The sequence below is a fragment of the Cotesia glomerata genome, linkage group LG2, assembly GCF_020080835.1.
Source record: "Cotesia glomerata isolate CgM1 linkage group LG2, MPM_Cglom_v2.3, whole genome shotgun sequence".
Classification (NCBI taxonomy): domain Eukaryota; kingdom Metazoa; phylum Arthropoda; class Insecta; order Hymenoptera; family Braconidae; genus Cotesia; species Cotesia glomerata.
The window spans coordinates 21,789,987-22,049,794 of record NC_058159.1 but is presented as its reverse complement, the minus strand read 5'-3'; the positions used below and the strand labels follow the sequence as shown (position 1 = coordinate 22,049,794).

Below are 259,808 nucleotides of genomic sequence, written 5' to 3'. Positions count from 1 at the left end.
TTCTCAGAACTATAAACACTATGAATAAAATGCACACGTGTTACTTAACAACGGGCACCTTTGTGAAAACTCATAAAGGAAGAAAACACGTGGTGAAAGCATTTTGACCGAGGGTTTTCTAACTTCAAAAATCATTTTAACCAAGCTATTCTCAAGAAATTCACCAGAAATTATGAGACATAATAAATACGAGGAACTAGAAAGCATAAAGCCAAAACAACAACACTAGGACCATTTGTTGGATAAATAAACAAATAACTTTTAGAATATCCTGTATAATTGATTAAATAATAATGTGTTTAGTTTAACTTCAAAAGATAGTATTTTATATGGATTAATAACTCAAAATAATGATAGATTCATATTAATATTAAGCCAATGATGTATATATTTGTATCGACACTGGGTTTTCCTGTTGGTTTCCCCATGTCACTGTCTTTAGAAACCTAAAGAAAGGTGAGGAACAGGGCAAATGCTGATTACAAAAGGCTACAAGTCGGACCACAGCCGCAACACTAAATATATAAAGAAATATTATAATCTAACTTTGTTTGTATTTTTAATACATGCCAACATTATTCTCAATACTATAAACAATAATAGTAAGAACATACTGACTAAGAATAATATTATAATAAATAATAGGGTAGGAAATATTAATTAGTTAAACACCAAAAGAAATAATAACTAATTGCTTAAACTGCAAATATAAGAATCTAAGGAAAGTATAAGAATAATATAGAGATAAGCATGACAGCCCTCCCATATGATACTTGTGTGTGTGGGGTACCTAGTTAGTATACAGTAAACCTCACATAAAAGTTATAAGAAGCTCATATTAGTGTTGTATTCAGAATATATGCTGTTGTATGCGTTCTGTAAAGCAGTTAGATGAAGACATGTATATGTTAAGGTGTATTGGTGTGAACCAGGGAGGGAAGTGAAACTGGAAAACTCGGACCTAAAACCGAGACTCCTTGTAACGCTACTCCCAGCAAGGCAGCTGGCAACGAGCACTTGCTGTAAGATGAGAAACCACTGAATAAAATCCAAGCTCCTCTGGATAATTATTTTATTTATCATTTAAAACAGTCCCCCTAACTAAAGTTTCACCTTTTCACCTTAATTTAATCTATAAATCCCATTATCAAAAGAACTGAATTAATAAACAACAACAAAATTTAAGAAATTGATCCGCGTGACTGCAACTCACACTTCAGTCCAGAAGAGGCGTTACGAGCAAAATCTGTTGACCTCTTCGCTGGACATAACGATCCAGCGAGGGTCGCTTGCTAAGCAGCGCGAGGTCACTGCAGATCGCATTAGTTGAGCCCGACCCCGTTTCATGCCGGTCAGACGAGAGCGCCATGATAAACAAGCAATCGAAAGGCTTTGTTCGACCGAGGCGGTTTCAGCAATGCTCGACCGCTCGAAGAACGGAAGCCATTTCGGTTTGCAGTTCACGCTCTTTCGCGTGTGACAGGCGCAATATATTCGATACCAGCAGGCTAAATACCTGCTGCGAGAACCCATGCTGGAAGGTTGCCAGGCTATCTGCAGGTATTGCGGTGTTAACTAATTATTTCTACCGGTGTTATAATGCTGCCAGTGACAGCTATACCTGGTACGCCTGTCACCAGCTGCACTGTAACAAGAGGCCAGATGCCTGTTTTTAGTGTTGGCACAACGCTGTTCAGGCCTAATGACATGAGTGGAAGCCAGCGATCGACTCCACAATGCCATCGCCAGTGGTCATCGGCCGGTTGACCAATATCGCTTGGTTAAACGTAAAACGTGACAGCTCATGTCGCATTCTGGTATTCTAACAAGCACGTTTGGCGTCAACAAGCGGTGACGGACCATTTGAGCCATGCTAGGTGCAATAATGTTAGCTAAAGGCGTGTTTTCGCTGCGGGCACTTAAAATTGTTTGCTACGATGACGCAGCGCAACACTGAAGAAAATGACAGTTGATGTTGTTCAGAAGACCTACTTTAACTTATGTGCTACAACAATTTTGTATATAAACAAAATGCATTATTTGTAATATATAATTTATTATAAATTAAGTTAAATAATTCAAATTATAGTGAATTTGCCGCGTAATGCATCAAATCGACATCTACTATATCATCGGATATAATACCTTTCCCCGTAAATTAAAATTCGACATACATGTTATGTCGAATTTTCTTCAACTATAACTGTAATTGAAAGCCAAATGAAACTGCTGGGTAATGAATTAGTAATTTAGTATGAAAAGAATAACGAGAGTTTCTCCAAAATTGTTTTCACACATTTAAATTGCTTATACGTTACATCCACTCGGTGCTTCGATTTTAATGTTAAATTTTTATTTGAATATATTTTTTTTTTTTATTATTATTATTATTATTATTATTATTTTTTTTTTTTTTTTTTATTATTAGTCAATAGGTATTGTTACAGACAGGACAGAGTGTTTACTTATTTCTAGGTACATGATTGTATATAGACATACACATACAACAATTTTACACATACATCCATGTAAACATATAACTTAAAGATATAATATATTTTTAATACATGAAACATTGTACTATTTTATATTTACTAATCATAGATATGCCAGCTTTAATTTGTTAGTGTGAACTACTTTGGTTCGGGAAGGAGTTAATTGATTGTTACGTTCCCATTGTTGAAAACCTCTGTAATTTTATACGGGCCGGTATAATTGGGGTCTAGTTTATTTGTCTTCGAATCGTTTACTAAAATGCCCAGTCTCCTTCGGTAAATTCTTTAGGGTTGACTCTACGATCATAATACTCTTTGGATTTTAATTTTGCTCTTTCTAAATTTGCAGCAGCTTTTGATTGTGTTTCTCTTAATTTTATTACTAGATCTCCTAAATAATCGATGTAAGTTTTATCGTTACTCTCGCGAATAAAGCTTGATGGAAATTTGGCAATCCCCCAAATATTAATTCATGTGGGGTAAATCCTGCACCTTCATGGATGGAGGTATTATAAGAAAACATTGCATACTTTAACCAGGTATCCCAATCCCGATTTTGGTCAATAAAATGTCGAAGATATTCAACCAATACTAAATGACTTCGTTCTTAAAGAACCATTTGTTTGTGGATGAAAAGCAGTGGTCTGAATTTCCTGATTTAAATAATTTTGCTAAATGTTTTGCTAACTAGTCCTGTAAAATTTTTACCTTGATCCGTGAGAATAGATTCAGGGCAACGAATATGCAAAATGAAGTTTCAGCAAAGACTTTAGCAATATTTTCAGCGGTAGCTTCTTGCCAAAGGAATGGCTAATGAATATTTAGTTAAATTATCTTGAATGGTTAGTACATTTATTACCAGAGTTGGTTATCGGTAAAAGCCCCACGATATCGAGAGCAATCTTTTCAAATGCAACTTGTGGTGTGTCAGTTATTATCATGGGTTGCCTTGTCTTAACACGTACTAATTTATTTCTTTGACACAAAATACATTGTCTAATAAAATTTTGAACCTCAGTCTTCATGTTTTCCCAATAATATTGTTGCCTTATACGACCGTTGGTTTATATGACAACCCCTTATGACCCCCTACTGCTGATTCATGTGTTTCTCGTATAATTTCTGGTCTGCGCTCGACCGGAGGAACTTCGATTTGGTTTAAACAAAGTGTTATGTAGTACCCTTCTGGAAATGTTTTAGTTAAATGTGATTTTATGTTACCCCATGGTAATTTATCTAATCCATCCCCCGTTCTTGCTATTCTAACTGTTTTTACATCAAAATAGTCCATTGCTTCTTTTAATTTAGTTATACCCGTAAGAACGTCATTTAACTGGGTCCTATCTTCTATTTTTAATTTAACTATTACCGTAAAAATGTGAAGGTTTCTCTTTTTAGAAATTATTACTTGACCTATTTCTACCTGGTCAGGAAATTCCGCTACGTTAATAAAATTTTTATTTATAAGTTCTTGAGTTATTTGGGTTTTTGATTTAAAATCGGCTGACCAAAAATGAGCAATATTATCTTTTTTCATAAATATACCATCTCTAGTTTCGGAGAACACGTCGGGTAATGTTACCCTTTTTAAACGCTTTGGAGGTTGGGTGGCGTTTTCGGGGATTTTATCAATTTCTTCGTCAGAGGAGTAAAGATCATCATCAGAAACGGGTTCGGGAAAAGAATCGTCACTGTCGGAATCATCTGTCTCACTAGCTGCAGCAGGATACAAAGAAACCTGACGCTCACAACTATCTACACTTGTTGTTTCTTTAACTTCAACTCCATTTGACTCTATCTCACTTCTTTTAGATGACTCAAATGTTAGTACTTCAGCATGCACATTCAATATTTCTCTTACATCAGACATATCGAGGGGCTAGGACGTCCTCACTGGCACCTCTTGCGTGGGGAGCTCACAACCCCATGCTAACTTTTGAGCTTGGTATAACTATTGCGGGTGCGTTATGCATCCATGCCAGGGCTCTTTGCGACCTTTCTGAAGGGTATGCTCGTTTTGGATCCAACAACCGGTCTCCCTGAGCCCAGAGTACTGGCTCCGTTCGGGGCACAACTTCGTCTTTGACGTCAGGTCGACAGGTCGTCGGGAAAGCATCACTCTCCTTCTGAATTTTTTCTGGCTTTAACTTTAACTTTGATGCCTTAAACAATCTTTGGGGTAAATCATTCTTCTCAACAGTCTTTAAATCATTTGACTGCTTAAACTTGCTGAGCTCATCTTCAAGAAGTGGTTCATTAAATTTTGTACTTTTAGTCAATAAAATATTAACTAAATTTATATTAGCAGTGATTTCTAGAGAGAGCATCAGCATTCGCATTTAATCGGCCTGGCTTATAAATGATATCGTACTGATACTCTCGTAATTTCAATAGCCAGTGTAGAAGTCGTGAGGTAGGGTCCTTAATTCTATGAGCCCAAACTAAAGGTCTATGATCAGTGACTAAATAGAGCTTGTTACCATACAAGTAAGGTCGATAGTGTTTTACCGCAAAAACAATTGCAAATAACTCTTTTTCGATAACGGAATAGTTTAACTCTGCTCCTTTTAGGAGTTTTGAGGCATAGGCAACGGGAAGATCTTTTCCGATCTCACCTTGACTTAGAACAGCACCGAGAGCATAGAAAGATGCGTCGGTAGTTACAATAAAGGTTTTGTGAAATCGGGAAACTTTAGAATGGGTTCTTGACATAACAAATCTCGGAGATTTTCAAAGGCCTTTTGTCTTTCGTCAGACCAACGAAAAGGTTGCCCTTTCTTCAATAGTTGAGTAAAGGGGCGAGATATTGATGCAAAATTAGGTATGAACCGGCGATAATAGCCTGTTAAGCCCAAAAACTCTCTTATTTTCTTTGCATTAGTAGGGACAGGGAAGTTTTTGACTGAACTTATTTTGCCAGGATCGGGACTCAACCCATCCTGACTAATTATGTGACCTAGGTAAGTGACGCTTGTTTGAAGAAACCGACATTTATCCGTTTGTAACAATAGCCTAGCCGTCTGTAGCCTTCCCAACAACTTAATTACTTTTCTTTCATGCTCTTCTAATGAACTAGCGTAAACAACGATATCATCAAGGTAAACAAATAGTTCAATACCTTGTAACCCTGACAATATATTGTCCATTAATCGTTGGAATGTACTAGGGGAGTTCTTCAGCCCAAAAGGCATTCTTTTGAAATGATAATGACCGTTGGGGGTAGAGAAAGCAGTTTTAATTTTGTCTGCTTCATCCATGAGGATCTGATGAAATCCGGAGGCTAAGTCAAATACTGAGAAATATTTAGCACCACCAAGTTGATCTAAAATCTCTACAATATTTGGCAGGGGATACGCATCTCCGACGGTTTTTCATTAAGGTGACGAAAATCAATGACAACTCGCCATCTTTTTCGCCAGATGAACTTGGTTTTGCTGACTATCCATACTGGTGAATTATACGGAGAGTTACTTGTTTCTATTATCCCTCCTTCTAACATTTCTTTTACCTGCCTTTGAATTTCCTCTTTATGCACTTGTGGATACCTGTACTGTCTTGTATTAATTGGTATATCGTCAGTTGTTATAATTTTATGTTTCACGTCATTAGTTCCTATTAATTTATCCCCAGGCAAATAAAATTGATATGGAAATTTGACAACTATTCTTACTATGCTGTTTCTTTCTTCTGTATTTAGTTCGTCAAGATGTAGTGTTTGTATTAGTTTTTGGACTCTTTCCCGTGTCAAGTCATCTCGAGTTTTATCACTTATATTTTCTTCCCTTTTTCTATTCTTGTTTAGACCTTCAGTTTCAATTTCCTCCAGCGTCACAGATGGTAGTTCTATCTTCCTTTCCTCTTCATTACAATTTACTACAAAAATCCAGGCGATCCAGTTTCTATTTCTAACTAAGGCACTTCCAGCATATATATTTTGCTCCAAATTAAGTTTTTGTATTACTCCTTCTTGTACCTCTCGGTTTGTTATTCTAACTGCAACCTGCATCCTACATCTTGCTGGGATTTTGACATAATGTTTTTCCAACGGTATACTGATATGTTTACGATTTATTTTCAAAGCATTGTCCTCGAAACAGATGGTGGCCTTGAAAGTTTGAAGAAAATCTAAGCCCAAAATTCCGTCTTGTTTTAGGGGTATATCCGGTCCAATAACTTGAAATTTACAACAAATAGAATTAAAATTAATAGAAACTTGCCCGAGGGTGATGGCTGATCCAGACGTTATTCCTGAAAGTTTATATTTAACACTTTTGTCGATTTTTAAGCTCGGTGATAAACAAGATATTTTTATCAAATTAACGTCTGCGCCTGAGTCTATTAGTAGTCAGTACTTTTTGCATTTTAATAGTTCATCACTGGTAATAGTGATGCAGGGTGGCGTAACATGGTTTGATTCGGCAAGTTGTATAGACGCTTCAATTTGGGATGTTGACCGTTCCGTTTCGACTTTATTACTTTGATTTGTACCGTTATTTTGATCGCTGCCATCAGTAATAGCGGCTTGGTTTGGGTTAGGAGTATTTGTTACACCCATAGTATGTTTTCGTCTACAAACAGAAGCTACGTGATTCCTTCTACCGCAAGCTGTACAAAACAAATTTGAAGCTCTACATTCCGACTTAATGTGTCCTTGACCTCCACATCGGTAGCAAATCTTAGATTTCCGGTTAAATTTATGAAAATTTTCGTCATTGTATGTCTGAGCCACGTGTACGGCAGCAACTGCAGGATGATTTTTAAAACTTGAGCCTTGACCTGGCTTGTGATGATTATTATTTCTCTTTCCTCCTTGGTAACCGCCCGTGAAATTAATGTAACCTGATGTATCATTAGTTCCCATATTATGAGCCCGAGTATTGAAAAGTGAATCCCTCTGTTCCAGTTCCTTTTCTAATTCTAAAAGCTAAATCGATCGCTTGTAATAAAGTTAAAGGTTTTGACTCGCTACCCAAAGCCTAACTGTCCTCTTAAACCGCGTACAAAACTGTCCCGCGCTCCTTCTCGTGTGCTCGCTAATAACCCGGTTCTTATTTCTCCCGAATGTTTGTCAATAATTACTTCAGAAGTACCTTGGACGATTTCTTTGATTCTAGTTGCAAAATCTACAATAGATTCGCCTTCATTTTGATGGATATTAGAAAGAAGTGATTGCCACTGAGACAATGTGCGCCTTGGCGCTAAAGCAATTACGAGGTTGTTCAGAACTTCTTCAAAAGTTAATTCTGATTCACTCGAAACATATCTACTAGCTTTGCCTTGAATGCGGGACTTTATTAATTGAGTCAAATACAATTTACCAGATGGATGTATCAAATTTACCGTTTGTTTGCAAAGTTCAATGAAACTATTTACCGGCATATTTTCTCCATTGAAAATAGGAATTAAACTCACTGCATCTTTGATATTCATATAAGCGAGGGTGAAAAGATCGTTTGATCTTTGAAGATTATTTGTAGCATAACTGTGTTCATTATTTTTTACTAGGTAAAACAGGTGTATTGAGCAGTGTAAGATTATTGAAAGTATTAGTAATTGGGATAGAATTATCAAAAGTTGCCGAGGAAAGGCCAGACGTACTTTCAGTATTATTGTTACTAATAGGAATACTTTCGACTACTTCTTCTGGTACTGTGAGAGGGGTTTCTTCTATAGCAATGATTTTTGTGGAAGGGGTTGAAGTTGACATTTTGGTGCCGTTCATTGAGATGTAAAACCTAAATATTTCTTACTAAATTATTTAAGTTAACTAGAAATTTTATAAATTGAAATAAAATATGGATCCAATTATCCTCGGATAAAATGATAATAATTCAAATTTGTCGTTAAATGATATTGAGATTGACAGGTGTTTTGACAGCTTTTAGTATAATTTATCTTTTATAAAATTTTAATAAAATTTAAGAGCAATTTTACTTATGCAGTAACAAAACTATGATCGCAAATTTTTAAAAATAATTTTCAGTATCAACAGTTAGTCAATTTTATCAAATAGTCCCGAAATTTATCAAGCTTCTGTCGATCTCGATGTCATAATAATTGCTACTTTACCAAAATCTTTAACTGACGTTATATAAGATTATTATTTTAAAAATCAATAGATTTCATCGCTAGCATATCATATGACTTACAATTATAACTTACAGTTTGCAGATGTGATACAGGCAGAATACTTATAACTATTAAAATTCACTGTCACTCACAAATTGCCCTTTTAAACACTAATTTTTTGCACTACCGCTAAATTCACTACACAGATGGCTGTATCTCAGGTAGCAGTTCCTTAGTAGATGACCCTCGATGGTTGGATTGGCTCGTTCAATTTCCACTTGGTTTCCTGGATCGTTGACCTCGTAGATTATTTCAGTGGTCCTTGATTCTCGATTTCCTCGATGATTTCGATGACCCCTGATTTTTGGTTTCGTAGATGTGTCCAATGGAAATCGAATTTGTCACCGAAATTTTGCGTTTTTAAATTTGAATGGGGTGAATTAATTAATTCACCTGAATCCCGACTACTGTGACTATCCCACCGCTGTCACCAGTTGTTATGTCCAGCGAGGTCACTAGATTGCTCGTAACGCCTCTTCTGGACTGAAGTGTGAGTTGTAGTCACGCGGGATCAATTTAAATTTGTTGTTGTTTATTAATTCAGTTTTGATAATGGGATTTGTTAGATTAAATTAAGAAAAGGGGGAAACTTTAGTTAGGGGGACTGTTTTAAATGATAAATAAATAATTATCAGAGAGCTTGATTTTATTCAGTGGTTTCATCTACAGCAAGTGCTCGGTTACGGCTCTCAGGGAGAAGTGTTATTACAAGGAGTCTCGGTTTTAGGTCCGAGTTTTCCAGTTTCACTTCCTCCCTCTCTGGTTCACACCAATACACTTAACATATACATGTCTTCATCTAACGTTTACAGAACGCATACAATAACATATATTCGAATACACACTAATACTTATAACTTTTATATGTAGGTTTACTGTATACTAACTAGGTACCCACACACAGACATATGTGAGGGCTGTCATGCTATCCTATATTATTCTTATACTTTAGATTCTTATATTTGTTAGTTACAATAGTTATTACTTTTGGTGTTTAACTAATTATTTCTACCCTTATTATTTATTATAATATTATTCTTAGTCAGTATTTTACTATTATTATTATAGTATTATAATTGCATGTATTATTGCTTATTAAATATTAACAAAGTTAGATTATAATATTTCTTTATATATTTTTAGTGTTGCGGCTGTGGTCCGACTTGTGCCTTTTGTATCGCATTTGCCCTGTTCCTCACCTTTCTTTAGGCTCTAAAGACAGTGACATGGGGAAACCACAGGAAAAACCCATGTCGATACAAATATATACATCATATTAATATTAATATGAATCTATCATTATTTGGTTATTAATCCATATAAAAACTATCCTTTAGTTAAACTAAAACATTAATATTACTTAATAATTATAAGATATTCTAAAAGTATTTGTTTATTTATCTAACAAATGGTCCTAGTGTTGGTTGTTTTAAGGCTTTATGCTTTCTATTTCGTATTTATTATATCTCATAATTTGTGACCTCTTGAGAATATTTAGCTAAAATGATTTTAGTTAGAAAAACCCTTAATAAAATGTTTAACACGTGTTTTCCTTTTTATGAGTTTTCACAAAGGTCTAGTTGTTAAGTAACACGTGTGCATTTTATTCAAGTACTTTTATAGTTCTGGGAAATGTTGACAAAGTTAGTTGGTTGATTGTTTATTTAAGGAGATTACTATACTTTAACTTATGTGCTACAACAATTTTGTATATAAACAAAATGCATTATTTGTAATATATAATTTATTATAAATTAAGTTAAATAATTCAAATTATAGTGAATTTGCCGCGTAATGCATCAAATCGACATCTACTATATCATCGGATATAACACACTTGTTACTTGTGGATCCAAAATAGGGACAAAATGGGGTCATTTCTCAGTCATTACGTACATGTGTGCAGATGCAAAACAAAAATATCAACAATTAAAGTATAATAAATGAATTGGCACCTAATCAATAAATAAAAACAAACTTTAAAATGAATTATTTTAAAGTTTCTGATGGAAAGGCTACAGTTAGATTACCTGTAAAAGATAATAAAATATCTGTACAAACTATTAAAGCTTATTTTCCTGGTGTAAGTGACCAGTGTATGCAATTAGTTGAAAATTTTCCTTTACTATAATTAAAAAAATATTATTTATTTATTTATTTAGTTTTTTTTATTTATTAATTGATGAGCTAACCAGGCTTCCGCTAACCAGGAGAAGTAGGACGGTATATTATAATCACAGCGCCATCTATTGCCAAAAAAAAACAAATCAAGTATCTAAAAGAAATGGTCAATACGCCGGGTTCTTGTTCAGCTGATTATTTGATTGTCTTGAAATAAAATTCTGGAACCTAGCGTTCATGTCACTTTTACTTAAGTGCTTGAGTGTAAAATGGCAGAAATCTAGTGTCTCAGTTACTGTTCGGCTATGTATATATATTTGTGTACATTAAAAAAATAATAAAAACCGCGATTTAAAAACTACATTAATACTATATATAGTAATTTAAATAAACAAATTAATTCTTTTTAAAATACATGCCATACTGCAGTAATTAAACAATGTTTTATTTACATTAATATTTGTTTTTTTGATAGATACTAATGGGTAAATATTTTACGGTTAATTACAAAATAAATATGTATTATTAAAATATTAAATAAGTATTTTAGTGGTTTATAAATATGACACTTCGTTAATTAAAATGACAATCGAGTATTTTATAAAATACTTTTATTGTTTTTGTGTTATAATTCCAGTTTGAGAGATGTAATACCTTATTTATATTTTTTGTTATCGATTTTGTGTTTGAAAAAAAAAAAAAAAATTGACGTTATTTTTAATTATTTTTTTTTTTTGTAACAAAATTTTAATTTTTAACATTAGTTAATTTAAATTTATATTTTTAGGAATTATGGACTGTTTTAGTGTTGTCTTTAATTAATTGAAATTCAATAATGGCACCTCGTCGCGCAGAAGAGTGCCCTTTAAAGCGGGTCGCTGCTCCAGGATGTCGTTTACCAGCACGTTTACCTTCTGGTGAAATTTTGACTGATATTACGCAAAAAGAGTGGAAATTAGGATCACGATTAGGTTGCGGAGGCTTTGGTGATATTTATCTTGGTAATTATTGTTTATTTAATTATCTCATCATAATTAATTATCATTTATTTAAGTGCTTTTCGATCAGCCACGTGTTTGAATAATTAAATATCTAAATAATAAATCATTTATATTTTTTTCAGCATCGGATGATGTTAACAAGACTGTTGGACAAGATGCCAAATATGTCATTAAAATTGAACCTCACCATAACGGCCCTCTTTTTGTAGAAATGAATTTTTATATTAGAGTTGCTCGTCAACATATGAGTAAGTTTTATTTTTTATTTTATTTATTAACTAATTATTATAGTTTATTTTATCTTCACAAAACACTTGTCGTTATGTAATGTCGTTATTTCTAATATTTTTTAAGGACATAAATTTAAATTTAATATTTAGAAGTGTCTATTCGCACGTATAAAAATCCTGATAAATCTACGCAGCGTGGATTTAAAGCCCTTACATTCACATGGCATGGATTTATCAGGACTTTTTTCGTACCAATAGACATGTCTTTAATATTTACATTAATTAAATATTTATATAAGAAACACATTCAATAACTAATAAATATTTAAATTTTAGTTAAAGACTATTGTCAATCACAAAAAATAAGTCGAATAGGAATACCGACCTACGAAGGAGCAGGATCTCATGTGTGGAAAGGGGAAAGATTTAGGTTTCTTGTAATTCCTCGTTACGGAGTTGATGTGGGTAAATTATTTGTATCCAGTGGACGTAAATTACATACTAAACTCGTCAACAATCTTGCCGTTCAGATGGTGAGTATTTCAAATATAAAATCAAATATTAACAAATAAGATTTTTTTCTATCACACTGATCATTAAATATTTGCTTTCTTCTTATTATAATAACAGCTAGACGCACTAGAGTACATTCACAGTCACGGTTACGCTCACGCAGACGTCAAAGGATCGAATATTGTGTTGGAACTCAACGGACAAATATCGAATAATCCTCGAGCGTACTTGGTGGATTTCGGATTAGCTTATCGATTTAAAACAGCAGCGGGTGTACACAAACCTTTTGTACATGATGAAAGACGGGCTCATGAAGGGACTTTAGAGTTTACATCCAGAGATGCTCATCATGGAAGTAAATATTTTATTTTTTATCGAAGATTTTTTTAAATATAAAATTTATTGGTATTTTACAAGTTTTTTTTTTCTTTTATTTTTTTTTTAGCTCATTCACGAAGAGGTGATATGGAAACACTAGGTTACAATATATTGCAATGGTTATGTGGTAAATTACCTTGGGAAAAAGAAGACGGTGGCATGAGATCGTCCTGTAATCCAGAAGAAGTTCACGCACAAAAAGAAGCACTTTTATCAGATATTCCACTCTTCATGCGAAAATGTTTTCCTGAAAATAAACCTCCAGGTAAATATTAAAGTTTATCAATATAATTACCATGAAACCCTTGTAAATCATGCATTTCATTTAATTTAACCGAAATGATTATATATTATCAAGTTGAGTTTATTTAAAAAAAAAAAAAATTATTTATATATATATATATATATATATATATATATATATATATATATATATATATATATATATATGTTACAGCTGCAATAATGGCATACATGAAGTACATTGCATCATTGGATTTCGAGGCGAAACCAAATTATTCATATTTACGTAGTTTATTTAATCGCGGTGGTAAAATAGAACGCACGCCGCAGTCGACAGTACGCCGTAAGAGAATTTCCGATGAAAATAATTCATGTGAAAGGCCCATAAAAATGCCATACTTAAGAGAACGAAGACCTTGTAAGCCAGTTAATGGAGAAGGAAGAATAACAAGAAATACACAAGCAGCTATTGAAGTTGAGGAGTTTTGCTGGGAAGAGGTATTAGCACGTCATCCTGATAAACTTGCTAAAGTTATTGTTCAACCGATAAACTCACCTTTAACTCCGCCACCGTCTCCACCCCCGCAATTGTTACCCTCACCACCATCTTTACCAACTTACGCTATGCTCCACGTTATTCAACGTATGAAAGATCGGCAGTCTGGCGTATTGAAACAAAAGTCTAAGTCGTATGAGTAAGTTGACGCAAACATCTTTTATTTATATACAAATGGTCATAAAAAAAAAATTCTAAGTCATAGCCTTCGTAGAAATTTTTTTACTGCTACGCTCAAAGGCGTTAATTTTTTCGCATTCACAAAACCGTAAAATGTTTAGATGGGTTTCATATTCTATGACACTTTACATGAATATAGTATCAGCTTGCATTTCAATGTCAAGGATATTTATTGCGAAAAATATATTTACAAGGCTATTTAACGCGTTACTTTAGACAATTATGAGCTTCAGAGAAGATATTATATTTATAAAACTATAAAAGAAATTTTAAATAATTTTATGGCCATTTCTTAATTGTAATACTTGTTTTAAATTACGTTATTAATTTATGAATTTATTATTTGCAGTCATGAATTAAAAGTTAAGTGGATGACACCAGCGATGGAAGAAGTCGCTCAGTTAAAAAGAAATAAACAATCCAATACGGCTAAAACCACGACAATGTCCCCGCGTTTAACTCGCTCGCGTGTGGCACAACAAAAACGTAAGTGATAAAATAAAAATAATAATTATTTATTTATTTTAATGTCACAAATAAAGAGGCAAATTATGTATTGGAATCTACTTAAATTATTGTTAAACTGATCTTGAAATAAAAAAAAATATAATTATTATTATTATTGCAATACTCAAAAAAACAGTTAAAAATTAACGTAGCCGTTGGCAGTACGAATTATAAAAATTTCTCAATACAATCAAGTTTCGTAAATTAATTAATAAATTAATAATAGGTTTTGAAACAAAAATATACTTTTAATTACAGCTAGTATTACTGTATATTTAAGTTGACTAATTAATTAATCGATTAATTAATTGGATAATTTTTTAAGTAAAGAGGGTTTATGGAACGTTGTCAAGTTACTGTAAAAGATATCTTAAATATGCTTCTTTCATAAGTCACGCCTGAGACACATGTCTCGCCAATTTTTATAAGACTGTATTATCTCCATTTGTTTATTAATTTTATTACTTCTACTATGATTATTGTCATTGTAATTTTATCTATTGATCATTATTTAAGTCTGTATATATTATTAAGATCAACTGAAAACCATGAAAACAATAGTTGTGTATTTGTCAGAATTGTAATACTGACAGAAATTTAATTTAAGAAAACTCGATAATTCTACTTCCATTTTAGAATTTCGTTTAATTATTTGTATGATTAATTTATTTAAAAATTTTCGTTATTATGTATTCATAATATATCATTGTGATTTATTTTTATTTAAAAAAAATCTGTTTAGTTTCGTTTGATAATTCTTTTTTAATATTTATATAATAAAACATTGTCAAAAAATTATTTTTGTATTTTTTTTACTGTATTAGTTAACGAGTTGACATGAATTATTTCAATTATTTTATATTATCACTGTTTAATGGTTATGTATTTTTCATTCCTTTATACATTATCAATTTTTTCTGTTGAGTAGTTAATCTTATCAAATAGTTGTCATTAATTAATTAACGATTAATTAAAGTGTGCGTTTATTATTATTCTATTATTTTTTGTAAGTCAAAGAAAAGAAAAAGAATTGCGTAATGTAATTATAATTATACTTATAAATTAAAATAAAAATAGTGAAGAAAATATAATAACCCTTTGAAAATAATCTATACCGCATTGATTGTTAATTAGACATTAAAAAGAACTAAAATTAATAAAATTGTGGAAATTTAATTAATGTCGGTATAGTGCTTAAAAGTCATGAAACGTATAATTAAATGCTTACGCTTGGCATACTATGATAATAAATATAAACATTAAACAAAATATTTAAATTTTAATCATTATCATCTATGACTTTTATAACTGACCACGCTTCAATAATTAATACAATTAATCAAAATTTATCAAACAACAATTGTTAATAATTATCATTAAATTTATACTTATCAGTTTGGTCAGTAAAAATTTAGAAAAGAATTACGCTTTCGTAATAAATTGATAAATGTTAACATTACTCATTATTATTCATGTAAATATTAATAAAAATATTATATAGAAAAATTTCTATAGTACACTCGAATTTTTTTTTCCGTCCTAATTTTACATCATACCAAACCGTAGGTACTATTCTATAAATAAGTCCCTCAACTCGACAAATATCCAGACGAAACATTCACCAGCGGAAATATGATGTTAATGTGTATATATATTTAATAATGTTTAAAAAATAAATAACTAAAAAAGTACCTCTATACTTATACTTGAAAAAATAATTTATTTGACAGTGGTAAGAAATTTTGATAGCCGTATTTACTAAGAACTGCGTTAGTATACCAATTATTTCATTTTTACCAGAATAGTTCATTATAATAATTTTCCGTTTTCTTCATTCAAAAATTACTTCATCGATAAAGTTGGTGCGATAAATATATTTATCGTATGTAATAAATAAATCACAATCAAATAAATGACCATCATTAGTTAGCTTACAATTTTCATTGATTGATTTTTTACATCATTAATAATAAGAGATATTATTTTATAAACTTTTCAATTTCTTCACAACCGCCTGGAAGAACGTAAATAATTTGTTGATTAATTTAAATTAAAAAATACTTGCGTGAATTTTCTAATAAACTTTCCGCTCTGTTTTCTATCAATATTTAAAAATGAAAAATGTCTGTCTGCTGTTTTAATTATCATTTCAATCTTCATAAGAAGTAAATCTACATTTTTATTAACTCATTAGCTTCTCCTTTTTTTTTTTTCTTTTAATAATAATAAAACCATGCCTGCTATAGACAACTCTGAGCAAGTTTGTTGATTTGTGATGTGTACATACAAGACTTTGACCGCGTTGTGGTTGTAAGCCAACAGTCAAGTTGCACTTTTATTTTTTTTTCTTTTAATTTTTACTCATACCTAGAAAACCTCGTCTTAAAATATCAATAACTTCCTTTTCCAACTTTAAATGTTACCAGATGTCTAGATAATTTTTAGAAGAAAAATATATTAAAGAAAAATTATGTATTGAAATTAGCACACATTTAAAACATTTTTCGTTTTTTTTTTTTTGTTACACCTAAATTAATATACATATATACACAAATTTTTGAAACGAATACTTTTCTATAAAAATTTTTACACTTAAAATGTAAGTTTTAATGAAACTAAGATCAACAAACTTTAAATATAATCAAATATCTTAATTTCAATATTAAAAAATAATTGGATAAAAATGTGCGTAAAAATAAAAAAATAAAATCTGAACAAAGATTGACCGGGCAGACTATCCCTGGAACTTTCACCTATGTACGACTTTAAAATGCTCGGTAAATTTTGTATTCCATAGTTTTAAGCTTTTCGAGCTTAAAAATACAGCTTGTATAATTTTTCAAGCTTGAAAATTTAGTGATATTTTCTCATCCAAGCGATCGTTTTTGATGGGGCTTGCAGCATTCGACGGAGTTTTTTAAGCACAAAATGATTATCAATTGCCTATACCAGACGATTCGACGTAAAATCTTTAAGTTGTGTTAAAAAAACACTTTTTTGGAATTTTTTAAAATCAAAATATCTCTCAAACTAATCGACCGATTTTGATGCGGTTTGCGGGAATTCATGTTGTTTTTTGAGATTAGTCTTTGGAATAGATCGATACGCTAGTTTAAAAGTTATTCCAAAAATACATTTTTTTTTAATTTCATTTTTGAGCACTCTCAATACCTATCAAACCGATTTGATTCAAACTCACAGAAAATCTAATGGCAACGAAACTCCTTCAAACGCTGCCAACCCTGTTTCGATCGGTCAAGCCGTTTAAAAGTTATACGGATCCGACTAGAAACTACTTTGGGATTACCCAGCGTATACATCTGGACCTGATTGGGTCCCGAAGAGGCACGCCCAATTGGGAAATCCCTATAAGGGCCTAATTCGCCCCCAATTGGGAAATTCCAACGTAAAAATAAAAATTTTTATTCAGTTTTTCCCGATAAGGCCCTGCGTGGGACCTAAATGGGAAATCCCAATGCAAAAATGAGTAGCTTCATTCAGTTTTTCCCAATAGGGCCCTGTGTGGGACCTAAATGGGAAATCCCAACGTAAAATTAAAAATTTTTATTCAGTTTTTCCCAATAGGGTCCTGTGTGGGACCTAAGAGGGATAACCCAACAGAAAAAAAAATAAAATTTCTAAATTTTCCCTAGTGGAAACTGTGTGGGATCTAAGAGGGATAACCCAACGAAAAATAAAAATAAAATTGCTAAGTTTTCCTAAGTGGGATCGGTGTGGGATCGAAGAGGATTTTCCCAACCTAATGTAAATAAGGCATCGATGAGTTTTCCTAACTGTGCTCGTAGTAGGATCCAATTGGAATAACCCAACCTGAGAGTAGATACATGAATAAATAATCTTTAAATTTAGACAATCGTTTATTTATATAAAAAATCAATCACCCAAAGATCTGGTGAGCTTATATTCTTAGCATATATTCATTGTAAATTAATTAGAAATAAAAATAAAAATTAGCCGTTAAGTATAGAAAATAATTAGGAAAAAAATTCATCCAACATTGTTAAATAAAAACTACAAAATTTAGATTTATCAAATTTTACATAACTTTATATTTTAAAAAATTTAATTTTACGAGATTAAAAATACATTCTAAAAAATCGGGATGAATTCGGAGTAAATCTTAATCCAAATTAAAATTTAATCCCATTACATGGAGTTTTGGAGTAAAGTAATTAAACGATTCGCGTATAGAGTGAATCCGAAGTTTTTTTAGCGGAGTTATTCCAGATTAATTTGGGATTAATTCGAGATTAAATTCAAATACTCCACAGAAAAAAAGGTTCACTTAAGCCAAGAGAATATTTTTCTTCCTAATTATTTTCTTGAGCGAAAAAAAAAAATTTTTTGGCACAAGAAATTTCACTTATTCCAATAAAATTAATTTTCTTGCTTATTAAAGAAATAAGTATCTTGATCCAAGAAAATTTATTTAAGTTAAGAAAATCTTGTTGTTTTGAAAAAATTTAGTCTCTTGCTCCAAAAAATTTAGTTCTTGATAGAAGTAAATTTTCTTACCTTAAGAAAATTTCTCTCTTGCTCCAAAAAATTAAATATCTCGATAGAAGTAAATTTTTATTAATATTTTTATTGATCAACATGTCAAATGGGAAGATCATATAATATTGAATCTTTTTTTTTCATTTAATATGTATAATTGCACGCTAAAATAATATAAAATAGGTATCAAATATTCAAGAGAAAAATTTTCTCAAAGTGAGAAAACATTATTATTATTAGTATTGTTAGTATGTAAGAATTCAATTTTTGAAAAATATCCAACTTTTGAGGATTCACATTTGCATAAGAATTTATATTGTAAAAAAATTAAACTTTTCATAATTAAATTTTTATCCATACAATAAAATTTTAAAAAATAACTTGCATTTCAAAAAAATTTTAATTTTCAAAAAAAAAAAATTTTTGTGTGAGTATAAGGGGGATTCCAAATTTAATCGGACATTTTTAAGGAATTTTATTTTTGATTTTTTCAATTTTTTTACATTTTTCAGTCGTTTTTTTTTTTTATTTTTAAATTTTTTATTTAATTTATACAAAAATTTTATTTTCACGTCAGTAAAGTAGATAAATAAAAAAAAAAAAAAAATTTCTTAAAGCTTGAACATAACATGAATAATGTCTCAGTCAACCGGTAAAGTTCATGTGTACGAGATAGGAAATTTTCTCATCGGCACTCCTGCTTGGACCAGCGGTAACGTCAAGGACTGAGGACCGAAAGGACGCAAGTTCGAGCCCAACTCACGACAAGGATTTTTTCTATCAACGATTTCATTTCAATTCAAATTAAATTTACTAACGAGATCATAATATAATATGAGTATATGGTTCTAAATTGTTTTTAATCTTTTCGAAAATCATAATATTTTTTCTTTCAAAATTTAGATTGGGCTCTGATGGGGATTTCCCCATTAGGACCTGAGAGGGATTGCCCAATGAGGGCCGCATAGGACTTTGCGTGACATCCCCATGTGGGGTCCCTATTAAGAAACCCAACGAGGGCCCAATAGGTCTTACATTAAAATTTCTAGTCGGGCGAGTACACGCACACGCATACATACGTACTTGGGGCATCCCTGATGTCAGAATAGCTTCCTAGGACCTAAAAACGTGAAGAGCTACCCGAGGCAAAAATTTGAAGACTGGAAATAATTAGAACTCGATTTTTGAAAACCGGGGTGAAACCAATAACTTTTTTTTTTGTTAAATTTTTTTTTGTTAAATTTAAGTTGACAATTATAAATTTCTAACTTCTTGTTAAATAAAATCTTCCAAAAAGTTAACATTTTTTTTTGTGACGCTTGGGAAGTTAAAAAATTCTCCACGCGGAAGTTTTTGAATTCCTCTAAAAGAAAATTCTACTGTTGCTATTTTTAAATGTAATTCATAATGTATGATAATTTAAATGGCAGTATAATTAATAATTAAAGTATAATTAATTAGTATATATTTAGTTGGTTTATAACTATATATCGGAGTAGCTCGGCTTGTGGTAGTGTCGAGTTAGTCGTTAGTCGCATGTCGTTGCGTCGACGGCGAGTAAAGAGCAACACAAGAGCAATATCCGAGGCTCGATATAATCCGATACGATAGAAGTTACGAGTACGAGCCGCGAGTCCCAGTTGAGTGTTCGGTTTTCTGTTCAGTTTACTCTGCGCGCCCGTGCGGTTAACAAGTGAGCGTCGTATGGCGTGCATGTCATGTTTTGTCCATTCAATTGTCATTGCACGGACCGTAGGCACTCTGTTTCCTTTAAACAACTATTTACCATATTATTTTATATGTTAGCTGTGTAACGTGTAATAAAAATATAAATTTCTAAATTTAAATACAAGAGAAAGATTTTTTTTTTTTATAAGTCAGCCAGTCATTCATTCATTCATTTGTTTATTTTTTTCATCGAATATGAAAATGTACTTGAAAGCCGAGTGAATAATGTATACACATTTTATTATTTAAACTCTTTTGTGTGTGAGAGAGTTACATTTGAGGTTGAGCTATGTTTTAACAGTGGATAAATTTACATTGTCAATGCACTGGACAATTGACAAGAACAATGGATAACGAACAACTTTCAGGAGCTAATTTAAACACTGGAACCGACTCAGATGGATCTGTTTCATGGGAGGACTTTTTCGGTAATTATATTTTATATTAATATTTACATTTATTCATTAATATTTATATTTCGCATATATTTTTTATATATTTTTTCAGGTAATAAGTTTACGTTTTACGCGATTGCCGTTGACGTTTAAATAACATTGCACGCCTCAAACGCAAGCAAGCTCATTATTGAACTCTGTGAGCTTATATATACATATATATTAATTGAGTACACTTATCTTAAATCAACTCTACTGTTTTTATACTACACTGACACGTTATTATAATGACGCTTATGTTAAATCTAATGCATTTAAAATATTCAATGAAGAATATTGTTTTAAAATTATTCAGACGAGAAAATTTTATCTAAGAGTTTAATTAAGAGTAAAAAATTCTCAAGCTTTAGAAAAATTTCAATTTTTTGAAAACAAAAAAATTAATTATCTAAGTTTATAGTTTATACAATTATTAATTTTAATCTTGAAGACTAGTGCAAAAAAATATTTGTTATATTTCTAGTTTTATTTAAAAAATTTGATTAATTTTATTTTGAGAATTTTTTTATTTTTGAACGGAGTACTTTCCGCAAGTTTCAAGGTTATGTTTAAAAAGCCATAAATACATCTTGTCACTGGTGTCCGTCTGTCGTATATTGTGCGTAACATAAACAAGACATCTCATGAAAGACTCAATGAATCGACCCGATTATTTAGTTATTGCCTCCAGATTCATGCAAAAAAAACATTCCATTCAATATGAACTCTGAAATAATAATTTTCATTTTTTTATTACGATATTAATGTATTTCGAGGAAAACTGTAGGAATCATGTTCAGAGATGATTAATTACTTATCTCTGGGTGTGTTGGCAGAATAACTAAGTCCTTAGTAAACTTAGACCCAGTTTTACCAACGAATGTTTACTCTAGTTAATTAAAATCTTCACGCTTTATATGACTAAAACTAAATTTAATATCCAATTTCTGATAAATGGAATTGAAAAAATTCAAAATTTGAATATAAATATTTTGAAAAACATCAAACTTGATTGATTTCGTATCAAACGGTCGTGCGATTAATATCATTTTTTGCTGTGAAATTTAACTTGTAATTTTTTGATAAAACCTGTACTAATTGTAACTTTTATTTTAAACAACAAATTTATAAAAATTTGACATTAAGTAAAATCAAACCCAGTTAGATAAATTACAATTGTGCGTCAGTATTACAATTTTAAGCGTAATAAAAAACTAAATTTATTATTATCTAATCTTTTTGTTGAACATTGACAGCGATTAGACCTCCTTGACTATCAATGTTGCCAACGTGTAAATTACTCTTTAAAAAAATTAGGCGAAGCATCAAACATTTCCATGTTATACTTGTTAGCTTTGTCTAAAATGAAAGTTATAACATTTGTTGTTTATTTATTTGAATTTAAGCGTTTGAGGCGTGCAATGTTGACTTATTTTTGAAAATTCTCATTATTTCTAATCTTGAATAAATAATTTACAGAAGAAATGTAATCTCAACTCGATATAATAGGAATGTTAAAAATATTTAAAGCTAATTACATTATCAATAGCTTAAGCGCTTTAACAAGAAAAAGGAGCGTAACATGTAATGATAACTATAAATTTCTAAAACAGAGTTAGAAAAAAAGAAGGAGTCAGAGTAAGAGCTTGGGCCTGGAATTTAGACAATTATTCGTAGATTAAAAAAGCAAACGACGTATGACGTCTTAATGACTCTAAAAAAAGCTAAAATAAAATCAGTAGCACATTAATAAACAAGTATTGCAAAAGCACTCGAGCGATTCTCAAGAGTCGGTGATAAAAAGGGCGCGAAAAAAAAAATACCCGGGTCTGCCGGATGCAGCATCGCTACAAGGATAGTGGATAATATAACGTGTATGCTGTATGTTGGACGTTGTATGTTGTCTTGTGCGGTGGTACTGGATACTGCGTACTCGGTACTGATGGGTGGTGTGCTGTGGCATGGCAGGAATGAATTCTACAGTAGCTATTATATATGCACATCCATATGCGCGTCATCTCACGCAAGATGTATCTCACATCATGTGGCTAAAGTATAATATACACTCCCTGCACTACCCTGTTCATATTCATATTTATATTCATATTCATTATTATATAAATCCATAAATAATATCATGGGAGCTACACAATAAACCACAACAACAACAATTATAAAAATAGTTTTAAGAAATATATTTGAGATTGTAAGAAGTCAAAAAGATGGACAAATAATTAATTAATTAAAAAATTTACAACAAATTATCTTGGTAGAAATAAAATCATTTATCGGGTATTAAAATTTTTTTTTTAATGACTTCGTCATGACTTGAAATTATTTTGATGCAGATTTTGCATAAAAGTTTTTAAAATTCTGACTCCAATTTTTATTATTGAAGTTTGAAAAAATGAAACATAGTTTTTTTCTTTATTTTTTGCATGCAAAATTTGTTAAAAATAGTTTGTTTGAAACGAAAGGAACGAATTGTAAATTTCCACTGGTCTTAGTATAATTTTTTATTCAGAGAAAAATAATTGTATCCTCTATACATAAAAGAATTTTAGTATTTATAATATGAGGATCAAATAATATGAGTTCTTGATCTATAGATTATTGATATATATTTTTTAAAAGTTATTTCCGTAGATTCAACGAGGTAAATATCGTGGCTAGATATTTAAAAGTGTCCCTCTTTTGATCTTCAAAGATATGGGTCCGAAAAAAATCTTAAAAATTCAGTCAACACTCGGTATATTTTTAACGAAAATTTTTTTTACACCCTACATTAATTTTTTCTAATAAATTATTATAATTATTCGTAAAAAAAAAAAAAAAAAAAAAAAAAAACGATACAAATCATTTCCCAGTGAAAAAAAAAATATTAAAAACTCTTACAGACAAACTATGTAATAACAATATTCATATCAACAAAATTTTCTCATTAAATCAGAAAAAAAATAGAAAATAAAATAAATATATTAAACATGATGCATAAGCTAGCTATTGCAAGCTGTGATTATCGTTATTTTCTCACGATTACTTGTAATTTGTTTAATGAAAGTGAGTAAGAATAAGAAAATAGTTGACGTTTGATAACGAATAGACAATATATACAACCATTTAAATTTACTGATAAAGTCACACTTACCGACAAATCTTAATGTTCTTTTTATTTAACTTGTTACTAATTTCTCTTTATTGCTGCAGGGAACAACGACAACTATAACAGTAACACCGATAATGACAATAATAATAATAATAATAATAATAATAATAATAATAATAATAATAAAGTGTAATGCATAAAATGTTAAAGAGAAATGACCTAAACCGGAGGTCCTGGATATGATGGCAGTGTTATCATCAGAGTTGTCTGTGGCATCATATCGTCCTGGACGAGCAAGACCACCAGAACGTACATTGACAGCAAAGTTTATCGTATCTTTGTGTGTACGCCCACGCACTTAGATTTAATGCAGTAAAGTTACTGAGTGCGGACCATAGATCCCAGCCCAGTATCCGTACCATACCAGTATAATATAAATATAAGTACTCACATCTAGTATAGATAGAGTGGAAGTGGAGGCCAATACATAGCCCAACAAAAAAAGAAGATACTGTGTTGTGTCTGAAACACTAATGTATAGTAATGTTATGTCTTATGTCGCCTCGACATTCCACTGTCAATTACAGGTAGCCTTTAGACCTTACTCTCTATCTCGACTGGCTTAGTCTCATGCTCATCCTCTATTTTTTTCTTTTCTTCTTGTCTTGTCTCACACTACACAGAATTAGGTATTAGTATACTATTTTATTCCGTGAGTAGTCTGGCGTACCGTAAACCGTAACTTACTGTTCACTGTATGACTTGAATCAAAAGTTAACTTTTCACACACCCATAACCCACACAAGTGCAATAACAATAAAAATAGAAATAGAAAATACTAACTAAATAAAAAACCTCGCAAGACTAAGCCAAGACTTAGGTCAATACCAAATGAAACCAAGAGCAAGTCTTACAACTTTTATGTTTAGAGTTAGTACGTGAGCTTCTTAACTTGTTTTATTATATTATAAATTATAAACATATAAGGTAGAATGTAAATTATCTTGGTAGTTGAGTTAGAAGGCGATATTACGTTAAGTAAAAGACCGTCGACTTGGAACTTGATGTTAACATTTCGCTTTCTTTACTCACTTTAACCGCACTAATTTCGTAAATTGATAAGTTAGTAAAAATAGTACACAAAAAATAATTCTTCGTGAGAGAAATATTTTATTGCCCCAAGAAAATTTCTTCGTACTCCAAAATAAGTTACGTCTTATGAAAAAATTTCTTTTCTCAAATAAACCATTTTTCTGTGCTCTGATAAAAAATTCTTGAACCATGAAATTATTTTGAAAAAATCCTTAAATCAAATAGAATTCGTTTCAACTTTAAGTCAATTTTTTTTGTACGTATACTCGAAAGTTTTTAGATAAAATCGAATATAATTTGTTCTGATATAATTTGAAGAATAGAAACTTTCTACGGATATTCGAAGAGTTTAAGGACAAAAGACACTTTTTACATCAAAGTCTACAGTATGTAAATGATCTCTTTTGATTCTAAGATTATTTGTCCTCGTGACACAACTCTCGAAAAATACATCGTCTTAAATAGTCGACTAGCATTTAAAAATATTATTAGAAGTTTCTGTATGTAGGTCTGTAGAGAAATATAATGCGCATTGTCATCGTCATCAGCCTCCAGTTTATTACAATCAGCCGAATTTGAACAAAGTCAGAACGAAAATATTAAAAAAAAATGCTTCATATTCAGCTGAAGTATACAATAAAACATTGAGGAATGTTCTTTGATTTACTTTTACCCTTTACGTTTCAAAGAACTCCGTAACTAAAGCGATGCTGACCCCCAGGGCAATAACTTATTAATTTTATGAGCGTCGGTAACGTCACAGACCCTCTATTCCCAGAAACTGGCAGCCATTTCATAAACCTGTCTCCATTTTGTCGTGTCGGACGTTCAAGATCAAGCTTTAAGATTTAATGGTTAAATTTTCAAAGCCGGTACATTAGCTATTCTTTTTCATTTCTTTTATTACATTATAACCATATAACATATAAGGTAAAAGGTAAATTATCCCGGTGAGTTAGAACAACGATACTCAAGTTAAGTAAAATACCGTGGACTTAAGACATAACATGTGAACATGTCGCTCTTGAAATCCGGTTTGCTCTTCAATTTTATTTTCTCCAGCCTCATTGAATCCATCAACCTCTATTGGACACTTCTGTGCCCCATTATAATATCACTCGCCTTTTTATCTTTATTATGTTTCAGTTTCAACCATACACATATTTACATACTCATATATGTACATATATATGTGGCTATATAATGGAAGAAATTGTACTATACTAAAGTTAACTCTGTTCGTTCATGCTTAAGATTGAGAACAAGAATCCCATACACAGCACAGGTCCAACGTATTAACGTCGAGGATGCCTCCCACGCGCTTTCCTTTGCGTTGGCTCCTATATTTCTCTTACTCACTTATGTTACATATATAAACATACAACATACAAAACACACTCACTCACATAAATATACAACATACAACATACTAATTCTTGTAAGCCTACCAATGGCGTAACAGCATTTTTAACGTAAGCCCGGTGCAACATCTGACCCTGTAAATCATTTTAAACAATTTACAGTCCATATATATATATATATGTATATGTTCACTCGAATCATACGGCATGAGTGGAAAAGATTCAGTTTCATACTTTTACACATATATCATAAACCATACAGAAGTATTGATTATAAATTATTTACCGACGTGCTTACGTTGCAATAAATAATTTTGTTTTCTTTATATGTGTACAATAATAACATTGCATCCATTGAAGCCGTCAATCGGATGATCAACACATCCCCCGTGTCTGAAATTACGGCGTCAGTTTATCTTGTTGTGTATTATAAGTAGCGAGGAGAGAAGAAATGAGAAATCATTTCAAACAAAAAAAATAAAATGGGGATTCAGAGTCGAGACTGGGGTTGGGGTTCGGGTCACAGTCTCAATCTTGTTTCCGTAGTCTGGACTCGTATCGAGTTTTAACTTTTATCAGTCTTTCGAAAATTATTTTATTTTATTTCTTCTTTTCTTTCACTGGAGAACATTGAGAAATCTCTTGTTCAGACATATGGTTTTTTTTTGTTTATTGAAATTTGAGTCCTTGATGTTTATTTTTAAGTGCTCCGTGGATTTTTTTTTCTTCTGCCAAAATAAAATAAAAAATTTTGAATTTTCGAACCAAGTTTTGTACAAAGAAAATTTTTTAAACTGAATAGTTCTGAAATTAAAAATAGTCAAAATAGAATTTTAAGGTCGTAAAAATTTTCCCCGATGTCTAAATCTAGAATATAAATATTTATTAATGATTATTATTACCGATAAACTCTATTGATTGTTCGACTGCCTACTTTCTTTGGTGTTAATGATCTTCACGAGCAAATTTGGCCATGACAAGTACTAAAGAAGTAATTGAGATGTATTTATGACACAATATCATAATTTATTTATTATTTCTGTAAGGACGTTTATGTGGTGCCGTGGGTCAAATGAAGGCAAACTGTTTTGTTATTAGTTGATTCAAGACACAAGGATCCTTTTTCATTTGAAATCGGATATCTCTGATGTAAAAAATGCTCATAGAGGCTAAACGAACCAAGTGAAGCTGAACAAACAAGCTAATTAGCTAATGCATTAATTTTACAGAAAAAAATTCCCGAAAAAAAGACTTATTGAGATTAAGCAAAAAAATATTTTATGAAAAAATTTTCAAAATATTTTTTTTTTTAATAATTTTTAAAAATATTCCCTTACTTTATAAAAATTTTTAATGATTCATTTACAATCTTTAAATTTATCATTGTAGATGAAATAAATTTAAGTTGTTTTAGTAACTAATATTTTTTAATCTTGTTAAATTAGTATTTCTTCTGACCTAATTTCTATCAAATGCTCTCAATGATTTTCAATGCATTATTCTTAATATTTTCTTATCAATTATAAAACCATTAAAAAAAAAAACTTAATTCAACAGAAAATATCGTGAACAAAGAAAATAATTTTCGGGAATTTTTTTGTTTTGAATCAAGGAGTATTATTATCTTGAGCAAATTAAAATTTATTTGAACCAAGAAAAATTTTCCAGCTCAACAATTTTTTGTAGGAAATTTTCTTCAAAGCTACAACTATGGTCTATTATCATTTTTTTTTTTTTTTTTTTTTTTTTTTTTTTTAAATTAGAGATATAGAAGTTACGATCATTCTTATAGTGCCTTAATCATAATTTTACATGAAGGCACTATTTATACTATTGAAAATATTGAAGACTTGAAAATATTGAAGACAAACTTATAGCATGACAACTTTATGAACAACGGTTTTGGTTTCTTATGGTTTTTTCCTAAAATCAATATTTTAGAAGTTATATCTATTTTTAGAGTGCCTAGATGATGATTTTTCATTTGTATACTATTTGAGCACTAGTTAAGTTAAAATATTTTCTAAAATATTAAAACAATCCCTCAAAACAAATATTTTTCGAAGAAAATTTTCAAAGCAACAAAAATTTGGTCTCTTATGAAATTTCTCTACGACCAAAGTTCAGAAGTTAAAACCATTCGAAAAATTTTTCAATTATTTATAATTGAGCTTACTAAATTATTTCATAAAAAATTTAACCCTTCAGTACCCTCGCTATGAGAATTTTTCTCACGCAACAACATTCAACTTATAGGATGTCGCTGCAGTGCAAGTGAGACACTAAAAAGAACGTGGGTAGTGAAGGGTTAATGTTAAAAACATTGACATGTTTCTTTCAAAGTTTAGAAAAAAACATGATTAAAATATTCACAATACGTACGATTTAAAATGATTTTCTTAGTTAAAGATTTTTCTCTTAAATTAATTTAATTTTTCTATCAGTGTATCCAAAGTTTCCACTTACATATTGTACAAAGATACTACCATCTGCCCAGGACCATCAAGTGCGAGAAAGAAGTTCAAAGCGAGCCTAACTAGAACCGTAACGAAAACTTGCAAACTTTTGTAATAATAATATAAATCTTTCAAAGATGAAACACCAAAATAAAGATTCGATTCTTGATCTAATAAGCTAATATAAATCTTATATCCGATTGGAATAATCTAATGACATAAAGATTGCACTGGACCACTATTTGAATTAGATTATAAATTATAAATTATAAATGATATACATAAGGATAATATAACACAGACTTGACTGCAGACAAGAGAACTAGTGTTGTGTTTTATTAACGTCTGTGAATACGTAGGATGAGTTGTAGTTGTTATGTTGTATGTTGTGAGTCGGCCACGTGCCGCACGTGTGTATTGTATATTAGTAGCATATAAAGACGATCAGCTGCTACATCGACCGAGTAGTTGCTCTCTTTTTTATTTTTACTTCTTCCTACATATTATAATATATTACTTCTGGTTCATCCGGACGACCGGTTTATGTTCTCTCAACACAGCTGCCTATTGCCAAGCCCTGATACGATACTTTTACACTGCTACTTTACTATGTATACATATATGTCTTCTCTTATTGAGTCTGTATATATGGCCTAGTCGAGTAGTTTCTCTAAGTATGGGGTAAAAGCTGCCGTATCATATATTATATGTGAGGAGATTCTGGCGTGTTCTTTATTCCGGCATGGTCTGCAAGAACTAACTCAACGTAAATGTGGTTTAGTTAAAGCAAGAAAAATAAGATTAAGTAAAGAAGATCCAATGACTTTTATCCGCGAACCCCCTACGAGATAGTTATACGGTCACGCGACTATCGTTTTTAAATTTTTTACTCCCTTTCAATCTTCACGACTTCACGACTTTACTCCGCTTAGACTTTTATTCTCAACGTGGATTTTCATTAAATTACCAACAACTACTTTTAGTTTGTTTTACTTTTTAAATCTCCTTAATTAAACGTTTGTAAAATTGCTACTCTTATCGCTTATTTTTAAAGGAAGAGTTGAATATTTTCTTAAATACTTAGTCATTAAAGTTCTCATAAGAAAAAAGTTCGAAATAGTGATGACGAATGTTTAAATAATTTTTTTTATAATTACTTCATTGTTGTTATAATTATTTTTTTCATTTTTGTTTTGTATTAAAAATTTGTTGTTATACAAGATTGATTCGATTCCTTCTAACGGTTTCAGACTAGATGATAGCGCGTAGGCTTGAAGAGTCTATAGTCGAGGGTTCGAATTCTCATATCGTAGTCGATATCATTGTTCGAGTAATTTATTCAATATTGTTACGAAAAAAGTATTTCAATTGATTATTTATAAATATATTGAGTCAAGATTTGTTAGAAAAAATTTTGGAGTAACATATAGGTCATGTATAGGCACTGAAGCTAAATGTAGGGTATTAATTTATTTAAAGCATGAGCTATTAGTGAAAGATGTTTTGAAAATCCATTAAATAAAGTGGAATTACTAAAAAATTTGAAAACATTTTTAAAGAAAGTTGTTTTGATTTCACTCGAGAATTTGAAAATTATAAATGTGTCAGATAATTATAGAATTTGATTGTAGAAAAAATAGAGATAGAAAGTTATTATTAGCTACATATTGGAAATATACATAATGTACGTGTCATAATATGTTGACGAGTAATTAGATGATATTAAGGTCACAAACTTATATAAGTCAAAATTTATGACATTGATAATATTTATTTGTTTATTATACATGTAATGTTTGAAGTTAATTAGTGTAGCATAATTTTTATTAGCGTTTTTCTTAAATTTAAAAAGTTTCAACAATAGTGATGAAATGCATAATTTTTCGAATGTGCTAAGTGGAGTCGTAAAATGTTTTTCATTCAAATGCCTTAGAAAGTTTCTTATTCATTATTTCGTTTAATTAAATGTTGCATTGTTATAAAATTCTTATTATTAAAATGATTTTCTGTTAAAACGTTTCCGGTAAGAATGTTTTAATGAACTTTAAAGATATAACAATTACAATAATGATTTTTTTTTAAGAATATTAAAGATGGATATAATTAAATTTTTGAAATTTTATATTAAAATAAGTTAAAAAATTTAATATTTTATCATTAATAAAATTAATAAAAAATGTTAAAGTATTTAATGTCAAAATTTGGACCGGGAGTTTTTGATTTTTTTTTTACATCAGTTTCTAAAGAAATGGAATTTCCTAATTTTTTTAAATATTTAACGTTGTAGAGATTCGAGCTTTGTCGCTCTGCCTATCAGATCCGCGGCTTAAACTCTTCGCCACTCGATGAACTGAACCATGAAAGCCTTGTTTAAAAACAGAGTATTTTTGTTATTGACTAAAAATACTGAATCGAATAATGCGTTATCAAACAACGATATTTTTTATCAGCGAGCATATTATCCATAAAACTTCCGACCTATTTATTGTATTATCAAACTGGAATTTGTGAGCTGGAATGAAAACCGATAAGATCAGCAAATGAATATAATATGTCGGTAGTTTAATCAGAGCAATCAAGTTTACTGAAATGAACGTCAAGTACGAGGTCTCTCATTTTCTTTCTCACTTAGCAATGTAATATATAACAACATAACATAGTTGGTAACAAAGTCGGTTGTTGGTTCACGGTGAATGTAACGGAAAACCAGAGTAGAGTACCACAGAGTAAATTTACTTTAGTTTGTATTATAATCTCCTTCTTTCTCTCTTTGCGAATCTTGTGTCTCATGCTATGTACATGTGCTATGTATATGCATAAGGGTTTTTAATAAAAAAATTAGTTTTAACAACTTTATCTTTCTCTTTTTATCCGGTCATACAGCTAAAAGATGTAGGAGATGCGAAATGCAATGCAAGGCGCCGTTTCTCCAAAGAAAAACGATCTGCCGTCGGATATCCGAGACAGAAGAGAGAGCATTCGACGCTGAGAGTGGCGCCACGTTGATGCCAAGAATTCCACTTTCGGACGACGGCGACGACGACGACCGCGATCTTGTTTAGTTATTGTTGCTGTTGTTGCTATTGCTCATGATAACATTTTGTGTAGTATAAGTTTGTTAGGAACTAGTTAGTTAGTTAGTTTTACTTTTTACTCATGCGGGATTTTATTTTTTGTTAATAAGAAAATTCATAATATAAATTGGTACAAGAAAGCCAACGAGACTTTTTTTCAGTTATTATTATACTTATATTAACTACACACTCAATTATTATTGTCTTGTATAATGCTCATATCTAATGCTTACCGCTCGGTAAATCTGACTCCATAATCCACCGCTCGGTATAGTTTTATTTTATATTTATGTATATAGATAATATAATAATATAATAACAAACTATATTGGATGGTATATACTCAATACTCATATACATATATATTAATATACTTAACTCATTTTAAAATCACAAACTCTCACCATACAGATACGGGTTGTCTCACTCTATTGGCAATTGCTATTTGCTATTTTATAAAATTTACTCCTAACTTAACTCTTAACTTGAGCTCATTTTACTTCCTACATTAAATTTACCGCTATTAACTAGGTCTGTCTTATTTTATCAACTTTATAGTATCATTTTAGTTATTATTATACGTATTGTTTTTAAATTTAAAAAAGTTTTGTATTGTGCGATCGTAAATATTTCAATGTTCAACTTACTACAATAACTATGAATATTAAACAGGAAAAAAACTCTTAACTCTACACTGTAAAAAAATTTTGTTAATCTAGTAACTTTTTAGTATACAAACATGTTAATATTAAATTTCGAGTCTACGAGAAGTAATTATAATTCATGCATAGTAATATTACGATATTGCCTAGTAAGTTTGAAATCTATCTATTAATATTGTTAATCTTTGTATGGACATTGTTTAAGAGTCAATTTATTATATATTTAACAACATATTGATTTAACCAGAGAAAAACACGTTAAAATAAAAAAAAAAAAACAAACAAAAATTTTAGCAAACTAAACTTAGAAAATTATCGATAAAATTAGAAAATTTTCGTAATTTTGATAAAATCAGATGACGTCCATTTAACATCATCACGAATTGTGATTTATAAAAATGAAAAATTTATTTAATAAATTACCAGACATAGTATGAAAAAAGTACAATGTCGTCTTAGAAATTTACTTCCAATGCACTTTGATAAAAAATTGTTTCTTTTTTTATCAGTGTAGAATAAATTTTATTGCCTCAAGAAAATATTTAGAAAAAAAAATTCATTTTGAATAAAGTAAAATTTTCTCAAGCCAAGAAAATTTCTTTATGCTCTAAAACAACTTCGTTATTTAAAATTTTCTTGGTTCAAGTGAACTTCTTTTCTTTATGTACTTTATAAATGAAAGCTGTAAATTATTCAAATTTACTGAATGTGTATTTTAAAAAAAATTTATTGCTCTCATTTCGACCGTTTATAATTAGTCTGTCTATACCATTATCGTCTTCTTAATATAAAAAAGCGATTACGTACAAGTATATGGCTCCACTTATACTTGATTTCGCTGTAAAAAATTTGACTATCTATTTTTTTTATAATTGTTTTACTTATAGAATTAATAGCAAAATACACCACCGACCATAAAAAATTTTTATTGGCTTGATAAAAAACAAATGATATCACTTTTGCTATTTAAATTTTTTGGCGCCTGAATTTTTTTTCTAAGTTTATTTTATGATAAGTAAATTGATAAAAACTACTATGGTATACTTTGGCTTGTAAATGAAAACTATTGAGAAGTATTTAAAATTAGATGAGACTTGAGAATTGTTTATAATAAAATGTTTATCCATACAAAATTTATAATTCTATTAATAAATTGGTTAATTCAAAACAAAATTTAATGTAAAATAAACTAGAAAAAAAAATATAATTTTTTGCGTTATTGAGCTATTTTTAGTTTTCAAAATTACGTCAAAAATTTTAAACTTTAATTAGTTGATAATTCTAACTGAAAATTAGAAAAAATTAATTTCTACTATTTTTATTTTTTGTATTGAATTGGTACCTAATTAATTGTTAGAAAAGAGATACTAAAATAAATATGTCTACAATCGTATTTACTACATATAGATAGTTAGACAGACAGATAATTAAGTTTATTCAGCCATGAAGTCTAGGCCACAAAAAAATACAAATAAAATAAGGACATAATACAGATATTATATATGAAAGCATACTAATAAAATCTTTTCAATTATTGCACAACAGCAATTACAATAAAAACTATAGTAAAATACATAACTTACAAAATCATCTTCAAAGATCCTTCAAATTATTCATCATAATTCGTAACTATAATTATTATAAATTTAATTCAATTTAAAAAAAAAAAATTATATAATAGTACACTTTTTTAAGGCCTATAAAAGTCTCGTTTAAAATGTACTCGTTTAAAATTAATAATAATTTTTATTGATTTTTTATCTAAATTATTTAGTAATTTTTGTACAAAATTAGGGTCTTATAAAAATATGAAAAAAAGTACATCAATTGCATAAGAATTAACATATGTTTTGGAAGGTAAATTAAGCTTTTATTTTTGAGTTTAATGAAAAATTTTTAGGGTTTTCACAAAGAAAAACGAAGAAAAAGACTAAAATAGTCTCTCGATTTCTTCATGCATTTCTCTCATTCTTTAATTACTAAAAACCACGTAATAAAACAAAAAATAAATAAATAAATAAAAACGAGTGATTTCGTAATGTATTAATCCGGGCATATATAATTTAAAGACTAAATTAGTATCGCCTTTAATTTTCATTTTTATTTTCTCCGTACATCACGGTATATGCACAATACCACAGTACATACATAAAAATTCATTTAAAACCCGCGTACTAATTTCGTGACAACGCCATATAAGTACACACACGTGTTTCACTGTTACCTCAAAGATGTACTTAATTAACAAAAAACTATATACCATACCATACCATTTTAAAACGATCAGATTATTTATATAAATTACACTGAAGTTAGCAACCAACTCACAATTTTCTGTAAATTTTTATGAAATTACCAAATAAATTAAGTTAAGTATCATTAAAAAAATATTGCAAAAAGTTTATACTAATGGAGTTTTAAATTTTTTCTGTAGCCATATTTTTTATTATTTGTAATAATAATTTTTTTTTTTTTTTAGAAAATTGAATCATTACAAAATTTTCAGATTTTATTTTTTTAATTAAAAATTGTTTGTGCCGAAAAGTGTTTACTCTTATCATTATTTGCTATTTCTTTAGAATCAAAATGTATTCAATTTTGAAAATTTTTATGCATACTTAAATTATTTGAATTCAAATTTACTTGTGTTATGAATTATTTCCTATTGTTTTAAAACCAAAAATTTTTTCAATTATCATACATATTTAAATTTTAAAAAATTATAATTTATTTGTGTCAAAAAAATGTTACTCTTATCAATATCTGGTATTTCTTTAGAACCAGTATATGTCATAAATAAATCAAACAACGACTAATAAATAAATTAACAAGAGAATAGAGTACTTGTTAGTCGTTAGGTATTCCCGGTAAAAATTAATTTCTAATTGATAAAACGATCTTCTCTATATATATATATACATACATATATCCATTATATTATTACATACATATTAACTCAATGTACAACTTATAACTTATAACTCTTTATAAATCTATATATGTATGGATAGAATTGATATGCCATGAATGAGTCATACGCCGCAACGTACGTGCCTCGTCATGTCGTCATTAATCGCGATGATGAATCCTCCTCCTCCTCTTCTTCTCAAAAAGTTATTTCTCATGGCAATGGCTCACTGTCATTATAAGTAATATTAGAGTTTGCCAATTTATTCCAGCTAAAATTCAAACTAGGGACACTAGGGGACTAGATTGCGGTTCCACATTTCATATTAATGCATTAGACTCTGCTGTATATAATAATATAATACTCGTACTCTGTAATGATGATAATAATATAGATAAATGTATGTGTATGTATATAGTATGAAGTTAGTCATTTGATATGAATTTTTTCTAAACTACTAACTCTGATTCAGTTGAAGTCAATGCAAGTAAGGATGTTGAGTAGTGACTAGCATATATCTATCTAGTACTAGTACTCTCTAGAACAGTGTACCGACTAGTACAGAGTAAGAGTTGAGTATATCGAGTAAAGAGTTGAGAAGTATATGCTATGTATATATACATATAATATGGGATATAGTAGAGTGAGTGGGCACGTTCTTAGTTTAGCGGCTAGCGGTTAGAAGGCTATAAGCTTCTTTATATCTTTTTAGTGTCTACCTGTTGCTCTGGTGAAAAGCAACTCGCGTTTTAAAATCACCTATGTACACTTTATATCTAATGATAATGATAATGATAATAATATGAATACACTATATGAGTACTATATGTAAACCCGTGCCAACTAGTGTTTTGTGAATAATACGTGATAAGAAAAATAGTTGTTATTTAAATTGTGAGTGAAAGTCTCATATAAGAATCACACTGAATCTCCAATATTTACTCGCTTATCTATCTTTTCTCATTTCTCTTTGCTTTTATCTCTTGATTTTTAATCTTTGGTAGAGAAAAATTTATTGTAATCTTTCTTTATAAATCTTTATTATATACTTATATTTATTATTATTATTATTTTGTGGTTGATAACTGACAGTTGTGATTATGATTATCTATGATATTACCGACAATCACTCGGAAACCGAAAAGTAGGTAAAAATAAATCATTGAGATCAAAAAAATATTCAGTACAGGGTAGAAAAATTTGTTTGACCTTGTAGAGTACAAATTAAAACAAAAAACCGGGTAATTATAATTTAAGTTAAAAAAAAAAAAGTTATTTAAAAAAAGTTATCAGCCTACATTTGATATCACAATAATTACAACTAAAAAATAAATATCTTAAAATTTTTTCAATTTTTAAAAATTCAAGGAATTTTTTTGCGACGTAATTGTTTGATCGATTGTAATTCAGTTTTTATCTTAATTAATTTTTGTATCACATTCTTTTGATTACATTTTTCATTGTAGATGGCGTGAATTATTATTTAATCACGCATACATGGATTATATATCGATGAACTTGATATAGATCAGCAGATATTTATTTTTTAATAAAAAAACTTTTAAATATTTTTATTGATTGTATTCGGAGCATAAAAGTTTTTTTTTCATCGAAAAATTAGAAATTAAAATTAAAAAATTATGGAATATTTTTATATTTTTTTTATAAAGTTCATTGAATAATCTAAATTAATTTACACGAAAAATGTACATTAAACGGTTACTATTTTTAGTATATTAGGCAACTGTTTGATAAAAAATTCTTGATAACGTTTGTTATTAGTTTTGATATCTTGTTTCATTAATCCAACATATAATAGCGTAGATAATTTGTCTGTTTTTAAGTACATAAATGAAACAAACTTGACTTTGGTAAAACAATAAACTATTGTTGAAAATAAAAATTTCTAACAAATATTAATATAAAAAATGTTGTCAGTACAGGTAAGTAAGGATGTAAGGACATAATACACATGCGACATAGACACAATGTGTATAGTAGATAATATAAAGTACTTTATAAAAAGTATAATAGAGAACAATGGATCGTGGAGAGAAAATATAATATGTTACGCCAATGTAAGCCTTATAGGCATCCGTGATTCATCCTGAGCACGAATACCTTCTCGCGCCTTCAACGGAATTTCCACCCGCTGCTATATTGTAAATGTCTATGCATTAATATTTGTCACTAATGTGTCTTTATCTCGTATCTCGAATCGGTGGAGAAACGCAATGAATTTTCTGTTAAAAAATACGGGTTAACTTTAAGAATAATGGTGTATGTAGCACATTCATGCAACAACACAAATGTTAAACTTATGTATAGTGTAAAGCCAATCACGCACGTGGAATGTCGCTTAGACGTTAATACACACGTGACGCGACATGGAGTCTCGAAAATGCAGGAGTTGCGCAAGCATTCCCAGGATTAGCGACACCAGCAGAAATAAATCTTACTGAAATATAAATATAAATGGAAAAAATTACTACTGTTTTATAATACATCCGCGTGTTCGCTGTAAAAATTGTTGGATATGAAAATGGTTCCTGAGAATTAGACACAATCTTTTTTTAATTGAATTTTTACACAGAAAAAAAAAATGTTCTTGAATCAAGTACATAATTGTGAAGAACTTCATTTTCTTGATTTGAGTAAAAAAATTCTTAAACTAAGAAATTTTTACTTGGTTTAAGTAAATTTTACCTGATTCAAGAATTTTTCGTCTTGATTCAAGACAATTACTCTTTCAAAATTATTTTCTTAGTTCAAGAATTTTCCTCTCAAATCAAGGTAATTTTTTTTTCAGTGTATGAATTTAGTTGAGAGGAAGTATCAGTAAATGACAATTTTGTATTCCGAATTTAAATTCCATTCAAAGTATGAGATATATAACAAAAATGATGAACACCTTTTTTATAGAGCATTAAATTTCCTATGCAAAATTAATCTATCATTTTTCTCTATCTTCAATGTTTTCCCCAAAATTTTTCATTAAGGTAGTTCTTTTCCAACCTATAGTTTATGCTACTGCTGTCTTTGTCACTCGCTAGTGTCGCCTCTCTTACGGGCTATTGCTCACTTACTTCCACGCATGACTTTATTTATTTACTTTACTAGTTTATCAATGATTTCTCAAAAACTATGTGGCAGGGAATTCCAGAATTTTGTAGGGTAATTACACATGTATCAATCTAAGTAATATTAGTGTTTCGTGAAATTCTTAAAATTTCTTCAATACAAAAATAATAAAACTTCGCGGTTTTCTCTCTCTTCTCTCATACCACCTGTGTAAAAATGTCATTTTCAATTGCAATTATCTTCGGTTAGATGTGGTAAATCGTCTCTAAATTTTAACAGCGTGTGTATTATGTATTTAAATACTTCTATACGGAGTTTGGGAGATTTCTTGAATTTTTGCTTTTTGGGCCTAACTACCTTAAAAGTTTGACAAATTGGTTCCCTCCAAGCCTATTGCTCTGATAATTATAATTAAAAAACTAATAAGTTACACGTGTAACTAAAAATAGTAAAAATAAAAACTCCGACCCAATAGTAACTGTGACCCCAGTCAGACAAACTAGTCTAGACAATTTAAACGATCCATTCAAAATATTGGTAATCATAAATCATAATATTAATTTGGCGCCTCGTAATCTCTGAACAGAATAGAGAATAGATAAAGATAACTCGGGATTGAGTAAGTAGAGAGTTAATCAGTGATGTGAAGTTTAAGTACCGGATCAGGCGTATCAGCATCAACAAACTAGCATCCAACATAACATCTAACACCGTGAGAAGCTATGAATAGTAATTGATACTTAAATATAACCATATGCACACACAAACATATTTATATATCTATATTTATATATTTATATACACATACAAACTATAAATGATCAGTAGATCGATTAGCGTAACATTTAGACGGTATAAATTACCCGTGAGTGAGATTAGAGACATCCATTACGCCTATAGATCTATGAATAAAAAGTAACTAAAAAGGCAAACAAGTATGCTAAGTAAAGAGAACAAGTAACAAAATAAGCTACTGACTGTACTAATATGAAGACGAGACAAGAAGATGGACACGAAGAAGAAAAAGAAGAAGAAGAAGACGATGATAAATAAGAGCAATAAAAGATGAATAGAGAGAATAAAATGAGAAATAGATTAAGAACAAGAAGTAGCGGAAGATGAAGAAGCAACTCCACCAAAAATACCCTATACTATTTTTGATACCATACCTTAAACTTATTCGAGATATTATGCACCAGAGTATTATTATATTATATGTATAATGTAGAATAAGTTTTATCTCAGCACACCCAAACTTAATTCTCGTGCTCATGAATAATAAATTAAACAAGTAAACCCCTGAATAGTAAATAAATAACAATAACACGTGCACGTTTGTTAAATACCAATAAAAAAAAGTTGTTTTATTATTTGAGAAATATATACATATATATACATATATATATATATATATATATATATATATATATATATATATATATATATATATATATATATATATATATATATATATATATATATTTACAAGAGAAGAGATATGGTATGACATAGAAAGAAAAGGCACTACCCGGAGTAGCTATTGCTCCGGGTTGAGTTCAATGATCTTGGTTTGCTCTTGCTCTGTAGACTGCCATGCTGCAGACTCAGACTCAGATGTTGGTGCTTAGCTGGTACATGTGAGATGTGAGTTGAGTGTATCCAATGTAGCAGTCACGACAAACTTTTCTGCAGTTCATTCCTTAGTTTAGTTACACATTACATATTGCACTGTTAACAGTACACGCTTTTTGATTTTTATAGTATTTCACATCAGTATTTGTGTTTATGTTCCAGTTTGTTCCATGTTTGTGTATGTATGTGTGAAGAGGGGGGAGGGGCACTTGTATATTCTTTTAGTACCAAGTAAAGAAACATTGTTTTTAGGTCTTATTCGCTCCCTTGCTCCCTCGAGAAGTCTGTTTTATTTCTGCGATCGCCCCACAGACCATTCATGTAAACATTGCTTTTTTGTTGGCTGTTTTTGGGAAGGATTTATCGGAAAAGGCAACCAAAATACACTTCAAGTGTAAAAGCGAATAATTAGAGTGTAATTAGGGTAAAAGTACCGTTTGCTCCTTGCCGTTTTTGGATAACCAATTTGTTATTAAATTCTGGGCTTTATGCTTAAATTATCGGTTGTGCGGTTAAAGATGAGTTGGAGACTTTAGTACGAAAATAATTGACTTTTATTTGAGATAGAATTTTAATTTGAGAGTTATAAACTAGAGGGATTTAATGATTATATAGGAATTAAAAATTTAGGAATTTTAAATTTTAAACACAGCGAAAATTTTTAAATGTTAAACTCTGATCATTTTTATTGAAATTTTATTGCGTTTGAAAATTAAAAATTTTTTTTGAATTTTGTTTTTTATTTAATTTAATATTTCAATCACTCGGAAAAAAGTATGAGAAAATAATTGCCTTCGATTAAAGGGAAGTTTTTTAGAACAAAAAAAAATTTTTTTGATTAAGAATATTTACACTTATAACATTACTACCTATAATGTTTTAAAAATTCCAAAAAATTTTACGGCGTAAAACATTATACAATATGAAGTTATTATGTTTGTTTCAAAACATATATTTCTTAGAGGTGTTTTGATGCTTGCTTCAAAGAACCTTAAGAAAACACCTTCACCTATCTATGTACTAATAAGTAAAAGTCCTATTATAAAATAATATTTTTTTAAAGAGAGTTATTGAAGTTTTTAAAATTGATGAATGATATTTGAATCTTATATTTTAAAGTTTACATGTAAAAACAATACTATGTTTTTTCATGATACTAAATTTAGCAGTAATCTAGTCATTTTTTTATTTTATTTATTATATGAACTAAAGTTAAGTTTATAAATTAAATTAGTGCTAAATAAATATTTTGAAAAATTACCATTAATTAAAACTTTATTTTAAAAACAAAATCTTAAAAATGGTCAGATTTCTGCCCATAAAAAAAAAAAAGATTTTCTCTAAACCAAGAAAAATTGCAAAAAAAAGTTTTTTTTGGAGCTAGAAGAAATTTTCCTGAGATAAAATTTTACTTGATCACAAATAATTTTTTTCTCTGAATATTTTTTTAAGTTATGAAAATTTATTACAGGGCCAAGAATTTTTTCTTTTTGTTGATCTCAGTATCATTTTTTCCAGCAATTGAGTTTCTTAAGTTCCGTTTTTTTTTTTTTTTTTAAATCACATAATTTGATAACAACAATAATCTGATATTATCATCAACCATAATAATAAAATATTAAATGAATAATAAATATTGTTAATAAACAATAAAATTCATCAGAAATTTAAAATTTCGTTTTTTTTATATTATTAATTATCATGAATTATCATTATTTATTTATTAATAAAGTTGTTTTTGAGGTTTCAATATTTATCCATTATGATCAAACTTATAAATAGTTTATAACTTAAATAAATTTTGATTTTTATAATAATAATAATATAGATAAATAATTATGTGTTATTGTGATTAAAAAATGTTTCAGGAGCGTCTACAGATTTGGTGCCGCAGTTACTTGGTATGTTTGATGAGTTGGCACGGAAGACCGACTGTAACAACTACTACCACAATCATCACCACGGGGAGCACATACCAGCAGCGATTCAAAAACGTTTAAGTCTGGTAGCGCATTCTCAACGTAACTCCATATTCGGTCACATCTGTGCAAACTCACAGCCGCAGTCTCAGCATCAACAACAACAACAACAACAGCAGCAGCATCTTGAACCGATGCAGGAGCTACGGATCGAGTATAGAGACAACGAGAGTAGAGTTGAGTCAGCAGGAGTTGCCCAAGTTAAAATAACTGTTTGTGATGATGTTAGTGCTCAAGATAAGGCTATTGATCACCTCACCCATCTACATCAGCACCAGCACCAGGAAAACGAGAGCAATAATTCCTCGACGCTGGCAGTAGGCCCCAATGAGGATGACAAACGATTGTTCAGACAAGAAATAACCGACGGGAGTGCTGGTGGATTGATGCCAGATTATGCCACCAGGAGACGTAAACACCTCGACCGTCCACTATCAGGCAGTTCAATTGCCTCAAGCACGTCCTCTAGTGGATGCAGTAATCAAGGAAACGCTTGTTCCGCTAATCCCTATTTGGCTTCAGTCGAGTCACTGGCCGATACCTGTGCCAGCTCTCAAGGTTAGTTTTATCAACGCCAGATACAGAACTTTTTTTTTATTTTTATTTTTCTTTTTAACAGTCAACCTCTGTTCCAAATTTTTTTTCTTATCAGACTAACTTCTCAGGCGTTCATGAACTCAATTTTTTTTTGCGTTGTTGTCTAGCACTTTATATGACACATGAAGAAATAAAGTATTTTACGTGCAAAGAATTTTACATGAAATGTATCAAGTAAAAAGTTCCAGGTCCATAACCTGATGAATTTAAATTCTGGCAATTTAAACTGGAGAACTTAAGGAAATCCTATACAGAAAAAAAGATTATTTCAACTCAAGTACAATATTCGTGACTTAAAAAAATTTATAGGATGTCGACCAAAAATCTTTATTTAAAAATATTTTTTTCTTGATTTTGAACATTTTAATTCAAAAGTTTTCAATAAAATAAAAATTGGTCTGGTCCAAGTAGGGTTCAAGCCCTATCGTCGGTATTTTTTTCTACTATTTTTAATTCGTAAGAACTTCTTCAAAAAAATCTTGTAATTTTCGACGAAAAAATTTCTACCTTCATATTAAAATTAATTGTTTTTCAATTAAAAAAGTTATTTGCTTCATTCAACTTCTTTAATAATAATAAGTTAAAAAAAATTTATTTTAATAAATTAAAATAAAAACCTACACTTCTTGAAAATAACTCCGGAAACAGCATCAGAAACTTTGACAGAATACTAATTATTGTTTACGCTTTCATAATTTGACAAAATTTTTTAACTTTAAATATAGTTGTAATTTACATGCTCTTGCTTAATTTAATTAAGTTGAACTTTTAATTTTTAATGAGTATTTTAACTTCTGTTTTCAAAAAATTTAAGATAATTGTATAACTACGGGAACTAAAATACGCACAAAATGTATCATTGATATTCTTTAAATTAAGTTAATAAAACTTCAATTGAATTCATTTTGCTACCAATTAATAAAGTTTTAATGAATAGTTTGAAAACTAATCCTTGATAATATTTCTACTTTAAAGTTATTTAATAATTGTAAATCAGCCATACGAAAATTGTCTTATATTCAATTGTCTTAATAATTTTATAAATCTTTCGTAATTTTTATTTTTTAAACTAAAATTCACTTTTTTAATTGATTAAATTTTTACAATAATATCTTATCGCCCTAAAATTATAAATTTTAATCAATTTTTTCTACATATACTTGCAATGAAAAAAACATTTTTACTTCCTTGAAAAAAAGAGTAAATAAATAAACATCAATTAGTCTAAACCGATAATTGCAATTGATAATTTCAACTAAAATCACTAAAAAGTTAATAAAATACCCAAATATTTTTTCTATTTTTTATGTTTAAGTGACAATTTTAGCCTTAGACAAAAAAGAAACTACAAATTAAAGACTTTTGTGTAAATAAAATTTCTCCATGTATAATTACGAAAGACAATGGATCAACAAATGATAACCCGAATTATAAGTTAAACACAATGATTACCACCTCGAACAATAATGGATTTCATTTTTATATGAAAGACAAAGTTGATGAGAAATGATACCTTATATATAAGTACAAAGACCGACAGTAGTCTAATAGTTTTTACACAAGCCCAAGAAATCTCTAAAATAACCTTGAAAAAAACTCCTTGCATCTGCGCGAAACTAGTCATTTTATTTATTATCACTAATAACTTGAAGATAAATAAAAAGATTATAACAACAATAATAATAAAAAATGTAATAATTGTTGTTTTAGGTTCTGCAGACAGTGGCGTAGTAACAGCCTCTGAAGCGACAAACGCAAACAACATAAACAGAAGAAACAGCCAAAGTATCGAAGATTCGCCACTTTTGTATCACCGTGCCCGTTATTGCGATCCAAAACGAAATCCAGTAGAGCGAGTACTGTTAGAAATAGTGGACACTGAGGCGATATACGTGGAGCACCTGCGTCAAGTAATCCAAGGGTACTTGATATTTTGGCGAGACGACCCTGCTTCGTTGCTGCAGGATCTAGAATTGAATGATCTGTTCAGCAATATCGAAGACATATTCCGTTTCAACAGCGAATTTCTAAAGGAAATAGAAGCCTGCGGTTTAGATCCTGTTAGCATCGCTAATACATTTACTAAACACAACTCCGGCTTCAAGGTTTACACGGAATACTGTACAAATTATCCACGTACAGTATCGGTACTTACGGATCTGATGAGTCGTGATGATACTGCTAAAGCATTTCGTGAGAGACAAGCTGCACTGGGTCATGCATTGCCACTCGGTTCGTTTCTTCTTAAGCCGGTACAGAGAATATTAAAGTACCATTTGCTGCTGGAGAACTTGTCAAAGGAGTACGAGGCTGACGAGACTAGGAAGAGGAGAGACAAAGATTTGTTCGGTAAAGCTAAAGACGATCGTAATATTATTGAGGAGGCATTGGCTACTATGACCGGTATCGCTAAACACATAAATGCTATGAAGCGACGGCACGAACACGCCGTGAGGGTTCAGGAGATACAATCGCTCCTTTACGGATGGCCTGGTCCTGATCTTACCACCAGTGGGGAGCTGATCGCTGAGGGTAGATTCAGAATGAGGGGCGCCAAAGCACCACGACATGCATTTCTTTTCGAACGGATGTTGCTATTGACCAAAAAAAAGGAAGATGGCTTACTTGTTTACAAAGCTCATATTATGGTATATATATATATATTTATGCTTTTCTTGCGTATTTTGTGTAGGGGTGTTGGATTTTACTCGAAACGAATCGGACAGTTTGGTTCGAATGATAATAAGATAGGAAAACATCTGGGAATATTTGGTCTTTCTAACGAATGAATTTTTGTTAAAGAATATTTTTTTTAATTATGTCAAAGAAATATATTGAAAAATTGTTAAAAATTTAATGAAGTAGACTACGACAAAATGATCTTATTAGATTTTTAAAAATATATTGAAATTTTAAAATTTAGTCTTGTAAGAAATTATAGTTTTTATTTTATAAAAGAACCGTTTAAATTTCAATAAAAATTGAGAAAATGAGAGAAAATAACATCATATATTTTCTATAATTGATAGTAAAGATTCAGAGCTTGTGGTAGTTTAATAAGAAAGTATCAAAAATGATATTTGTCAATCTTTCTTCATTGCGAGGTTGCATAAGTAAATCTACTAGGTAAATCAAACAAGACTTAGTATATATGACATTTGTTTTTAAGTATTTAACTATTTCAACTTTTCAAATATTTCAAATATTTGGTTAAATGATGTAAAGTTTCGAGTACTTCCATAGTCTCAAATTTAACACAGATGTCTTAAGAGTGTACTATAAATATTTCATGAATATGATAAATTAAATTTGTGCTAAAATACTATAAAAATTTTATGCCGTTTACTTTTAAATTTGCTGACTATACATTTGATTATATTTTGTTTTATTTAAAAAGTAAAAAATTTTTTTCCATTCTTTGCTTTTATTTTTACGTAGAAAGTTTAATTTTTAACTTCCCGCTAAGAAAATCGGAAAGTTATTGTTTTCACCCCGTTTTAAGAAAATCGAGTTTTCATCGAATCTCGACGTTTCGAGGTCCTAGGAAGCTTCCCTGACTATTCCCGCGGTGGTGTCTATGTCTGTGTGTGTGTGTGTATGTCAAAAGTTATTGCGATTTGAAAATTCAAAAAATAGTGTTTTATCAAATTTCTATCAAACTTTTGAGCTCGAAGAGCTCAAAAGCATACAAAAGCTATTTTTTGAGCTCGGACAGCTCAAAATAATACACAAATTGTATTTGTGAGCTCGAAGAGCTTTAAAACGTTATAAGTGTAATTTCAAGCGTTTAGGTATAGAATTGGCGGGAAGTTGCAGGGATGGCCTTCAGGGTCAACCGTTTTCCTAATTTTTTTTTAATTAAAATCATACTTGTAATTTTCTTTATAAATTTATAGATATTTTGGATTATATTAATGCTTTCATATAGGTTAATATATATCATTAAATGAGAGTAGGCTTCCTGATATGTTGGCTAAATATGGAGTGTTGATGTGAGTTTTGTAAAATGATCATCTAAACGAGAAATGCTATAAAGTATCCAGTTCATATAAATTGCAGATAAGCTAGTCTAAAAAATTAAATTTCAAGATATAACACATTTTTTATTTTATTATTGCACTAAATTTCTTTAAAAGAATAATTTAGGTCACTTCTTGGAATGTAAAGATAAAAAATTTAAGTTTTAGGATCTATTGATGTTGAATTGAATTATTGATTAAAATGTTATAAGAAAATAGCATAAAATTAGAAATCAAATAAGAATTTTCAATTTTCTTACTTTCAAAGTACAATACAAGAAACATTCACTTTTGATCATAAAATTTATTTATCGATCCGCCGACAAGTAAGAAGAACTGAACCACAATTCTTTTATTTTTACAGCTAAAAATAGGCGGAGCCCCATTTTTACATAATTGACCCCCTGAGGGCTTACAATAGATGTAAGAAAAAAATTTTTTTTATTCTTGACTGACTTGAAAATAAATGTGCTTCGATTTAGCCAAATAAAATTTTTTATTTTACGCCCTTAAAACCCCAGGATCAGTAATAAAAATAAAAATAAATTTAAATTTGAAATAAAAAAATTTTCTTTTCCTTGAAATTTTATTAATTTGAAATAATTACAAGTATAATATGTTTATTAAGAAAAAAATAATTTTTTACATGTAATACAATCTTATGGCATCTGTATGCAACATATTTATTTATAAGAAATTTATATTAAAAAATAATTTTTTTTTTCAGTGCTCTAACTTGATGTTGATTGAAAGTATACCCGGTGAGCCTTGTAGTTTTCACGTTATTCCATTTGATAATCCACGTTTGCAATATACATTACAGGTATTATTATAATAATTATTATTATTATTATTTTTTTGTCATCAAAGAAATCTTTTTTTTTTTTTAATGAAATAAAAAAAAAAATTATTTGTCATTTTAGCCAAATTATGTTCTAAATTAATTACGTATGTATGTATGTAAATACTATAAATTTTTACATAAAGGTAAAAAAAATTTTTATGAGGAATTAAAAAGTCGTATTTCTTGATATTCAAGTTCATTGATTTTTAAGTCTAATTACGACATTATGTAAACTTGTTTGATATAAAAAAGTAGCGGTTTCATTTAGCAGCAATTTTTATACGATTATTAATAATTTGACACGAAAAGAAAAAAAGAAATCTGATATATCAAAGGGATCAAAGAGAGGGTTTTTTTTTAAAAAAGTACAAAGAAAATAAATAATTAATAATTGAGCCAATTTTATTGAGATTAAAAAAAGGTCAGTAATAGGGACATTCACCTTCGGCACTCTCGCCTTCTATATATAGTGAGAGACTTTTATCTTTTACCCAGCCTGGATGTTTAGCTGCTGGAGCAGATAATTTTCTTCATGAGATTGTATAAAAAAGAATAACTCCGCTGTATATATTATGCATTATGGCTTCGCTATTCGCACATAAATATTTTTTAAACGCACACGTTGATCTGTGTAATTTATAATAACCCTTTCATGTCCGAAATTTGTTATTTGTTTGAGAAATTTATCTTTGTCTTCATCATACAATAAATATTATTTTTTAGTAGTTACACAGAAATTTTTTTTATTTTTTTTAGAAAAATAAATAATAAAATTTTTAAGCTTTGATTTTGTTTTTTTCTATTATATTAAAAAAAAATTGAAATTTTTTTTTATTTGAAATTACCAAAAATTTTAATTGTTAAGAAAATCTAAAAATTGTCAATTTTTTAATTTTCAAAAAATTCAAGCCAAATAATTATACTAAAATTAAAAGATATCTAATTATTTTTGGCATTTTTTAAACAAATAATTTATAGCTAATTTAGATCTAGTTTATTTTTAACGAAAAATCAACAAATTATGAAGTGTCTGCTAATTTAAGTGTCATAGTAAAATAATAAAAATATTGACTAAATATTTTCATCAATTAATGAAGATTTTTTTTTTTTTTTATTAAAGGCACGAAACTTGGAACAAAAACGCGAGTGGACTCTTCAAATAAAACGAGTGATGCTAGAAAACTACAACGCCGTGATTCCCATTCATGCACGACAATTAGTTCTACAACTCGGACAAACCCACCACGAGGACGAAAATACGAACGTCAGCGACCGCGGATCCGCAAAGAAGTTGTACTCAGCGCCTCCGGAGTACTTGGAGCGTCGAAAGTTGGAAAAAGAGCGCCGGCGCTCAGAAGCCGGTATCCGTCAAAAGTTAAAGAAAACCATGTCCTCAAAAACACCGGAGTCCAACCAAAATCAATCTACCCCAGATTCACCCGCATCCTCTCGAAAATCAACCGAAGACCCGAACATGAATCGCGATCGAAGCCTGAACCGATCTCTCGACGGCCGCACCTCTAAAGTGAAGGATCGTTTTACAAACTGGCGACGTAAATCCGAACCTGGTTTCCAATCTTACATCTCGCTGAACCAATCCGACGACGAAAAAGATGGAGATATAGTTACTGAAGCTACCAATTCTTTGGTACAAGCTGACTCATCAACACCCGAAATTGCCAATTCAGCAAACCCCAACACCAGCGCTGTTAATGACACGTATAGTAATAATTTGTCAAGTAAAAATTCACTTTCTGCAAACATAAATACCAAAGATAAAGATACCAACGAACAACAACAACAATTGCAACAAATACCGCAAGAACAAACACAACCACGGACTGTTGAAGAAATAGTCGGGCACATTTTAATGCAGAACCAGGAATTTCAGCGTCTGTTGGAAAAACAGCGAAATAACAGTCTCGCAAATGTAAGGAATCAGCGGTTTAAAAAACATCAAAGGTCTGTTGACACTTCTGACGATAGTGACACTGGTGAACAAAATTATTCAACTGATTTTAACAACATTAATAATAATAATAGTAACAACAATAATAATAGCAATAATAATTCTAGAGTAAGACCAAACAGAATAGTAAGGCGAGAGCACAGACTAGTAAGATCCAACAACGCCTGGAACAGTTTATCTTCCCAAAGTTCCCGGGATAATCAGCCTAGTTTGCAGCTCCAATACAATAACTTGCGGGTTGACGACAACAAGATCCAAGTTCAATCTAACAACAAAATGAACCGGGTTCAAGAAAAAAAAGCTGTGTTTGAAGCCTTTAAGCGACAGAGTATCGTCACGGAGAGCAAGATTATTAAAACTGCATTGCGCATGCGCGACAACAGTCCCGCGAGTACCGAAAAAATGGCCGGCAAAGATATTGATACTGGTGATGTTGATGACGCGTTGTGTAATTCTCATTATGGAGTGTGGGATGAATTGAAGAGCGAAAGATGTTCGAAGACTAGTTCTGACAGTCCAACTAGGCCTGCAGTTTGGCTGACGAAACTCTGTCAGGACTTGCCGAGCTCGCCACAAAAAAGCGGATCGTTACCCCGGAGCTTTCAGATAAATCAAAGTAATCCGTCGACGGGGTCGGGGACAGGAACAGATATGCAGCAGATTAGCAAGGCTAGGTTCTTGCAGCGAGATGGTAAGCCGATGAGCGAACGGCCTTTTACAATAGCCTCTGACAAGCCCGCGGAGATAAATATCGATGATGTGGAGCAGCGGTATACCACTGCGGATAATAAGATTAATTTGGGCAATAAATTCAAGGAGTCTACCTCTACTTCATTTTACTCAGTGGAGGATAATCTTACGGATGCTGACTCGGATGTCCAGACCACCACCAGTGCGAACATTCATCCAGATCACAAGATTTACAGGGTAAATATCAGTGGAAGTATGCTGAAGAATGTGCTGTCCAAAGCTGGTAGTAGATTACAAGGGTTGAGGTCCACTGTCAGCGCGGAGACTCTTGAATGTGTGGATGAGTTTGATAAGACTAAAAGATTTGCCAGCAAAATTAAGAAAAAGAAATTCAGTAAGTCGAGACTGTCGAGAGAATCTTCGACGGATGTTGATGAACCGATCGGATGCATGCCTGGCAATTCGACGATGGATTTAACAGACATGTATTATAAACAAGGGAGTTCTGGACTTGGGGCTCGCATTGCCCAAGCTGACTATGCAGACCCGTCAACGCTATTTTTTGACATCAAGCGCGGTGAATCATGTGTTCAAATTTCTACCAGTAATTTAGATAATGAAGATGATATGGTTGGCAAAGATGTTGCGGACAGACAGAGGCTGCCGAGTGACGGTGATAATTATTATGAGAAATGCTTTGAATCTATTGAAAACTATGTTGATGAGACTGATGACGCCTTTAGGGATAGTGCAATATTCAGCGACGGCGAGGAAGTTGTTTCGCCGTTTGTTAAAAGTAAACTTAGGATGTCGCTTAATGAGGTTAGTTCTACTCGAGTGGCTGTAAATGATAGAACCGTTGGAAAACCAAAAGTAGCGCCACCTGTGCCTGTAAAGAAGAAAACTATCAGGAATACCAAATTTATTTGCGATGACAGCAAACCTGACATTGCGCTCAAGCCGGATAACCTGAAAGTACGCAATAGGTTTATTGTTGGTAATGCTGGCTATGCTGGAAATATTGATGAGTGCGTTAAAATTACCGTTAAGGAGAGGGGCTCGACTCCTCTTTCGATACCCAGTTATTTGACGAGCAAAGGCGAATTTTGTAGCGAAAATGTTAATGGAGATAATGGTAATGAGGGAAGAAATAATTCTAATGATGTTTCAGCGGGGCAAAGTCAGGCAGGTTGGGTTAAGAAAATGGTGGGACAACTGCAAGCACAAATAGAAACTCTGTAATGTTATTTACTAATAGTTTATGGTTATTGTTAAAATCAACATATCAATATTTTAATTGAAGGTTATATAGTTTGTTTGGATGATGAAAGTGAATATAAAATTGCCATCAAGTACAATTGAGATTCAATTGTCTATAACATAATTTAGAAAGCAATTCATTTTATTATTTTTATTATTAAAGAAATAAAAAGTAAATAATTGTGTTGATTTTAATTAAAGATTGTCAATTTATATTTATTTAATTCTTATCTTTAAACGAGTTATCATTTATTGAATTTATCTAACTTATCTTTACTTGTTTTATATATTCTATTATTATAATTATTATTATTATCATTTATTCCAGACAACGTACAATCAATGTTTATCTAAGTTTATTATTATTTTTTTTTTTTTTTTTATTTACATCAGTTATAATTTTATTAGTTTTCATTAAGGTTATTCGTAGATAGTGTTTTCTTCGGTTTTTGTATTAACCTTGAAGTATCAACTATTAGAATTTAATTGACAAATTTATAAATATTGAAACGCTAATTTGAAAAAATTTATTATAATTTAGATTCTATCAATTAACAAGGCAATTAAATAAGATTGAAATTACTTAAATAATTAAAATTTTTGCCGAGAACAAAGTGGCCTTAAATAAATTATTAAATTGTAGCGCACCGCTAAATTAATAAGCCCAAAATAAATCTATCAAACAACTAATTAGTTATAAACTAAAAAATATGTAATTACGTTGCAACAACGTAAATTAACATTGAAATTAGAGTAATAATTTTAGTATTATAACCTATAAAATTGTAAAAAAATAATTAAGGATTAGTGTAAGAAAAACTTGTATTTTAACTTTTTTTATTATCAGAACTTCTATTTACAATAAATTTTGGCTAGTCGTGTGTATACATAATAAGTAAATAAATAGTTGAATAATAGATAATAAATTATTTGTTTTATTATTTATTTTTCTTTTCTTCTTTTCTTCTTCCGCAACATATTTTGTAAAAGAACTCATTACGGCAAATTAACGCGCCGAAAAAAAAGAAACAAATTTTTTAATTAAAATCATTAATAGTGACAATAATATTAATAATTTGTTATACACATTATATATAACTTTATTAATTTATTTATATGGTTCAATAGATAAATAATAATATTAAATATTAACTATTAGCATGCGATCTATCCACCTAAATCCCCATTTTTTTCAGTCGATAATTAAAACATAATCTCATTTGTTTTAATATTTACTATGATTATTCTTTAATTAATGGTGTTCTTTATTGATTTATTTAATTAATTAATTTTTTAATATTAATAGTAATAGAAGTTGAAGAAAAAAACATTTGGTAATTAATAATTTAATAAAACAAACAGATAGTAATATTACGTGTGCAGAGTTACTCTCAATTATTGCAAGAATAATTTTATTATTTTCTATAACTATCGATTGTTTAAACTTTTAGTTAAACATTAGAAGGTAAAACTTGAGGTACATTTTTAATAGTCAGCTACTTAATTTTCAAAGATTTTTTTCCAGCTATTTTTAACTATTTTTTTTTTGTTTTTTTTTTTACTCCATTTTTGTAACTATTTCTATTATTCAATTAAGAATTGCCGTTTTACGCTTTTATATTAAATATATGTTCTCTTCATTTATTTATTTATATATAGATATATTTTCTCTTTATTTTTCATCTTACACGTTACAGCTTTGCCTCGTATATTTAATTTAAATGTTTCAAATATAATTAAATAAAAATAATTAAAAAATTTAATATCCACCAAACAAGTATTTTGACATAAAATGTTAAAAGGATAAAATTAATTAATGAAAAATTAGCGGAGGCAAAGCTATCGATCTGGTCATATCGAGCAGGTACATTTTTTCGCTGTGCTAATTTTTTTACATATAATTATTGAAGAGATTTATTTATAATTATTTATACGATTAAATTAAAAAATAATTATGATTCTAATATTTAAAAGCAAAATTCTACTGTAATGTTAAATTACTATGTATTACAGGTTGAGTTATATAATTTATTAATTTATTCAACTAAAAGGTATTAATTGCTAATTTCTTTTTACTTGTAATTTAATTGTCCATTGTTTAATTTTAATTAACAATTGCATCATCATAATAAACTAACTGATTTTTTACAGCGGTATTGTAACTAAATAATCAAACGGTAACCAGTTTTGCATATTTTAACCGCTATTTGCAAGTAAAAATACCCGGAAAAATAATTTAGATCTAACAGTCCAATTAGATCTTTATTTTTCTTTCTTAATTTCAGATTCATATAAGAATCATTACATTTCAAATTATTGAAAAAAACATGATCTTTTTTTTTTTTTTTTTTTTTTTAATTATATTACAACAAAAAAATTTTTCTATCAAACTAACAAGGAAAAAAAAATTAATATTTTTAATAACAAAAACCTATATAGACCTCTGCTATAATTTCATACTCGTGACATATGTTCAAAATTATCATACCGAAAATTCATCACATGATTCACAAGTCAGTACAAAGACATTGATTTTTATTTACTAACCATATGGTGACCAATGCGATACCGTAGTAATTCTTCCATAGAATTAAACTTTATGTAATAGACACATTAAAAAAAAATGAACAATCAATACCTTTACATTAATGTTTATAATCAATAATAAATTATGTAATATATGATGATATTTAAAAATTATTGTCTTGATAGTAAGAAAAAAAAAAAATAAGCCATTACTTGTCAATTTAAGAAAAGTAATGACTACTGACAGATAAATAGAAATGAGATCCAGTAATTAATTATCACTGCATAAAGATATGTAATAATTTGTCCGTCAAAAATTAAACAATATTTATTTGAAAATATATGACATTTATTATTATCATTTATTTTTTGTGATTAATAACTCTTCAATAATGTTAATTTATTTTCTAATATAAAAAATAATTAACTTTAACCGGTAATGGAACCTTTCAATATTTTTATCGTTATTATTATCATTATTACTCTTATTATTACGTACTTTATTATAAGGGAAGACATTCATGGTTACGATGAATGGATTATTTTAATTGATTACATGTGAATTTTATAATAAATTAAATTGAATTAAAAATTTCTGTCATTTAGAAGAATAACGTATTTTTTCATTTTTTACACTAAACTACAAAGATTTATTTTTCCTCTTTATTATCGGTTTAGTCGAGCGAAAGTACGTATATTAATTGTAACAACTTAGCGGTCACTAATGTGCATAGCGTTTGTGGTGATAATTATATATTTACTTTAATAATAATATTAAAATAATTACAACGAATAAATAAATGTCAAGTGATAAAATATTATTTTAAAATTAAATTATTATTTTTAAAAATAAGATTAAAAATAAAAATTACGTTATGTCCTAATTTATATAAATTTAATAAGGCGTTATTTACAATAATAATTAATGGAAATAATTTTGTTGTAATGTTTAAAAATAATTTTTCAGCACGTGTGCACCCGGCACTTTTTTAAAAATTTATTTATCTAATTATCTAGTTGGTAAAATATTATACCGCGCTACAGGTGCTATAAGAACGTATAAAGGAGTTTTTTTTTTTGTACATATGTGATAAGGTAAAAATATTAACAGTACATTATTATAAAGCAAGTGCAGTAATAAGTTGGTGTAAAAAAAATTTTTTGTTTCAATTTAAAGATTTTTTTCAGAAGTTAAAATAATAAAAACTTTACGGTTGAAAATTATAATTAAGTCGGTCTGAAAAAACAATTCATTATACGTTCTTATGGTTGCCGTGTGCTCGAAGGGCGCATAATAATTACACGCCCTTATGGCATCTGTAACGTGATATATTTACCATACGACAAATACTTTTTTTATACTGAAAAAAATTATAATGAATTTTTAATACTCATTATTACAAGCTGACAAATATTTAAATGTTTTTAATTTAATACTCTTCTACATAAACTATTTTTTATAATTAAAATAATCAAAGTTATTTTGGTAATTAAAATTTATATTTATCCAAAGTACTTTTGATTTGTCATAGTTTTATTAATAATTAATAATTAGTTGTTTACAATTAAATAAGTAAAAGTATTGATGATTGTTTGTAATTAGGTAATAAATAAAAACTTAATGATGATACAGGGAAAATTTATTATCGAGATGAAAGTAATAAAAGTAAAAGCAATAAGACCACACATTGAGAGTCAACAGATGAAAACTTTCGATTTATTTTTGGATCATCATTCAAGTTATGACTTACAATGGAAATATTGAGTAACGAAATCTATTAAGTATTTCACAATGTCACAAAAATAAAAAAAAAAAAATAATCTTCAAGTTTATCACCAGGCACGTGTATAAATTTCTTTTGATCTTTAAATTTTTCAAACTCATTCAGATTATAAAGATCAAAAGATTTAAATGGCTCGTGCGTTATAATTAACTTGGTATTTAATGTTTATAAATATCATTTTATTATGAATACAATAATATTTTCAATTCAATACTTTTAACTTTGATTTTTTAATTATTATTTTGACTTGATTTTTCAAAAATTATAAGTGTGATTTTTTGAGTAATCGACATTTACAATTTTTGAAAGATTAATTTTATAAAAATATTATTTATTTTATTAATTAATGTTAAGCTCATTTTATAATTGCAGTTTGTTTGAACAAAAAAATGTATACATTTAAAATATTGGTCAGCCTGTTGATTTAAAAAAAAAAAAATAATTTAAATTTAAACTTTGGTCGATTAAAAATGAAATTATAAACAATATAAAATAATTCATAATCTACCGATTGATAGAAAATAAACTTTTGAAAATAATCTCAAAAAATCTCCTCAAAAGCAATTAAAAATGCTAATTATTATTAATTCCTTTAAATAAAAAAGGGCTTAAATCAAATAAAACTTAAGAGCTTGTCTTTATAACTGGAATCGTTAATATCTATCACATTATCCCAGCAATTAAAACTCTGAATATTTTCAATAATATACGAAGACGCAATCACAAATTTACATATTATTTAAAATTTTATTTACCTATTTTATGAAAATCGTCTCCTTTTGGTGGTTGTGGGAAACTTAAATAGTTAATATTCAGCTTAACTGCACGAATTTATGCGTACTTCAGCTGTCGGTATTAAACGCAAATAGCTCCTATTATTTTTAATTTTTATTTATTTTTAATGATACGTTGATGCACAAACCCGTCTTTAAATTTATTGGCATGCAGAATTAAAGGCGTTTTTTAATAACTGGCTTCGTGACCAGCAAGTATGTACAAATCAGCTCCTTCTGTTTCACTCAACGTTCCTGAATGAACTAAATGACTTTCTAACATAACAACCCTGTAAACAAAATATTAAACCATTATTAATAATAACCTAATTACTACCTCTGCATTATTTTCTCAAAAAAGACGTTCCACTTTCAACATCATTCAACTTTTGTATTCATTTATGTCAATTATGATTATATTTGACTTAAAAGAGAAAATAATGTTATCAGCACCCATTGAATTTTTCTTTATGCAAATATTTCTGTTCAATTTTTTCAAAGTTAATTGTTCATAAATTTTTTTTTCAACAGAGCGTACAAAAAAATTTTTTTTGCCAATCAACTCGAAATCGTCCAAAACGTCAAGATTAGTATGAAAACATTTTTGAGTTACTAACGCCACAAGGGCATATAAAAAAAAATTATATTTTTTATTACAAAATATGAAAATAATGCTACACCAATGAAGAAATATCATAATAAATATGAACAATTAAAAATTAAACAACAAAAAGGGGCAAAATGAGCAACGAACAAAATTTTTTTTTTGAATTTTTAATAAAATGGTAAAAACATTTTTTCAGTTTTATTCGACTCTAGTTGGAATTCTCGAAAATTACTTAATTTTTTTTTCACTGTTTTAGAACCTATTTTGTGTGATTCAGATCAAGAAAAAAATTCACTCTTTTAAAAAATGTTTATGATGATAAAATATACTTAAAACTTTTGAAATATCGCGCCTTAGTAGTCTGATAGTCATATTTAATATTTAATATTCATTTTTGTAGTTTAATAATAAAAATATAATTAATATTTTGTAACTTCATTTTTTTAATGTTCACTCTTAGAGCCATTAAAATATATAATTTGAGACATACGTTTTTTTTGGACTTGAGATTTTTTTATTTTTTAGCTCAGAATAAAATTTTTTTTATACGCCCTTTTGGCATTTGTCATGCGATGTTTTTGAGTACTTTGTTATTGAATTTTCACGAGCGAAACATTCTTCATGTAAAAACTCAGTTATTGTTTTAAACACAACTAGTCAATGAAATGTTAATGAACTTACTTATCAGACCCAAGCAGCCTATACGTTCTGCTAGCATCACTTATTTCTTGTGTTACTTCACCATTTTTATAACTTCGTCCTTGCATACCGTGTTTATGAAATGCTAATACACTATCAGGTAAACAAACTAAAAAAATTTCATTTTATTATTTATACAAATAAATAATATTGTAGAAAAAGAAAAAATAAGAATTTAAACTTACTTATTGATTCAATCTGAAAATTGAATTGTAATTCAGACAATTGTTTTTTGCTTGTTCGAGGTTTTCCTTGTAAGGTTACAAACTTAATAACATCTGAAATATAAAAATTCGTTTAGTTTTAATTTCTTCCTAATAACCACTCTAAATATCAATAAAATAAAAAACCTACTATCATAACAAATAAGAATAGAGTCTTTTTCAAATTGTGTTACATTAATTACATGAAGGTTCTCTCGCCTTGGAATTACAGTGGCTGAAAAAATAAATAATTCATTATATTTTAGACATTCACTATATGTTATGAATACATGATAAAAAAAATATCAAAATTACCAGAACCGTCAATATCTTCCAATTCATCGCTATGAAACCAACTGGCACCAGAATTCATATTTATTAAATCAAGTTTCAATTTATTTTGTTGATAAGCTTGTTTAACGGATACACAGACCATGGGGTACTCCATATCCGGAGTAATTATCATCTCAAAAACATTTAATGGCGAGGGTAATATGCAGTCAAAGTGTTTCAGCAACATGAATTTATTTAGCGGATCGTACCATTGCATTAAGAAAATTCCGGCTGGCGTCGCGCCAGATAAATACTTGTATCTAAAAATTTAAAATCAGTCATATAAAGCCAATTTATAATTTAATAACATAAGCACAGTAACAAATGAATCAGTATCGTTATTAAATTACCCATTGTATGGATTCCGTCCGACACAGCATTTGCTACAACCTTTAGTATCCGGGACTTTAGTAGTGAGCGCAAATTTACGCGGTACTAATCGTTCAGGTATTTTATTCATGTGCAACGAAAACCTGTGGGTTTGCTTACTCTGCATTGCCAATAAATCATGCCTGTACAATTGCGGTGTCTTCCCTGTAACAAGTATTTTAATTTAATCAATGTAAATGTGTGATTCACTCCATAGTCTGTACACAGGAATTAAAGTGAATAAATAAATAAATGAATACTTGATTTACCTGATAAAGACATGAGGACATCTTTGATAACGTACATCCATATCGTACGTCTTGGATACAATTGATCAATTGCCGTTTCATGTAATTCATTTAAATTTAAATTATAAATACCCTCTTCGGCGGCTATTAATAAATGCTGATCTCTTGTATCAGGATGTATCCAACTAGCTGTACAATGTATTCTCAATGGACATCCATTGAATACCTATTGAATTATTAGAAATTTTTATTTTTTAGACAAAGTTGAATTTAAAATTTTGAAAAATAAAAAAAAATACCTTTGAAAAACAAGCTCCCATATGAACTTTTGGTGTAGGAGGTAAACCATTGCTAGTAGGTCTAGGTGGAGTGTGTCTCTTTCTATCCCTCCTTCTCGGTGGTACTGGTGGTGTATCAGACAATAAATCTGGTCCAATACCTTCTTCTTCGCCGTTATCCGTGGACTCTCTGTCACCTGAATGAAATTACATTTATTAGTATTCACAATCAATTTAAAAATATTTCAAATAAATAAAAAAGTGAATAAATTGACCAAATTATTTACAATGTATAAAATAATGTTGAGTGGTTTTAGTACGACTTTTTTTTTTTTTTTTTTTATTTAAAAACTGATAAGGATTGATAGAACGAAAAATATATTAGTGCAATCTAGAGCATGCTCTAAGTACAAGATGCGTGCTCCTACCATTGTACCGCGGAGAATCATCTCTAGGTCCACTGTCTGACAACGAACGTTGACGTTGGCCATTGACTGATGATAAAGACAAGGAACCGCTGACTAAACCATACAACTCGTCCACAGAGCTGTGTCGTCTGAGACTCGCTTGTGACCCTATACACCCAACCTACTATTTATACGCTACTACTTTTTAGTTATCATATTTAAATAATATATTTAACACACTAATTACTAACGAAAATTATTTTAATTTATTATTTTTTAGAATAACAACTTTAAATTTTATACTTCTGAAGGTATTTTACAGCATATTTTTTAAGCATGTACTGAACGAAACCAACTATTAAACATATTTACTCTAAAAATCATCAAAATAAAATCGATATCAAAATTGTTTTTTTCTTTAAACAAAACAAATATCTACACTAATAAATTCATGCACCCACATGCTTTATGTAAATAAATCATAATAAACAATAAAGCAATGTTCATTTAAATACACTGTACAATTTTTGTCGGTACTTTTTACATTTAAAGTCATATTGAGAACACAACAGTGCAGTGACTTTTTTTGTTTACATTATTTATTTTACATAAACGTGAATAATTATAATATCTTACCCGGTAAATTGGAGTAAAAGCCTCGATGTACTTCACACTTGTCCGAGGATTCACCGAGTGGGAGTGTCGCCCTGTAAAAAATAATTTTTGTTCTATTACTTTATCCGTTTACAAACTAATAACGATAAAAAATAAATAACAAAAAAAAATAATATTTTACATTTGTGATATGGTAATAATAAAATGATATAACGATGGTTAATGTATTGTTAATTCGCTGTCTATTAAAATTGAAGAATCATAAATGAGTGGTGTATTAAATAAAAATGATAATTATTAGGAATTAGTATTTTTTTATCCTAGACATAAATATAAACTAAATTTTATTATATGTTTTCTTTATTTGATACCGAGTGTTGTAAAGTGTTGTAAAAAAAAAATAACTAGTGCGTAAAATAAAAAAAAATCTGCAAATAAAATTCAAATTATCAAATCGGATATGTACTTACTGCAGGGAGTATAGCTGGTCACAATGACCATCAACCATTGACATTGCATTTCCCCTGCACATATAAAACTAATGTCACACACTCAATGACCATAATAAATAACTTTTACATTGACCCAATTTATTTCTCCTGATTGTTATCTTTTTTTCATATTATTCCACGCATCATAAATTCAACTAACTAATCCCAGCATATTATTATTTATTAACAATTGGTTATTTTTTAAACTAATCATCCATATCCTTATTCATATTCATATCCATACAAAATTATCATATTGTAAATAAATACCCTGCACTATTTTTATTAGTTGACACAATTTTTTGTCATAAATAAAAATATGTTTTAATAAGGAACAAGTACAAGACCATAGCTATTACGAGTTTGTTTGTTGATTGATTAATGTGTTATTAAAAGTGAAAGAAAAAAAAAAACAAATAAATAAATCAAATGACTTGCAGGCATTCGTATAAAATTAATTGAAGCGTTAGCTGGCAAGAAACCAAAGAAAACATTTTTTCAACAAAAATTTGTCGACTGAGTCTAAACATGGGAGTTTAAATGTATTTTTAAAACAAATTTAATGGATAAAATAAATTTAAATGTGATTGATAATGAAAATAAATGCATGATGTGAAAAAGCGTAAGTGCAAGGGGCAAGGGAAAAGGTTACCTGCCGATACCTTAGCAACAACTCCTCATCAATGTACTGCAATAGACTCCTGTTGAGAGAGAAATCATATAAAAATTACCAATTTATTTGATAGTAATTATTTTTTTAATTAAAAATTTTTTGTGGGTTTTCATTTTTTTTTTTTTTTTTTTTTTTTTTTTGGTAATCGACAGTTTTTTTTAATGAGTGTAGTCGTGATAAATGACGGTCGAAAAATAACTAATGTATTTAAAGTGATACCTATGGTATTTGATTTATTAAACTAAGAAATTATAAAAATTTAATTTTAAAATTTCATACCATGCGATACGTTTTAGTAAAAAAAATTCTACCATGCACTTGTATACTTAAATAAACAAAATTTTGATTGAATTAATTAATTAAATTATTCAATTGTCTACTGTTGAGTCATTGCTGTTAATTTGTTAGGTGGATCTAATTAAATTTTTGGAATAAATTAGATTAATCAACTGTGAAAATTTTTGATTAAAAATATTTAATGGATTGCACATGTGATAAATGTAAACAAAAAAAAAATACTTTTACTTTAAAACTAATTTTACCTGAGACTCATATGAAATATTTCAGTGCCGGTTTTGCTTCGACGGGACAATTTACTAATACAAAAAATTTATTTAATTTTTTTAATGTACTTTTTAAGACAAATAACAAAAAGCTCGAAGAACATGAATTAATTTTTTTGAGAATACAAAAAATGTTTTATTTTATACTTTTTTCTTTTTATTTTCAAGTAAAAAATTATGAAAGCGACTTAAATAAATGATAGCCAAAGCAATCGTGCCAAATGCAATTTGAAATTTATCTTTTATACTAATTAACAGACTCGTGTGGTTCTTGTACTTTTTTTTTGGATCAAGTCCGTCGTTATTAAAGCTTTTAATATAATAAATAGAAAGCAATTGAAAGATCTGTACATTAATAATTAATTTATAAATTTACAGTTACATTTATTCATCCACGGTTATCATTCATCTCACCAGGATGTATTCTATACTATTGTTTAATATTTATATACATAGTAAAAAAATATTCATTAATTAATAATTACTTACTTTTCTGGAACATCGTCGAACGCTGTACCAATACCACAATCAGGATGAACATCACAGTTATGGACAGTCTAAGAAATATTTCTAATTATTTAAATTTATTATACAAATATTGTAATAAAATTAATTATTTTCACTTTAATATAGAGCAGGGATTTTAAAATACAGATGTTAATTACAGAGAATTAATGTGAGAAATTAAGTTAAAAAACATGTGTTCTCAAGAGAATAATTAAATAGATCACATGTGCATAACATATGTTTTTTATTTATTATCTTCTATCGGAATTTTCAGCTTCATAGTTTTATTATATTACGACTATTAATAAATTAATAGAATAGCTAAATTACCTTAACATTATTCATGATGTCCATAATATCCCAAACAGGATTACCACCGTCAATTGGTGGCGTAGTATCTCTTTGTAGTGTTCCACTATCAAGGATAATTCGATCTATAATAAATTATATTATGAGTATTAGGTAAATTATATGTCAATGATTAATGATTAATTTAATACCATCACTGTCTAATTGAGAGATAGGACTCTTTGGTCTAGGTCTTGATGTGTGTCTTGAAGCTATTCTCTGAGGTACATTTGGCACAGCTCCGTCTTCGTCAGCCTCTAAATCAGTAAACATATGACTCGGATTCGATACTTTTTGTAATAATTCTAACGCCAGCCTTTTATTCATTTCTCCTTGAAAAAATGCATGCTGTAAAATGAATGATTAATTAGAATTATAATTAAAAAAAAAAAAATAATAGAAAGCAATAAAATTTAAACCTGCAATAATTTTTCTGCAGTCGGTCGTTTCTTCGGATTTTTAGTCAGCGCAATTTTAACAAAATTGTGAAACGTCGGGCTCCATTTATCGCGATCCTTCAATGTCGGAGGTTTAAATCCCGACTTGGACATGAGAAATAATGCGCGCATCGGATGGAGATCAAACATTGGTGGTTGTAATTCTGCGAGTTCTATCGCCGTGATACCACATGCCCAAATATCACACAATTGATTGTACCCGCCTTTTCTTTCAACAGCCGCAACCTATTTGACAAATCGATTAATAAGATTAATAATTCAGAAAGGATTTTTAGTTTACATAGTCGAAAAAACTAAGTACTATACCTCCGGGGCCATCCAATACGGTGTACCGATAAAACTTTTTCTTTTGTTGATAGTTGCTGTTATTTGTGCAGACACTCCAAAGTCTGCTAGCTTAACATCGCCTGATTCCGTCAATAATATATTTGCACCTTTTATATCTCGATGCATTTTACCCATTCCGTGTAAATACGCCAGTCCCAAAAGCGTTTCACGGCACATGTATGCTATTTGTATTTCACTTAGCGGTCCAGTAACTATTTTAAATTTATATATTAATTAATTTAAATTATACTATACATTTCATATTATATTAATTCAGTGAATTTATTTATCAATGCTACAATAATATATTCCATTGATAATAAATAATGAATAAAATAATAATATGATTCAATTTTAAATTGATGAAAGTAAATAATAATTCAATTGTAATTATACGTAACAAAAGATTTATTAAGATATCTAGGTTAATCTAAATCGGTCAAATACATTTAAAATAAATAAATTAAAATATTATTTAATAAAAATTTATTCAATCAATTTTTAGAATTTTTTATATTAAAATAAAAATTTATTTCATGTTAATTTTTCAATAATTTACTATGTACATTTTGAAAAAATTTCACATTCTGATAATGTTATAATAGAAAAATAATGAATAATTTTTTATTTTATAAATTATGAAGTTGATGTGAAACGATAAAATTAAAAAATTGAAAAATATTTGAGAATTTATGATATTTAAAATATTGGATTTTAATAATAATTCATAGTATGTAAATAAGAAAACAATTGTCAGGCGTCTGTTATTGTAGATATAAAAAATTAGTAACAATAATTTACTTTAATCCAAAGTATCTCTAGAAGTACAAAAAAAAATGTATTAAAATAATTGTTAATATTAAAAAATGCATTTGCAAAATTAACAATGATACCATTTATTTTTTTGGGTATTATTATCACAAAAACTTTATCGCTAATTAAATACCTACTTATCTGGACAAAGAATTTTAAATTGGGAATGGAAGAAAAAAATTGCGGCCCGTTAATAAAACAACAATCACCAGATTGTAACTTTAAGTACAAAGAAAAACAAATAACAATTATAAACTTACTGTGATAAATATCTTGTAATGAACCACCACCACAGTATTCCATACAAATCCACAATTTATCACGTCTCAAATAACTACCATAGTAAGCAATAATATTTGGATGTCGGCAATCTTTCATCATTAAAATTTCCTGCTGTATAATAGCGAAATCATCACCTGTAAAACGATACAAATATCATTTAAAAAAAATCGATAAATAAATAGTATAGATTAAATAAATCAGAAAAAAAATAATAATCTTAACAATAGTTAAAAACAAACAAAACACTTGACATCACCTGGTTCCAACTTGATAACCTTTATCGCAGCAAGATCATTCATGGACAGTCTTTTAGCCTGAATCATTAAAACAATGAAGATTAAAATAAGGATCATAGATAACTAAATTTACAATAAAAAAATATTAGAAATTTTTTTTTTAAAATACCTTGTAAACATCACCGTAAGTCCCACTACCAATTCTTTGAATAAGTTCATATTCATCTTGTGGATTTCGTCTACTTATGTCGCTTGAGAGTACATTGGCATTTACCGCCATTGTATATCAACATTCGTTATATTTTATTACTATTTATTCATTTAATTATTTATATCTGTCACTATTATAAATAATATTATGTACAGTAGTATGATTATAAGTTTATTGTGATTCCAATAGTTTATAAATTACACAATGAGTTACTGTTATTATTATTGTTATAATTATTATTTATTTAGCGAGATGTCACACGTTCGATAGAAATGTCGCTATGGTCGCCATTGTTCACAACAGGACTGAACTTGGCCGCGTATGGATCTGTTTTTTTAGTCTCTAGCTCGTGGCCTCTTTCAGCTGGTGCTGCCACATGGAGACAGACTCTCTGTACTTACTTGTAATGTGCTATACACCTATATATTATACTATATATTATACACAAATGCAATAATGTACTGATATAACACTGTAATAAGAGAAACAGAGAAAGTGAATGTCTTCGCCAAGATCGACCACGAAGTCAAGAAGACAGAAAAAGAAGAAGCCAATAACAACGTCAATGTGCCATAATTTTAATTACTTATTAAAATTGTCACTAACTTTATCAGCCTGATAATTACAGGCTTACTTTAACGTCTTATCTTATTAATTTTTTTGCTTCGAGTGGATTTTTAGATCCAAGATTCTCATCTTGAAGTATATTAGATAAATTTATAATAGGTAAAAATATTTTGGTGATTGGAATTTAATGTTTGTATTTATTGATTGATTTTATTTTTTATTTTCTAGGACGTCGGATATATTTTGTTGAACAAATTTTTGACAGATAAATATATTGGGTGGAAGATGATACTGAGATTAGCAGACATATAACAATTATTTTTATTATAAATGCACTTGTAATTTTTTTTAATTTATAGATATGGAATTTTTTTATCAAAATTTTTTTATCAAAATTTAGTTGTAACAAGAATCCAAAAAATTGATTAATGTCTGTTAATTTCAGTATCATGATGGAAATCCTGTTTCTGGTCATTTAAGGTAGTACCCTCGCGACTTCCGTCGTCAAAAGTTTGTGCTAGAGTGTATGGTACATATACTTTAGAGTCATTATTGACAAGCCTAAAACTTTTTGCTGTTTATGTACTTATTTTAGCCAATCACAAACGAGAAACTGATCGTTTGAAAAGTCTGGCAACACTGCGTGAGCGTTAAGATATTTTATAGTGGTTATACTGTAGTGTTTTGGACTAACTGTAGATTAACCTCTGTTTTGACACATGCGTTTATTTATTTATTTACATACATTTATTCGGAAATATAATTACAATGTCTGAAAAATTGACTTATAAAGGACGATTCATAAAAAAAAATCCTTGAAAAACGACAGAAATCACTAGCAAATATGCAAATAACAAATAGAAAAAAAATAATTGACAATATTGTTTTGTTTTTCAGAAAAATCAGTAATTGAATTTTTATGTTGATGTATTTACGGATTTTAAATTTTAGTATTTTTTTATTATTTCATCTGACTCTTATTTTTATTACTTCTGAAAGATTAATATATATTAGTATATTCAACTTATTAACTTTTTGAATTTTTATAAATATAGAAAAATACTTATTTTCATAATATAATTATTGTTACTTTTTTAAATAAATAAAATTAATAACTATAATGTTACACTTAAAGTAAATTAAACTTTTCAAATTTTTCAGCGCATGCGCGTCTCATATTTTTTTCGCGGCTCACAAAACTTGCGTTGTTGCCACAGTTTTATTAACGTATCCCCTCCTCGGTTAAAGTCTGGTAAATTTTTCATTACTTATTAATAAATATCTCTGAAACTGTGTGGTAATTATCAATGAAATTATTTTTAAAAAATTGTTTAGTTGTTAGTTAACGTTACTCTAGTTTTTTAAAAGAATCCTAAGAAAAGTTTCTGAGATATAAAAATGTTTGTAGGTAAACTTTTCGATATCCCGTATACCGCAATGTAAAAGAGCGTTCAAAACTCAAACTTTGAAATTAAATATCTCTGAAACTAAATGGTCAAAAATTTTCAAATTGCGCCAATCGACGCAGAATTATATGAATATTAATCTGCCGAAGTTAAAAAAAAATCCTAAGAAAACGACTCTGGCGAGGGTACTACCTTAATGTCGAAATTAGTTTATAAATAAATCTTTAATTAGATTTATAACGATAAGGTGAAATTATAGTTTAAGAATTTTCTATTAAATTTTTTTGGTAAACTCAAATAGAATTGAGGATATTTTAAATTTCTTTCATAAAAGATAAAAATTAAAATTTCTTTAATTTTAAATATGTAAAATAACTTTGAAACACAAGTTATGATTTTATATGAAATTATTTTGTAACATAACTTAAAATATATCTAATTAGCTTTCATGATTGTAAATTAACGTTTTTTACAGATCATTCATTCCAATTATTCTACAACTTTGAAAATTCGCTGTCAAAGTAGTTTCAAAAATTTATTTATGTTTTTATTATTATGATTTCCTCAAATTTTACATAACTGAAGGTAATTTTGCCTGAAAGGTTTATAAACCATTTTTACATTATATTAGTTAACTATTAAAAATTTAATGGCTAATTTAAATACTTATATCTGCATCAGCAAACTTTAAGAATGCGGAAAAAAAGATTCCGTAACAGAATATTATAATATCAAAAGAAAAAATAAACAACAAAATAAATTTATAAAACACGAAAAATCGTAAAAGAGATTAAAAATATTGACAGTATTTTATCAAATACTTCCTTAATTTACAAATATTTTAAACATATGATATTTCACAGTATTAATATTATTTCATTAAGTTAAGTATTAAAATTTAATCACAAATATTATGTCGTGTTTAAAAAATTTAACGTTACTCACACTTTACCGATAATTGAGTTAAAATGTCATTACTTATTACATTTAATTTAAAAAAATGTTGAACTCAGTATGAATAAAGCGAAAATAATAATAATTATGTCACTATAAGATATCAAAGAAAGCTCAAATTGTACAATAAAAATAATATGCAATTTATATAAAAAGTTTTTTCCGGATGAAGGTACCTGGGGTCAGAGCCCTGTGACTTTTAGTCCAAGTCAAGTAACTTTCAATTAACGGGAAATATTTATCATATCCATTGAATTTAACTCAACTATCTAAGTATATGTTTAAACTAAAAAAGAAAACAAAGAATGTCAGTCTATTGCAATGCTATCATATATTCAGTGAAGGTATTTTTTATTTATCTACACTGCCCCTCATATTTGAAACGGAAATAGAACCTACGAAGGGTAACAAGGGATTGCCGCCAGAAGGGAACGCACTCATGCAATAATGATCTACTGATTCGAATTAGTAACAAAATAAAATTAATTTTTTTTCTTTTATAATTAATAATTTTATACAAATTATTAATTGATATCGAAACAAAATTATTTATTAATATTATTATCATTATTATTATTATTTATTTATTTAATTGACCATGAAGTCGAAACTCCTTGCGGCCATCCAAAATTGATACAAAAAAATCTTAATATAATATATAATATATAGTGTGTTAAACACTCAATCATCACTAAATTCTATAACAATGAATATTGATAACAAGCAAGCAGCAGTTTGAAACTCTGTAAAGGTCGGTAACGTCGTACAATCAGCTGGCAATTGACTCCAGATTTTATTCCAATCGAAGATATCAATAATGATTTTTCATACTTCGCTGAATGATAAACCGGTAACTCAAGATACTCGACGAATATCTCCTCGGCGTAGGCGAGGCTCAAGAATTTCTAAGTCTCGCCTAATTAGAGGCTTTTGATTAAGATACAATGCTTTATAAATAAGACACGATAAGAAAAATTTAATTACGCCTAGAACTAATATAATTGATCCTTTTCATATTAAGACTATTTATAATATGAGTTATCTTATTTTCTCGCGTACAATTTACCAGTATAAGACAACGGGAAAAAATTCATGTTCAACGAGCTTCAGCTAAAAATTAGAAAAGAATAAAAAATTGAAACTAAAATTTTTATAAATTTCTAAAACTGACTGTTACATTTCCGGTGGATTCGAATCCAATAAAAGCTCGTTTAGTAATTGTTAATCTGCTTGAAAAAAACACTTAAGGTTAACGATCCTTCAATATATATTTTTCATTTCACTCATTATATTAAAAATTTGAAGTCATCCTGAAAAAATAGAAAGAAAAAATGATCGTAACTAAATTTTGATTGTAATATTTTAAAAATAGTATTGCAAAACATTGAACTGTCTAGACTTACAATTAAACCTAGGAGTCTCCTTTTGTATACCGGTAAAAATAAATGAATTTCCTTAGCATAATAAATCAAGAATACTCTTCAATGATTATTATTCAAATTAACCTGAATTGTGGATGTAGAAAGTGAATCTTACTTCCAAACAACTGACCTGGATAAAGATTGTTCATAAAAATTCCTCAAATAATTACCATCATATTCACAGCGTAATATTAAATATAAATATAAAATGTAACTAAAAGAAAGCGATTTACTCTTTACTCTAAAATTTTCTACTCTCTTGTATTTTGTATTAATAAAATAAAATAAAACAATTGCAATATGAATCCAAATAAATCGAATGATAAAAAATGTACGTAATGATAATGATATAGCTCTCATGGTTATTAGAGTATGAGAGTAATGTAGGCAGAACAATGAAGAAAATTTAAGCTGAAGGAAAAATAATATCTATATGTATATTGTAAATTGTATCTACATACTTTGAAATATAGATACAGATATATAACAAATGTATGATGATTTTTCATTGTTGGACATGGCCTAATGCAATGTAATGCAATGAATTGCAAGGCGTGGTTCAACACGTTCACACGTGTATACACCCAACTAGCCATACAGCGAAATATAATACACTGATGAATAAATATATGAAGATGTATTAAATATGGTGCATGGTATATTGACTTGCTATGATGACTTTTTAGAGTTGTATTACATATATTTGTATATACATATGCGTATACAATAATGATAACAGCCTAGACGTGTTCGAAAAATAAGGACAGAAGCATATAGAGGAGACAGGGTTGGATACGCACGCATGGCTTCGCACACACCGTTTGGGGCTCTGTGTCTTCCGCTTACACCAGGACTCACCAGTCTGTTGTTGTTGTCAAAGAGCTTAGGTTACTTTTTTTATTAATCCGTTAGTATGAGTTTTAAGTAAATACTTGTTCTTTATTTACTAATTAAACTCATCTTAAGTTTTCTTCTCAGTAGACGAGAAAAAAGTTCAAATTTACCGCTTTATTTTAAATCCGCGATGCGTCGAACTGAGGTGACTTGAAAATATTTATTTTAATAATAAAATACTAAAAATGGACTTTACTTTGTTTTTCAAATATCAAGTTTAATTGTTTATTTATTATGATTAATGAATAATGAAAATTAGTTACATATTGTTAATTTATTTTAAATTATTATTAAATATCGTTATCATTTTTCATAGTTAGAAAGTGTGTAATTGAATTGTATAAACCTGTTGTGAAGATTTATATTAATAAATTTATTTTAAATAAAATAATAATGATGGTGAAGATAAGAGCGATAGTTATCGCGTGTTTTATGTCAGGGGTGGTTTTTGTGGGTGTAAATAGTGAGCAGAGATTTATCGAGACTCCGCCGAGTTATCAAGAGGTTTCAAGCGGTGAAGATGTCAAGCTGATTTGCAAAGTCCAGGATAAAAAGGGCCAGTGTATTTGGCAGAAAGATCGCAAACCGGTTGGCATGCACCCTGATAAATACGAATGGGCTAACAGACGAGGTGGTGGCGGTGGTGGGGATGCTGATTGCACTCTTCTTATCAGACGTGCATCTCTCGATTTTGATGACGGATTATGGGAATGCCAGGTGACACCTGGGGATTTTACTCGGCAGGATGCATTAACGTCTTTGGCCTCACGGCTTCTTGTTAGGGGTAAGTTTTTTTTAGGAAGAAATTTTATTTATCTGATAAATCGTGGATTTTGCAATTACTCAATATTTTTTAAATAATTATAATTAATTTAATGTCAAGATAGCAATATTGAGAAGCTGATGCATGTAAATTTAATAAATCTTTGTGGGAATATCTTAGATTAAAAATTTTTTTTGTTTTTTCTTTTTACATGTAACAGAAATTATTATTTTGTCCAAGATTTTCTTGTTTACATTCATTGTTTGTGCTCATTGAGAAGAAAATTAATTCTTGATTAGAAAGATCTGAAATAAGTGAATGGAAACAATGATACTTTTATTAAAAATAGTGTGTTTAAATGATTTTTTAAGAAAATTCAGTTATATGTTTTCAATTCGAGAATATATGATAATGATTGATAAAATAAATAAACCTTGGGCTATTTATACCTTCACTGAAGATTTTTATTTTTGCTCAGTGCAATATAATACCATTGTTAAAAAATCAAATCATTAAAATAATTAATTTGGTTTACAGAAATAAACAATTTCTTGTGCCAAGAAAATTATGAGCAAGAATAAATTTTCTTGGCTCAAGAAATTTTGACTTTATTTAATAAATTTTTTATCTTCCTTAATATTTTCTTGAGCCAGGAAATTTTATCCTCGAGTCAAAAATATTTTCTTCACTTCTAATGGATTAGATTAACCTTGGTAAATTTTTCTAGTTAAACCAAGAAAGCCGAGCTTAGAATACGGTGGTACGATCATGACTGGAGCGCTTACATTGAGAGAAGGCCAGGAGGTCACTATTTCCTGTGTATCTCGTTATGGCAATCCACCAGCACTTATTAAATGGTAAAACACACACATATGTATCTATTTAGTAGGGTGTTGTAAAAAAACTAAGAAGATATTATCAACTTCCCGCAATAGTTATCAATAAGTTTTAAATATTGAGAAGTGACAGTTTTCATTCAAATTTTCGAAAATCAATTTTTCGTCAGATCTCACGTCTGTAAAGTTGACATTGACTCGACCATTAATGATCTAGGCTATTATTTAAGCGAAAAAATTAATTTGTAGTGTTGAATTTGTTGCTCTAATTAGAATTTTGTTGTTTGATTAGATTCCGAGCAATCATTAATTATGTAGGTCAATAGTAGATTGTCGGCTGCCCAATTTCAAAACACAGTAACTAACATTTATAAATTTTAAAAAATTTTTCTTATTAAAAAAAAGTTTGCCTGCCAAATTGATGAAAAATTTAATTTATGAATAGAAAATACTTGAATATAAATATTTTTAAGAAAAAATACTTGAAATTAAGGTCTAAAAGTTATAAAAAATACAGCAATATTTAAAAAAATTAGGTATAAAAATTTTGCAGTTACTGTGTTTTAAAATTGGGCAGCCGTTGTATCAATGCTAACTTTACAGATGCTCAGATCTCGATGTTTTGTTTCCATTAAAATCGGTTGATTTGTTCGAGAGACATCATTGTCGAAACGAGTGTTTTTTCAAAATAACTCCTAAATTTCTGGTCAGATTGATTCTTTTTATTTAGCAACTTTATTATTTTTTTACTTAAAAAACTGCATCGAATGCTTTAATTTGCATTAAAATCGGTTTATTTAAGAACTATGAATTTTTGTACATTCCTCCAATTTTTAAATTTATAGAGCTCAAAAATGTATTACATACTTTTTCAAAACCTTTGAAATTCAATCACTTACGAGTATTATATTTTCAAGTGTTTTTTGAGTCCGAATATAGCGGGAAGTTCCAGGGATGGTCTGGAGGGTCACAAATGTTTTTTTCAAGACAATTTTTTTGCTAAAACAGATATTATGATATTAAAAAAAAATTTTTTTTTTTTTAGAAGGACTTCTTTTTTCATATCCAATTATTCAAAAAAATTATTTTTTTTTTGTATAAATCCATTAAAAAAATTCGGTAGAACATTAATGATTCAAAAATAATCATTTTCAAAAAATCAAATTTCCGTAAAAGTTAGTGAGAATGCAAAGTAATATTTATTCAATAAAAACTACTGAACAACTGTTGAAAGAATTTTTTTCAAATTAATTTTTCATGCCTCTGATTGCACGTAACCACTAAGCTAGAATTATTTGCTCTTTATACACAGTAAAAAATTTTGCGTCATTGCGTCAAAAAATTTTGTGTTAAAAATTTTTGTGTTAAATATTTAACACTTTTATGTGTAAATTTAACATTAATTGTGTTAAATTAACACAGAAAAATGTTAAATTAACACAAAAAAGTGTTAAATATTTAACATAAAAATTTTTAACACAAAATTTTTTGACACAATGACGCAAAATTTTTTACTGTGTACCACTGCAGGGCATTGAATTATTTTAATAAGTTCCCACGAAGTATATTTTGTAATCAATGAAAAAATATGAAAATAACATAAATTTTCATATACTTTAGACTTCTATGATTTGTACATGCGAATAAAATTAAAGACAATTACTCTATTGGTCATCGCATCTGTTTGAGAATTAAATTTTTTTCACATAAACATGATATGTACGAGGAATAAAAAATTTAAGCTTCAGCGAATGATTTTTAATGAAAAAACACATTTTCCCTTGCTACTAAAATGCAAACATTTAATTAGCGACTGAAAACCCTAATCTTTATGTTAAAACTCATGAGAATATTTTTTTAAAAGCAAAATGTTGAAAAGTATCTTAGCTTTAATATATATTCATATGATATGTTCTACAATCTCTTTGCGAGTATAAATTAGTATACATTAATAGTAAAAATCTAAAAGTAGAATGACGAGTTAATGTGAGTTATAAGATACAAGAAGCACGAGTCCGTAACAAGACGTCCTCGAAGCATAGTAGGAAGGGCTGTCGTCCAAAAGGATAGTCTTTTCCGTTTCATGGTCTGATGGAGCTAGCCGCTCCTTCAGTTCAGCTGTACTCAAGTCCTGTGACTTGGGTTAATGTGCTATTTTTTACTTAATTTTATTTTACTTTATAATTGAGATTTAATTTACCTTAATCACTTCAGGTTTATCGGCGGAGATGAGGTAGAACCTCTAAGGGAGCAAACCAACGCCACGGAAGTCGACAGTCCTAAAACTTGGGCTGCACATAGTTTGCTGAGGATCAAAGGAGCTAGGGAGAATCATGGTCTACCTATCAGGTGTCTCAGCTTACACTCGTCCAGTCCGTTACCTGCTATTGCTGAGAGTCGACTTGATATTCATTGTAAATTTTTATTACTTAATTTTTTTGTTTTTCAATGCATGGTTCAAATTACTTAGACCTTCTAGAATATCATGGACTCTTTAAAATTTTTTTTTATATAAAATTTTACTGGTGATAAATTTATCAAATTTTTTTGTCACTTTATGGAATAAAAATAAAAACTATTGCAGCGATTGTTTTTAAATTTTTAGAACATGTTTATACATAATTCAAATGTATAAGAAATTTTTCTTTACAAAAAATTTTCAGTATTCTTACAGTTATTGAATATTACTAAGTGGAGAAAAAAAATTGTTCCATTGATGCCGTAATTGCGGCGTTCACAATGCCTGGAGAAGAAAATATTCGTTAAACTAGAAGATATTTCTTATACGATGATTCAGAATAGAAAAAAATTGTAATTTTGGTTAACATTGCAGTAATCTAGTTTTAAGAAAAACGTGTTTAAAGATAAAAAAGAACCTTTTTGACCGAGGAACAGTTTCTCTAAAAAGTTGTAGCTCAAAGAGCTAAGATTTTTTGAGTTAAGATACATTCTCAAAATTGTAGTATGTAATTTTTAGAAATAAAAATTGTTGGAAAATGCAAAAATCGATTTTTTGAAAGTTTCATACTAATGATACACCTTAAAACAATTTTTTAATTTTTTTAAAAATTCGAGTATGTTCAAAATTTAATTTATTATTTCGATCAATTTTATAATATTTGTTCATTTATTTAATTTAAATGCCAAGACTGAACAGTCAAATGGAAAAATTATACAGTGTGTAACATAGATACATAGTACAAGTGTAGAAAATAAGTTCTAACAATTTCAAGATTGAAAGATTTATAAAAATTTTCTAATTCTATTATAATATTCTTAAATTCTTAAAATATAATTATCCAAAATTTTAAAATGTGTTTTGTAAAGTCTGTATATTCTCGATTTTATCAAATTTTATCATGTTTGAAAAGACTTTTTTCAACTCTCAATTTCTTACAACTCAAATTATATATGAGATATAATAACTTTGATTAATTTCCAGATTCACCAGAAGTACATACCGAAACTAGCCCACGTTTATTGACATCAGCATTAGAAGACTCAGCAAGTTTTATGAGCATAAAATGCATAGCTGACGCAAATCCACCAGCAGCAATTCGATGGTACAAAGATTCAGTGCCGCTAACACGCAGTAATTCTATTGACTCATTTGGCCAAAATTCAACCCACCGTAACGGTACAATGAGCGGTTCTGAAATACGTTTTGAACCTGTAAAACAAACAGACGCTGGACTTTATACATGCAAGGGAATAAATGTCATTGGTGAAAGCTCACCAGCTAATTATCGACTAGACATTCAATGTAACTATTAATTAATTGTTATTATCATTACTAATATTTATTTTAACCTTAGTGACGGAATGGTAGTTACGGACGATGTCTCGGATAGCTTAACTGGTAGAGCCTTTGGCGCGTAACCAAATGATCCGGGTTCGAGTCCCGGTCTGGGCTGTCTGAATTATTTTTTCGGTTACCGAAAAATTCCTACTAAGTAAGGTCCCTCCTCCCCCCTTTATCCTTTATTTCCCCAGTTCCCAAATTTGTCTTTAATGACAAATTTAGCTATAAATTATGGCTAATAACATAATTTATTTATGGCTAATAACATAATAATTATGGTTATAACATAACATAATTTATTAACTTAAGTATTTTTACACTAGACGGCCCGCGAATGAGAATAAATGACCGAATGAACAACACCAGCGGAGAAGTAGAAGTAACCGCATTGTTAGCTTCCACTGTTGATCCATTTGAATGCGACGATTTTGATGCTAATCCACCGGCACGATATCGGTGGGTGCATTTGAGAGGTGGTGTTCCGCAAACCATCGATAATTCTGTACACGGAGAAACAGGTTCGCGGAGACTCAGTTTGAAAAACGTCATCTGGAGCAACGAAGGAGAATATCGATGCGTTGCTTTCAACATCATAAATGGTGTTCGCAGAGAAATGTCCAGTGACACACGATTCATTTTACATGTATCAGGACCACCGGAAATTCAAACGCGTCGTTATAATCATAACAATGATGATGACAATGATCGTCTTAGTGATAACATGAATATGGATGAATCAATCGCCTGGGTTGGTGACTCGTTTCATATTTTGAAATCAAGGTTTTGCTCGAGACCACCACCGAGATTGATTGCTTGGCAATGGGGCAGTTCACACATACGATCAGGTTTGTTTATATTTATATTTAACTAAATAACAACAATAACAATAATAATAATAATTATAATAACAATAACAATAATAATGATAATTAATGAAATGGTGAATTAATTATGAGCCTAATTCTCAATTTAGTTATTGACAATGGTAGTTTAATTGATAGTTCTACACACTGAAAAAAAAAATTAACTTGATTCAAGAAAATAATTCTTGATTCAAGTGAATCATTTTGAAAAATTTAATTGTCTTGATTTAAATAGAAATATCCTTAAATCAAGTAAAATTAACTTAAAAAAAGAAAAATTTCACAGTTAAAAAATTTTTTTACTTAAGGAGTCTCGAGACCATTTATCTATCTAGGAGATCTGATAAAATTTGTATGTAAATCTTGCAAACTTTTAACTTCTAAAAATTAAAATCTGAAATGGAAAAATAAATATTTAATTTTAATATGGTATGTGAAAAAGAAGATAAATTAATTATGAATTACATTGCATAGTAATTGATTAAAAAAAATTTTTCTTATTAATAATTTTCCCAAAAATTAATGATGTCAATAAATCGGTGAAATATGGCAACGGCTTATTATTTGGAGAAAAAATTTTTATTTTCTTTGTTGACAACACTCTGATATTTACTAGGATTAGGTATAGAAAAATCTTTACGTATATTATAGAGTGTTAATCATCAAGGTTAAATTTTAAAGAATACGAATAAAAGTTTTATGGACACAATTTAACATTTTAAGATGCACTTATTGAATTAAAATCAACATTAGTCATTACTCCTTCATATACCAGCATGTAATAACGAGTGACTTTCATAATTAATTTTTCATTAACCGTACAGAGGATTGGTTTGAAATTTTAATACAAGACGTATAACATGTTCATTGACTGATATGCAAAATTTCAAATTGTTAGTAATACTATGCATTTGGTCTCGAAACTCCTCAATAAAATTCTTCGAAATGATTTTTTTGAATCAAGAATATTTTTCCTAAGTCAAATTAATGTTTTATTCAGTTTAATCGGAGAGATTAAGGTTCGATTCCTGGTTTGGTCCGATCCCGATATTTTTTCAAACTTATTCTAGATTTTCAATGAATTTAAATTGTGACTTACATTTAACATATTAAATTTCATTAATTTATATTAATCTCACCCAAAGATGAGACAATACGTCTCGAATATTGATGGTCGAGGTGAAATGTTAAATTGGGAATCAGGCCATAAATTAATTCAACAATTTATTAAAAATTAAAACCGATCTTCATTTGGAAATTAAAATAATAATAATAAATTTTCAGGAGAAAGCATTGAACCAAAATATGAAGCATTGCCACTAGAACCAATAAAAGAAAGTAACGAAACAACAAACTGTTACTACGCAAAGTTAGAAATACGTGATTTACAAAAAGAAGATTCTCGTGTTTACAACCTACTGATTGAAAGCGAAAAAGGACGCGATACGACAAGTTTGAGGCTTATAGTCCGAGATCCAATGGAAATTAAAATAATAGCCATCGCTGGTGGTATTGGGTTACTATTATTGTTTGTAATAATCGGATTAGTATTTTACGCGATATTGAAAGCAAGACACCGAAAATATCAGAAAAAGCGCGCGGAAGAAGAAGATGAAAACAGCATTGCTGCGGATGCATTTTATACCACAACACCCTCGATAAATAGGCAGAAAACTACGGCCTCACCGGCTAGTAAAGTTTATGTAAGGAAAAGCCCTTCCGAAGGCGGACTTGCTGTTATGTATGATTATAATCAGATTGTTAAACATTCGAGGACGCTCAGTCCTGAAGCATTGAAAATAAGAAGAGCTGCCGCTGTTCTTCAGCCACCTACTATTGTTTAATTAGTAAAATAATTATTAGATATTAATTATTAATAGAGTAATTTTATATATTTACATTTCATATTCATCGAAGAATTATTTATTGTTCCGCATCAGTTGTTGTATTTATAGAATATGTTATAAATTGTAATCGCTCTTTATTGTAATATTAATTCTATTATCGTGTGAAATGTTAACAGTGATTATATAATTATTAATGCGTTATTCTTATTGATATATTATTAATAAATAATATTAATTGGAGCTTTGTAAGATCAACAAAAAAAAATAAAATTAAATACTTGTATTTATTTATTTAAGATTATTGTTATTATTGTAATAAATAAAATGCATAGAATATTGATTAGAATTATTTAGTTGTACATGATACGAACAGAACAAATTTCGTACTGCGAGAGAGTTTATCAATATTAATGCTTGATATTCACAAAAATAGCGAGTGTCACGAAATAAGGGTGCATAGTAAATTACCGGTGAAAGCTGGCTAGATTTGATAACAATTATCTTATGAATCGGTAGCGTGAAGGTCAGCAGATCTAAGTACACGAAAGGAATCGTACATTTATGTATATATCTATGTTTATTTATGCTTATAGGTAACCGTTGCGAGTAATAATAAAATATGCAAATAACTAATGCTTCAAAATCTATTCGGTACGCTTGGGGTTGATTATAGACTAGGGTAATGACCATATGAATGGGTTAATGTCCGGATATTGAGGGGTTGCATGTAATATGATGAAAATAAATGTTTTCAATATATTTAATGTGATAATTTTCAACTTAGTTTTTGCTTTGAGTATCATTTTTAAAATGTAAATTTAAAAATTAATAATAAAAAAAAAATTTCTTATAAATTTTTCCCAAAAATTAGCAATCAATTTATTGTTAAATAATACAATTTACTAGTAAAAGGCTTTGGAGGATCTTTTTTATTTAATTATCTTTTCCTAATATTATTTTCTTTTCCTAGTATTATCAATCTTTTTTACTTGTTTGGTTTTATAATTTCATTTTTTTCAAATCAACTGTTAACAAAAAAATATTAAATTTTTTAGAAAATTATTAATTAGAAAAAATAAAATTACATAGTAACAAAATTATCTTCAATACGCATGACTCTGATATAATATTCATATTCATAAATAAATGCAAACTGTTTCTAAGAAATTTAAGTACCACATAGTAGAAATCCATCAATTATTAAGAACCTACAGGCGATCTGCGGTCAAAAACCTTTTACTGTATGGACGCTTCTATAAATAATAAAATATACAAATCTTAGTCTTGTGAATATATTAATAATACTGTAGGTAGAATACACAGATGGGACCTAAATATTATCAGTTAAACATTGACCATGAGGAGCGTAACAACAGATCAACGAATTAATTGGACCGAGGAATCAGTAAATGCATTTGGATTGTACAAATATATGATGCAGGTTATTTGTTCGTGGCCACTAGAATATAGAAATAATTATTGGAAAATTCGCATTGTGTTATTATTTATTTATTTGGTAATATGTGTTTATTATCAGGCGCTAATACGTATGTTTTAATTTTTTTAACATTTTTTTAGTATAAGACACAGAAATTTTTTATTCAAAATAATATTTCTTCTCACAAAAAAATTTGTCTATAAGAATTTTTTTGGTTCAAAAAAAATTTTTCAAGTGTTCAAGTGAATTTTAATTTAATAATTTTTTTTTAGATTCAAAAGTTGAGTAATAATATTTCTTGTAATTTTTAGCTAGTCTCCGGTAATTTTTATATTAGAGAAATGCTGGACCATTGTGGAACAAGTTATGAAATGGCGACATTGTTTGGAATGATATTTGGCGTGATTTCGGGAATAATAAAAATCATACTTTTGAATTTATCTCGTGACAGCACATCGTTTATATTAAAAAATATTATTGACGACTGGTGGATTATCAAAGACAAGAAATCAAAGTTTATTATGAAGAAATATGCATCTCTAAACAGAATGTTATTTTACGGATTGTTGACACCATTTTTGATGTACACGGTCAAACTGACTTTAGAAAAAATTCCACATACTGTTTTAATAGACAACACAACTGTTCTATTGCGAACTATTCCTATAAGCTCCGAATGTTGGAATTTTTCAGACACACCTACAATTATTTACATTATTCGCTTCGTTTGGCGTACTTTTGAGTTCATGATTTACAACATTGTCAGTTGTGGAATAGATCTGTATTTTTTTGTTATAGCAATGCACATCTGCGGGCAAATGGAAATAAGTAACATGAATATAAGAGATTTTATGGAGATCCATAATGGTGTTTTTAAAAGTGAAAAATTTTATGCTGTTATTAATCGCCAGAAATATTTATTAGATTTGATGGATTTGCTACGAGAATCATTTAACTATGTGATTCTAGCGGTGTCGTTGATCGCTGCCGTTCATTTGAACGTAATCGGTAATTATATGTTATTTATAACGACGTTTTAAATAACAAACCGACTTATTTTATGACTTTTTTGTACAGTTTGATACTAAAAACGTCAATTTATTTATATAAAAAAAAGCAGATTATTTTCTGCCAATATTTTGTAAAAATACTTTAATTGTGATAAATTTTGAATTGCAGTTATAATGGTGTTTGTAGCTTTGAAGAATAATAACATTAGTTCAGTCGTCGAAGACGCTGCAGGAAATATTATATATTTTTTCTCTCAAATATATATTTATTGTTATGTAAGTGATAAAATGTCATCAAAAGTCGAAGAATCTTGTTTAGCAGTGTATAGTTGTTGTTGGTATAATTTTTCAAATAGAGTTAACAAGGATATTGTATACATCATGTTGAGAAACAGTCAAAAATTTTATCTCACCGCAGGAAAATTTTATAATATGAATCTGAGTAATTTCACAGACATTGTAAAAACTCTATGCTCATTTTTTTCAGTTATGAGATTAGTTATATTTGAGTAAATATATTGAGATTCTCTAATGATTTCGTTAATTTATGACTTTAATAAAAATAATAATATATTGTTTAATTTTCAATGTAATACATTATTTTTGCATTCGTTATTATAATAATCTAGAAGTTTATCGACGAATAACTTCACGGAAAAAAATAGATGCTGATGCAATAGGATGCAGTTCTGTGAGAGCAACAGGATTTTCTTGGAGTAGCGAAAGAATTTTTCCAGTGGGAGCTACAAGATAAAACTGAAAATTTTAAATGACGTTTATTTTTAGCAATTTTACACTGTATACAGTCGGGAATGAATTTAGAGTAAATTTTATTTCTATTACTTATATAGAGTACCAGAGTAAATAAGTATAAGTCATTTTTTTTTCGTCAGGATTGAAAAGATATTCAAATTCAAAAAAATAATCAAATTTATATCAGTTACTAATTTTGAAGAAAAATTATGATTTTTAAGAGAAATTTGAATTTTGAAAAAAAAAAATTCGAACTAAAAAACATCTCAATCTAAAAAAAAAATTTCAATTAAAAAAAATTGTTAATTTTGAAGAAATATTAAATCCTGATAAAAATAAAATTAAAATAAACTGTTTCATTTAATGTCATACTTTTTGATTATTGTTACGAAGATTGCTAAAAAAGTTCTTATACGCCTCAATCAAATTATTATTATTATAAATTACTCATAATGAGAATTTTTCCAAAATTTGGAATTTTTTCACATTTTGATTTTTTTTAGAAATTTGAATTTGGCCTTTCAAACTCGACTTTTTTTTCTTTTCAAAATTTGAGTTTTTTACAAATTTGATTATTTTTTTCAAATTAAATATTTCTTTAATCCCGACAAGAAAAAATTTCGGCATGAGACTTATTTTAATTGATTAAAAATTATTTATATACATTTAGTCAGGTACTCTGAGTGATAGAAACAAAAATTTACTCCAAATTCATAAAATTGAATTTTGGAATCTAAACTTAAAATTTGACTGAAATATTTCTTTCACTGAACAGTTCTGTAAAAAAATCCATGACACTTGAACAAAAATTTCTCTATCTGCAAATGAAGATATTAAGGAAAATGCCTATGAAAGTTTAATCTGTAGAAGTTACAGTTTAACAATCGAAATTTTTCATAATCCAGATATTACTTACCATTTCTATTAGGGTTGAATCTCGTCAAGTCCGTTCTCAATCGTCCTCTACATGGTAGAAGGAATATTTCAGCCGAATTTCAAGTTATTAAGTATTGTAGTACTATTCTCTAAAACTAAATTAGTAAAATTTTCACTTATTGAAATAGCAAATATAAAAACTAAAATAAAACTAGTAGTTTCAAAATGAATGTACTAAATTTATTACGTCTGTAGGCTTTATTTTTAATTTTTTAATAATAAAAATAGTGATTATGGAAAGCTGACGACCAAGCCGAGCTTAAAAGTTATTAAAAAAATATTAGATTGTGGTGAATAATTAAAAAAAAAATTGAAACATGCTCTCACTTGAATAAAAAACGATTTAAGGTTCAAATATTAACAATCATATATATAAACCCTTTGAATAATTTTTTTGTATTTTTTTTTAAATACATAAACAACGATATTGAACAAAAAAATTCCAATTGAACCATTATTAAAAAAGTTATGAGTGAAAAACCCAAAAAAAAGGCCATTCGGCAGCTGAAATGGAAGTAGATTTTATGATGAATAATGAAAATACTACTAGGGTTGCATACGAAAAAAAAAAAATACATTTTTGTTTGATTAAACAACAATGACGTCAAAACGAATGCAAAAGTAAAATTTCATTAAATCTGTCTGAGAAAGTAGGTAATTTTTGGCCTAGACTGATAATGAGGTACACAAATTAAAGCTTATTTAATAAGTTTTCAGATGCCATTTATAGAATTTTGATAAGATATCGCGTTCAATTGTAATTGCACAGAAATACGGTAAAAGTGAAAATTTTTGCGATTTTTGAAATTTTTGAATTGCTCTCATTTCTAAACTAATCGACAGATTTGGCTCATCTTAGAACTTAACCTCGGAAATCGTCCTAAGAATAAGTATGTTACGTTTTATTGAGATCTATTGTTATGGCTCAAACAGGTCTTACGGCTGTACCTCCCCGCATGGGCCCCGCTGGTAACTGGTCGGGTTGTCATTATATTACCGATCAGGCTAACGCAGTTGTTGAATGGGTTGATACAGTTAACTGAGTACGAGGACAGATTGACATTAAATTCAACTCAATTCACATCTGTCCTATGATAGCGTAAATGCTTAAGGGCAGGGTTTTTCCTTGCCAGCAAACTTGGCTGTGTATTTCCTATGTGAGGGTAGGATAGATGTACGTGCGTGTATAGCTCTTTTGAGCCCAGGAAACGGCCTCTTCGGAGGTAGGCGAAAGCCTCGCCATATATTCTTCTTCTGTCTTTTGCTTTTTCTGTCTCAACTTCAGTTTGAATGCATCGTCGTGATGACTGCCATTCCTCGTCCAGTTTCTTGAATCTTCCAAGAGCATTGACTACACCGGTTGTCTTGGTCTTTATCTCCTTGTGTAAAGATAATAAGAAAATAAAGATAAAAGTCTTATTTTACAAATTATTAAAAAAAGTTATTTTAGTATAAATACAAAAATTTGATTTGTACCTCTAATTCTATCTGAAACACTGGTCAAGAAAATATCGATTACTTTTGATAAGTAATTTCTAATGTCAGCGCACTTATAAAATAACAAATACCCTAACAAATTTCCTCACCACACCAATGAAGTTTATTCAACCAATGATGAATCATTCTATAACCCTAAAATAAATTTTCTCTCAACAGAAAAAACGGCGCATTCGCCAAATTTAAAATTCTGGCACATACATTTATGCATATTGTCTTCATATGCATTCATATCGGGCTAAATAAGTAATAACCTTCACATAAAATATTGATTGCCTGATACAGGCCATATTTATGATCATGTTAATTTTTTAAGCTCGATTATGAATAAAATATAACACAATAAATATAACATGATTTAGAATTATTTTTGCAGCGGTATCGGGACATATAAAAATCCTATTTTTACACATTTACAATGATAACATAAAATTTATTGTGACAAGTTTCATAAATGATTGGTGGACAATTGAAGATGAAAAATGCAAAAAAATAATGCATGAATATTCGTCATTGAATAGAGTATTATTCTTCAGCATATTGACATCAATGTTTTGTTACACGTCAAAATTGACCATCGACGGATTACCAAAAACTATTTTAGTTGACAATATTACTGTTGTTGAACATCTACTTCCATTGAGCGCTAAATGTTGGGATTTTTCTAATACAAATATTGTCATTTACGCTTTTCAATTTGCATGTCGTATTTTTGAGTTTATTATTTACAATATCACCAGTTGTGGAAAATTCGAAAAAACAAAATTTTACAAAATCGTAATCCGACAAAAACATTTAGTTGATTTGATGCATATGTTACATAAATCATTCACCTATATAATGCTTACAGTATTGTTGATAAGTGGAATACATTTAATTATAAGTATGATTCAATATATTTTTATAATTATATTTTTTATCATGTACAAATTGGGACTACACTGAGAAAAATCATTGTCCAGACAAAAATTTCTTAGCTCAACAATTTGTTGAAATGCACCAATTAAAATTAATTACTTATTGACAAAATAATATCAATTTGATCAATTCTTCAGACAAGAAATTATGTTCTCGATAATTATCAAAAATTGATGTTTTTGTATCAAGAATAATTTTTTTATAGAAGTATTTTATTTTCTCAGTGTAATTAATTTAAATCCGTGTAAATGTTTTTTTTTTTAATCTCTCTCATCCTTCATGATTGAACTAGATCATTTATCTAAAAATTGAAAAATTTTTAAGTCAAAAAGAAGTACACAATACATAACTAAATATTTTCACAAATTTGTATATGATTATTAAATTATATGCAGTACTGCTGTTTAATAATAACAATGTTTGTTACAGTCATCATGATATTTATAGCGCTAAAAAATCACGATATTAGTTCGGTAATCCGAGATGCTGCTGGGACAATTTTGTATTTTTTTTCTCAAATATTTATATACTGCTATGCTGGGGAAAAATTGAAATCGGCTATGCAAGAGTCATGTTTTTCAGTGTTTAGCTGTTATTGGTATAACTTTCCAACGAAGAATTGTAAGGATATAAAATATATTATGCTAAGAACTAGTCAAGAATTCCATTTAACGGCAGGAAAATTTTATCGTATGAATTTGGAAAATTTTATAACCCGGGTCGAAAAATTTAAACTGATTTTAAGCTAAATGATCTGCATTTGAACTTATTGATCTGTATTTGAACTTTTAAAAATATTTTCATCTATATTTGATCTACTATTCAAATTATTTTTGATCTGTTTTAAGTCTAAATAACTTTTTAGTAAAATAATTGAGCAGCTATGAATATTTTATGCTGTTTCTAATCTAATGAGACTAAAAAGTTTTAAAAGTTCGATCGGTTTTTAGTCTAGTTAATTTGTAGATGGACTTTATGTATTGTTTTCAAATTCAATATGAAATCTTATACTGTTTTTGATCTACAATTTTCACTCTAAATGTTCGAAGGCCAAAAGTCGACTAAGATAGTGACTTATATTTTTTTGGACTCACAAGTATCTCATTAAAAATTATAAGTCGCATTTATTTGAAAAAATAAATTAATTTATAATATATTCATACGTTCTCTTGTTTTATGAACTGAACGTCGATTATAACCTTACATCTGTCATATTTATTTGTCACAGCTTAACATTTCATGGATTATAAAAGTTTTGTAACTGCGAATATTAGTTGCAGTGATAACTAATAAATTTGTATTAATATACGTATATAAAATAGTTCTCATCGTTTGATTATGGATCTAAATCTAGAGTTTTCTAATTATCGTTATTAAACACAATGTGAATACATTGACAAGATTAAAATGTTGACAAGATGACAAGATTAATGGTAAATTTTATACTTTCTCGCATCATTTAATGAGCGATATTCACTATTTGGTAGTGCGAAGAATACCGCTTGGTATACACTGCACTACGAAATAGTGAATAGTCACTATTTCAATTTCAGAGAATGAAAAGCTGTGCCCTGTAGAGGATCTTCGAGGACATGAATAAAATAATAATAAATAAATAAATATATTATTATTATTTTTATTATTATTATTATTACTATCTAACTCGTAACAGGTCTGTTTTTGATCTACAGGCGATCAAAAACCGACTAAAAATTATGCAACGTTTTTGTTTTTTTTGACCTTGATGCGATCAAAACCAGTTAAATGATTGTAACAAAAAAAGTCTGATTTTGGTCTTGAAACAATAGAAAACAATTTTATTATAACATTAAAAATGATCTGAAATTGGTCTGAATTTGGAATAGTATGGGCAAAAACAGATTAAATTCTTATATAAAATAGATGCACATAATAAAATTAAATTGAATGAAAAATATTAAAAATTTTTATTAATCATAAAACAGACTAAATTTTTTGACCCGGGAAGTGTTATTAAAACACTAGTATCTTTTTTTTCTGTGATGAGGCTGGTAATTTTTGAATAAACAGAGTGTTAAATGATAATAAGTTTATGATAATGAGTACTCCGAATATGTATTTTTTGACTTTTACTTTTACTAAGACAGTATATTATTAGTTGAATTTTTAAATATTTTACTAAATATAGACTATTTACATTTAGTCTTACAATTTTGACAATAGTTACTAGTCCTTCAGAAGAATGATCAAGTATCGTGATAGAAAATTTTCAAATATCAACAAAATTTTTTCAATAAGAGAGAGGTGATTAAAAGCCTACTTTTAAATTTCCTGATGGCGTTACTGTGACTCTAACCAAAATTCCAGGATTTACTTCAAAAATAAAAATTTAAGGGATATTTAATTATTCTATTATTTCGCAAAATAAATTTTTCATTATAATTTTGAAATACTAGTATCATATATGAAAAACCGCGTTAAGTTTTTGTGACTATGATTTTCTTGAGTCAATCCCTTGACAGATATTTTTTTAATTCAAAAATTAAATAAAATATCTATAAAATAAAATAATGTAAAAGCCAATATTGAGATTGTTTATTAGTTATTTTTATAATAATTTTTAATCAATATGTATCAGAAATTTGAAAGAAACAGAAATAAGAGAAGTTAAGGAGGTATTTTTAATTATTGACGAAGTTATATACGCAATGTAGCTATTTCATTGACTTCGCGAATAGACCGGTCGTCCTAGTGAAACTCGAACCTTTAAAGGAATTTTTCTGTAAACTATTATTTCAACAAGGTTGACAGGATATCTCAAGTTCCCTGTATTCCTCGATAACAAGGTGTATTCCTCGATAACATCTAGCAGAATAAATACAAAATTTCGATATTTACTACTTTTTAAAAATCTCGAAGTGAAAAAATAGGCAAAAAATCGATCGTTTTTTTAACAGTTGCCGTTTTGTGAAAAAAATTTTTTTTTCGAGATAGGGGCTATAATGACATCCTTGCTGATTAAGAATACTTTTTTCCGATGACTAGAAAGAATAGAACTATGTCAACCAGGACGTACTATTTTTTTGACCCGCCACATTACCATTATTTTTTCGTTTAAAAATTTTTTTTGAATATTTTTAAAATTCGAATAAATAATTGATAAAAAATGGATGGTAAAAATATATGTTGGTATTTATTATCAAGCTTTGAAAAACCTCCCAAGTCCATGTCTCTAGACTAGAATACCTCTTTCAATAAAATAAAATAATATCAACTATTAGTTACAGCACAGTTAACTAGTGGCATTGAAAGGATAAAAGATTTTTAAAAAAATATTGATTTTTAATAATTTTCATTTCTTTATTAATTTAGTTCAATAACTTACGCATATCTTTAAGTATCTCCAGTGTTTCGAGTTCAAATAGTATGAATATTTATCAAATTTAATTTAGTTTTTTTATTCAAAAGTTATTAAAAATAATTAAAATATTAAAAAATTGATTAAAAAATTCTCTGGTTATTCTAGAGTTTAAAAATCCATCAACCTTCAGGTTTTTCTGATCGATCACCACTCTGAATAATTTTTATTCTACTGTACTGAATTTTTTTACTTGTTATCGCTATAACATTAAAAAAAAACTCATAAAATTAAAAGTTGACCCAGTTCAATCATTAAAGTTCCAGTGACTGAAAAAACTAAGACCCAATCGAGAAAAAATTAAATATTATATTACAGTCAACTTTCCTCAAATCAAGTAGATCTGATATTTATTATCTAGTATGTATTAATCAAATCACTAACAATTCACGGTTTTTTGATACGACCTATAACATAAATATGAAGTGCTTGTCTACGAAAATTAAGTTTTACCAATGCGCATCTTCTAAATATAAAATTAATGTATATATATAAATTAATATTTTTCCCAAAAATATTTTATATAGAAATAAATAAGCAAATATATTCTAATTAAATATTGATAATCCGAGATATGAACCATCATTACTACTGCAGGGGTTACACCGATCCGACTATGAATAATACATAATATCCTATATAATGTCATTAATAAATTACTATTCTCTGTCGTCTGCATGATGCAAGCGCTTAAATAATATTCAGTTCAATTTTGACAATGAAGGGCAAAATGACAGAAAGTGAAACAATAAAATGGACAGACGAATCAATGAAAGCTATTGGATTATACAGATATATAATGAAAATAATATGTTCGTGGCCTTTGGAACCGAGGAACATCTTTTGGGAAATCCGTATTTTTTCACTATATGTCTACTTGGTAATTTTGATTTTAAATGGGTATGCTTTTATTGTTAGATCACTGATTACACTCTATGTTAATTTAGTTATTGATATAAATAAGGAATATTGTATCATTATCGAATTCTGGTAGAGAATTTTGATTAGCTTATTGGTCAAAATTAAATTGCATTACAGATGCCATTAAGACGTAATAATGTTCAAAACGTTTAATACTGACAAAAAAAATTTTTTTACAAAATTTTTGTCAATATTGTACTTTTAGATCATTACATCGACTGCTTGAAAAACAAATTTTTTATAGATCCTTATGGTATCTCTAAATTAACAATTAATTGAATTTTTTTCATTTTAGATAATTGCAGGGGTTTTTCTAATCCACGAACTACTCGACCAATGTGGTACAAGTTATGAAATAGCTTCATTATTTGGAATGATATTTGGAACAGTGTCAGCTATAATTAAGATATCTCTGTTGAATTTAAACCATAAAAATATATTATTTATTCTTAAAAATGTTGTTAATGATTGGCAGACAATCAAAGACAATGAGTCTAGAAAGATTATGCGACAATATTCATCATTGAATAGTATCTTATTTTATGGAATCTTGACGCCGTTGATGTTGTACACAACAAAGTTTATTATAGAAAGTATTCCTCATACTGTTTTAACAAATGATAATACAACCGTTTATGTACGCACTACGCCCATGAGTTCAGATTGCTGGAATTTAGCAGATATACCGATTGTTGTTTATTTGATTCGTTTCGTGTGTCGTACGTTCGAATTTGTAATTTATAATATTGTCAGTTGTGGTATTGATTTATATTTTCTTGTTTTGGCGTCACATCTTTCCGGCCAAATAAAGATTAGCAACATGAAAATTGAAAATTTCTTAGTTGACAATAACAAAGTTTTTGTACGTAATAATTTTTATAAAATTATTTATCGTCAAAAATATGTATTAATGCTGATGGATAAATTACGCGAATCTTTCAATTATATAACACTGGCAGTACTGATCATAAGTGGAATTCATTTGAACATAATGAGTAAGTCTTTATTTAAAAAGTAGCATTACACGGAAAGAAAAATATGGGAACTATTCCCATAATTTTATGGGAACAGTTCCCAGGCAATTATAGGAACTGTTCCCATAATCATAGGAAATTTTTCCAAAATTATAGGAACATTTCCCATAATATTATGGGAAATATTCTCATAATGATAAAGTAATGGTTCCTATATCATTATGGGAACTAATCCCATCGTGGGAATGGTTCCTATATCATTATGGGAACTAATCCCATCGTGGGAATGGTTCCTATATCATTATGGGAACTATACCATTATGGGAATAGTTCCCATAATGGTATAGGAAGGATTCCTAGAATATTATAGGAATAATAATACATAGGAATAATAACGATGGGAATGGTTCCCATAATGGTATAGGAATGGTTTCTATAATTATAGGAATGATTTCTATACAGTTATAGGAACCATTCCCATAATATTATGGGAAATATTCCCATAATGATAAAGTAATGGTTCCTATATCATTATGGGAACTATACCATTATGGGAATAGTTCCCATAATGGTATAGGAAGGATTATAATATTATAATATTATAGGATTATAATATTATAGGAATAATTCCTATACCATTATGGGAATCATTCTCAAAATAAAATAAAGATAAAATCTTCGTGCGGAGTGAGTTCAAAATGATTCCTATAATATATACACGGAAAAAAAAAATTGGGGCTGCCACATTATACATTCATATAATTTTCATGTGACAGTAACATAATTTTCATGTAGTAGGCAATAATAGCTAAAACAACAATAATAATTAAATAATGATAATAATTATAACGATAATAATCTATATTATTAAGAGAATAAGAAAAATTTTGTGGCCAGTGTATTTATATGATAAAATGGGTTTTTGCTTGGAGTTGTGCCTTTTCAAGGTTTCATATCATTCTCACCAACAGTCAATTTATTATAATAAGAATTTAGGCTGCATTCGAAAATGCCCTGTGTCTAGATACATAATGAAGAAATGACCTTGTATCTGGTAAACTATTGACATTTTTGAAGATATAAGCTCATCTCGATGTTACACTCATCAAGAGTTTTCATTTGAATACCCACATGCATTTTGATATATTTTTCATATATGGGTCATTCTCAGTTAAGACGTAAATTCGACGTCCACGGTGAAAAATCATCTTTTTTAAAATAATTTAATTATCTCTTAAAGCTCGTGCTCATGTAAGTGGTCACTCAAATTAATTTCTTAATTTTATTTAATTTAGTCACAATTTTATCTCAGTCCGAAAACATCTCTCCCCTGGCTTGTCCCCGGGCTGATTCTGTTTATATATTAGTAATTTAAAGTGCTTAGAAATCAAATAGATTATTTAGATTATATATTTCAACAAAATAAATTAAATAAATTCTCGTAATCAAGCGAGTAAAATTGCATGATATTTTTTTTTTCTTAAAAAAAATTACGTTTAAGTTTGTCCCCCACATTTTGCGTCTTGTCCCCTGGCATGTTTATTTTCCTGTAAAATCGGCATTTGTTTACCGACTCGCGGAAATTGAAGACCTTAAACGAACGTCGTTGAGTTTATACTTTGGAGTCAGGACCACTCGAACTATATCCCAGTGAACACATGACTTCAATATGACGTCATTTATAAGTCATAGGAATGTCACAATATTTTACGTAAATATGACGTAAAATTGACCTGTCTTGTGATCCAATTATGATGTAAAAATATATGATATATTTTTGACATCATACTGATGTAAGTTTATTACTTCTCTATGATGTAACGGAAATGACTTAGATATTACGTACAACTGACATAATATATAAAATACAATATTACGTAACATTAATGCCATCATTGTATGTCATAACGACGTAAGTTTAACATTATGCATTTACATCAGTGACAAGTTACGGTTGTACGTAATCTTGACGTAAGTTTAACATCATGCGTTTACATCAGTGACAAGTCACGGCTGTACGTAATCTTGACGTAAGTTTAACATCATGCGTTTACATCAGTGACAAGTCACGGTTGTACGTAATCTTGACGTAAGATTAATATCATGTGTTTACATCAGTGACAAGTCATGGTCTTACGTAATACCGATACCATCTGAGAGTCATTATTTAACATCAATAATTTGTCACAATTGTACATAATACTGACATAATTTGAAAGTCATTTTCTAAATCAGTGACAAACGATTATTTTCCATAATATTGATAAAATTTGGGGGATGTATTTTTTTAATATTATCGATTGATCAAAATTTATCAAATATAAAACTTCTTTAACAAGATGTCTAATTTACAATTAATCGCTAAATATTAGTGAAAATTGGTTTAAAATTTAGTAAGAATCAGGAAGAGGTAAACAGCTGATTTAAGCTGGTACCTTGTAAATTTAAGTCCGCTTTTAATAACAAAAATTTATAATTTATAATATTAATGAATATATCTAACATATTAGCAAATAACATACAAAATATTTTTCATTTACGTTTTTAAGAAAAACATACAAATTAAATACATGTGGGATATAAAATTTTTGTATCTTTGCTTGTATGTTTCCATACACTGCAGAAAAAAAATCTTGACTCAAAGGTAAATTTCTTTGGACCAAGAATATATTAAAGATGACTGAAAATTTCGTGAATGAAGTCAAAATTTCTTGACACTAAAACACTTCTTGCTCCAATATAACTTCGGCCTCCGTCAAAATTTTCTTGGTGCAAGAAATACACGTCTTTCGTTGAATATGTTACAGACTTATATTTTTTCCATCAATTTAGGGACCTTTATCCATTGTAAAATATTTTCGACTTCATTCGGTATAAATGATTTGGTTGAAACTGATAACAAAATACCGAGTTCAATTTATGTGGCATGAACTCTAAATTTTTAAACCGTCAAGCGAGTAAACATATAATTTCTTATGATTTCACGTCAAGAAATTAAATGTCAGTCATTTAAATATTGCACTATTACTTGAAAAATAATTTTCTGACATTAGTGCTGCTACTTATGAAACATTGTATTTGAAATAATTCAAACAGTTCCATGATTGTTATTGACGAGACTAATAGTATTTTACGCAGTAAAAAATTTTGCGTCATTGCGTCAAAAACTTTAGTGTTAAAAATTTTTGTGTTAAATATTTAACTCTTTAAGTGTAAATTTAACATTTATTGTGTTAAATCAACATAAAAATGTTAAATATTTAACATAAAAATTTTTAACACAAAATTTTGACACAATGACGCAAAAATTTTACTGTGTACATCAAGTTTCATAATGTTGTTAGTATGTTAAATTAAAGAAATTCAAATTTCGAAAAAATTGAAATTAAAAAGAAATATAGATTAAAAAAAATGGTATACTTAAAAGAGTTGAAATTAAAAAAAAATCTAAATTTTGTAAATTGAAATTTTGAAGAAGAAAAATCCAAATGAAAAATACTAAATCTTCGGAAAAATTAAATAAAAAAAAAAATTCGAGTCTTGAGAAATCAATAAGTATTAAAAATATTCAAATGACACGGATACATCGTTTACTCTGAAAAAATTTCACTTTGTGAAAGTTCTCTGGGTCCGCTTTTAGACGAAAATTTTTGAAAGTGTAAGATTCAATCAATTCTTATGAAAATTTATAAATTGTCTATTAATTACCACAAGTTTCACTAGAGAGCCTTTTATAAGAGTTTTTACAAAGTTTTATAGAACTTTATAAAATTTCATGAGTTTAATGAATATTATTAGACTTGAATTTTATACAATTCCAGCTCTTAAAATCCATTTAATCTCAGAAAAAATTATGAAATAAGCATTTTTCGTCATGTAAGGCTTATCACGTAAGTTATTTACTTCGTGACATGAACCGTTACTTGGACAAGTGAGCAGCGTTCCAGACTCCGACACGTGAGGACCCAAGTTCGAGCCCAGCATATTTCAGGATTTTTTCATCAAGTATCAACATATAACTAGTGTTTCAAACTGTAATAAGTCCACAACACTATAATTAATTTCAAAATTGCCATCTTTTTATTTTTGAGAAATTTTTTTTTAATATTTTTTCTGAGGTACAATTCTTACATCACTTACATCACTTTTACGTCATAATGACATCATTATCATGATATAGACATCACAGGTATGTCATATTGACGTCATAAATGTCATTGAGACATAATACTGACGTCATGACTACGTCATATTTTTACGTCAGAATCTTACGTCAAGAAGTGTGAAATAATGAGTCACATATGACTCATTCGTGACTTGTATCTTACGTAAATCCTGACATAGCCCAATGTCATTTTGACGTCACATTGACGTAAACGTGTTTACTGGGTAGGTGCGCAGTCATTTTGTTATTTATTTCATTACTGATATTCTGTGGATCAGTTGAGAAGGAGTGAACGGAGTCTCTCCCCTGGTAAATTTTATTCTAAAAATATTTATCTAAAAATTTTAATACATCTGTATATTTACTTCTTGTTGTGCATAGATTCTAAGTTTTCTTGGTTAATCGCGTACAATAAATACATTTGTCATTACTTCTGTTTTTGTTACTAAAAAGTATCTCCCCTGTTTCTATCTCCCCTGTCTTGTAAAGGCCAGGGGAAAGACACGAACTCCAGGGGAGATATGAAAACTTCAAACTAGAATTTTTTTTATTGTTTAAAGGTTGCATATTGTTATTTAATTTAACGTATAAATATATTCACAGTATAGTTCATTGAAAAAACTCGATTATTATGTTTTTTTTACATACTGTTTATCAAGTTTCTCCCCTGGATTGAGTATCTCCCCTGGTTTCTTATAAAACAAGATAAAATTAATAAATTGACTGACCGCCTTGCAGACACGTTTAGAATGATTGTTTTGATCGAAACATGATAAAATTTAATTAAGTTTTCAAATTTTTTGTCGTGCCGCGTTTTATTAATAAGCGATTTACGTATTAACTGAGAATGACCCATATATAAATATATAAAATATATGAAAAATTGATGTGGATACTTAAATGAAAGGTCTCGATGGGTGTAACATCGAAATGAGATTATATCTTTAAAAATGTCAGTAGTTCACAAGACACAAGGTCATTCCTCAATTATATGTTTAGAGATAGAGCATTTTCGAATGCAACCTAAATATCTATTATCATAAATTGACTATCGACGAGAATGATATGAAACTTTGAAAAGGCACAAATTCAAGTCAAGTCCTTTACAATGACACTAAATTTCACTAAAAAAATCGATTTCATCATGTGACTATCTAGGAGACAAAATTGTTCTTATTCTCTTAATAATATAAATTATTATTATTTAATTATTATTGTTGTTTTAACTATTATTGCCTGCCACATGAAGATCATGTTGCTGTCACATGAAAGTCATGTATCTTCCACAGAAATGTATCATGTGGCAACCCCAATTTTTTTTTCCCTGTAGGATTTAAACCTATATATTGTGGAAACCATTCTTATACTATTATGGGAATGGTTCCCATAAATTATGAAAACCATTCTTATAATAGTATAGGAATGATTCCTATAGCATTATGGGAACCATTCCCATAATATTATAGGAGTAGTTCCCATAATGATATAGGAATAGTTTCTATAATAGTATAGGAACTATTCCTATAGCATTATGGGAACCATTCCCATAATGGTATAGGAATAGTTCCCATAATTTTCTTTCCGTGTATAGGGAATATTTCTATAATTGGTGGGAATGGTTCCCATAATGGTTATAGGAATTATTCCTAGAATATTATAGGAATGGTTCCAATACTGGTGTGGAAATAGTTCCCATAATGATATAAGAACAGTTCCCAGGTCATTATGAGAACCATCCCTATGATATTATGGAAACTATTCCTAAACCATTATGGGAACCATTTCCATAATAGTATGGGAACTATTCCTATACTATTATAGGAATAATACCTATCATATTATAAGAATTATTCCATAATAGTATGGGAATTATTCTCATGTAGTATTAAAAAAATATTTATTGCCAAAATAGTGAAAAAGTTCTCTTATAATATGGAGGATTGAATGAAGGTTTTGGACAAAAATTTTTTAGTAACACGAAATTAAATTTATGATAACGCTTATTTGCAGGGATAATTTTTATGAAAAAATTGAACTTCCTACTAAGAAAATTGAAAATTTTCAAAAGTTAGAAAATTATTATATTTTTTATGATCTATTATAAACAAAATATCCTGAATTGCCCTAAAATTCGAAAGAAAAACAAATTTTTTTTGACTCAATTTTTTCAGGTGATCTATTATGCCCTAGGCATCACACATTTGTCTAAAAATAAGACAATATATCATATATATGATAATTTAGCAGAAAACAGGAACAAAATTTTTTTGGTCTTCGTACTCCACTCTCCCCTGCATTGATAATTATCAATTTAGTAAAGACAAATATATTTATATTTTACAAATATAAATAACGCTGTGAAGCAGGAAAGAATAGGAGTTACGGTAATTATTACGTGAAGCGTTCCACATTCACGTAACAGGATATTGGTAGGAAAGGATTGAGAAAGGAATGTGGAGAGGATCATCTTAATGTGAGTTTATAGAATATGCGAGAAAAAATTATTATATAGCTCGGACTGGGATTCGAACCCAGAACCTTCCGAAGACATGTCGGCTACTCTACCATTTTAGCTATCCGGTCTATACTAAATTTATCAATTATTATAATAATTATAATTATAACAATAATTATAATTATCTACATTAACAACATTATTAATTTTCAGAAAAGGTATTGAAATAACATGTGAACTATTTTGAATTAAATTATGAGAATAATAATAATGATATCATGAAATTTATATTGTCATAAGAACTTTATCGATATTTATTTGTATAATAGAAATGTGTTCTGCATTATTTTCTAAAAAAATATTCCTATAATAGTATAGGAATCATTAGAATAATATTATAGGAATCATTCCTATGATAATATGGGAACTATGCCCATAATATTGTGAGAACTATTCCTATATCATTGGAGGAGCCATTCGCACAATTTATAGGGTTCACTTCTATATATTATAGGCATCATTCCCATAATAGTATAGGAAACCGTTCCTATGAATTCCTATAATTATGGGAAAATTTTCTGTAATTATGGGAACTGTTCCCATAATTTATGGTCATAGTTTCTATCATGACGTAGGAAAAAATCCCATAAAATTATGGGAACAGTTCTTATATTTTTCTTTCCGTGTATAATAGTTGTTTTAAATACTACTTTTTTAATCGAAAATATGCTTTACATAAATCCAAAAAGATGAATATAAATAACGTGTAATTATATTTATTGTTTCAGTTATAATGATTTTTGTAGCACTTAAGAACAATAATATGAGAATGGTTTTTGAAGATGCCACTGGTACAGTTTTGTATTTTTCAGCCCAAATATTTATATACTGTTATGCTGGCGATGAACTATCATCAAGACTTCAAGACTCACGCGTAGCAGTTTATAGTTGTTGTTGGTATAGTTTTCCAACTAGTACGCGTAAGGACATTATATATATTATGCAAAGATTGAATAAGGAGTATCATTTATCAGCAGGAAAATTTTATCACATGAACTTGCCTCATTTTACGGATATTGTTAAAACCATGGTGTCTTTTTTTTCTGTGATGAGACTTGTTATTTTTGAGTAAATGTTATTAAAGATTATTTCCCTGTTGAAAAGCTCCAATAAGATCCCATCAAAAGCGACAAAAGCCACTTAGGAACCAATAAAATTTATGGGTTTCTAAGTGGCTTTTGTCGCTTTTGATAGGATCCTATTGGAAATTTTAAACAGGGTTATCAATTTTTTTCTGAGGTTGTGAGAATTCAGATAAAAACGTTGATAGAAAACCTTTATTGATTCAAGAAGAATATTCCTGATTCAAGAAAACTATTTCGAAGATTATCAATAATTTTTTTTTTCGGTTTATTCTTCCTCATGGCGAATTTAAAAATCATTTATTAAAAATTTTTAAAATTCTATATTTCTAATTTTTTCTTGCACTATGAAAATTATAAAAATACCGAGTTGTTTTGTTTTTCATTGACATTATTAAAAGATTATTTTGTGTAGTATTACAATTTTTTTTTTTTTTTTTTATAGAGTATGAAAAACTGAACAAATTGAAAAAAGAAATTCCATCATACAATTTAAAAATAGAATTTGAATTAAAATTATAATAATGTTAAATAATTATATCATTAAATTTTTAACTTCCCGCTAAGAAAATTGAAAATTTTCAAAAATCGGGAAGTTATTGGTTTTACCCCGAGTGAGTGTATGATAAAACTTGTTAAATTTGTTGTTATTAATAAATTTTGGCCATATTGTTAATTAAAAATTTATTTATTTCACAGCACCTCCCTCCACTCTCTCTACCCTAAGATAAGCTCACGGCTCTGGACCGCGAAAAAATTTTTAATTCATATGCTTCTTTAATCATTGGACTGTCCAAAATAATGAAAATTTAAATTTACTACTATCGAAAATGTTGACTTTTTCAAAATTTTTTTTGCACAAACTTTCTTCGGACAATTTTGAAGACTGTTGTTCGAAATTATGAAAAATCCTGATTTTCTTTATACGCCCTTTTGGCTTTAGACCGATAATTTCCTAAAGCCAAAAGGGCGTATATCTTAAGATACGCCCTTTTGGCGTTAGTACGTCAAAAATTTTTTTTCTGAAGATTTTTACGTTTCGAGCGATTTTAAAAAGAATGGCACAAAAAAATTTTTTTATACGCCCTTTTGGAATGGAACCCTATCTAACTGCTGTAATTATGGTTTCCATAATGATATAGGAATGGTTCCTATAATTATGTGAATGATTTCTATACAATTATAGGAACCATTCCCATAATATTATGGGAAATATTCCCACAGTGATATAGTAATGGTTCCTATATCATTATGGGAAATATTCCCATAATGATATAGTAATGGTTCCTATATCATTATAGGAACTATTCCTATAATGGTATAGGAAAGATTCCTAGAATATTATAGGAATCATTCCTATACCATTATGGGAATCGTTCTCAAAATAAAATAAAGATCAAATTTTCGTGCGGAGTGAGTTCGAAATAATTTCTATAATATATACACGGAAAAAAAATTGATTTTCATGTGACAGCAACATAATTTTCATGTAGTATGCAATAATAGTTAAAACAACAATAATAATTAAATAATAATAATATTAATATTAATAATAATAATCTATATTATTAAGAGAATAAAAAAAATTTTGTGGCCAGTGTATTTATATGATAAAATGGATTTTTGCTTGGAGTTGGGCCTTTTCAAAGTTTCATATCATTCTCACCAATAGTCAATTTATTATAATAAGAATTTAGGCTGCATTCAAAAATGCTCTGTGTCTAGATACATAATGAAGAAATGACCTTGTATCTGGTAAACTATTGACATTTTTGAAGATATAAGCTCATCCCGATGTTACACTTATCAAGAGCTTTCATTTGTATACCCACATGCATTTTGATATATTTTTCATATATACAAATATATAATATATATAAATATATAAAATATATGAAAAATTGATGTGGGTACTCAAATGAAAGGTCTCGATGAGTGTAATGTCGGAATGAGCTTATATCTTTAAAAATGTCAATAATTCACAAGATACAAGGTCATTTCTCAATTATATGTCTAGAGATAGAGCATTTTCGAATGCAACCTAAATACTTATCATCATAAATTGACTATCGATGAGAATGATATGAAACCTTGAAAAAGGCACAAATTCAAGTCAAGTCCTTTGCAATGACACTAAATTTCACCAAAAAAATCGATTTCATCATATGACTATCCAGAAGACAAAATTGTTCTTATTCTCTTAATAATATAAATTATTATTATTTAATTATTATTGTTGTTTTAACTATTATTGCCTGCCACATGAAGATCATGTTGCTGTCACATGAAAGTCATGTATCTTCCACAGAAATGTATCATGTGGCACCGCCAATTTTTTTTTTCCGTGTAGGATTTAAACCTATATATCGTGGGAACCATTCCTATACTATTATGGGAATGGTTCCCATAAATTATGGAAACCATTCCTATAATAGTATAGGAATGATTCCTATAGCATTATGGGAGCCATTCCTATAATATTATGGGATTAGTTCCCATAATGATATAGGAATAGTTTCTATAATTGCATAGGAATTATTCCTATAGCATTATGGGAAGCATTCCCATAATGGTATAGGAATATAGTTCCCATAATTTTCTTCCCGTGTACGCTCTTTTGGCATTAGGCACGCGATATGTTACTCGAGTAAAACAATCCCTTGAAAATTTTGATGAAAAACAAGACAAGTAGGTATTTTTTCAATTTTAAAATTAAAAAATATTCATGAAAATTTTGTTTTTATTACTTTAGATTGCAGATTCATAAATCCGCCGGGAAGATAATCAAAATGGACAAAAAAAATTAGGAAAACGGTTGACTTTAAAGGCCATCCCTGCAACTTCCCGCTAATTCCGTTAATACCTGGGCGTTTAAAATTGCACCTACCAAGTTTTTGAGCTCTTCAAGAAAACACTTTTTTGGGTTTTCTTTCCTGCACGATATCTCTCGAACGAATCAACCGATTTTGACCGGATTAGCGGCAATCGTCGTGGTTTTTTGATGTTAAGAGCTGATTAGTTTTTGGAGTTGATTGATAAAGCCGTTTAAAAGTTATTCTAAAAAAACCACTTTTTAAAAAATTTTTTTTTACAGTTTTTTTTTAGATTTTTCGAAATCCATCGGTCCGAATCAGTCCAAATTGTATTCAAAATCTAAGTTTGGCCAAGCCCTTTCGAATGGCATCAACTGCGATGAAATCGGTTTAACCGTTCAAAAGTTATAAGAGGTTCACATACTTACACACACACACACACACACACACACACACACACACACACACACACACACACACACACACACACACACACACACACACACACACACACACACACACACACACACACACACACACACACACACACACACACACACACACACACACACACACACACACACACACACACACACACACACACACACACACACACACATATTGACACCCTCGCGGGAATAGTCAGGGAAGCTTCCTAGGACCTCAAAACGTCGAGATCTGATGAAAACTCGATTTTCGAATAACGGGGTAAAACCAATAACTTCCCGATTTTTGAAAATCTGAGATTTTCATAGCGGGAAGTTAAAAATTAGGGAAACAGTTGACCCTAAAGGCCATCCCTGCAACTTCCCGCTAATTCCACAACTAATCGCTTAAAATTGCACGTATGAAGTTTTTGAGTTCTTCGAGCTCTAAAGCCTGATGGGAGTTTAATAAAACACTATTTTTTGAATTTTTAAACCGCATAATAACTTCTGAATGAATGAACCAATTTTCACGCGGTTGGCAGCATTCGACGCAGTTTTTCAAATTCTATAATATACTTTCAAACACAGATTGATCAGACCGGAAATTCAGGTGTAATTCGAAAAAATCACTTTTTTTGGATTTTTTTCGTCATCGATAACTTACGATCGAATATCAACCGATTTTGACCAGCTTGGCGGCAATCGACGTAGTTTTTTTTATGTTAAGAGCTGATTAGTTTTTGAAATCGATCGGTGTAGCCGTTTAAAAGATATTCCAAAAAAAACCTCATTGAGAAAAAAATTTTTTTTTTAAAAGTTATAAGAGGTATACTTACATACCTACACACACACACACACACACACACACACACACACACACACACACACACACACACACACATACACATACACACACACACACACACACACACTCGGGGCAGAAGAGATACTGCTACCGGGCGCGTCTCCCCGAGCGGATGGGAGAACGCTTGCTGTCCTTGGATGACACTTAATCTCTTAGTTGATGAGGTACAGTGGGTAGGAGCCAAGCAAAATACGCTCCCGTGGACAAAACTCCCCTTTAATGGGTTGGTCGCACTAACTGACCTAACAAGACGATCGTTCTCTGCTGTGACCCACTGGGAGTGACCGGAACCTGTATCGTAGTTTCCGACGATGCAGGCCACGGCTGATGTGAGCTTGCTCTACCGAGGTGTAAGTTGCAGCAGTGGATCAGGAGCCAGCCACTTCGGGCCTTGATCAGGAAGTACGCAGTGAGTGTTAGAGATCGGAATCTTCACCGCTCCGAGCGAGTCTAGTCCGTCCGTGTATTCCGGGACTGGCTAAGTGTCGGCTAGGCCTCAGGGAACTGGGGTAGGAGTACTATCTCCGAGGGTACACCCGTTCCTAGTTATGGCAACCCGCTCCACTCCGTACGATGCGCTGGTAAATTAAAAAGTATGAGTAATTCAAAGGAAACAAACAAAAGTGGAAACGGGCTACATGCCCAACAAGCAGCGATTGACGCAAGCGCTGAAATGAAGCGTTCGCAAGCGATCAAACGCCTTGAAAAGCTGATCAGTGAGTTGAATGATTTCGTTCAACCAAAGGTCAACATTCACAAAGAGATTAAATCCAAGATGACTGGTGTAACTAACGCCCTTCAAAGGTTTGAGAAGCTGGACGAGGAGTGGCGCTCATCATTGCAGCGCATATCCCATGCTACACCGGAAAAAGACTGTCAGGCTATCGACGTGACTGACGAAGCAATGGACACCGGAGCTGAAGGTGACGGTGAATCAGTCGCGGAAGACAAAAGTGAAGCCAGCAACAAGTCAGGTAAGAGAAAAAATCGACCTTCTCCTGACCCAACAATCAGCCAAGCCATGAAGAAAAAGGATTTGAAGAAAAGCCCTCCACAAGGAGCGGCAGGGCGAAGCGACGAACAGGAAAAAGCGTCAGTCTGGCAAAAAGTTCAGTCCAAGCAAGAGCTAAAGCGACAGAAGAAAGAGATGCTCTCAAAACAGACGTCAAAGGAGCCCCGACCTGAACCCAAGCGAAAGAAACCGCGGAAATGGATCAGACCGGATGCCCTCATCATTCGGCTGACAGAGAAAGCAAAGTACGCCGAGATCCTGCGTCGAATAAAACAGGACGTCCCTGACGACCAGGTCCGCAGTACGGTAGAGAAGATCCATAAGACCAATGCTGGAGATATGCTGATAACTCTTTCGAGAAAGAGCACCGACAAAGGCCAAACATTGAGAAAGACCATTGCAGACATTCTGAAAGAAGACGCAAAAGTAACCTGCAAAGGACCACAGGAGGTAATTGAGATCCGAGACGTCGATGAAGACACAACTAAGGATCACATCCAGGGTGCCCTACAGGAGGAAGCTGGAGATAACTGTGAGATACCACTAGAGGCAATCAAGATCCGTAAGGCCTATAGAGGTACTCAAATTGCCACAGTAATTCTACCAGCAGCAACAGCACAGAAACTACTGGATGGAAGTAGCAAAATCCGGATTGGTTGGGTTAATTGCCGAATAAGGACAACGAAGAGACCTATTCAATGCTTTAAATGCTGGCATTTCGGACATCATGGATCCCAGTGCAAAAGCAAGGTGGACCGGTCGAAGCTTTGCATCAGGTGCGGACAAGAAGGGCACAAGATTGCTGATTGTAAAAATCCCGCCAAATATGCATTATGTGCTGAGATTGAAAGTGCAGAGAATGTTGCCCACCATGCCGGTACCCATAAGTGCCCGTTATTTCAGGATGCACTCCAGAAGTTGACGAACAAACAAGCATGAGGATACTGCAGCTCAATCTCAACCATTGTGAGGCAGCGCATGACCTGCTCATGCAATCCGTGCGAGAACTAGAGCTTGACTTGGTACTGATAGCAGAGCCATATAAACACCTGAGTACCCAACCCTGGGAATCTGACAGCACATCCAAAGCTGTCATCTGGTCATGTGGCAAGCTCCCTTTCCAAAATGCAGTCGACAACAGCAATGCCGGCTTTGTAGCAGTATCAGTAGAGGGCATCCGCTTCTATAGCTGTTACGCACCACCTAGCCTCTCTACTGTCGAATTCACCGCATTTCTGGATCGACTTACCGAGGACGCGAAGCATTACCACCCAGTGGCAATAGCTGGGGACTTCAACGCCTGGGCAGTAGACTGGGGTAGTAAGAATACAAACGCGCGAGGAAAGGAATTACTAGAAGCCTTTTCTACATTAGATGTAGTACTGCTCAACAATGGTGACACACCAACCTACACCAAAGGAGACACAAGTTCTATTGTAGATCTCACTTTCGTCAGTGGCAGCCTCACCAGAGGTAATATCAACTGGAAGGTGATGGATACCTACACAGCCAGCGACCACAACGCGATTCTCTGGGAAATATTAAACGCCCAGAGCCCGAGAAGACCTAAAAGCAACTTAACACCATTGGTTGGAAGGTAAAAACTCTTGACCCAAGGGCATTGTTAGTAGCTCTCAATAGTGACCAGATTATCGCGGGCTGCGCAGAAGAGAAGACCAAGGACCTGATGAAAAGAGTGACCCAGGCGTGTGACGCCAGTATGTCTCGTAGACGTGGCATAAACACAAGACCTTCCGTTCACTGGTGGAACGACCACATCAGCGCCCTTCGTAAAGAGTGTCATCAGAAGAGAAGAATATCTCAGCGTGGCTACCGACGACCTAACTCTGTGGAGCTGGTCGCAGAGTACAAAAAAGCCCGTCGATCCCTGAACAAAGCCATCAAAGATAGCAAAAGAAAATGCTGGAAGGAGCTCATCAACGAGGTGGACAGAGATCTGTGGGGTAGGCCGTATAAGGTGGTCATGACCCATCTTAAAAACCAGCTAATGCCATCACCCACGTGTCCTCAACTCCTACAGAAGATCGTAAACGCGTTGTTCCCCGAACAAAGCAAGTTTAACTACCTATTAGCGCAGAATGAAATGGATGACATTCCATCTGTCACGGAGGGAGAACTGATGGAGGCTTGTAATCGTGTAGGGAACAATAAAGCGCCGGGATTGGACGGAGTCCCCAATATTGCTTTAAAAACAACTATAAAAGCAGTGCCATCATTGTTCCTGGACGTCTACGACACATGCCTCAAGGAAGAGATTTTCCCTCGGAAGTGGAAGCAGCAACGACTAGTACTACTTCCAAAAGGGAAAAAGCCACCAGAAGAACCGTCATCTTATCGACCACTTTGTATGTTAGACACGGCAGGTAAGATACTTGAGCGTATAATCCACCAAAGAATAGAAGCAGTTGTCGATCCACTCCTGGCAGACAACCAGTATGGTTTTCGGAAAGGACGATCAACCCTGGACGCAATCAACTTGGTTGTTGCAACGGCCAAGGAGGCAATCGAAGGGATCAGATGGAAGGGTGGAGCGAAGAAGTACTGCCTGGTGGCCACTCTGGACATCAAAAATGCCTTCAACTCCGCCAACTGGGACTGCATTATGCAAGCCTTGGAAGAGAAAAACGTACCAGGATACCTACGTAGGATAGTGGCTAGCTACTTCACGGACAGAATCCTGAGATACGACACGAAAAATGGTCCAAAAAAGTACGGTATTACCGGAGGTGTACCCCAGGGTTCTGTTCTGGGTCCACTTCTGTGGAATGTCATGTATGATGGCCTGCTGAGACTGACTCTTCCAAGAAGTGTCAAGCTTGTTGCATATGCAGACGATGTAGCTGTCGTAATCGTTGCGAAACACCTAGATGAGATAAACCACATGTTCGGTATCACCTTTGAGAAAGTTAACCGGTGGATGGATTCAATGAATCTACAAATGGCTAAACAGAAGACTGAGGCTGTGCTTATTACCAGCAGAAAAGTGATAGAGACCATAAAACTGAAAGTCGGAGAACAAGAAATCATATCACAACCATATATCCGATATCTGGGAGTGATGCTTGATGCCCAACTCAACTTTAAGCAGCAAGTCGAACACGTGAGTGCAAAAGCATCAGCAGTGGTAGCTAGCTTAGCACGACTGATGCCAAACGTCGGAGGCCCAAAGCAGAGCAGAAGACTACTACTATCATCTGTAGTCACATCAGTGCTCACTTACGGAATATCTATCTGGGCGGACGCACTAGAAAAGCAAGAATCATGGAGAAAGGCTGGACCAGTCTACTGTCTGAGTGCCTTAAGAGTAGCAAGTGCCTTCCGCACAATATCTATGGAAGCAGTGTGTGTCATTTCCGGAACTTTGCCTCTCAGAGTCTTAGCTGAGGAAAGACGGATCCTTTACCAACGAAAGAAGTCGACCACACTAAGCGCTGAGGAGCTTGGAACAGAAGAGCGGCAGAGGAGCATAAGTAGATGGCAACTACAGTGGGATGCCACAGTGAAGGGTAGGTGGACGCATCGTCTCATACCAAGGATCAACGTTTGGCTAAACCGGAGTCACGGTGAGGTCAACTATTATCTTACACAGATGTTATCAGGACACGGCTGTTTCCGGGCGTATCTCCACCGCTTCAAGCATGATTGAAAAAATTTCTTGACTGGAGAACAAAATTCTTGGCTCAAAAAAATTTTCAGGTGCCTGAAGGAAGGCCGAAGTTGTATTTCAAATTATCATAAATACTTGTTACAATAAATTTTTGCATTTGATCAAGATTTTTAGATACTTTAGGGAAGCAGCGCCACTTACTTCAGCTGAGAAAAAAATTTTCTCACCTTGAGAAAATTTTTCTCGAAAATATTTGATACCCATTTTATATTATTTTAGCGTGCAATTATACATATTGAATGAAAAAAAATGATTCAATATTATTTGATCTTCCCATTTGACATGTTAATCAATAAAAATGTTAATGAAAATTTACTTCTATCGAGATATTTAATTTTTTGGAGCAAGAGTCTCGGCCGTTTCTTCGGTGAACCAAGACTGGCTCATCTAGCTCTGCCATGGCTATTCAATGGTGTGCTAGGCTTGGGTCAAGACTGGATAACTTAGCCTTGGCCATTCAATGGAAAATCTAAAGTTAATTAATCATTAAGTAAGAGAAGGGGGATGAGGCAAAATGGACCTATGAAGACAAAAATGTTGAAATACTTAATGTTTTTCTCTGGTTTTACGTTTTTTTTAGTCCTTTGCCAAGTATTTGACATTAATTTTTTCTGTTTCTTGAAAATAAAAATTTAAAAATGTGGGGCAAAATGGGCCACCTTCAGAAAATGTTTATCATATGAGTTTTTCAACTTGTCTTACTTTTTTTGGCCTTTTACTGAGTTTATGGTATTAATTTTTTTGTGTCTATCGAAATTAAAAAATTGAGAAAAGTGAGAAACCTCAAAAAAATTACAAAAAAAATTATTTTCAAACGTGGTTTTTTTGGAATATCTTTTACACGGATTTACCGATTGATTCTAAAAACTAATCAGCTCTTAACATCAAAAAACCATGTTGATCGCAGCCAGCCCGGTCAAAACCAGTTGATTCGTTAGTCAGTTATCGTTGTCGAAAGAAAACCAAAAAAAGTATTTTTTCAGAATTACTTCGAAATTCCTAGTTCGATTAATTTAAACTGAAAGATTCTTTGTAAGACTTTAAAAACTGTGTCGAATACCGCCAACCGTGTAGAAATCGGTTCATTCATTCAAAAGTTATTACAGTTTAAAAATTCAAAAAATAGTGTTTTATTAAACTTCTATCAGATTTTTGAGCTCGGAGAATTCAAATGACACGAAAATTATATTTATTAAAAATTGATTTTTCTATCAATTATTTAATTAAAATTTTCATCAATAATTAAAAAATTAAATTTATTAACTGAAAAAAATCTTTCTTCTTGATCTGAAGAGAAAAATTCTTAAACTAAGAAATTTATATTGGTTCAAATGAATTTTATTTGATTCAAGAATTTTTCGTCTTGATTCGATACAATGAATTTCTTTAAAGTTGTAAAAATTTATTGTTTAACCAATATTTGTTAGCAAATGCTAAAATTGAAAATTTATTATTCAACCAAAACAATTACATATCGTCAAAATTAATATGGTCTTTAAAAAAATTAAAATTTAATAATGTACAGTTAAATTTTTAATATTGATAATTTTAAATATTAAAATTTATAATAAAATATTGAAAATCCACAACATGATGTACACAGTCTAGAGTAATATAAGGACTTGACTTTTGCATTTTTTTTAATTAATAACCATGTGTAAAAAATAGTTAATTTTCATCAAAACACAATATTAAATAACATTAATTATATAAATATTAAACCGTCACACTTCATCATTATACAGATTTAGCTTATGAGAATGATGAGATGTGTAGTAGCTCATCGGTCGTATAGTGTAAGGGTTAGGTATCGGTCTAGCAAGCGCGCGGCTCGGGTTCGAATCTCGGATAAGACGGATGCGATTTTCACTTTATTTCTATGATTAGCGAAAGTTAGGTTTAAATAAGAGTCAAACAGTCTGAATTTGCGTTAGCTCTATATCTAAAATCAAATAAAAAAAAATGACGCTTAAAAAATTAATTTTTCTATTATTTCTTATCAAATAGCATGAGGCAGACTTGGAAATTGACTAGGGCACAGTCCTGGTAACCAGGCATGGGCCGGTCGTGGCAACTAAGAGAATTAAAATTAATTCATAAAAAAATAACAATAAAAGAGGACTCAGGAGTTCAAAATCGGATCTAATTTTTATTTTCATCAGGTCCGATTTTGAACCCTAAAGCGCCGAAAACGGAAATTTGTAGCGCTTGTGGGACCAAAACCGGACCTACTTAAACAAGATCCGACTTTAGAAGGTTTTAAATGGGCTCTAAATTTTGACTCGAGTTTCTAGGACCTCAAAACGTCGAGATCTGATGAAAACTCGAAAATCGGGGTAAAAACAATAACTTCCCGATTTTCGAAAATTTTTAATTTTCTTAGCGGGAAGTTGAAAATCAGAAGTTAATATTCCGATTATTCATGCCCATAGTAGATGAAGTCCGAAATATGAACAATTACCGGAATTCTTGTTTCACATTCGGACTTAATATGTAAAAAAAAAAAAATGAACAAGAATTTTTTTTTTATTTTTAATTTGTTTTTTTTCTTTCTTCTAAATAGAGATAAGTCAATAATAATTAAATTGCAATGCACCTTTAATAAATTTATTTATAAAAAATTAATGCACATTAGTCTTGTCAATCATTGGCTCCGTAAGTTTTACGCCTTGTTTATGCACCTTGAACACACGTACACATGTAAAATTAGAAAAACTTTCTTTTCAATCTCTAAAAATAAAAACTATGAATTGATTAAATTGTAGTTACGTATCTGCTGACAGAAGATATGGTTGTAAAAGTACAAGCGCTTCACTTTTTGGTAAGAAATGAAAAATCTCAAAGTTGGAGAATAAAAAATCAGATAACTCTACTGTATGTAAGAACATACATGTGGTATGTATTTTCTATTGTATACTACCCAGTAATATAATTGATGACATAAATATGAAGTGTTTGTCGACGAAAAATAAGTTTTACCAATGCGCATCTTCTAAATATAAAATTAATGTATATACATAAATTGATATTGTTCCCAAGAATATTTTATATAGAAATAAATAAGCAAATATATTCTAATTAAATATTGATAATCCGAGATATGAACCATCATTACTACTGCAGGGGTTACACCGATCCGACTATGAATAATACATAATATCCTATATAATGTCATTAATAAATTACTATTCTCTGTCGTCTGCATGATGCAAGCGCTTAAATAATATTCAGTTCAATTTTGACAATGAAGGGCAAAATGACAGAAAGTGAAACAATAAAATGGACAGAAGAATCAATGAAAGCTATTGGATTATACAGATATATAATGAAAATAATATGTTCGTGGCCCTTGGAACCGAGGAATATCTTTTGGAAAATCCGTATTTTTTTATTATATGTCTATTTGGTAAATTTACGTTAAATTAAAGAGTTTGAACAGTTTGAAATTCGATTTTGATAATTTTGTTTTTACATTAAAAGTTAAAATTTTTCGAATAGTCTAAATGAGCATGGAATGCCTTATATATAAAATACATCTCCATACTACGTTAGAAATATTTTAATATCATGTTAGAGACTTTAAAACATTAATATAATTATTTTAATTCTAGATATCATCAGGAATTATACTCATTAATGAGCTACTAGATCATTGTGGTACAAGTTATGAAATAGCTTCTCTATTTGGAATAACATTTGGCACAGTAGCTGCTCTAATAAAAATATCTCTTCTAAATGTAAATCACAAAAATATTTTATATATTGTTTTAAATGTGGTTGATGATTGGTGGAAAGTCGAAGACGAAAAATCAAAAAACATAATGCGTGAAAATTCATCATGGAATGGAATGTTATTTTATGGAATATTGACTCCGTTGTTGCTGTACACATCAAAGTTCGTTATAGAGAGTATTCCTCATACCATTATAACAGATGATAATGCAACTATATATGTGCGTACTACGCCTATGAGTTCAGATTGCTGGAATTTAGCAGATATACCGACTGTTATCTATTTGATTCGTTTTGCATGTCGCACTGTTGAATTTATAGTATATAATATCACTAGTTGTGGAATTGATTTATATTTTCTCGTTTTGGCATCACATATATGTGGGCAAATTGAGATTAACAATATGAATATTAAAAATTTTTTCGTCGACCGAAAGGGAGTTTTTAAACGTGATTATTTTTATAAGATTATTTATCGTCAAAAGCATCTATTAGACATGATGGATAAACTTCGCGAATCTTTTAATTATACAACACTGGCAGTTCTGATCATAAGTGGGATCCATTTAAATATAATGAGTAAAATTATCAAATAACTTTTTACTAGTTTAAAATATAACAGGTGCGATACGGTATATTATATTCAAGTGCGAGTTTGGTGACATACACGGAAAAAAATAAATAGTAAATGCAACATGATGCAGTCTTGGTAAATGAAAATGATGAAATCATATTGCAGCCACATGATTTGTCATGTTTCGGCGACATGAAAATCATGCTGCGGTAGCATGAGAAAATCATGTGGCTGCAACATGATTTTCATGTAGCCGAAACATAACAAATCATATGGCTGCAACATGAGAAAATCGTGTGGTAGCAACATGATTTATCATGTTTCGGCTACATGACAATCATGTTGCTGCCACATGATTTTCTCATGCTACCACAACATGATATTCATGTAGCCTTAATAGCATAAAATTAAGCTGCAACAACTAAATATTTATGGTTCAGAAAAATTATTTATTATCAACCAACCAGATTTTTTCGGATTTATAATATTGCAGATGAAAATTAGAGTAGATTATCAAATTAAATCATTTGTAAACGATATTTTTGCTTAAATGAATTATGTTATTTTTTTGACAATTTTTGTTTAGTCAAAAACATTAGTACGTAGTAAAATTTTTTTTTTAAATAGAAAAGAATAAAATTTTTTCAAAAAAAGCTCCGCGGGAAAATTTATTCAAATGTGAACCAATCACTCAGCATTTCAACTGCGCATGCGCAATAAAACAGCGATCTTTTTTAACTTCGCGAAGTCAAGCTGCATTTGATATACGCGCATCAGCCAAAAGTGATGGACCGCAGTTTGGAACAATTTACAAAATTTATGCAATAGCGAACGATGTTTTTCTTGTTATGTATGGTATAACACCGATAGCATTCGATCGTCATTATCATGCTTGGAATGTAAAAATAAATAGTCACGCTAATTGTGTAAGGAACCTCAATCTTTTACCTCCAATTGTACCTTGTCTATTGATAAAAAAAAAACGAAGGCTTGAATTATGTTGCAACAAGACACTTAATTTGAAAATAATAACAATTAATAATAAACTTCGAAACGTGGCGCTAAAATAAAAATCTAGTATTAACTTATTTCATGATCCTTGGTCCTCGGATTACAATACATCAATTTAATTCAATGTCAGGATCGGAATAATTTCTTTAAAATTAATAATAATTTAATTAATTTTATCACAAACCAAAGCTATTGGCGATAAAAATTGTATATAATTTGAATAAACAAAGATATCGTTCACAAATTGTATCATCGATAATTTACTCTTATTTTCATCTGCAATATTATAAATCCTAAAAAACCTAGTTACTTTATAATAAATAATGTTTCTGAAGTATAAATATTTAGTTGTTGCAGCTTAATTTTATGCTATTAAGGCTACATGAAAATCATGTTGCTGCCACATGATTTTCTCATGTTACCGTAACATGAAAAATCATGTAGCCGAAACATGACAAATCATGTGGCTGCAAAATGATTTCATCATGTTCATTTACCAAGACTGCATCATATTGCATTTACTATTTATTTTTTTCCATGTAACAATAAAGACAGTTATCAAATTCAAAAGAATATTATATCTGATTGCACAAATTTTAAATAGTTTCCGATTTTCAGCTCAAATAATATTAAATGCCGTTAAATAACCAAAATTTTATTTTCTAACAGAAAATTATGAAAATGTTCGATTATAGCTTTAATGACAGTATATCAATCAGACATAATAATTAACAGGATATAGATGTAGTTCTCAAAAAGAGGTGCATGTGCATGAATGAAAGTAAAGTGTTAATCTGCTGATAGTTTTAATTGTTTATTTAGGAATGTATGTTTCTTATACATGAATGCAGTATTCAACATATATAAAGCCAAGAGTTTTTATTGAGTGATGATATATTTTGAAGATTTATTACGGACTATCGGAAACTATTTATCTTTTAGCACGAAAGATGAAAAAATAAACCTCAACCATTCAACTTGGTTTTTTCTGTTGGATTAAATTATACACTCAAATTATCAATTAACGCAAATTAATAATATTAAAAAAATAGTACTTCTAACATGAATGATATTTATTGTTTCAGTAATAATGATATTCGTAGCGCTCAAGAACGATAATATGAGAATGGTTTTTCAAGACGCTACTGGAACAATTTTATATTTTTCGGCTCAAATATTTATATATTGCTACGCAGGCGAAAAACTGTCATCAAAAGTTGAAGAATCGTGTATTTCCGTTTATGATTGTTGTTGGTATGATTTTTCCATTAGCATGCGTAAGGATATTGTATATATTATTCAAAGATTAAACAAGCAGTATCATTTAACAGCCGGGAAATTTTACCACATGAACTTACCTAATTTTACGAATATTGTTAAAACTATGGTATCTTTTTTTTCTGTGATGAGGTTAGTTATTCTCGGATAAATGAAGTCATGTTATCTGGAATGAATGATTATCAGTTATTAATGAAAATAACAAAAAAGTTTCTAAAAGATGGATGTATAATATAATTAATCGAGTAAACTTATAAATTGACTTCCACCAATATCCAATTTTACTAAAAATTCATTCTTACTTAATAAATTAATTCTTCTAGCTGGATCACAGTAAAAATGACTCATGTGACACAATCTTCAACAAAAACAATTCCATTGTTAATTAATCAGCCTATACATTTGTTCCATTTGCTTTTATTTTTGACCTTCCTTATGTTATATCTGGCGTTGCCTTATATAACACACAGGGTCTCTCCCCTGTCGACGAAAAGTGCAACGCTTGCACTTTATAAATTTCGACAATTACTCGGACAACACCTCGATTAAGAAATGAGCACACTGTCCACGTTCTGTCAAATTTGCAATTTTAGACCAATAACAAAATTTAACTCCCTTCCGAAAATCACGATCCGGGTGTATAAAACCACCAAACACCACACGGAGAAAAAAACATAGGGATTTTTCCTATTTTTGCATAGGAAAAATTCCTATGTTCATTGGAAAAATTCCTATGTTAACATAGGAATTTTTCCAATGTTAACATAGAAATTTTTCCAATGGTAACATGGGAATTTTTTTTTTATTAACATGATAGAAATATCCATGTGACATATGAGAAATTCATTTATCACTAAAATTTATGTATATGTAATATAACGCGGTATATTGCCACGATTATGCCTACAGTTCTTAACGGATCTAAATGAAATTAGACACACATATACTTCAGACAATCACCTCAAATGAGTTCCAAGATGGGCACAATTGGTCGACTAGTTTAGGATTAGTAGGCATTTAAAAATTTTTAAAATTACAAAAATCATAAAAATTGTGAATGTTCAAATAATGAAAAATAAACACATATGATGGTTTGATTTGAAAATAATTAACAAAACTTCTTTCATTGTTAAAAGTTTCAGTATTTATTACTCGACAGAATTTTTTTAAAGTTGAAATCGACCTTCCATCTCCAGCATGGCTGTATGGCGCTTTTTTTTTGTAATGACTTTATTGATTAGCAACTTCTGAAGAAGAATATAGATATTTTATTTTTATAATACTTTGTAAATTTTTATAAAATTTTATGTAATTTTATGAGAATTCATAAAATCTCTGGTCGTGGATCAAAATTTTGATTTCTCAAATTTTATGAAAATTCATCAAATTTCACGAAACCTTATAAAACTCCTGTTTTATCAAAGATTTGATTCCTTACATTTTACAAAATTTTATAAAAATTCATACAATAACTGTCACGTATCGAAGATTTGATTCTTTACATTTCATAAAATGTTATAAAAATTTATACAATTTTGCAAAACTCAAGTACTTATTTTCTAGAAAATTATCAAATTTCATGTAATTTTATGAATATTTACAAAATTCTTGTCACCAATCCAAGATTTGACTTCTCCAATTGTGTAAAGAGTTACAGAATGTTATTGAAATTTATGCAATTTTATAATATCAAGGTTCAAAATTTTACGAGGTTTTATAAAATTTCATATAATTTTGTCAAGTTTTCTAAAATATCAGGAAATTTCTGTTTTTGTACACTGAAAAAAATAATCGGTAGAGGCTACCGATTGGTAATCGGTAGAGGTTACCGATTGAAAATCGGTAGCTACTACCGAAAAAAAATCGGTAACCTCTACCGATTTACGTTTACCGAATAAATAGTTTTTGGGGCCTATAACTAAAGTATAAATAACATGTCAACATGATTTTCATGTGACAGGAACATGGTTTTTATGTGGCAGACAATCCTTTATTAATAAATTAATGTAACGTTTTCATTGTAGTCGCTTTTTGTTACTATTGCAATCACTTTGGTAACGATTACCATCATGGAAACGGTTAGATATTATTAATTAAAATTTGTAAAAATATTGATTAATGAAATTTTCGATGATAAACATTTTGACAGAAGCGTACTCAAATGAAAGGTCTCCTGGTGTTACACTTATTGAGACCTTTCATTTGAGTCTTCACACGATTTTTTTCATACATTTTATATATACCATATTTTTCATATTTTTGAAATATATAAAAAATTTGTGTGCGTACTCAAATGAAAAGTCTCAATAAGAGTAAAATCAGGATGAGCTTACATCTTAAAAAATATCTATAACTAAGAAATGACGTTGTATTTTGTCTAACGATAATATTTTTATCATCGAAATTTTTAACTTTTTAGCAGACTTTTTTAAAATTTCTTACCTACAAAACTTTCTCCTGACAATTCTGAAGATAACAGAAAAAATAGCCCAATCGGTCCAGCCGTTCTTAAGTAAATTAAAAAAAAAAAAAATTAATAAAATTTCTAATCTAAAAATAAAAATATTTATTTAATGCTGTAAGATGGACGGCGGAGTTCATAAGAAAATTTATTTTTCATCAGTTATTCCATTGGGTATAAGTGGGAGTGGGTGGGTGGGAGTGAGCATGTGGGTGCGTGGGAGTGTGTGAGTAGATTCAAAGCTGAATGTAAAGGAACACAATCCGTCTAATATACCCCGTTGAAATCCATGAAAACAAAAGAATCAAGAGAAAATGCTTGTCTTTTGTTTTTATTAGCGGGATAAATGTTCATAAAAGTAAAACAGCAATAAAAAAATTAAGGAACGTTGGAATTCGAAAAATGAATAGCCATAAACCATCTAGAAAAAATTTCGCATCGAATGGTCGTAGTGTCATGTTGATACGATCAGTGGTTTAGGCGTGATTGAGCCTCAAACGAAAATCATTTTCATTATATATATATATATATACAGGGTGTCCCAAAAGTCACGGACGCCATTGTAGCATCTGATGAAAAAAATAATTCTAAGACGAAAAGTCCTTAGCCATTTTTCAATTAACCGCATAGATAATTAATTATTAATTAAAAATAACGTCTCTTTATTTGTTAGAGAGAGAGCGCCAGTGTCCAGTAAAGTATGTGCCAAACAAAGACACAACTAACTGTATGACTAACTAGTTTCTATAGCTAACGTAGTCACACATATTTACTTACACATTCACACGTGCAAGCATCTTCGTTGGAACGCACTTGACTTGACACTAGCGCTCACTCTCTAACGCATAAAAGGACGTTATTTTAATTAATAATTAATTATCTATGCGTCTGATTAAAAAATGGCTAAGGACTTTTCGTCTCAGAATTATTTTGTTTATCATATGCTACAATGGCGTCCGTTACTTCTGGGACACCCTGTATATATATATATATATATATATAATTGGAATCTCGGAAACGGCTCCAACTAGAAAATGTCGTTTTATTCGTGTTTTCAGGAGATTTACAAAAAAAAAATTAGGAAAATGGTTGACCACAAAGACCATCCCTGCAACTTCCCGCTAATGCCATACTTTAGCGCTCAAATTTGCGCTTATTACATTTCTGAGCTCTTTGAGCTCAAAAATATAATTTTCGTGTCATTTTGAGCTCTCCGAGCTCAAAAATCTGATAGACGTTTAATAAATTACTACCTTTTGAATTTTCAAACCGCAATAACTTTTGAAGGAGTGAACCGATTTTCACGCAGTTGGCGGCATTCGACGCAGTTTTTTAAGCTTCATAAAGAATTTTTAAGTTTTAATTGATCGAACAAGGAATTTCGAAGTAATTCCGAAAAAACACTTATTTCGGTTTTCTTTCGACAACGATAACTCACGTACGAATTAACTGATTCCTACCGGGCTGACGGTGATCTACGTGGTTTTTAGATGTTTAGAGCTGATTAGTTTTTGGGATCGAACGGTAAAGTCTTTTAAAAGTTATTCCAAAAAAACCCCATTTGACAAAATTTTTTTTGTAGTTATTTTGAGATTTCTCAAAATCTATCGGTTTGAATCGGTCTAAATTGTATTTAAAATCTAAGTTTGGTCAAACTTTTTCGAATGGCGCCAACCACGATGAAATCGGTCAAGCCGTTCAAAAGTTATGAGAGGTTTACACACACACACACACATACATTCAGAAATACGGACATTATCGCGGAAACATTTGGGGAAGCTTCCTATGACCTCGAAACGCCCATATCCTTTGAAAACTCAATTTTCGAAACACAGGGTAAAACCAATAATTTCCCAACTTGAAAATTTTCAATTTTCTTAGCGGGAAGTTGAAAATACCGAGCAAAGCTCGGTCATCCAGGTACTGATATTTTTAACGATAAAAGCTCATTCTGGTATTACACTTATCGAGACCTTTCATTTGAATACTCACATGAATTTTTTATATATTTCATTAATATGAGTAATATCATATATGGGTCATTCCACCAAATAAGAACATTTTTACGGGGCGACCCTCGCGGATTATGTTTAAAATTTATAGAGGTGTTCTCTATAATAAGAAATAAATTCCCTACAAGTTTCAGCCCTTAACATGCAGCGGTTCTGGAGTTATGATTTTTTGAAATTTTGAAAAAAAATTTTTTTTAACTTTTTTATTAATTTTTCTGAAGAAGAAAGCTTTTTTATTAAAATCCACGAAAAATCTTATCTTGTGGGAAAAATGCTCAGCTTTTGAATGAAAATTTCCATTTTATTATAAACACATCAGAAGACCCTTTGAAATCCAATTAAAGTGGAAAAATTGATTTTTCTCGGTGTGCGGTGCAAGGTACATCCAATTTGACTTCTTTTTCTGAAAAATCAGAGTTTTTTACACAAAATATATGGTTTTCACGATGTGCATATTTTTTGTTCAATCGCAATTAAATTAAACGTAAAATCCTTATAATTAAAATACTTTTATTTTTGAACTTTTTTCAGATGTTGATACAGTTTTAATAAGAGCATATCCAATTTTATCATTTATCGGTAAAAATGTGCAATGTCTGTGTACCCTTTACCGTTTTTGATAAAGAATATCGTACGTCTAACACATTTTTTTTGTCTAAATAATCATCATTCGTTATGAAAGTAAAATCAACGCCTGTAAAATTCTTGATTGCCCAGGAATTCAAATCTTGTGGTGCCAGTATATGTTTTTTATTTTCCATTTGTAATGAAGCTCTAGCAGCATGTCGTTTTACTGGACCTACAAGCCCATCGCATGGTCCTTTGCCATGGGCAGTCGCAAAAAAATGCCACTCAACGATGATTCTAAAGTCAGCATAATATTAACATAAATTAGTAAATGTTTTTTTATTTTTAAATTGCTGAGGTGCTCCATCTGAGAAGTAAAAAATCCTTTCAATAACAGTAAATTTTTCTCTTAAAAAAGAAATCAATTGTTCTTGAAATAAATAAATCAAAACTGTGTCATGTTTAAGGCAATCTGAGATACCAACTAAGTCTAAATGCTTAATAGTATCATTTTCGTTTTAGTAAACCACCATTTGAAATATAGTAGCTTGGTCATTATTCCAATGATAGCCTTGAGCAGCTTCCTGCACAACAAACGTAATTTTCTACCAAGTTAAAAACTACCGCTAATTCACCACTCTTCAAATTTAATTTCGCATTAGGGAAAAACCGACTTTGTATTTTTACTATAAAGTCATGTTTTAAAAGTTTCTCAAGTTGCGTCGCTAAGGTATCAATAAAGTCATCGGAATCCGAAATAACGTTTACAATGGTACATCGATCGGTTGATGTCCACATTTTAAATTCGATTTCATTTACATCAAATTCTTTAAACGATGGATGAAAGTAATTAATGATTTCTTCATTGTTTGGATATCTATTACAACTTCTGAAGAAGCACGATTCCGTTGGATTATTACAAATCAATTTATTCAATAAATTTTTATAGATTGATTAAGTTTCCATAATCCAATCAGTATTTCTCGCAAATTTTGGAAAATTACATCCTAAATAAGAAAATGGAATCGTAGTTGTGAGCGCCATCTGCATTGTATAAACTCAATTTTTTAACGAGCAGTTTGAAATTTTAAATATTTAACAGAAAATTATTTTACTATCCCGAATAATCGTATAACGCTTAGCCGATATAACGTTTAATTCAATTGTGATTGAACAAAAAATATGCACATCGTGAAAACCATATATTTTGTGTAAAAAAATCTGATCTTTCAGAAAAAAAAGTCAAATTAGATGTACTTTGCACCGCACACCGAGAAAAATCAATTTTTCCACTTTAATTGGATTTCAAAGGGTCTTTTGATGTGTTTATGATAAAATGGATATTTTCATTCAAAAGCTGAGAATTTTTCCGACAAGATAAGATTTTTCGTGGATTTTAATAAAAAAGTTTTCCTCATCAGAAAAATTAATAAAAAAGTTAAAAAAAATTTTTTTTCAAAATTTCAAAAAATCATAACTCCAGAACCGCTGCATATTAAGGGCTGAAACTTGTAGGGAATTTATTTCTTATTATAGAGAACACCTCCATAAATTTTAAACATAATCCGCGAGGGTCACCCCGTAAAAATGTTCTTATTTGGTGGAATGACCCATATATAAAATCCTTTTTTAAAAAGTTAAAAAGTTTATATCGTCAAGAATATCATCAGTTGACAAAATACAACGTCAATTTCTAATAATTGAAATTTTTTAAGATATAAGCTCATTCTGATTTTACGCTCATCGAGACCTATCATTTGAGTACGCTTCTGTCAAAATGTTTATCATCGAAAATTTAATTAATCACTATTTTTACAAATTTTATTTATTATTATCTAACCGTTGCCATGTTAATCGTTGCCAAAGTGGTTGCCATAGCAATGAAAAGCGACACAATGAAAATGTTACATCAATTTTTTAATAACCCGTGAAAAAATTTTCTGATTAGACTATATCAGGCCTGATATAAACCGTCCATATCAGGCCTGATATGGAAATTGGCCATATCAGACTATATATAGTTTGATATATGTAAGTATATCAGACTATATGTAGCCGCCCGGGTAAAAAATATTATATATAATTATATAACATAATTATATATGAAAAATGGCCCTATATAATTATGTATGATTATATAAAATTAGGTATAATTATGTAAAATTATTTCCATAAGAAAAAAAAAGTCGGCATGAGTGGGAATCGAACCGTGGACCTGACGCTTGAAACACTAATTCACTACTTATTTACCTAAGAGACTTACTTGAAGAGTAGAGTTTGTTAAAGCTACAAGTAATGCAAATCGTATACATGATCGATTCGTAGTGAACAAAATTTTTTATCTAATTTATTAATTATTAATTATCAATATCTATACATAATAATGGTATCTATATGTAGATTTGTAAAATTATCTATGGATACATGAAATCGCAAAAATAACTCTACGAAATTGTTAAGGTACTTCGTTGCTTTAGAATTTATAATTTCTTTTAATTTAAAAAAATAATCGAGGTAAAATCAGAATTAAAAGCTCAAATTTTTATGGAATTATTTGTTTAGTATATGGAACTATATATTGCTGGAGGGCTTGGCTAACAATTTTTGAACTTGACAAAACTAATAATTTTTTTGAAATTAAATTTTTTTTTTAAGTTCCTATTATTTCATCCGCAAAATACTATATATTAAAAGATTGTTAATCATTGGAGTAACAAACTCTTAGACAGAAAAAGAGAATATGTTTTATAGTAATTACAAAATACCCACTGGAGTAAAAAAAATCATATAGAATTATATATGACTCCTATATAATTGTATGTGAATTATATATACATCTATATGATTCTATATTAATTATATATACCTCTATATAATTATATATGAATCACACATAATTCTATATAGTTTTTTTTACTCGGGTATGCCTTTATATGAGTATATCAGACTACTTATGTACTAATAAGGGTATAAGGATATCTGACTGTAAGAATCCATATCAAGTTATATTAACCCTGATCAGAGATTTTTTTTAAAGTTTATCAAAGTATCTATAACTTTATAGGTTATATCAGGCCATATCAGGACCTATTAAGAAATAATGCAAAATTATATATGAGCATATCAAGCTATATCAAGTCTGATATAGACTTATCAAATTGATAAGGCTTGATCAGGCCTGACATGGCCAATTTTCATATCAGGCCATATCAGGACATATCAAAAATTAAATATGGACATATCAGATCATATCAAGTCAGATATGAATATATAAAAAATTTTTATATGGACTTATCAGCTCATATCAAGCCTGATCAGAATATTTTTTCACGGGTACAGAATTGATTCTTCCTCGGTAGGTTTGATTAGTGACAGAAGCAAAAGGTCCTCCACTTTTTGGAGGAATGTTGCTCAGCTGTCCGTTCACTACTATCTGGGCTGATTTCGTACTCCCTGTAACCTTGCTAGCATTGCTAGACAGCAGAGCTATGGGGTCTCCTCCGCTGTTCAAACGGTCGCTTGATAACGACGAGTTCAGGCCCGTTTGCACGTCTTCCCTCGCCGGCACTGAGGTATCCCCCCTCTGCACCGTAGATGATGTTTGAAATTAATTTGGCATTTTCATATCATCTTTTGCTAGGTTTTGGTCCACCCCGACTATTCTATTTCCTCGGTACCCGACGCATCTGACGTGCAGATATGCCGGAAATTCCCCTATCCGCCACCTGGGGAGGCGCCCGATGCGGGACCCACCAAGCCCGACACGAGGTGTGTGTATATGTGTGTGTGTAGGGGAATGCGGGGGGGGGGGGGGGGAAAAGGGGCCCCTTAAGAAAAAAATGTTGATATCTTTAGTGTTTTTCTCTGGTGTTACTTTTTTTTGTCCCTCGCCAAGTATTTGTTCTCAATTTGCTCTGTTCACTAAAAATAAAAAATTGAAAATTTGGGGCAAAATGGGCCACCTTCAGAAAATTTTTATAATATGAGTTTTTCAGCTTGTTTTACTTTTTTTGGCCTTTTATTGAGTTTATGGTATTAATTTTTTTGTGTATATCGAAATCAAAAAATTGAGAAAAGTGGGGTAAAACGGACCCCCCAAAAAAATCAATATGTTTCTTATTTGTTGTTACTTGTTTTATATTTTGAATTTTTAACTTCCCGCTACGAAAATCGAAGATTTTCAAAAATCGGGAAGTTATTGTTTTCACCCCGTTTTGCAAAAACCGAGTTTTCATCAGATCTCGACGTTTGAAGGTCACAGGAAGCTTCCCTGACTATCCCCGTGAGGTTGTCACGGTGTCTGTATGTGTGTGTGTGTGTGTGTGTGTGTGTGTGTGTGTGTGTGAGTGTGTGTGTGTGTGTGTGGGTTTTTTTTTGTAGGGGGGGGAATCCTTTTTACGGATTCTAGGCATAGCTGTTTGGCCTGGATATGTGGCGACTCGACGCAGCGTCATACTAACTCGACACTAACGCCCCTACCCACTAAACCCTAAACCCCTTTCTCTTCTATCCTCTGATCCCCCATGGTACCGCCGTAAGGCATTTCTTCGCGGGGGGAGGAATTAGCTGCCGCTCTTCCTTCTGGTGGCTAAGATGTTTTTTATTTCTATCTCCCTTCTAGTTTCTGTTTTCTGCTCTTTTTCTCTCGATGGACCGCAACTCTGTAAGCACTTCAGTGGCAAAGGTGCTCGTGGCGTTCCAGACAGCTTCTGATGACAGCATTTCTTCTACTATTGTCTCCGGTTGAATTCTCTTTTTTAGAATCTTCTCTAATTCATCGCGCTGTTGGTTAAAACGAGGACATGCAAAGATCACGTGCTCCACGTCTTCAGCGACACCTGGGCAGGATGGGCACTCCGGAGAATCGTCGTGCTTAAAGCGGTGAAGATAGGCTCGGAAGCAGCCGTGTCCTGACAACATCTGCGTAAGGTAGTAGTTAACCTCTTCATGACTCCGGTTCAGCCAGTCGTCGATCCTCGGTATAAGACGATACGTCCATCTTCCTTTTTCTGCAGCGTCCCACTGGAGCTGCCATCGGTCGAAGCTGTTTTGCCGTTCTTCAGTTCTGAGCTCTTCAGCGCTTAGTGTAGTTGACCTTTTACGATGATAAAGGTTCCGTCTTTCCTCAGCGAGGACTCTGAGAGGCAGAGTTCCGGAAATAACGCACACTGCTTCCTCGGATATTGTGCGGAAGGCGCTGGCGACTCTTAAGGCACACCGTCGGTATACTGGTCCAGCCTTCCTCCATGATTCTTGCATCTCGAGAGCGTTGATCCAAATAGATATACCATATGTAAGCACCGATGTGACTACAGATGATAACAGTACCCTTCTGCTCTGCTTTGGCCCTCCGATGTTCGGCATCAGTCGTGCTAGACTTGTTCCCACTGCTGACGCCTTGGCACTGACGTGTTCTACCTGCTGCTTAAAGTTGAGTCGGGCATCAAGCATCACTCCTAAATATCGAATATAAGGTTGTGATGTGATTTCTTGTTCGGCGACTTTCAGCTTAATTGTCTCTACCACTTTCCTGCTGGTAATAAGCACTGCCTCAGTTTTGTGTTGCGCCAGTTGCAGGTTCACTGCGTCTATCCACCGGTTAACGCGCTCGAAAGTGAGATCGAACACATGGTTTATCTCGTCAAGATGTTTGGCAACGATCACTACGGCTACGTCGTCTGCATATGCTACGAGTTTGACGTTTCTTGGCAGAGTTAGTCTTAATAGGCCGTCATACATAATATTCCACAGGAGCGGGCCTAGAACTGAACCTTGTGGTACACCTCCAGAAATAGCATACTCCCTTGGACCGTTCTTCGTGTCATACTTCAGGACCCTGTTTTCAAAGTAGCTTGCTACGATCTTAAGAAGGTATTCTGGTACATTCTTCTCTTGGAGGGCCTGCATGATGCATTCCCAATTGGCGGAGTTGAAGGCATTTCTGATGTCTAGGGTCGCCACCAGGCAATACTTCTTCGTTCCACCCTTCCATCTGTGTGTGTGTGGGTGTGTGTGTGTGTGTGTGTGTGTGTGTGTGTGTGTGTGTGTGTGTGTGTGTGTGTGAAAGTATGTGAACCGCTTATAACTTTTGAACGGCTAGACCGATTTCATCGCGGTTGGTGCCATTCGAAAGGGCTTGACCAAACTTAGATTTTGAAAATTATTTGGACCGATTCAGATCAATAGATTTTGAGAAATCTTCAAAAAACTGAAAAAAAAATTTTTTTCAAATGTGGTTTTTTTGGAATAACTTTTAAACGGCTTGATGGTTCAATTCCAAAAACTAATCAGCTCTTAACCTCAAAAAACCACGTCGATCGCCACCAGTCCGGTCAAAATCGGTTGATTCGTTCGAGAGATATCGTGAACGAAAGAAAACCGAAAAAAGTGTTTTTTCAGAATAACTCCGAAATTTTTAGCGCGATCAATTCAAAATTTGAGATTATTTGTGAGGCTTGAAAAACTGCGTCGAATGCTGCCAACCGCGTTAAAATCGGTTTATTCATTCAAAAGTTATTGTGGTTTAAAAATTCAAAAAATAGTGTCATCAAATCCCTATCAGACTATTGAGCTCGAAGAGCTCAAAAGCATAGGAAAACAATCTCTTTGAGCTTGGAGAGCTCAAAATAACCCATAAATTGTATTTTTGAGCTCGAAGAGCTCAAAAACGTCATTGGTGCAATTTTATGCGCCTAAGTATGGAATTAGCGGGAAGTTGCAGGGATGGCCTTCAGGGTCAACCGTTTTCCTAATTTTTTTTGATTATGTATTCAGTATAAAAAATTAGGATAACAGTAGACCCTAAAAGCCATCCCTGCAACTTCCCGCTTACTCCATACCTAAACGCTCCACATTTCACGCCAAAAGCAATAATAATAAATCAGGTAAAAAATGTCGGAGTAATATAAAAAAAACGCGTTTTTTGAATTATTTCGACAACGGTATCTCTCAAACTAATCAACCAATTTCAATCGGGTTAACGGCGATCAACGCGGGTTTCCAAGCTTAAAAACCGATCAGTTTTTAGAATCGATTGGTGAAACCAATAAAAATGTATCACAAGAAAAAACAATTTTTTAGAATTTTTTTGACAACGATATCTCACAAATGAATTAACCGATTTAAAAAAAATTAAAGGCATTCTATGCAGTCTTTCTAGAACAAAAAGATTATTTATTACTAACCAAACAATCGGACGTGAAATTTCAAAGATATGTTAGAAAAATACTTTTTTTAATTTTTTAAAATTAAATATCTCTCGAACCATTCAACCGATTTTGACGTTATTGGCGGCGATTTAAGTTTTTTTTAAGCTCTAAAAATCATCTCGTTGAATCAAAAACGATCCAGGAATAAATGTCGGAGTTCTGTAAGAAAAAAAAAACACTTTTCCCAAATATTTTGTTCACGATACCTCACAAACGAATCGACTGATTTTGATCGCGTTGACGGCGATCGACGCAGTTTTTTAAGCTTAAAAGCTGATTAGTTTTTAAAAACAATTGATTCAGCAGATTAAAATTTATTTAAAAAAAACATTTTCTGAAAATTTTATTCTCGAGATTACTCAAAATCTATTGGCCCGAATTACCTTAAATATTATAAAATATCTAGGGGCAAAGAAACTCTTTCGATTACTGTCAATCCCGTTTGAATCGGTCGAGCCATTTAAAAGTTATGGGAGGTTTACGTTCACACACACACACACACACACACACACACACACACACACACACACACACACACACACACACACACACACACACACACACACCATCGCAAAAATAGTCAGGAAAGCTTCTGTAAAATAAATAGTTTTTTAACAAAAAATATAGTAAATTATGCTGTTATTTAACTCGCGACCTAGTTCGTACTTTACCTATATAATTTTTTTTATAATTCAAAAATTCTAGTACGCGTTTAACTGAAAAATATTCTTTGGTTTTTAAAGTCTAATCAGCCTATTATGCCTCCCAAACACTTCGAGAGTTGAAAATGTTGGGGGCCCATTTTGCCCCCAAATATTTTTGAATATTGAAAATTTTAGGGGGCCTATTTTGCCCCCCCCCCTGCCCCTATGTAAACCTCTTATAACTTTTGAACGGCTTGACCGGTTTGATCTCGGTTGGTGCCATTCGAAAGGGTTCAACTAAACTTAGATTTTGAATACAAGTTGGACCGATTCGGACTGATAGATTTTGAGAAATCTTGAAAAAACTGCGAAAAAAAATTTTTTAAAATGTGGTTTTTTTTTAATAACTTTCAAACGGCTTGACCGGTCAAACCCAAAAACTAATCAGCTCTTAACATCAAAAAACCACGTCGATCGCCACCAAGCCGGTCAAAATCGGTTGATTCGTTCGTGAGTTATCGTTGACGAAAGAAATCGAAAAAAGTGTTTTTTTCGAAATTAAACCGAAATTTCCGGTCTGATCAATTCGTGTTTGAAAATATATTATAGAATTTGAAAAACTGCGTCGAATGCCACCAACCACGTGAAAATCAGTACATTCATTCAAAAGTTATTGCGGTTTGAAAATTCAAAAAATAGTGTTTTATTAAACTTCTATCAGATTTTGGAGCTCGGAGAGCTCAAAACTACACGAAAATTATATTTTAAAGCTCAAAGAACTCAAAAACGTAATAAGTGCAATTTCGAGCGCTTAATTACGAAAGTAGCGAGAAGTTGCAGGGATGGCCTTAGGGTCAACCGTTTTCCTTATTTTTTTTATTCATTACAATATGTAAGGATTGATTATAGAAATATAACAATTAATCGTTCATTTAATCGATATAAATCAATGACATAATGGTTTAAGTTTGAAATAAATAAAAATTTATTAATATCATTTAAATTTATAATTCTATTAAATGAAAATAAACTATGTTCTGTAATCTTTCAAGCAGTCTGATTTTACTGTTTTATATAATTAAAAAAAAAATTATTTTACAAAGAAAAAGAAATAATTTCAAATTAAATAAGCAATTAGTTGTTTTATTTCAATAATCAATCCTTACACATTGTAATAAATAAAAATTTTCAAGAAGAATTCGGGGAGGGTGGGGTATAATGGCCCCCCTTCAAAATTTGGTCAAAAAAATTTTTTTTTTTTTTTTTACCAAATTATCATAAATTTGATATATTTATATATTTTTGAGCTAATATATTATAACTGGGGTATAACGGCCACCCTTCAGAATTTGGTCGAAAAATATTTTTTTTTTTTTTTTCACCAAATTATCGTCAATTTTCAAAAACGTAACAATATTAATATTTTCAAATAAAGTCTCAAATGTAAATTATTTACAATTATTAAATTATTCATTATTTATATTATTAAATACTAAGAAAATTATTAATTGTTTGATTAGTTATGATAAATTTTCTTAAAACGTAACAAAATTAAAATGCTTAAACAAAACATTAAATGTAAACTATTTACAATTAACAAATTATCTATTTTATATTAGGGTAAAAGACCCCATTACTGGCGAGGACCCCATTACTGACACTTTCTTTGATTTTGGTACTTATTAAAATAATGAAATTATTAATTTCAATTATGAATATATTATTTATAATCTTTAAGACCTTTAGATCAAATAAATTTTTAATTTTCATTTTAAGTAGAACATTTTTTCATTGGAAGAAAAAGTGCCACTAATCGGGGTTAAAGGTGCCACTAATGGGGTCTTTTACCTTATTAAATCCTAAGAAAATTATTAATTGTTAGATTATTTATAATAAATTTTAACAAAACGTAACAAAATTAAAATCTTTTAACAAAACATCAAATGTAAATTATTTATAATTAATTAATTATTTTTCACAATAGTGACAAATATATTCTTCAGAATAATCTTCATTGATTCCTGCACAGGAATCATGGGACCATTTCTTGCAACTTTTGCACTAAATCCATGATTCAGTGGATTTTGAATAAAGTCCATTGCAGTAAAGGCAATGACAATCATTTTTTCCATTTTTTGAGCCTTTATTAAAAATTTTTTTTTTTTTATTTGACTATTTTTTGTTTTTTGAGTTACTTTCTTCTTAGCTTCACTTCTATTTTTTCTTTCATCAAGTTCTTTTACATTTCAACGGCAATTTAAAATTTAAATTTAGCGGGAGTATGATGATTTTCATGGCAATTGAATAACCATTATAATTATAATTATTTTTTAGAAAATAAAAGAGGTTTGGGACGGAAAGAAACGAGGTGCATTAGGTATAGCAGTTATTTTTCGAATGATAGTGAAATCTAAAGAGTGATAAAAATAAGGAAATACTTTTATATTTTTCAAAGTATTTCTGGTGGAAAAAAACAATTTTTTTCCATCATTTTTTGGTGGGGGCCGTTATGCCCCAGAAAAAAAATTTTTTTTCAAGAATTTTTCCAAAATTTTGGTAAATTCGTTCATCGTAGAGCAAAGGTAAACTAATAAGATGTTAAAAAACCATAAAAATAATAATCAGCTTAGAGGGGCCGCTCTGCCCCACCCTTCCCTATTCTTATCAAGTAATAAAAGGTTGTGTTTAAATTTAACTATATAATTTGAATTTACTCTACCGCCAGTTACCTAACAAAACTTACTTTATCGACAGTTAATTTCTTACTTCTGACTTAGAAGACAGATCAATTGTCGTTGTTTTGTAAAGTTTCATTGCTTACAGTTAAATTTTTTCACAAATATGATATTTAAATGTTTTAATGTGTGTATTTTATTACATAGGGTTTACTATTATTTGACCTCTATTAAGTGTTATATATGAAATGTTAAATGTATATAACTTGTAAGAAAGCAAGTTACTTTTTGAATTCCTTTACAATTATTTCATTGGCTACATTTCCGTTCGGATCACTCAGATGACCCCCATGTAGCATGTGGTGTCAACAGCTGACCATGAACAGCGTATTGTAATATATTACGCTTCTTAATTATTAAAATTAGATAAATGCTTTCATTTTCTACAAAAATAGTCGCAAAACGAACTTAACAATTGCCAATCTCGATTTTAAGATAATAATTTCCATTGTCAACTATTGATTATTTATAAAAATCGGAATCAGCATTTTGATCCATCTCCTGCGCACCTATGTATGTACAAAGCAACATGACTTTCGATCCCATTGATTTTTTTTTCAACACTGGCAATTTATATATTCTTCGATTATTGGAATACTATGATAATGGGAAGTAAGTATTTTTATAATTGAGTTTTATTGAAAAAGTCAAGTTTTTGATTAAAGCTAATTTTTTTCTAATAGGTTAAAAATGGATGTTTAAATCGTTGGCAAAAAATGTACGAGAATTAATCAGTTTCTCGAGAGAATCTTCGATGATATTCTTTAAAATAGCTACAAAAAATTTTTATTTTTTTAATTATAATATAACCCTTTTAAGATTTTTTTTTTTCCGCGTAATAAAAGCTCTCATGACCTTTGATTTTTTTTATAAAATTACTTGCCTGAATAAGTATTTAATTATTATATTACTCGCTTCACAAAATAAATATTTACTTTTCTGGATTATTTCTTAGCATGGAGTGGAGTGTAAGGACAGTTATTAGCAGAATCGACTCTACTGCCGATTTTTGCTGGTTGGAATATCCAAAATCGGTGAGTCGTTAAAAAATTTTATTTTGGGTTTTAAAAATTACAATTATTATTTATCATTAAGTTTATTATTTTAACTACAAGTTTCGTTCTTAGAGAACTACTCTTATATGATGATTTCAAACAATTATTTCCTTGAAAATTTTATGACGAGATTAAGATAAAAATAATTAATCTTAAGCAATATATTTCTACACGGAGAAAATAAAACAGCAATGATTACTGTTTCATACAAATATTAGAAAAATGTTCATAGTCAGTAGTGAGTGCTGTACGAAACACGACTGGTTAGTGCCAGAACACGACTCAGTAGTGTGCAGACAATAGTCAATAGCTTTTATGTAGCGCTCTCTACTGTCCCAAACATTTTAACCTCATTTTCTTCCAAAACAGTACTGAGTACTGTACAAAGCAGTAATTAATGCTGTTTTTTTTCTCCGTGTATCAAGTCTTCAAATAAACAGTTAGTTGTTAAGATAAGAAGCCATGTTGCTAGGCAACGGTTGCTATGGGAGTGTTACCAAGGGAGGGGGGTGCTATAGGGGTTTTTATGGGGCCGTTGCCTAGAGGGGGTTCGTTATGGGGTCTTCTATGGGGTTTCTATGATGTTGCCCTGGGCGTTTCTATGGTGATTTATATGGAGTTTTTATTGAGGTTCCTATGGGGTCGCTATGGGGTTTTTATGGGATCATCTATGGGGAGGGGTAGTAGTAAACATAATAAGGGTAGTAAGCTCTCGCAAAAATTTGTAAGATTTTAGTTGTAATTTTTTTAAATAAAATTTTATTTGAATGTGATTTTATTAGTAGATTTCATAGAAATCTAACTATTACATTGGAGCTCATAACGGAACTTTTGAAAAATTTTGCTATTTATAGATTCAACTCGTCACGTGGATTTAGAAAATACATATGGTTCAAAAGTTTATATATCTATGTATTTATATATTTATAAACGATATAACCAGCTCTGTCTCTTCTGTAACTCCCTTAATTTCGAACCGATTTTAATGAAACATCACATACTTTCTTTTTGGACGATTTCTGAGGTTAAGTTCTAAGATGAGCCAAATCTGTCAATTAGCTCAGAAATGACAGCAATTCAAAAATTTTTTTAAATCGTAAAAATTTTCACTTTTGCCGTATTTTCGTGCAATAAGAATAAAACGCGATATCATATTTAATTTCTGTAAATTGGATCTGAAAGCTTATTTAATAAACTTCAATTTGCATAATTCACCATCAGGTGAAAGCATATTTTATAAAAAATATGTTTTCTTTTTTTTGAGAAATCTACTTCCATTTCGGCTACCGAATGGTCATTTTTGTAAACATATTACGCGCGCGTGGTGCGCGGTGCAGGCTAGTATATGAAAAACTATAAGTATAATTTAATTATTAAAATTGTATTTTACACTATCGAATAATTCATACTTCAATGATATTTGATAGAATATTGCTAATTTTATAGCTTCTGAAAATTTTAACAACAGAATAAGTTAGTATATCCGTAATGGGGCTTATAAATTAGTTGATCGATGCTGCTTTTGCCATCATTTTATTCTTGAATTTAAAAAATTCTCAAAGTTGCCAGCTACTGGAATTCAAGTCCAACTACTTGAAGTACAAATTTCAATACCAGCATCAGGTAGACAGATAAAAAATATAATTCTCTCTTCCTACCGTCTGATTTACTTATCAAAAAGATTCAATTTTATTAAAGTGAATAATATTTTTCATTGTGAAGAGATTAATATTATCAACTCAATACTTACAAATAAACTTTTTCTAAAAATCCCAATAACCAATGCTGCTATTCAATAATTGTCAATCGGAAGTTAAGTTGACTGCAGATCCAGACTTTTCAAATATTGCTGTTAGATTGACGCCAATCTGCTATTACAGTTTGGTGTCAGTGTAGGGCGCAGATTGGTGAAAAACTTACTGCAAAAGTTGGAAAGCCAGAATCAGCTGTCAGTTTGCTTCTAAATAGCCATCAATGTTTGGCATTTTGGCTTAACCGGGATTATCTATAAATCTGCATACAGTTTACAAGCAAATGAAGCACAAAATTCCTCAATGAATAGATGTAAGCTTGCTACCAAATGGTTATTGAAAAATTCCAGTTCTGTTATCCAAAGCTTCTACAGTCAATAAAGTACCAGCAGCAGTAAAATTATCAGCTGTAGATAATCCGGAAAGCTCCTCTGATAGCCACCTTAACTGAAACTTGCTGTCAATTTACGGCCGCAATTTGAAACCAACTTGACGGAAAGAGTTGGCAAAGTAAGCGGTTTCAGTTGTTGCCTATAAGTTATTCTGTAATTTGACGTCAAGACTTGCTGTACAAGTATTTCAGTCAAGTTGTAGTAAAGTTAAAAGGAAATTTAAGTACCAGTTTGGTTGTTAACTTTTATTCAAATTGCGACAGATTTTCTTCAATTTGCTTACCACTGTTATTCAGTGAAAAATTACCGCAAACTTGATCTCAAGTTAACCGTAACTGCTGGAAGCCAACTACTTTCTAAGAAAGCGCTGGCTATCAGAGTCTTTAAGCATCAAAGATCAACCCTGATTTGAACTAAAAATTAATTTAGTTAAAAAAAATCTACGAACAAAGACCGAAAAAATTCTCAAGTATAAAAAAAAAATATTATTAAAAAGTAACAGTAGTTGAATGCAAAACAGAATCCAATACGCGCTTGTTTCTTTTGTGAAACATAATCGCAGAGACGAGGGTTGTAATACTCACTAATTGACGGTGAGAACATAATATTGCGCCAAGTAGGAGTGAACACTTGGTAGTATACATAATGATTGTAGTATTAGTATGAAAGCAAGATCAGCTTCAACAATAGCAGCAGTAGTACCAGTAGATACTATTCGTATTAGTAATACGATTCGACTTACATATCCTTCTCTCTTGTCTATTAATCAAATAATCTTGAATATAAAATTACTGTCATTAATGGAATAAGATCAAATTATTTGACATGACATTAATTGCCAAGATATTTATAAATATTTTAAGCAAATCACGGACCAAAATAATTTAATTTACAGAGGTAAAACCATTATCAGACAAACGTATAATTGAATGTTAAATTTAACATGTATATGTAAGAACATACAGTTATAGAGAGATATAATAGAATGTTATTAAAATTTAAATACGCAGATTTGAGATAAATTTAGCGACATACAAAAAGAGGTCGTTAGCTTTTATGTGTACATGAAAAGACGTTTTGTGAGGTGTGTGTGTGCCTCGAATACGAAAACATTATTCTATAATTCGTCATTGGATTTAATCGTTTCCTATGCACTTCACTGTGCCCATTGTGTGTGGGTGAAAGTGGGAGTCGAAAGGGCGAAAAGGAAGGTGGCGCGGTCTCTATAATAATTTAATGCCAGATATAATAAGTTACTTGCTGTCTGGCGGGTTGCCAGTGTGATGCCACCCTCCTCTATTTTCTCCCTTGCCCTTACCCTTTTCCTTGTAGCTTCAGCTCCTACAGCGTATCTATTCATCCCGTGTGTGAAAAGCTGAAAAGCGCACAACGCTGCTGAGGCGTTAACGTATGGACTGCTGTCTGTTGATGGAACCGATCCAGCCAGCAGTTATCCTTCCAAACATTAGCTTTAGCTACCATTACCTAATGTTCAGACTCAACTATTTTTAAGTACTCCCGTCCAACTACTACTACAAACTTAAAGCTTTCTAACTCAAACCAGATAACGCTGTCGCTTAATTGATTTGTCGATTCAATGCTCCATTAAGTGAGACCATTGTTCTTCATACAATTAATTTTACCAATTTTTTTTCTTTATATTTCAAGATTTCAACGTTGAATTATCTTTGTAATGCTTAAATCTCTTTTCAAATACTTATCATTGACAGTTAAATTTTTTATCTATAATTAAAATTAATCATTTTTAACTTTTATCGAATTCAACATTTTTTACTTACATTTAACTTTTAATAATTATTTCATTTAACCAATTTCTATGATTTTTTGTTATTTTTTTTAAATAAGTACTTCTGGTGTTATCATTCTATTTTTCCGCTATAATTTTTTCAAAATTTTAAGAGTCTCTCTATGAATAGAGTTTCTTTTGGACAGCTTTAAATATTTAAATTCTACAATTTAATTATTTTAAATTTCATTACAATGTAAAAATGATTTTTATTGAAGATTGATATATCTCTAAAAGGTTTTAGAGTTGTTAATATATTCAGGCATGATGATCGTAAAATTGACTCAAATTATTCCATTACAAATTTATTTAATCTCTCGGATACCTATGAAGAAGATTCGTCATTTATATTTTTGAACTCATTCATATTTTAAATCAATCAAAATTTTGATTAAGTAACAGTTTGATCTTAAAAAAAGAACTAATTTTAATTATAATAAAATTAATTGAGCTTTAAATGATAATAGTTGATAAAGAGCATATAAAATGACTAATCATGGAATTAACCATAAAATTATATCCGTAGCTGAAAGGCTGCCTAAATTAAACCCTCGAGTAATTTTCACGTCCTCGGTTAAATTAACTCTGAAAAGTACTTTTTGAGTTGTTGTTTGTTTAGTAAAAAACTGTGTGATTTTACCCGTTAATAAATCATAAATATACAAAAAATAAATTAACAATCCGGTAAAATGTGTGGTATAACACATTTTAATTACCGCAATTTAAATTCAATAATTTTGGCGCGCCGCGGGTACTATGGTTGGGCGGGGAATCCGCGCAGCTGTTCTACGAATTAGCATACTAAACTTTATCACCAACAGCTCGACAAAGACGTGCCAAGACAGGCTGAACTAATTCCAAAGATAGAAGAATAAAGTTTGAAATACGCGCGCGCACTTTATATACACATATTCCATATTTATACATATATTTTCATTAAATACATCCATCTACGTATATTCATACATTCATAACACATACAAGACCACACAAAGACGGGTAAAATTAACGATGATGAACTAACAAACAAAAGAGGATTCACATCCGTGATAAGACCTCGACAGCAATAACTCCATCAGATTAATGTCATCATTGTTATTATTATTATTATTATTATTATTATTATTATTATTAATATTTGCCATTTAACTTTTCCTCTTCAGAATTAATTTACTACCAAACATAAATGTATTACAATCTAATTGATTTTTGTCTGATGTATGATTATTCAATTACACTAAAATGTAATTACAATCTCTATATTGAAAATTTAAAGTGAAATAAAAGATGAATAATTTATAAATTCATCTGGAGTTGAAATTAAACGATACGAAATAATTTGATAATTTTAAAACGAAAACTAAGTTTGTTATTAATGACAACCGTAATTATTAAATTTCGGGAATTTAAACTTTAACCACTGATACTTATAATTATAGGTTACTGTCATTATTGATTAAAATATTTTATACTGATGGATTGATAGACTTATGATATCATTTTCTTTCATCTTATGAAATAACCGGTTGAGATTTGTGTATATATATAATTGGAATGAATATTGAGAAGTTGGTAGTGAAGTTGTAAGTAAACTTGGTCTGCCCGAGGCAATATCAGTGGTTGAGAGCAGAGACGTGTTACCGGTAACTATATATACAGTATGCAGCTACGTCTCTACCTCATTCTCTTTATCTCAGTACTCTGCTCTTTACTCTTCTGCACCTTGATGCAACATCTTTTGCTGCACTTAGTAAACCGACAAAATTTTTTATTTTTTTTATATTTTCAACATAAATTCATTGAAATTCTGTTTAGAAGTCGCATGAAAGAGGCACGATTAAGTACTCGAAGTATTTCAAAGCTTTAATAAATAACGAAACATTTTTTTTAAATAGTTAAAAATTAATTTATACAGTAATTTTTATTTTAAAAATATCACAACTTTTCTAACATCAATCACAAATATTTTATTGTTAAAAACAATCTCTGTTTTGTTCAATAAATATATTTGTTCACATCTATTAAAATCAATGAAAATTGATTGAAATTTTTGATATTTGCCATTTTTTTTATTATTGGTTTTATTCATAGAATAAACAAAATGTTTTTGTTTTTACTAAAAACAATCATGGATTTTTTAAAATAACATTTACAAAAACTAAAATCCATGAAAATCAACAATTCACTTTTCTATGAATACTAGCTGACCCGGCAAACGTTGTTTTGCCATATAAATAATTTCCTAGTAATTTCTAGTGTAGACAAAAAATAGCTTACTTATTGTAAGTATGTATGTATGTTAGAATGTGTATATTGTATGTATGTAAGAATGTAGTATATGCGTGAAATAAGCATGGAGCGCTGTGAACGATGAGGGAATATAAAAATATCAAAAGGCAAACATTATTTTTAAGTTATTATAATTTATTCCTTAAAATTATATATCATTAATTAAACAATTACGACAGTAACACTATTAAACAATATCAATCTCTTAATGCTATAGCGTGAACAATATTTTTTGTTAGTCCATCTTTAGCTAACACAAACAAACTGGATGGTTTACCCACTCGAGAGCATGCCCCGTATAATTGTCCGTGTGAAAAACATGGTGTTCTCAAATCTAATCCACAAACAGACATCGTTTGACCTTGGGATTTGTTGATAGTCATTGCAAATGCCAATCTAATCGGAAACTGAATACGTTTGAATTGAATTGGCACATCTGTAGGTATAATAGGAATCCGTGGTATGAGTATATTTTCACCTCTGAACTTGCCATTTAAAATCCTGGCTTCGATCACGTTTTTCATTAATTTTTGAATGACTAATCGCGTACCGTTGCTCGATGTACTTGTTGTCGTTGTTGGTCATTTGTTCTTCGTCTATTGACTGTGAAACGGCGTGATTGTCGTTGTTCTAATCTTCTGACTTCATTGCGTTCAGCTCGTGTATCTTCTGGCTCTTCTTGATGCAATTGCGCCATTCTGACACGTGCATCAGTATTTTGTTGCTGGATTTGTTCTTCTGTTCTTTCGGATCTGCTATTTCGCAAGTTTCGAGCTTTACTTGTACTGCGGCTCAAATCAGCCCCTTTGCGTTTTCTTGGCATTGCTCACTGTACAAAACATACATAAATAGAATTAATGAAATTATTTAATGATGAAAAATGTTAAAAGTATAATTAGGGCCAGGATTTTTGCCGCAGTTTTGAAATGATTAGTTTTAATTTATGAAATTATAACAAAAATATAAGTTTTATGGAAAAATTTTTCAAACAAAAGTAAAAAATTAAATTTTATGAAAACATTGTCTCTTATAATTTTTTCATACAACCAATATTTCCATTGACATTTCAAAATAAAGATTCATAATGATTGATTTTTTGGAAACTATGAAAATCTTAATTGTTCAATTACATTTTTTTAATAAAATTAAATTAAAATTACATTTTTATAAGATCAACAACATTTTCGATATAAATAAAAAAGTATACTTACAACACAAAATCCGTTGTTATTGGAAGCTCGTGTCACGTGTTGAGTACTTTTGAGGTTATAAAATCACTTGATTAACTAATCGTGCAAAATACACTCAAAATTGATAATTTAATTATTATTGATAAAATAAGAATGATTAAAAGTTAATATGAGAGTTACACTGAGATAGCAAAATAATAATTGTCAACGTTACTACTACACTTGATGCATAAACAATAATGATGGCCGACAACTGTGTAGGGAGTGAGAAAGAAAGGAGACCGGCTTCGTTCTCATCCCTACTCCGTGCTGTTTACTGGGTCAGAAGTGACACCTGTAGACATCTGGCGGGGATAACTAATTAAATGACGATTGATCAGTTTTCGACCGGAGAGGAAAAATGATTAAATTACTCAAATGGCTATTAAAAAATAAGGGTTGATCGTAGAAGGGTGAAAATTGAGGATTGTATGTATTTTTGTATGTTGTATCATAAAAAAATAGAAATTAAAAATTTTGTCTAAAAAATAAAAAAAAAAATTTAGGGGGATGAAAAATAGATGTTGGCCGATTCTCATAGATACCGGATAAGCAAAAAAAATTTCATCAAAATCGGTCAAGCCGTTTCGGAGGAGTATGGCAACGAAAACTGTGACACGAGAATTTTATATATTAGATGTGTACATAAACTTCAATACCGAGTCAGAATATGAAGGAAGATCGGACGCTATAAACGTTCCCAAATATTTTTGGTGGCAGCTCACTGGAGCCTCAATCGGATTCACCGACCAAGTTAATAGGACTCTTATACTTCAAAAAGTCTCAAGTCGAATTTTCAGCTAAACATAGTAGTTGTATTTATTGATCCAGTGATCGATATGTTATACTTTACTATCGATTTAGGGCCGACGTAGCCCGTTTGACGTTTTTGATACACTGATAAAAAAATTAACTTGATTCACGAACAAGAATCTTTAACCAAGAACATTTTTTGAAGAGTTTGATTATTTTGAATCAAGTAGAAAAATTCTTAAATCAAGTAAAATTCATTTGAATCGAGAATAATTTCTTAGACTCAGAATTTTTCCACTTGATTCAACATTTTTTCTCTTTAATCAAATTAATTTTTTTATCAGTGTACGTTAAAAATGTTCAAGTTACGTTTTGAACATCTAATTCATTCAACTTACAATTTATGTTTAGAATCTGGAAATCATAAACACAAAAGTTGTGTAATAAAATATTCCATTAAAATGGCTAATTAATTAACAGGTTATTGTTCAATATTAACATTAATTGATCGTGGAATAATGTTTGGGTATTGTTGGTGAGTGCTTTTGTGTTCGGACATTTATGAAGGGGTTGAATATAATAATAAATAAAAATAGTTGAGAGATAGAGTAGGCACAGATGAGGGTGAGAGTAAATCGATGCTCGTTTTCATGAGCTTGTATAACTCTTGGAAAATTCAAAGCGTCCACGTGTATTCACTGTTATTCACCCCGACCCTTTACCCTTCTTCTCGTTCTATATATACACACACTGACATATATAAAACTATAGATATATATTGGAACCGTCGGGCACGTCACGCTTTAACTTGTTGCTCGATCCTTCATCTCACGCCAGCTAAACAAATACCAAGTGACATATTCAAAAGCTCGTGAACAAAATGCAGAAAACCACAGTTTAACGGGTTTGTTTCCAACGTACTTGCGTTGATGATAGAAACCACTAAAGTGTCAACCTATTTCTCTCTCTCTATACATATAAATATAGGCATCATATGTATGCATATATTTATTTGCTTGTTGCTCTGGAGCCGACTGGATGAGTAATTAGGAACTCGTGCGGAGATTCTTGTGTAATTTTGTGACCCCAAAGGAAATTAGCCAAAGTGTTTCAGACTTTGATTGTATTTACCTTATTCACCCATTCATTTACGCTTTAATATTATTTTTATAATTAAATAAAATCATTACTTAATGCAAATTACAATTTTTGGACGAAGGTCACACCGATTAAAATTATTATTCATAATGGTTATATGTCGATTCACCCCCTGAAAATTCGTTCCCGGTCACTTCACCCTCTGAAATTTACCCGTCGGTCATTTCGCCTTTAGAAATTCATCCTTAAAAATTAATTTTTCGATGATTCTGCTCCCTAAAAATTTCCTAAAAATTCACTCTTCAGTCATTTAGCCTCCTACAAAAATTTCTCACTCTAAAATTTCTTGACTTAAGAAATTCTCACAGAACAAAAAATTATCATTCAAAAATTTTTCAAAGTATATTAATCGAATTTTAAATTTTTCAACAAGGTATAATCATGGTTTTTGTGTGTGGTTATTCGACATTAGACCAAAGCATAAGCTTGTTACCGTGTTGTGCCCTTTCATCATGGTTTTTGTGTGTGTTTATTCGACATTAGACCAACACATAAGCTTGTTACCGTGTTGTGCCTTTTTATCATGATTTTTATGTGTGTTTATCTAAGAATAGGCCAATATATAAGCTATAAATATTTTAATAAATTTAAATTATACAATATTTTTCATTAGACTGTTCATGTTTTAATAGCGTCAATTTTGAATCTCACACGGAAAAAAATAAATAGTAAATGCAATATGATGCAGTCTTGGTAAATAAACATTATGAAATCATGTTGCATCCACATGATTTGTCATGTTTCGGCCACATGATAATCATGTTGCGGTAACATGAGAAAATCATATGGTATCCGCATGATTTATCATGTGGCAGCAACATGATTTTCATGTAGCCTTAATAGCATAAAATTAAGCTGCAACAACTAAATATTTATGATTCAAAAACATTATTTATTATAAAGTAACTAGTTTTTTTAGGATTTATAATATTGCAGATGAAAATAAGAGTAAATTATTGAATTATACAATTTGTGAACGATATCTTTATTTATTCAAATTATATACAATTCTTATCGCCAATAGCTTTGGTTTGTGATAAAAGTAATTAAATTATTATTAATTGTTATTATTTTCGTATATCAAATGCAGTTTGACTTCGCAAAGTTACAGTAGATCGCTGTCTTCTTGCGTATCCGCAGTTGAAATGCTGAGTGATTGGTTCTCATTTGAATAAATTTTCTCGCGGAGCTTTTTTTGAAAAAATTTTATTCTTTTCTATTAAAAAAATTTTTTACTACGTACTAATGTTTTTGACTAAAAAAAAAATTGTCAAAAAAATAACATAATTTAATTAAGGGGTTAGGGGTGACTACTAGTCAGACATGAAAAAAATGAGAATTTTTAATAATTTTTTTTTGCTAGTAAATCATTTTATTTTTTCTAAAAGTAATAGTATGGCATCATTACTCAATGTTTTGACTTGAGTTCACGAAAATTTGAAAAAAAAAAATTAATTATTTCAAAAGTTATGACTGTTTGTGTTGACCCAATTCAAAAAAGGTCCTTGCGGTGACCATCATAAATCTTTAAAGATTCATACAAAATCAATCGGACAAGAAAAAATAGTTTCATTAATAGATAATTTAGTGCCTGATCGATGCTTTTTTGTTTAACATCAACAAAATGGCGGTCTCAAGAAATTTTTCTCTAGATTTTAGGGAAAAAACCAACAGTTCATTGTTTATAAAAAATCAAAATTTTCGAAGAAAAAAAAATCCTTTGATCAGACACAAGATTTTTATGTTTTCCAAAAACTGTATGAGTTTCATTGAAATTTACTGAGCGGTTTTCGAGTTACAGTGGTCATCAGTTTAAAAAACATAGTTTTGAGAAAAACGCATTTAAAGTTTTACACTACCTGCTCTCGAGCGTTCTGGAGTGCCTGAGCGTCCTTTGTTATTTGTCGAATAACTCGAAAAGTATTTGTCGGATTCACTTCAAACTTTCAGACAATATTCTTAAGATATTACACTTAAAGAAAATGCAAAAAAAAATCGATTTTTTGAAAATCCTGACTACCCCTAACCCCTTAAGCAAAAATATCATTACAAATGATTTAATTTGATAATTTACTCTAATTTTCATCCACAATATTATAAATCCGAAAAAATCTATTTGCTTGATAATAAATAATTTTTCTGAAGCATAAATATTTAGTTGTTGCAGCTTAATTTTATGCTATTAAGGCTACATGAAAATCATGTTGCTGTCACATGATTTTTCTCATGCTACCGCAACATGATTTTCTCATGTTACCGAAACATGATTGCCATGTAGCCGGAACATGACAAATCATGTGGATGCAACATGATTTAATCATGTTTATTCACCAAGACTGCATCATGTTGCATTCACTACTTATTTTTTTCCGTGCATGATATTCATAATTCTTTTTGAAAAATAACATAAATTTATATTAATAATAATTAATAATACTAATCGGATGCCGTAAAAAGACCAAAGGGTAAATTTCCGGGGTTGAAATGTCCCGATGATGAATTTCGATGGATGAAATAGCCATATGATGGAATTGTTAAAGGTTGAGTTTATAAGGATTAAATGACCAGGCGGTAAAATAACCAAGGTTGGTTTTTCAGGGTAAAATGATCGGAGTAAAAATTTACGGGGATGATTCGCTCGGCCACCCTTGAAACAAGTCGGTAATATTATAAATAAACTGATAGATAGACTTAAAAAACTTTAATAAACTTTAAATAGATTTAAAGGTCGTAGTTCGTCATTAAAAGGTGACTGAATCGTAATTCTGGACAGTGTCTCGGATAGCTTAAGGGAAGAGCAGTTGGCGCGATACCAAAAGATCCAGGTTCGATTCCTGGTCTGGGCCGTCCGAATTATTTCTTCAGTCAAATTTACCTTTAATGACAAATTTATATACGAAATTTAAAATCGTTTATGCCTGTAGGGAATACAGGCGAACGATATTAAAAATTATTAGATAAATAATTAGTTAAAAAAATTCGTGCAATAGACTGGACAGCCAATAAAAAAAATTCAGATTTATAGTATTATAAAAACCAGTCTACAGAAAATATATTGTATAAAAATATCGATGGCGTTAAAGATGTATTGACAGGAGTCAAGTAGATAGATTTAAAGTTCGTAGTTCGTCATTAAGAGGTGACTGAATGGTAATTCTGGACAGTGTCTCGGATAGCTTAAGGGAAGAGCAGTTGGCGCGATACCAAAAGATCCAGGTTCGATTCCTGGTCTGGGCCGTCCGAATTATTTTTTCAGTCAAATTTACCTTTAATGACAAATTTATACACGAAATTTACAATCGTTTATGCCTGTAGGGAATACAGGCGAACGATATTAAAAATTATTAGATAAATAATTAGTTAAAAAAATTCGTTCAATAGACTGGACAGCCAATTAAAAAAAATTCAGATTTATAGTATTATAAATAAACGTTACCGCTTACCTTAATTCAAGAGAGAGAAAGTACTTGAGTGAAATATAATAGGTAACCTTGTTCTTGAAAATAAAAAAGTGCTTCGTTTAAGACTAAAATTCGTGAATGAAGAATTTTTTCTCTTAGTTCAAGAGTTTTAAGTTCTTGATTCAAGAATGAATTTCTTGAATTGATTCGAATATCTTGAAACAAGAGTAATATTTGGAATAAAATAGTTTTTTTTTTTTTTAATCAAGTAGTTTTTTTTCTGTGCACGGAAGATAAAAATATGAGACTAAGGTTAAGGGCCCAGTTTCAGAATTTTTGGAGTGGCGGACGCTGTAAAATTATTATTTATTTAAATTATTCATTTATGTTAATAAAAATATTCAGATCATAGACTTTTCAAAGTTTTAAAAGTATTGATATATGGTATGATGGACACAGCCCAGATTAAATTCAAGTTTTAGGTTCAATACTTTATCGCAACAAAAGTACATAATACATATATACACGCGTTTCCCAGCTGACACAGCAATCTCCAATTCGCGTCGTCCTTTCACGAGAAGAACACGAAAAATTTTTACAGAGTTTTAACGTTAAACTTTCTCACTGTATATACTGCCGGCAGTACACAGTAGTGTCCTATTTGATGCGTAGTCCTCAAGTTTCGTTGTATTTATGTATGTTTGTGTATGTATATATCTATATAAATATTGTTGTATTGGTAAATATACAAGGTTGGTTTGTGAATTGGTAAAATCACAGAGCAACGGGACAATATAGTGCTCAACGAATTCGAAACTTTGTTGTATCAAAATGCAGCAAAACTGGATATTAAAATAGAATGAAACTAAAAAATAGCAAACAAACTGAAATACAGGGTAGTCTTGGACGAACGGTCACACGAAATTTTTAAAATTATTTTTATTTTAAAATAAGTTAGCTAGCAGATTTTTTTATTGGCCAGTTAATACCGTAAAATTATTTTTTAGTTGATTAATACACTTTAGTATTGAAAGTATAAAATTTTTATGAATAATTTTCGTGTAATTAAAGATAATTTAATTTAAAGTTATTTTTGGGGACATTTTATCGATTTTTTATCTTTTAAACGAGTATTAGCTTCTATAAGTAAAAGTGTGTATGTATTACAAAACATTATTGAGATACTTATGTCGTAAAAAGAACATGTTTATAGAATTTAAAATTTGCAAAAAAGTTCAAAAACGCAGAGAACCACTAATCTGATTTTTCTTGTAAACTTGAGACTCTTGTTAAACCCGTTTAAAGAAACATTTATGTAGCAAGATAAATATTTCAACGGAACTTCAAGTTTAGGTTCGATAAATTATTTTTATCATACGTATAACGACGTAGAAGGGTATAAACTAGTACTTTAGATTGATAGATAGATAGATAGATAATTTACTTTATGCCAATGCCAAATTGGCCATAAATAAGTACATTAGAGATTAAATAAGTACATTAGAGATTATTATATTATAACAGTTTTTGAAACTTTATATAAATGTGAATTTAAATATGACTGCTTGTACATAATTTATGTAACATTTCTTTCCTCATATTTATAATTTTTGAAGATTATAAAAATGATTGATACACACTTATCATGAAGAAGAAAAATAATTAACAAAAAAAAAAGGAGATATAATACAAAACTGTTTTATTTGTAAATTTAATTTCATATATTTTATGATTTAACTGATTTCATGCGAGTTAACCTTAGAGATCTAGGTTGTAAAAAAACAACCAAACGTAGAACATGTATGAGTATTAAAATTTAGAATAACAATGATCGATTTACCGATGTTAAAAAAAATTTTTTTAACTGACCGATAAAGGGGTCACGCCTCCCAATTATTCAGAAATTGGTAGCAATAATTTGTTGGAAATAGAAGTAAATTACAATGGAACAATAAATATGGCTAATGTTTTTATTGGAAGATGAGTACGCCCGCGGTAATGCATGCCGATAGACTGGTGAACTACCCCCTCTAGGGAGAAATGGGGCAAGTGGGATGAGGGGATGTCTAGTGTGGCAGCAGCAAATACAAACGGTCTAGATAATAAGTCACTTACTGCACGGATCCTGGATCCAGGGGTTGGCCACACGCCAGTTCTATTCGCGGTTCGGTTGTTCCGATCTATTCTATACTGTGCACGTCACACGCATGACGCTCTTAACTAAATTATGGACAAAGTAGTAGGATTTCACGTGCTCTGTTAAAGGGGCATTCTATGCTCCACCGAAAGTTCTGAGGAAAGATCCCATCTAACATCCTTTTCCCGTTACCATGTCATCTGTCGTATCTTACAAATGCCCTTGCTCACCTCCGGCAACTCATTCAACTGTCAAAATTTGTCCAGCCCCTTTACTTTGCCAATAAATCAATCCATCAATCATTTTTTGTCTACTCAATAACTCATCATTCATGATTCGTGATCATTATTATAATTATAATTTTTCATATTTTCGTCAAGTGTTTTAATTTTGGTAATTCATTTGAACGATGGGCCTACTAACTTGCTTATTTTTAACATTTTTGGCTTTTAATAAAACAAAAAATATGGAAATTATTGATAGTTAGTTTGAGTGACATAATGGTCATTGAAAGTCGACAATTTAATTACTGTTAATGGAACATGTCAGCAATTAATGCGTATAATTTTCCGATGGATTTTATCAGATATGAGCTTGAAAGTCCACCACACTCATTTAATCATATAAGTGCTAGAATTATACATCACTCATATTCATGCAAATAAAATTCTATTCAAATTGTTTAAAGCGACACGGGAATGCTCTAATTACAATAAATTTATTCATTGTAAAAATGTATATTATACTTGAAACAGTTTTAGTTAAATTATTCAGTTAATTAATTGCATCCATTAATTTATTTGGAAATTATCAATCGATTTGTTGTTTAATATTTAAGAAATCAAAATAAAATTATAAAATTTATGTTCAAAATTTTTTATTAAATTATTTTCATATAATCGATGAAAAAGTAACAAAAAGGTTAAGTAATGTTCAAGCTTAACTTAGGAAATTACTATTTTCAGATACAACCTATTTTTATGGTTTTTTTTTCTTGTTTAATCTAGGAGCATCAGCCAAGCTCACCATCAAAGTTCATTAGATTTCGATGGAAAACCAACATGTCTTTAAGTTGGAAGTTATTCTAAGAAGAACTAGTAGAAGTTTGATAGATTTATTTTTTATTGATATAATTCCTAAACTAACCAGTTAATTCGGCTTATCTTTAAATTTGACTTCAAAAGTCGTTTTAATATATACATTCGTAAACGTAAAAAATTTTGTTACAAGCGTCATGAGGACTAATGCAATAATTAGGTTTCTACACGGTGATAAATTTATGCATAAATGCCATGGCAATGATTATCATCAAATGATGGTAAAATTTCAAATTTTGACATAATGGTGATCATTACCATCAATATTATAATATTTACAATAGTGATATTAATATTTACAATAAAAGATAGTAATAGTTACCATCATCGATGGAAAAAAAATATTAGTAACTATTACCATCAATATGATGATTTATCACCATATTGAATTGGAAATAATATTAGCACTGGATTGTATTGTTCACTTTACACTAATGCTAAAAAATATTATCTTGCAAGTTTAAACGTTGGATGCTGTACAAATGCGTACAAAAATGGAATTTACAAGACAATTTGATATTAGGTAGATTTCGTAGAAATCTATCTATTGCATTGGTCCTTGTGTCGCAATTCACACGGAATTTTGTCATTTTATCTCTTAAGTAGTCGAGTAAAGCTCAAAATTAGCATTGGTTCAAAAGTTTATATATTTATGTATATATATATATATATATATGTAATATAACGCGGCTTGTGGACACGATAGCGTCTACAATTCTCAACGGACTTAGATGAAACTCGGTACACATATTCTTTGGGTAATGACCTTGAACGAGTTCGAAGATGAGCAAAATCGATCAATTAGTTTAGAAATGGCGGCCATTTAAAATTTTCAAAATAGTGAAAATCACGTTTTTGGTCACTTCATTGATGTACAACTTTTGATTGAACAAAGATAGCTAATTTTTGAAAAATTCATGAGATAGCTCATGAAATTACCTTTAATTTGACGCATATGACATTGACATTTTGACCATTTTTAGTTATTTTATCAAAGTTAAGAGTGCAACTGAACCATTTTCAGGCAATGTGTAGTACAACCGACTTATGAATGTTATTCTGTCGAGAATTCTTAACAGATCCTAACGAAATTTAGTATATAGATTCCTTGGACAATTAGCTTGCATGAGCCTTAAAATGAGCGAGATTCGTCAATAAGTTTAGAAATGGTAGCTCCTTAAAATTATCAAAATAGTAAAAATCATGTTTTCGGTGACTTCATTGATGTATGAAAAGAGATTGCTAATTTTTGATAAATTCATGTGAAAGCTCATGAAATCGCCTTCAATTTGACGTTTATAACATTGACATTTTGACCATTTTTAGTTATTTTTTCAAATTTAAAAGTGCAATTGAACCATTTTTAGGCAATGTGTAGTACAACCGACTTACATACGTCATTCTATCAAGAATTTAATTCAGTAAAATCTACCTTCCATTTCGGGTGTGGCCGAATGGCGTTTTTATATATACAACCATTATTGACTATCACCTTCAATTGTTAAATTGTGTGGGCGTAGCCATTTGTATTTGTGATTATATATATATATATATATATATATATATATATATATATATATATATATATATATATATATATATATATTTTGATTTTATGTGTCACCAGTATTTAAACTGAATGTGATATAATATCAAAAGATTTCTTTAATGGTCGCGATTGAAATCGACGAAGTGTCAAATCTCTTGATCAATTTTAAAAAATCAATATCAATTATTTTTTTTCGGAGATAATAAAAAGAAAAAAATGTTAATGTTTTGTGATTCATTTTTTGATAGTTATTTATTATTTAATGAAAGAAAGTGATGGTAAAAAAGCTACCGGTTATTCAACAATAAATTATATTTTTATTTCAATGCAAATGAATATAATGAGGATGTTCAAGCTCAATAGCGAGTAGAGGCGATCGCTGCGTTATGATCGGAATAAAAAGCTCGTGTGTCGTTAATGCAAATGAAGAGCTGGACCTGTAACGTAATTAGGTAAAATAGATTCTCATTCTCTCGCTGATTCAGTATGTATATGTAATCGAGGTGCTCGGGAGTGTGGGGCGTGCAAAATTTCCAAGTTAAATTTTTTCAACGTCGAACTGTCTATGTTACAACTACCAGCATCTCGCTCAGGGGTCTCTCTTACGAGAAAATCGCGTTAGCTCGCGAGGACAATAGAACCACGAGGAAAATTACGCGGCTCCAAGTGAACTCGGGTCTCGGGGTTGTAAAAATTTTTTTTTTTTACTTCCTTTTCCAGCTTTTTGTTTTTTCGATAAAAAGAACTAGAAAATAATTATTCGTGAAGTTAATACAATTAATGAGACACACACAATAGCCAGACAGTTCTTTTTCAAATCACTGCCCAAAAAAGTTTAAAAAAATATATTTACTCGAGAATATAATTAAGCTCTGAAAAAGTTCACGAAAACTTAATGATTTAATAAAACATAATTACTAAACTAACATTTAAAAATGCAATGTTTCATCAACTTCATTCAATTTTTGACAAATAATTATCAAACATTTCCATACAAAAATATTTAATACAGCAATGTTGTTGAAATTCTAAATGTATTAATTAAAACCTTATTAGTTTTTTTAAACAATTTTTCTAACTGACATAAGTTAATCAATCGTTATGAGGAATTAATGAACCATTTATAAGAATTAATTGAGTTAACCTTTCGTTACTTGCGTTATCGAGAGAATCTGCTTATGTTGACTTTTATTGAAAATATTACAAAAAATTGCAGAGTTATCCCGAGTCGAAATTTTTTTTCGCTTAAAACCCATTTTAACCTGGGATAGTCTAATTCAGGGTGAAACAGAATGAAATAGGTTTTAAGAAATAAGGAATTGCATTGATACTAAACCCCGTTTCACTCTGGTAACGTCTACTTAAGTCCGTTTTCAGACGAGTTAGGTTGAAGAAGGTTCTTAATAAAACTCTGTTTCACTCTTTTAGCGCCTAGCTGGGATTGCACGATGTATACGATTTTTTGTTTCTCAGACGAAAAAGTGTCAGGCAGGGTTTTATTAAAACCTATTTCAACCTAGTTCAACCTTAATAGCCTAAACTGGTTATATTCATAGTAAAAAAAAAAGAAAAAATTATCATTTAACTGTTGGTTACTTCATGTTATTATTTGCATGACTGTTAAGGTAATGATAACTATTAGTAATGTTAATTTATAATTATACAAGAATAATGATATCGGAATGGACAGAAGAAACGACGAAGAAAACACAAATTTCCGTTGAAAAAAACTCAGCTTTACTGGGATTCGAAATCGAGACCTCACGATTACGAAGCAAGACTGGATCCCCTCTGCTACTCGAAGACTAGTCATACAGTCAAAATATTTGTTTCCATTTAAGCTACAACTGACAAAATTAAAATTAACTCATGTGATTAAATATTATTATTATTTCTTATGTCATGGTAAATATTACTGTAATTATTATTATTAATTTTACAACGTTACTTACAAAGTGCTTCAAAATTTCATCGCGAAAATTGCCTAAATTTTTAACTTCCCGCTAAGAAAACTGAAAATTTTCAAAAGTTGGGAAGTTATTGGTTTTACCCCGTTTTTCGAAAATCAAGTTTTCAACGGATGTTGACGTTTTGAGGTCCTAGGAAGCGTCCCCGATTGTTTCCGCGATGGTGTCCGTTTGTCTGTATGTATGTAAGTATGCATGTAAGTATGTATGTGTGTATGTGTGTATCGCGATTGGCGTCATTCAAAAGGGCTTGACCAAACTTAGATTTTGAATATAATTGGGACCGATTCGAACCGGTAGATCTTGAGAAATTTGAAAAAAACTACAAAAAAAAAATTTTTCAAATGTGTTTTTTTTTTAATAACTTTGAAACGGCTTCACCGATCGATTTCAAAAACTATTCAGCTCTTAACATTAAAAAACCACGTCGATCGCCGCCAACCCGGTCAAAATCGGTTAATTCGTTCGTGAGTTATCGTTGTCGAAAGAAAACCGAAAAAACTGTTTTTTCGGAATTATTTCGAAATTTTTCGTTTAATCAATTTAAACTTAAAGATCCTTTATGGGGCTTCAAAAGCTGCGACACAAAAATTATATTTTTGAGCTCTTCGAGTTCAAAATGTGAAAAACTGTGCTATTTGTTCATTCTTTAAATTTTTAATTTGGCAAACTATTCTTTTTAGCAATTAGGTCAAATTTTTAAGTAGAAAAACTTGATCTTTCGTATATTTTTAAATTATTCTTGCACAAACCATAATTTTTTATTTAAAGCACGAAAAGTATATACACATGAATAGTTAAATAGTTAAAATATCTGAAAATTATTTCGAAAAAATTCTGGAAGAAATTATTTTTGAAATTTTTATAAGGTATAATTTTGTAACATATCATTCGATTTTGATTTTTAAAACGGTATTCAAAGTAGTTTTTAGAGTAGTAATGAAAAAAAAATTTGTATATACGGGTTTATGTTGAAAGGTTAAAGAAGCCCGGTAATTATTTTCGAAAAATATCAAAAAAAAATTTTTGTAAATTTTCAACCAGCTGTAACTTTTGGACGCGTCGATCGATTTTAATTTTCCAAATGGTTTTCAACACAGTTTTTAAAGCGAAAAAAGTGGATGTCCGGGCAAATATCGTTTGGTTAAGAAATTTAAATGTTATGTCGAAAAAATACTGAGAAAAAAAATTTTGTGAATTTTTAAACAAATATAATTTTTGAACGCGTCGTTCGATTTTAATTTTTAAAAAAGCATTCGACGCAGTTTATTAAGCATAAAAAATTTATAAATGGTTTTGTTGTGATTTTTTCGCACGTTTTACTGTAATACATTTTCAAAATAATGATAATAATTTTTATTACTCTTATTTATTTTGAAAAATGTATAAAGTTTTAATCTCTGTTTCACCCTAGGAAGCCTACGCGATAAAATTCTCATTAAACCCCAGCTCACTCTTCTACGACCTGAATTTAGACGAATAAGGTTTAAACAGAGTTTTAAAATTTGAACTAAACCCCAACTCAATACTCCTCACCCTGATGCAAGACGAGTTAGGTTGAAACAGAATCTTAAAATTTAAACTAAACCCCGACTCACTATTCCTCACCCTGATATAAGACGAGTTAGGTTGAAAAAGGTTCTTAAATTAGAGCGGCATATGTCTACATCAAAGGAATCAGGATCTACTAGGTTGAACTGGGGTTTTAAAATTTCGACTCGGGTTGTTACTACTAATTATCTAAAAATTCAGTTATTTTAAAAATAAAAATGTTCTCAGACCTGAACTTTTAATTAACTGAGCCTCAATTTTTTAAATGGACTCAATGATGTGACAATATAAGTGACGTATATTCTTCATTTATAAATTTAACTTGCAACGTTGCAAAACTTTTAGTAAATATTTCAACCCCCACGAAAAAAACATAACTGCTCTTAATTCCTAGCTCTTTTACTTTTTTATGTCCCTACTTGTAATACTAGACCCTCACAGCTTTTAAAAGTTTCTGTAGCCAGAACCAATGGATTCAAGCCTCTCTTTTGCACAGACTGACATCAATATGTAATACCTTATTAAATGATACGGCTTTTACCTTGTATTCAAAATATGCTTGCATATGTTTCAAGTATATTTCAGATGTAAGCAAATTAACTGAACATTTTTGTTAGTTAATAATAAAAATTTTGATAGAACTGAAAAATTTTTTAAACATTAAATTAAACTCTAAAAAATAATGTTTTTATAGTTAATTTTTATTCCATAAAATAACATTTATAAGTTAAAAAGCATTGGAGCGATTTCCTGTGACGGGTATAACGACATCAGTCTTAAAGCGCATGTGACGGAAGGTTTTACTTTATAACGAAAATATTCAATTTTTTTAACTTCCAAACATTTTCAGGTGTCATTTTGGCATCTACTTTATTGTATCATGGCTACTTTTGAATTAATCACAGGAAATTTTCTCCTCCATTCATAAAATTACAAAATATTGATTTATACAAAAATTAGCTCAATAAAATAGCATTTATTACAATTTAACAATTCTTTTTACAATTGATATTCTGACATTTGACATCTGTTTTTTTTTTGTTCTATCATTTAAAAACAAAACATTTGATATCTCTCAGTAAAAATAAAAAATGTAACCAGCTGTACGCTAATAAACGCGTCGTGTGTCGAGTTTCATATGTACAAAATAGTGTCGACAAAACGAGATACCTCATACTTTTAGCGAATGAAAATTCGCAGTAGGTGAAAGGAAATTAGTGAGACTGACTAGAGGATAAACGGTCGCAGGTGTCTCTGTACTTTAACACTCTCTTGGGTTTAGTAAAACTCGAGTCTCGAATTATATCACGCGCTCGCTCTCAACAGTGGACACAAATACTGTCGTGTATGGTCAGGTGGATAATATTTTGCGGTCCTGTTTCATGGACACACGCGACTGAACAACCACTACAGAGCAAGATAGTGGAGTAGAAGAGTAGAACTGGGTGCTGTACCGGCGGTAGCATCAAACATACTCTGAAATAATAGCAACACATTTATATCTATGCATATGGATAGTATAGTAGAATAGTACAGAGTGAAAAGAGAAATGCGGAATAGCGCGAGCAGTAGTAGTGGACATAGCGTATGCTTGTCTGTAATTATCTATCTCTTGGTGCTCCATAATTTTCTTTAATCACAGAGCCAAGCCGCGCTCATCATTTTACTTTGACCGTGTTTTCCGAGAAGGATTCGTTAAAGATATTATATACATAGACAGTAGCTGTGTAGTACAGAATATAGTTCTGCTGAGTGTAACACTAGTTTCAGAGAAGCAACGACGAAAGCTCCTCTCCCGAAACACGCGGTTGTGGACAACCCTCTACTCTACTCGGACTCTTACTGTATACTATAGCTTATAACTTTATCTTCAGCTCTCCCATGTCCTGAAACTATCCCTTTCTCTCTCCCACTCTTTCTCTTGGAAGCTCTCTCTCATTTAAGTGTACCTTATATTTAAACTACATCCATCTTATTCTCGCAAGCAACGGCCGGCAACTAGATCCTATCCTACCAAGTTTGGAATGCTCCGCCGGAGGCTACCAAATAGACTAGAAACTTTACCGATGGAATGAGCTTGTTCGAGGTCCGCGCAACGCCGACGGACATGATGATGTGGAAGCAACTGATGTATATGTACTTTGTTAGATGTATACATGCGTATATGTATATGTATATATTGATACTAGGAGAAGGCAGAAGCCCTAGAGATAACTGAGCAAGAAATTTTGGAAGTCCTTATGTATCAAAAGGATTATACGATAAGAGGATACTTTAATGGTGTTGTTCGAGAAAATTCCATGAGTTGAGCTATTTTTAAAAACGTTTATGTTTACTTTTATTTTTATTATTTACTTTATTTTCTTACTCAACTCTTTATAGAACTTCACTCAAGTTACTTCTCTATTGAACTGCTAATTAGTGATTTTTTTTATTTTCAATTATTCCAGTTTTTGTAGAAACATTAACTATCAATTTTAATTAATATTTTCTCTTATTATAACGGTTATTTCATTTCTGAGATAACTTTAATTATTAATTTTAATGATGTCTGAGTGAAATCAAATAATTCCAAGTCACTGGGTGTGAAGTAACTGTTTTATTTTTATTGTTATCTGTAATAATAATATTAATAATAATAATAATAATAAATTAATAAATGAAAGTCCACTAGTTAGTAAAAAATGTTAATTATTGAATTTTAACTATTTTTTCCTAAGGAACAGTTTTAAAAAAATATTGAAATTTATAACAATATAAAATTTCCATTTTTTAAGCTATATATTTGATAATTCATCACTGATTTTTGTTATGAAAGCGAATTAAGATACACCAATTTTTTGAGAATCATTATTATAAAAATTTTTAATGTAAGCAAGATATAATTAAAAAAAGACATACCATTAATTAAGAGTTGTAATCTTGATACAAACAGTACCTGGTAGAAGATAGCACGGAGAGCGAGAGGAGTTAAACGTGCGCTTGGCTGACTGTTTGCCATCAGGAGTACCTCAAGCTGAGAAAAGGGGATTGAAGGACGACTCACTCGCATTACTCGAAGTAAGTAGTATCTGAGTTATAGAAGAGAATAGTACCAGTAGGTGATGAAGATGATGTCGAGATTTAGAGAAGATAAAGAGAAACAGATGAAAGTGTGGGTGTACAGTTGTATGGTTGTGGAAAGCAGGGGGTGGAAGCAAGCTTGTTGTTCGAGTACCATATCCGGGCGAGTCGGCCGAGGATGGAAATGCCGCTTGTTGTTGTGTTGTTATCTTGTGCTGTTTCCTGGTAATTGTCTTTCCTCTTAGCGATGCCAGGCTCTACAGATGCCTCTTATCTACTGAATTATTCAATAACGATGGAGTTTCACCAGACTCAAAAATTTAACCATAAAAACAATAGAATTGTTGTGTATTTAATAATGTGTATTAATAAAAAAAAATAGCCATTCATCTCCGTTCTCTTTCATTTGGTGTTTGTTTTACTATTATTGTTATTGTTATTATTGCTTTCATTCTCATTCTTGTTTTCATTATTGTTTTAATTTTAATATGTTTTTCTTCATTTTTTTTTTTATTATTGCTGTTATTATTTATATTCTCGACAAATTCCGTAGGTCAATAACTACGGCTTGTGAAATTTCTGATACTGACATTTATCGGTTCTCTTGTTCAATTGTCACTGAAATAGATTGTTCATTTATTCCAATTGTGAATGTGTATTAATTAAGCATCAGCGATAGCAGTTAGTGAACAATGAAATAGGAAAAAAAACCATATAAAAATATTTGAAAAATAATAATGATAAAATAAAGTAATAATAGAATAAAAAATAATAATAATAAAATAGAATAAAATAAAATAAATTAAACGATAGAAAGAAATGACTCTGCGTCTTCTCACGGGCATTCTTTTTGTCGGCTGCTGACCAGGCGCGTCTTTTCTCTCTTTTGTTCGTCTAATAGTCGTAGAAATAAAATAAAAGTAATGAAAAATATCCGGTTCCTTACATGTTACCTCGGATACTTGTACTTGTCTCTTGCTCATTTAAAATTAAGTATTTATTAAAATTTTTAAGCATAAAACTCACACACATTTTTTATATACTCAGTTTTTAGTAAGAATAACACGGACAAAATAAATAATTGTGTTTATTATACTAAATTTTTAATTCCAATCATCTAGGATGATTGAAACGTTTTTCAGTGCAAAAATAATGAGTAATAATTTTTTTTTTAAAGAGTTACCATTTTTTTTGTAGTAACAGTTACCATCAGAATGATAACAGTTACTATCAGGATGGTAATATTTACTATCAAGGATGGTAATATTTACTATCAAGGATGGTAAATAATATTATTGAATGCTATAAAAAAATTGATCGAAAATTCAATAATTTTCAAGTACTGCTACAAAGTTGTAAATTTTCGAATACAAATATAATGACAAATATACTCAAGTTTTATTTATAAAATTTTTACAAGAAAATGAAATTTTTTTAAAAATTATATATATATATTAGGGTGTGCCAAAATGTAACTCCCGTGGAGAACCTTTTAAAATTGGAATTTTGAGTTCCGCTTTTAACAACAGCTGCGTTTGGGCATTTCCTGAGATATTTTGGTGTGAGACGATGTATTTGATTTTCATAGAATTTTTTAACAGAAGCTTAATTTAGGGGTCATTCCACCAAATAAGAACATTTTTACGGGGCGACCCTCGCGGATTATGTTTAAAATTTATGGAGGTGTTCTCTATCATAAGACAAAAATTCCCTGAGAGTTTTAGCTCTTAATACGCAGCGGTCTTGAAGTTATGATTTTTTGAAATTTTGGAAAAAATTTTTTTTCAACTTTTTCGTCAATTTTTCTGATATGAAAAACATTTTTAAACAAAATCGACAAACATTGTATTTTGTAGGAAAAATTCTCAGCTTTTGAATGAAAATATTTATTTTTTCATAAACTCATTAGAAGACCCTTAAAAATCGAATTAAAGTGGAAAAATTGATTTTTTTCGGTGTGCAGCCCAAAATTCTTCAAATTTGAATTTTTTTTCTGAAAGCTGAGAGTTTTTTACACAAAATATAGCGTTTTGCCGATGTGCATATTTTTTGTTTCGTCACAATTAAATTAAACGCAAACTCATTATAATTAAAATACTTTTATTTTTGAACTTTTTTGAGATGTGGACACAGTTTTAATGAAAGCATAACCAATTTCATCTTTTAAAGGCACAAAAGTGTGTAATGACTGTGTAGTTTTCACCGTTTTCGATTGAGAATATCGTACGTCTAACACATTTTTTTTTATTAAATAATCGTCATTAGCTATAAAAGTAAAGTCAACGCTTGTAAAATTTTTCGTTCCCCAGGAAAACAAATCTTGTGGTTTCAGTATATGCTCTTTATTGTTCATTTGTAATGAAGCTCTAGCAGCATATCGTTTTAATGAACCCGTAAGACCATCACATGGTCCTTTGCCATGGGCAGTTGCAAAAAAATGCCACTCAGCGTTGATTTCGAAGTCAGCATAATGATAACATAAGTTTGTAAATGCTTTCTTGTTTTTGAATTGTTGTGGAGCTCCATCAGAGAAGTAAAAAATCGTATTGATGACAGCAAACTTCTTTTTAAGAAAGGCAATCAATTGCTCTTGAAATAAATAAATTAAAACTGTGTCGTGCTTAAGACAATCTGAAATACCAACAAAGCTCAAATGCTTAATAGTATCATTTTCGTTATAATAAATCACCATTGGAAATATAGTAGCTTGATCATTATTCCAATGAAAGCCTTGAGCTTTCACAACGAATGCATAATTTTCCGCAAAGTCAAATACTACGGCGAATTCCCCGCTCTTTAAATTTAGTTTTGTATCAGAAAAAAATCGACTTTGTGTTTTCGCAATAAAATCATGTTTCAAAAGCTTATCAAGTTGCGTCACTAAAGTCTCGATGAAGTCTTCGGAATCTGAAGTAACATTCACAATAGTACAACGGTCTGTTTATGTCCACATTTTATATTGGATTTCATTAACATCAGATTCATTAAACGACATACGAAAATAATCAGCGATTTCTTCATTATTTGGACAACTATTGCACATTCTGAAAAAGCACGATTCTTTTAGATTGTTACAAACTAATTTATTTAATAAATTTTTGTAAATTGGCTAAGATTCTACAACCCAATCGGTGTGTTTTGCAAATTTTGGAAAATTACATCCTAAATGGAATAAATGTAATAAGATTAATAACTAGTTTTAGTACAATTATAGAGAATGTCAAATACACAAGTACTTTCTAATATCAATTTTACATTTTGATGAATAGTACAAACACATACGACATGTGTACCACTACTTCCAGCAAGAATACAATAAGTAGGCCTCAAACTAGCGAATTTAGAAAATCCGATTGCCACTGAATTATATTGCGCTTTGAAGCTTTGGTACAATTCTTTTAAATTACAAAGAATCAACTTTTTTTGTACCCTAGTTCGATTTCCATCACAATCCTTCACAGATTTAAAATCTTTCATGCCCGCTAATTGTTTTGAGTTTTCTTCGCTTTCATAAAAATCAATGACAAGTTTTTTTACATCTAACTTAAGCGGCTGATTGCCTGGAACTTTTGTGGGATTCAAAGTATTAGTAGTCATTTCACCAGAGTCTAAATCAACATTCTCAGATTCACTGATATCATTTTTAAGATTCAGTATCATTTTTCGAGAACAGTTAAATTCAGATGCTATACGACTGACTTCCCAACTGTCGGGTAAAATTGAAAGCAGCTTCTTTTTTATTGATCTGTAAAGCAAACGATCGATCGTATTAATATGAAAAAATGAAGATATTTTAAAATGATCGATTGTTAAAAAAATTTACTTGTCACTTTCAGCGTTATATAATTTCTTCACTTTAGCTATCATGGAACAATGATCTTGATTAATCTTTCTGTAGGTAGATTCAGGTACTATTCCAAATTGTGATTGGAACTTATTCTCTAGGGCAGCATAGCTCTCATCAAGTTTTTTTACTCCATAATTTTTTTCAGAATATAACCTTAAATTAAACGCATAGAAAAATAATTAAGTAAGTTTTCACTCAGTAAATGAAAAACTTAATCAATAGAAAATTTTTACCTGTCTTTTTCAATAAGAGGAATTTTCAAAAATCGCTCTAAAGAATGATCATTGTAATCACATAGATTGTCGCTAAAATTACTGACAGTTCGAGATAAACTGCTTCCTTGAGTACAAATTTCAGCTGATATACTCAGACTTTCAACACTAATTTGACTTGAAATAATTTCCTCTTCCTCTGATGCCGGCGGAATATATTCTTTGACACGGAGTCGACAACGCACACATAACATTGAAGTGTCATCTAAGTCAGGAAATTTCCAACGATCTTCGTCGGGAAATTTTCCTAAATCTTTAATTCCTTTTTTATCTAAAAGTTTTGTTTAATTAGATGTCAAAAGTCAATATTAAACACAAGGCCATTAATTTAATTGGTTCTACGTAGAGGTTATATATAAGAGGTCAAGTGCACTGTATTAGTTACTTACGTGACTCATTGAATGGATTACAACAATTTACTGACCGTATACGTTTACTCATGGCGATGAAATATCAAAGTAACGCAATAATTATTACTTAACAACTTGAGCAATTATATTTTTGTTAAGAACAAACGATCCGAAAAGAAATCGCTCTAGAAAGAATCACAAAATGAAAGTAAATAGAGGGAGTTGTGAGCGCCATCTGCATGATAAGTGACGAAGTATAGACTCATCTTTTAAGAAGGTGGTTCAAAATTTCTGAGTACTATAATTTTAGTATTAAAGAGAAAATTATATTACTATTCTGAATTATATTACTGTATAGTGAATCTAACATTTAATTTAATTGTGACGAAACAAAAAATATGCAGATCGGCAAAACGCTATATTTTGTGTAAAAAACTCTCAGCTTTCAGAAAAAAAATTCAAATTTGAAGAATTTTGGGCTGCACACCGAAAAAAATCAATTTTTCCACTTTAATTCGATTTTTAAGGGTCTTCTGATGAGTTTATGAAAAAATAAACATTTTCATTCAAAAGCTGAGAATTTTTCCTACAAAATACAATGTTTGTCAATTTTGTTTAAAAATGTTTTTCATATCAGAAAAATTGACGAAAAAGTTGAGAAAAAATTTTTTCCAAAGTTTCAAAAAATCATAACTTCAAGACCGCTGCGTATTAAGAGCTAAAACTCTCAGGGAATTTTTATCTTATGATAGAGAACACCTCCATAAATTTTAAACATAATCCGCGAGGGTCGCCCCGTAAAAATGTTCTTATTTGGTGGAATGACCCTTAGGCATTTCCGGTGAAAATTCAAAATTTTGCCGGAAGTACCCAATTAAATCTCCTGTTAAAAAATTCTATGAAAATCAAATACATCGTCTCACACCAAAATATCTCAGGAAATGCCCAAACGCAGCCCCTGTTAAAAGCGGAACTCAAAATTCCCATTTTGAAAGGTTCTCCGCGGAAGTTACATTTTGGCACACCCTAATAAATATATATATATATATGATTAGGTTGCTTCAAAAAAACTTTTTAATTTTTTTTTTTTAACTCTTACCCTCTCAAATGTTTCTATTTGATATAAAAAAAATCCTCACCAAACATGAGCCCTATAGCTCAACTCTAAGGGGTCACTATTTTTATTTTAGTTTCCCATTTAATTAACATGGGAAAAATTCTTTTTTGTTTTAAATTGATTTTACACATAATTTACGCAATTTTTTACAAAAAACGATTTTATATTATTAAAGTAGAGTCTTTGAGCTATACAAAACTCTAAGACAAAGTATGGTTATCGCTACAAAAAGACTAGTTACAGACTACTTTCGATAGGGATTGCGGGGGTGGGTATTAAAATCTAAAATTTTAATTTACAAACTGTAACTGCTGCAGATTCTAAATTTGGTAGGAATCTTCGTGTACGATGTCAAGTTCAGCTGAAAATGGATTTTCTCGAATCCTAACCCCAAAAGGGATCGTGGGGGCGTTAACAATGAAAATTTCTCATTTCCAATCGATAGTTTTTATAGGTTCGAAGTTTTGTTGGAATCTTTTATTTATAATGTAGAAATCATCTCGAATAGGATCTTACAAAGTTCCTCTCCCACATAGGAGTGCGGGAGTGATAATTGTCAAAAAATTCATACTCTTCAAATACAGTTCCTACAAATATAAAATTTGATAGAATCTCAAGAGAAACAGACAAATACCGGGATGGCCTCCAACTCTCTTAAATCGAAATAGTGACTATAGTGACTATTCACTATTTTTGCAGTACAGAGTAGATCACTAATTCAAATAGTGGTATACTTTTCACTACTAAATAGTGAATAGTCACTATTTCATAGTGGAAAGTCACTATTTCGATTTAAGAGAGAAGGTCAACGGATTTAAATATTTTTCTCAATTAATAGTGATATTTTCTTACAACAATCGTCTCTTTGGCAGCGGCAAAAAAGTCATTGTAACGTTTCCAAAATTTAACATTACATATAGCTATTCAGTCAACGGACTAAGAATTTTACATACATTTTATTTTTGCTGATCACATAACCGATCAATTGTTCTTATTACGGGATCGCGAAAATGTAACAGATTAAAAGCATTGCATTTTCTAAACACATGAGATATATAAAAGAAATTTGAGATATAGAAAATATGAAAAAAAAAAAATAAAAATGAAACTTAAAATTTAATCTATTTCCTTTTCAATTCGCCCAGCGAAACGGGCGGGAACCGCTAGTATATATATATATATATATATATATATATATATATATATATATATATATATATATATATATATAATTTTTCTCGCATATTCTGCGATATATATACATATATATAATTTTTATTTATATATATATAAATACATACATGCAGAAAAGTCAAACTAATAAAATCTAGTTGAAAACTAAGATGGACATGGTATCGTTTATCAATTGACTTGAGAATTTTCGTACTAATTTTATAATTATTTTGAATAAAAATTAATTTTAAGATTCTTTATAAATTTTAACTTATCAATTCTATTTTATATCTTCAGGCTAACCTAAAGACATAAGAAATACATATTAATTATAAATTTTTTACATAATTGGACATATATTTTTTTATATATTTTCTATGTTGGAATTTATAAATTTTTTGCGTAGAGGAAAGCATATACTTGCACTTGGGTTCAAAATTATGAGTGATAATAAAAGTAAAGTAAATATTAAATGTTGTTCAAACATCTGAGACTTTTACAATAGTTTTTTATGGCGGAATTATAGGATAGTAATCAATTGAAAATAAATGTCTAGGATAATTATAAATTATAATACATGCGATAATGAAATAAATTTATTTAACTGGGTTAGAGCTTGGGACTTGAAGTGATAGATAAGATAATTTTAATAGAGAGAAGTTTGTCTTCGAGTAAGCCAGGAATGTAAGTTGACATTGAGGAAGTGAACAGAGGAACACACGTGTTACCACTGTAGAGAACAGGATTCTGGGGATGTGCTCTTCTGATTAACGATAGTCGTTGACGGTGTTACGTCCGTCTGCGGGATTGCTCGACGTTCTGTGACGACTCCTTCTCGATCATCTCCTTTCGACAGGAATCAAGAACCATGTGTTCATTGCTCACATGATTTCTCCGTGACGGCAGTTTGTAATGTCTCTGGCCCCTGGCTATAAAGATATTGCCTTTCAGAAAAATAACTAGTGGTAAGAGTCAATAATAGTCAGACAGATAAATTACGTCTTTAAAACTCGGGTGTAAGCTTATAAGATACAACTTTTTTTTTTTTTTTTTTTTTTTGTTCATTAAACAGAATTTTTTTCTTCTGTTTACAAAAAAGGAGCTATTAATTGAACACAATATTAAATACTACACGGAGAAAAATTAATAATAGTATTTACTATACGAAAATATTAACTCCTACTATCTGAAATGGTAATAAAATTAATTCGACACAAAATAATAGGTGTTATCATTGACAATTGTACTAGTTACTATTAATAATGGTAACGATTACTATCGAAAATGATAATTGTAATTATTCAAAATTATAACTGCTATAATCGAAGATGGTAACTGTAACCATCTCAGATTGTAAAAATTCTGAAAGAAAAAATAATATAAATTTATTTTATTTAATTCTTTATTTGCATCCATATTTTAGTTATGAACATTTTTTCGTTTAAAATATTAAAACAAATAATAACACAATCGTTTAAATCCATATATGATAAAAATTTCCAAATATTAGAGCTGTTATTGATTATTTTGAATGATTGACTATGATTATCAAAATAGCAATCATCCAAGATTTGGGTTACTAAAAAAATCTTATTATTATCAATTATTAATATTTTTTCACAAGATAAAATAATGAAACATCATTTGATGGTTCCATTACAATTGAATTAATTGCAATCCTATCATCTATATTATTAAGAGAATATCATTGAGAGAAAAAAACTCTATCTCTAGATTCATAATCAATAAATGATCTTATATCTTGTGAATTATTGACATTTTTACAGATATAAGCTCACTCCAACATTATACTCATCGAGACCTTTCATTTGAGTACCCACATCAATTTTTCATGTATATATATATACAGAGTGTCCCAGAAGTAACGGACGTCATTGTAGCATCTGATAAACAAAATAGTTCTGAGACGAAAAGTCCTTAGCCATTTTTTAATCAGACGCATGGATAATTAATTATTAATTAAAATAACGTCCTTTTATGCGTTAGAGAAAGAGCACTAGTGTCAAGTCAAGTGCGTTCCAACGAAGACGCTTGCACGTATGAATGTGTAAGTAAATATGTGTGACTACGTTAGCTATAGAAACTAGTTAGTCATACAGTTAGTTGTGTCTTTGTTTGGCACATACTTGACTGGACACTGGCGCTCTCTCTCTAACAAATAAAGAGACGTTATTTTTAATTAATAATTAATTATCTATGCGGTTAATTGAAAAATGGCTAAAGACTTTTCGTATCATAATTATTTTTTTTCCGTGACTTTTGGGACACCCTATATATATATATATATATATATATATATATATATATATATATATATATATATATATATTAGGGTGTGCCAAAATGTAAATTCCGTGAAGAACCTTTTAAAATTGGAATTTTGAGTTCCACTTTTAACAAGGGCTGCGTTTGGGCATTTCCTGAGATATTTTGGAGTGAGACGATGTATTTGATTTTCATAGAATTTTTTAACAGAAGCTTAGTTTGGGCATTTCCGGTGAAAATTCAAATTTTCATGTTTCACTTTAACATCAGTTGATAATTCTTTAGCGCTGGATTAAAAAATTTTACTTCTATTTGATTATTAACGAATTTCAAAATTTCATCTTTGATTGGTGTTATAACTCCCAAAGTTTCTTGGTCATAAATACCAGCCGTAAAGTTTGATTGATCAATTTCATCTCACTTCTTTTTAAATCTCTGATAAATTGGAACGTTTGGGCCAGATGAAGCAGGCCAGTATATTTCAAATGCACTTCAAAGAACAATTTCAAAAATATGGTGTCGACATGGCAAGTATAACAGTTGTCGATTCAGAGCCTTTTCTACTAATACACACGCACCATCTCTGATTCCTGTAAAAATAAAATAAGAATTTAGCATTTAACATTACTATAACTAAACGCTTTATATATTAATAATTAAAAAGTAACTTACCCGTATTTGACGCTGTAGTATCAGAACACAATGCTTTGATGTTATCAGTATTAATATTCCATTGTTTTACTGTTGTAATAATAGCTGAAGCTTGATTTTGTCCAGTTCCAGATTTTAGTTTGGGGACTCCTAACAGTTGAAATTTACCTGATGATAATAAAATAATAGGAAGCCGGTCAACTTGTTATATACCTTGAAACACTAAATTTTTTTGCTTATTTTAAAAATTTAATTATTTAGACCATTAAACCTCGCGGATAAGAAATAATCGCCTAAACTTCTAAAAATTAGGATTCGCTGCTCTGGGATATTCCGCTCCCGTGAACCAATGAGTGTCTTTGCCTTTAGATGATTTTATTAGTTTGAGAGAGAAGTTCTCACGCGTGCCAGTTAATTTATTTTACTTACTTACAAATTTTAACTGCAACGATGACCCTTCGTCTTTGATTGACCCTTTGGCAGGTTGTAGATAGATAGTCGTAGTAAATAGATAGGTGAATAGTGGTAGTTTAGTAATAGTGTATAGCGGTGATAACAATAAACTTAACTTTATTACACAAAATAAGCACTTTTAATATAAACTTGTGGTATTTCGGTAATATAACTTAACAAAATAGAATATTTTTAACAATGGAATGAATATTATTTAATATTAGAAATATAAGAGTTAATTATTAGTAAATTATGGTGAATAGTCACCTAATAGTAGTAAAAAAGGAATATAGGATTAATTGATAGTAAGTTTTAGTGAGTAATCACCTAATAGTGGTAATAGTGGTATAGTAGTAAATTGACTAAGAAATATCTAACGTGGTGGTTGACACCGGGGGATAGATCGAAGTGTCGATCAATGCTCAGGTTTTGAGGCTCGTAGCTAATTTTCCCCTCCTCGTGTCGTCTTGTGACGTCACGGGGGCTACACATTAATTTAGCTAGTGTCGGTAACGGAAATTTCGGGTGGTAGTTCGCCTTGCTGATAAAATCGGGACATTTTGCAGTGTCTCAACCTGTAATATCTGACAACAGTTTTCCATCAAAATGAAGCACATAATTATCAGTTTCCAAATTAGTTTTCAGATTTAACATCGCTTCTTTGCGAAATTTTTCCCGTGCTCGGTGAATAGTCAAATGACTGAAGTTTACGCTTGCACAATCAATATTAAGGCTAGATAATAAAGCAGCAAAAATGTAAGTCGGCGACCTACTACTCACATTAGCTCTATCCAAAGCCGCAGCAAGTTCTGGTGTCATTAGATCAATTTTAGGAACTTGTTGTTTTGGAATTTTATCTTCATAATCAGAGATTATGCGAGAAGTATTACTTTCCAAAGATTTCTGGGATAACTTAGATGTTTGACTTGATATTTCATGATTAACAACATTATCAGTCTCAACTGTACATTGTACATAATTGATATCAATGTTCTCTTCATTATTGTTATCACTATTACTGTAGTTATTATTTTCATCGCTTACATCAACATCCATATCTTCAACATCTTCTGGAATTGGTTGAGAATTATATGAAATAAAACCACGTCGACTGGAAGATTTTTGTCCCAAATAAAATAATCTTTTTTCTTTATCCAGTAAATTTAGCACTTCAGCATGAGCTATATCAAATAGTTTATTTAATTCGTCCCAAAAAAGGGATTCATTTTTTAACTTCCCGCTAAGAAAATTGAAAATTTTCAAAAATTCGGGAAGTTATTGGTTTTACCCCGTTTTGAAACAATCGAGTTTTCATCAGATCTCGACGTTTTGAGGTCCTAGGAAGCTGTTTGGCCTGGATATGTGGCGACTCGACGCAGCGTCATACTAAAACTCGACACTAACGCCCCTACCCACTAAACCCTAAACCCCTTTTCCTTCTTTCCTCTAATCCCTCATGGAAACCGCCGTCAGGCATTACTTCGTGAAGGGAGGATCTAGCTACTGCTCTTCCTTCTGGTGGCTAAGGTGTTAACTACCTTCCTTCTATCTTCTGCTATTTGCTCTTTTTCTTTCGGTGGAACGCAAGTCTTTAAGGACTTCTGTTGCAAACGTGTTGGTAGCGTTCCAGGCAGCTTCTGATGACAACATTGCTTCTACTAGTGAATCTGGTTGCATTCTCTGGTTCAGGATCCTCTCCAGTTCTCAACGGCTACGTCATCTGCATATGCTACGAGTTTGACGTTTCTTGGCAGAGTTAGTCTTAATAGACCGTCATACATAATGTTCCACAGGAGCGGGCCTAGAACTGAACCTTGTGGTACCCCTCCAGTAATATCATACTCCCTCGGACCGTTCTTCGTGTCATACTTCAGGACCCTGTTTTCAAAGTAGCTTGCTACGATCTTAAGCAGGTATTCTGGTACATTCTTCTTGTGGAGGGCCTGCATGATGCATTTCCAATTGGCGAAGTTGAAGGCGTTTCTGATGTCTAGTGTCGCCACCAGGCAATACTTCTTCGTCCCACCTTTCCATCTGGTTCCTGCGATTGCTTCCTTGGCCGTATCAACAACCTGTTTGATTGCGTCCAGGGTTGATCGTCCTTTCCGGAATCCATACTGATTGTCTGCCAGGAGTGGGTCGACTACTGCTTCAATTCTCTGGTGAATTATGCGCTCAAATATCTTACCCGCCGTATCTAGCATGCAAAGTGGTCGGTAAGATGACGGTTCTTCTGGTGGTTTCTTCCCTTTAGGTAACAGTACCAATCGTTGCTGTTTCCACTTACGAGGAAAAGTCCCCTCCTTGAGGCATGCATTATAAGCGTCGAGGAATAATGTTGGAGCTGCCTTTATGATGGTTTTCAAGGCTAGATTAGGGATTCCGTCCAATCCCGGCGCTTTATTATTCCCTACACGGTTACAGGCCTCCAGTAGTTCTTCTTCAGTGTCAGGTGGAATGTCGTCCAGTTCGCCTGGCGCCAACTGGTAATCGAAGTTGCGTTGCTGTGGGAACAGTGCAGTGACGATTTTCTGAAGAAGTTGAGGACACGTAGGTGATGGCATTTGTTGTTTTTTCAGGTGGGTCTTAACCACCTTATAAGGCCTACCCCACACGTCTTTATCCACCTCGTATATAAGCTCTTTCCAGCATCTTCTTTTGCTCTCTTTGATGGCTTTATTCAGTTCACGACGCGCCTTTTTGTACTCTGCGATCAGCTCCACTGAGTTGAGCCGTTGATAGCCGCGCTGGGAGATTCTTCTCTTTCTATGACACTCTTTACGGAGGACGCTGATGTGGTCGTTCCACCAATGCACCGAAGGTCTCGAATTTATGCCACGTTTACGAGGCATACTGGAATCACAAGCATGTGTTACTCTTCTCATCAGGTCCTTAGTATGTTGTTCTGCACATCCAGTGTTGATCGGATCACCATCGAGGGCTATTAGCAATGCTTCGGGGTCAAAAGATTTCACCTTCCGACCAACGATGTTAGACTGCTTGATTGGTCTCTTGAGGTTCTGGTCGTTTGATATTTCCCAGAATATCGCATGATGGTCGCTGGAAGTGTAGATGTCCAACACTTTCCAGTTGTAGTCACCTCTAGCAAGGCTATTACTGACAAAAGTGAGGTCTACAATTGAGCTTACGTCACCTTTGGTGTAGGTCGGCGTATCACCACTGTTGAGCGAAACTACATCTAGTGTAGTAAAGGCCTCTAGTAGTGCTTTCCCTCGTGCGTTGGTATGTTTGCTGCCCCAGTCAACTGCCCAGGAGTTGAAGTCCCCGGCTATCGCTACTGGATGGTATTGCTTCGCATCTTCAGTTAGTCGATCCAAGAAATCAGTGAAGTCAACAATGGAGAGGCTAGGTGGTGCGTAGCAGCTATAGAAGCGGATGCCCTCTACTGATACTGCTACAAAGCCGGCATTGCTGTTGTCGACTGCATTTTGGAAAGGGAGCTTGCCACATGACCAGATGACAGCTTTGGATGTGCCATCAGCTTCTCAGGGTTGGGTACTCAGGTGTTTATATGGCTCTGCTATTAGTACTAAGTCAAGCTCTAATTCTCGCACGGATTGCATGAGCAGGTCATGCGCTGCCTCACAATGGTTGAGATTGAGCTGTAGTATCCTCATGGTTGTTTGTTCGTCAACTTCTGGAGCGCCTCCTGAAATACCGGGCACCTGTGGGTGCCGGCATGGTGAGCCACGTCGTTTGCTCCTTGCTGCTCAGCACATATTGCACACTTGGCAGGATTTTTACAGTCAGAGATGCGGTGCCCTTCTTGTCCACATCTGATGCAGAGTTTAGACCGGTCTACTTGGCTTTTACATTGGGACCCAACATGTCCGAAGTGCCAGCATTTAAAGCATTGGACTGGTCTTCTAGTTGCTCTTATTCGGCAATTGACCCAGCCAACCCTTATTTTGCCGCTTCCTTCCAGTAGCTGTTGTGCTCCAGCTGCTGGTAGTGTCACTGTAGCCGTTTGCGTACCTCTGTAGGCCTTACGGATCTTGATAGCCTCTAGTGGTATTTCGCAAGTTTCTCCGGTTTCCGTTTTCAGGGCAGTCTGAATGTGCTCCTTCGTCGTGTCATCATCAATTTCTCGGATCTCGATGGTCTCCTGCGGTCCTTTGCAGATTACTTTGGCCTCCTTCTTAAGGATGTCCGCGATCGTCTTTTGCAGACCTTGGCCTTGGTCAGTGCTCTTCCTCGAAATCGTAATCAACAAGTCCCCACTTCTGGTCTTGTTGATCTTATCCACAGTTGAACGAACCTGCTCATCTGGGACGTCCTGCTTTATACGACGCAGAATCTCGGCATACTTTGTTTTCTTGGCCGGGTGGATGATCAGTGCGTCGGGTCTGATCCATTTGCGTGGTTTTTTCCGCTTAGGCTCTGGCCTGGGCTCCTTCGGCGGCTGTTTTGAGAGTTGCTCTCTAGTTAGCCTTTTCTTCTCCTTCTTAGACTGTACTTTTTCCCAGTCAGTCGTCTTCTTGGGTTCGTCGCTCTGCCCTGCCAGTCGTTGGGGAGGGCTTTTTTTCAAGTCCTTCTTCTTTGTGACTTTGTCGGTTGGCTCTGGCGAATCTCGGTCCTTTCTCTTTCCAGACCTTGTGTCAGTTTCACCCTTGTCCTCAGCAGCAGATTCACCGTCACCGTCGGCTCCAGTGTCCATTGCTTCTTCCGTCTCAGTTTCAGTTTCAATGCGGCGTCGTGATGACTGCCATTCCTCGTCCAGTTTCTTGAATCTTCCAAGAGCATTGACTACACCGGTTGTCTTGGTCTTTATCTCCTTGTGGATATTGACCTTAGTTTGGACAAACTCTTGCAGCTCAATGGTCAGCTTCTCAAGGCGCTTCAACGCTTGCGTTCTCTTCATGTCAGCGCTTGCTTCAATCGCTGCTTGTTGAGCATGAAGCCCGTTTCTATTCTTGTTTGTTTCCTGCAAGTTACTCATACTTTTTTGATTTACCAGCGCATCGTACGGAGTGGAGCGGGTTGCCATAACTAGGAACGGGTGTACCCTCGGAGATAGTACTCCTACCCCAGTTCCCTGAGGCCTAGCCGACACTTAGCCAGTCCCGGAATACACGGACGGACTAGACTCGCTCGGAGCGGTGAAGATTCCGATCTCTAACACTCACTGCGTACTTTCTGATCAAGGCCCGAAGTGGCTGGCTCCTGATCCACTGTTGCAACTTTCACCTCGGCAGAACAAGCTCACATCAGCCGTGGCCTGCATCGTCGGAAACTACGATACAGCTTCCGGACACTCCCAGTGAGTTACAGCAGGAACCAATCGTCTTGCTAGGTCAGTTAGTGTGACCAACCCATTAAAGGGGAGTTTTGTCCACGGGAGCTTATTTTGTTTGGTTATTTTGCTTGGCTCCTACCCGCTGTACCTCATCAACTGAGAGATTAAGTGTCATCCAAGGACAGCGAGCGTTCTCCCATCCGCTCGGGGAGACGCGCCCGGTAGCAGTATCTCTTCTGCCCCGAGTGTGTGTGTGTGTGTGTGTGTGTGTGTGTGTGTGTGTGTGTGTGTGTGTGTGTGTGTGTGTGTGTGTGTGTGTGTGTAAGTATGTAAACCTCTTATAACTTTTGAACGGTTGAACCGATTTCATCACGGTTGGTGCCATTCGAAAGGGCTTCGCCAAACTTAGATTTCCTGAAAATTTGATCCGATTCGGACCGATAGATTTTGAGAAATTTGGAGAAATCTAAAAAAAATAGGAAAAAAAATTTTTTCAGAAGTGGTTTTTTTGGAATAACTTTTAAACAGCTCTACCGATCGATTCCAAAAACTAATCAGCTTTCAACCTTGAAAAATCACGTCAATCGCCTCCAATCCGGTCAAAATCGGTTGATTCGTTCGAGAGATATCGTGAACGAAAGAAAACCGAAAAAAGTGTTTTTTCGGAGTTACTCCGAAATTTCTAGTTTGACCAATTAAAACTTAGAAATTCTTTATGAAGCTTAAAAAACTGCGTAGAATGCTGCCAACCGCGTAAAAATCTGTTCATTCATTCAAAAGTTATTGCGGTTTGAAAATTCAAAAAATAGTTTTCTATGAAACTTCTATCAGACTTTAGAGTTCAAAAGCATAGAAAAGGTACCGTTTTGAGCTCGGAGAGCTCAAAACAACAAACAGATTGTATTTTTGAGCTCGAAGAGCTCAAAAAAAACGGCCATATATTAACGGAATCAGCGGGAAGTTGCAGGGATGGCCTTTAGGGTCAACCGTTTTTCTAATTTTTTTTTGGGATTTTGACTTTTTCCTCGACTTGACAGTTTTTTTGTAAATTCCTCCATCGATTGTGATTTGAGGTTAGTTTTAAAAAAGCAGATCTTTTCTCTCTTGTCGGGATTTGTGCCACACACCAAATTTCGAAAACTTTGTCGACAGTGGTTGATATGCTTTCTTTCACTGAAAAATTTTTCGTTTTGAGATAATAAAATAAAAGTGACATAACCTCTTTCAATGAAGGTAATTTTTTTCCACCAAATTCACTTAATACATCACCAATCAAGTATACTGTTTTCACCATTGTGATCATAAAATTTATAACTTATATATTTTAATCATAAGCAAATTAAATTAATAATATAACGAATTTAAATAACAATCAGTATCAATAAAGAAAGACAATGACGAGAAGATAGAACAAAGCATTGAAAGCAGAGCAACAAAGAGAAATTAGTACTGAACGACCAAGCTTACCAACACAGAGCTTACTAACTACATTACTCAAATCAAACGAATATATTACTTTTATCGACGGAGCTGAATAAAGCTCATTCAATATTTTTTAAATGAAAAAAATTAATCAAATTTTATAGTTGATTGAATTGATTTAATATATTTATAATTTTTTTAACATTTTTAATAAAATACAATGATGAGTGTTTGTTTAGTTAGTGTGATCAGGAACTTTACATTTTCATCTTACAAAAATTTATAAACTTTATGAAATATAAAATTAATTTGTTATAAAAGAGACCCAAAAATGATTTATTTGATATTTGTAACCTTTAGATGTATGAAGTAAATAAGCAAAAAAAAAAAAATTAAAATCTCAGATTAACAGAATTCAATTGATTTTACAAAAAAAAAACAATATCAATATAAAGTATGATTTTTTTTTTGCAATTTTATTGGAAAATATTTGAAATTTTTGATTGGTGTTATTTTTGATTGCAAATATCTTTGAAACGGTTGATCTGAGGAACTTTGACCCTCAGATGTTTTTTGTAGAGCGTAAAATTTCCTATAAGACCTCTTTCTGCGATATTGCGTAAACAAGCTATTCCGGAGAAATTAAAATTGAAAAGTAAAAAAAAAAATTTTCTCGTGTTATTTAAATAGAAAAATAACAAATGAATTGAGGCAAACCTTAATATTAATATTAAGGGCTCTAATAGGCGCCAAAATTTTTTTTTTTAAATGTACTTTCAACTTTTCAACACCATTAAAAAAAAAAAATTCTTTTTTTTTTGAAACACCCTAATATATATATATATATATATATATATATATATATATATATATATATATATATATATATATATAAATGCATGTGGGTACTCAAATAAAAGCTCTTGATAAGTGTAACATCGGAATGAGCTTATATCTTTAAAAATGTCAATAGTTAAGAAATGACATTGTATCTTGTAAAACATTGACATTTTTAAAGATATAAGCTCACCCTGACATTACACTCATCGAGACCTTTCATTTGAGTACCCACATGAATTTTTATATATTTATATATATTATATATATATATATATATATATGTATATATATATAATATATCGAAAATTCAAGTGGGTACTCAAATGAAAGCTCGTTATGATTGTAATATCGGGATGAGCTTATATCTTTATAAATGTCAATAGTTAAGAAAGTAAAGTACACTTTAACGAAAATCATTATACAATTAAGCAAAATTTTATTTATTATAGTTCGCAATTCTTGGCAGTCACATAGGGACTGCAGGTTGCTAGTTTTGATAATTTGTGCATTGAATTTATTCAACGGAATGCATAACTTGAACAGATCAATGAGTTTATTTCATCTACTAGCTTTAAGAATATCATTTAATTCAATGCAGAAGAAAAATTACATGTAGTCAAGCTGATTCGGTGCCTTTCAAAATACGATACCATCAACTGGAGCAAAGAGTATGCTCTCTTTAATTGCAATCGTTAAAGGGAAAAATTTAATTTAAATAATTAGATAATTATGATTAATAATTAGTTTAAAGCTTCATTGTATTCAACATTTTTTTTTGAAAATCTTAGATTTTTTGAAAATTATGTTTTTTAAAAATTTTTTGTAAGATTAAAACTTTTTTTTTGAAATTTGAATTTTATTGAAAATTTTGATTTCTTTGGGAACTTCAAATTTTTTTTGAAAAATTTGGCGTTGATACTTGTGTTAGACAAACAAAAATTTAAATATACATTCAATCCGAAGTTAATCCCGATTTTTTGTATACTACACTGCGCTACAACTGCTTTTAGTTCATTCAGAAATGCATTTACGCTAACGCAAATTTTTAATTTTTTTAATATTTTTTACTAGCTTAGATAGTAGCTATTATTATTACTGATGGTAACTGTAACCATCAGGTTATATTAGGAATTACGATTTTGATAATAGTAGTAACTAGTTAAAATAATAATAGCTATTATTACTGATTACCATCATAATAGTAGTAGTTATCATCAAGATGGTAACTACTACAATTCAGATGGTTTACATAATTATTTAAATAATATTTACTACTATCGAATTCAGTTAATAGATTTTATCATAACTAGATAGTAAACTCTACTATAAAATTTTCTCCGTGTATGTTTTTACACTAATTAAAAATGAAAAAAGAAGTTTAATATTACGTTACAAAGGCACAGAGCTCATAGCTTTTAAATATTTAAGCGGTAAAATTTTTTAATTACAAATATGCGTGATCAAACAAAGTACCTAGAGACAAATATTAAAAAATTTGAGAAATTATTGTTAAAATGTCGGTAGTTAGATGGAAAATATAACTTTTCATTTTAACTGTCAATAGCTCATAAACGAATAATGTAACATCAATTATCGATTTTGAGGAATAATATTATTTTTAAACTAAAAAATCAGTTTAATGAATTAACAAGGTTTTGCAATTCAAGTTTTGTCTATTTAAAATTGAGCGGTATTGATAAGAATAAAACTAATGAAAACTTTTATACTTGAAAATTTCTTCATAGTGATAAAATTTATAGGAACAAAAAAAAATTTTAAGAATGAAGAAATCAATATAAAGTAAAATATAGCTTTCCAGTTTTAACAAGCATTCACTCAGCGATGTTTAGTGATATATAAATATACAACGATTCAGAAACAGGAAAAAAAATAAAATCTCTACTACACTATTGAGAAATCTACTTCTCTCAATCACAATCTTATGTATACATATATACATGTATATCTATATGTAATGCATGAAACATCATTTTACCCATGTCCTATTTGTCCGATCTGATAAATTATTCGTACGTCTATTAAACCCCAGAAAACTCTATTTACCCAAGTGTTTGTAAAAATACTCAGGTTTTCTTTAATTTTATTTTTACTTACTCGTAAGTCGTCTGACAAAATTTTCATTTATACTCGACTCGTCAAATATTTCCACAGTAAATCAGCTTCCGCATATAATTATATAACTGTAATGAATAGTAAAATACTTCAGAGACTATAATATTTGCGGCAATTAATTTTATGTGCCGACCATAATTGTTTTTAAAATTACTGTAAAATCACTTAGTATATTAGTTATTGCCGCTGTTCGCTCATTTAGTAATTGCACAAAACTGCAATGTTAAATGCGAGTGATTATCAAGATCAATTTAAATTAAAGTAACTCAGTCTGCAGTTTTAACCTTGTTTTTCTACTGACCTGTGTGAATTTTCACCGAATTACCATCAAATACGGCCGTTAAATAAAAATAAAAGAAATTTTTTTTCATTAAAAATTCTCTTACGTTTGCTTTTGTTTTAACATTATTTACCTCTGTAAAGATACCCTAGTTTGGTTTGAAAATATTTTTATGTTAATTTTGAAAGTTCTCATACGCAAATCACTTAGTTAATTATTTATATAAGCGATAGTTTTTCACTGTAAAAAAAAATTTTTAAAATTAACACATTAACAAATAACAAGACGGTAGAAAATGTGAAAATAAAAAAAAAGTTCCAAATGATATTTGCTATCTTCTTTAGTGTTTCATTTTCTTTTTATTTTATAATATATACGCAAATATTTTTAAAAATATTTGGTCATATTGTTGACTATCTAATTTATCTTTATCGTCATTCAACCATCAGTATATCTTTACGACTCGAAATATCTCTATCACATAATTTTTTACTGCATAATTTCTTGCTTCATCCGTTGGAAATAGACAATAAAAGAAGAAATATAATTTTATGAATTTAAATAAAAAAAAAAATAATAATAATATAGCAGTATAATAACTCATATCAGACATACGGTGAATAAAAGAGCAAACTCAAGTGTTGATTGTAAAAATAATGAAGTAAAATAAAATAAAATAAGTACGTTGGTCAAGTTACGACGAACAGATTTAAGCAATATTTTTTTTATTTTTATTATTTTTTTTTATCGCATTCAGCCCTCGGGGGAGTTGAAACAGATAGCGCGTGAATTCGTCCTACAACAAACTTTCCAGTAATTTATTCTCGAGCTTCACCACTTCCTCTTGCCTGTGGACATGCCAGTGTGGGTCACAACGAGTGAGAATCCGAAAAGAAGACAATATCATTGATTAAATAACTGTTTAAACTTTATTTTTCATCTCTTTCAACACACACCAATATTTATCTCCGTTGTACTTTGTAAATTTTCGTATGTACATGTTTGCACGGTATTGTGAAATATCTCGTGTTATAGTGGTACTTCCGGGGGAGCGCCAGAGTGTATTTTCATGGGTATTGCTGTATTGAATGCTTGACCGACGTCGATGTTATCAGTGTTTCCGTACATATATCGACTACCCCATCATTTACATGATTAAATTTTCAAATACTTCATCATGTTAAATGTACAAGAGATAATGCACATAATCCTTGATAAGATGGTTACGTTGCGCATATGTATTTTTTTAAAAGTTTGAAGATTCAAAATAGATTGTTTCACATGTTTATCCATTTTGTAACTTTAATAATTGGATACATTGAAAACTTGATTATTGCAACACAAATTATTTCTTGTAAAAATTATTTTAAATTTTAGTGATTTTCCGTCAACGTTGAATTGAACATTAATTGATAAGCTTTTTTATTCAATTTAGAGAGTCTGCATAAATTATGAATTAAAATTTTTATTCTTAGATTAAAATTAAATTAGTGACGTCAACATTAATTTTTTTTACGAAGACGTTTATTCAAATATTCGTTGATTAAATTCTTGTTATACTTAAAAAAATATATTTGAAAATGTTGCGTACGATATCCAATAGTCATCTTTTCGCTATGGATTTAATAGTAATGCGAATTAATTTTTAGTGCGAAATCTGTTTTATTTTGGAGTAAAATAACTTTTTACTTCAAATTAAACATTGAAAATAAATTACTTAAAATTCAATTTACTGTTTGTCAGAAATTCGTTAATAAATATTCAGAATTATCGAGCTAGATGTTAAGTTTTGTTAACATCAAAAAGTTTCAAAAAGCTTCACCGATACTAAAAATAATAAGTAATCTCTGCAGCGAAGCAATGAAATTATAATTATTTATTTAGAATACTTAAGTTATGTAAATTAAAAAAGAGTATGAATTTTCATTAGCATCCAAATATGAATGAATGGTAACCTCTGAAGTGAACTGAGGCGTAAGATATTAGAGTAATATTGACTTACATTACGAATCAATACTCAAAGGATTCATTAAACTTACTCTTATAAAATTTAAATAAATAACTAAACTTAAATTATATATCGAGTGAAAATTTCTTCTTCATAAAATGAGAATATAATTCTCCATTTTAAAGTGCTTTTCATCGGCTTCGTATTTATTACAAAACAATTTTATTTTTAAAATCCAATGCATCATAAAATCGAGTTTTTTTTTTAGCATTTCAGTGCATTATCATCCGGAGCCATAAAAATTGATTAATTAAAAAAAAATGAATAGTTTATTAACCCAAAGCTTATTTTAAGCCAACGATGTAAAATTATTTTGCCTTATTGGACGACTCAACGCGAAGCATTAGATAATGCTCTACAATCGAAAATTTTTTTTCGTCTCCTTTATTCTGCAACTATTTTTACTGTTATACTATTACTATAGTTCATGAAACCAACGAAATTTATAGACCATACTGCCGATGATTTATTGGAGAATTAGTATGTGACTTTCAACAATTGATATCGCCGCATACGCGTCCGCAGCACCACTAATAACCAAATTCTTAAGTTACTCGTAAATGTTTACATTGTGACAAAACTACATTTATTTAATTTATAATGTAATTTATTTTAATTTATATTCACAGCATAATAATAGCCATTATGAATTATGAGAATGAGTATCGAGACATGAGTATCGTAATAATCACAATACTGTTTAGTGATGAGCGCGAAATTTCTTTCTCCGTCAATATGACGGGAAATTTCAGCAATAGCCTGCAGAGTGAAGCATCTTCCAAGATTTTTTTAACAAAAAATCAAAAAGGCATTATGAGTCATGCCTTTTGGAAATTTCCAAACTTTGGTTTTTCATGAGGTTTCCTCGTTAAATAATCGAAATTTCATTCAAAAATCATAATTCAGTCTGTCATTATTTTGTTGTACTTTTTTGAAACTGCTAAAATATGACGACGTTAATGTATACATATATAATAAAACTATACTTGAAAAGAATGTTTTTTAAGTAAAGAAAGTAGGTTTTTAACTTCCTGCTTTGAAAACTAATAATTTAATTTTTGAAAGTAGAAAGTTACATAGATTTCAGTCAGATTTTGAGAAAGCAAATTTTCATCAGATCTCCACGTTTCGAAGTCTTAGGAATCCGTTACGACTATTTCCGTCTGAACCTTCGGCCGCGCGCGCGCGTGTGTGTGTGTGTGTGTGTGTGTGTGTGTGTGTGTGTGTTTAGAATAAATCAACCAATCGAGATGAACGACACGGCGTTTGAAAGTGTTCATCGAGACTTCGAGCTGATTAGATTTTGAATTCAATCGGTCGAGCCGTTTCAAAGATATTCGAAAATTAAAAACCAACAAAAAATTTTTTTCTGTATAACTTTCAAAATATTTGACTGATCAACTCCGACTGTTAAAGACACTTTTTTTTACTTGAAAAATTGCGTCGAATGCCGCCAAGTAAATCAAAATTGAATGACGCGTTCAGAAATTATAGACATTAAAAAATTTCCAAATAATTGTTTTTTTTTTTATGTAACTTTGGAAGCTTTTCGAACTCAAAAATCACCCAATAGGGAGATTTTCGAGCGTTTCAAGCTCGAAAAAAGCGGGAAGTTCCAAGGATGGCCTGCCGGTCAACCGTTTTTCAGATTTTTTTTAAATAATGAAGGAAAATCTAAAAAAAAACGAGTAATATTCATATTTATATCTTATTGCACCTGTACAAACGTACTAGAGAGGAATATAAATTATCATTTTATACATACAGGGCGAAGTAGTTGTAAAAGAAAAAAATAATACGTAAGTCAAGAGGAAACGAATAGAGAAAGGTTTAATGTGAAGTTTTATGAGCTTATGTGCACTTTCATGAGTGAACAAAGTCCAGCATGTATTTATTTACGAGCGGAAAGAACGTGATCCATTTACTCGTTAATGTGACGTGCATCTCTATAAAAGAGTGGAAACTTGTTGAAAGAGAGATGAAGTGAATGGGTGGCATATTCAGCGCTTTTTCTTGTCGTCGTGTTAAAAAAAAAATTATATTGACGGGTGTTTCCGTTTAGTTTATGTTCTTTTAAATCTTTTGCTTAGTGACTTTTTTCATTTTGAAAAAAGAGTTGTAAATCAAAGAGTTTATAATCGTATTAGTATTAAATAAAACTGCTTCATTTTACTTGATTATTTAATCATTTAATTAGTTGTTACAATGTCTAGTTTGGAGTCCTTTAGTTAGAGATCCCTGTTTTAATTAATGTGACAACCGTACATTTGTAACTAACTTCATCTGATGTACCCAAATATGTTCAAGTTAGAAGTTGTGGAAACGGATTATATCCTTCATATGTATTTACAAAAATCTCGATTTCACAATTTTAGCCTACATCGTTTTCGATTCTGGTATGAATAGTTCTAGAGTATTTTAAACCCATTAACATATATTAATAGGGAAATTAAATAGTCAAATATCACTTTGCAATAATATGAGATCTATGTTCATTATGAGTTATTTTCATTTAATATTTATACTTCACCATATTTGATATAATAACCATTAAAAAGCTTGAGAAAAAAAATTCATTTTTCTTAAATAAATATTTATTATTTATTTTATTTTAGTTTAAATAAAAATTAGGAAAACGGTTGACCCTGAAGGCCATCTCTGCAACTGCCCGCTAATTCCGATATAATACCTGGGCGCTTAAAATTGCTCCTACGAAGTTTTTGAGCTCTACGAGCTCAAAAATACAATCTGTGTTGTTTTGAGCTCTCCGAGCTCAAAAAGTTACCTTTTCTATGCTTTTGAGTTCTTTGAGCTCAAAAGTCTGAAAGAAGATTCATAGTACACTATTTTTTGAATTTTCAAACCGCAATAACTTTTGAATGAATGAACCGATTCTTACGCGGTTAGCGGTATTCTACACAGTTTTTAAGCCTCATGAAGAATTTCTAAGTTTCAATTGTTCAAACTAGAAATTTCGGAGTAACTCTGAAAAAACATTTTTTTGGTTTTCTTTCGTTCACGATATCTCTCGAACGAATCAATCGATTTTGATCGGATTGGCAGCGACCGACGTGGTTTTGCAAGGTTAAAAGCTGATTAGTTTTTGTAATCGATCGGTAAAGCCGTTTAAAAGTTATTCCAAAAAAACCACTTCTAAAAAATTTTTTTTTCTTATTTTTTTTGAGGTTTCTCAAAATTTCTCAAAATCTATCCGTCCGAATCGGTTCAAATTAACAGGAAATCTAAGTTTGGCCAAGCCCTTTCGAATGACACCAACCGCGATGAAATCGGTTCAACCGTTCAAAAGTTATAAGAGGTTTACATACTCACACACACACACCCACCCACACACACACACACACACACACACACACACACACACACACACACACACACACACACACACACACACACATCTGATTAAAACTCGATTTTCGAAAAACGGGGTAAAACCAAAAACTTCGCGATTTTTGAAAATTTTCAATTTTCTTAGCGGGAAGATAAAAAACTATATCGATCGATATTATACATATTACATCACTAATGCATCCAATTTTTTAATATTCATTAGAAATAATTAATTCAAACCGAGTAATTAAAATTTAAAAAAATGTGAGTTTGAATATTTTAATGCCACTTATTGATTTATTTAACTTTACACCATAATATATTTGATCGATGATAGCCTATGAATAATATAAAATTGATTATAACTAATTACTTATATTAATGAAGTTTATTCTGTAAATGCAATTATAAAATTTGCCGTTCAAGAAATAATTTAGTAATATTACAAAGAGTATTAATAATTACACCGGCACACAAAAAAAAAAAGTTGTCTGTACACTAGGCGCCACCTACTTACGGGCATGTTTGTCCACCCGCTGAACACGAATTTCAAGTCAGTTTAGGCCGTCCAGCCTTCAATTTCAAGTAAATTGCAAAAAACCCCAAAAAATAGCGAAAATTCGATGTTTTGGCAAGAAAAAAAATTTTGAGATCTAAGGCAAGCATAATTTTCATGTATTTTGGTCTGTTAAATACTAATTTTGATCGTACTTTAATCATAAACCGTTTTAAATCTAAAAAAATTATAAAAAATCATCAAAAATTGCAAAAATCGAAGAAAATTGGGATTATCTTGGTATAAAAAATTTTGTTGACCCGGATTGATAAAGATTTTTATGTCATTTAATTTGCTTGATCTTATTCTGTAATAAATTCGGCCCATAGTCCCCTCAAACATTCATAAAATTGCAAAAAATCGATTTAATAGCAGAAAATTTGAGCCTTGCGGCACACCAGCCGTTATGGCGTATTCTTGTGGTCCTTCTGTAGTTTCCGCTATTAGCTTTCTTTCTCCAAGGTAGTTGTCGATTAGTGCCAAATTCTCTGGCTTTGCGTCAAATTTTTGTTCCAGAGCGTCTAGGATATCTCCCCAATTCGCGCTGTTAAATGCGTTTTTGACATCTAGCGTGACGAGAATACATACTTTACGAGCTTTGAGGCTACCAGTCCATGCTTCTCTTGCTGTCCCTACGACTGTCTGGATCGCGCCGACTGTTGAACGTCCTTTCCGGAAGCCATGTTGGTTTGCGGCAAAGCCTCCAGCACGATCGATGTCGTTTCGTAGTCTTCCCTGTATAAGCTTTTTGAGCAATTTACCAGCAATGTCCAGCATGAAAAGTGGTCTGAACGACGAGGGTGTTACAGGGCCACCTTTGCCTTTATCTAGCAGAACCAATCTCTGCCGCTTCCAGACCGCGGAAAACGTTCCAGTTGCCAAGCATGCGTTTAAGGTGTTCAGGAGTATGTCTGGGTATTCCAAGGCTACAGTCTTGATCACCGATGCTGGGATGCCATCAGGGCCGGGTGCCTTTCCTGTTTTGAGTGACTTGGCCACGTCTTGTAGTTTCTTAGTTGTGAAGGGTGTTACTTCGCTGTTTTTAGTGTAGTGTTTCTTCTCCCGCGGCGGGTGTTTGGGAAAAAGCTCCTTTACAATGCTGTCCATTAAGGCTGGAGACTTCAGCGCCTCTGGTGGAGCCTTTCCAAGTCGTTTGGTGATAATTTATTAGGCTTTACCCCAGATATCTTTATCAAGGTCGTTACAGATCTCTTGCCACAATTTCGCTTTGCTTGCTTTGATTGCCCGGTTTAGGTTCTTTTTGGCCTGCTTATACTCGCTCAAATGTAGATCTTGATTGGAGGAGCGTTTCGCAGCTCTCGTTGCTAGCCGACGTAGTCTGTGGCATTTTTTCCGGAGTTCTGCTATGTCTGTTAACCACCAGAACGCCGGCCTGGGGAAACTCTGATTTTTCAGCCGCGTTCTTGTCTTCTTCCTCCTCGGTTTCTTGGAGCCACCGTTGTTTGGCTGGTTTTGGGCTGTAGCAGATTGAGCCGCTGGCTCCTGTTCTTTCTTTTTCTTGTTTTGCTGAGTCACTTTGGTCCAGGTATCATCCCGGGCTGTCTTTTTCTGTGCTGGCTTGTCAATTTCTGTGGAAGGATTGGGCGTGGACAGCGGTCACTTCTTGTTGTTGCCCTCTCCTTGCTGTGATAATTTCTTAGGAGTGACCAGAGGTGGCTGTGATTTTTTGCTCAGACTCGGAGATGTTTGAGTCGTTGACGCCGACGTCGTTGGTGATTTGTTGGCCAGCCTATATGCCGTACTAATAGACGTAACCAATTTTCTGATCTCATGATGAAGATTCTTCTTGTCTTTTATGAAGTCGGCTAACTCTTCGATCTTGCTGCCGACCCTCTCCATTGGTGACTGTTGGCCTGTAACGATCGGTACAGAGTTGATTCTTCCTTGGTAGATTTGATTAGTGACAGGAGCAAAAGATCCTCCACTTTTTGGAGGAATGTTGCTCAGCTGTCCGTTCTCTGCCATCTGGGCTGATTTCGTACTTCCTGTAACCTTGCTAGCATTGCTAGACAGCAGAGCCATGAGGTCTACTCCGCTGTTCAAACGGTCGCTTGATAACGAGTTTAGGTCCGTTTGCACGCCTTCCCTCGCCGGCACTGAGGTATCCCCCCTCTGCACCGTAGACGATGTTTGAAATTGATCTGTCATTTTCATATCATCTTTTGCTAGGTTTTGGTCCACCCCGAGTATTCTCGGTACCCGACGCATCTGACGTGCAGATATGCCGGGCATTCCCCTATCCGCCACCTGGGGAGGCGCCCGATGCGGGACCCAGCAAGCCCGACACGAGACATACAGACATAGTGACACCCTTGCGGGGATAGTCAGGGAACCTTCCTTTACCCTTCAAACGTCGAGATCTGATGAAAACTCGATTTTTGCAAAACGGGGTAAAACCAATAACTTCCTGATTTTTGAAAATCTTCGATTTTCTTAGCGGGAAGTTAAAAATTATTGCTATAATTACGGTCATCGTGAAACATCTAGCACTCTTGTACCATTTATCGGTAATTGAAATTATTTTTGAAGTTCTTTCAACAAGTTTTACCCATAAAATTTTTGTTCATTATCAATTTTACCGAGTCTATCATAAAATAAATTTAAATTTCTAAATTTTCATTGAGAAAATGATAATAAAACACAGATAAAAATTTTTGGGTATCTGTTATATTTTTAAGTTAAAATAAAAATGGTTTACTTCTGACTCCATGACTCGGAATAATAAAATAAAGATAAGAAGGTATATCAAAAAAATAAAATTCTTTACTTTAGTCAATTTACCAAGAGTTAAAAGAACAGTATATGCTCATAAACATTTGAAGATTTATATTAAAATTTTAATAAAACGGGATTTAAAAGTTGCTTGTATTTATTCAGGTGCACTAAACTTATTTCACGTTGTAAATCCAGTGATTTTCTCCTTTCATTCAGTACTCACTTTATACATACTCACTCTTTCTCGACTACACTGCTCTATTTTATTTTTTTTTGTCCGTTCCTTTACTTTAACTTGAATTTATTTTTTTCGTGCATTTTGTTTGATAGACTCTCGTGAAAGAAGCCGCATTCCTCGTGTCCATCGTTCGCCCGGCTTATCGATTGCAAACGGAAATAGAGATGACTCTCTTTGTATTCCCGTCCCCATCACCGGCCGACAGACATCATCTACTATGAGTTTTCTTTAAAAAAAAAAAAAAATTTATTTTCCTTTATTTAAGACCGTCCACTCGTCACACACAATTGTTCGACCGCTTTATTGAAGAAAAAAACGAAAAAAGTCTCCTCTTTATTATTATTACTCGTTTTATTTTCAATGTCAAAGAAATATCAAACGAATACGTAACTTAAAATGCAACAATAAATATTTCCCACTACTTTGTATACATAGTTCATGAGAAATTCAAAAGTGTAAAGACATATTTCCTGTAGCTGTTAGATCAATAAAAATATTTACTTTGATACTTCAACCGTGCAATAGTTATGTCGAATATGATTTTATTATAACCTTTAAATTTATCATATTAGAAATTATATTAAATAAATTCAATTATTATTATCATTATCCTGGCTTTTTGTATTTTTTTACTTTTTTATTTATACTTTTCTACTTCTGCTCGATTAAATATTTATGAAAGTCACAGAATCTTGGTCTGGACGAAAATAATTCAAGCTCACGGTTCCGGGATTCAGCCTTTTTTTTATTAAAAAATTTTTTATTATTATTTTATTTATTCAGCGTCAGTGTAAATATTTGAAAAAAAAATACATTACTTTAAAAAATGAATAGAATGCTAAAACTCATTTGATTTTATTAACTTTTCACAATACCTAAATCATACAAAAATTGTTTTTTAAAGGTAAACTCGAATTTACGTTAAGTTTCATAAAGCTGAATAAATTAAGAGAAAAAAAAATTCTTCCAAAGAAAATATTAACATGCAATGTTTAATTGGAACGATAAGTCGGGTAATATAATTCAAGAGCATTGTCTACAGACTAATAGACGAAGGTCGTAATGTTGAACGGGTGTATAAAGTCGGGCTCGGACTTATTTAAAAGGGAAAGAAGGCTTGTTGAATCACAGTAGGGGTGTCTGTTGCAAGTGTTTTTTTCGACTCTCGAGAGCTTGCAACATCGAGAGCTTGTTAGAGGAATGCATTATTCAGGGCCGGGCTTTTATACAATTCATTAACACTGATATTTCTATACCTTGGATTTAAAATAACTTTTGGTAGTACATGCAGCTAGTAGCCAACATCCCACGGCTTTGAAATTCTATTCTCATGTTGTCGATGGACAAAGGTATCACATTCCCCATCATGCAATCATGTGAGTCTATTTTTTAGTATTGTTTATTTTGTAAATCCCTATCAGTTGATTGTCGATATCCTCGTATCCTTTATTACCATATCTACTTGGATTTATATTTATGTCTCTGTTTTGTTTACTTCGGAAGCTTTCGACTCATTTTTATTAGGTCTATGTAAATTGACGAAACTCACTGAAAAGTTTGTAATCATTTTTTATTATTTATTCAAATGTGAAGCGAAAAATGTTTTTGTTCCAGGTACACGGAAAAAAATAGGGGCTGCCACGTGATACATTCCTGTGATAGCAACTTGATTTTTTCATATGGCTGCCACATTATTTTCATGTTGCAGCAACATGATTTTCATGCTCTCTTAAGGGGTTACATGGGTTTCCTCCAGGAAAAAATGGCCTATTTTCAACAATTTTTAACTTCCCGCTAAGAAAATAGAAAATTTTAAAAAATCGGGAAGTTATTGGTTCTACCCCGTTTTTCGAAAATCAAGTTCTCATCAGATCTTGACGTTTTGAGGTCCTAGGAAGCTTCTCTGAATGTTTTCGCGATGATGTCCGTATGTCCGTATGGCTTTGCGTGTGTGTGTGTGTGTGTGTGTGTGTGTGTGTGTGTGTGTGTGTGTGACCCTCTTATAACTTTTGAACCGCTTGACCGATTTCATCGCGGTTGACGCCATTCGAAAGAGCTTGACCAAACTTAGATTTTGAATATAATTTGGACTGATTCGAACCAATAGATTTTGAGAAATCTAAAAAAAACTACAAAAAAAAATTTTTTGAAATGTGGTTTTTTCGTAATTACTTCGGAATTCTTGGCTCAATCGATTTAAGCTTGAAGATTTTCTGTGCTCTCTAAAGCTGAAATGGTAGAATTTTCACTTATTCAAATAGTAAATATAGGAATTACATAAAAATTAGTAATTCTTAATTCAATCTACTACAAATTTAGTAAGTCAGTAGACTTAACATTTGAATTAGTTACTTTTTACTTATTAAAAAAGTAGTATGACCGAAATTCACTATTGAATTAGTAGTTCTCGACTAATGTAGTGGTGTCCCTGAAACAATATGTGTACAGTGCGTGTGTACATTCGGTTCTTCATTACGGAAGCCGGGTTGGCTCATTGGTGACTGGTAGACTAGTGGCACCGCACACGGGCACTTCCAACATGTGCACGCGTGCACATGTGTCCGTGTGCGGGATAAATGCAGATTTCTACCTTATCCCGGAATAGTCATTAAGCTACGTATACTTTTCATCTCTGTCTTTTAATTGTCAAATTCTGTGAGCAGCGTTACTTTGCGCATTAAGGTTAGGCGTAGCTGAAGTTTTGTTTATAGCGAAATGAGAAAGTAATAAAAGAATTTCAAAGTAAAAATTAGAAATGAGTTTCGTTAAAATTAAAAATGAAAATGTTCATCACAGGTAATTTTACGGTAACATTTTCAGGTCTAGATTCAAAAACTGGTATACACAAATTAGGATTATTTTACTACACAATCCAGAATTTACCATCACAAATAAATTCTGAACTGAGTTCTATACATGTCCTAGCTATGTGTATTGATGTGGATGTGAAGAAATACGGGTTCGAAAAAATACTTGCTCCATTTATTGAAGAATTGCGCCTATTGGAAAGTGACACAGGGAAACTGATTGAAACAACAACCGGCAGTTATGTGCTACGAGCTTCTATTGCAGCATTTTATGGTGATGGCTTGGCTGTTTATGACGTGTTTAATTTTTTAGCGCCATCATCTAATCATTTTTGTAGGATGTGCATGTACAGTAAGAATAATTTACACAATGGCCACACACTACCCGTTTTGAAGAGAACAAAAGAACTCTATGATGAACAAATAGCATACTTGAAACGAACAAATTATTCTTCTGAATCAAAAAGTAATACGGGTCTTCGAGGAGAGTGTTGTTTAAATCAATTTAAATATTTTCATATCACTAACAATAAAGTCTTTGATATAATGCACGACTTATTGTGTGGCATTTGTCCTATGATTTTGAAATTGGTCTTAAAAAAATACATTTTAGTGCAAAAAAATTTGATTGTTCTTATTTTAATAATAAAATTATGTCTTTTCAATATGGACTCACGGAAATGACAAATAAGCCATCGGCTAATTTTATTGATAGAATTCTTCGTAGAAATGAGCATACGTTGAGTCAAAAAGCCATGCAGATTTGGTGTCTTATTCGAGCATTTCTGTTTTTAGTTGCTGATAAAATTCCATCTGGTGATCAATACATGGCTTTTGTATTAAATTTATTAAAAATCATGGAAATTGTATTTGCACCAAAAATTAATGATCATTACTTGATAATTTTAGAGAATCTTGTTGCTAATTTTCAAATTAATTTTCGCATGTTGTTTCCTGATGTCAATCCAATAAATAAGTTTCATCATATTGAACACTATGTTGAATGTATAAAATGGATGGGACTATTGAAAAATAATTGGTGCATGAGATACGAAGCCAAGCATGGAAGCATTAGACAACGTGCTCAAAATGTTCATAATTTCAAAAATTTACCCAAAACATTAATAAGACTATGTCAATGTGAGCAGAGTGCTAAATGGGGTTCAAAATACGTGAAAATTAGTCGATTAACAACAACTAACAAAAAAATCGTTGCAGTTGAGAATACATTAAGCTCTGAAGCTCTCTACGCTTTGGATTATATCGGCACTGATGAAGTATTTTGTTGTAACTCCACAAAAGTGAACGAAGTTGAATTTCGAGTCGGCTTATATGTTTGCTTACAGACTCCGAGTTCTCGAGAAGACAATTTGCCTTTATTTGGCTACATTCAAGAAATCATCATCTTGAGAGATGTCGACGTATACTTATTGACTTCAATTTGTACAACGATAGAATTTTAATCAAATTTGAATGCTTACCACATAAAACTCAATGACGATGATGACAATATTGGCCAATTTGTTAATACAAATGAACTATCTTATTTTAAGCCATTTTGTAGTTGGACAAAATCAGATTCAAGTAACTTGTATATAAGTCTTAGAAATGTACTATTATAATTGGTCAAATTAATTCTATTACCATTAAAAGCTTCAAATATGATTTTAATATACACCTGATTAAAAAAGTGAATACTTCTAAAAGTATCAATTTTTAAATTTTATGTTGACACATATGTTTATCTTTTGTTCTCATTATTAAGTAACAATTTAGTTCAACACTTGTAAATTTACATTTTTTAAATATTACTTCTTATTATTTTTTAGTTATTTTTCTTGTTGTATAAATAAATAGCATATAATAATAACTTTATCTACAGATCAGTTAATTGACGGGACAGCTTTTTTGGAATTAACTGAAAAAGATCTTATAGAGCTACATATAAAAATGGGACCAAGAAAACGCCTGCTAAAATAAATGGAGTCCGTAAAACCCAAAGAGACGGTCAATACTGTGTTTCTTGTGGATAACAATGGCTTTCTTACATTAGCGGACGAAAATAATATAGAGAAATTTCCTACATTCATTGAAGGACATCCTCTAAACATCGCAAGTACATTAAATGATAATAATCAATCTCAACCATCTACATCATCAGCTCATTGTTCATCTGCACCTTCAAAATCACTACAAATATTTTCAGTAATTTATTTATTTTTCAGAAACTATAATTTCTAATAAATAATGTTACTTATACATAATATTTATTTGCATAGAGATATGGTACTGTTAAAGCAACTTTACTTAACCATCCGCAAGGTTCAGGGATATTGAAGTCTACTAAAAACTCTTGGAATGAAGAAAATCGGAAGGCTTTAGTACGAATTATGGTGGCTGAATTAATAAAATGTCATTCACAATAAGTTCTTCACTTTATTTTAATTGAAAACTGAATTTTTATTTTGTTTATATTAAAAATAAATCTCAAATTTTAGCTATCCTCCCAATGAATCAAAGTAAGCACTTGCCAAGGCAATAATTACTAAATTCCCATCACTCAAGGACAAAGCAAGAAATCTTGGATATGTAAGTATTTTGAATTGTTATTGAAATATATTAGTGAATTTATAGTTACATCAGTAATTTTTTAGAAACACTTTTATACTGAAAATTCTGCAAATAATCGAGGCTTTATTGAAAACCGTTTGGCACAAACTCGGAAAAAAATCCACAAACTCGGATACAAATCCGCAAAAGTTGGCATTTTGGTAATAAACTTGAAGTGATGACACTCGTCTGAGATTATAAATACATTCTCAACAAAACCTCGTACGTTTTATCTAGTCTCGCTTCGCTCGACCGATAACAACGTACTCGGTTTTGTTGAGAATGCACTCATAATTTCAGCCTCCTGACGTCACTTCAAGCTTACCAAAATACATACCTTTGCGTATACGTATCGAAAATAACTATTAAAGTCAAAAGAAATTATCGTATCTCGTAGAAATGTTTACGTCGTGCAAAAAATAATTTTGTCTTTATAAAATTTTTTAGATTGATATGGAATTCAAATCGTTATTTCCGAAAAGTGCTGATAATTTTTTATCGAAGTTTCCTACAAGTTATACAAAAAGAATTTTAATATATGCTAAAAACTGTCGACCTGCGTTGTACTATTAATCTCAGAGTATAAAAAATGGTAAGAATTGCTCTTTACTTTATACATTATTCTTTTTTTCTTTCAATTTTTTCTTTTAAAAAATTTTAAAGAATTCAGTATTAATTTATTGATCATGCTTATCACTATAAAACTTTTAAAATTAAGCCGTTAGAAATAAATTTTCCTAAAAAAAATCTACTGAGACTTTCACCTGTAAGTATTGTTTTCATTTCTTTCTTTGTCAGCCGATATCGAAATATATTGAATTGGTTTATTGATATTAACTTCTTACGTTTCTAGGACGGTACAAATCTTGAACAATTTGCACGAGACATTCGTGCTAAAAGCAAAAAAAATGTTCAGCCTTACTTAGTCACTGTAGCTAGTCAATCATCAAGTGCAATCACATTTATTAATGGAGATGGTTGGTTTCTGAATGTGCCTGACAATGGTAACAGTGCAATAAGTTTCGATCTATTGTACAAAATTTTTTATGTGTTTAACCTCGATTATCCGGATAGCTTACGAAATTTTTATAATTTCATGGACTTTTACATCTATGACATGGATGTTAAGCCATTCAACATTGTTTCTTCTGTTCATGTCAACATAACTAATGTCAATACTTAAAGCGGTGATCCTGAAAGCAGTGATGATTTGGAATCTGATTAAAAATTATCAATATTTTTATATGCATGTCAATAAAATGTTATATAAGTGATTGACAACGATTTGAAATAAATAAAAATTTCACTTTTTCATAAGTAGAAATTTAACTTTTTTATTAGTGGAATTTCCACTCATTTATTTTTTTATTAAAAATCAATTTTACTCCTGTAAAATTTTACTCTACATTTAGTAGAAAACTCACTTTTATATTAGTAGAATTTAACTTTTTAGTTAGTGAAAATTTACTAATTCAATTTGTAACGATTTTCACTAATTGAAAAAGTGAATAATTACTAATTACGAGTCGTATACTTTAGACATCTTAAAAAAGTAACTATTGACTTGTAACGGGGTGGTTAGCCCTGTCCAATTGGTCACCCCTTTCCTCTTTGAAAAGGGCGCCACTGGGATTTTATACTCGGTGTCCCAGAAACCGGGGAGCATGAGAAGGAAAGATCGGGTCGTGAGAAGTTGAGAAAGGCTGAAAAATTAATACTGAGAAACAATTATTAACAATTTAATTATTTATTCAATGTAAACAATTTAATTTTAACAAAATTCCTTAACAATATTGCCCTTAAAATTAACCTATCAATTACTTAATTGTGAGGACCTCTCATCTACGCAGGCACTTGCCAAAACTTACAACTAAATATCATTAAATTCTTTTAACTATAGATTATTACGCATCTATCTTCTTAATTTCTTAACTCAACATAGACCATTACGCATCTATCTTCTTAATTTCCTAATTCACTTTTAGACCATTACGCATCTATCTTCAATTTCTTAACTCAACATAGACCATTACGCATCTATCTTCAATTTCTTAACTCAACATAGACCATTACGCATCTATCTTCAATTTCTAATTCAATCCTAGACCATTACGCATCTATCTTTAATTTCCTAATTCAATCATAGACCATTACGCATCTAGATTCTTAATTTCTTAAACCCTCGTCCAACTGACGGAATAACAAACAACATATTTTACCCAATAAAAACTTCTTAATTATTCAATTATCTGAACTAATTTCACATAAACAACCTCGTCTACCTGACGGAATACCATATAATACCATAATTACCTAACTTCCATATAAAATCGTCCACCGACGCTAACTTCATTCTATAGAGTTCTCTACTTTATTCATACATCTTAATTACCAATAAAACTGAATCTCAAAACTTCGCATTTTCCAAAATTACCAAAATTACGCCTAACAATTACTTAACACAAAATTCCGACCTTCGATTTTAATTCTTAATCCTCCTTAAATAAATTCTAAGCGATATTTCTTAATTAAATTCTGTCTCGAAAATTCCTAACTAAAATTAATTTATTATAGCCAACAGGCCTATAATAAATTACTAATAAATTTTTTACCAATAAATTAACAATTTATCCATTAAATATAAAAGTTCAGCGACAAAACTAACTACTTGACCTTGACAATAAAAACTAAAGTACGAATTCTTTAATATAAAAATGACCGCTTGAGAAATTAAATTTAATTATTTCAGCCTCTTAATTAAATCAATAATCAAATCTGGTCTACAATAATCGAAAATACCTGGAGACTCAATTATTGTTTTATTCAACGACGACTGATACTCCGATCCAACTTGGCGGGCTTAGCTGCTTGGCGTCTCGTCGTCTTGAACTAGGGTGCGGCAGGGTTGTCCAATTCCAAAAAAATGCCCCGATAACTTCTTCTGCAGTTGCTCTTTATTCTCGACGTCCAAATTTGCACTCTATTGACTTAAACTGATCTCCACAAGGTCACTGATTCACAAGGGCAAAAGGCCACTGGCTTCCAGAAGGGAAAAAGCCTCCATGTCCCTCCTGTCGGCTCTTTTATAACCCTCCAACTCCGGCTCTCGAACTTTCCTATTGTTATGCCCCGCTTTATTTTACGGGGACTGTAGTGGGGACTTTCGATTAGCACGCCCGGTGACAAGTCGAAACTACTTGTCAAAAATCGAAAGGTAAGGAAAAGCCCTGACCTACCGTGCGTTAATTAAGTGGTCGATAATGACCCCGGGAAGTTCGATTTTCCCTGTTACAGACTACTAATTAGTAGTTTTTGACTAATTCAGCTTTAGAGAATGGGGCTTTAAAAACTGCGTTGAATGCCGCAAACCGCGTGAAGATCGGTTCATTCATTCAAAAGTTATTGCCGTTTGAAAATTCAAAAAATTGTGTTTTATTAAACTACTACTAGAGTTTTGAGCTCGAAGAGCTCAAAAAAGTTATGTGTAATTTTGAGCGCTTAAGTACAAAATGAGTGTGAAGTTGCAGGGATGGCCTTTAGGGTCAACGGTCGTCCTTATTTTTTTTTAATAGAAATAATGAAATATTTTATTTAAACTTTTTATTGTCTTAAAGATACATGTTTAATAAAGGATTACTGAAATTAAAAAAAAAATAAAAAGCCATTCGGCAGCCGAAATGGAAGTAGATTTCATGATGAATAGAATTAAAAACTACTAGGATTGAATACAAACAAAAAATTAATAACGTTCAATAAAGAATGAGAAGAATTATTGTACTTCAGTACTTTTCAGTCAGTTTTGTATAGACAAAACGACTGCAAGAGTAAAATTTCTTAAAAATGATCCTAAGATGAATATTTTTTGCTTTAGAAAAAAATGTGAGCACATAAATTGAAGCTTAATTTCTCAGCTTTCAGATGCATTTAACAGGAATCGAATAACTCGACGCGTTCAAAAGTTATTTGAAGGAGAAGTAGTGAAAGTATCAATACTGAAAAAAAGTGTGTGTGTACTTATGTACGCACGTTAGAAGTTATACTTCTTTGGCGTAACTGGATAAAAATCTTTCTAAATATTTTATCTATCGCGTTACCCTACGTTTGTAGAAAAAACGATACTAATAATAGAAAAAAAGGTATTTAATACATTGTAAGTTTTATTATAACACATTATCTAGTTAAATAAAGTTTATTTAAATATCATAAGAAAGTTATTTCTACATAATTAAAAAAATCTGGAAATTGGTTGACCGTGCAGACCAACCCTAGAACTTCCTGCTAAGTTTGTATTTCAAGCACCTTAAAATGTGTTTTTTGATTAATATTTGAGCTTTTCAAGCTCAAAGCACAGTTTTTCACATTTTGAGCTCGAAGAGCTCAAAATGTATTTATTAATCAAAGATAACTTTTGAATGTGTCGTTTGATTTTCTTTTTTAAGAAAGCATTCGACGCAGTTTTTAAAGCACAATAAGAAAATGTACAGGTTTTTATTGATTGGTTGAGAAATCTCGAAGATATCATAAAAAAATACCAAAAAACAAAATTTTACGAAATTTTAAAGAACTATAACTTTTTAATGCGTCGTTCAATTTTTATTTTCAAAAAAGCATTCGACGCAGTTTTTTAAGAACAAAAAATGTATGCATAGTTTTGTTATGATTTTTTCGCACGCTTTGGAGTTATTTTTAAAAAATATAAAAATTCAAATATTTTTTTAATTTCTTCGGAATGGCTTGATGAATTCTCTTAAATCTAATCAGATCTACGTTTTGATAAACCTTTTCGAATGATGTGTCGTAGAACTCAATCGGTTGATTTGTTTTTGAAGAACCGTACGACAAAAATTTATTGACACACACACACACTGCCGGACACCTCGGCGGGAATAATCAGAATGGCTTCCTGGAACCTTAAAACGTGGACATCTGATGAAGACTCGACTTTTGAAAGTCGGACCGAAATCATTAATTTCCCATTATTAAAAGTTTTCAATTCTCTAAGCGGGAAGTTAAAAATATATATTTGTATGAAATATCGTGAATACAGTTGCCAGTTCTCACGCAAACATACGTAGATGTACTTATTTTTATTTTGTTAGTAACTTTTTTTAAAAAACTAAAATGTTGAGTAGCCAACTTCAGGGTGTCGGTTTTTCGTGACGGTGTGCGCGCGCATCGTAAAAATTTACCCTCATCATTTTTACCTAACGCGCCAAAAGAAGTATAACTTCAAAAATAATCGGTAGAGGCAACCGATTAAAATCGGTAGAGGTTACCGATTTTTTTTTCGGTAGCAATAGTTAGATTTTTATGAAATCTACTAAAAAATATTAAAAACTCTGCTAATGTGACGTCATTTCCGGCGAGCCTTTGGAAAAAAGATGCGTCCGCGTGATCAGCGGAACTCCTAGCAGGATTATTTGAGGTGAAAAAAAAAAAATGTGCTTTAGTTAAGACTTCAAACTAGGTCTTGAACAAAGGAAATAAAAAATTAAAATTGGATTTTTGGCAGAGTTTTTTACAAAAATATAACGAAAATATTACATTAAAATTAAAGATTCTGTAATTTAGTTGATTCATGAGAAATTGTAATATTCACTGCAATCTGTAAAATATAAAAAAAAATACCGAAAAACAAAATTTTCTGAATTTTTAAACAACTATTATAACTTTTAAATGCGTCGTTCGATTTTCATTTTCAAAATAGCATTCGAAGCAGTTTTTTAAGCACAAAAAATTTATACATGGTTTTATTATGATTTTTTTGCACGCTTTAAAGTTATTTTTAAAAAATATAAAAATTCAAATTTTTTAAATTTCATCGGAACGGCTCGATGGATTAACTCTTAAATCTTACCAGATCTAAGTTTTGATGAACCCTTTTGAATGACGTGTCGTAGAATTCAAGTGGTTGATTTTTTTTTGAGAAACTATACGACAAAAATTTATTTACACACATGCACATACACCCGCATATCCACACACACACACACACACACACACACACACACACACACACACACACACACACACACACACACACACACACGGCCGGACATCTCGGCGGGAGTAGTCAGAATGGCTTCCTGGGACTTCAAAACGTGGAGATCCGATGAAAACTCGACTTTCGAAAATCGGACCGAAATCAATAACTTCCCTTATTTGGAAAATTTTCAATTTTCTTAGCGGGAAGTTAAAAAAGTACAAAAAAAATTTATATTTAAAAACTGAATAAATTGTTTCCACATAAATACATCTTTGGGTACTCAAAAAAAAGTAAAAATAGTTCTTATCCTTAGTGTTTTTCTCTGGTTTTACTTTTTTTTAGTCCCTTGCCAAGTATTTGACTTCAATTTGCTCTGTTCATTAAAATCAAAAAATTGAAAATGTGGGGCAAAATGGGCCACCTTCAGAAAATTTTTATAATATAATTATTTCAGCTCGTTTTACTTTTTTTGGGCTTTTACTGAGTTTATGGTATTAATTTTTTTGTGTACATCGAAATTGAAAAATTGAGAAAATTGGGGTAAAACGGGCCCCCCAAAAAACTCAATATGTTTCTTACTTGTTTTATATTTTTAATTTTTTTATTATGTATTCAGTATGAAAAATTAGGATAACAGTAGACCCTAAAAGCCATCCCTGCAACTTCCTGCTACCCATGCAGGAAACCCCCAGAGTTGACAAAGGGGCTAGGCTTGGGCCAGTACTGGGAAACCTAGCTTCGGCGTACCTGTATTGGCCCATGAGTGAGCCAGGCTGTTTAACCCAGCCTTGGCCATGCCAATGATTACCCAACCTTCGGCCAAGACTGGCTAACCCAGCCTTGGCCATTCATTGGCGACCCAAGCGTGGACCGAGACTGGTTAACACAGCCTCGACCATGCCAATGATTATCCAACCTTGGGCCAAGACTGGCTAACCTAGACTTGGCCATTCATTGGCGACCAAAACGTGGGCCAAGACTGGTTAACCCAGCCTCGACCATGCCAATGATTATCCAACCTTGTGCCAAGACTGGCTAACCTAGCCTTGGCGATTCATTGGCGACCCAAGCTTGGGCCAAAACTGGGCAACCAAGCCTTGGTCGGCCCAATTATTACCCGAGCCTGGGCCAGAACTGGGTCACTCAGTCACGGCCACAATGATTACCCAAGAGTTAGCCAAGATTGGGAAACCTACACTGAAAAAAAATTAACTTGATTCAAGAAAAAAATTCTTGAACCAAGAAAATAACTTTGAAGAGTTTAATTGTCTTTAATCAAAACGAAAAATTCTTTAATTAAATAAAATTTACTTAAATCGAGAAAAATTTCTTAGTTTAAGAATTTTTCTACTCAAATCAAGAAGATGAAATTCTTAAAAATTATTTACTTAATTTAAGTAAATTTTTTTTTTCTTTGTAGCCATGGGCGTTGAATGGCAACCCAGACTTGAGCCAGAATTGGGTAACCTAGCCTTAGCCATTCAATGGGAAATTCAAATTTAATAAATCATTAAGTAATAGAATTTTATACAGTAAATATTTATTGTTTAACGAATATTTGCTAACAAATTCTAAAATTTAAAATTTATTATTTAACCAAGACAATTGCATATCGTCAAAATTGATATAGTCTTAAAAAAATTAAAATATAATAATTTACAGTTGAATTTTTAATATTGATAATTTTAAACATAAAAATTTATCATAAGATATTAACAATATACAGAACGATGTACAAAGTTTAAAGTAATATAAGAACTTGACTCTTGCATTTTTTTAACTATAGTAAACATTTGTAAAAAATAATTCATTTTCATCGAAACACAATATTAAATAACATAAATTATATAAATAATAAACCGCCACACTTCGTCACCATATAGATTTAGCTTATCAGAATAATGAGATGTGCATCAACTTATCGGTCGTACGGTGTAAGGGTTAGTTATCAGTCTGGCAAGCGCGCGGCTCGGATTCGAATCTCGGTTAGAACGGATACGATTTTCACTTTATTTCTATAATTAGCAACAGTTAGGTTCGAATTTACTTTACTTACAAAATAAAATAAAAAAATAACATCCCAATAATTCTTTTTTATCATTTTTATCAAATGGCATGGGCCAGACTTGAAAATTAACTATGGCTCAGCCCTAGTATCCAGGCATGGGCCAGTCCTGGTAATCAGGCGTGGGCCAGTCCTGGTAACCAGGCTTGGCCCATCGTTATCATCCCAGACTTCAATCAAGACTGAGCCAAGCCTGGCTTACAAGCTTGGCCCAGACTTTTACATAGTTGGGCCAAGCTTGGGCCAAGCTAGGCCCCGTGGTACTTTCCTCTATGGGTAATTCCATACCTAAGCGCACCATATTTCACGCCAAAAGCAATAATAAATTAGGTAAAAAATGTCGGAGTAATTTCAAAAAAACGCGTTTTTTGAATTATTTCGACAACGGTATCTCTCAAACTAATCAACCAATTTCAATCGCGTTAACGGTGATCAACGCGGGTTTCCAAGCTTAAAAACCGATCAGTTTTTAGAACCGATTGGTGAAGACAATAAAAATGTATCACAAAAAAAAACAATTTTTTAGAATTTTTTTGACAACGATATCTCACAAATGAATTAACTGATTTAAAAAAAAATTAAAGGCATTCTATGCAGTCTTTCTAGAACAAAAATATTATTTATCACTAACCAAACAATCGGACGAGAAAATTCAAAGGCGAGTTAAAAAAATACTTTTTTTAATTTTTTAAAATTAAATATCTCTCGAACCATTCAACCGATTTTGACGTTATTGGCGGCGATTGAAGTGATTTTTTTAAGCTCTGAAAATCATCTCGTTGAATCAAAAACGATCCAGGAATAAATGTTGGAGTTATGTAAGAAAAAAAAACACTTTTTCCCAAATATTTTGTTCACGATACCTCAAACGAAATTCACAAACGAATCGACCGATTTTGATCACGTTGACGGCGATCGACGCAGTTTTCTAAGCTTAAGAGCTGATTAGTTTTTGAAAACGATTGATTCAGTAGATTAAAATTGATTAAAAAAAAACCATTTTCTGAAAATTTTATTTTCGAGATTACTCAAAATCTATTGGCCCGAATTACCTTAAATAGTATAAAATATCTAGGGGCAAAGAAACTCTTTCGATTGCTGTCAATCCCGTTTGAATCGGTCGAGCCGTTTAAAAGTTATGAGAGGTTTACGTTCACACACACACACACACACACACACACACACACACACACACACACACACACACACACACACACACACACACACACACACACACACACACACACACACACACACACACACACACACACACACACACACACACACACACACACACACACACACACACACACACACACACACACACCATCACAAAAATAGTCAGGGAAGCTTCTGTAAAATAAATAGTTTTTTAACAAAAAATATAGTAAATAATGCTGTTATTTAACTCGCGACCTAGTTCGTACTTTACCTATATAATTTTTTCTATAATTCAAAAATTCTAGAACGCGTTTAACTGAAAAATATTCTTTGGTTTTTAAAGCCTAATCAGCCCATTATACCTCCCAAACACTTCGAAGTTGAAAATGTTGGGGGCCCATTTTGCCCCCAAATATTTTTGGATATTGAAAATTTTAGGGAGCCCATTTTACCCCTAGGGGCCCATTCTGCCCCCCCCCTTCCCCTATTAGAATTTGCATCGTTTCTATTCGATCTATGTGAATTTCCGGGATTGACGGTGAATCTTGCACGTCAAGTGGCGGCACCGTACGGTAGCATATCTTATTAGAAACAAATATTCATGTCACATACTAGGCGCCGGCTGGTGCCAAGTGTTTGAATGCTACCCCTTACACTGGGCACGTGCGCTAGAGATCCTCGCCGTGTCTCCTGAACTCGACATAATATCCTACAAATTTTATTTTACTTTTTTAGTACTATACTGCGCTAGTTTTAACCATTATATTTTACTAGCAGTACTTTAAGCTTAACAGCAAGCGTCAATTAAAATTTTTTTAGATTCTGAACTTCTTAATTTGTACTTCAGATTTTACGTAATAATATCGATGGGACTTTGAATTTCATGTTTGTTATTCAACTGATAAATTATTTTTTTATTTCTTATTTAAAATGACTTACATGAAAAATTTCAAAGAGAAATATTTCATTTATTAACATTTATTTTATTCTATACGAAGTCATAAAATAATTAAATTTACTATTTCATTGAAACTGATCGGCAATTTCATTCACTGGACCAATAAATATATTCATTGTCGTTATTCAAATTTAAACTGATTCATTTAATTAATTAAATGTCTGCACAATAATCGATTGAAACAACTTTTTAACAGAATTAATATTTTATCTAACAGCGGTTTTAATAAATTATCTTGAAAAAAAAAATCACATTTTCATAAAAAAAAATTTTTTTGGTCGAAGAATTTTTAATAATAAATAAACTTTAATAAATATAAAATTAATCTTACATAATGAAATTTTATTGCCGATAAAATGTAAATGAATTCATTAATAAATAATTGGCTTAATCTTGTTAACGTGATATCGCGATTATTTCATGAAATATTCAATTATGAATTTTTAAATTCTTTATCCCGAAAATTTATTTTAATAGATTTAAAAAGTATTATACATTAAAATTCAATTTATAAGGTAGAGATCATCAATCGAGTTAAAATTAATAATTTATTATATTTAATTAACTGTTCTTATAATTTTGATAATACTTTTTTATATTTGTTATTTACTTTATTATTTTCAATAAGTGAATAACTCGATAAAAGAATCTTTGTTTGAAATCTAGTTTTTATTAAATATTCAAACTCTCAATACTTGACGAATAAAATCAAAATGAGTATATATGCACGGAAAAAATGAAATTTAACTGGTTTCCATATTGGATGGAATCTAGTTCCATCTGTAGTGAAAAAATGTATAGATGGTAACTACTTCTATGTAGATTGTAGTGGGGACAATCTTCGTTGAATTGTCCCATCTCGGATTGAAATTAGTTCAACGAAGATTGTCCTCACTACAATCTTCATAGAAATAATAACCATCTGTACATTTTTTCACTATAGATGAAACTAGGTTCCATCTGACATGGAAACCAGTTAAATCTCGTTTTTTCCGTGTGTATTTAGTCGTGCGTAAATAAGTGGAGATACACATTTTGTTTTCATATTTTTTTTATAATTTTATATACAACACGGAGAAAAAAATTTTGCTATAGGCACTCTATAGTAGTTAGTTAGTTGTAAAAAGTTCCAGTAGGTTAACGCATTCTTATAGTAACAATACCGTTTGGCTCCTGCAATTCTACATCGTTGAGCTCTGAGAGCTAAACGTTATTTACCTCTCACAACTCTACAGGATCGTTCTGAGACTATAACAAATTTTTGGAAGTCTGCTTAATAATTTTTTTTACGATTTAGCATTGATAATTTAATAAATACATGCGGCAGAATGAATTTATATTGCCAACAATAATTGTATATGACAAATAAGAATATTATTATAATAGAAATAAAATAATAATAGAACTTACATTACAAATAAAAATTATTTGTGAAATAAAAATATGGTCGTCACAAAATTATCTTATTTTCTTAATTATATCAATAAATATTGGACATAAAATCACTACCGTATATGCACAAGAAAAGATAAATAAACGAAAACAAATTTTATTTTGTGTTAAATGGGGTCTTTTTAATGTATTCCGATAACTTATCACTTATCACAATATATTCAACTAATAAATTAAATTAACAGTCACTGCAAATTAACCTTGAAAAACCATAAATACAACTGTTCTAACGAAATCCAATTTGACGAAAAAAAAACCTATTTTCTTAAATAAATAAATTGGGAACTTAATTGTCCTCATATATTTTTAATAATATGGATTAGTAACAAAATAATTCTGCTTGTCATTTTAGAAGGTTATGAAATATGTCAGCGCACTCCACTACTGCGCAACGTAGAGCGCTCCCAACTATACCGTTTGGCTCTGAGAACAATCCCGTAGAGCTCTGAGAGCTCAATAACATTGAGTTATCAGAACTAAATAACATTTTGTTACTGTAACTCTACAACGAACAGTAAACTGTGTATAGTTGTGGTAACTCTACAGTTACGTTACCAGAACGAAATTTTTTTTTCCGTGAAGCCTTTAATTGTTCGAAGTAAAGTCAGATAAACGCATAGAATGTGAATAACTTTTAAGTTTTCAACGTTTTATCTTCAATAAAAATGTTTTTAAAACTAGTTTTATTGCCTCCTTTTCTCTCGTAATAATTTGGTAAGAATAAAGTTTGACTCGGTGAAATAGAGCCGCGTTTACTGTCGTCTTCCTGAACTGCTCGCAATCTATTATTTTGTCTAACGCACATGATAGAGCCAGAAACACAGAGATATAAAAATAAAGAGACTCTAAAGCAGAACTAAAAAGCGAATAAAAACAAGAACAACCAGAGAAGAACAACTTCAAGTATTAAAAGAATAAGAATAAGAATGAGAAGGATAAGAGAGAGAAAAGCAATAAGAGGAAGAAAAAGAAGAAAATGAGAGTGATGGGAGCATGTTCGACGAGCCATATTTTACGCGGCCATTATATCCAGCCAGAGGTAATAAAATATAAACCGCACAATTACTGAGATCTCAAGTTCGCGAAAGAAGTGAAATAAAATCAGCATAAAAGCGAGCCACCAAATGGTGCCAGCAGACCTTAATGAAAGGGGCTCTAAACCCCCCTTTTATCATACTACAGTCCCGTTCCACTACTTCTGGTTCAGGTTTAGCTTCTCATTCTGGTTCTGGTTCTGGTTCTCGTTCTCGTTCTATACTACTTTTACTGAACCTCGCTGTAAAGAATAGAAGTATAGAACAAATAAGTTGAAGGAAGGCACCGTCTAGGGTATAAGGAAGCAGTTACTAAGAGAAACGAAGACACACGCCATTTATACACTCTCACACACACCTCCACACACAAACCCTTAAATTAATTCACGATGAATTACGTCCGCGCCAGATGTTCGGGCAGTTGTGTTTATTTATGAACGAACTAAAGATTTTTTTATAAAATATATACTTTTATTTATCCATACATAGTTATAAGAATAAATATCCTTTATATTTATCCGGGACTCGTGCGAATCCATCCCATCGTGTGATGTCTTTCTTGTACTCCTCATCACTATTACATCACTCTACTCACGTCTTACCATCAAAACTTTCACCCTCGCTACTCACCCTTCTTCTCCATTTTCTTCTTCTTCTTTATTCTCGCGTTCGTCTACTTCTTTGCCGCTGTAACACTTTGTTATTGTATTATTTACTTAGTATACAAGATACTGCACTAGAAATAAATCTTAATAAATTATATTTGCACCAGCAAAAAGTTTATTTCCTTTTTTTCTTTATTATATTTATTTTACAACCCTCTTTACTTAATTTACACCATTCGAGGATCCATATCTATTTAAGATTACGCTTTGTTCTAATGAATCAAAATAAATAATCAACAGTATCAAAAAATATATTTAAAATTATAATAATAATACTAACAATAATAACAATTGAAAATCGGAAAAAATACTAAATTTACGTTTTAAATGAATCACGGGTAACAATGGAAATATTAAACGTGATATTTTCCTGACGACATCCCGTCAATTCCAGATGCAAAAGTAACAATTGAATTCATGTCTATTGATATTGATAACAATAATGATAATGATATCGATAATGATAAATGTAACCTTGTTAATTGTATCGAGCATAAAAGCTGTCACTTTGAAAGTCATCTCATTTAAATATATTTATATTCATGTCCTTTACATAACATGGATATATGTATTAATGATAATAATAATAATAATAATATGTATCTCGATTACAAGCATATAAAAGTTAGTAAACAATTAAAAGTGATAGTTATCTAAACTTCTGATATGCTCGTAATACTCACCGTTCAGACATTATTGTTATTTTTATTAGTTATTATTATTTATTTACATTTATTATTTAATTACATGTTATAATACACGAATATGCTTCATGATCATGACTATCTACCGTGAACACATTCGAGGAATTAAGATCGTGCATTAAAGATAAAACAATACGATTCTAGAGGAGGGTCCAGTTACTACTGAGCTTTTCAAATCGTATTTCATTCCTAGCCATAATATTTTTTATCGCACCTGCATTCAAGCTTTTGAATTAATTTTTTTTAAGTTTTAAGTAATTGCATACTCAATAATTAACAAAAAAAAATTCTGATAAATTGAAGAGTTTTTTAAAATTTCCTAATATACGTTTTTATATTATTTTTACAATAAGAAAATAAATAGTTTTTTAATTTTTGGATGTATACTACAATCATATTTATGATTTAAGATCGATACTAAACGCTTTTTAAAATTTACTACACTTGTATTTTTAATTTATCAAAGTTTACAACAAACAAACGCGATTCTGACTATCTGAAATAAAGTTATAAACTGTCGAAGTTTGCAAAAACAATCCAATTTCTTTCCTAGTGCTTCTATAGATCCTAAACTACTTGGTTTCCGTATGAGACCACGAATCCGTATGAAATTTTCTGCTAGTGTTTCGATCGATTGAACAGACATTGAACCTCCAAGTTTGAATGCAGGTGTTGTAAATAATTGTTTTTTAAATCAATTTCACTGTGTTAGCAAATTATATCATTAATTTATATGATCAGTATTGTATAGACTTTTTCATACTCGAAACGATCGAAAAAATACAGTAACAATATTTAATAATTTTACACACTAGGCTGGAAGACATAGCCATCTGTTTCCAGCGTAAAGCGAGTCGACTCTTTTTGTGTCAGCTTTGTTAAAAAAAAAATATATGTTTTTTACATCTATATATGTATTTATATATTTATATTCATATTTATATTTATATGTATATTTTCATACAAGCTGCACAATTTAAAGTGTCTCTCCAAGACAATAACATATATTAAATATTATTTTTTAGCCGGAAAAAACAATTTCACTATAACGATATGTCCGTTTCTGTCTAGAGTCTAGACCTCCACAATATAGCAACGACGCTGTTATACTTCATTTATTTATGTTATGTATAATATTTTTAAGCTTATACATTTTTTGTGATAAGTAGACGAGTACAGGCCCGCAAGGCTCTTTTTCATTTAATTAATTGATTAATTTTTTTTTAATTTTATGAGTAGAGCAATAATTACTCATAGGAAGCATTTTATGATTAACGAAATCACCAGCCAGACGTGTATCAGTTTGTGGAAATAAGGGTGAGGAGAGGCCGAAACACGATTTCCTGGAGATGAACCAATACCGGAAATCGGCCTTCTTCGGATCACTTTTGTCGGTGGGGAAGGGCTCGAAGCTCCAAAGAAATTTCCCATATGACCTTGCACCGTGTTGTCCACGGCGTACGCTTTATTTTCCATCTTCTCGAGGTCCGCCGATCCGTACACTATTTCTTCTATGTTTTCTTCTTCATCGTAGTACGTCGGAGCAGAGTTTCCCGGTCTCGATGGCCCCGATATCTCTGTAATTTATTTAAAAATAGTTCAGTCGCTGTTAAATGAATCAATAACTGTAATAGTCTGGCGATTAATTAATTTATACCCAGTAAAAGTTCCAATCACGTCGTAATTATGAATTATTTTATAGGTATTCGGTCTCTTTAAAAAGTTATTTTGTGTTTAAACTTTCTGACGATAAAATTCAATATTTATAGGAAAAATATTATTTAAATGGCACTTTGATTTTTTTTTTATATATGAATATATTTATTGTTAAAATAATCTGAAGTTAATATTTTAAAGTAAAATATTTGGTAGATAAAGTATTTAAGCTGAAATAGATATTTTTGGTCTTGATTTGAAATATTACAAAAACTATCAAAATTTTTTTGCTAATTATTGAAGAACTCAGTTATTATTAATCTTAAAACATTTTCAGATCTAAACTTTTAATTTAGTTTGCCTTAATTTTTTTAATTGATTCAAAGTAGCGATGTTTCAAGAAATTGCGTCTTTTCTTACTAGACGTTGCAAATTTGCTAATAAATACTCAAGTGTTTTTTTTTTTTTTTTTTTGATAACAAAAGTTTTAATGGGATCAAAAAATTTTCAAATATCTAATTAAATTGTAAAAAATAATATTTTTATAGTTAATTGAAATTTATAAAATAATAATTGCGCGCTTAAAATGGATTCGGCAACTCTTACGGAAAAAAGAAAAATACAAAAGTTATATTTTATATGATAAACGTATAGCGCTCTGTAAAAAAAAAAAAACTGGGAAATTGACAGTTTAAAATTATATTTTCAGAGAAATTTTAGAAAATTATAATTTGAAACTTGAATTTTTATAATATTTTTTTGAAACGCCACGTTATAGTATAAAACGTAGTTTTGCATTTTTCTTTTTCTATGTTGTTGAGTTAAAAAGTATTGCAGCGATTCCCCACAACACGTACACAAAAAAAAATTTACTTAAAACAAGTAAGCAATTTTGAAAAACTTCATCTTCTTGATTTGAGTGGAAAAATTCTTAAACTAAGAAATTTTTCTTGGTTTAAGTAAATCTTACTTGATTCAAGACAATGAAACTCTTGAAAATTTTTTCTTGGTTCAAGAATTTTTTTCTTGATTCAAATTAATTTTTCTTTCAGTGTACACGGAAAAAAATATTGATTTAAAATCTACACCAGAAATGATACTAAAATTGCATTTCAAGAGTGGTTTAATTTTAGAATCACAGATGATACAAAAACTGTATTGGTGTGAATTTCATATCACTTTTCAGCGCATTCGCAAATCAACTGTTTTTTCAATCCAAGTACAGGTCCACAGATTCGGTAAAATCTGGCGCCAAGTTCCGTTCAAATCCGTTGTAAACGGAGCGCCAGACTACCGGCTATGTTTACTGTAAGCAGAACGGTTTTTTGAGGTTGCGAAATTTTATTTAATTCTACGGTACTTTTTGCCCAATTTGTTTATCATAACAGTAATTCATAATTTATTTCACCGTATTAATTAATTATATTCACTTATAACAATTTATTTACTTGAAATTATTAAATTTTATCAGCACATACGATAGCTTGCTCACAAATTTCGATTCTGACTTTTTTTTTGATGGAGAAAGGTCAGGGCCACAGACTAGATAAAATAAAAATGTGTAGTAATCCTCCTATAGATACGCAACTACAGTTAAAAAAAGTAATTCACAGCTTACTTTACGGCCGCCAGGTTGCACTGGAATTATACCTACATAAACTGTAGCTTCAAGGGTATAGTTTGCAGTAAAAAATGCTGCCAACGCGAGATTTAAGTTGGTACCAATTGTAAATTTTCATTATAATTTAAAAAAAAATACTAAAATCCGAACAAAAACAGTTTCACTGTAAAAAAAAATCGCGCCAAGTCCACGTTCATAAGACTATTAGGAAAAGAAAAAATTTTTTTTTCTTTACAAAAAGATACAAAATAAAAAAATTAAAAAATCCAAGTAACCGATATGATTGTTTATGATTTTCGGAAATTAAAAAAAATCTTATTGTAAATTTAAAAATTAAAAAAAAATTTTAGAACGTACTTGGTGTGCGTAATTGTGTATTTCAATTTTTTTAAAGTCCTAGTAAATAAATTTTACGAATTTCATTAAAAGTAAAATATTTTGCAACCATGCACACTAAATACGTTCTAAAATTTTTTTTTTTTTGATTTTTAAATTTACAATAAGATTTTTTTTAATTTCCGAAAATCATAAGCAATCATATCGGTTACTTGGATTTTTTAATTTTTTTATTTTGTATCTTTTTGTAGAGAAAAAAAAATTTTTTTTTCCAATAGTCTTGTGAACGTGGACTTGGCGCGATTTTTTTACAGTGAAACTGTTTTTGTTCGGATTATATCTTTGCTGTTCACATTTTTGTTTTTCATAACTATTCTAAATTAACAATAAGTAAGTTGGAAACGTGTAACTTATGGCTTTATGAATTGAAAATTTATAGAATGTTTAATAGAAATACCAGTGAAAGATTTCTATCTACGCGTATTTACGGTCTATTGTAACCGAGGCAGCAATAGAGAAGACGTAATATAAATTCCATTTAAAAATAAATAAGATACAGATTTTGTATTACTATGAGGTCTAACTTTAAAATCACCTCAGTTGGCATTATTATTGGTACGGTTTTTGTATGACCTGATGCAATTTTTACATCACTTTTTTTCCGTGTTTAACATTAGAATCTTCAGAGCTTATGACGGAGGTTAAAGAAACGTATTAAACAATATTTATTAAAAATATAATTTTAAAATTCAATTGAAAAGAATTTAATGATTTAAAAAAAAATTCTTTTAATTATAATAAACAATTACTTTGGGTCACGAGAAAGACCACAAAAATAAATTGTTTATTCGAACTTAGTATAAAATGAAATAATATCCCGTAATGAAACACTCCTGCTAGTAAAATGTTACGGTGGTTAATAAACAATTAATTTATTTAAATAGTCCATCTATTAAAATACGAGAAATCGTTTTTTCGACTGACTTATTTCAAAAATATTAATGTGCAAAGATAATCAATCCTGAAAATATGAAAATTTTACATAATTGTATAAAATAAAATAATTTAATTAAAAGATATTAGCATTATCTGACAGTTTACATTAAAGTTTCATTTTTTTAGACTAATAAAACCAAAAAATAATCCAGTTAACTGTCTTCAATTTAATTGCAGTTGTCTTCTCTCATCGGCGTTTAATAATTTTTTTATATAACAAGAACAAAGTAAACTTTATTAAATCGGATTTAACATTCGTAATCGAAAATTAAATAAGATAATAAGTACACTCCCACGTAAAAGAATAATTAATTTAATATGATTCATCCATAAATTAAAATGTTTATAAAAGAATTCTCGTCTTAATTTCTTATAACGTCAATTTACGTTAAAAATTATGACGTCGTCATTAAATTATGAAATAATACCTTAAACCTTTATTATTTAAATTTATAATATGACAGTTAAAGTAAGCGAATAATATTAGATGATTTTATTCATAAACTAGCTGACCCGATGAACTTCGTATCACCTACAATATACTTTGTTACACCTTTCGATCAGCGATTATCAATCTTTAAACTTAACTTATCTTTAACTCTAATCTACTTCGATAAAGAATAAATACTGGCTGTATGAAGTGTGGTTAGAATTTTATCAAGTTATTAAATGAAACTCGCTTCTTATTATCGTCTGAAAATCAAGATCCCAAAAAATCAACACTGAATTTATGAAATTTTTCTTTGTCCATATATACAGAAGATAGACGATTAACAATTTTAGATTTGTTGATTTCCTTAGCTGAACTTACGGGTTTTCCAAAAATTTTATTCTTTTGAAAACATCCCTGAACTATAGCGAACAAAACAAAAAGAAAATTTTTGAAAATTGATCCAGCCATTTTTGAGTTTTAGTGAGACGAACGCTCAGCAATTGATTTTTTTTTATTTTTTTAGCTGAACTTTCGGGTTTTTCAAAAATTTTTATTTTTCTAAACCATCCCTGAACTATAGCGAACAAAACAAAAAAAAATTTTGAAAATCGGTCCAGCCGTTTTTGAGTTTTAGCGAGACTAACGCACAGCAATTTATTTTTATATATTTAGATATGTAGCTGTATATAGTGCAAAACTTATACCTTTACCTTAAATTAATAAGTCTATCAGTACAAAAAATGCTCTGTATGTAGCAATTAAATATTATAATTTACTTTCTAATGAAATGAAAATATTAAATTGCTCTATGTCAACTCTACGTAAAAAACTTGGGACCTGGTTAAAATCTAATAATGTTAAGGCATATAAATAATTGAAAAACCTAAATTATTGAAATTGTTAAAATTTGGTATAATAATGTACTTATTACTTTGTACTTAAATAATTTATTATTATATATTAATATGTTGTAATTATGTTTAAATATGTTTTCCTTCTGGTTCTATGTACAGGTGTGTACCACCTCTATAGAAACACTACCAAAAGTAAAAATAATAAATAAATAAATATGAATTCTTACCATAAAGACGGATACTAAAATCAACATCACCACGTGAATTTTTCGCAGCACACGTGTACGATCCAAAATCCTGTTTCTGGAGATTCCGAATAGTAAGTACCATTTTAACTTGAAATGCTGATTTGGGTATGACTTGGACCTCGTGTCGTACTCCAGATATTATCATGTCGTCTGAAAAAATACGGGGATATAAAAAACTAAAAATAAAAAAAAGTATATGAAATTTATTTTTCTTAAAGTCACGTCTTTAAGTAAAGACCCAAAAATGAAAAAGTGTTAAATAAACAAGCAAGAGAGACGTTTCCTGATGCCTGTCAGCTTGTTCTCTGTCGGGCGCTTGACTGTCCGTCCATCGGTTTAATTCTCTCTCAGTTGGCCTGGATCTCCATCTACACAAGCACCTTTATAGCATCCCCATCACCGTAACCACTATCCCCGGGTGCTAAGAACCGCGAATGCAGTAGCCAAGAGAATTCTAAGTTTATCGAAAGTTTTACTCAAGAAGCTTTGCTCGCCCGAGTGATCTAAAATCCTACGGTACGGAAACGAGTGACACCGGTCAACCGTATTGAGAGCATTTGAACAATAACTTCTCAGTAAATAAACTATATACTATATTCAAGTATAAATAAACATAATGGAAAAAAATTATAAAATTTATTTGAGACATTTCTGGACGTTCATGCGCTACACTAAAGTATCAACCTTTTAAAAATTCATTCAAAACTTGAATGTATAAAAAACTTAACAATCAACTATAAATTTTTATTCTTGTCTTAAATAATTTTTACGCTGTTATTGAAAAATATTAATCAGTCATTTAATTTTACTTCAACAAAAATTTTTATCCAATCAAATTTCACGCATGACAATTCATAAATTATTTTTTTATACTGAAAAAAAAGAAACTACTCGATTTAAGATAAATATTCTTAATTAATGCAAGAATATTATTTTGAAGGGAAAATTATATTTTAATTCAAGAATTTCTTTTCTTGAAACTCATTTTCTTCAAAGAGACAATCGAATTTTTCATCAAAAACCATAACTCTCTAAATCTAAGAATAGTTTCGTTTTTTTTTTTAAATTTTATATTCTTGGTTTATGAAAAATTATTTCAATTCAAAATACCAAAAAATACTTTAAAAATAATTCCTTTCTCTTGATCCAAGAGTTACAAGTTTTTAATTTAAGAGTTGATTTCTTGAATTGATTTGAACTGAATTTCCAAAACAAAAGTGACATTTTATAAAAGATATTTTTCTTGAATCAAGTAGCCTTTTTTTAATATACTTCAAACAAAATACATTAGATTGTAGTTTATAGTAAACAATAAGTTAATTTCATACATTTAGGATAGTTGTGAGATAACTTACTATCGTCCTTCATCCAATAATTAATAGACTTAGGGGAAGCTTCAACAAAACATTCCAACGCTACATCAGTACCCAGTGGTGCTCCCACTAATTGATTAGGTACATGAATTGTCGGTGGAACTGCGAACCCAAAAACATTGCTCTATAATACTCAGATACACTATAAAAACTTAATTATATTTTTTTGCGGATTATTTTTCCTTACAGATAATTATTTGCTACATGTTTTATCGTATGCTGCAACTACCAAATTGATTTATACAACGGCATTATCTTTTAACAATACGAATTCTCTGTCTAATGGGTTATTGCACGTCCCAAAGAGACTACGCTTAAGTGAAAAATATGAGACATTTATCTTCAATGATTGTTATTAACATGGCTAAAATGAAAATTTAAGTAAAGTATGTCATTATTCAAAATTTATTACGGTATAAATTTGATATAGTTATTTAACACTTGCATTTAAATTAACAATAATATTAAAAATTAAAATAATAAATTTATTTGCATGTAATATTGCAATGGTTAAAAATGCATAAATTTAAATAACTCTCAATCGTCAAATATATCACATGACGTCGCCAATTATTCTTCAATTTTTGTTTAATATTGGGCATTTATTTCTTCAAACAGAAATAAATTCACATCCATTTCATAATTTCTCAAAAGTTAAAAAAAGTTATTTATCGAGAAAATATAATAGGTATTGACAGGACAGACTGACAAAGAACTAATTGATAAGTTTATTTCAGTACCTGATTCATCAGTTATTTGCAATGTTAAAAATTTTTATTAGGATAAGCATTTAACTAAAAAAGATTTTTTAACACCCATTTAAGACAGACATTACTGAACATTTATAATATTATTCTTTTTTTTTGTTGATAATAAAAGATTAGTTACATCTCAGAGTCACTGAAAATCAAATCAATCTTGACGTTTTCTAACTTCATTTAATTTTAGACTTCATGTTTCTATTTAAATTTACAATAGTACAATTTAAAAGGAGTAAAAATTATCAAATTTTGTATACTTAAACTTCTTAACGATTTATCAATAAGAAGATAATTAATCAGTTAATTCTAAAAATAAATTTTAATTATTTAAAAAGTATACAAAAAGTTAGAAAAATCATAATCTTATTTCCAAGAACTTTCAGCAGAAAAATATTAAATTCTTTTCATTGCAAATTATTCATAATTTTATCAAATCAGACGTTATGAACAATTGATTTAATAAATAAGCAATAAATTGATTTTTCAATTCAAGAAGCTATACCGTTATTTCTCATTAAAATAGAAATGAATTTATAACATGAATAATGCTCAATCAGACAAACGAATTAATGATTATGGGTTTTTAAATAGCCTAATAAATAAAGTAAGCAATCAGAGATTTAGCTAATCTCTTGAAAAATAATGTGTCTGGAGACATTATTTTGTCATCGCTTAGTTAAAAAATGAATAGTTAATTGTAACAATAGTGGGAGTTATTTTTAGTTAATTATTTCGACAAGTAGGTATTGAATTACCAAATATTGAATAAACCGACAATAATTAATTTAATGATTCGTTCTCATGGTACTTGAAACCGTATAAAAGCTTGATTTTCAATTGATTTAGTGTCCTCTTCAATATTTCCATTGCTTTTAACCGCTTCATTGGCTTTCAATCAAACGAAGAATTCACAACTTTTACTGGATGAAATCAACCTCTGGTTTATAATTTTATCATCAATTCATAGAACATTGTTCAGTCAATCTCAGCCAACAAAGCAGGTGCCCGTTGGCTTTCAATCAATAGTCATTTATTATCTGTGGGTCGTTACTAATTATAATTACAATGATTAATTATCTAATAATTACAACAAAGATAATGCGGGCTGACGATGTGCCAACAAGCCAATAAAAACTCTGAGCTGGTATTATCATTCGTAATAAAGTTTTTTACGTGTACCCGCTATGCATTATATTATTATTATATAGAATGATAATGATAATGGTAATGAATAATGAATATAAGATGAATAAGCCTACTAACTTATGTTAAAGAGAAGGTTTATATGCCCGTAGGATTGATATCAAAATGCGCCCTTATTATATTCAAAAGTCAGTAGAACCGCCTTACCAACATAAACCTCTTTAAACCCACAACACCCTACAATCCGAATAGCTAAGCCCTCTTTTACTGATATACACACTCAACTCACAATACACTACCCCAGTACAGCCGTAAAGCAACATCTCTCAAGAGCACCCAATCTAACCCGCAACTCGCGTTCTAATTACTAATTATACTCACAATGAACGTTGATCGTGATGCGCTTGCTGATGGCCGGTGGCACTCCGTTACTCGCAATGCACAGATATGCACCCATATCATGCCGTGATATCTTTGTGAGTCGTAATTCCTCACCATGGTACTCACTCACTGATGAGACTTGAATAATATTAAGTATTAAGATTTATTTTTATTGTATTTTATTGAATTTTTTCGAATGGTGTATGTAATTTTGAAATTGTATAAAAAAATTTATAAATTAGTTTTATTGCAGCAATGTCCTGCGATTGATATTACTTACATATCAACACGAAAGAAAAATATTTTTAGAATGAGAATAAGGTACCGGCGGGTAATAAGGCCTAGCTAAGGGAGATTTTTAAAAAAATCGAAAATATTGCATGTAATTATTGAAATGTATCATCAATTTTTATATTAATACATTAGCCATAAAATATAATGGAGTAATGGTATTTTTCACCATAAACAAACACAAAATTTAATTTTTTCAAAAACCTTGCGAATACAAAAACAACACTTTTTGAGATGTTGATAAAAATTAGAACAATGATTTTAAATTATTAAATATAAAACTATAAAAAATGTTTACCATTTACTCAAACCATTTTTTAGGAATTCTTCTGCGCTACTTTAGCATATGACGGATGATGAAATATAGAAGACAGGGAACATTGTATCGGGACTCTATAAACTTGTAGCGACATTTCTAAGCTAGACGCTTCTACTAGAGAAGCCTTCAGCGGAAGCGGTTATTTTAAATATCATTTCTATCACTTATGCCTTATTACCCGACAGGTCTTATTACCCGCGGGTACCTTACACTGATAAAAAAACGCCATTCGGCCATACCCGACATGGATAGGTAGATTTCTTAGATGAATATTGAAAAAAATACGTAATTTAAAAACAAAATACTAGAATAATTTTTTTTTATTCTCAGGGTGAATCTTTGTTTTATAACTCTAAAAGTTTCACGCATTTAATATTATATTGTTCATCCATTGAACATTTAATTAAAAAAATCAAATTGACTAGGTCATGTCCTAAAATTTTTTTTTCATTATATTTTTGCAAATAACGATATGAGACCGACTACAACAAATATATAATCAAAGACATCTACCTAACAAATAGGATTTGTAAGAAATGAAAGTCATTTGACGATAAAAGCTAAAAATTAATTTATTCTTATTTTTTTTTTAATTTTTCCAACTACGAAATAAATTGAAAAAAAAGCGACGAAAAATAGCTCAAATTGAAGATAATTATATGAATTTTAACGAAAATTTGATAGATTTAAGCTATCTTTTACGGCTTAAAAATTATGTGAAGAAAAAGGGCCGAAACACAATCATTGAAAAATTTTTTCAAATTTTCAAAGTCACAGAATTAATTAAAAAAATCATCAAAACTAGACAAATGATAGTTTAAATTGAAGGTAATAAACTGAAGTTTAAGATAAATTTGATAGATTTTATCTTTTTTTTACACCTGGAAAATTATTTTCACAAAATATACAAAATTCAAAATTTTTTGAAAATGAAAAAAATTTTCAAACACCCACAACTCGAAAACTAACCAGCCGATTTTGCTCATCTTCGAACTTGATCTTGGTATTGATCCATAGAATAAGTCCACAAAATTTCATAAAAGATCGATTGAGAACTGTGGGCGCAATCCTGCTGACATGGCGCGTTATATCACATATATATATATATATATATATATATATATATATACATAAATACATATATAAACTTTTGAGCCAATGCTATTTTTCGACATTACTCGATGAAATAAAACATATTATGACAAAATTTTATTAAAATTAAGACATGAGACCGGCTACAATAGTTAGATTTCTAAAGAAATCTACCTAAAAATTAACTTCATTCAAGAAAAAAAATTTTGAACTAAGTATACCATTTTGAAGAAAATGATTTTCTTGAGTCAAGAGAAAAATTCTTGAGACAAGAAAATTATTTTAAAGAGTTTCATTGTCTTAAATCAAGACAAAAAAATTCTTGAATTATGTAAAATTTACGTGAATCGAGAAAAATTTCTTAGGTTAAGAATTTTTCTACTCAAATCAAGAAGATAAAGTTCTTCAAAATTATTTATTGGATTCAAGTAAATTTTTTTTTCTGTGCGCCGTATAGCCAATTCAGCTAAATAGCAATCCCTCAGTTTTCTCGCGGTTAATTATTAAAATGACAGTCGTATTATTATTTTAGGCGTTAGATTTAGTTATATTTGGCTATATAGATCTTCTCGATAACAAAGTAGCTGCCTGTTTTAACGAAAGTGTATATATTTACAAGAGCGATTCGCTGGATATTTAAGTTAAAACATTGAATCTTTAAATCAGATAATCGGATTATTATTTTGAAAAAATACTACTTGAGGTTACGTTGAATAGTCAGTTTATTAATATTTTTTTTCTCCGTAAAGCCATCATGTAAAATTTAATATAAACATGAGAAATATTTCACATTATCGTGAGATTCTATAAATACTATAAATTAAATAATGTTCGAGTACTCGAAAATTAAAAATGTTACTATTTAAATTTATATATATTAAACTGTAAATGTAATAATTAAATAGATATCATGATGCATTAAAATGTACTAAAAAGCCATATTAAATGCATTTGAATTTCGTTGCAAAGTCAATTTATTCATACACAGTATATTATTTTTACATTTTTTAACTTTCATTAATGTTGTTATACTATCAAATAAATATTTGTCGGATAAAAGTAAAAACATTTGAATTACAAATTGAATTTTTGAGTTCAAACTTATTTATTAGTTTTCAGTTATTATATATTTGTTTGATCTTTTTTTTATTTTTTCAAGTTATTATTTCTATGAAATGTAGGCACCTTATAGATTATTAAAATAATATGAATATAATTGAAATGAGTTTTTACTTGAAATATAAAATTTTACGATTGCGTTTTAGTTTCGTATTTAATATAAAGTAGAAATAGTAATTAAGGTTCCGCCTCGAAATACGTAGGTAATTACAGAGCCATTACTTGAGATTGAATTTTCCTTTTTAAGTAATAAGTCTTTTATATTATTATTTTGTTATTTACAATTTTACATTTATATTTGACAGCTTGCGGTTATTTAGTGAAAAACTAACGAATTTATAGCAAATTTAAAAGTTTAGGAGCTCTAAAAAATTATTTTTATATCTTTTTACGTTTAATTTCTATAAATTTTTAGTAACATTAAATCTGGAAAGTTAGTTTAATTATTCATCGTTTCGTCATATGATTTTATTAAGAATTAAGATATAATCCGGTTTTTTTTTATCTTGATAAAATTAATTCACGCAAAATTAAAATACTTAAGCTTAATAATACTTTGCTAAACAGCACTTGTACTTTATTGATCTTTCAGTGATAGGTTATATGAAGAAATTTGTCAGCACTATACCATTTGTCAAATATCATTAATTAATTCAAATTATGGATTTAATTTTATCTTTGATAAATAAAAGATCAATTTTTTTGCTGTTTTATAGTTTCGCAATCATTTTTAATTTCATTTAAATTCCAAGTTAAAAAAAAACTCCGGTAATTATTTTAGTAGAATTCAAACAGACGTGCTAAAAAAACTCAAAAAATCGAGTTAAGTAACCAGTTCTTCTCTCAATTATATTTAACCAGATCTCGTCAGATAAAAACAATTTATAGATTTGAGAATATTATAATAAATCAGTCATGGTAAAACAAAATATTTTCAAAAATTCGCACTGATAATTTTTTTAACCCGTAGTGGTCATTATGGGTCTAGATGACCCCAGGCAATTTTTGAGTTGCTCTCGCTTCGAAGATATCATTCAAAATGGTATCTGTGGTGCCATCTATTATTGTTTAAAGATTTTTTGAGATTCATGGAAATTTACGATTTCAATTGCACAAATAAATATACTTTTTGAAAAACTCGACATGACACCACTTTTTTTTCAAAGTATGCGATATCCGGAGTAGAATCCCGGAGGTCATTTTCATTTATCTTAAAAAGTTTTTATGAAGTTTTTAGTAAAAAAAGTCAAATTTTTCGGAATTTGACTTTTTCGCATTTTTTTTAAAATTAAACAATTAAAAAAAAATTAAAAAACGATTGAGTTATTCAACGGAAGTGTTAAGAATTACTCTCATGTACGGCTCGAGTGAAAATATTGAAAAGAACGCAAGTAGCAACAATTTTTTCCGTGCATGGGGTCAACTAGACCCAGTATGACCACTACGTTATTTTTAAGAAGTGTGACCACTATGGGTTAAATTTCTATATAAGAAATTTTTTTCATAATAATTTAATTGTTAAAAAATAATTTCAGATGTCTGTTAATTTCAGTCTCATTCAAATTCACTCTGTCTTCCGGCGTATATCTTCAAAATATGAAAATTGATTAAAAAACAATACTACAACCATCATAATAAATATTTTAAAATTATTATAAAACTTCTGATGACAAGCATTGTAATTAATCATCCTTATAAACTAAACTGAATCGATTCAATTTATAAACTTATAAGTTAAAGAAGAATTTGGAATCTCATTTTTCAACTTCAGGATTTCTTGAACGTCAAATAAACGAAATTTTACAAAAATATAAAATACAATAGAACAAGAAGAATTACCTTTGGACTTTTGACCATTGGAAGCAACCACTGGCTCACGAATAACAATATTCTTGGCATCCTCACGTTTCCAATTGACGCGAGGTAGAGGCACGCCTTTTGCTCGGCACGTCAGCTTCACCTGTCGACAGTCATCAACGTTACTTAACTATACGGGGGTGAGGATGAGAGCACAATGAGTGAGACGCGACTGATAGAATGGAGGATGATGGTTGGTTGTGATGGTATCATTGATGCACGAAGAAGACAACGTTCTCTTACGTTTTAGAAGATAGTCAATGCATTGGTGTACATTTACTCTAATGTTACTTCAATATGTATATGTATATAATAACGACCTACAATGCTTATGTGTATACTATACTAAAGCTCGGTGTATGTATCTTACGGGTATTTGTGCTTCTGTCATCATCTATTGTCTATATAACGCTCGGAAATTGTACTAAAGTAGATATAACGGTGGGTAACGATCAAATCATGTTACTGTGACACAATTAAGTCCACTTGCATTAATTCAGCCCGGCTGCTTATTTTGTAAATTTTATCGGATAGATTTTGACAATGATTTTGTTTTTGTCAAAAAGGCGTATTCCAGTGAAAAATAAATTGAACTACCCTTACTAATTTTCTTACTGTTTGATTTTAAGTTGATCTAGTTTTCTAAATTTAATAAAAAAAAATAATTGTTTGGTTTTCAGAAAGAAATTAATTCATTCGGAAAGGACAAAAAAATTAAATTTTATTCAATTAGTAAAGAACTTTGATTTGATAGGTACCGGAACTTTACGAAATTTGTAACAATCAAAATTTTGCAAAGTAGTCTATGATTAGGAAATTCAACGATTTTAGCTTAAAAATACACAGTAAAAATTTTTTCGTCATTGTGTAGAGTGTTAAAAATTTGTGTGTTGAATATTACACTCTAGTATGTAGAATTTAACATTCTAGTGTGTTGAATTATTAAATCAATACATGAGAGTGTTAAATGCTACACACTAGAGTGTAATATTCAACACACAAATTTTAACATTCTACACAATGACGAAAAATTTTTTACTGTGTAGTTGAAAATTTTTGCGTGCAAAATTTGAATTAATTTTTAGTTTTTATTCAAAAATATTTGATCGAATCAGTTGAAATTAAGAAAAAAAATTACATGAAATTTTAATACTAAAAATTATGTTCCATCTATAGATAGATAAAAATTTAATTCGTAAAAAAAATTTTTAAAAATGTTATTGCTATAGTTAGAATTAAAATTTATTTTTAGCTTCCTGCTTTGAAAATTAATAATTAAATTTTCAAAAGTAGGAAGTGATAGATTTCGATCCGATTTTGAGAATGCGAATTTTCATCAGTTCTTCACGTTTTGAGGACTTAAGAATCCGTTGCAACTACTTCCGGCTGGACGTTCGGAAGTGTGTGTGTGTGTGTAAATAAAATTTTTTCATACGATAACTTTAGAATAAATCAACCGATCGAGGTGAACAATACGGCTTTCGAAAGTGTTCTTTGAGATTTCGAGCTGATTACATTTTGAAGTCAATCGGTCGAGCCGTTTCAAAGATATTTGAAAATTAAAAACCAACAAAAACAAAAAGCAAAATAAAATTTGTTTTATGCCGTAAGATGGACGGCGGAGTTCATAAGAAGGTCCACCTTAAACAAGCATGGAATGTGTTATCCATACATGCTTCAGAAAAATAACTCATTGTAGAAGTTTGCTTTTCATGGAAATAATTTTAATTGAGTGCATAAAATAGATTTTTCAAGTTTTTTCTAAATAACTTTCAAAATATTTGATTAATCAACTCCAATCTTCAAAGACACTTTTTTAACTTAAAAAACTGCATCGAATGCCGCCGAGAGAATTTTTTAAAATTAATTTTCCATAAATTGATTCACATATTTCAGCTTTTATACTGAGGAAAATGAATTTTTTTATAATAAACGTAATATTAAACTTTGACAAAAAATTCGATTCATATAAAAATATTTAATTTAATATAATTATCTTCGTTCTATATGGAAGCCAGTTCAGTTTCGTTTTTGCGTGTATGTGAATAAATACACTATCGTAAATTGATTTTGTTTATGTAAAATTTTATTTTCTACAAATTTATCTGTCTATATAATATATATGTAGGGTGCTTCATTTGAAACGACTATTTTTTTTTCTTACTCCATTGACGAAATATTGTTCTTTACATAGAAAAAAAAACTCTCACCAAAGAATAGTTCTTAATTTCAATTTTAAGTACTCGCTGGATGAATTTGAAGTTTTCTCATTTAAGTAACCCGTTAAAATAATTTCTTTTGCTTAAATTATCTATAGCATAGCGACATTTCATTATGTTCATTTGACCATGGGCGGAAGTTGTAGAGGGATCCTTCCTTTTTAAAAGCTCTGATAGATTATTTCCAATTTATGAGCTATCTCGCCAGTAAAAAATTATATATTCGATTTTTGCTCAAAAGTCGTGGTTTTTTTATTTTTTCTCGTAAACTATTGATCTGACACCAAAATTGCAAAGGAACTTTTTTGTAAAGAATTTAATTTACTGAGGAAAATGAATTTTTCTATAATAAACGTAATATTAAACTTTGACAAAAAATTCGATTCATATAAAAATATTTAATTTAATATAAATATCTTTTTTCTATATGGAAGCCAGTTCAGTTTCGTTTTTGCGTGTATGTGAATAAATACACTATCGTAAATTGATTTTGTTTATGTAAAATTTTATTTTCTACAAATTTATCTATCTATATAATATATATGTAGGGTGCTTCATTTGAGACGACTATTTTTTTTCTCACTCCATTGACGAAATATTGTTCTTTACATAGAAAAAAAAATTCTCACCAAAGGATAGTTCTTAATTTCAATTTTAAGTACTCGCTGGATGAATTTGAAGTTTTCTCATTTAAGTAACCCGTTAAAATCATTTCTTTTGCTTAAATTATCTATAGCATAGCGACATTTCATGATGTTCATTTGACCATGGGCGGAAGTTGTAGAGGGATCCTTCCTCTTTAAAAGCTCTGCACTGATAGAAGGATTTTTTGTATTAAATAATATTTGTTAATAGTTAACAAATCATTTATTAGAGACCACTTTTTAGTATTAAATAAATATTTCTTAGTATTTAAAATGATTTGTTTGTATTTAATAAATCTGATATTCATTTATTAAATATTAATAAATCTTTTTAAATACTAAGAAATATTTGTTAAGGACTAACAAATGGCTTCTAATAAATGATTTGTTAAATATTAGCAAATCTTTTTAACTATAAACAAATCCTTCTATCAGTGTGATAGCTTATTTCCAATTTATGAGCTATCTCGCCAGTAAAAAATTGTATATTCGATTTTTGCTCAAAAGTCGTGGTTTTTTTATTTTTTCTCGTAAACTATTGATCTGACACCAAAATTGCAAAGGACCTTTTTTGTAAAAAATTTAATTTTCTATAAGATAGATTGATAGCTGAACCCTTTCAATGAATTGCCTCTGAGATAAATTTAATTAATTACAAGAAAACAATAAATGACACTATTTTATCGTAATTTTTATACTTTTTAATAAAACAACAGTTGATAAAAAAAATTATAACATTGTATATTTTTATAATCAACCATTGTGATATCGTTTTAATGCCTAAATTTTTAAAATTTTGAATCATCTTACAAATATTCTAATAAATATAGTTGTTACATAGAATATATCCAAAATATATAGTCATACATAACTCCGGCACACAAAAAAAAAGTGGTATGTACTTTGGACCGGACCTACCTATTGAAATGAATATTGACCCACTGAATCCGAATTTCAAGTCTGTTTGACCCGGTCACCCTCCAATTTTGAGCATAATGCAAAAAACCCCAAAAAATTGCAAAAAACTGCACACAGCGATGAAAAATGTTGTGGACTCGGATCAAGTATGGTTCTTGTGTATTTCAATTTACTGAATCTAAATCTGATCATTAATTAGCCCAGTGCCACGTTAAAGTTTTAAAATTTTAAAAATCTCAAAAAACCAAAAAAATCAGAAAAATTGCAGTTACAAATATGAAAAAACAATCTATAAAACATGATTAAATACTTTTCTAGTATTTTTTCACGCATGAAATACAAGAGATAATAAGAAACGGAAGAAAAATTTACTGCGTAGATCATTTGAGAACAAAAGAGTTCGATACCAATGAAGTTTGAAATTCGAGAAAATCGTACTCTTTATTCTAGTTATACGTCATTTTTTATATATATTTTGTTGGTTTTTTGAGATTTTTTTTAATTTTAAAACGTTAACGGGGCAAGAAAACTTCAGATTCAAATTCAGTGGAACAAAATACATGAAAATCATACTCAATGTGAGTCGAAAACAATTTTTATCTCAATAACTTCAATTTTTCATGATTTATTGAAATTTTTTTGGGTTTTTCATTTTTTTTTTTTTTTTTTTTGCATATTTGGTCGGCTCACCAGACTAATTAACATTCAGATTTAGTTTCAGTAAATTGGGATATATAAAAATCATACTTGATTCGGGTCCAGAAGAATTTTTTCATTGCTGTGACTGCAGTTTATTGCAATTTTTTGGGGTTTTTTGCATTATGCTCAAAATTGGAGGGTGACCGGGTCAAACAGACTTGAAATTCGGATTTAGTGGATCAATATTCATTTCAATAGGTAAGTCCGGTCCAAAGTACATACCACTTTTTTTTTGTGAGCTGGAGTTATGTATGACTATATATTTTGGATATATTCTATGTAACAACTATATTTATTAAAATATTTGTAAGATGATTCAAAATTTTAAAAATTTAGGCATTATAACGATATTACAATGTGATGATAAAAATATACAATGTTATAATTTTTTTTATCAACTGTTGTTTTATTAAAAAGTATAAAAATTACGATAAAATAGTGTCATTTATTGTTTTCTTGTAATTAATTAAATTTATCTCAGAGGCAATTCATTGAAAGGGTTCAGCTATCAATCTGTCTTGTAGAAAATTAAATTCCTTACAAAAAAAGGTCCTTTGCAATTTTGGTGTCAGATCAATAGTTTACGAGAAAAAATAAAAAAAACCACAACTTTTGAGCAAAAATCGAATATACAATTTTTTACTGGCGAGATAGCTCATAAATTGGAAGTAAGCTATCAGAGCTTTTAAAGAGGAAGGATCCCTCTATAACTTCCGCCCATGGTCAAATGAACATCATGAAATGTCGCTATGCTATAGATAATTTAACCAAAAGAAATGATTTTAACGGGTTACTTAAATGAGAAAACTTCAAATTCATCCAGCGAGTACTTAAAATTGAAATTAAGAACTATTCTTTGGTGAGAATTTTTTTTTCTATGTAAAGAACAATATTTCGTCAATGGAGTGAGAAAAAAAAATAGTCGTCTCAAATGAAGCACCCTTATATATATATATATATATATATATATATATAATATATATATATATATATATATATATATATATATATAAATATAAGAGATTTCCACCTATGTTTTACTCATTACAATATCTCTGGAACCCTAAGGCGGAGAGACTTGACATTTGGTAGGAATATTCCCTTCGCCGAGTAAAGGTCAGCTAAGAAAGGATTTTACGAAATTCCACACGCAAGGGGTATTGCGGGGGCGTTAACAATGAAAAATTCCCGTTTTTAAACTATAGCTTCTACAGGCTCAAAATTTGGTAGGAATCTTTTATATGTGATGTAGAAATTATCTAAAAGAGAATTTTATGACAATCCACCTCTAACAAGGATTTCGGGAGTGAGTGTTAACAAAAAAAAATTTCGATTTCCAAAATATAGCCTCTACAGACTCTAAATTTTTTAGGAGTCTTTTATTTGTCATGTAGAGATCATCTCAAAACAGATTTTCATAAATTCTACTTCCGATAGGGATTGCGGGGGTGAGTGAGAATCTAAAATTACAATTTCCAAACTGTAATTTCTACAGACTCTAAATTTGGTAGGAACCTTCGTGTATGATGTTAAGTTCAACTAAGAATAGATTTTATCATATTCCAACTCCATAAGGGATTGCGGTGATGTTAACAATGAAAAATTCTCATTTTCAGATGAGACAATAGTTTCTATGGACTCGAAGTTTTGAAGGAATCTTTTATTTATATAAATGTAGAATTCATCTCGAACAGGATCTTATGAAATCCCACCCCCATATTGGAGTGCATAAGTGTTAATTGACAGAACCTGGTTGTGTCAGAGTGGTGAGTAGAAAAGAAAAAAATGTTTATTAAATAATGTCTACTAAATTTGAATATCATTTACTAAATATTTCCTTACGACAATCGTCTCTTTGGCAGCGAGGAAAAAGTCATTGTAATGTTTCGAAAACTCAACATTATGTGTGGTCATTCAGTCAACGAACTAAGAATTTTACATACATGTTATTTTTGCTGATCACATAACCGATGAATTGTTCTTATTTCGGGATCGCGGGTATGTAACAGATTAAATTGAATGGATTTTCTAAACACTTGATATGTGGAAAAGAAATTTGTCTACTTACTTTAATAGAATTCGTAAAAAATATGTACAATTAATTTTCTATAAAAAATTGATGTCACTGATAAAATTTTAATTAACAAAAAAATTCGTTGCACTTAAAGCTAGGCAGATTTAAACGTTAGTTATGAGACCTGCAATTATTTTAACTAAAACTTTCAATGCTCATTTCAAAATTTTTTTCTTCGTGTCAATTATTATTCAATTTTGTTATAAATCTACGGGAATGTTATTAGTGATTGCACATTGAAAGTTACAATTAATATTAGCGAAAATTGAAAGTTATTATTGAATGTTATTAGTGATTGCACACTGAAAGTTACAATTAATATTAGAAAAAAAAAATTCTTGAACCAAAAAAATAATTTGGAAGAGTTTCATTGTCTTGGATAAGACGAAAAATTCTTGAATCAAATTAAAATTTAATCAAACCAAAAAAATTTCTTAGTTTAAGAATTTTTCCTCTCAAATCAAAAAGATGAAATTCCTCAAAATTATTTACTTGATTCAAGTTAATTTTTGTTTCTGTGTATCAACTTCAACAGTAGTTCTTATTACTTCGTACAAAGTTAAGTTAATTAAATACTTGATTATTTCATTTTTAATATTTGCCGGTCTCGACTAATATAGAGAATAATAGGTAGGGAGCCGGTGAGAATTTAGGTATGCGATCTGCTCATTGCTGCTGATTACACAGAATGAAGTTTACTTCGGTACGATACTAGTAAAGTACTTCATAAATCTAGATAGCTCTGTGTTTGTGAAAGGTCGAATTTCTAAATTACAAAAACAAAAGAGCTCTTGTAAACAATGTGTTTATGTCTGCAAATTGTAACACGTAAACTTCAAATGAATTTTAAGTCACTCATACAAGTTGCAGACATTGGAATTTTTTTTTTTTTATTATTTAGAATTTCTTAATCGTAAAAAAAAATAATCAATTAAATGATGTGCTCATCCATATATTTTTTTCTATGTCATCGTTATGATGGTTAATAACTATAAATGAATAACTATAAATGAAGTGCAGACATTTTTGATGCTGGGTTTTCAATTTAACGCTAAGAAAGTCGAAGATTTGAAATTTAGTTTTCACTAGATCTGTACGTCTGTACGTCGGTAAGTCTGTACGTCGGTATGTGTGTGTGTGGGGGGGGGGTATGTATGTGTGGATGTATGTAAACCTCTCATAACTTTTGAACGGTTTGACCGATTTTATCGCGGTTGGTGCCATTCGAAAGGGTATGACTGAACTTAGATTTTGAATATAATTTGGACTGATTCGGACCAGTAGATTTTGAGAAATCTCAAAAAAACTACGAAAAAAAATTTTTTCAAATGTTTTTTTGAAATAACTTTTAAACGGCTTTACCGATCGATTCCAAAACTAATCAGCTCTTAACATTAAAAAACCACATCGATCGCCACAAAGTCGGTCAAAATCGGTTGATTTGTTCGTGAGTTATCGTTGAAGAAAGAAAACCGAAAAAAGTATTTATTCGGAATTACTCCAAAGTTCCTAGTTCGATCAAATTCAACTTGAAGATTATTTGTGAGACTTAAAAAATTGCGTCGAACACCGCTAACCGCGTAAAAATCGGTTCATTCATTCAAAAGTTAGTGGAGTTTAAAAATTAAAAAAATAGTGTTTTATTAAGCTTCTATCAGACTTTTGAGCTCGAAGAGCTTAAAAACATAGAAAAGCTATCTCTTCGAGCTCGGAGAGCTCAAAATAACATATAAATTGTATTTTTGAGCTCAAAGAACTCAAAAACGTAATAAATGCAATTTTGAGCGCTCAAGTATAGAATGAGCGGGGATGGCTTTTTGGGTCGACCGTTTTCATAATTTTTTACTTTCCCGCTAAGAAAATTGAAAATTTTCAAAAATCGGGAAGTTCTTGGTTTTACCCCGTTTTTCGAAAATCGAGTTTTCAACGGATGTTGACGTTTTGAGGTCCTAGGAAGCCTCCCCGAATGTTTCCGCGGTGATGTCCGTATGTCTGTATGTGTGTGTGTGTGTATGTGTGTGTGTGTGTGTGTGTGTGTGTGTGTGTTTTTCCTTAGGGGGGGGAATCCTTTTTACGGATTCTAGGCATAGCTGTTTGGCCTGGATATGTGGCGACTCGACGCAGCGTCATACTAAAACTCGACGCTGACGGTCCTACCCACTAAACCTTAAACCCCTTTCTCTTCTATCCTCTGATCCCCCATGGTAACGCCGTAAGGCATTTCTTCGCGGGGGGAGGAATTAGCTGCCGCTCTTCCTTCTGGTGGCTAAGATGTTATTTCTTCCTTCTAGATGTGTGTGTGTGTGTGTGTATGTGTGTGTGTGTGTGTGTGTGTGTGTGTGTGTGTGTGTGTGTGTGTGTGTGTGTGTGTGTGTGTGTGTGTGTGTGTGTGTGTGTGTGTGGCGATCCAAAGAGTATCATTGCCATTAAATTTCGTGAGAATTTGAATCGATTCGGTTCGCTAGACTTTGAGAAATCTCAAAAATAAAATTTCCAAAAAATCGTTTTCTTAGAATAACTTCAAAATGGCTCCATCGATGACTTCCAAAAACTATTCCGCTCTCAAGTTTAAAAAACCACGTCGATTGCCACCAGTGTGTGCCTTTAGGGATGGCCTTTAGGGTCAACCGTTTTCCATATTTTTTTGAAAAAAACAAAACGACTTTTGATTGATTCATCTTTTAATCTTTCCGTTTTTCCTCTACTTCAACGTCTTCCATACAAGGGGGTTCAGCAAATTCAGTTCTTTCATCCATCCAACTTTATACTACAAGGTTACTATATACAGATCTAAATATGCCGCCACCACGCGGATAAAATATTAAGTTTTATCTGGCGGGATCAATTTCGAAATTTTTTACTCAGTAATATCTGCAACGTTACAATATAAACTGGAAACGTCTGGCTTATATATTTTTATATTTTTTAGGCATAAATTAACCAATTAGTCAAGTTGCAGATATGAACAAATAATTTAATTGAATTATTTTTCTTGCATTTTAAAAAATTGATAACTTTTAATTTCAAAAAAATTAAGGCTGCAGAAATTGATATTTATGATTTTAAAAATCAGAAGTAAATTATTATCAAAGTCTGCAAAATGAACACATCATTTGTTTACATTTGAGCAATTAATTTAAAAACAAAAATTGATAACTTATTGATGCAGAAATTAATATGTCTGGGACTTGTATATTTAAACTATAACTAGCCAACTGTACATTCTGCATTAACGGCAGACGTGAACAGATCATTTAAATCAGGTCTTTTTTTTTGTTATTTCATACTAATATCAATTAAAAAAACAGCGCAACTCAAACTGCAGAAATGAATTTTTCAGTTTGACTTACTGAAAAGTAACTAATTTATCACTTCTGCACGATGAGCCGATCATTTAAAAAAAAAGTGCCACTAGCTCTCTAACTATAATAACATGTAATAAATATAGATTGAATGCGTTGTCTGAAAATAGGAAAATTTAACTATATTATGAAATAATAGAGGTTACCATTGTCAATATTCACAAAGTACTTTCTCTCTGAGTTATATATAGTAAATGTTTCCACAGTTTCACCGAGAAAAAGTAATATTTTTATGAGGAAAATTTTTTTCATCGAGTTTTTTAACACAACCACGTATCTTCATCTTTGAAGGTTAACAGTTGCAACTGAAAAATAAATAATTAACTTTAAATGAATTAACAAAGAAATTGTAAAATATAAAAATTATTAGTGCAATATACGTTTAAGAAATTTCCATTAATTTTTTATAAAACATTTTCTACGTCATCTCAAAATTCGTCATTATTGAAATACGAGATTGCGTTAGAAAATTCTCGGCGTATCGAAGATAATTCTTGTGTCTAAAAATCAATAAATTTAAATAATTCAATTCAATAAATTACTAAACCAAGAAATTCTTGCTTGGATAATAATTTTCGGTCTCTCAGTGTATTGGTAGGTTATTTGTTATGAGAAATTTTGTTCAATGAAATAGATGAAAGTAAAAGAAACGACAGCAAAAAGTTACAAAAAATTGGAAAAAAAAAAAAAAAAAAAAAAACGTAAATTTAATAATTCGTAAAAACAAATTAAAGCAGAGAAGAAAATTAAACAATAATTAAAACGATTCAATCAAACGAGAAGTAGAAAATTACATAAAACATAATTTTATAATATAGTGAAATATAAGTGTATTTATACAAAAATCAGATTATTAATAACGAAGTGAAGTTATTTATTAAAATGTAAAAGTTTTATTAATTATGTTAGTTATTTTCTTTGATTACCTGACTACCTTCACTAACCATGACGTCCCCTGACGTCTCATTAGTCACAAAGTCCGGTGGTACCTCGATGGAGAGCATTCCAGTCTGCAAGAAAACGGTCGGAAACTGTGAAAATGTCTTAGCAAGTAAATTTTAATTGAAGTTACAACATCCTGAAACTCTAGTAAGACACGAGCAAGCTCTATAAGTGAGCATGAGCGCGAGTAGGATGGAAAATATAACTCCGACGAAGCCGTTGACGAAAGAAGATGGAGAAAATACCGTCAGTTGGAAATGGGAAAAGATCTCGTCTTCGTCTTCGTCTTGGGCTTCTCTTCGGTATAGCGCTATACTGACTACCGAGTTGCCTTTGAAATACGTGACATAAAGAAAAACTATGGAAATGGTTTCTCCTCCTATTCTATCCATAGCGTGCCGTGGCAGTGGCAGTGGCAGTGGCGCCCACCTAATAGAGAAAACTCACCCACATTGAAGTGAATGAATATCTCTCGCCTCCGCCTCAAAAAGCCTATACCGCTTCTACTCTATCTCCTTTACATTAAAGTCACTCCACACTATTCCTTTCTCCCTTTTCCTTCTCTTTCTAACCCAAGAGTATGTTTTTTTTATTCTTGTTTCACTTTTTTTATTCACCTTGTTCAGTCTGCTCAATTCCCTTTCATTGATAAAGTCCTTGGCTTTCGCCACGTAACTCTTTGGTCATTGTACATCTATCAGTCACCTTCTTAAGTACCACCGATGAATTTTAAAGAGACTTGTTATTTGAATCATAAAAAAAATATTTTATTTTCTATCCTGGCAAAAACTATTTTATTCATTTTTTGATATATAAGTTTATTGTAATTCTGCTTCTATTCATCATACAATCGCTATCGATTACTCTTGAACGTTAAAGCGTGAATTTTATTTCAAACTTAGGTGTATAAATTTTTATAAAAAAGCTGATTCTATCCAGCAAGTCTTCGAGTTTCGTATAATAAAAAATTCAGATTTTTAGGACTCTAGGAGAGGATAGCGTAGTAATTATAGGAATTGGAGCTACATTTGTAATATTTTCAGTTAAAATCATACAATTTTTAAATCATTTAGACGATTGAAAATTTGAAAATTTCATTCGAATTTAATTTGTTCGACTTTTTAGAAAATTAAAAATGAACTTAACTTTATATTTATGCGTGATAAAAACTCTCAAGGTACTGAACATAAAATTGAATGATTGTTTTAATCAATAAAAAGTTGGCAATTATCGAAAGTTGGTAGCTTATCATTCTCATAAAATAATTTTCTGACATGGCCATATCAGGCTATCTATGAAAATCATAAAATAATTTCTCAATTTTTTATTTTTTATAGAAATTTACACGGAGAGAAATTTATAGGAACCTTTCCAAAAAATTATGGGAATGGTTCCTATAATAAAATGATCATTATAGGCATCAATCCTATACTCATTATAGGAACCATACCCATAGTTTATTGGAAACGTTCCTATACAATAATGGAATAGCTTCAATATATTATGGGAATGGTTCCTATAATATTATTGGAATGGTTTCTATACTATTAAAGGAATGGTTCCTATAATATTATGGGAATGACGCACATAATAATAGAAAAAAGTTTATTTTCTTAATAATGAAGCAATCACTTCAAAAATATAAAGTAATTATTATATATTTTTTTGCTAATAAATTTTTTTTTGTAAATAAAAATTGATCTTTCACTAGAGCGAAAAAATTCCTTTTTCATAATTTTTATTCACGTGTGTACTTGATCTTAAATTGTTCATTCCAGCTCAATTATTATTGTGTTAAATAATATTGAAAAATATTGTAGCAATTCTAAAGTTTCTCAAATAAAAGGGATATTTTCTCACTATACAATTAGAGGAGGAAAATAGATATAGAAATTCATTATTTATTTTTACAATTTCATTTTATTTTTAAAGCAAATTATTTATTTACAATACCATACGTTGAGCCGTGAAAACATGTGAAAATTTGGAATTTCAAAACCATTGAAAATTTTATTTTGTTTAAGAAATTTTTTTTTTTTCTAGTAGAAATTTTTTTTTTTCTTTAATTAATTTTATTTTAATTTACAAGCATGTATACCATTAAAGATTAAAAAACTATCAACTGCTACAACTGATTAATTTAATAATAATAATAATAAATATTATTACTGATAACTTTTTTGTCAATTTATATATTATAAAAAAATAATCATTCAATCAAAAAAAAAAATAAATTCAGTTAAAAATAATTAATTAAATACCACAGTTGTGTGAAAAAAAATTACTCCAATATTATTAGGCATCATTCCTATAATATTATGGAAACTATTCCTATATATTATGGGAACCATTCCTATATATTATGGGAATCATTCCGATATTACAGTTATAATTATCGGTATCGTTCCTATAATTATAGGAACGATTCTCATAATTATAGTAACCATTCCCATAATTTAAGTATTCGCTCCTAAAATGGAATAGGAAAATATTTCATTAAAATTATAGGAATGATTCGAAAATTAAGGTAAATTTTTTTTTTTGTGAAAAATAATTTTCGAATTTCTTTGTTTGTCGTTTTTTTTTTATTCGAATTTACTGATGAGCCGAGGCAAGTTAAGTGCAAAACAAAAAAAAATCAATTTTTAATTTTTCTGAAAATTGCAGCACGATAATGGATAAAATCTTATTCCTTTAATTTTTTCAAAATTTTGATTACTCGGGGCGAAAAAACTACTGAATGGATCGATCTGAAAATTTACAGGGTTCTTAGTGGTACATTGAGGTGTAAAAATTCTTACAATGTCTAGCTTCCCCGTTGATATTTGTTAAGATACAGTCGATCAACCAAAATAAGGGAAAAAGTCACTTTTTTCAACTTTTGTTAAAGCGGTACCGTACACCGATAAGATTTTTTTTTCTGAAATTTTGTTATGGGATTTCATTGGGAATTTCTTCCAGTTTGTAAAACTGTCCTTTTTTTGCTGTGCGATTATTGGTTGCAGAGATATTGATGGTTAAAGACATAAACGTCCTTTTTCGTCTAATCTCGGATATCTCCGCAACAAATGGTCGTATCAAGCTAAATAAAAAATGCAATTAAAGCTAAATAAATAGACTATCTGTTCCATAAGGTCGCTTTGTCTGAAAAAATTTTTCGGAGCCCATAGAGTGAAAAAAAAAATTCAAAAATTTGGAAATTTTTTTTTTCGCTCTATTTCTTCGAATCATGTTAAAACCGTAATTCCTAAAAAATTTTGACCTCAAGATCTAAAAACTAGAGTCTCAGAGCTTCAAAATCCATTTTTTATTTTTGCGATACGATCATTTTTCGCTGAAATACAGCCCGTCAAAAATTTAAAAAAAATTTGCGTTTTTTTTCTATTCCCTTTATTTTTGTGAGTAGTGTATATGAAGCAACATCAGAAAATTTTTTCGCAGATTCTTAGTTCTGAAAAACATTTCAATAAAACTAAAAAATAAAAAATTGAAAAATTTGTCACAGAAATAAAGTATTTTCCCTTAGCAAAGGATTAGAGTAGCAGAAAAATGTTTATTATTAAAAGTTGTTTAAAAAAGTCTAAAGTAGTACAGCTGTCGTATTACGCATGTAATTATACGAAAGTCATGTCGTCGAGAAGGTCACAAAGTGAATGAAGGAGAATGAGGGAGTGAGGAGGACAAAGAGGCAGACGCAAGCAGTGAACTTCAATCATTATAACTAAGTTGTCTTGTTGGCTCTATCTTGTCTCCTGGTTTCTCACACAGGAGGTGGCTGGTTGTACTCTTGAAATACCGCTGTAATAAGTGAACACGCCACGGCATCTTGGCTAGGAGCCTTGAAATATTGAGAGTTAGGGCGCTCAAAAATTCTCGAGAGACATCAAGCTAAATTATTTTACCTCGCGCTTTATTTTCCTCAACATCCTAGATACAACATCTGACATCTCTCACAGAACACACAGTCACACAGTCCTTTATTATATATGCACATCCCCTGTGTTGGTGGCACACTTGAAAATGTACAACACATGTACCACCGGCAAAGTCGTAAAGTCACTTAACTTTATTTCTCTATTTACCAACGGGTTCAACTAATACGAGCGAGCGTTTATGAAAATTGAATTTACCAGAAAGAATTCGATAGTAATATGTGCAAACAAGTGTACTTTATGCTGCTGCTGAAGACGAGGGCGTTGTTACAGCAACCACCGCGTAACGAGGGTGTCAAGGATTAACTTGTACTACGCCTATTTTCAGTAGTGAAACTTGTCGAGCTGCTTTATGCCGAGTCGAGTAAGAGAGTAAAGTCCACGCACTTCTCCATCACTAACTCGAGTGGTTACCTCTAACTTTTGCTAACTCTGTTACCTCTTTAAGAGGTTCGTTAGTTTTTAAATATATATTATTTATTAATAAACTCTGCTGACTAACTTTTCCAACATTTACTCTTTCACTTACATTTAATTCTTCGGTTCTTAATTTTAATCAATTAAAATGCAGTCTTCGTCTCTTTCGAACATTTTATAGTCTATAAAACTAATAAATCCTTTATAAAGTAAGGTAAAAGCCCCAATATATGATCATGTACCAGTATATGAGCACTCCATGTATTTGTATACCTATATTTGTGAATATAGATATACAAATACATGGAGTGATCATATACTGGTACGTGATCATCTATTGGGGCTTTTACCTTAATATTCTGAATTGCCGGTGTTAGATCTGAAAAGATGATTTTCTTGAGTATTTACTTGAAATTTATGATCAAGAGGATTTATTAAGCTAATAATACAAGTTATAAATTATTAATAGACCGATTTCATCGAATAATTGAATCCTCTACTTAGAAAAAGAACCTCTGATTTCTTGACATCGTGATATCACGTTTATCTTCGATCTATGTCTCAAACTATTGAGATTAAGTGCCACAAAATCATTGAAATCTCTAATCCGCTTAACTTTTAGGTCACTGATTTTATTAATTCGAAGAATTTATTTATATTAATTCGTTCGAGCAGATCAGGCGCATACGTAGAAATAATTTAGATAATTTAAAAAGTAATTTCAGAAAACATCAAAAGGAATACGAATTTATAATTTTATAACTTTAATTATGGAGTTGGAAAAAATGACTGGAAGTTGATTCTCGTGAAAAAATTCTCCGACATAGCCGGATATCATTGTTGATAAGTGAATGATGTCCTGATATGAAAATTGGCCATATTAGGCCTCATAATGTCACATAAGCTTATATACAGAGTGTCCCAGAAGTAACAGACGCCATTGTAGCATCTGATAAACAAAATAATTTTGAGACGAAAAGTCCTTAGCCATTTTTTAATCAGACGCATAGATAATTAATTATTAATTAAAATAACGTCCTTTTATGTGTTAGAGAGAGAGCACTAGTGTCAAGTCAAGTGCGTTCCAACGAAGATGCTTGCACGTGTGAATGTGTAAGTAAATATGTGTGACTACGTTAGCTATAGAAACTAGTTAGTCATATAGTTAGTTGTGTCTTTGTTTGGCACATACTTTACTGGACACTAGCGCTCTCTCTCTAACAAATAAAGAGACGTTATTTTTAATTAATAATTAATTATCTATGCGGTTAATTGAAAAATGGCTAAGGACTTTTCGTCTCAGAATTATTTTTTTCATCAGATGCTACAATGGCGTCCGTGACTTTTGGGACACCCTGTATAGTTTTTCTACGAAAGATAGCATTAAAAATCTCCGACAGAGGGTGTTTAGTTATGTACCTTAGTTTTTTATAAGTTATGAAAAAATTGTACTGTACTCTTAAGTTTACTCATGTTTTTAAAATATTCGACAGACTTTAACAAAGACGTCATAAAACTTAAAATTCGGAAATTTATGACAGTCAAACTCAAGTAGTTGCCATTGTCAAATAATCCCTTTAATTACTTAGACTAACCTTCAACACAAACGGACAAATTTTACAACCCATCTGTTTATCAGATGGCGACCAGACTTTTCCAACTTAGCAATCTTCTCACACTTAGTTTAAACAAACCTTCTTTAAATAAATAATACTCTCTCCAGAATCCTTTCATTTAACAACAATTCCCCAACTCCAGTTATTTTCCACCAACCAAAAACGGAAATACCCTTCCCAAAATTGCACTCTCTGACTGACGATACTTTGACTAAAAATCGAACAAGACAGTTACTGATAAAACCTCTGACCACGCTCGCCGAGCGCCTTATATCTGACCTTTACCGACTTTTGTACCGATCAAATTAATGTAAAAGTATAGTCAGTTCTCAATTTAATAAATCAATACAAAAACGAAATATTTCTGATCTTTTTAATTAAAAATCACAAAATTCTTGTTAAATTATTACCAAAGTAATTTGCAAGAAAACAGAGGGCACATGATCGCGAAATTCTCTCCTTACAAGAGAGTGGAATTTTCTGGTATGAACTTCTAAAAGGACAATAGTATTTTTAGCCTCCTAAGGAATTTATTTGACATTGGTTTTTATAAAAACTATAGTTTAATCAACTACAAAACCAATTGCACGCCTCATAGCGCGAAGCGCGTGAGGTTGTGCTTTATACTCGACTCGTCAAGTTCAAGCAATTTTGTGATATTTAAATGCCTCTATCACAAGCATACTACACTTATACAATGATATAAGTAGATGTACACCGAAAAAACACTTGAATTAAACCATCTTTTAATTTCTATAATCATTTTAAGTTGCTATTTTGAAAAAAAAAACGTTATGAAAAAAATTTTACGTGGACGTCCGGATGTCACCCCATTTTGGATGTACCAACGATTACTCCCGAACAAATTGATATTTCAAGACCGGACCTTTTTTATTAGTTTAAGAATTCGATGAACTGGGTCCGTATTTCATATCAGTGGCCTAGTTTACGTATTTTTTTTTTATTGAATTTTTATTAAAATTCACTACGATACAATCGTACAAAGCCAAACGAACTTTTCTTATTTGTCACGTGAAAACTATGGCGCCACTTGATCAAGTTAGATTTTTTTAGACTGCGTGCGCATATGACAAGAAAAAAGGGCGCCGATGTTTAAAAAAAAAATAAAAAATACTCTGTAAGAAATTACTTAATTATAATTTTTTTTTTTTTTTAATCAATTACACAATTAATTGTTTTCTTAAAAAATGAATGAGCGTTATGAGGCGTGCACTTTTGGATTTTCCGAACTTTTTATGATTACTACGACATGGTAATTTACGTACACATTTCTAAAAAAAAAAAAAAAAAAAATAAACTATTTTTTCATTCTTATACAAAGCTTGATACAGCTGTAGTAGAAAATTTTTTCACGGCTAAATTAATAATCAAAGAAAAATTTTCTTTGAAGATATACCTATATTTTTTCATTTATAGACCATTGGATGAATGTATTCATTAGAAAAATATAACTTACAATTTAATGTATTTTTTGGAACATACATTAATCTCAACAAAAGATATATAGATAATAAACACCCGCATAAAAGTTAAATCTGATTCTGGGCTAGTTTGAGAAATAAAACGGTAGAAAGACTTGACGTTGAAATTAGAGTGGGTCGGCTAGTATTCTTGGCTTTTACGAAAACGAAAAGTAATTGGCCCATCGTAAAAGAAAAATTGAGATAGCATCCTACTTGAGAAAATGATGAAAAGCGATACTTCTGTAAATCTTACCGGGTAACTATCAACTATTAAATGGTCATCCGATAAAAAATAATATAATCAATTAGTGATTAAATAATAAAAATAACTATAATTTTATGTCATGCAAGAAAAAATTTACCAGATACAAAGCGCTACAGTTGTTACTTGTTAAGCATTTGTAGGTTGTAATCGATCGAACAGCTGTAACATTGCCAATTAGTTACTTTAAGGTGCTTGCAGTCGGCTTACGGCATTTGGTATCGGAAATGTAACGCCGCGAACGGTGTACCGCGTACGCAAGAGGACGTAAAGCTCCTAGTATGCTGGTATGCTGGAAGCAAAGTACAGTGAGAACGACACGTATAACGATAAGTAGAAAGAGAAAGATAATATAAAGACTTCAGTAGGAAGATAGGGAAGGAAAGGCGCTTAGCTACTACTGAAAATGTTGAAAAGTAGTAAACGGCTAAACGCGTCAGCCAGCCACCTGCGTCTCGCGACAAACTTTGGCCATTCCTTTCGCGGTTACTCGTCATTGTTTTATAATTCTGTGCTACGTATAAACCCATAGCGATAAATAAAACTGGAAATACTTATAAACTAAATAAACATCATTACCAAGTATTTTTCTTCACATAAATCTTCCTTTTATTATTGTTATTTTTTAAGTGTTACTTCAAAAAATAATTTAGTCTAAGGTTATGACATCACTATTGCTGTTGAAAAATAATTTATTGCTTCCCGTGAAAAATTTTTCTGATACACTGTAAAAAATCCGGAGTGAATCGGGAGTGAATTTCACTCCCATTTCACTCCCATCACTCGGAGTTCCGGAGTGAAGTAATTAATCACTTCGCGTAGGGAGTGAATCCGGAGTTTTTATTTGCGGAGTGATTTCAGAGTGATTTCGGAGTGATTTCGAATTTCACTCCGAAAAACATCCGCGTTCGGAGTTTTTAAAATAAATAAAATAAGGATGAATTTTCGTTCTACAAAAAAAATCTCAAAATTAATCTTTATATATATATATATATATATATATTTCTTCTGTGCGTGTGTTTGTCACTGAACTCCTCCTAAACGGCTGAACCGATTTTAATGAAATTTTTTGTGTCTTCCGGTGGATTCCAGAATGGTTTAGATTCACAATTCAGTCCACGAGAAAATGTTTATTTAATAGATTTTTTATTTATAAATTGTTGTTGACCTTGACTACTCACATGCACTTTTCATATATTTTATAAATATCATATATATAAGATATATGAAAAAATTCATGTGGGTACTCAAATGAAAAGTCTCGATGAGTATAAAATCATAATGGACTTATATTTATGAAAATGTTAATAATTAACGAATGATAATGTATTTTGTTAACTAATGATGTTTTGAAGGATATAAGCTCATCCCGATGTTACACTCATCGAGTTCTTTCATTTGAGTACCCACATAACATTTTTTATTTATTTTATATATATGGTATTTGTGAAATATATAAATATATAAAATATATCAAAAATGCATGTGGGTACTCAAATAAAAGCTCTTGATGAGTATAAAATCAGAATGGGCTTATATTTACGAAAATGTTAATTATTGAAGAATGCCCATTGCATATTGTTAACTAATGATGTTTTTAGCTATACAAGCTCATTCCTAAAATTTCTAAATTTAAGACGTGTGTACATGACAACGTCTGTCGGGTCCGCTAGTATATATATATATGGGTCATTCCACCAAATAAGAACATTTTTACGGGGCGACCCTCGCGGATTATGTTTAAAATTTATGGAGGTGTTCTCTATCATAAGACAAAAATTCCCTGAGAGTTTTAGCTCTTAATACGCAGCGGTCTTGAAGTTATGATTTTTTGAAATTTTGGAAAAAATTTTTTTTCAACTTTTTCGTCAATTTTTCTGATATGAAAAACATTTTTAAACAAAATCGACAAACATTGTATTTTGTAGGAAAAATTCTCGGCTTTTGAATGAAAATATTTATTTTTTCATAAACTCATCAGAAGACCCTTAAAAATCGAATTAAAGTGGAAAAATTGATTTTTTTCGGTGTGCAGCCCAAAATTCTTCAAATTTGAATTTTTTTTCTGAAAGCTGAGAGTTTTTTACACAAAATATAGCGTTTTGCCGATGTGCATATTTTTTGTTTCGTCACAACGTAATAACTAGTTTTAGTACAATTATAGAGAATGTCAAATACACAAGTACCTTCTAACATCAATTTTACATTTTGATGAATAGTACAAATACATACGACATGTGTAGTTCGATTTCCATCACAATCCTTCACAGATTTAAAATCTTTCATGCCCGCTAATTGTTTTGAGTTTTCTTCGCTTTCATAAAAATCAATGACAAGTTTTTTTACATCTAACTTAAGCAGCTGATTGCCTGGAACTTTTGTGGGATTCAAAGTATCAGTAGTCATTTCACCAGAGTCTAAATCAACATTCTCAGATTCACTGATATCATTTTTAAGATTCAGTACAATTTTTCGAGAACAGTTGAATTCAGATGCTATACGACTGACTTCCCAACTGTCTGGTAAAATTGAAAGCAGCTTCTTTTTTATTGATCTGTAAAGCAAACGATCGATCGTATTAATATTAAAAAATGAAGATATTTTAAAATTATCGATTGTTAATAAAATATACTTGTCACTTTCAGCGTTATATAATTTCTTCACTTTAGCTATCATGAAACAATGATCTTGATTAATCTTTCTGTAGGTAGATTCAGGTACTATTCCAAATTGTGATTGGAACTTATTCTCTAGGGCAGCATAGCTCTCATCAAGTTTTTTTACTCCATAATTTTTTTCAGAATATAACCTTACATTAAACGCATAGAAAAATAATTAAGTAAGCTTTCACTCAGTAAATGAAAAACTTAATCAATAGAAAATTTTTACCTGTCTTTTTCAATAAGAGGAATTTTCAAAAATCGCTCTAAAGAATGATCATTGTAATCACATAGATTGTCGCGAAAATTACTGACAGTTCGAGATAAACTGCTTCCTTGAGTACAAATTTCAGCTGATATACTCAGACTTTCAACACTAATTTGACTTGAAATAATTTCCTCTTCCTCTGATGCCGGCGGAATATATTCTTTGACACGGAGTCGACAACGCACACATAACATTGAAGTGTCATCTAAGTCAGGAAATTTCCAACGATCTTCGTCGGGAAATTTTCTTAAATCTTTAACTCCTTTTTTATCTATAAGTTTCGTTTAATTAGATGTCAAAAGTCAATATTAAACACAAGGCCATTAATTTAATTGGTTCTACGTAGAGGTTATATATAAGAGGTCAAGTGCACTGTATTAGTTACTTACGTGACTCATTGAATGGATTACAACAATTTACTGACCGTATACGTTTACTCATGGCGATGAAATATCAAAGTAACGCAATAATTATTACTTAAAAACTTGAGCAATTATATTTTTGTTAAGAACAAACGATACGAAAAGAAATCGCTCAAGAAAGAATCACAAAATGAAAGTAAATAGAGGGAGTTGTGAGCGCCATCTGCATGATAAGTGACGAAGTATAGACTCATCTTTTAAGCAGGTGGTTCAAAATTTCTGAGTACTATAATTTTAGTATTAAAGAGAAAATTATATTACTATTCTGAATTATATTACTGCATAGTGAATCTAACATTTAATTTAATTGTGACGAAACAAAAAATATGCACATCGGCAAAACGCTATATTTTGTGTAAAAAACTCTCAGCTTTCAGAAAAAAAATTCAAATTTGAAGAATTTTGGGCTGCACACCGAAAAAAATCAATTTTTCCACTTTAATTCGATTTTTAAGGATCTTCTGATGAGTTTATGAAAAAATAAATATTTTCATTCAAAAGCTGAGAATTTTTCCTACAAAATACAATGTTTGTCGACTTTGTTTAAAAATGTTTTTCATATCAGAAAAATTGACGAAAAAGTTGAAAAAAAGTTTTTTCCAAAATTTCAAAAAATCATAACTTCAAGACCGCTGCGTATTAAGAGCTAAAACTCTCAGGGAATTTTTGTCTTATGATAGAAAACACCTCCATAAATTTTAAACATAATCCGCGAGGGTCGCCCCGTAAAAATGTTCTTATTTGGTGGAATGACCCATATATATTAGGGTGTGCCAAAATGTAACTTCCGTGGAGAACCTTTTAAAATTGGAATTTTGAGTTCCACTTTTAACAGGGGCTGCGTTTGGGCATTTCCTGAGATATTTTGGTGTGAGACGATGTATTTGATTTTCATAGAATTTTTTAACAGAAGCTTAGTTTGGGCATTTCCGGTGAAAATTCAAAATTTGGCTGGAAGTACCCAATTAAATCTCCTGTTAAAAAATTCTATGAAAATCAAATACACCGTCTCACACCAAAATATGTCAGGAAGTGCCCAAACGCAGCCCCTGTTAAAAGCGGAACTCAAAATTCCAATTTTAAAAGGTTCTCCATTGATGTTACATTTTGGCACACCCTAATATATATATATATATATATATATATATATATATATATATATCACCCGAATATATAAAATATATACATATTTTTTTTTGACAATTTTTAATTATAATTATTTTATAAAAAAAAATAAATAAAAACATTATAATAATAATTAAAATGAAATATTATTAAAAATAATAGATTAAATTTTTAATAATTAAATATAAAAAGGGTTTATAAAAATATTTTCTTTACAAAAATTTATTTATTTCTAAATTCATTTATTTTGGGAGTGAATGCGGAGTGAATTTTATTATTAATAAAAATTAACTCCTTCTCGGAGTAAATATCACTCCCGCTGGGAGTGAATCAATTAAAAATCATTCACTCTTCATTCACTCCGCGTTCACTCCGCAAATTTTTTACAGTGTATGGTTATGTGAAGCTATTTATGAGAATAAAAAAAAAACGAATTTTAATTTTTCCAGAAATGTGTACGTCGATTTACGTATTTAATTGAAAAAAAAAAAATAAATAAAATTCGTTTAAGAGATGATTAACCTAAAAATCAATTTTAGATGAGGTTTATAGGAAAGTAAGAAATGTTTTTTTTTTTTTTTAATTATTATCTTAAAATTCAACTCTCTTGTTAGGAAACGATTCAGCGATCATGCGCCCTCTGTAGAAGATTTTCAAGACTATACCTTTAGTAAAAAATTATATATAAGCATATATCTGATATGTTCAATATATGGCCATATCAGAAAAAATTTTTACCGGTTATTTTAACAAAGTTTTTTAATCAATTGTAGAGTTTTAATAAATATAAAATTATTAAAATAATAAATGTTGAAATAAAAAAACATTAAAATTCATGAAACTATAAAAATATGATTTAAAAGAACCGATTTTAATGAAACGAATAATTTTTCTTAATTTCTTTAAATTACTATTTATCAAATTTTTTTAATATTTCAATAAATGATTTGAAAACACGTTTAAAGCAAAATTTCTCGTATTCTATAAAAAAAATTTGATGGTGTATCTCAAAAGATTCGATTCTCTAATTAATTACTCAAATTCTGTGTTCTGATTTCAACAGACGATTCCTTATGATTTCTTAATAGTTGGATAAAATGTATCGAAATTCAATTTTCCTATATAAAAAAAAAAAAAAAAAAAAAAACATTAGAAATGTACAAATAATGAGTTATTTTTTCATCGACCGATTGTGTGTTTAAATTAGAATATTTTCAGCCTTATTGGTCATACGTGACTAGTAGATCTTTAATTCAAGCCAATAGATGGACACTCCATCTTTCCTATATGTCAAGAGTTTCCTCTCTTCTACTAAGTTCGATGGAAATCCATCGAACTTGAATACTAGTAAAGCAGGAAGCTTGTAGTATCTGTTCGAATTATAAAGATGTTAATTGAATGAAAGATGATGAAAGAAATTAAATGATAGCAAAGACAAATAATATTCAGTACTTAAATTTAAGAACAAAAAAAATGTATAAAGAAAAGTAATAATCATTTAATTTTTAGCGGATTAATTAAAAGAACAATTGCGTGTCGATGCAAGAATTATTTAGCAATTACTCGACGAGCTTATTACAGTATTAAACTTATATTACTAAAGACGCTTATGAATATTATAAGATAGGCTGGTTGAACTGAAAGAAGAGTAATGAGGAAGCAAAGAAGATCATGAAGGAGAGTGAGTAGCAAGAGATGATGAACCAGTGGTAAGAACAACAGAGCGCAGAGGAAGCTTACAACAAAGATGAGGCATAAAAGGAAGGAGTATAAGACGCCCAAGTATAAAACAAGATCCGAAACTTTGATGCGTCAGAAAGTTGAGTTGGACCCCGAACAACTCACAAGAAGGTATTACCTTCGCTCGCAAGGTATTATGGGAATGAAAGCTACTTATAGCGTGAGTTTAATTCGAAAGGCTCGTAAAACATAGAAGCACATGAAAATAAATACCAAAGATTTAATATTTATTTTTATTAACATCTTCACTATTGTTGTTATTCTAGTTATCAAATATCTTACTTTCAGTTCAGTTGATGCAGCTCAAAACTTATCTATAGTAATAAATTTATCTGAAGAGCAATAAAATGTATGATATATGATTTTGATTAATCCATGATCAAAGTATGTATTTCAGATGAAAGTTGATATCGAGGTGGTACTTGACAACTAAAACTCGACATTATATAGTGTAACAACGAATAGCTACTGGTACTCGATATTATCAGAGCGATCTTGTTTAAAACTGAGCGAGCCATTTGGTAGCGTTAAAATGGATTGGATAAACCGTTGAAACTTGGCCGACCACTCAAAGCTTATAGAGGTCATAATTAATGTGCCCCAGCACGCCGCTCATCGTTCGTTCTGTAGCCACGAAATTAACCTGATCAGTGTGCTTTGCACGGCTAACCAAAGAAGAGCAACCAAGTCAGAGAGAGAAGGAGAGACATGGAGAACAGGGAGCAGAGAGTTGAAGGAAAAGGAGGAAGAGGAGTCAAGCGAAGTAAAGAGGTCGGGAGGGCGAATGGATGAAAGGGTGAAGAGCAGAGGATTGTGGATTGGTATTGTGGATTAACGTATCCCGGATTCATTGTCGAGTGCTTTTGATCACTTTATCCGTATGGATTTTACTTGATTGTAGATTGTAGATCCAAGTAGTCTCTACGCTCCATACCACTCCATACCAGGTACACGGATGTATGGGTTTTAGTTCCACACTGGGTACAGGTTATTCTAGTCTGCTCAGACATAGACAAACCAATCGCGCAATGTGACATCGCTGAGCGGTTTTAATTGGGAATCGAGAGCTATAGAATTTCGCTGATATGGTTATAACTATTTGTTTGATTTTGTATTGTCCTGGCCAATATAAGTAAGGAATTTTGGAATTAATTTGTTTATTCTGATAGAGGATAAGGATAAAGATTTGATCTTACCTGGGACTTCATCGGGTCGGTGTTTATTTGGCACATGTAGAGACCCGCGTCCTCAAGCTGGACACCGCGGATGTGGAGATTCCAGGTTGAGTGGTCGTTATGCGAGACCTGGACTCGCGGGTTGTGGGTTATCACGTGTTCGTGAATCGCTTGGATCGCCTTTGTGTCTGCTTTCACCCATCCGACCTGAAATTTCGTTAAGGGTTGTAAGGGTTATTACCGTAGATTGATTTCATTTGTCGACAGGCTATATATAAAGCTTTAAATAGATTCAATTGACATTTCAGTGAATAGCGAGTGAGTTTTCAATAAAATTCTTGAGTTGGGAATCTCGGAACGTGATACTTGAATTTTTTTTTTGGGTTAGATACAGTCGGAATTTTTAAAAAATTGATTTTCTTTATTGCACGTTTAAATGAATAATTTTCAAATTATCTGGAAGTTATCAACGTTTCCAAGATATTCTACAAAACCCGGGTTGAACTATTGTTTAAAAACATTAATTTGGGTAATTTTAAAATAAAAGTTATTCTTTAAAATTAAATTAAAATCCATAGTCTTTAAGCAATACATTTTTAAAAACTATACACAAAAGTAGTACCTTATAAATTTTTTTCTTCAAAATTTTCGAGTAAACTGTAAGACACTGTTATTTTATCAGTTTTCAAAATAAAAAAAAAAAAAAGCATTAATTAAGTACTAGATTTACTATCAATCCAATCATTTTTTCTTACTTAATTAATTTTAAATGAACTAATCAATAATGATGGTCACCGCAAAATACTGCTTGAAAAACGGGGTCTGACAAAGATGACAATAATTTTGTTTATTCGTTTGCACACGAATTTTTATAAGTGTAAAAAAAGAAAGTTGTTAAAATACTTTTTTTATCACGCGTTCCATTACTATTAATCTTTTAATTAATCGACAATCTAGTTAACTGCATGTTTTGAATAGACTGTGATTTTAGATGTAAAAAGTATGAAAATATCAAGATGAATCTTTCTTTCGAGGTGGTTGATATAAATTACTTGAGTCATATTAAAGAGTATCAGGATCTCTGTTGCATTTGTTGATTTTGTAAACTGAATGAATGTGTTAAATTCTAACCTTTAACATTCGATATCACGCGTATCTAAAATAACATTTCACTAAAAATATCTCTTTTGTAATACCCAACCAATAATACATATCTTGTAATAATAATTCATCCACCAAATGAAAATATCTCGAGTAACATGATATTAGTGTAGCTCAAAATAGATCTGCTTAAATAAACAGAATCCAGCGGATCTATTTTCATTGATAAATTATACGAAGGATCAATCACATAAACAACTCACTCGAAGGATTAAACTCGCGACAATACATGGAATTTATACAGTTTTTAAACAGAAAAATTCATTGATATAACGTCATCAGCAACAAGCTTTGTACAATTGATAATATTTTTGTAAATAATGTTATATTTCAAAAATATAATTAAGTACTTGATCTTTTGATAAAAACAATCAAATTACATACATTAATTATACTATTGATAAAATCATTACACGCAACATTATTTACACAAAATCAATTGACACTCATAGCAGTTAACATTAATTATTAAATTTACACCATCATTATCAATGATCAGTAATGAATCATGAATTCTGAATCAACAACAATTCGCTTGAAATAAAATTTCGGATTTATATTACTATTATAATAAAACGATGATTAAACTTTCCTTTTTAGGGTGTATGATTGAAAAGAAAAAAGTAATTGAATGTCAGTTCGGATTTACTTGTCGTAATTTAAAGAAAAGAGTATCGTGGAGAAAGATGAATGTGGGTCTTTTCATAATCTTTTTCAACGTCAACGAGGTGACTTAAGACTGAAGATCTGACTAGAGAAGCTAATAACGATTTACTTACCCGATAACCACCCAGATGCTCCACTAGACATGTGAAGAGAGCATCTCGTCCAAGAGGCACCGTTAGATTGGCAATCGGGGCCACAAATTCAGGTTGAAAGGCTCCACCTGTCAGGCGAAACATACCCGAACATCTATATCAATATTTATATACTTATATATATAACAATAACATAGTAAAGGTCGGTGGAAAATTATTTTATAGACGGTCGTATTGTTTTGAGATGTAGCTTAAATGAGCAACTTTGCTCTGTACTAACAACAAATAGCAGGTTGTGCTACGAGATACTACTGCTACTACTACTACTACTACTACTACTACTACTACTACTACTACTATTGCTACTTACTGCCATTGCTAGGTATATACATATAATGCAACAGCAACTACGACTACGGATCTCAGTGCATGCATGAATACAAGTAAGAGTACGAGGACGAAGAGAGGAAAATTACGTTTTGTTTTCTCTCCTTACTCATCTCCGGGTGAAACCAGAAATTTCCAACTAGCTCGACGCTACGCAAGCCAACCGCATGGAATACAATAAGGGGCTGAATGGAAACTGACAGTAAAACCAAGTGTAAAATAAGCTATTACGGTACGGAGAGCTGAAGCTAGAGCTAGAGCACAAACTCCCACGAAGGTTGATGTTAAAAAGATAAAAATATGTATTTATATACCATTGAACCTTTTGTTCGCATTGTGAATATTTTCTTATACTGCGTGTAATTTCATTTAATCTAATGAAATAACGCTTTACTTGTTTAGCTTCCTCTTTGTACCTTTAGAATTATTAAAACTACCCGGAAAGTAACCTTTTTACTTTTATTTTTTATTGTTTTTTTCTATATAATTTTATTACTACAGCATCGCAATAAAAATGGCAAAGCATTAGATAAGGAAGGAGCGTTGAAACGGGTACATAAGAAAACACAAGCTTTTAGATCTTCCTTTTTTCATTGAATTCGAAGTAATTAAAAACATCTAAAAATCGATTAATTCTATAGGCATTCCTGGAACTTCCTACTTGTTTTGAGCTCAAAATGTTAGTTACAAAATTTTAGGCTCTCCGAGCAAACAGGTACAAGTTATAAAGATTTTCGAGCTCAAAAATCCAATAGTTATGTTAAAAAAAAGACCATTCGGCAGCCGAAATGGAAGTAGATTTCATCATGAATAGAAAAAAAATATAACGAGGATTGTATACAAAACTAGAGTTTTTAACTTCTATGCAATCAAAAAAATTTATATCGATGGAAAAATTTTAAAACCAGTGCAATAACAAATTTCATAATTGGCATAGCGGAATAGGACATAGTTTTAAGACTAAACATATGATATGGTACTCAAATTGAAGCTTATTTAAAGAGCTTTCAAATGCATTTTACAGAATTTCAATAAGTTATCCGATTCAAAAGTTATTCGAGTGAGAAAGTGAAGAAATATGAATTTTTATGGTTTTCAAAATTTTGAAATCTTGGTATTTCTAAATTACTTGACCGATAAAGCTCATCTTCGAACTTGACTTTGGTATTTATCTGTACAATAAGTATGATGAGTTTGGTAGAGATCCGTTGTAAATTGGCGACGCTATCGTCGTGACAAGCCGCGTTATATCCGCTATATATATATATATATATATATATAGGGGCGGGGGGGGGGGCAAAATTTCGTAAGAAAATTTTTTTTTTTCCAAAAAGCTCTTTCAGCTTCCTAAAATATATTTTAACGTCATTTCCTACAATTTAAAGAAAAAAATTTTTAATTAAAAACAAAAAAAATTTTTTTTTTCTAACTTTTCTTACAATAATTTTTATCGTCATTGTGCATCGTAATAAATTTTTTTTCACATCTACGATTACTTTTTCTAAATTTTTAAGTTCTCGCTTTACAAATGAATGATTTAAAAAAAAAAACAAATCGGGGAGTCATTGGTTCCATGCCAGTTTTCGAAAATCAAGTTCTAATCTGATCTTCACATTTTTAAGGTCCTAGGAACTAGTTCTTAATATTCCTACGAGGATATCTGTCGGTGTGTGTGTGTGTATGTGAGTGTAAACCTCTAATGTGTCGAAAAAAAATCTTACACAGAAAGAAAAATTTCTTGACTGGAGAACAAAATTCTTGGCTCAAGAAAATTTTCAGGTGCCTGAAGGAAGACTGAAGTTGTGTTGCCCGAAATAAAAATTTTTCTTGAAATTCTATTCTTGGTGGAAGTAATTTTTTCTTAATTCGAATTATCATAAATACTTGATGCAATAAATTTTTACATTTGATCAAGATTTTTAGATACTTTAGGGAAGCAGTGCCACCCTACTTCAGCTGAGAAAAAAATTTTCTCACCTTGAGAAAATTTTTCTCTTGAATATTTGATACCCATTTTATATTATTTTAGCGTGCAATTATACATATTGAATGAAAAAAAATGATTCAACATTATTTGATCTTCCCATTTAATATGTTAATCAATAAAAATATTAATGAAAATTTATTTCTATCTTTATATTTTATTTTTTGGAGCAAGAGGCTGAATTTTCTCAAAACAAGAAGATTTTCTTGACTTAAATAAATTTTCTTGGATCAAGATACATATTTCTTAAAACAAGAGAGTTAATTTTGTTGGAATAAGTAAAATTTCTTGTCAAAAAGAAAATTTTTTTTTCGCTCAAGGAAATAATTAAGAAGAAAAATATTTTCTTGGCTCAAGTGAACCTTTTTTCTGTGTCAATTAACCATTCTAAAAGAATGTATTTTTCAAATAACTTCGAAATTTATTCTCGGATAATTTTTGAAGTCATAATTTAACTATCAATGCTCAGAAAACTGTGTCAGAGGCCAATTTCTTCAAAATCATTTGGTGGGCTTGTGAGATATTTAATTTAAAAAGTAAGATCTTCAGGCCTACAAGATCATTCAATTTGAAAAAATTTTCCTGAATCCCTAAACCAAGAAAGAGAGTGCAAAAAAATTACGAATTTTTGTTTTCGTGCTATTGCTTGGAATTGCGTGAGAACTATGTCTAAAAAATTTTTCACCGGGAGATCCAAAAATTAGAATCTTCTCAAGGGAACTCTTTTTTTTATCTTGATATTATTTTTACTCAAGCGAAACCCGTCAAAAATTACTACAAAATTAAAAAATTTTTTTTGCTACCTCAATTTTTGTTAGGAGTATATTGCGTCAACTATAACAATGTTTCTTTTTTGGATGATTTGTTCATCTCTCTGGGTTCTTTCGTAGACTTATCGATAAGAAAATATTATTTCTTTAACGACATTTCATTTTCAGATAATGAAATTTTTTTTTCACTTTTTCAGGGGGTATCCCATTTTGCCCGCAAAGAAAAAAAAATTTTTTCTACAGTAACTTGAAATTTGATTATTTTCCTTCAATTACGACTAAAAACGAGAAAAATCAGCATATTGAAGTCCTTAAAATCATAACGGATTCTTAAGTACCCCATTTTGCCCCCTCCTCCCTCCCCTATACATATATAAACTTTTGAACCATATGCATTTTCCGACTCAGCTCGACGAGTATATAGTCGAAAAATAGCAAAATTTTTTAAAAGTTCCGTCATAAGGACCAATGCAATAGTTAGATTTCTATGAAATCTACTAAAAATACATTTGTGAAAATTTTGAATTAAAATATCTTCCGAACGAATCAATCGATTTTGAAACAATTCTCGTAATTTAACACAGTTTTTTAGGAGCAAAAAGATAACTATAGTTACTAAGAAACAAACTGGAACAAAGAAATTTTTCTTGTTTTAAGTAAATTTTACTTTTTTCAAGAATTTTTCTCTTGATTCAAATTAATTTTGTTTTTTCAGTGTACGAAAATTTGTCATTCTTACGCAGGACACTTGGAGAACGTTATAGATGTTAAAAAAATTGCTTTTGGAAAAAAATTTTTTCTCCAAATTTAAACTATTTAAAAAATGATTCCAACAAATCGATTTTGATAATGAAATAATAATTACTTGATAGTTTAAATATCAAAAAAAATTATAATCCAATCTTTTATTTATCAATTTTTCATATCAATTCTTAAGAACCGAACGGCAACATATCTACACAAATAATATTTCTTGCATACAACAATTAAAAAAATACTCAAGTTTGGAACGTATACAACTAATAATTTACTACGATTAAATTTGGCTGCTAACGATGTTTTGAAACTCTCCTCTAGGAGAGTTGCTTGAGCACCAAAACAAGTATATTACGTACCTAGACCAGTAAAATAAGAACAGTCTCGGATCACATGTAATTGTTGGCCAATGCGAAGCTGAGGTTGACAAACATGATCTGAGGCCTTCTTTTTCACTGGATAAGGTGTGTATTATTACACGGAAAGAAATTTTCTTTAAAAATTACCGTTAAAATCACAGTAATCGTGAGATATTCGGGAATTCCTGATCTAATTACAATTCTTTCAATAATTATTCACAAATACAATGTAAAAAATACAGAAAAGTACCATTAATTTTTACTGTAGTATACCGGTAAAAAATAATAAACGTAAAAAATTAATTAGATTAAAAGTTATTTTTACTCATTTAATCTTGAAAATTACTGAAACTACACTGAAATAGTATATTACATGGCTTGGCCAGTAAAAAGTAAAGCCTCAGATCACATGTTTGTCAACCTCGGCTTCGCCTCGGCCAACAATTACATGTGATCTGAGACTTTTCTTATTTTACTGGCCTAGGTATGTAATATACTATTTCTGCTCGACGTAGCCGGAATGTGGCAACTTCGTTTAGCGCAGCGGCCAGAAAGTTGCCACTTTCCGGCCGGAGGGCAGAAAAAAAAGTTTCCTACTCGGCACGATCTACTGTATAGTAAGAGTGAATCGTCACCGGTACGATCCGTAGAGGCTACGAGTAGCAGTCCGGATAGTGACCGTCACGATCTATTCGGTGCCATTCACGAAACGTATTGCTACCGTTAGTATACAGTTTTCCTAACCTCACTCTCCTCTAGATAGTAAAGTGTAGATCGTGACAGTAGTGATCTCGTATCGTGCGGTGTAAAAAACTTTTTTTTCAGTGTACGATAAAAATTACCGGAGTCTCCGGTAAAAAAGAATCTAAGTAACGGTACTATCCACCGACTTTGAGGCGGCGCTACAATCGCTGTAAACTTCTCAGCTGTTTACAAAATTTTACATGTCAGTGATCAGTTGACACTGAATTACAGTTAATTCTAACAAACATTTATACTATTATCATTATAATAAAATTTTATACATCTAGTTAACTATTAATTGTAAATATGTGCTTTAATTAAATTCGTAATTATCTATTAATATTTGTTATTATTCTATACATCTAAATCGTAAAGTGAAATAACCTAAAACATATGTTAACCCTTCGTTGGTCGCGCTATAAGCGAATCGCCGCCTAACAACTACTCAACCTATAGAGACTCGCTATAGTGCGAACGAGAAACTAAAAAAAGCGCGACCAACGAAGGGTTAAATTAAAAAAATCAAATACTTAAACATTTAATGTTAAGTTAAAATCCACTTTTTTTTATACATGAAACATATTGTGATGTTATTTTTTTATAGGGGTCTATGACAAGTGAACGTCACAAGGCACAGTCCTATAAATCTGTCTTTTGTTACCTCTAGTGATAACTTAAAATTATTTTATGTGGTTTGAGTTTATAATTAATTAAAGTGTGATAATTCAGGGGTAGATAAAGTAGGTATTTTTGGGTATCAAGTAAAGCTATAGGTAGGGATACAGTATAGTAGTTAAAGTCACGTGGTATATTCGCGTTATAGGGAAGGGGTATCGACCCGAACGATCATCGTCGATCCCGCGAACAGATCGGGAGAGACTAGTTCCAGCCTTTGCCGAGTGAAGATATACATTCCAGTGTCGGCTCATGCCGAGTACAGTCACAGGTTACAGAATACAGCAGAGAATCACTCACGACTTCTCTTTTCAGCCATCTTGACTACAGTTTTGTTTCGCACTAAAGGCTACATTTATGCTACAGTTATTATTATTGTTTAAGAATTTTATATTTGAGTTACAGTATTTTTATATTTTGGAAAGAGTCAGTTTGAGTAGGAGGTTAAAGTTTAGTGAAAATTAAGTTGGTGTCTCGAGCTTGTGGACGAGTCTACGTTGTCGTGGAGTGGGATCTTGGAGTCACCCGGCCTCGTAGATGCTTGGCCTCTAGCCCTCTGAGATTTCCTGGTGAATTATAAAAGTCTGATTGTAAGGTCAGCGCTCCAGTATAAGGGATTTGGTTGAGGTTGGAACCGGTATGTCGTTTACGACATTTTTAATTTTAGTTGGCTACGACGAGGATTGACCAACTTCGTCGGGAGTCAGCACTTGGTCAGATACGGTACGGGTGGCAGGCCACCGAAGGCAGCTGACCATGTCGGCGGTGGAAGCCAAATGGTCATTTTTGGGTATTATTTTTGAGTTTTCGTGTATGGTTCCAATCCAAAGCCAATCCCAGGAGAATAATCGCCAAGGGATATCCTTGCTCGAGGAACGGTATGTTAAAGTTATGTTAGTTTCTTGATGTTGAGTTTATCTATGGGTTAATTTTTGAGTACGTTTTAGTTACGGTTTTAGAGTCAGTTTAGTTTTGGGGTTTTATTGAGTATTTTTGGGTTTTGTAAAAGTTTTGAGGGTGATTGAGATTTATTATGAGAATTGTTAGAGCTCCAGGTTACATTTTAGTTATCATTTTTGAGTTATCACGCTACATTGAGGTTTAGTTAATTATTATTTTGTCAGTAAATTATTCCGTATATTTTTGTAATATTTATGATTTTGTATCGAGTCAAGTTTATGATTTTTGATTTTTAGTTTGTTAATAAATCAAAGATCAATTGAATATCTAAGCGTATTAATAATCACATTGATTCTTATCTGTATCCGAATCCCTCCCTCTCTCCACAAACCAGCATACTAAGCGACACCGTGGTTTGCCTGTCTTTCCGCTTTAGCTACCAGTCTCAGGTTCTAGTTTTTTTTTTTATTTATTGAGTTTTAGAGTATTTTTCGTTTTGAGCTACATTTATTGAGTTTTGGTAATTTCTCTTGTGTTAAAATTATCTGGCGCCTTGGGTTTTAGTTGAGACTGGAAGCGAGAGTGAGAGACAGAAGTATAACCAACATTGAGTAATCTGCTACGTAGTAGCAGATCTACCCGATGTTAAAAATCTTGGGTTATAATATATAATTTATAATGAAAATATTACATCAATAACAATATGTCCAATAATAATTATATTCCATGTGTGCAGCAAGCTGCATCAAAAGTTTTTAAAATTTTTTTTACCGGAGAGTCCGGTAAATTTTACTCACACAACTGTAAAAAGTATTTCTGTCACTAGTAAATTGTAAAGCAGTGTCTTATCATCTCACGATTACCATACAGTCCGATAATTTTTCTCGTTAATTTAATGGTAAATTTTAAAGAAAATTTCTTTCCGTGTATTATCAATTATTAATTCGTTTTAATATAAAGGCTGTGTTACAGGTCTACTTACTCTACTTACAGTTACAACCTTACTCAAATTCGGCAGTAGTCAATTACAACTTTGCTCAGTTTCAATTGCATTCATTTCCAAATCTATTCACTGAATTTTTAACTCAGTTACATCTCTATTCACAAAGAATTTATTCACTTACATTTGTCATCATTTACAACTGTACTCAAGTTTATTTCTACTCACGAATTTTTACATTATCAATTAACCATAAATTTGTGAGTAGAGATGATATGTGAGTAGAGATAATATTGAGTAAAGTTGAATCAGAGTAAAGATTTGATTGAATAAAGTTGTGACTGAATGAATATGATTTTGAATAAAAATGTAACTGATTGCAGATGTCGTTGATAGCTGTGAGTAGAGATTTTATGAGTAGACCTGTAACACAGCCAATATAAACGGATATTTAATGATACTGAGTGGGTGAACTATTTAATATTTCACATTGGAAATATTTGGTAGATTTAAATTAGTAATTTAAAGTTTAATGATATCGTGACCGTAGCTTTCATCACTGCAAATCGATTGAAGTTTACTTATTTAAGAAGTATCAAATATTCTGAATCAACTGGTTTGAGTTTGATATGAACTTGAAAACATTTAAATTTAACTAATTAACAAATACATTTTACAAATTTAATGCTTAAATATATAATCTTGCCTATTTAATTATCTTCAATATCGATAAATTACTTTAAGGGCCAGTTTTTCAATCCGACATAAAAGTACTGCCAATATAATGATAAAAATAAATAATTCAGCACAGTGATATTGCGTATGAGTAGTTCTCCCTGAATTCAGTTACTTATTTTTAATTAAAATAAATAAACATTAGCCGCATGTCACAGAAATATTAATCTCCAACTGTGACAACTTGCTGATTGTAAATAAATAAAATAAAAATTAGGAAAACGGATGACCCAGAAGGCCATTCCTGCAACTTCCCGCTAATTCCATACCTAAGCGCTTGAAATTGCACTTGTAACGTTATCAAGCTCTTCAAGCTCCAAATTACGATTTATGTGTTATTTTGAGCTCTCCGAGCTCAAAGCGGTCGCTGTTCAATGCTTTTGAACTCTTCGAGCTCATATCTTGCGTTTGACATAACTATTATTAATCTATAATTGTGTTAATTAATTTAAAAACAATTTAAATGACACAACAAGAGGTTATTATTATTTTTATGATATGTTTATTAACTTCTCGCTAAGAAAATCGAAGATTTTCAAAAATCGGGAAGTTATTGTTTTCACCCCGTTTTACGAAAATCGAGTTTTCATCGAATCTCGACGTTTCGAGGTCCTAGGAAGCTTCCCTGACTATTCCCGCGATGGTGTCTGTATGTCTGTCTGTCTGTATGTGTGTGTGTGTGTGTGTGTGTGTGTGTGTGTGTGTGTGTGTGTGTGTGTGTGTGTGTGTGTGTGTGTGTGTGTGTGTAAACCTCTCATAACTTTTGAACGGCTTGACTGATTAGATCGCGGTTGGTGCCATTCAAAAGGGCTTGACCAAACTTAGATTTTGAATATACTTTGGAACGATTCGGACCAGTAGATGTTGAGAAATCGCAAAAAAACTACAAAAAAAAATTTTTTGAAAAGTGGTTTTTTTGGAATAACTTTTGAACGGCTTTACCGATCAATTCCAAAAACTAATCAACTCTTGACATCAAAAAACCACGTCGATCGCCGCCAGTCCGGTCAAAATCAGTTGATTCGTTCGTGAGTTATCGTTGACGAAGGAAAACCGAAAAAAGTGTTTTTTCGGAATTACTCCGAAATTTCTCGCTCTTTTAATTAAAACTTGCAGATTCTTCATGAAACTTAAAAAACTGCGTCGAATGCCACTAACCGCGTGAAAATCGGTTCATTTATTCAAAAGTTATTGCGATTTGAAAATTCAAAAATAGTATTTTATCAAACTTCTACCAAACTTTTGAGCTCGAAAAACTTCACTCTAAATAAATTTGAATATTAAAGTCTTTTAGAATTAAAAAATTAAACTAATATTAAATAAAATATTATAATTTTAGTAGAATTTGACTAATAGAATTAAAGAATCTGAAAATAGTTAGCATAAAATTTCTCACTCAGCAACAAGGATTACCGAAACAGTGAATAGAAATAACCGGATCAAAGCGCTGCAAATTTATTCCAGCTCTAAAACTTATTCAATGATAAATAACTACTTCCTCCAGCGATCTGTCAACTATATAAGCATTTGATTTTTTGACACGACATTTATTATCGTTAGTTATACTCTGATAAATGTGTGTGTGCATAAAATCCGTCTCTTCTCTTCAGATGAGCTTTTATAAAGAAAGATATTTACTTTTGATACATCACAACTCGTTGACACTTTCCCAAGTGTCTTTATCATATATGTCGTGTGTAAGTGTATTTATAAGAATAAATATAAATTTACCCGTGTAAATAAAGTGTAGTTTGTAGGAAAGTACAAAACGTTATGCAGAATCTCTAGTGACGCCGTGCGATCGTTCTCAAGGGACATCTACCGAGCAACAAGAAAAGTACTTAAGCTGTCGCATACAGCTTTAAATTCAAGCTTCAGAATAAGTTGAGAAGCATTTATTTTTAAGCTTAAATTAATTATTTATAAATTCGAAAAATAAAAACTCACCTAAATTATCATTTGGATATATAAATAATGCAATCAGCAATGCCCAGAGGACTCTACCACGATGGATCATGTTGCAACGATCATGGACGCTTCTGAAACATTTATTATTAACAATAATTTTCAAAAATATATATATAATGTCATGCTTAAAGTAAAGTGATTAGAAAGACGGTAAAATATCATGTTCGATAAATCACTAAAATATGACATTAAATTTATTAAGTTTAACTTCATATAAATATTTGATTAACTCAATGAATCTCCTGATGGTAAGATCTAGTTGATATCTTATAATAGCTTTGCTCTAAGATAACGTTCATTTAACAAAAATCTACTAAAACTTAGTTGATTCGATTTTGTACAGATACGTATTAATGTGAAAATAATATATACTTTCTACACATGAATTATTAAAAATTTTATTAAATAAGTGAATATTTTGACACTAATTTTGAGAGCCAATCAAATCGTAGTGGTATGGATCTCTCTTCAAAAAAAGTGAATATTCAATTTTTCGAAGGAATTTTCACTAATTCTTATTTAGAGAGTAAATTGTACAGCTCCAAAATAAATCTGAACAATAATTGACCCTGCAGGCCATCTCTTATCTAGAACTTCCTGCAACTAACAAGCTCAAAACGCTCTAAAAATTTGAGATTACAAAGTTTTGAATTATTCGAGCTTGAAAATGTAGTAGTTGTTTAGATAGAAAACTTTTTTGAAAATTTTAAACTGCGTCACTTCCGAAATGTATCAACCGATTTTCATACGGGTTACAGCATTCGACGCTCATAATAATAAGACAATAATAACTCTTAACAAGAAATGATTTCCAATTTTTTTTTAATTTTAAACTTCTATAATAGAAAGTTTAAAAGATTTAATTATTTTCAACAGATTTTTATATTTTTTCAAAAAGTTGAAATTCAAACTTGATAAACTTCGCAAATTCAATGAAAAATTTTATTATTGATTTTGTTTTGATGGCCTTACTTATAATAAAAAATATTGAAAAATCTACTTCCATTTCGGCAACTGAATGGTTTTTCTTAATTTTTAACATTAACGTAACCCTTACAATAACTTTAATATTTTCTTTAAGTCACAATCTGTAAAACATGTTCAAAAATATTTAGGTGTACAATTTAACCTTTTGATGAATGCATCAATCTTCCCTCATAAAATATATCAAAAATGAACCTTGATTTAAGTATCTAATTGAATAATAGATTGACAAATAGTTAGGTTGGCAATGGCCTGGTCGGCTCGGTGCTCGCTTTTCGAAAGAGTGGGACCCGGGTTCGATCCCAGCACGCACCAATATTTTTCAGTGATTATAATTAAAAATATGTGCGTTACGTTACGTTGCCAGCCTCTGGAAGTGGCAGAGATAGCCGGGCGGCAAACGTCTGACCAGGGCCCAGGCTTTCTTTTCGGCGCGTAGCCGACCTGTGGCGCTAAAGTCGCCGCGATCAATTCAAATTGTAAAAATTAAATAAAATTTTTTTTTTCAAATCTGGTTTATTGAGAATTATAAAATTATTATCATTTAACAAAATTATAAGTTAGAATACAAAATTCAAGTAAATTTTATGAAGTGAAATTTTTATCATAAAATTAGTTTAGATAAATTAACATATATGTTATATTAGGTGTCCGTTATTTACCAATTTGATTTTTGACTTTGCAGTGCCCATTAGATTTTTAGTTCGTGACATAATAAAAAATTAGGAAAACGGTTGACCCTAAGGCCATCCCTGCAACTTCCCGCTCATTTCGTACTTAAGGGCACAAACCTACATTTATTACGTTTTTTAAATCCTCTGATAGGATTTGCGTAAAAAACTGCATACTCATCTACACCTTCAATTAAATCGAATTCTTCATTGTCGATATTAATTACGCATTTATCTTCTCCATCAAAAAAGGTTAAGCCGTTAGCACCCGGAAAATACGTTCTAACGACTTCCAATTAAAATTTTTTTTTATTTGTCGGTAGTTTTGCAGTAGATTTATTATCTTTTATTCTAACAAAACTCATTGTCAATTTTTTTCGGAAACAAACAAAATTATAATTTATTCTAACCTCTTCATGACGTCGATTGTCGAAGTCGTTCAAAAAATTTGTCCGTTTTAAAAGAGAGACAAAAATAAACATAGTTTATGTTATCGCGAGTCAATAGGGTAGATACCTGCATTTCCACGCACATGTGCACATGTGGGTGTGTGCACATGTTGGAAGTGGTCGTATGGACTTGTGCAAATATTGAAAGTGGCCGTGAGCGGCGCCACTTAGCTATAAGTCTGCCGTGAGCCAACCCGGCTTCCATACTTGAATGGGTGACCACTCTAGTCAGCGTTGGCTAGCGCGAGGGATCTCTGCACACTAGGAGAGGGGCCTAATGCTCCAGTGGTCGATAAAGAAGAGTTTCTTATCAATCACTGTAGATTTAACCAAGCTCCGACTATACTAACATGGGTTTTTTCTGTGGTTTTCCCATGTTACTGTTCCAATAGCCGAGTGGCGAGGATCAGGGCAAATGTGGTACAGAAGGCACAAGTCGGTCCACAGCCGCAATGATAAGGCAGAGTTAACTAAGCAGAATAAGGCTTAGGGTGTTAAAGGGCGTTATTACGCCTGTACACTAGAAATCCGTATATAAATAAATAGATTGACAAATAATTTCTAGATCTGTTTAAAACTGCTGATAAATAAAATTAAATTAAGTTGATATATTTGTTTAAATTCAATGATATATGCAGAATATAATTTATAGCAATGTAAATTTTACCAGAGATTTAAACTCCAAAAAATGTTCTACATTGCAAGGCCTTCATTTTTAATGAAACCAAAGTTCTTGAATGAACGTAAACTGAATATAAAATTTCCAATAAATTATTTTATTGAATGCAGAAAATATGAAGACCACAAAAAGTTTGAATTTTTTCCCAATATAGGTCGCATTATCTATAAATAAAACTTTTTACCAAATGAATAAAAGCTTGTGAATTAATTATCCTATCTCAGATTCAATTCGACGACTTGTATGATATTTAATTGGTATTTCACTAATTTAATCATCAGATGTAATACTATGATGCTCATACGGAAGCGTTGGAATCGAAGTAATAAATTAAAAACTAAAATAAATCCAGTAAAACGTAATCAAAACTCTTCAATTAACATTATTAAAAATTTTAATTAATTAACAAATTATTAATTAATGAATACTTCTACATATAACTTATAATTAGTAAAAAATATTTTTAATTAAATAGTGGTTTTAATTAATATGGAAAAACTTATTTTTCAGTAATAGGCAATCGTAAATAAGTTTGATCGTTATAAATAAAAATGTGGAATATTATAATAATCATTATTGTTTCTTGTTTATCTTATTCGGTCTAAATTTTTCCTGCGCGTTCGAAATAATTAATTTTGACATTACGTATCGGTATTTTATTGTATGATTTTTTTATTCTTTTAAACGTATTTTCTCTTAGCGGTGGAATTCGGTAAATTTAATGTCTCAAAAGTTTATACACTTGGCTTTCATAAAAATACACATGCATATTTTTCCGTGAGGAAGCGAGCGTGAGGTGGTTTAGCAAGGACCTCGGAGAAGGGGCTGGGGTGCAAGCCTGGTTCTTTGCTTCCCAGTGAGGAAAAAAAGACCGCTATAATGCGGGATAGTTAAAGCTAAATGGAGACAGAACGAGAGAAAAAGGAAAGATAGGAAAAAATAAAAAGATACTTTAGCGCGTTAATATGCCGTTAGAACCACGGCACAGTGTCGTAACCAACTCCAAAGTGGAATATCCTTCCCAAGAGAGTTATTCAACGGTGCAATTTTTGTCCCAGAATAACAAAAAGTTATGTTATATAATATTTTTTTACAAACACTATACATTTCGCTGGTTTCAATAATTGATAATTACTTTTTAATATATTTCATATGGGGTTAACTATTATGGTTTAATAAAAATATGTAATAACTCGATGATTTCTGTATCAATATTTACCTATTATAATAGCTAATAATAATAGACTTTATAAGGTAAAAGCCCCAGTATATGATCATGTACCAGTATATGATCACTCCATGTATTTGTATATCTATATTCGCAAATATAGGTTCCTCGA

General features: G+C 30.6%; 11 protein-coding genes and 2 long non-coding RNA genes across 34 annotated transcripts in view; 8 read left to right on the top strand and 5 right to left on the bottom strand.

Annotated features, from left to right (window-relative positions):
• Positions 1-10,615: 10,615 nt before the first annotated feature.
• On the top strand, positions 10,616-14,524 carry LOC123275515 (serine/threonine-protein kinase VRK1-like). Of its 2 annotated transcripts, none has more exons than XM_044743678.1 (8): positions 10,616-10,707; positions 11,533-11,746; positions 11,869-11,994; positions 12,313-12,509; positions 12,607-12,844; positions 12,935-13,132; positions 13,325-13,805; positions 14,196-14,524. In XM_044743678.1, the coding sequence occupies exons 2-8, from the start codon at positions 11,581-11,583 to the stop codon at positions 14,338-14,340; spliced, it is 1,551 nt and encodes a 516-aa protein (XP_044599613.1). In that variant the 5' UTR covers positions 10,616-10,707; positions 11,533-11,580; the 3' UTR covers positions 14,341-14,524. The 2 variants fall into 2 exon arrangements, with proteins under 2 accessions (XP_044599613.1, XP_044599612.1); XM_044743677.1 differs by lacking the exon at positions 10,616-10,707 and adding an exon at positions 10,893-11,230.
• A 5,987-nt stretch (positions 14,525-20,511) lies between these two features.
• Positions 20,512-51,913, top strand: LOC123275509. Of its 5 annotated transcripts, none has more exons than XM_044743659.1 (5): positions 20,512-21,027; positions 42,274-42,942; positions 44,692-45,629; positions 47,728-47,823; positions 48,965-51,912. In XM_044743659.1, the coding sequence occupies exons 1-5, from the start codon at positions 20,946-20,948 to the stop codon at positions 51,743-51,745; spliced, it is 4,566 nt and encodes a 1,521-aa protein (XP_044599594.1). In that variant the 5' UTR covers positions 20,512-20,945; the 3' UTR covers positions 51,746-51,912. The 5 variants fall into 5 exon arrangements, with proteins under 5 accessions (XP_044599594.1, XP_044599598.1, XP_044599596.1 ...); XM_044743663.1 differs by lacking the exon at positions 20,512-21,027 and adding an exon at positions 36,233-36,257; XM_044743661.1 differs by lacking the exon at positions 20,512-21,027 and adding an exon at positions 36,348-36,586.
• Positions 51,914-56,960: 5,047 nt separating this feature from the next.
• LOC123275510 (mitogen-activated protein kinase kinase kinase kinase 5) lies at positions 56,961-65,830 on the bottom strand. 9 transcript variants are annotated; one of them, XM_044743664.1, is made up of 21 exons: positions 65,473-65,830; positions 65,324-65,381; positions 65,046-65,201; positions 63,952-64,184; positions 63,607-63,870; positions 63,340-63,535; positions 63,170-63,273; positions 62,822-62,889; positions 62,312-62,365; positions 61,759-61,797; positions 61,076-61,129; positions 60,627-60,697; positions 60,012-60,158; positions 59,605-59,780; positions 59,327-59,531; positions 59,039-59,222; positions 58,671-58,948; positions 58,507-58,590; positions 58,338-58,430; positions 58,135-58,261; positions 56,961-57,136 (listed from the first exon to the last, which is right to left on the bottom strand). In XM_044743664.1, exons 1-21 carry the CDS (start codon positions 65,581-65,583, stop codon positions 57,037-57,039), a joined length of 2,802 nt encoding a protein of 933 aa, XP_044599599.1. In that variant the 5' UTR covers positions 65,584-65,830; the 3' UTR covers positions 56,961-57,036. The 9 variants fall into 9 exon arrangements, with proteins under 9 accessions (XP_044599599.1, XP_044599601.1, XP_044599600.1 ...); XM_044743666.1 differs by lacking the exon at positions 61,076-61,129; XM_044743665.1 differs by lacking the exon at positions 62,312-62,365.
• Positions 65,831-70,139: 4,309 nt separating this feature from the next.
• On the top strand, positions 70,140-79,042 carry LOC123275513 (hemicentin-1-like). Its single transcript, XM_044743675.1, has 6 exons — positions 70,140-71,540; positions 72,247-72,376; positions 74,570-74,769; positions 75,798-76,118; positions 76,481-77,002; positions 78,305-79,042. Exons 1-6 carry the CDS (start codon positions 71,150-71,152, stop codon positions 78,862-78,864), a joined length of 2,124 nt encoding a protein of 707 aa, XP_044599610.1. The 5' UTR covers positions 70,140-71,149; the 3' UTR covers positions 78,865-79,042.
• A 938-nt stretch (positions 79,043-79,980) lies between these two features.
• Positions 79,981-81,828, top strand: LOC123259071 (odorant receptor 13a-like). The gene is made up of 3 exons (XM_044719337.1): positions 79,981-80,414; positions 80,617-81,313; positions 81,485-81,828. Exons 2-3 carry the CDS (start codon positions 80,647-80,649, stop codon positions 81,826-81,828), a joined length of 1,011 nt encoding a protein of 336 aa, XP_044575272.1. The 5' UTR covers positions 79,981-80,414; positions 80,617-80,646.
• Positions 81,829-85,251: 3,423 nt separating this feature from the next.
• Positions 85,252-86,208, top strand: LOC123275524. Its single transcript, XR_006511702.1, has 2 exons — positions 85,252-85,384; positions 85,849-86,208. It is a non-coding gene; the product is annotated as an uncharacterized LOC123275524 (long non-coding RNA).
• A 4,367-nt stretch (positions 86,209-90,575) lies between these two features.
• Positions 90,576-98,479, top strand: LOC123275520 (odorant receptor coreceptor-like). The gene is made up of 2 exons (XM_044743683.1): positions 90,576-90,732; positions 98,120-98,479. Exons 1-2 carry the CDS (start codon positions 90,648-90,650, stop codon positions 98,461-98,463), a joined length of 429 nt encoding a protein of 142 aa, XP_044599618.1. The 5' UTR covers positions 90,576-90,647; the 3' UTR covers positions 98,464-98,479.
• A 5,121-nt stretch (positions 98,480-103,600) lies between these two features.
• LOC123259070 lies at positions 103,601-114,220 on the top strand. Its single transcript, XM_044719335.1, has 4 exons — positions 103,601-104,468; positions 110,045-110,100; positions 110,891-111,590; positions 113,682-114,220. Exons 1-4 carry the CDS (start codon positions 103,601-103,603, stop codon positions 114,023-114,025), a joined length of 1,968 nt encoding a protein of 655 aa, XP_044575270.1. The 3' UTR covers positions 114,026-114,220.
• A 16,652-nt stretch (positions 114,221-130,872) lies between these two features.
• Positions 130,873-152,321, bottom strand: LOC123258407. Its single transcript, XR_006508058.1, has 3 exons — positions 152,309-152,321; positions 148,680-148,682; positions 130,873-130,967 (listed from the first exon to the last, which is right to left on the bottom strand). It is a non-coding gene; the product is annotated as an uncharacterized LOC123258407 (long non-coding RNA).
• Positions 152,322-157,881: 5,560 nt separating this feature from the next.
• On the bottom strand, positions 157,882-159,298 carry LOC123258406. The gene is made up of 4 exons (XM_044718392.1): positions 159,244-159,298; positions 158,781-159,090; positions 158,524-158,700; positions 157,882-158,445 (listed from the first exon to the last, which is right to left on the bottom strand). The coding sequence occupies exons 2-4, from the start codon at positions 159,011-159,013 to the stop codon at positions 157,887-157,889; spliced, it is 969 nt and encodes a 322-aa protein (XP_044574327.1). The 5' UTR covers positions 159,014-159,090; positions 159,244-159,298; the 3' UTR covers positions 157,882-157,886.
• Positions 159,299-188,286: 28,988 nt separating this feature from the next.
• LOC123258405 lies at positions 188,287-189,213 on the top strand. Its single transcript, XM_044718391.1, has 4 exons — positions 188,287-188,679; positions 188,754-188,896; positions 188,973-189,063; positions 189,129-189,213. Exons 1-3 carry the CDS (start codon positions 188,455-188,457, stop codon positions 188,995-188,997), a joined length of 393 nt encoding a protein of 130 aa, XP_044574326.1. The 5' UTR covers positions 188,287-188,454; the 3' UTR covers positions 188,998-189,063; positions 189,129-189,213.
• Positions 189,214-203,563: 14,350 nt separating this feature from the next.
• Positions 203,564-259,808, bottom strand: part of LOC123275544 (lachesin-like) — a 68,233-nt gene continuing 11,988 nt past the window's right edge. For 7 of the 9 annotated variants that reach the window (XM_044743714.1, XM_044718385.1, XM_044743712.1 and 4 more), the window contains 9 exons: positions 255,665-255,756; positions 245,489-245,595; positions 243,570-243,755; positions 228,432-228,515; positions 217,572-217,692; positions 212,912-213,049; positions 210,609-210,728; positions 209,233-209,403; positions 203,564-204,686 (listed from right to left, as the gene is read on the bottom strand). In XM_044743714.1, the coding sequence (XP_044599649.1) occupies positions 204,361-204,686; positions 209,233-209,403; positions 210,609-210,728; positions 212,912-213,049; positions 217,572-217,692; positions 228,432-228,515; positions 243,570-243,755; positions 245,489-245,595; positions 255,665-255,756 (1,345 nt within the window). In that variant the 3' untranslated portion in view covers positions 203,564-204,360. Of the gene's footprint in view, positions 204,687-209,232; positions 209,404-210,608; positions 210,729-212,911; positions 213,050-217,571; positions 217,693-228,431; positions 228,516-243,569; positions 243,756-245,488; positions 245,622-255,664; positions 255,757-259,808 lie in introns of those variants that run through there. The other 2 variants (XM_044718389.1, XM_044718388.1) reach the window with 2 other exon arrangements.
• Positions 238,982-239,621, bottom strand: LOC123258404. The gene is made up of 2 exons (XM_044718390.1): positions 239,476-239,621; positions 238,982-239,357 (listed from the first exon to the last, which is right to left on the bottom strand). The coding sequence occupies exons 1-2, from the start codon at positions 239,525-239,527 to the stop codon at positions 239,044-239,046; spliced, it is 366 nt and encodes a 121-aa protein (XP_044574325.1). The 5' UTR covers positions 239,528-239,621; the 3' UTR covers positions 238,982-239,043.

Excerpts from the sequence above, each read along its gene's own strand:
- LOC123275515 (XM_044743678.1), top strand. The coding sequence starts at position 11,581 with ATGGCACCTCGTCGCGCAGAAGAGTGCCCTTTAAAGCGGGTCGCTGCT. Across the intron at positions 12,845-12,934 it reads CAGAGATGCTCATCATGGAA|CTCATTCACGAAGAGGTGAT; the intron begins GTAAATATTTTA and ends TTTTTTTTTTAG. Across the intron at positions 13,806-14,195 it reads CAAAAGTCTAAGTCGTATGA|TCATGAATTAAAAGTTAAGT; the intron begins GTAAGTTGACGC and ends TATTATTTGCAG.
- LOC123275509 (XM_044743659.1), top strand. The coding sequence starts at position 20,946 with ATGGATAACGAACAACTTTCAGGAGCTAATTTAAACACTGGAACCGAC. Across the intron at positions 21,028-42,273 it reads TTCATGGGAGGACTTTTTCG|GAGCGTCTACAGATTTGGTG; the intron begins GTAATTATATTT and ends AAAATGTTTCAG. Across the intron at positions 47,824-48,964 it reads GTTTGCAATATACATTACAG|GCACGAAACTTGGAACAAAA; the intron begins GTATTATTATAA and ends TTTTTATTAAAG.
- LOC123275510 (XM_044743664.1), bottom strand. The coding sequence starts at position 65,583 with ATGGCGGTAAATGCCAATGTACTCTCAAGCGACATAAGTAGACGAAAT. Across the intron at positions 59,532-59,604 it reads TGGGAGCTTGTTTTTCAAAG|GTATTCAATGGATGTCCATT; the intron begins GTATTTTTTTTT and ends ATAATTCAATAG. Across the intron at positions 58,949-59,038 it reads GGACGGAATCCATACAATGG|ATACAAGTATTTATCTGGCG; the intron begins GTAATTTAATAA and ends TTAAATTTTTAG.
- LOC123275513 (XM_044743675.1), top strand. The coding sequence starts at position 71,150 with ATGATGGTGAAGATAAGAGCGATAGTTATCGCGTGTTTTATGTCAGGG. Across the intron at positions 72,377-74,569 it reads CCACCAGCACTTATTAAATG|GTTTATCGGCGGAGATGAGG; the intron begins GTAAAACACACA and ends TAATCACTTCAG. Across the intron at positions 76,119-76,480 it reads TTATCGACTAGACATTCAAT|ACGGCCCGCGAATGAGAATA; the intron begins GTAACTATTAAT and ends TTTTTACACTAG.
- LOC123259071 (XM_044719337.1), top strand. The coding sequence starts at position 80,647 with ATGCTGGACCATTGTGGAACAAGTTATGAAATGGCGACATTGTTTGGA. Across the intron at positions 81,314-81,484 it reads CGTTCATTTGAACGTAATCG|TTATAATGGTGTTTGTAGCT; the intron begins GTAATTATATGT and ends TTTGAATTGCAG.
- LOC123275520 (XM_044743683.1), top strand. The coding sequence starts at position 90,648 with ATGCTGATGGATAAATTACGCGAATCTTTCAATTATATAACACTGGCA. Across the intron at positions 90,733-98,119 it reads AATTCATTTGAACATAATGA|TTATAATGATTTTTGTAGCA; the intron begins GTAAGTCTTTAT and ends TTATTGTTTCAG.
- LOC123259070 (XM_044719335.1), top strand. The coding sequence starts at position 103,601 with ATGAAGAAAAAGGATTTGAAGAAAAGCCCTCCACAAGGAGCGGCAGGG. Across the intron at positions 104,469-110,044 it reads GAATGTTGCCCACCATGCCG|TTACGTATCTGCTGACAGAA; the intron begins GTACCCATAAGT and ends ATTAAATTGTAG. Across the intron at positions 111,591-113,681 it reads GATCCATTTAAATATAATGA|TAATAATGATATTCGTAGCG; the intron begins GTAAAATTATCA and ends TTATTGTTTCAG.
- LOC123258406 (XM_044718392.1), bottom strand. The coding sequence starts at position 159,013 with ATGTTATGTGTGCGTTGTCGACTCCGTGTCAAAGAATATATTCCGCCG. Across the intron at positions 158,701-158,780 it reads CCTCTTATTGAAAAAGACAG|GTTATATTCTGAAAAAAATT; the intron begins GTAAAAATTTTC and ends GTTTAATTTAAG. Across the intron at positions 158,446-158,523 it reads TATAACGCTGAAAGTGACAA|ATCAATAAAAAAGAAGCTGC; the intron begins GTAAATTTTTTT and ends TTTGCTTTACAG.
- LOC123258405 (XM_044718391.1), top strand. The coding sequence starts at position 188,455 with ATGGAGTCCGTAAAACCCAAAGAGACGGTCAATACTGTGTTTCTTGTG. Across the intron at positions 188,680-188,753 it reads AATCACTACAAATATTTTCA|AGATATGGTACTGTTAAAGC; the intron begins GTAATTTATTTA and ends TTATTTGCATAG. Across the intron at positions 188,897-188,972 it reads TTAATAAAATGTCATTCACA|CTATCCTCCCAATGAATCAA; the intron begins ATAAGTTCTTCA and ends CTCAAATTTTAG.
- LOC123258404 (XM_044718390.1), bottom strand. The coding sequence starts at position 239,527 with ATGAGTAAACGTATACGGTCAGTAAATTGTTGTAATCCATTCAATGAG. Across the intron at positions 239,358-239,475 it reads TAATCCATTCAATGAGTCAC|ATAAAAAAGGAGTTAAAGAT; the intron begins GTAAGTAACTAA and ends CGAAACTTATAG.